The sequence below is a fragment of the Narcine bancroftii genome, chromosome 5 (assembly GCF_036971445.1).
Source record: "Narcine bancroftii isolate sNarBan1 chromosome 5, sNarBan1.hap1, whole genome shotgun sequence".
Taxonomy (NCBI): domain Eukaryota; kingdom Metazoa; phylum Chordata; class Chondrichthyes; order Torpediniformes; family Narcinidae; genus Narcine; species Narcine bancroftii.
This window is the reverse complement of record NC_091473.1, coordinates 229,459,649-229,748,006: the sequence shown is the minus strand read 5'-3', so window position 1 is coordinate 229,748,006 and position 288,358 is coordinate 229,459,649. Positions and strand designations below refer to the sequence as shown.

The 288,358-nt window shown below is 41.5% G+C and overlaps 2 protein-coding genes across 7 annotated transcripts; one reads left to right on the top strand and one right to left on the bottom strand.

The window, feature by feature from the left end:
• The first annotated feature begins 81,652 nt into the window (after positions 1-81,652).
• Positions 81,653-132,557, top strand: LOC138765013 (alpha-1,3-mannosyl-glycoprotein 4-beta-N-acetylglucosaminyltransferase C-like). 2 transcript variants are annotated; one of them, XM_069941625.1, is made up of 4 exons: positions 81,653-82,189; positions 123,236-123,388; positions 125,899-126,049; positions 128,573-132,557. In XM_069941625.1, the coding sequence occupies exons 2-4, from the start codon at positions 123,290-123,292 to the stop codon at positions 129,724-129,726; spliced, it is 1,404 nt and encodes a 467-aa protein (XP_069797726.1). In that variant the 5' UTR covers positions 81,653-82,189; positions 123,236-123,289; the 3' UTR covers positions 129,727-132,557. The 2 variants fall into 2 exon arrangements, with proteins under 2 accessions (XP_069797726.1, XP_069797727.1); XM_069941626.1 differs by lacking the exon at positions 81,653-82,189 and adding an exon at positions 102,543-102,786.
• A 32,800-nt stretch (positions 132,558-165,357) lies between these two features.
• On the bottom strand, positions 165,358-282,548 carry LOC138762939 (tetraspanin-18B-like). 5 transcript variants are annotated; one of them, XM_069936445.1, is made up of 8 exons: positions 282,404-282,548; positions 189,918-190,018; positions 189,369-189,563; positions 180,264-180,338; positions 180,070-180,168; positions 178,986-179,165; positions 169,246-169,329; positions 165,358-167,722 (listed from the first exon to the last, which is right to left on the bottom strand). In XM_069936445.1, the coding sequence occupies exons 2-8, from the start codon at positions 189,975-189,977 to the stop codon at positions 167,675-167,677; spliced, it is 741 nt and encodes a 246-aa protein (XP_069792546.1). In that variant the 5' UTR covers positions 189,978-190,018; positions 282,404-282,548; the 3' UTR covers positions 165,358-167,674. The 5 variants fall into 5 exon arrangements, with proteins under 5 accessions (XP_069792546.1, XP_069792543.1, XP_069792544.1 ...); XM_069936442.1 differs by lacking the exon at positions 282,404-282,548 and adding an exon at positions 251,376-251,481; XM_069936443.1 differs by lacking the exon at positions 282,404-282,548 and adding an exon at positions 251,376-251,481 and having other exon boundaries at positions 165,358-167,654.
• Between the last annotated feature and the right edge of the window lie 5,810 nt (positions 282,549-288,358).

The window sequence follows — 288,358 nt, the reverse complement described above, 5'->3', positions numbered from 1 at the left end:
ATTTCTTTCTACATGAATCTTCTTCCAAATATTGAGGAGATGATGTAATACTGGAGAAGTTCTATGTTGTACCAATTTTTCGTCCCATTTATATAATATGTGTTCAGGTATCTTTTCCCCTATTTTATCTAATTCTAATCTTGTCCAGTCTGGTTTTTCCCTTGTTTGATAAAAATCTGATAGGTATCTTAATTGTGCGGCTCTATAATAATTTTTGAAGTTTGGCAATTGTAAGCCTCCTTGTTTATACCATTCTGTTAATTTATCTAGTGCTATCCTCGGTTTCCCCCCTCTCCATAAAAATTTCCTTGTTATTTTCTTTAGCTCTTTGAAGAATTTTTCTGTCAGTTGTATTGGCAATGCCTGAAATAAGTATAGTATCCTTGGAAAAATGTTCATTTTAATACAGTTTATCCTTCCTATCAGTGTTAGTGGTAGATCTTTCCAATGCTCTAAATCGTCCTGTAATTTTTTCATTATTGGATTGTAATTGAGTTTATATAATTGGCCTAGATTTTTGTTTATTTGTACACGTAGGTATCTTATTGCCTGCATTTGCCATCTGAATGGAGATTCCTTCTTAAATTTTGAGAAATCTGCATTATTCATAGGCATTGCTTCACTTTTATTTACGTTTATCTTGTAACCCGACACTTCTCCATATTCCTTCAATTTCTTATATAATTCTTTTATTGATAGTTCTGGTTCTGTTAAGTACACTATAACATCATCCGCAAATAGACTGATTTTATATTCCCTGTCTTTTATTTTTATTCCTTTTATATTATTATCTATTCTTATCAATTCTGCTAGTGGTTCTATAGCTAGCGCAAACAATAACGGTGATAGTGGGCATCCCTGCCACGTTGACCTGCTTAAGTTAAATTGCTTTGATGCATGTCCATTTACTGTCACTTTCGCTAACGGTCCCTTATATAATGCTTTAATCCAATTAATATACTTCTCCGGTAAACTGAATTTTTGCAATACTTTGAACAAATAATTCCATTCTACTCTGTCGAAGGCCTTCTCTGCGTCTAAAGCAACTGCTACTGTAGGTGCTTTATTTCCTTCTACTGCATGAATTAAGTTAATAAATTTACAAATATTGTCTGTTGTGCGTCTTTTTTTGATAAATCCAGTTTGGTCTAAATTTACCATTTTTGGTACCTGTTCTGCTAATCTGTTTGCTAATAGTTTAGCTATTATCTTATAATCTGTGTTTAGCAAAGATATTGGTCTATATGACGCTGGTGGTAGTGGATCTTTCCCTTGTTTTAGTATTACTGTAATTATTGCTGTTTTACATGAATCTGGTAAGTTTTGTGTCTCATCAATCTGGTTGATTACATCCAGGAGGGGCGGTATTAATAAGTCTTTAAATGTTTTGTAGAATTCTATTGGAAATCCATCCTCTCCTGGTGTCTTATTATTTGGTAATTTTTTTTATTATCTCTTGTATTTCTACTGTTCCAAATGGTTCTGTTAATTTATTTTGTTCCTCTATTTGTAGTTTTGGTAGTTCAATTTTAGTCAAAAATTCATCTATTTTCCCTTCTTTCCCTTCGTTTTCAGTTCGGTATAATTGTTCATAGAATTCTCTAAAGTTTTCCTTAATTTCTTTTGGATTATATGTAATTTGTTTGTCTTTTTTCCTTGTTGCCAATACCATTTTCTTAGTTTGCTCTGTCTTAAGCTGCCATGCTAGGATTTTGTGTGTTTTTTCACCTAGTTCATAATATTTCTGTTTTGTCTTCATTATATTCTTCTCTACCTTATATGTTTGTAATGTTTCATATTTTATTTTTTTATCCGCCAATTCTCTTCTTTTAGTTGTATCTTCCTTCATTGCTAATTTTTTTTCTATGTTTACTATTTCCCTTTCCAACTGCTCTGTTTCCTGATTATAGTCCTTCTTCATCTTGGTTACATAACTTATTATTTGCCCTCTAACGAATGCTTTCATTGCGTCCCATAGTATAAAGTTATCTTCCACTGATTCCGTATTTACTTCAAAATACATTTTTAATTGTTTTTCAATAAATTCTCTAAAATCCGGTCTTTTAAGTAGCATGGGGTTTAATCTCCATCTATACATTCTTGGAGGGATGTCCTCTAGCTTTACTGTCAGTATTAAGGGTGAATGGTCCGATAGCATTCTCGCTTTATATTCTGTTTTTCTTACTCTATCCTGCATACTAGCTGATAACAAAAATAGGTCTATTCTTGAGTATGTTTTATGTCTAGTCGAGTAGTATGAGTATTCCTTTTCTTTTGGGTTTTGTTTCCTCCATATATCCAAAAGTTTCATTTCTTGCATTGATTTAATTATAAATTTGGTTACTTTGTTCTTCCTGTTAATTTTTTTCCCTGTTTTATCCATATTTGGATCCAAATTCAGATTGAAATCCCCTCCTATTAGTATGTTCCCTTGCGTATTAGCTACCTTCAAAAAGATATCTTGCATAAACTTTTGATCTTCTTCGTTAGGTGAATATGTATTAAGTAGATTCCAAAACTCCGAATATATCTGACATTTTATCATAACATATCTCCCTGCTGGATCTATTATTTCCTCTTCTATTTTAAATGGCACATTTTTGCTAATTAATATAGCCACTCCTCTTGCTTTTGAATTATACGATGCTGCTGTTACATGTCCTACCCAATCTCTCTTTAATTTCATGTGCTCCAATTCAGTTAAGTGTGTTTCTTGGACAAATGCTATATCAATTTTTTCCTTTTTCAGTAAATTTAGTAGTTTCTTCCTTTTAATTTGGTTATGTATTCCATTAATATTTAAAGTCATATAGTTCAGCGTAGCCATTTTATATTTTGTTTATCTTCTCTTTCTGTTTTTCCATCATTACCTTTCCTCCTTTTCCATTTCTGTTTTCTTATTTTCAACTCTTTATAAGACAACATTCCTACAACATCCAACATTTTCATTATTCTCCTATTTCTATCTTCTTTATCCCCAATCTCCCCTTCCCCTCCTGAGTTGTCCTTTATCCCTTGTCGGACAACCACATCTCCCCTCTCCATTTGGATTTGCGAATCCACTCGCAAGCGTCAACTGATTTTGCAGTTACCGCTATTTCCCCCCACCCAGCCCCCCCCAGAAAAGATTTCACTTTTCATATGTCACAAAGGTCACTCTTTTAATTCCCTCCTTATTCCCTCTATTTCATTACCTTCCCTTATTAATTCTTGTCTCTACTATCTATATTTTCCTCTAATTACAGATACAATCACGTATGCACATTGTCTCTATTCACTCTTATACCTCTTTATCCGCATACATATCAATCGTGATCATTTTTACTCTCATTACCCGTCTTCATCCCTCAGTCTATTTTTGTAATTGTTCTGCAAATTTTCGTGCTTCTTCTGGATCCGAGAATAGTCTGTTTTGTTGTCCTGGAATAAATATTTTCAATACCGCTGGATGCTTTAGTATAAATTTATACCCTTTCTTCCATAAAATCGCCTTTGCTGTATTGAACTCTTTTCTCTTCTTTAGGAGTTCAAAACTTATATCTGGATAAATGAAGATTTTTTGCCCTTTATACTCCAGTGGTTTGTTGCCTTCTCTTACTTTTCCCATTGTCTTCTCCAGTACCTTTTCTCTTGTAGTATATCTTAGGAATTTTACTACAATAGATCTTGGTTTTTGTTGTGGTTGTGGTTTAGAGGCCAATGCTCTATGTGCCCTTTCTATTTCCATTTCTTGCTGTAGTTCTGGACATCCTAGGGTCTTAGGGATCCACTCTTTTATAAACTCCCTCATATTCTTGCCTTCTTCATCTTCCTTAAGGCCCACTATCTTTATGTTATTTCTTCTGTTATAATTTTCCATTATATCTATTTTTTGAGCTAGTAGTTCTTGCGTCTCTTTAGTTTTTTTATTAGATTCCTCCAATTTCTTTTTTAAGTCTTCTACCTCCATTTCTGCTGCTATTGCCCGCTCTTCCATCTTGTCCATTTTATTTCCCATTTCTGTTAAGGTCATATCTATTTTATTCACTTTCTCTTCTGTGTTGTTTATTCTTCTTCTTAAATCATTGAATTCCTGTGTTTGCCATTCTTTAAATGACTCCATGTATCCTCTAACAAGAGAAAGTATATCATTTACCTTGCCTTTCCCTTCATCTATTTCACTGTATTCTTCCTCTTCTTCTTCCTCTGGGTTGGCCATCTGTTGTTTCTTTGTTGCCCTTTTCTTCTCTTCTTTCTTTTTTTCATTGTTTTCTGTGGTCTCTTCTTGCTGCAGGTGTTCTGCAGCTGTCGTTGCCGGCTGTGGAGATCGACTCCCCAGCTGGTCCCCCCTCCCGTCGGTGTGTTTTTTTTCATGCGCGGTTGCGCACTTTTACTCGGCTCTGCGAGCCATTTTTGTAGTCCTATTTCTACCGACCTGAGGAAGCGGGCTTCTCTCTCCACATCGGGCCTCTTCGGACAGGTAAGGCCTTCTCTCTCTTCCTCCGTTGTCTTCTCTTCCTCTCTTCTTACCGTTGATTTTGATTTTTCTTTTTTTGTCACCATCTTCTTTCCACCTTTATACTCACTTTTCTTTAACTTTTATTTCTGTGCCTTTGTATTTTCTCTTGTTTTTCCCGACTTTTCTGGAGAGGGCTGGAGTTCACCGTCCGGCCACTACTCCATCACATGACTCCTCCCGTGATCTGCACTCTTGAAGCCCAACCATTTGTGTGCGGAAGGTACTTCCAATGTGCTAACAGATCTGAAGTTCTAGCAAGTCATCCAGGTCTAATGAAAAAAATGCTGTTCCATGTGTAGGTCAGGATGGTGGACCACTTGCAGGCTGAAGTTTTCTTGTGTTTCTGTTGCCCATGTTTTTAACATAGTGGAGTGAGATGGAGATTTCAAATTTATTGCCAGAGTACGTACATGACGTCACATAAAACCCTGATATTCCTGTTTCCTGTGGGCACAGCAGAATTACCACTAATTGGTTGGGCAAAAAATAAACCGTACGCAGCATAAACCTGTAAGCAAATAAAAGAACTGTAAACAGATAATGAATGTAAATAAATTGACTATTGCTTTTTTTCTTTGTTCTCTCAGTATTGCACAATAACGTTCAGAACTAAGAGCCCTTAAATGAGTCTCTGAGTTTGTCATTGAGGAGACTGATGGTGGAGGGGTAGCCGCTGTTCCTGAACCTGGTGGTGCGAGTCTTGTGGTACCTAGACCTCTTTCCTGATAGCAGCAAAGAGAACAGAGCATGTGCTGGGTGGCATGGGTATTTGATGATTGCTGCCCTCCGACGGCAGCATTCCCTGCAGATGTACTCAATAGTGGGAGGGTTTTGCCCATGAAGTCGTGGGCTGAGGGCTTGACGTTAAGAGGCATTAGTGTTCCAATACCAGACAGTGATGCAACCAGTCAGAATGTTCTCCACAGTACACCTGTGGAAATTTTCAAGAGTTTTGGCGACATAACAATCTCTTCAAATGCCTTGCAAAGTATAGCTGCTGGCGAGCCATCTTCATGATTGCATCGACATTGAGGCCCCAGGACACATCCTTAGACATGTTGATAGCCAGTACTTTGATGATCATAACCCTTTCCACTGGTGACCACTCAATGAGGATTGGTTCTCCTGATTTCCCCTTCCTGAAATCCACAATTTGTTTTGCTGATACTGAGTTTAAGGTTGTTGTGGCACCATTCCCGATGCCAAATCCAATTATTCTCATTTCACCTCTGGATTTCTGCTCTTTTGTCGATGAATGGAGTCGGGTTGCAATGGAACATGGGGCAAAACATCCCAGCAGAACCCAAACTGACTCAGTGAGTAACTAAGCGCTATTTGAATTTAAATTGTGGTAGAATACTGTTAGATGTTGATGATGGCCCCCAATGAACTTCATGAAGGCCCTGATTTGGCATGGCTAAATATGTTTTTAAACCATCCCATACCATTGTGTGAGGACTCCACCAGGACAGGATAGTGGCCGTCATTACCATTGACTCATTATTGCATGCATCTGTGACATGACTGGTGAGAACAACATCAAGGAGTTTTATTTCTTTTATTTCTTCTGTTATTGCCTTCCCCAAGTGTTTTCGATTGTATCAGCCTAGTTACAAACTGTCCTTTGAAGTCCTACAACATTTTGTGAGGTTGCTGCCCTCAGGCGGGTGCATTGCTCTCTGTAAACTACTGAGGCTAAACTCCTCTTCCCCACCCTTACTTGGAATCTTGCTCCTGAGCCTTTCATCTACTTTCCACTTGTGGCACTCCAAAAGGGACAAACAGGGAAAGAATGAAGTAAGAGAGAGTGGTGATGAAGTGATGTGCGACTCGTGGAGCACTGCTGTAGCAGCTGAGACTTCTCTTCTATGGCTACTGCCAGCTTCTGAGTTTTACTGCAGCACCCTATACATCTCAGTCAAAAGAGTCCGTTAAATGGCACTGCCTCAGGGGATGAGGATCCATTAAAAGAAATGAGTGAAATTATATAATTGCGCAATGCAGAAAATGGATCCTTTTGGTCCTCCTTGAGCATTCTGACCTTGATACCAATCTGTGGTCAGCTCATCCATTTGCCTGAATTAGGCCCCTATCTGACTAGCGAAATGCTGTTACAGTGCCACCAATACGTGGGGGGGGGGGGTCGAATCTCAAGCTGTCTGTAAGGAGTTTATACATTCTTCCTGCGTCTGTGTGTGTTTTTCCCAGGGGACTCCAGTTTTGTCCCACCATTCAAAAAGTACCAGGGTGCAGGTGAAATTGGGTGTAATTGGGTAGCATGGGTTCATGGGCCGAAAGGGCCTTTTACTGTCCTGCACTAATTTTTTTTTTAAATCCCTCCACACCTTTTATCTAAGTACCTGTCTGGCTGTTTCTTCAAGGTTCCACATGCATGTGCCTCTACCACGTAATTTGGCATCTCAATTCAGATAATCACCATCCACTCTATGAAAAACATAACCCTCAGAAATAGTAAAGCCAGACCATGCTCAGGCAAGGACAGAATAAATCGGTGATAATGACATGTTGTCAGATGTAGTTCTGCAATTCTGTGGCTGGGGTACGATGGCATCAGTGCACTGCCTCACTGGATCCATTCAGTTCAACTTTCTGGACATCACCCCACAAATGCCCGATCAAATCACTTTCAATATCTGGGCCACACTGCATAAGATTGACCAGCTTCTGGTTTATTAATGTTCCAAGAGATGTAAATTTGCAGCTGAGATATTACCACTCAATTTGATTATGTCTCTCAATTGGGCTCAATGTTTTAATTTTTTAAAATGTAGGCATACTGCATGGCTACAGGCCCTTCCTGCACCTGAGCCAATGCCATCCGAACACAGTTTTAACCGACAACCCCCGTACGTTTTTGGAATGTGGGAGGAAACCAGAGCACCAGGAGGAAGCCCACACAGACATGGGGAGAACGTACAATTGCGTTACAGGCAGCATCGGATTCAAACCCATGTTGCTGGCACAATAATATTATTGTGTTAACTGCAGGGGCACTAGACAAAATGATGACTCTCTTCGTGTAGACAAAAGTTAAAGAATTTTGTGTATATTACATTCTAAATATAGTACAGGTACACAATCCTTTATCCGGAACCCTTGGGGGAGAGTGTGTTCCGAATTTCGGATTTTTCCAGATTTCAGAAAGCCAGATTTAAGCCCACCCGAATTATGCTGCCGTATCCGCCCCCACCCCCTTCCAGTGGGGCTGCCAGTCTCCCCCCTCGCCCACCCGACTCGTGCTGCCAATCTCTCGCCCACCCGACTTGCAATGTTGTCTCTCTCCCCACCTGCCAGATTTTGGAGCTTTCCAGATTTTAGATGTCTGGATAAAGAATTGTGTACTTGTATTACGTGACAATAATGGAACCTTTAACTGTTCCACAGCGATCAAATTCTGGCAACAACACCTGGCTTCAAGGATATTCATGAACTACAAACTCCAGCTTTTATTAAGATGTTGTTTAATAGTAATAAGATTAATGAAAGTGGTTGACTATCATCTAACTCAGTCATTCTCAAACTTTTTCCAGCTATGGCCCCCTTTGGACTCAATGTTTGTGGGCCTCCTTCTCTGTAGAGCAGTCAAGTTTTGGTTCCTTCCATACTTCTCATTTACTGACTACATCATTAAAAAAAATATGTATGATATGTGATATGAAAAGTAAACAAGGCTTTGACTTATATGTACTGTTGCCTCCTCCCCCCCCCACCCCCCAAAACCAGGCCCCCCATTGACAATGGCTAATGTAAATAATTGGTTTCCCCAATGCTGTTAACAACAGGAAAAGTCTATCACATCCAAAGCAAGCACATCAGAGTAGCCGCTGTGCCATTGTGGTCCTGCAGTCACTCCCAATGGTGATAGCTATTTTCTAAAACTGAGCAGCATTATGTGGCTGTGACAATCTTGTTGCTTGTTGAACGCGGGCTCATTGAGCCACTTGCTCGATCCAGCCACAGATAAGCGTTCAATATGGCAGGACTCACCTTCCTACCATGTACATTCAAATGGAGTGGGTTTAAGGAGACATCTTGACTAGCATGGAAAAGTTGGCTGGGTGGCCTGTTTCCATGCTATATAATATGACTGTAAGCATAGAGGACCTCCTTGACAATTTCTCTGTGGTTGTATCGACTGTGCTATGTCTATCTGCACTCACTTTATGCTAATCATTCATTGAACATTATAGCCATGTGTGGTCCTGATAAATGTCAACTTAAAGTATCTATATGATTAAGCAATCGTTACTGATACATTTATGCACAAACTACTCTCTTGGGTTATCGTCTCATCCATACTAATTTGGAAGCATGCTTGTGGGTAAGATTCTGCAAGGTATCAACTCGGACACAGCACAGGGACATGTCAACAGACAGTAGCTTGGATCCCCTCAAGATTTTCTTTCTTCTACAGTGCTTTCATCACTGTCTTTTCCTTGTTTAATCAACAGTATTGTAACAGTTCAGCACAAGCGTCAAGATTCCAGCGTGTCATATTCAGGCTTGCAGTCTTTTTAAGAAATTCCCTTTGTCTATCTGGCAGAGGAAAACATTGAAAGGAAAGACTCAGCAGCTCAGCCTATGGAGAAGGAACACGTCAGGTTCACAGCAGAGCTGGGAAAGGAAGAGAAGCAAGTTTGTTTTTTTATTGCACAGAATGTGGGAGAGAAAGGGGTAAGTGATCAGCACCACTTTTCTCTAAACATTGATATAGCCAGGCCCACTGTCTATGAGCAAGACATGAAACAAATGAAGACACAATCTGCCTCAAAATACGAGTACTTCCATATTAACCCATTTGGTCGGATGGCCAGGACCAGGTGATGTCCATGTTGGGGGCATCAGGAGCTTGGGTGGCTGGGCATCTGAGGCGAGGATTCACGGTTCGGATAGTTGGGCGGCCGAGGCAAACGTTAACAAATGGGGCATTGGGGACTCTGGTGGGCAGGCAGCCGGGGCCAAAAATAGGGTGCTTGACTTTTACATGGGATTTACAAAAGATGCACAATTTTTAGGCCAACAAAGGAGAGATCAACTTTTACACAGGATCGACTATGACACAAGTATATACGGTAGCTCCATTTCTAATTCCGTGGATTCTGTCTGACCTATTGACACTTCAATATTTTCTTTTGTAAATTCAGATTTCAAGCATCTACAGTTTTTTTTTATATTTTCAACAGCCTGGAACAGTTCACTGTTCCTTAAGAATCTGAAACAAAACTGTGAAAAATATTGAGTAGGCTTGGATGTTTTTCCTTGAGCTTATGTTGGAATTTTTGGACTAGTTCTTTTACCTTTCTATTTTCCAATTACTGCAAATGCTCAATATTTGTCCGACAATGACAGATTCTGCTACCTGCTATTCCTTCTACAGTTTTTAAATATGTCATTTTAAAGTGCCTTTGATAAATGGAGACCAAAATTTTCTATAATGTTTCATGTTATGCCCAAGTGCTCTGGAATTGCCTTCAATGCTGACATATAGAAAGGTGAAGTAACTCCCAAACCAAAGGAATTCCATTCCTATCACGGCAATATAATGCAATATCCTGGCACTTTGTAACTTGCAATCCTGAGTGCGTTCATGTGTGCAAGCGCATCTCTCTCTCTCTTTTCTCTCACTCACTCACTCACTCACTCACTCACTCACTCACTCACTCACTCACACACACACACACACAATGTTGGCATGAAAGGAGAATCATTCAGGGTAAAAATTTGATTTGCATGCAATGCAAATAAGCTTATGTATCTAAAATGGCCAACTTCACAAACAATGTTAAATAAAGGCTAAGGTGACCAACACTTTTGATTACCATGTAAATTTACATCTCTCTGGAACATCATTCTTTTGCATATTTCATTAAAGCTGATTTATTTTTAAAAAAATAATAGCACTAAAAATTTTATTGCACATATGCCACTAAAGTTAACAGAAGCTCACAAATTCAATAATGACTGCCATCTGTACTTACTGACAATATGCTCACAAGTGCTTCATGTCCAGCCACATATCACCTGCTGAAGGTTAGTTACTACTGCCCCCATTGGGGACATCTGGGCCCAGAACTGCTTGTCATCACTGATCATAGCCTTCTGTTGTCTACCAGTGAAACAGAGGAATCTGGATGCCACACAGTGGAGCACTGTGTAGAGTTAGGCAACCCAGCAAATGCACTTTGAAAGCAGACACTTTCTCTTAATTCAAGTCTAAGGATGAGTTTTTGGATATGCTTCAGCCTACTGATTCAAAATAGTCCTGCAGACGCTCCTCCACCTCCCTCAACCATACTTATGCCATCTTCACTAAACAACTCAAAGTTTTCTCTTTGCAGTACCAAAAAAAACTCACTAATTCTTTAATTGCTAAATTCTTTTAGTTTGCTTCAACAATCTCCAAAATCTATCAATTGTAATCAGATATCATCTATTCCAGATGAACCTGGCCAGGGTCTGATGTGTTATCTTCAAGCCAGAGACTTGAGGACTTCTATAATTGTTGTTTTCTGGGGTTATTACCATTGATTATTGCATGAGGAACCTTTTTGTTCAGTTCTTTATAAATTTACAGATATTGCTTTGATTTTATAGCTGAGCATATGGCCACAAGTTGGTTCCTTGTTTCTTTCATTTGTGAATATTCCTGCTGGTTCTCATAATCACTTTAGCCACTGGGTGTGCAATTAAGAGAGTTTAGGTTTTGACAATTTGCCAGCCTGTCACTGCTAAACAGAATCTCAAAACTACCTGTGCATTTCAGAGTCAGTAGACAAAAATCGACAATGAGATAGACAACAGACTCGCCAAGGCAAATAGCGCCTTTGGAAGACTACACAAAAGAGTCTGGAAAAACAACCACCTGAAAAACCTCACAAAGATAAGCGTATACAGAGCCGTTGTCATACCCACACTCCTGTTCGGCTCCGAATCATGGGTCCTCTACCGGCACCACCTACGGCTCCTAGAACGCTTCCACCAGCGTTGTCTCCGCTCCATCCTCAACATCCATTGGAGCGCTCACACCCCTAACGTCGAGGTACTCGAGATGGCAGAGGTCGACAGCATCGAGTCCACGCTGCTGAAGATCCAGCTGCGCTGGATGGGTCACGTCTCCAGAATGGAGGACCATCGCCTTCCCAAGATCGTATTATATGGCGAGCTCTCCACTGGCCACCGTGACAGAGGTGCACCAAAGAAAAGGTACAAGGACTGCCTAAAGAAATCTCTTGGTGCCTGCCACATTGACCACCGCCAGTGGGCTGATATCGCCTCAAACCGTGCATCTTGGCGCCTCACAGTTCGGCAGGCAGCAACCTCCTTTGAAGAAGACCGCAGAGCCCACCTCACTGACAAAAGACAAAGGAGGAAAAACCCAACACCCAACCCCAACCAACCAATTTTCCCTTGCAACCGCTGCAATCGTGTCTGCCTGTCCCGCATCGGACTGGTCAGCCACAAACGAGCCTGCAGCTGACGTGGACTTTTTACCCCCTCCATAAATCTTCGTCCGCGAAGCCAAGCCAAAGAAAAAAAAGAATAGGGGGAGAAAACATTAACGGTACCTTAAAGCTGTCAATTTTAAGGTGAGGAGAGGAAAGTTTAAGGGGAGATGAGAGGGGTCAGTTTTTTTTTGCATAGAGGGTAGTGGGTTGCTGGAATATATTGCTAGGGGGTAGTGGGGGATATTGGTACAATGGGGAAATTTAAAAAAAAAATGCAGGCACATGGATGTAAGAGAAATAGAGGGTTATGGATGTGAGGTAGGGAAGGTTTAGATTGTTGAGTTGGTTTACATAGGTGGGCACAACATCATGGGCTGAAGGGCCTGCCGGCACTTTGCTGTAGTGTCCTAAGTTCTGTAACTAGATGTTCAAATGTCAGTCTGATCTAACCTTTCTCTGGCCTTTCAGATTCATACTGACTTAATCTACTTTCTGTTGTTTCCAGTTCTTCCACTTAACTCTTTCTTCGCTCATCTGTTGTCTTTAGGGAGTAGTCTGAGTCTTCATTGAGATTTTGACTGGTGCCCCAAAGGAATCACAAACCCTGCTCTATTAGTCATGACATTGTGCATCTGTCACTAGCTGACAACATTTGGGTGGCCAGTGCCTACAGGCTGGCTCTGCTAAAAGTCCTATAAGTGGCTGGCCACCTGGAGACCTCTTGACATCTCTCGCCCGCAGTCAGTGCACCAAGCATTTCAAAGCCCACTCGTGTCTGCTCTCTTCCTTGGCTCTATACCCTGCTTGCAGCCAATGTATCTCCATGGAGACATCTACTGCATCCAGTGCTCCTGTTGTGGTCTCTTCTACACCAGTGAGACCGGGCGCGCGAGTGGGAGATCACTTCATTGACCACTTCAGCTCTGTCCATTGCAATAGTGTGGCCACCCATTTTGGCCACAAAATAGCTGTCACCCATTTCAATTCCCCACCTCATTCCCTTGCTGACATGTCTGTTCATTGTCTTATGCGCTTCCAGACTGAGATCACATGTAAATTCAAGGGACAACACCTCATCTTCCATCTAGGCACCCTCCAATGAGATGGCATTAATATTGACTTCTCCGGTTTCCGATAAACCACCCCCTCATCTTTCTTCCTTCTCTCTCCTTTCTCTAGTTCTCTCCCTCTCTCTCCCCCCACCTTCCCTCCTTTCTCAGAACCAAAATCAATTCTCACATTTCATCTTATCATATCAAATTAACACCTTTTGTCTGTTGGTCTGTAATTCTGCCCCTCCCATTCTTCCCTCTTTCTCTCTCAAGTCTTCAATTCAGACACCTGCTTTTTTGCATATACCTTGACGAAGGGCTTAGGCCCAAAACATCAGTAGCATATCTATCGATACTGTAAGCAGGCCTCATGAGTTCAAGTGCAATGATGGTATGCCCTCCCCATCCTGTTTAGGGTTCGGGTGTCCCTGGTGTATCTCCAAAGGAAAAATGAGAATGAGGGTAGAACACTCTTAAGATGACATCTCTGCAGATATTTGCTTCGGCAGACCATTCACTACTATGAGGAGAGGTGACACCTTGGGGTCAGCATGTTTTTTTTTAAATTTAGACATACAGCATTGTAAAAGTCCCTTTCAGCCCACAAACCTGTGCCATCCAATTGCACCCAAATGACCTACAACTCCCAGTATGTTTTGAACGGTGGGAGGAAACTAGAGCACTCGGAGGAAACCCACAAAGACACAGGGAGATCGTACAAACTTCTTGCAGACAGCGCGGGATTCGAACTCCGGCCCCAGTCACTGGCGCTGTAACTGCCATGCTAATCATGCAGTCCCAATTATGTTCACATACATAATTTCTCCTTTCTTCATTATCAATCCGTGTGTGTGTAAACATTTGTGTGCCTGTGTTGTTGCAACAGTGATGAGAACAGGATCTTGTTAGTGTGGCTTAGTTGAATGATACAACTAGTTGAGGCAATCTGAATGAGGTCATGGAATCTATCTGTCTGGAGACTAGCTCCTGGCACTTAATACCCAACTGACCTCTTCACACCAGATCAACTCCAGCAACTCATTTATCATTATTCCTGTTACCTCTTCACCTCATCCATTAAGATCTGTCATAGATCTGGTGGAAAATACTCTGCCCGGATCAGACTGCCTTGCAGAAAGCTGGAACAACATCCATCAATGAGGTACTTATGTAGGCAGGTGTTCTCCAAGAGCTGGGACCCTTACATTGTTGGCAGTGGATGAGGTGCACAAGTACATTGAATATAAAAAAACGAATAAGCTGTCAGTATGCAAAATAAAGACTGTATGCTGAAAATGTAGACATGCATTTGTGTGAATACTATAATGAAAATCAAGCCCGAGAAGCATTGGCATAGACATTAACTAGTTACCCACACAGTTCTAGTTCAGCACACCTTGTTAAGGGCAGAGAATTTTTCATCCAATAATTCTTTAATGTACATTTCATTTTGAAACTGTTTTATTTTACTGTATAATATGGCAAATAGTCTGAGCTTTTTTAATGTTATCGTGATAACTAATTGAAACACTTTCTTATTTGCATTTGGTTGAGAGCTATACATGCTTCTTCTTGTGATCTGCAGTGTCACAAAAGATCGGCTGTATCTTATAAAATCTGCTGTACCTTCTTAAATGCAGCTTCGTTGTGGAAGAATTTAATAATTGCCAGCACAGCCTGTTCATTTGATTAAAGTACATTCAATTATTCATGATGTCTGAAAATCCTTTTGCATTCATATTGTTTGAGGGTCAGATTAAAACTGTTGAGTCCTGTCAATGTCTTGTAAAGAGTTTCTGATGGAAGGGCTGAGGAAATAGGGTTTTCTCAAAGAAAACTCAGTGGGAGCCCACTGTTTGGGAGTTATTTGATTTGGTCAGACGTTGGCAAGGCCAAGACATTGACGAGATGAGATAGTTGTCAGCCTTTACAATGTGAATGTAACCGCATGGCTGGCCCAGATGTCCTCTGGAGCAAGGAAATCTTGCATTTCCCTGGGCTGGATGTATCCAATTGCAACAGTGCCACAGATGCTTCTTTCTGTTGGAAAAATACCTATGAATACATGGCAGTCTTTCATGCACAACCTCTTGGTACTTCTGCCCTATATGTCATGATGTGCTGCTACACAGTATCAAATAAACTTTTAACCAGCTGCAGTGGTTACTAGCAGTGAATTCTAAACTGTTGGCCAATTGCATTCAGACTAAAACTAGCTGGATGTAATTTGTGGTTTAAGGGATTCAGTCCATAAGTGCAATTTGAATGGACTGAGAAGGAAACATAGTTCTGAATTATTTTGAAGGAGTCATCTAAATGCAAAATAATTGTTTAACGTCAAAGAACAATGACTATATTTGAGGGCAATGCACAAGAAGCAAGTGAAAAGTGCATGGAATGAACAGTTTAACAGCAACCTTTAAGTGGGCAAATATTTCTACTTGTTGGATACAGGCTGGTTTGTCTCCTCAACACTCAGTAAGTACCAGTAGTGTAATCAATCAGTGAGGAGCCTTTGGCAGAAAACAATGAGAACTTAAGCAGTAAAATGAACAGTCAATCGTAGGATGACAACTGCCAGCACAATTGATTTTTGTTTTTAAATCCTCTTTAATGTGACTGTTTTGTGAAATGGTCATTGATGTGAACGTTAAAGTCTGTAACTCTAAGCTTTGCATTCCAGGATTCAGACCAGGATCGATCTCTCTTATTTTTCTGCTTGTGGATAGATTTAGATTCTTTACAATAGATCGGGATTGACATGGTTCAGTCCATTAGGAGTCATTATTTTGCTTACAGTAATCACTTGTAGCAAACAAGACAATCAGGATCTAATGAAGGGCCAATAGATTTTAACTTTGGCAGGGATGCAAAGCCATTAAGGGCAAAAGGCACTTGTACATCTGCCCAATGTTTATATCTACTATTTTGTGCTCCTATCCAGAATGAAAGTTCTGTCATTCGTAACTGACGAACAAGTTGTGAAGAGCTTAGTTGGGCAAGGACTAAACAGTAATTCTTCCCCATATACTATGAAAAATAAAAACAGTGTGTTAACATTTCCTTGTTTGTTAAGAATGAGTTAATAGATGAAATGCTCTCTCATTTCATGACGAAGACAAAATATGGGAATCCTTTTGTCCTACGTTATATTATAAGCCTCAGAATGATGCACTTTTCATGCATTAAATGCAATGTGTCCTAATGGATGCTATGTTTGGGAAAATATCAGGTTTGGTGGGTTCCCAGAGAGATGAGTCTGGACACGTGTTACAATCAACGGAAACTTTATTGAACACACAGGAGACAAACAGGGGAAGGCGTCAAACAAAACTTAATTACCTTTGCTATATAATTTCCAAATTTGTGTTTTACTAATACTTAATTTATTTACTCCTAAACAACTATATATATATATTCACCTTGGAACCAAGTTGGACTCCAAAACCAGTGGCTGCCTATCTTCTACACAGTCCCGCACGTGTACATACTCCACAGACAGGGACTTTCCAACACACTTCAGATTCCCTGTACCAACCAATGGGGGTGCAGTTCTTTGCAAGCACTGATCTATTGCAATGCTACCGCTCAACTTAAGTGTAGTGCACACCTTACCCGTGACTCCTCCAGCCATGTCCACAATAGCAACCTGGCAAAGAGTGATGTCCGGGACTTGGACCAAGAGGCATAGAGAAGAAATGTGGTGTGCATCGATGTTTTAGACGGTTCTGAGCCGGGCGTCTGATCAATGATAACACTGAGTCAGTTAAATGAGCCAGAAGTAAGGTGTGGCAGGTCATGTGACTTCTGAATAAGTTTCAGACAGGGAGATCATTTGAACATTCACAATCTATAATACTGCAAACAGAGAGGCCATGTGTTCCTCCACAATCCACATATAGCTATGGCACAGGATTTTCTTGTGGTGCCCTTATTTGTTTTCATGCAGGCCCTGGCTTTATTACCCATCGTCCATGTCCATTGAATAAAGATGAACATCACTGGATGTAACTGTTCAGAGAAATAAATACTGCATGTGGGAATTTCTGATCTAAGTAAAACACAAAAGTCTGCAGACACCATGGATGAAGTAAAAGCACAAAGCTGGAGAAACTCAGCAGGTCAAACAGTGTACTTTGTGTGGCAAAGATAAAGATAAAGATACAACGTTTCAGGCTTGAGTCCTTCATCAAGGTATGAAAATAAGTCAGTCTGAACAAAATGTTAGGGGGAGAGGGGCAGGGGGAGGAGCATGGTCCCAAAAGGAGGAGGTAATAGGTGGATAAGGGAGGGAGGGTCTGAGGAGGGGGGGATGGCTCTGTGAATGGAGAGGGAAGAGGGGCTGAGAGCTGGAGGAAAGAAGACAAAGGGAAATGAGGGAGAACGGACAATAGGCTAGCAGAAACTAGACCTAAGTCATTTTCCAAGAAATAGTTCTTCAAAAATGGTTTACAGCAAAGTTTGATCCATTAAAATAGCATCGGCTGGCAGCCGGGAGCCACGGTAAAGGTCAAATCAAAGGGAAAAGGAGTGTCAGGAAAGCCTACCTTGCAAAATGGTAGCTGGAGGAAAGAGAGAAAAGTGGAGAATCAGACAAGACTCTGCTGCAAGGAATGGTGGAGAAAAGACTGCAGTGTTCTTGTAAAGTCAAAGGTTAAGGAGAGGGAAATCAGATGACAAATTCATCTCTATGTTTGGGATTGGAAAATACCACCCTGGCCACCAGATAATTCAATACACTTCATCAGATTCAGCTACAGAGTGCCAACAGCTACATTTATAGGAGCACTGACATGGCCCACTAATTATTACATGTTACATGTCCTCCTTCAAGCTCCTTTGAGTTGCTAGTAGATTTGAACTTCAGTTGCAGGCTGATTTGTGGACACTTATAAACATTTTTACTGAGTTCAAGTATTATCAACCGATTGTAAAGAACAACCAGACAAAACAGAGTTCTCCAGCCCTCAGTGCAAAACATGTGTCCTAGGTAAACTTGTACCTCTCACTTTGTTCGTTTTGGATTGGTCACAGTGTTTGAGCTACCGAAAGAAAACAGAGACACACGCTGAGAGCACTTCAGTTTATACAAATCTTTATTACAAAATCTTAAGCTGATTTCAAACTACAATATGCAAGCCCTTCCCAATTATACTTATCAACGCCTGGACTGGTCCCAACTGCTGAAGCGAGGCAATGACCGCACACTTGTAGTAGGTTGTCGGGGCGCCGGTAGCAGCTTCTCCACCTCCCCTGACCGGGACGTTGGTTGGACTCTAGAAGTTCTTCTTCTTGCTGAGAGATGTTGCCACCCCCTCGGGGAGTCTGAAACTTCAGCAGCGGGACCATGGCTTATATTACCCAAAAACTGCTTACCCAAGCACCAATTCCCTGCACACAAAAAAAAGATAACCGAGCAGCCTAGGCTTCTATCAAATACCTCAACTTTCTAGCTTATCACTTTGAATACAATGGTTTACTTAACTTAAAGACATCTAGCTTATCACTTCGAATACAATGATCTACTTAGCTGTGAGGTCTCGCTTGACAGTCTGCGACCAACAAAATCCCATCAATCTCAAACAGCAACCAGCTAACAAGCAGGAAGATTAAACGTTCTTGGTACCAGATGTCTTTTTGTCAGATAACTGCATCTCTGGGCCCCACGATGGAATTTAGCTTATGTCTCCTGATTCTTACATTATTCTCAAAGTTGGTTACTTTGCATAAGCAAAAGTATGGTTTAAATCCTCCATTACAACATGCAAACACACAACCAGACAAAACACATACAGACAAATGATACAAATGCAGTACATACCAGTATATGCATATGTACTGATATGTTTTCCTCCGTTATATAGCCCCTACCAGTTACTGTATATATGATGCTGGCCCACCCACTAATCCCTTAACTCTCCTCCTCTTTTACCCTGCCCATAAAGGTCGTGATACCACCCCTTTCCGGCAGTCCTGTACCTGGATCCGGGCCAGCCAAAGTCTTGTGTGCATTAAAGCCTATTGTGCCTGCAGCCTATGACTCTGTGGTTATTGATAGAGCCTAGCAGCCTAGCAATATATATAAAAATAAATAAATATTGTCCAATAAATAGCGGAGGCTCAGAGGGTTAGTATGAGCAGGTTTAGTCGTTCAGCAGTCTCACTGTTGGATTTGGAATATGGAACTTGCTACCACATGAAATTGAAGTGAATAGCAGAAATGCATTTAAGATAAACCTAAATAATATATGATACTGTATAGAATAGCAGGCTTTACTGATGGGGTTAGATGATGTCATGGGTTAAGGGTCCTATTTCCCTGCTTTAAGATCTACATTATTGATGACACACCCCATCCAACCCATATCCTTGGACAAGATGTGACAGTTGTTGACTCCGACTGCTCCCTTGAATGTCCGAAGGGAGGCTGCTGAACATAGGAAACATTTGAAAGTAACATGAGTAAATATGATTTATTTTGCCCACCCTGAGCTGTCCATTGATATTGTAAGACAGTTCTAGAGAAAAAAGCACAGTAGACGTTTTGGGGCAGAATCTTTCATTAAGATTCTTCATCCTGCTCGACCTGCTGAGTTCCTCCAGCAGGTTGCTTTTTTTTTTCGCTTCAGCTTCCAGCATCTGCAGTCGATGTCACCATGATATTTCTGAATCTTCTTGAAGGGAAATGAATTGCTGGCAAACTAGTTTCAGGCTAGTGATCCCAAATATAATTAATTTTACTGAGCATTTCAATAGAAACCTAGAAATCAGTTCCTGTGCTGGCAGCACAACGAAGTGTACCTGAGTAAGTGGTCTGGTATGTATTTACTAACATTGAGAATGAGGTTTAATGTGTTGAAAAGCAGATTAGTGACAAGAAGTTTGTTTTTTTTAAATTGTGAATTCGGAGCTTACATATCTCTGGTATGTTGCTTCATTAAATGTCGCCCATACAGTGCATGAACACAAGGTTGTTCCCTGCTCTACTCCACTGGTTCAAATGCACATTTCTGATTTTCTACTTATGCTGATTGCTTTAATTTCAAATGACAAGGCGAGGGAGTCGGTAGAAAGAAATAATTCATACCCCGCTGTTAGATAACCTTTCCTGCCAACAGAATTATTGATAAGACATTATTTTTAGATGTGTTTGTGTGAGACCTCAACACAGTGGTGGAATGAAAATTCTGGAAATGGGTCTGATAAATACCATGTACGGCATGCAGTTTCTTTCTGGGCAAAGATTATTGTTTTGCTCGGGACATTTTATTTGCTGAATTTATCAGCATTTTTCATCATTTTGCAAGATTTTTTTGAAAGAAAAATCTATTCTCAGATTGTGAATATCTGTCGCAAGCCAAATATTTAGTTGTCTTAACACAAGATGATATCGTTGGCCACTTTAGCCAGCAATGTGGGCTTGGAAAATAGTAATTTAGCAATGGTATCATTTACTTAGCTCGGTTCAGTGAACAGAGCAAATTTATTAAGCAAAAGAACCATTTTTTTTTTGCCTGGCTACCAGTCTTAAAAGTGATATTCCATTTTTAAAATTGAATTTGACATTATTAGTGATGCCATGGAATTGATAATAATCATGATTTTATTGTCATATACATTGTACAATGTACATAAGCACCAAAATTCTTGCTCGCCGCCACTGAAGGGATACTTCATGAGAATAAAATAACTACAACAGAATAAACTAAATTAAAAAGAGATAATAAATGCAAAATATAGATTAATAATAAAGATTCACACTTACCATAGTGGAAGAGAAAATGAGTGGTGTTACAATCCTTTGTGATTAATGTAACAAGGGGACATTCAAGAGCCTGATGGTCGTTGGAAAGAAATTGGTCTTGAACCTGGAGATGCAGATCTTCAGGCTTCTGTGCCTCCTGCCCAAAGGTGGCAATGAGAAGTTGTGACCAGGGTGATGGAGGTTCTTTATTATTTTTATATTGGCCCGATTCACTGATTTATGAACTAAGGCCTGTGGATTATAACTCCAGAAATATATGCTGAGCTTTACTACAATCTGAAGCTTCAAAAAATGTTATTGGTGACCAATAGCTTACGCTTCTAAAGTGAACAGCCATTGAGGTTCTGCCAAAGCTTTAGAACATCTGGAACTTGCACACACATATTTGAAAGGCAAGAGTCCAAGAGAAATTGGAGGTCAGGCTGATCATCTGTTCCTTTGTCATTGAGCTCAGTGGTCAACCACTGACGCTTTGACAAGAAGGGTTCGAAGCATCAAGCCTGAAGTGCATCACTGGGCAGTGCTGTTGCTGTATGGAATAAATGTAGTTGGTCAATCTGGTACAGAGGGGCCTACGCTCAGGACAAGAAAAACTCCAGAAGATTGTTAACTGGGCCTGCAACATCACAGGCACCAGTCTTCACTCAGTCAGGCATATCTATAACAGGTGGTGTCTTACGAAAGAAGCCTCTATCCTCAAGGAGTCCATGCCCCTCTTCACTCTGCTACCAACAGGAAAAAAGGTACAGGAGCCTGAAGGCAGGCACTGAGCAGCACAAGGACTGCTTCTTCCCCACTGCTATCAGATTTCTGAATGAAAAATGAACCACAGACATTGCCTGACTTTGTCTTTTTATTTTTCCTGCACAATTCTTATTTATTTTGTGATGTGGTTTATTTAGATGTTTGCTGGAAACAAAGAATTTCATGACATGTTCTTGACAATAAATACTGATTCCGATTCTGAAAAAAAGTGAGTACATCTAATAGCTTGGTTTACACTGTTTCATTTTAATGATTTGCTGATATTTTCATGTCCTTTAAATAAATCTTTATTTAATTATTTCAAACTTAATCCTTTGGTCAGAAAGCTGCCAATGGCAATCTGGGTGTTCCAAGGTTGTGTTCCTGGATGCATTGGCTGAGGTCCAGTTATCATTTGGAGTCTGTTCTGCCTCATCAGGTGTCTGCTTGGCCCTCTACATGAGGCAAGAAGCATGAACAGAAAGCCCAGTTACGTGCCAGACCCAGGATTATCCTGTTCATTCTTTTGCATTATTCTGGTAACAACACTATCATCCTTAGTTGTTGCTCATCAGTTAAGTCTGAAAATGACCATTAGCTTTAAACAGGTGATTATCGCATGTCCTTTGTCCATTTTTAGTGCCTCGTTCATCTGATTTATTTTCAAAGGAAAGCAATTGGTAAAAAGACTGGCAAGAGTCAGTTTTGTAAGATTAGTGTACCAGAGCTCCCTTGTGTGGAGTTTTTTGTATCGTTATTACAACGACATCTGTCCACCTCCACCATCACTGATGCAGTGAGGTGGTTCCATCTAGAGTTCAACAAAGTTTCCCTCCATCCAACTATTGTTTGACCCCTGTTGCTACAAGGACTCCAGCAGTTATTGCAAATGGAGGCAGTACCTACCTCCTGAGAATACTGTTTAAAACAAAAGAATTGCTAATATGCTTGAAAGATGCCTTCTCCTCACAATAATTAGTAACCGGAAGATGACTTTGTGCATCATCTTTGACCGGTGCATCTTGATATCCAAGATGATTTTGGTTCCCACATTGCATTTCACAGGAAACAAAATGGTCAGAATATGAAGCTTGTATTGTGTGTGGAGGAAACGTGCCCTCCCTGCCCATCTGGAATGTGTGATTTGCGGGTGGTCCCATGTTCTCCCTGTCTGAAACTTATACAGAACTCACATCACCTGTCAATCAAGGTTGGACTCCGGCCACCCATTATGCACATTGGCTAATTTAAATCACCTTGGGTCATTATTGGCTAGAAGCACAGATTAGCACTGCATATAACACCAATGCACAGCACATTCTTTCTCACTGCTTCGTGGTCCAAGCCCGAGGCATCGCACCATGCCAGGTCGCTACTGTGGACGTTGTTGGAAGTGCTGCGGCTAAGTTGTGCACTACACTGAAGTTGAGCTGCACTATTGCGATAGATCACTACTTGCAGAGAGCCTGCCCCATTGATACAGGGAACTGGGTGTGTGTTAGAGTCCCTGTTTGTAGTGTGTTTACTCCAGTGTGTGAGCGTGTTGAGTATAGGTTCATTATTGTCGGAGTCCAACATAGGTCCAAGGTGAATGTCTATATCATTGCTTAAGCGAAATAGTAATTGAGTACCATTTAACATTCTCCCCTGTTTGTCACCCGTGTGTTAATTAAAGTTACGTGTGATTGTAACACTTGAGTCCAGTCTTGTCTCTGAACCCACCAAACCTGATACTCTTCACAACATGACAATTTGTCATGTCGATTTCTGATTTCTGATTTATTGTCAGAGTATATACATATGACATCATACAACCCTGAGATCCTTTTTCCTGCTGGCACAGCAGAATTACCACTTATTGGTAGTGCAAAAAAAATACACAACATACTCATGTAAACAAATAAAGAAATGTAAACAACTGACTGTGAAATACAGAGGGGAAGAAAAACAATAAAGTGCAAAAGTAAGAGTCTTTTAATGAGTCCCTGCTTGAGTTTAGTTGTGACTAATCACCACAATTTTGTGGTCATTAACTATATCTTTAGGACTGTGCTGCATTCATTAAAACATAGTTGAAGCAATGAGTAGATATTTCCATATGAATGGGTAGGAATAACATCCAGCGAGAATCCTGATTGAGAAAATCGTGTTGATCTAGCCAAAAGTGAATTGTTTACAGACATTAAAAACATGTGCTGATTCAGCAGGTGGGTGGAGATAAACCAATGATTCACTAACCAGGCAAAATTAAAATACCTTAAGAATTTTTCCAGAAAAATCTGGTGTGATTAAATTTATCACAGGAGGGGGCGAGGTCATTAATACAAATGTTACAAAGAGAAAACTTGCATTCGAAAGCAACTTTTGAAGCCTCAACATCATTTTGTTAAGCGTGTCAACTGTTAGTTATTATGCAGCTAAATGTGGCAACCAATTAATTGGAAAGTAAGGTAATACAGGATAGTAATGAGATAATTAATGTGACAATCATTTAATGTGCTGGTTTGATAATAAATGGTCATCTTCCATCAATCTTGTTTTCACCTTCATTTGGTACCATATAGTAAGGGGAAACAGGTTATGGGGAAAAACCTAGAAATGCTGGAGGAACCCAGCAAGTCTCGCAGTGTCCGTAGGAGGTCAAGATTTATAACTAATGTTTCGGACCAGAGTCCTTCGAGATATAAGCAAAAACAAGAAAAGGAAGTGCCTGAATAAAAAGGAGGAAAGAAAAGGCGGGAAGTGGGGGGGAGGAGCACAGGCCACGGGCAAAAGGCAATAATTGGACATGGATAGGAGGATGGGAGTGGAAAGGTGAGGGAGGGGGTGATGGGTCTGTGAATTCAGAGCTGAAGGAAAAGATATGGACAGAAAAGGAAAAAGAATCAGCTAGATGAAAGGAGGACTAGGCAGAGATGAGGGTGAGGTTTGGGGGAGGGGCTAACAGAAACCGGGGTGTTCAATTTTAATACTATCTAGATGGAGGGTACCCAGATGGAATATGAGGTGTTGATCCTCCAATTTGTGAGACTGACTGTGCATGAGATCATGGACAAACATGTCGGCATGGGAATGGGGCAGGGAATTGAAATGGGTGGTGACTGGAAGATCCCCACTATTGCGGCAGACAGAGCCAAGGTTTTCAACAAAGTGATCTCCCAGTCTGCATCCAGGCTCTCCGATGAAGACCACAGCAGATTCACAAATGGTTTTGCTTCATTTGGAAGAACTATTTGAGGGTCTGAATGGTAGTGAGGGAGGAGGCATGGATGTAAGTTCAGCAGCTCCTGCTGTCACATGGGTAGGTGCCAAGGGGGCGATGGGTTGGAAGGGAAAGGTGGAAAAGAGAGGTGTAAAGTGGAGAGAGGAGGAGAAGAGAAGATGTGTCTGGTGGTGCCATCACATAGAATGTGGCGGAAATATTGGAGGATGATATGTTGGATATGGAGGCTAGTGGGGTAGTAGGGGAGGGTGTAGTGAATCTTGTCCTTGATGTAGATTTTCATGTTTCACTTAAGTTGTGAGGTTGGGTTGAAAAAGTTCTTGAGAATTTTTTCCTGGATATAATTCCAGACTTCAAAGGTTTACAATTGAACAGTATGTTGTCAAGAGTAGTGTCTGATGAATGAGAAATCAGGAAAAATAATGGGAAATGCCCATTGAGATCTATAATGAGTGGACTTTGCACTTCCCAACATTTCACCCAAATTTATATGATAGATTCTAATTTTATGATCACTGTATTTTAAATCTACCTCTTGACAAAATATGACTATTCCATTGTCCGGACCAACCTTCCTCATAAATACTTCTGACATGAGATCTCAGACCTGACATGTTAACAATATTTTGTTTTACATGCAGGATCTGCCTTACATTGTTTCCAGTGTTTCAACTTGTATACAGTAAAAGTCCAAAAATCTGAATGTCAGATAACCCAAGGACCAGCGAATCCAAACTTCTCAAAAACTTTCAGCTGAAATCTGCACCACATGAGAATTCGGACATTTCAACAACTCTCGGCTTTTGCGTGCATGAATGCATACATTGCGTGGGTATGTGCATTGCATAAACACCACAGATGTACTGCCCAAGAATCCGAAAATCTGGACTGACCTAATCCCCGAGCAGTCCAGAGTTTAGGATTTTTACTGAAGTGTTTTTACCAAATTAAACATTGAAGAGAGAAGAGATATTAATTTATCATTTTAATTTTAATTTAGAGAAACAGCACGGTAACAGGCCCTTCTGGCCAAGAGCCTGTGCCACCCAAATATACCCAATTAACCCTCAAGCCCCGTATGTCTTTGGAACATAGGAGGACACAGGTGCTCCCATAGGAAACCCATTCAGACATGGAGAAAATGATCAAACTCCTTGCAGACAGCGGCAGATTCGAACCCAGGTCACTGGTACTGTAATAGCATCAAACTAACTGCTAGGATAACTGTTGTTTGAGCTCGTAGCCTAAGGGAATGTTTGCAAATTTATTATACAACCCAACTCATAACCTTAAATCAGGGGTCGGCAAACTTTAAAAACAATCGACCTCTTCATGGAATCCTTGATCTCTCATCGACCACCCACCCCCCACCACCAAAGAATGTAAAATAAATAAATAAATAGATTTTTATCAATCAGAAATTTCTCTACAGCCTAGACATTTATCGAACCCTTGGATAGTCTCATCGACCCCAGGCGTCAATATAGGCCACTTTGCCCACCCCTGCCTTAAATGTTAACCTGTAGCTTAATTTAAACAGCAATAAAATGCAGGCTTTTCAATTAAGTTTCATATATTTGCCGTTTAATAATGAGATCTATTTTGATGGAGGTATTGGAGGTGGAGAACTATTTGCACAAACAGTACATTCATTAGCTTAAGCTTGGAGACTTCCTGAAATCTCTGCCAGAAAGGCATAGGAGAGGGGGTGGAAGGCCATGATGCGGGCCTTCTTTTTGGGGGGGAGCACATCCTTCTTCAGCAGTTGAAGATAGAATGCAAGGTTCTTTCTGGAACAGAATGGTCTAGGAATTGATTCAAATAGCTCTTAAGAATAAAGGGTGCCCCGCAGCTGAAAATTTGGTTAAACCAGAGGATAGCAATATTGCATACATCTCTGACTGTCTTAACGTCTAATGACAAATTCAACTCCTGCCTTTTCAGTGGGATTTTTGCTTTGAATAGCATACTTTATTTTGGTGTAAATTCCACCCTCCCCACCCATCCTCCCTACCCCACTGCCAGATGACCTTAACATTAGTGCAATATTTAATTATCACCAGTGTGGTTACAATCTCATTGCTCAGAAATAAGATATTCTCACAGAAAGATGTTTTCATTAACCAATGTTTCCAGCCATTCTCAAAAGTTGGGGGGGGGGGGGGTGGGAGGGGGAAAGCCCATACACCTCCCCCCACTGGGGGCCACAGCACATTTATGGTGGGCCAGCGAATGAAATCATGAAATTGGTCAGAGAGATGTCAAGTATATTGTCATCTGATTGTACAAATACAACCTGATGAAATAGCGTTCCCTGGTCCTCAGTGCAAAACATGCAAACACACAACTAGACATAACACACATACAGACAAACAATACATATGCAGGATGTATTCATATATACAAAAAAAATATTGTTTCATAAATATGAGAGTCTCGGATGGTTAGTGTGAGCAGGTCCTTTGGTCGTTCAGCATTCTCACTGAACATGAGGAATAATTTAAATGTGAATTAGCACAAGGGTGAATGTCTCTAATACAGAAAAAAAATCTAAAATGCCTCAAGGTGATCCAGAAATGGTCAATATTGTGCTTTACTTTGAGAAATGTCCATTTTTAAACACACAAAAATGTGACAAAATAAAGCAAATGCAATTGAATCCCCAGGCAAATGTTTCATACTTTCTAATTATTCAGCAGAGCTAAGATGTAAAGGATCTGGTTTTATTAATATACAAACATTATTGTGTTCACTTGTTGTTCATGCTTTCACCCCCTTTAAGAAAGGGGGCGATACAAATGAGAGGACGAGTTAAGAGTTAGGGGGCAAAAGTTTACAGGAAACATAAGGGGGGACCTTTCTTACTCAGAGTTTGCTGGTTGTGTGGAATGAGCTTCCAGATGAAGTGGTGGAGGCAGGCTCAATGTTAGCATATAAAGAGAAGTTGGGTATGTACATAGACAGGAAAGGAATGGAGGGTTATGGACTGAGTGTAGGTCAATGGGGTTAGGTGGGAGAAACTGTTTAGCATGGACTAGAAGGGCCAAGTTGGCCTTTTTCTGTGCTGTAATTGTTATATGGTTATATGCCAAAGCCATAGTCATTTTGTTAAGATGGCTGCCACCATAGTTGCTATGGGTAGGACAGTTATTGTCATATTAAGTTACTCACCTCATGAGTGAGAGAAATAAAATAAGATTTCATATTGTTAATTGGAGAAATTATCACAGCAGGTTGAGGATAATTACTGAACATCAGATGAATGTGGAATCCGAGGGAGGATGGGAACACTCATCTGTAGGCCGGCAGTTGTATTACACACGTTAGCTATTGTAGATCATATTCAAAATGTTCCATATTTATAATTATTTTTGAAAATAATGTGGTACAATATTGCATAGTGTGGGAATCATAATGAGTAATTTACCCAAGTATGTTTGACCCATCACAGGCAGCGCACTAAATCATCACACCTGATAATTATAATGATTTCAAAGTCCAGCCAGGGTTGATTGTTTGCCTAAATCCATCAGAAAGGAGCTTGCTTTCAAACTAGAGTGCAGTGTTTAAAGCTGTCCTACAGTCGCTCATCTCAAGATTCAACAGATTTGCCAAATCAACTTTGAGGTAATTATGACGTAGAAGGTGTGGGGCAAGAGGGAAGAAAATTGGGCTCTCTAGCATAGCACTGCACAGTGAAGCAAGAAGAGAGGGAAAGAGATGTCCTCTGTCTGGAACACGTAAGGCAACCCCACACACCCAAAAGCAATGGGAGGGAAAAAGGTGGAAATGAATGCGAGAAATGCAGGTCAAAAAGGTGATCACAAAATAAGCTATGGAATTCCAGGAACAGATCACATGGCCCTTCAAGCACCATTTACATAAATGTAACAAATGATTCAGTGACCCTCACCCACATCGTTAAGGACAGTACCTGAACCATCACATCTTATCGTTAACTTTATTTTTAATACTGCCCCACGCACCACCCTCTCCTTCCCAACAGATAGTTAAATAACCTCTACCAGTGAGGACTTGGACCCACAATCACATGTTTGACTTCACTTCTACTGTTGAAAGCTTAATCCTTCACAAGTGTTAAACTCCAGCTGTTAAAATGCATCAAGTAATTCCAAATTGACAGTGATGGCATCAGTGTTGCATATTGATTGATGTAATGCTCTGCCGACTCTAGCAGTTCATTTTTGGCAGGTTAGAGCAATCATAGAAACTAAATACCATGGCGATACGATGTCCTTTGCAACTCATCTTACAAATGTATGGCCACACATTATGTAGCTAATGAAATCCTCGGCAGTTGTCAGGGGCAAAGTAAATTCCAATTCTAACAAATGTAGATAAAGGAGGGAGGAAAGAAAGATGGAGGAAAAAAATCTGAGGACATCCAAACATTATCAACGTAGTCTAATGATATTTCAGTCCTCCAAGATCATGATTAATAGTAAAAATAATAGAAAATACTGATCCAGAGTCAAATCATGTGGGGAATGATGGAATAACTACCTTATGTATTTCCAGATGTGTGTTTTAATCAGATATAGAGAGACTGCAAGAATTAGGAAGTATCTCTGATACAAATTTACGTCCCTTAATGTTGATTATCTATGACAAACTTCCTTTGGAGATTTGCATCCATAGCTAACCAACATGATGTTTACTTTGAGTTTGTGCAAGACAAATTAACCAAAGCTCATTTTAAACTAAAACACAGACTGTATAAAGACAGATCTAACAACAAACAAATATCTTCCAAATGCAGAATATTTGACAGACAGAAAATGATTCAGGAAAGAAAGCACCCATGTTATCTTGACTGTCCAAATGCCTGTCACATGCTAATAATGCTTAATATATATATTCCCCAGCTGGGAACATATTTGATAGCAAACAAACTTGAATCAACATGTTTCCTGCCATATGCAATGTTTTGAAAGTGTAGGGAGAGGTGGGGGGAGGATGTTTTTCTTACCTTGCAACCAGTGTTTACCAGGTGCTGCAGCTGAGCACACTTCCTCTCCTCCATGGGGACCCTTGGCATGTGCCTGATTTCTCATATCTGCTGAATGGGTAAACTTTTGCTGTTAGACTGTGCAGTTAGCTGTCAGTTTGCCTTCCAACCGTGATGAAAACTTGTTAAATCTGTTGGAAACATCCAGTAACACTCAAAGAAATTTCTGACTGGTCATGACATTTGAAAGATGTTTGCTAGTCAGTTGAAATTTGTCAATGGACCTTCAAGACTATTCATATTGTTATAATCCAGACAGTGATAATTCTTCTCCCAATAATTTGGAAGATTTACAAAAGTCCACTCGAGCAGCTAAGGAAAGGCAGGCAGGCAGGATCTAGCGGAGTGATTGTTTGGGGAAGGGCTGCTGTGAGGTGCAAGCATAGCTGGTGGTCTAAGGGCAGGCCTTGGTGAACAACCAGCTTCGGTGAGGAGGGCAAGCAGCAGGAAGGGAAGACAAGGTCAGATGTTTCTTCCTTCTCCCTCAGCTGGCTAGCTTTTTTTTAAGTCCATAGGGCAGTGATGGCAATCAGTGGAGTGGTAGCTTCACTTGTGAGATGTGGGTAATCGTGGAGAAGACATGGCTCTCTAACAACTATGTCTGCAGGAAGTGCGTCCAGTCGCAGCTCCTCTCAGACCATGTGGATCAGAGGGAGCATATGGAGGATTTACTGAGGAGCATATGGAGGACCGGCTGCATTACAGACTGGTATGGGGACACCAATACCCCTCAGCATAAAGCCCTGAAAAAGGTAGTGGACACAGCCCAGGACATGGCAAAACCCTCCCCACTATCGAGAACTTCTACAAGGAACGTTGCCGTCAGAGAGCAGCAGCCATCATCAAGGATCCACACCAACCAGCACACACTCTGGTCTCACTGCTGCCATCAGGAAAGAGGTGTAGGGGGCACAAGACTCAACACCAGGTTCAAGAAAATCTGCTCCCCCTCCACCATGAGATTCCTCAACAACAAACTCAAACGCGGAGTCATTTAAGGGTTTTGACTTGTGCACTTTATTGATTTTTTAAAAATTCTCTCTATTGCACAGTCTGTTTGTTTACATTCGTTACACATTTACTGTTCTTAATTTGTTCACATTTTGTGGTGTACTGTTAGCCAGAATCAGACACACACAAAAATAAAGACTGTACAACCGGCTTTAATCCACAAAGACTTCCACAGAGCCAGGCTGACTAGCTGCAGTAACTCTGAGTGAGGCTTTGGGAGGCCGGCGCAGGCTTATATCCCGGAGGGTGATTGACACCTGACTGGGTGGGGCTTGATCCATTCAGACCGACTGATTGATAGCTGGCCATGTGTTGTCCTCCTGCAGGTACAGATGTTGCCCCCTGCAGTAGGGAGCCGGTGGTGTACCACCACATTCACCCCTTCTTTAAAATTGTCCCGGGGGGGGGCAGTAACAAGGAATCATACCCACGATACAACATTCAATATTTACAGATTGAGATGATTCGGCGGCCGCTGGAGTCACTGTGACCGTCGTAGGACTGGTTCTTGGTCACTGGTTGGAGGGGAAATGGGGGGGGGGGGGTGGCTGGCAGCAAGGGTCTGTGTGACTGGTGTGGTGCCATGCAGAGAGGTTGCCGAGGAGGCCAGGGTTGATGTATGAGAGTCGTATTGGATGGGTGGGGGGGACAGGTTCGTCCCCCAGGGCTGAAGTGGGCCCCTGATGGTCAAGGAGGTCCTGCGTGCCCCATAGCTGCCTGGGGATGGGGATATATGCCCAGTTGGCGTCATCCTGAGCTGAAGGATGCCGTGGGGTGGTGGGTGCTCCTGCTGGTGCCAGGTCCCTGATTGAGATGGTGTCCTCCTTGCTACTGCGAACCTAACGTAGGCGTAGTTGTGGTCTGCATGTAAGAGGAAGACCTGGTCGACCAGGGAGTCGGCCTTGTGTATCCGCACGTGCTTACGCAGGAGCACCAGTCCCGGGGATGTGAGCCATACTGAGAGGGATATTCCAGTCGCCGACTTCCTGGGGAATGAGAACAGACGTTCATGAGGGGTCTCTTTGGTAGCCATACACAGCAACAATTGAATTTCATGGAGCGCCTCGGGCAGGGAGTCCTGCCAATACTCAACGGTCCACCCTTTCGACTTGAGAGCTGGGAGAACTGCCTTCCACACCACCCCATTTTCGCATTCCACTTGCTCATTGCCTCTCGGGTTATAACTCGTCATGCGTCTGGTCATGATGCCCCTCACTGTCAGGTACTGGTGCAGGTTGTCACTCATGAAACTAGACCCCCGGTCGCTATGGATGAAAGCAGGGTACCCAAACATGGTGAAGATATCCCCGAGGGCCCTGATGACGGTGGCCGTGGAGGTGTCCGGGCAAGGGATGGCGAAAGGGAAGCATGAGTACTCGTCCACTACCGTGAGGAAGTAGACGTTTCAGTTTGTGGAATGCAGGAGCCTTTTGAAGTCCATGCCGAGACGCTCGAAAGGCCGAGTGGCCTTTACAAAATGGGCCTGGGGCGGGCGGAAGAAATGGAGTTTACACTCCGCGCAGACCCAGCAGGCCTCGGTCATGTCCCTGACATCCCTGATGGTATAAGGCAGGTTCCGGGACTTAATGAAGTGGTACAACCTAGTGACACCCGGATGGCAGAGGGACTCCTGCAATGCCTGCAGCCTGTCATCGTGCATAGACACGCAGGTCCGAGAGAGGGCATTGGGGGAGTTGTTAAACTTCCCGGGGCAGTACTGGATGTCGTAGCTGTAGGTTGCCAGCTCGACTCTCCAGCGCAGGAACTTGTCATTCTTGATCTTGCTCTTGTGGGTAGTGTTAAACATGAATGCCATGGCCCGCTGGTCCATGAGGAGGGTGAATTTCCTGCCAGTCAGGTAGTGGCGCCAGTGATGGACCGGTTCCACAATTGCCTGGGCCTCTTTTTCAATGGTGGAATGTCCTACCTCGGAGCCATGGAGGGTCCTAGAGAAGAAAGCGACAGGGCGCCCCCCTTGGTTGAGGGTAGCGGCGAGGGCTACCTCGTAGGCATCACTCTCCACCTGGAAGGGGGAGTCCCCATCCACGGCCTGCATCATGGCGTCCGCGATGTCCTGCCTGATGCGAGTGAAGGCTGCCTGCTCCTTGGGTGGGAGGGGAAAGGTTGTAGCTCGGGCCAGTGGGCGGACCTTGTCCGAGAAGCGAGGGACCCACTGCGAGTAATAAGAGAATAGCCCAAGGCACCTGCGGAGGACCTTTAGCGTGGGGGGGGAGAGGTAGCTCCATTAATGGGCGCATCCTTTCTGGATCTGGGCCGACGATTCCATACCCCATGATGGCAAGGCGGATGGTGCTAAACACATACTTCTCCTTGTTGTAAGTAAGGTTCAGCTCCCCGGCCGTCTGGAGGTATTTTTCCAGGTTAGCATCATGGTCCTGCTGGTCATGGCCGCATATAGTGATGTTATCCAGATATGGGAACGTCGCCTTTAGCTTGTGCCGGTCTACCATGCGATCCATCTCATGCTGGAAGACAGAGACCCCGTTTGTGACCCCAAAGGGAACTTGGCAGAACCGGTACAGGCGCCTGTCTGCCTCGAAGGTGGTGTAGGGCTTGTCCTTCGGGTGTATGGGGATTTGGTGATACGCCGACTTCAGGTCAATTGTGGAGAAAACCCGGTAGCGGGTTATCTTGTTGACCATGTCAGCGATCTTCAGCAAGGGGTAGGCCTCCACTTGGGTACACTGGTTAATTGTCTGGGGGTAATCCACGACCATCCTCTGCTTACTTCCCCCTTTGACCACCAGGACTTGGGCTCTCCAAGGGCTGTTAATGGGCTCTATGACACCTTCTGCCAGGAGTTGCCGCACCTCCGCCTTGATGAAGTCTCTGTCTGCAGCGCAATAGCACCTACTTCTAGCGGCGATCGGCTTGCCGCCTAGCGTAAGATGTGGGAAGAGCGCCAGTGGGGTGATACGTATTGTGGAGAGGCCACAGGTTGACCGGGCTGATAGGTTGGCGTGCTGTGTAACGTGAGTGGAGGTTGGGACCCCCCGAAGGCAAGGGTGATACTGTGCAGGTGGCATTGGAAACCTAGGCCCAGGAGGACAGGGGCGCAGAGTTTTGGCATGACCAGGAGCCTGAACCCTGTGTATGTCTCCCCTCCCACAGTTATATCAGCCGAGCAGCACCCGAGGGTTCCAACAGTCTTATCCTTGGTGGCGAGCGCGATCGAGCAGGTGATGGGGTGGACTTTTAATCTCAGGGAGTGGACCACGCTTGGGTGAATGAAGCTCTTGGTACTGCCACTGTCGAACAGGCACTTTGTTACCTGCCCGTTGACTTGCATGTCCATCATAGAGCGCCTGAGGTCATGAGGGATGTCCCTAGTCAGCATGGTGGAAGTCAGGACTGTTTCTGGGTCAGAGTCGTCACTCTCCGGTTGTGCGAGGTGATTTATGGTGTCCAGAGGCATGGGGAGCGTCGGTAGGGCAGCCCAGTCATCGCCCGTGTTGACCACGTTGACGTCAGTCTTGGGGTGCGGTGTGCGGCGGCCAATGGTGTCCGGAGGCATGAGGAGCTTCGGTAGGGCAGCCTGATCGTTGCCTGTCTTGACTACGTCATTCTCATCATCATCGGGGGCCCTCCATGTCGGCCGCTGCCTGGCACAAGATGGCGGCAGCATGTGGGGGGTCTGTTGTGTGGCTGGCCTCCTTCCCCAGCCGTGTTCATTGCACCGGGGGAAGTGACGTTGTCACGAGTGGCAGCAGTAATGTCAATACGTCAGCCGGAAGTGACGTCACACCGTGAGCCAGAAGTGACGTTGATGTAGTTCTCGGCGAGCGGCGCTGGTGAGGGCTGGGGCTGCTCCAGGTGCTCGGGGCACACACTGCAATTGTCGTTGGTGGAGCCGGATGCTGCACCATCGGAGTCGGGGAAGGCAGAAGTTGTAGCAGGGACAATGGCGCTGCCCGGCATGCGCACATGGAGAGGTCCACGGGGGAGGTGGGGAAGTCATAGAGGGCCGCTGAGCTGCCAGCTGGTTTTGAGAGGCACTTTAGCAAAATAGCCTTTCTTGCCACATCGGGAACAGTACTGGTTCCCAGCCGGGCAGTTTCGGCGTGATCATTGGTCTAACCCACACCAGGACCCACAGTACTTACAGGGGCGCTGGGCGCCTGCCGCAGCAACCTTCTCCTCCCCAGCTTGGTCTGGGACTGCAGCTGCAGTGTGAGAGGGCCATGAGGGAACCTTGAGGAACCTGGAATCTAAGGCTTTGATGTGCAGGGCTGCAGCTTCCAGGGTTCGGACCACTTCCACTGTCTTGATCAGGGCGTAGATATTATCTTCCAGCAGCTTCTGCCGGATGGCCCTCGAGCGTAGCCCTTGGACCAAGGCATCCCGGATCAGCCTCTCAACCTACTCTGCGCCTACCCCGGGTTCAGCCAGACACAGTTGGGCCAACTCTCGCAGGTGTCCCAAGTAAGACTCAGCCATCTCCCCGGGTTGCTGGGCTCGGGTGTTGAGGAGGTACCTTGCATAGACCGCATTCATTGGAGGCTTGTACAAGTTCTCGAGAGTGTCCATTGTGCTCTTGTACGTGGAGCAGCCTTTGGTTGCCAGGAAGGCATGGAGACCCAGCTTTGACCGGAGTAGGACCAACCTCTTCCGATCTGAGTCCAGGATGCCGCCTGCGTCCGCCTCGATGATTGCTTCGACCACGTGCTGCCAGATCTCGAAGCGTGTCTGGGCTTCCAGGTAGCGTGGGTCAACTTCAAGGCTCCCTGCACTCAGGAGTTTTTCTATGGCCGCCATGGGAAAATTTTGAGGATTAAATTGTGGTGCATTGTTAGCCAGAATCAGACACACACAAGATCAAGACTGTACAACAGGCTTTAATCCACAAAGACCCACAGAACCAGGCTGGCTATGGCTCCAGCAACTCTGAGTGAGGCCTCGGGAGGCCGGCGCAGGCATTTATCCTGGAGGGTGATCGACACCCGACTGGGTGGGGCTTGATCCATTCAGGCCGACTGACTGGCAGCCGGCCAGGTGTTGTCCTGTCCCCTTACACTCCTGCAGGTACAGAGGTTTCCCCCTGCAGTAGGCCGGCGGTGTACCACCTCATATTTATATGCTGTACAGTTTTGTTTTGTGCTACGAGTAAGTGGTAATTGGAAAAAATAATTATTAAGTTTGTCATTTGATGCCATGTATGTACTCTGACAATAAATCTGAAATCTGAAGGCAAGGGAGCTGGTTGCAGACAGGTAAATGGATGACTGCCAGGAAAGGAAGGAGGATAGTGCAGGAATTGCCTGAGGCTATTCCCATTTCAAACAAGAAAAGCATCTTGGATACTGTAAGGGGGAATTTCCCCTCAGTAATGGCAGCAGAAGCCAGATCAGAGGTATCGTCACGAACTGTCTGTGCTGTAAAGCAGGAAAGGACAAAGTCCAAGAAGGCAATAATGAGGATTCTTTAGACGGGAGCACACATCTGGCATTCATGTGCTGGAACTGAGATTCCAGGATGCCTGAGATCTTGGACCGATCTCAAGACCTCCTGAAAGTGTTGAACAGCCAGAGGTCATGGCTCATCTTAGCACCAATGAGTTAAAAAAAGAAAGCCTGCTGATGCCAGGGTTGAGTTCAATTTCCAAACATGCTGGAGAAACTGAGCAGGTCGTGCAGCATCCATAGGAAGTAAAGGGTAACCAACATTTTAAACCTGGGGCCTTCAACGAGGTCTAAGCAAAACTAGGCAGGGAACTGAATGAAAAAGTGGGAGGGGGCGAAGGGAGCAGGAGAGGAGGAAGAAAAGGGCCGGGGGGGGTGGGGTTGTCGTGCAGGCTAACAGGTCATAGGTGGCTACAGGTGAGAGGGTAAAAGAGAAAAACACTGAGAAGAGGTAGGGAAAGGAAGGGAAAGGGGTGGGGAGATAGAGGAAAGGAGACAGAGGGATAGGGATAAGGAAAGAGAGAGACTTGGGGGAGGTGCTTGGCAGAAACTGTCAATGTTAATGCTGTTTGGTTGGAGAGTGTCCAGATGGAACATTAGGTGACCTGTTGAGTTTCTCCAGCATGTTTGCATATTCCACTCACAACCAAAGAAATTGGCAGGAAGAGAGATGAGGTCCAGCAAAGAAAATGTAGAGAGTTAGGAAAGCAAGTTTAAAAAGCAGGACCTCTGGGATTGGAATATCAGGTTTACAAACCAAGGCATGAGCTAGCAAGACAAGAAATGGAAAGATTGCTCAGCTACATGTGTGGCTAAGGGGCTGGAGGGAGGTTATAATTGTACCTTATTTAAGGAAGGATGCAAAGAAATTACAGACTAGTGAACCTAACTTCAGTGGCAGGTCATCCTGAGAGAGAAGATGTACATGCATATGCATTTAGAGTATCGAGGGCTGATGGGGGGGGGGGGGGGGGTACTCAGCCTGGCTTTCTGCAGGGGCCATTGTGTCCCACAAATTTAATTCAGTTTTTTTTAAAGAGATGACCAAGAAGATTGATGAGGACGGTAAACATTGTCTACATAGACTTTAGCAACACCTTTGACAACGTTCTATACGGATTGTCCAGAAAGTTAGATGACATGGGATACACCATGAATCAGATAACTGGAAACAGAATTGGCTGGAAAGAGAATCAAGCTTATTGTCATCCAATTGGACCAGTACAACCTGAAGAAACAGCTGATCCTTGGTGCAGAACACATGGACAGAACACACATACAGACAAACAATACTTATGGAGGACAAATATTCATATATGCAAATAAACATTGTTTCAGAAATATTAGAATCTCAGATGGTTAGTGTGAGCAGTTCCTTTGGTCATTCAGAATAATCACTGCCTTTTCAGAGGGTGATCGTATAGAGCTGTCCCCATCCCCCACCTTTTCATACTGGAGGCCTGCGACACAGGGATCACTGCTGGGTCCTCTCAAGTTTGCCATTTGTATTAATGATCTGGATGGGAATGTGTAAGTTTGTGAACGATACTAAAATTGGCAGGATAGTGGACAACAGGGAAGGTTACCTACAATCGTAACAGGATCTGTTCAACAGAGTCACTGGACCAAGGAGTGATGGATGGAGTATAATTCAGATAATAGTGAGTTGTTGAATTTAGTAAGTCAAACCAGGGCAGGGCTGACACGATAAATGGCAGAGCCCTTGGGAGTGATATAAAGACTGATACATGGATCCCTGATGTCACATTACAGGTGTACAAAACATTGGTAAGGCCACATTTGGAATAGTATGTGCAGTTCTGGTCACCTTGCTACAGGAAATATGTCTTCAAACTGCAAAGAATGCATAAAAGATTTACAAGAATGCTACCGGGACTAGAGGGCTTGAAATATAGAGAGGCTAATAGACTAGGATTTTTACCCTGGAGCATAGGAGGCTCAAGGGTGACCTGAAAGAGGTATATAAATTTGCAAGTGTCATGGATTAAGTAAATAATCTATCCTTATCCCACGTAGGACTAGAGGGCATAGATTTAATGTGAGGGGAGGGGGTATGATTTTTCACCAAAGGATGGTGCAGATATGGAATGAGTTGCTAGAAAAACTGGAAGAGGTTGGTACAATTGTGACATTAAAAAACTTTTGGACGAGTACTTCAATGAGAAATGGTGAATGGGATGTGGGCCAGGCACAGGCCAATGGGTCGAGCTTAGATGGGCAAGTTGATTGACACGGGTGAGTGGATTGAGTACTCTATTTCCATGCTGTAAGGGTCCATGCCTTGTGGTGATACATCCACTACACTGGCCATACTCCTACCTGGCCTACTGCAGGGGGAAACCTGGAAACCTGGCCCCACCGGCCCGCTATCAATCACCAGACCGCTGTCAATCACTGGCCTGTATAAAGACTTGTGCTGATCCCTCGGTATTCAGTCGAGCATGTGGAGCCAAGGAGGTACAGAGACCTTGTGTATGCACAGGTTTAAGCTGATTGAAGCCTGTTGTACAGTGTACGGATTGTGTGTCTGAATTCTTTGCACAGCAGTGCTCACATGACTTTATATAAAAGATGATCAACCTTGACTCATCAAAAGAGGAAATTCTGAAAACATTCAGTAAATCAGGTCGTATTTGTAAAGGTTAAAATAAGTTTTTATCAGAACTGAGAAAAATGAGAAATGAAACAAGTTTAAGTCACAGGCAGGTGGGACGGTTGAGAGAACAAAGAAAACATCTGTCATAAGGAGGAAACCAATGGTGTGTGGTAGTGACTGCTTAAACAAGGCAGTTAAAGCAGCTAATGTCTCTGGAGGAAATGCAAACAGGGGAAATCTAATGAGAACAGAGGCAAAGAAAATGGAAACTATGAGATGTAAAGTGGAGAAGCAAACTGTTGCAAATATGAAATTAAACTGAGAATAGAAGAAATACTTTGCAAGTCAAACCATCTGTGGAAAGAGCAGAAGACCTGTCCAGTCTATCTCAAGGTGGAAACCTGAGATTGTTAAATTAAATGTTAAGTCCTGAGGGCTGTAACATGCCCAGTTAGATAATGAGATTCTGTTCCTGGAGCTTAAATTGAACTCTGTTGGGCTAGTTTATGAATTCATAACCACATTAGTCAATGTGGGAGTGGGATGGAGAATTAAAGTGCTAGGGAACAGGAGGCCCAGGTCACCTTGGAGACTGAACAGACAGAGAACAAGAAACAGAACTTTACAGCACGGTACAAGCCCTTCAAATACAATGTTGTGCCAACCTATATAAAACAACTCAACAAACTAAACCTTCCCTATTTCACACCTATTTCATATCCATTTGCTTGTCTCTTTTAAATATCCCTATTGTGCCAGCCTCCACCACCCTCTCTGGCAATGTATTCCAGGCACCTACTACTCTCTGTGTAAAACAAAACTGACCCTTGATGTCTCCCCTAAACCTTCCTCCCCTCATCTTGTACAGATGTCCTCTGGTGTTTGCTAGTCTCAAGCCAGGAAAAAGGTGCTGGCTGTCAACCCAATCTATGGGTCTTATAACCCTAGCTCTGTCAACCTTGTCTCATAAGAAACATTTACCAATCCAGGCAAAATGCTTATAAATCTCCTCTGCACCTTCTCCATAGCTTTCACTTCCTTTCTGTAATTAGGCAACCAGTCTAAACACAATATTCCAAGTGTGATCCAACCAGAGTTCTAGAGCGCTGCGACATGACCTCATGAACATGTTCTGCATAATGGTGGCCCAATGTGCATTTGGTTTCTCCAGTATAGTGAGATCGTGCAATGTTCTCAATTGAAATAAATACAAATGAAGCAAAGCTTCACCTGAAAGAGGGTTTAGATCTCTTGATTTTGAGCAGTGAAAAGATAAAAGAGCAAGTGTTGCACCTCTTGTGATCATAGGGAAGGGGAGTGGATGTTGGTGGCGATGGAAGAGGGAGGGAGCATGACAGTCTCTTCAGAATGTTGGAAGGGGAAGAAAGGGGAAGATGCATCTTTTGGGGTGGCAGAGGTGGAAGAAGAATCCCATTGATGATGGAAATAATGGAAGATGATGAATATGGAGCCCGGTGGGGCAGAAGTGGAGAACGAGAGGACTCTGATTGGAAAGTGTCATTCAGGTTCCTGTCTCTTATGGTGGATTAAAAATCCACAGTGGAGAGAAAAAGAAGAAATTTGGAAGTGCTAGTATGTGATGGTGGTGCCTTCCGAACTGATGTGGCAAATGAGGAGGAATGGGAAGAATAAAATGGAGCCCTTCCAGAAAATGGGGGAGGGAAGAGGTGCACTGAACATGGCTACTGGAGTCTATGGGTTTGTGCTGAATACTCATTGCTCATCTAGAGTTTGAGAAGTTGAAAAAAAAGTAAGGCAAACTCAAAGATGATGTGAAAGTCCGAGCAGGGTGAGGTAATAGTAAAAATATTGTAGCAACGTTAATAAAAATCATCAAAATACCATAAAAAAAAAGTGTTCATGGAAAACCTTAAACTACTTCTCTAGGATTTTCATGCTAAACAACAAAATCTGCAAATTCAAGTGCTGGAGAAACTCAGACATTTAAAGGGTAACCAACATTCTGAGGATGAAACGATGGTTACACTTAATTTCCAATGGATGTTTCATGACCTGCCAAGTTACCCCAGCACAGAGGTGTAGATACCTGATGAAGAACCCAGGCCCGAAACGTTGGTTGTCCTTTACTTCCTATGGATGATGCATGACCTGCTGAGTTTGTCACTTGGATTTTGCTCAATTTTCATTCATTGCTCTTTAATTCTGTACAGATATGATAGATATTGGTACATACATAATTATTTTTAACATGTTTTTATTTGAAACTGAACTGGAAGTTGATAAATTCTTGCCTTCTTGACCATATACACACATTTTGAACTTTCCTCTTGACAAGGAATAAAAGATAACTTTTTGTCCTGGATTCTGGAGTAAACTGAAAGAGGGTTTAGATCCCTTGATTTTGAGCAGTGAAAGGTTTAGGGGAGACATCAATTCAAGTGATGGTAGTTTTTATTAAAGCAAACCTCTCCATTCGCTTTGGCTGAGAGGCTTAAATTTGAGTCCAGATTGAGAGCCACTTAGATGAAGGTTTGAGATATAGAGTTTTTTGAAGATAACCCCAAATGGGTGTGATCAATGTCCTTTGAATTTAATGCTATATCACCTAATCCCCACCCTCACATTGAAAATGAACACAAATCATTTTGTCAGCTAAATCCAAAAGTCTAATTACATTTGTTGTCACTGAGACAAATAAATAGGCTGATTTATATTTCCCTACAATCTCCTATTTACAAGCATTCATTTATAGTCAAGTTTTCAAACATAATTATTTTGTGGTTTGCATTTGATTTACTTCTGCTCCCACTGCTAGGTTTTATGGGGAGAGCTTGTTCAGCATTAAATCTTGTCAACCAAATACCATATGCCATTTTAGTTAATCACGTCTGATTTGAGCAATATTTTTCCATGCAGTTCTTAATCATCTTCCTTCATAGAGAATTCCTGTTGAACTCAAATGCCTGGAAGATGGAGTTCATTCTTTTTGATGCACTGAACATTTGGTACATCTAGAGCTAGCACCCATCAGATGACCCACAACTAATGGGAACTAATGAAAAAAAAATTGGTTGTTTATCACACTGTTTGAGGTTTATCTCTATATTTCCCATCAGTGCTTGCCTACAGAGATTGGAGCCACCATTGGAAACAAGTCAGCTCTCAACGCGTATTCCCCATAGGAATAGCAGAATAAAGGCTCCCTTGGAGATTAGGGTAATTTGGGAAAATGAGAAGAAAGGACTTGTTGCTCCTTTGGCCTGATCCATGTCAATCCTACACTAACCGTGACCGCAAGCCACTGTGAGATATGGGTTTATCACTGATGACTGCATCATGAGAGGTGGTATAATCATTATTAGTAATGTGTGTGGTCAAAAATGGAGCACCGAGAACTGAATGTGGTAGAGGCCACAGGTGGAACATTGATGTTCCAGTGGGAAACCTAACACTCAAGCCACTTAGCCAATTTGCTGATTTCAGGTTTATTGTACATGCATGACATTACATACAACCCTAAGATGCTTTTTTTTCTGTGGATGAGGCTGAATTGCCACTTATTAGTAGTGCGAAAATGAACTGTACATAAGGAGCACGTAAAGAAATAGAGAACTGTAAACAGATAATGAATGTAAAAAGACTGTGCAATATAGAGAGAATTTTTAAAAATTAGTAAGGAGGAAAGTAAGAGTCTTTAAATGAGTTTCTGATTGAGTTTGTTGATGAAGATCCTGATGGTGGAGGGGGAGCAGCTATTCCTGAACCAAGTGGCTCGAGTCTTATGGCACCGATACCTTTCTTCTGATGGCAGCAGCGAGAACAGAGTGTGTGCTGGGTGGTGTGGATCCTTGATGATTGCTGCTGCTCTTCGATGGCAGCATTCCCCATAGATGTTCTCAATAGTGGGGAGGGATTTGCCTGCGATATCCTGGGCTGTGCCCACTACGTTTTGGAGGTCTTTACCCTCAGGGGTATTGGTGTCCCCATAGCAGACCGTGATGGAGCCAGACAGCACACTTTTCACCGCACATCTGTAGAAATTTGCCAGCATTTCTGGTATCATACCAAACCTCCACAAACTCCTGAGGCAGTAGAGGCACTGATGTGCTTTCTTCTTGATACTATTAATGTGTTCATTCCAGGAAAGATCCTCCAAGATAGCGACTTTTAAATTTGCTCACTCTCTCCACCTCTGATCCCCCAATGATCACTGGATCGTATACATCTGGTTTTTCCTTCCTGAAGTCAACAATCAGCTCCTTGGTTTTGGTGACATTGAGAGCAAGGTTGTTGTTGGTGCACCATTCAGCCAGGTTTTCAATCTCCATCCTGTACTTTGACTCATCACCTTTCTTTATACAACCCACTACCATGGGATCGTTGGCAAATTTGTCATATCAAGCCACAGAGTCATACATGTAAAGTGAGTAGGGCAGGGCGCTAAGAACATAGGCCTGTGGTTCTCTGGTACTGATGGATATTGGGGAGGAGATTTTTCTTGCCAATCCTCCCTGATTGTGAATAAAGAGTGGGGTGTTGAGTCCCAGGTCTTGGAATTGCTGATCAGTTTTGAGGGGATGATGGTGTTAAATCCCAAACTCTAGTCAATAAAGACCATCTTAACAAATGCATCTTTACTGTCTGTGTGTTCCAGGGCTTTATGTGGAGCCAGTGAGATGGCATCTGCTGTAGACCTGTTGCTATGATAGGTGAACTGGAATGTGTCAGAAGGGAGCTGATACGCTTCAATACCAGGATTTCAAAACACTTCACAAGGTTTATACCTTTACTCTGAGTGAAAAATACAGTTGATAGCCAATTTAAGTCAATAAGGACAAAATGGCTGCTGAATATGGGATGGCTTCCAATCCCAGGCAAATCTCAAGAATCAAGAATCCTTTATTGTCATGTCATGAAACAGGTGTAATATTACACAAAATTGACTTTAGTCTGCCATAAGGCAGACAAAGAATTACCATCAGCAGAAATTGCCCGGTGTCCCTTACAATCAGAGAAAAAGCAGGAAACGATGGTTCCCGCCAAAGTCACTGAATGCCCACAGATTTACCTCCAGTACTCCTGCAGCCTCTGCAGCCACACAGTCCAAACCATTGGCAACCCGAGCTCCAAATCCAAACCGGATACGATCAGGAAGCCCTCAGCACCCTCTCACCTCCCATTTCCAATACCTAGTACCCCTTCAGCCAGTCAAAAGCCAGTCTCCAGCAGTCCGTAGACTGCCACGAGTCCCCTGACCACCATCACCAGCAGCTGGCAGCCTGCGTGAGTTCCTCACCTTGAATCACCAGCAGCCCACCACCTGCATGTTCTTCCAGCACAAGGCCCCTCACTGGTCTGCTGCTGTGGTCACCATCATGTAGGGTTGTCTCCTCTGATTCTCCTTCCTGATCTGGGGGTGTTCTCCTCACTTTCTGATGCCCTATGCCAGTCGTCCACCTCCCTGGAGTCTGCAACCCCTCAAAGCCACTGTCGATCAAAGGCGCCATCATCTCATTGATTGAATTATGCATAATTAAAGTGCGAATGAAAGTATGCTGGGCACACAGAAAGAAGATAGGCTTGGAAATGAGTGAAGATCAAATTTCTGTTTCTTCAATGTTGCTTCAATATTGTCATCCATTTCATACTATAAGTAAGTGTGTTCACTAAAACTAGGTTCCAAGGGAACAGTTTCAATTTGAGGGACATAACATCTGACAGCTAACACGTCTCTAAGTCCCAAATCCCTGATCAGAGATTTGTCAACGATTTATGTACTGAATTTGGATGTGGATAAGAATATAGTCTAAACACAGGCAAGTTACATTAGCCCAGAACGTCAACTTGGTCAGTATGGACAAGGCCACCCACCCATCTAATCTCCCGACACCTCAACTGCCCTCACATCTGAGCTCCCTACAGCCCAAATACAGATTCACCATCTGGTCCCGGCCACCCTTCCAAGTTCCCGATGTCCTGGCTGCCCTCGCATCTGAACTCCTAATGGCCCAAATGCAAACTTACCAATACAAACAAAATATTTGGTATGTACATGTGTACTTTTTGATTATTGAAACTAATACAAATTAGCAGTTTTAAAAAATACATACATAAATAAATATTATTACATGCATGTATTTCTTAATATTGTTAACATTTTTGTACAAAACGTGCACATAAGAGTAAAAATACGTATGCAAATTTTTTCATGTCTTGCAGCTCTCAAACATCTGAGGTTTATCGTATGTGGCTCCTAAGTTAAGCAAGTTTGGCCACCCCTGGACTAGTGTGTTGGCAACATACTTGAACTACATTTGTACTTTCATCTTTTTGATGCGTCATTCATGACAAAATATTTTATATTGTTTTGAATTTGACATATTGTTTCTGAGTTCATTTCTGAGAAAATTGAAACACTTAGAAAAGGCTAACTTGATTAATCAATATGATTTTGTGCAAATCGGGTTTAATGAATCTGGATGCATCACAGCTCGGGACTGGTAATTCCCTGCCCTGGACTGCCGAGATTGCAGAGAGCTGTGAATCCACTTCTGGCCTTCGTTGGCTCTGCTACCATTTCAGACTGCCTCAGAAAAACAGTCAGCATAATGTAAGACCCATCCCGCCTCAGTCACACTTGTTTCTCCCCCATCCCATCGGGCAAAAGATACATGAGTTTGAAAACACGTACCACCAAATTCAAGGACAGTTTCTTCTCTTCTGTTAATAGGCTATTCAAAGGTCCTCTTATTAGTAACATAACAAATTAACATCTGCACTTATATAATATTTTGCAATGCCTTTGTACTCAAGGATGGGCTGATTTAAATTCCTGGAAGTTACTCTCTCGAAGGACCTTACCTTGACCCAATACACTAATGTCATCATGAACAAAGCTTGTCAGCATCGTTACTTTCTCCAGAATTTGCAAACCTCTACAGATGTGTAGTAGAAGATGTGCTGACTGGCTACAGCACGGTTTGGTATGAGTGGAAGCTCTGAAAAAGGTAGTGGACACATCCCAGTACATCACAGGTAAAACTTTTCCCACCATCGAGAAAATCTACATGGAGCACTGCAGTCAGATAACACCAACAATCATCAAGGATCCACACCACCCACTGTTCTCACTGCTGCCATCAGGAAAGAGGTATAGGGGCCACAAGACCAGTACCACCAGGTTCAGGAGCTGTTGCTACCCTTCCACCATCAGACTCCTAAATGACAAACAATCGGTTAAGGACTCTTAATTTGCACATTATTTATTAATGAATATTTATGTTTTTCTGCATTGCACAGTTTGTTTAAATGTCTACCTTTGTTTACATTTCTCTCTTTTGTATACACATCTTTTTATTGAGTACAGTCTGCATTTACTGATAAATAGAAATTCTGCCTGGTCCGCAGGAAAATGAATCTCGGGGTTGTGTGGGATGTCATTTATGGTACTATGACAATAAATCTGAACTTTGAATTGTGAACTTACCTGCATAGCCCACGAAACCACATTTTTCACGGAATCTCCAGCACATGGCAACATTCAATTCAAATTAATTTATTAAAGTCTTTTGTGTGCATAACAAAAAGATTAGATAAAGTAGAACCAGTGGAGCACATTCCAAAGGTATTGATGAGGTGAAGCAGAAAAGATTATTGCACACAATCGAGAAATGGGGGCTGAGGGCTATACATATATATTGGTATGGAAGGATGAGCGTTGGAGAGATAAGCGAAAAGCAAGAATAAAAAGGTCTTTTTCAAATTAACATGCTGTAATATGGTGCTTCTGGGATCAGAGTTGGAGCCTCAGGTAGTTACAATCTAAAGAAATCTCTTGGTGCCTGCCACATTGACCACCGCCAGTGGGCTGATATCGCCTCCAACCGTGCATCTTGGCGCCTCACAGTTTGGCGGGCAGCAACCTCCTTTGAAGAAGACCGCAGAGCCCACCTCACTGACAAAAGACAAAGGAGGAAAAATCCAACATCCAACCCCAACCAACCAATTTTCCCTTGCAACCGCTGCAACCATGCCTGCCTGTCCCGCATCGGACTTGTCAGTCACCAACTAGCCTGCAGCAGACGTGGACGTACCCCTCCATAAATCTTTGTCCGTGAAGCCAAGCCAAAAAATTGCTTTGAGCAGTGTTTCTCAACCTTTTTACTCTTGTGGAACCCTTGAAACAGTCTTCATGTCTCAGGGATCCCCTGCGTAAAAATTATTATATACCATTATTAATATCCAGCTCTTTTATATTTTTATCGTAGTTCATGTGGCAAACATTCTATTTTTTTAGATAACTTGTTTAAGGAAAAGATTACCCCTTTTTTTATCAAATTTATTGGCAATGCAAAAAAATTCTTGACACCTCACACCGAGGTTTTCATTTTAAATAATATAAGAGGTTGAAGCCTTTATTATAATAACCAAGGATTTTACAACAATATCCCGTCCATGTATAATAAAATTACGAATATAAAATCAAACAAAAATTACTCAAAAATGTATTTATCACTGTTTCTCACAGAACCCCTTGCGACCTCTTGCGGAACCCTAAGGTTCCGGGGAACCCTGGTTGAGAAACATTGGCTCAGATGAAGGAACCAAGAATAATTTAATTATGTTTTCTGGGGAAGTAAGTTGTGAAAGGGATTTAGAGTCTGCAAAGGGATGGAGGTGGGTTAAACATATGGGAAATTAATGGCAAATCTATTATGATAGAATTGTGAGTCATTCACTTCCATAGAAGGAACAGTAAAGCAAAGTATAATTTTAATTGCCACATGCTACCAAATACTAGTAGTTAGGGATTTGTTTGTCATTATCGAGTACTAGTACAGATAATATTGAAGACAGCAAACTAAATACTTTTATTACAAATGGATCCAATACAAATGTACCGAGACATTACATTTTTAGAGGACTGGTGCGATCATACCTACGTACAATTTCAGTCTTATTTAAGGAAGCATATATTCTGTGATTTTATTACAAAGAAAATTGAGCAGAATTAATGATATTCTCGAGAATATGGAATAATGAGAAGATATTAAAACACAAATATCTGAGGGGACTTGACGGTGAGGATTTTAATTTTGGTCAGGACATTAGAACTGGGGGACATGTCAAATGAGAAGGGGTCAACCTCATAATACTGAAATAAAGAACTTCTCTGAGTACTTTTAAGCTCTGGATTCTCTACCCAAGATACCTTGGGAGATTGAGCCAGTAATTATATTCATGGCTGATATTGATAGGTATTTCTAACAATAAGTGAATCAAGGATTATGGAAACTGGATATGAAAATTCATTTGAGACTGTGACAGATTATGTTATATTTTATATTATGTATAGATATGTTTTTGGAAGATAGTTAGGTCACATACAGGTACAAATACTTCAAAACAGATCTCATTTAAAATGCTGGAGCTCTGCTCAAGCCAGACAATCCAGGCTCGGGGTGCCTTTGAAGAATGCCTATAGAGTCTTCACAAGTAAGTGTTAATTGGACATGCTGTGGAGTAATGGATTATTGTTTTGGAAAGCCATCAGATTAACACACTCAGAAGATTGGTGCTGCAGTCTGTCTGAAAGCAGTTTGCTGTTTTAAGAAGGCCATATGGTTTTCTCTGAGAGAGAGGGAGAGAGAGAGAAAGAATTCAGTTCTACAGTTCAGCAGCAGCAGCTGGGACTGGAATAGGACAAGCTGGCAAACTGGTGGAAAAACCCCATTTTGAAGATGGATTGTGAGTTCTTAGTTCAGCCTGGTCAAAGCCCTTGTGGCTGGCTGTGCGGTGTCTCATCTGAGATAAGGGAAACAGTAAACTGAAAGAAAGAAGTTATCATCTGGAAAACCCTGATGGGGCAAGTTTCCTCAGCAATACATTGAAGTGACTGATCAGAAGGAATCAGTTTGTGTCCAACGAGCAACAAATCTCTCTCTGAAAACTGACAAGAACCTTCCTGAGTGGTAACCATTTACCTGTCAAGCACCACAGCCTGGTGAAGATTCATTAATGTTAAATTCTATGCATGGTATAAGAATTGCCCGATACCAGTGAACTTGGAGGAGTGAGAAGTGAGATTGGACTGTGAATCAAAGAACTTTTCTGAACACACATTACATACATGTGCACTTAGAATTAGAAGGGGGTTAAGTTAATAGTAATAAGTTAAAGTTTGATCCTGTTTTTATTTTTTAAAGAAAACTAAAAGCAACTTTTGTTTACGTAACCATTTGTCTTGGTGAATTTCTGTTGCTGCTGGGCCTGTCACAAGACCAATGATAAGATCATTAATGATGTTTTTAAACATTGAGAGGCTCAAGCAACATTAAGATCTGCTCCTTTCTCTTAAGTTTTTACATTACCGCCACTGACTAAATTGCATTGACGTAAGGCATCTTATAGAAAAGGTAGATGTAGCCTTTTGAACTGCTTGAACGATTCTAAAATGTTAAGGCATTCAGGATGCCAGCAAACTTAGCCCTTAGATCAAAGGAATAAAAATGTTTAGGTGGATAGAACAAACAAGGAATGAATGCTTTTATCTGGATAATTACTGGTAGTCCCATATAGATATGGCACTGTCGTGAGAGAGCAAATGAATTCAAAAGAACATTTATTTTGTGGTTTTTGCCTATTTATTCATTAACTTGCATCATGCATAAAAATAAACGATTGGTGTTGAAGCAGATGATCATGCAACAGCCTTATGTTCATTATCTCTTAATTGGTGCATAAAAGTGTTGTTATTACTCCAGGAGTTAATGGTAATATATAGTGTTGAGCCCTGCAGCTGAAAGCATTTTATGGCTGATAGATGGGGTTGTGTTTGTATCATTAATTTATTTTATAAATAGCTGCAGAATCATTTGAATTCTCTCCTTTATGTAACAACAGCTGTTGGTGAATATATCCACTTTGTAAGGGGTTTCATGCCTGTGTAAACATAATTTTTATTTTCCATTACGCTTTTTATGCGATGTTTTTTGTTTGTTTTTGTTCAATGTCTTTCTTTCCTGGAAGCACTGACTACCTGATAACTCACCGTTTATTACATATTGGTCAGTGAACCAATGAAAGCCAATTGGTTATTCTTCCATCATGTGCATTACAGTCTCAGTCCACCCAAAGACCACCAATACCCATGTTGTGGTGAACAAGGATGGATGGTCAGCGTCAAAAACATAATGCTGGAGCAGGTCAAGCAGCATTCTTTATTGGGCAAAGATAAAAATACATAAACCATGCTTTTACCCTGATGCCTTTCATCAAGGTATGAGCAAAATGTAGGCAGGCTTCTGAATAAAATGGTGGGAAGGAGGGGAAGAGCACAGACTCACAGGCAAGAGGTCATATGTGGATAAGGGAGGGAGGGTACAACTACAAACAGGAGGAGGGAGCTCTGTGAATGGAGAGGGATATGGAAGAGAGAAAGAGTGGCAAGTGGTTGAGCAGAAACTGGAGAATTCAATGTTAATGCCATCAGGTTGGAGAGTGCCCAGATGGAATATTAGGTGCTGTATTAGGTATGGAGGCACCAACTCTCAGGTCAAGAATAAACTGCCATGTGACATCACAGGCACCAGACTTCTCTCCATCGAGGACATCTATACGAGGCAGTGACTTAAAAAAACAGCTTCTATCCTCAAAGACCTTACCACCCAGGCCATGCCCTGTTCACTCTGCTACCATCGGGAAAAAGGTACAGGAGCCTAAAGACAAGCATCTACAGCACAAATGCAGCTTCTTCCCTGTTGCCATCAGATTTCTGGATAATCAAAATGTAGGCAGGTTCCTGAATAAAATAGTGAGTTGAGGGACAGATGGAGGAGCATAGGCTCACAGGCAAGAGGAAATAGGTGGATAAGGGAGGGAGGGTTCAACAGAAAATAAAAGGAGGGGGGCAATGGCTCTGTGAATGGAGAGGAAAAGGGGTGGATGCTGCCTTATTTTTTGTGCATTATTATTTTTATTTTTTATAGTAATGTTGAAAGGTGGTTATAATATGAATATTCACGCTTTGATGCTGCAAGACAGCACCAAATTTCATGACTTGTTCATGACAATAAATTCTGATTCTGTTCCTCCAATTTACAGGTGTTCTTGGTCACAGAGGAAGGTGCTAAGGGGGCAATTAGTGGGAGGGAATGAGTGGATGAGGGAGACACTAAGGTAATGCTCACTACGGAGGGTGAAGAGGGGAGGAAATGAGAAGATATGTCTAGTGGTGGGATCATGATGTAGGTTTTTTTCTTTAAAAAATGACTTCCCCTCCACAACCATAAACCTTAGCAACCTTGTCAGCACCTCCTCAGCCCTTACTCACATCTCCTCCATTTCCCACTCATCGGCCTTTAGACACAATAAAAATAGGATTCCCCTTGTTCTCACCTACCACTTTACCAGCCTCCACATCCAACATATTATCCTCTGCATTTTCCTTCACCTTCAGCATGATCCCACCACCAGTCAGACCTTCCCTTCTTCTCCTCTCTCTGCCTTCCATAGGGAATGCTCCCTCCATGACTCCTTCATTCACTCATCCTGTCCCATTAATTGTCCACTTGTCACCTTCCCCTGTGTTTTCAGGAAGCGCCACACCTGCACCCACACCTCCTCTCGCACCACCCCATACAGTCCTTCCAAGTGAAACCACACTTCACTTGTGAATCTGCGGTAGTCATCCACTGCATCTGGTGCTTTCGTTGTGGCCTTCTCTACATTGGCAAGACCTGATGTAGACTAGGTGTTCACTCCGCTGAGGACCTTCAAAGACAGGAATATTCCAGTGGCCAGCCATTTTAATTCTGCACCCCACTCCCATGCTGATATGTCTGTCTATGGCCTCATGCCAAACCAAGGTCACAAGTAAACTGGAGAATCAACACTCTAATATTCCTTCTGGGCACTCTCCAACCAGATGGCATTAACATCAACTTCTCCCGTTTTTGCTAGACCACTCCTCATTCTCCCTCTCTTCCCCATCCCTCTGTCTCCTTGCCTTCAGCTCTCCACCCCTTTCCCTCTCCATTCACAGAGCCATTGCCCCCCTCCTTTTATTTTCTGTTGAACCCTCCCTCCCTTATCCACCTATTTCCTCTTGCCTGTGAGCCTATGCTCCTCCATCTGTCCCTCAACTCACTATTTTATTCAGGAACCTGCCTACATTTTGCTCATACCTTGATGGAGGGCTCAGGCCTTTATATGTTGCTGTATAAAGTACACTGTTTGACCCGCTGAGTTTCTCCAGCCTTGTGTTTTACTTCAATTACGGTGCCTGCAAACTTTCCTGTTTTACTAAATACTCAGAGGATGTTTTCATTGGTAAGGAGTTTAGAATTAGGGGGCATAGACTCAAGGTTAGAGTCAACCTCTTATGGTTGAAAGAAAGAAGAATTCCTTTTCTGTGAAGGCCTGTCTGCATAGAGTCTACACATGCACCCTGTTACTGTGAGGATTTCTGCTTGCTCTTCTCGCTCACCTCTCCCAAAATGGACAGTGATGGATTAATTTGCTAATTGCAGATACCCCTGGTGTAATTGGATGGTAGGAGAATCATGGGTGAAATAGAATAGGTTTTAGAGAAATAAGTTGAGGAAAGATACTAATGGGAATGGCATGATAGCCACAGTACACTGCATGTCTATCTTCTACATCATTAGGAATAAAGAAAAAGAGGAGATAAGATCATCTTCATAAATGCCATTGTCAAAACTTAACACAAAACATTTAAATGAGAAAAACATCTGGCAGAGATTGCTTTAACCCCTGAATGGCTTTTCTTTCGATTTCTCTCACTTTCTACAAATCAAAGGTACAGCCATGGGCACTCACATGGACGCCAGGTACTCCTGCCTTTTTTTTGTCTCTTTGGATCATTACTTGTTCCAAACCTATTCTGCCCAAAACCTGTTGGTCTTTCAGCGTACAGAGAAGCCGGTGAGGGAATGCCACCAACTGGCACATTCTAGACTGCAGGAGTTCGTGCTGAGGGAAGCACTGAGGCTTGGGGCAGCCAATACAAGGATACTGTGAGGAAGGACCACGGTTTAGAGTCCTCCCATAACTGGGCATTGAGGGGCTGAGACCGAGGGGAAGAGACAAAATGCCATAGACGAGGTAATGGTGTATTTAGAGAGAAAAAATGTGAGAAATGTACATTAATGGGAATGTATAGAGATGACTAACATTATGGGTGTGAAAAGACTTTGAACGGTTTTCTTTTTTGTAAATAATTTATTCTGAATTAAGTCTATTCTTGGTTTAAAAAAACTGACACCAGTCTCCAACTGTTTCTGTGTTACATTAACATCTACATTAATGCTGCCTCCTGCATTCAGGCAGAAGTGTTCAATTGTATCGGCCTCACTACAAATTTCAACCCCAGCCTCAAATTCATTTGAATGATTTCTGACACCTGTCTTCTCTTTTCTGCATCTCCCTGTCTCCATCTCAGCTGCCAAACTATCTGCTTACATTTACTATAAACCTTAGCAAACTTGACAGCACCTCCTCCTACCCAATCCCCTTCTTTCGGTTTCTCAGTCTCCACCACTTCTGTTCTCAAGATGAGGCCTTCTATTCCAAGACATCTGAAATGCCCTCCTTTTTCAGGAACTGTGCCTTGCACTCTATTCTGTATAATGGGGCCCTCACTCTCATTTCCTCTATTTCCCAGACTTATGCTATCACCACACCTTGCGCGCGCGCACACACACACACACACAGTAAAGAGATCATTTTCTTGGTCCTCACCTTTCACTCTAAGACTTTTTGTGACCAGAATATTGCCCTTCATTATTTTCGTCAGCTGCACCAGGATTCCACCTTTTGTCCTCCCCTCCCTACCCCTTTCTGTTTTCTGCAAGGACACTCGCACTGTGACTCCCTGGGTTGTTCATCCAACCTCACCCATCCCTCAGCACTTTCCCCTGCATCTTTTAAGGGAAGCAACACCAGATCCTACACCTCCTCCTTCACCTCCATCCAGGGTCCCAAACACCCCTTCAAAGTTACACCAAGATTCTCGTACGACTCCTCCAACCTTGCCTCCTGAATTCATTGCTCTTGATGTGGCCTTCTATAGGCTGGCAAGACCAAGCACTGACTAGGTGACTGTTTTGCAGTGCACCTCCATTCTGCCCGCAATGACCATCCCAACCCCATGTCATTTTGACCCATCCTTCCCATTCCCACAGCAACCTTGGCATTCGCCACTGCCAGGGTAGAAGGCAAACACAGATTAGAGGAAGAAAGCTCATATTCCACCTGGGTGGTCAATGGTTTGAACTTGAATTTTTAAATTCTGTTTCACTGCTCCTTTCTCTCTCCTCCTGATTCACCTATATAGACCTTCTTTCCAAACCAGCCCTTCCCCATCAACCAGTTTCATTCCGCTCCCCCATCTGGTTTGATCTGGCTATCACCCTCTACTGGATCTCATAGCTCCTCTCCCAAATGATTCAATCTGCCAATCATCTGTCCTTTATTTTTTTTACCTCCCAACCCCATTCCCCAACTTGCTTCTTATAACCTTTGACACCCTTACTGATCAAGCTCCACTTTATGTATATCCAATGACTTGGTCTCCACAGCCATCTGTGTCAACAAATTTCACAGATACATTATCCTCATTTCTTTTTTTAAATGTTTAAAAAAAAATTTCACACTGTGAACCATATCAATCAAAATACATACAAACATTTCCCTCTTAAATATACACAGTGGCATTTTCTCCCCCTTTTTCCCCCCTACCTTCCCACCCCCCTCCAAACCCACTAAACGTTCAACATATACAATACAATAAAACCATTAAACAATGTCATCAGACAATGAAAATAAACAAGAAAATTGTGTCATCTACTTTTACACACTGGATCAAGTCATTTTGTCTTCTTATAATGTCATCATTTTAGGGGGTGGAGGTCCGAGGCAAGCCCTCTCTGTTATGTTCCATGTACAGCTCCCAAATTTGTTCAAATAATCTGACTTTATTTTTTAAATTATATGCTATTTTTTTTTCCAATGGAATACATTTATTCATTTCTATGTACCATTGCTGTACTCTCAGGTTCTCTTCTGATTTCCAAGTTGACATTATACATTTTTTTGCTACAGCTAAGGCTACCATAATAAATCTTTTTTTGTACTTTGTCCAGTTTGAGGCCTAATTCTTTACTTCTTATATTACTTAGAAGAAAGATCTCTGGATTTTTTTGGTATGTTGTTTTTTGTGATTTTATTAATACCTGATTTAGATCTTCCCAAAACTTTCTCACTTTCTCACATGCCCAAATTGCATGTACTGTTGTTCCCATTTCCTTCTTACAGCGAAAACATCTATCTGATAATGTTGGATCCCATTTTTTTTTAACTTATATACCCTGTGTAACCAATTATACTGTATCATGCATAACCATGTGTTTATTATATTCTTCATAGTTCCAGAGCATAACTTTTCCCATGTTTCATTTTTTATCTTTATGTTTAGATCTTTTTCCCACTTTTGTTTGGATTTATATCTTATTTCATCATTTTCCTTCTCTTGCAGCTTGAGGTACATGTTCGTTATAAATCTTTTTATTATCATTGTGTCTGTAATCACATATTCAAAGCTGCTTCCTTCTGGTAATCTCACTCTGTTTCCCAATTTATCCTTTAAGTAGGCTTTCAGTTGATGGTATGCAAACATTGTACCATGAGTTATTCCATATTTGTACTTCATTTGTTGAAATGTTAATACATTATTTCCCAAAAAACAATTTTCTATTCTTTTAATTCCTTTTCTCTCCCATTCTCTAAAGGAAAGGTTATCTATTGTAGAAACATAGAAACATAGAAAATAGGTGCAGGAGTAGGCCATTTGACCCTTCAAGCCTACACCGCCATTCATTTTGATCATGGCTGATCATCCACTCTCTCTCCATACCCCCTGATTCCCCCTAGTCACAAGTACTAAATCTAACTCTCTCTTAAAGATAGCTATGGAACCGGCCTCAGTCTCTTCCTGTGGCAGAGAATTCCATAAATTCACCACCCTCTGAGTGAAAAAATTCTTCCTCATCTCAGTCCTAAAGGACTTCCCCCTTATCTTTAAACTGTGACCCCCTGGTTCTAGACTTGCTCAACATTGGGAACAGTCTTCCTGCATCTAGCCTCTCAAATCCCTTAAGAATTTTAAACATTTCTATTAAATCTCCTCTTAATCGTCTCAACTCCAGCGAGTAAAAGCCCAATCGTTCTAGCCTTTCTTCATATGCAAGTCCCACTATCCCTGGTATCAATCTGGTCAACCTTTTCTGCACTCTCTCCATGGCAATGATGTCCTTCCTCAGATAAGGAGACCAAAACTGAACACAATACTCCAGGTGAGGTTTCACCAAGGCCCTATACAACTCCATCAATACCTCTCTGCTCCTCAACTCGAATCCTCTTGATATGAACGCTAACATACCATCCGCCTTTTTTACTGCTTGCTGCACCTGCCTGCCCACTTTTAATGACTGATGCACAGCGACACCCAGGTCTCTTTGCATCTCCCCTTTTCCTAATTGGATACCATTAAGATAGTACTCAGCCCTCCCATTCTTTCCTTCAAAGTGGATAACCACACACTTATCCACATTATATTGCATCTGCCATGCATTTGCCCACTCACCCAACCTGTCCAAGTCACCCTGCACACTCTTAACAGCCTCTACACCGCTTACAATCCCACCCAGCTTCGTGTCGTCTGCAATCTTGGAAATGCTGCTTTCTATTTCCTCATCTAAATCATTAATATATATCGTAAGTAACTGGGGTCCTAGCACTGAGCCTTGTGGTACCCCGCTAGAAACTGACTGCCATTCTAAAAAGTACCCATTTATTCCTACTCTTTGCTTCCTATCTGTCAACCAATTCTCTATCCACCTCAATACCATATCCCCTATATCGTGTGCCTTAAGTTTGTATAGTAATCTCCTGTGTGGGACCTATTACTATTTGAATGGCAATAGATTGGGAGATGGGAGATGGGGAAGTGCAGAGAGACCTCGGGGTTCTTGTGCACCATTCACTGAAGGTGAGCATCCAGGTACAGCAGGCGATTAAAAAGGCAAATGGTATGTTGACCTTCATATCAAGAGGGTTTGAGTATAGGAATAAGGATACCTTACTGCAGCTGTACAGAGCCTTGGTAAGACCACACCTGGAGTATTGTGTGAAGTTTTGGTTGCCTTATCTGTGGAACGATGTTCTTGCAATGGAGGGAGTGCAAAGGCGATTCACCAGGCTGATACCTGGAATGGCAGGAGTAACTTATGAGGAAAGATTGCATAATTTGGGATTGTACTCGCTGGAGTTTAGAAGATTGAGAGGGGATCTCATAGAGACATATAAAATTCTGGCAGGACTGGACAGAATGGATGCGGAAGGGATGCTTCCAATGGTGGGGGAGTCCAGAACCCGGGGCCATGGTTCGAGGATAATAGGCAAACCATTTAGAACCGAGATGAGGAGGAATTTCTTTACCCATTGCCACAGAGAGCAGTAGAGGCAGGTTCATTGAATATATTTAAGAGGGAATTGGATATATTTCTTCAGTATAAGGTAATTACGAGTTATGGAGAGAAGGCGGGGACGGGGTACTGAACTTTAAGATCAGCCATGATCTCATTGAATGGTGGAGCAGGCACGAAGGACCGAATGACCTACTCCTGCTCCTATCTTCTATGTTTCTATGTTTCTATGTTTCTATGTTTATCAAAAGCCTTCTGAAAATCCAGGTTAATCACATCTACTGGTTCTCCCCTATTCACTCTACTAGTTACATCCTCAAAAAATTCAATAAGATTAGTCAGACATGATATTCCCTTCATAAAACCATGCTGGCTCCGACCAATGAATTCACCACTTTCCAGATGTGCCGCAATCACATCTTTAATAACTGATTCTAACATTTTCCCCACTACCGATGTCAAGCTAACTGGTCTATAATTCCCTGATTTCTCTTTTTCTCCCTTTTTAAAAAGTGGAGTTACATTAGCCACTCTCCAGTCTTCAGGAACTACTCCAGAATCTAAAGAGTTTTGAAAAATTATCAACAATGCATCCACTATTTCATGGGCTACTTCCTTTAGCACTCTGGGATGCAGACCATCTGGCTCTGGAGACTTGTCTGCCTTTAATCCCTTCAATTTATCCAACACAACCTCATAACTTACACTTATTTTCCCCAGTCCTTCCGTCACATTAGCCCCATGGTCCCTTATTATTTCCTGAAGATTATTCATATTTTCCCTAGTGAAGACCAAACTAAAGTAGTTATTTAATTGGTCTGCCATGTCCTTGTTCCCCATTACCAATTCACCTGTTTCTGACTGCAAGGGACCCACATTTGTCTTTACTAGTCTCTTTCTCTTTACATATCTATAAAAACTTTTGCAGTCATTTTTTATGTTCCCTGCCAACTTTCTCTCATAATCTCTTTTGCCTTTCCTGATTAATGCCTTTGTCTTCCTCTGTAGAACTCTGAATTTCTCCCAATCCTCTGGTATTCTGTCTTTCCTGGCTAGTCTATACGCTTCCTCTTTACACTTGATACTCTCCCTGATTTCCCTTGTTATCCAAGGATGTACTACCCTCCTTGAGTTACTCTTTTTCCAAACCGGGATGAACAAACACTGTATTTCATCCAGGTGATCCTTAAATGCTTGCCATTGCCTTTCTACAATTAATCCTTTAAGTAACATTTGCCAATCTAACTTAATCAATTTGCGTCTCATACCCTCAAAGTCACCCTTCTTTTAGTTCAGAACCTGAGTTACAGAATTAACCCTGTCACTTTCCATCCTAATGTAAAATTCCACCATATTGTGGTCACTCTTGCCCAAAGGGCTTCACACAACAAGATTGTTAATTAACCCTTCCTCATTACTCAGAACCCAGTCTAGAATGGCCTGTTCCCTCGTTGGTTCTTCAACATTCTGGGTTAGAAAATTATCCCGTATACCTTCTAAGAAATCATGCTCATCAGTACCCTTAACTGCCAATGTCCGTGGTTTTATTGACAAATTTTAATGGCATTTGAATTATGCCTAGCCATACAGTCAAGAGAGTAGAGCAGTGGGCTAAGCACACTTACCTGAGGTGCGCCAGTGTTGATTGTCAGTGAGGAGGAGATGATGTTACCAATTCATACAGACTGTGGTCCTCCGATGAGGAAGTCAAGAATCCAGTTGCAGAGGGAAGTGCAGAGACCCAGGTTTTGAAGCTTGCCAACCAGTACTGGTGTTAAAAGCTGAGTTGTAATCACTGTATAGCAGCCTGGTGTATGTGTTGTTGTCGTCTAGGTGATCTAGGGCTGAGTGGAGAGCCAGTGAGATTGCATCTGTTGTGGAGTGATTTTGGTGGTAGGCAAATTGCATTGGGTCCAGATCATTACTTAAGTGTGAGTTAATTCTAGTCATGACCAACCTCTCAAAGCGAGTGCTACTGGGCGATAGTCAGTGAGACAGCTCACTCTGCTCTTCTCATGCACCAGTATGATTGATGCAACTTTGAAGCAGGTGGGAATTTTCAGCTGCAGCAATGAGATTGAAAATGTCTGTAAACACTCTCACTAACATATAATCTGAGTTGACTCTCCCAGGACTGAGGGAGGGCTGCAATTTTGTATGTGCTATTTATCAGCAAAACTGTCATACAAAATCTTTTGCTCTCTCAGATCTGGATAACCTTCTGATATATGACCAAAACATATTCCATTCAAGGATACGGGAGCAGGATTAAGTGGTGGTCTTCAAACGGCAGATATTAAGAACATGTTAAGATGTCAAGAAAAGGAAACACGAATAAGCCATTGTCTTTCTTGCCTGCTTCATTTTCCAATTTGTTCATGCTTGAGATTTTTGCTACTTCCCCTACGCTAACCTACTAGGGCTGCACAGTTGGCATAGTGGTCAGTGCAGCGCCTTTAGAGCGCCAGCGATTGGGATCGGGACTCGGGTTCAAATCCTGTGCTGTCCTGCAAGGAGTTTGTACGTTCTCCCGTGTCAGCTTGGGTTTTCCCCATGGGCTCCAGATTCCTCCCATTCTTCAAGATGTACCAGGGGTGGAGGTTAATCGGGTACAAATTGGGTGGTTGTGATCCGTGTACCGAAATGGCCTGTATGTCTAAATTTAAATTTTAAAAAAATTAAATTTTAAATAAAAAAAAACCTCGATTCTCTTAATTAACTAAATTTTGGACAAATAATCTCAATTTATGGAGTGACTGAGTGGCGTACTGGAGAAATCGGAGTGAGCATCACCACTGTTCACTTGCAAGGTAGCTGCTGCTTGTGGACAATGTCAACAAGAGGTAATATAGAAGAGATAATGGAAGAGGATGGTCGTAAGAATATTTTCTACCAACAGATGAGTAACGATTACTGGGGATCTTCTGCCTGCAGAGCACAATTCAGACTAAGCAAGGCTTGTCTCATTGTTCAATCTGTTGCTGAAGGCATTTAGAATTGCCATAGTAAAAACACACCAAAATGTTGGACAAACTCACTCCATAGGAGATAAAGATATATTGACTGACGCTGCAGGACCAGCTGCATTCCTCCAGCATTTTGGTGTGCTTTTACTACATTCACAGTATTTGGTGACTTTAGTTTTCACACACTTAGAATTTGGTCTGAATTTACAGAGAGTGAGGGAAGGAAGTGTCCATCCAAACAACATTTTCATGGCATAAGATCTGTCATTTTGACTCCTTACTACTTCTAGAGCTTTGAGATCTTTTGGTACATCTAATCCAATTAGCATCTCTATTTTAGCATCAATCTTGGGTAAGCAAACTTTTCAATAGAGGATGAGCAAATGTAGGTTCTCGGGAGTCACTATCTCAGAAGATCTTTCCTGGAACCAGCACACCAATGGCATCATGAAGAAAGCCTCTACTTCCTCAGGAGTTTGCAGAGGAGCTAGTGGAGTCGTTCAAGTGAACCGGTATGGACTTGAAGGGCCAACATGGCCTGTTTCCGTGCTGTAAACGGTTATATGGTTATAAGGAAGAGGTAAAGTGGGACAAACCTATGGTACAGGATCAGTGAAAATAGAGAGAGTTCAACACATTTTGCAGTTTGATGATCTTCAGGAAATAAATACTCCTATTCATCCACACACATGTCTGAACATCCTTTCATCTGTCCAATCTGTGCTGAAAAGAAAGTACCAAGTGGCGCTCTTTGGAGGATCTCACTAATCTACCACCTGTCAAATTGACTGCCTATAGATTACCCTGCTGTTTGTGTTCTGCTTCCTAAACAATTCCCTCTCAGAGTACAATTCTGGTTTTTTTTCCCCCTCTGGTTTTCTATGAAACCTTGTTAAATAACAATGGAACATTTGGGCACATTGCTCAATCTATTTTGTATCTTCTCTCCACAGGTCAAGTCTGTGGCCCCAAGTGCTCTGACAATTTTCCCCTTTGAATGTGAAAGTTGGACTGACACTCTCAATGCAGGACAAAAAGTGCAATAACCTTACAACACATTTGAGATGACATTCCTGGGGCAGGAGGTTGGCCAGATCCACCATTTATAGGAATTATTTACAGTGACCAGTGATCCTCGCAATCTGAGGCTGGGAAGTTATTGTGTCTTTTATGGTAAAGAAAAGAATTAGCTCCCTTGATGTGGCATGGAAGGAGAAAAGGAGACAAGGAAGGAATTGAAGGTGCTGATTTCCTGATGTCACGTCAATTTAAGGTTTCAAGTAAAAACAAATGCTGGAGAAACTCAGCCAGTCAAACAGTGTACTTTATATAGCAAAGATAAGGATACATAATGAACGTTTCAGGCTTGAGCTCTTCATCAAGGTATGAGCAAAATGTAGCCAAGCACCCAAACAAAATGGTGCAGGGAAGGGGTAGGGGGGAGGAGCACAGGCCCACAGACAGGAAGTAATAAGTAGATAAGGGAAGACACACTAGCAAACAGGGGGAAGAGGGATGGCTCTGTGAATGAAGGGGGAAGGGGATAGAACTGGAGGAAAGAAGACGGGGGGAAGGGAGAACAGGGAGGTCGATGTTAATGCCATCCAGTTGGAGAGTGCCCAGGCGGTATATTAGGTGTTGCTCCATAATTTAGTGGGTGGCTTTGGTTTGGCACCAGATGCAGTAGATGGCACCAGCAGATTCAAAAGTGGTGTTGCATTTTGGGGGTGGTGAGGGAAGAGGTGTGGGGTCAAGATGGCACTTACTGTGGCTGCAGGGAAAGGTGTCAAGGGGGCAACTGGTGGGAAAAGATGAGTGGATGTGAGAGGTTTCAAGTCTAGGATCAGATCTTGGTGAATGTAGCAATAGGTATGGCTCCATGGAAGTTAAAGGGAATTGAAGCATTGATCAGCCATGATTTAATTGAATGACCAAATGGGTTTAAAGTGCTCAATGGCACAACAGTGTTCCAACATTCCTTATTTTATCTTATTGACATAAACAATATTACTTGGTTTGAAATAGAAATATAACTCAAAGGCTTCTGTATATTCTATACTGTAATAAAGTGTTGCCTGGGATTTGTAGGGGCAGTTTTTATTACACAGTGAAAAACATTTTCAGGAAATTGAAAATAGATACAATTAAATAATCTCTTGTAAGCTACACTATCTATGAACGGATTCTCATAAAGGTCGTAAATGATTTTGAAACCAATATTTTGAAGTCTGCATGACAAGTTCTCGGATTTGTTCCATAATCTGGATCCCAGAGGGAGAGATTTTCCAGTATTTAAGTAGTATATTGCAAGTCAGTGGTACAGTTTCATGCAGTGCGCAGATGTGCAGTGCTTTAAAAAAAATGCCTGCTGATAAACGACCTGTGTAGTTCAGAGAAAGGAAGAAATTTTATTTGCTTATAAAATAAATAAGACATTACAAACCATTTTAGTAGCATTGAACAATCTTATTCACTTATTGTGAGACAAAGACTTCCTGTAGGGCACACATGTCAAACTCTGGCCCGCGGGCCAAATTTGGCCCGTGATATAATTATATTTGGCTCGCAAGATCATATTAAATATATATTAGAGTTGGCCCGCTGGCCGCCGCGCAAGTAGAGCACATGCACAGCAGCAGGCCCTACCATAGTAGTTTTTAGCACTTCCACAGCAGGCACAGCAGTACACCGATATAGTTAACGAGAAAGTTAATTAGATATTCACAGCGGCGCCAATACAACGGACCCGCCGCCTAGCTCCAATGGACCCGCCGCCTAGCTCCAACGTCTCATTGAGCTTCATCTGTGGGTGGGTGCTGCTGGGCATCGGACAGTCCGTTGGGGTGGAGGTCGCGGACGAGTTCCACCGCTCTCACGGTATTCCCGGTGAGATGGCGAGACCAGCGGGGACTCCTTGGGTTGTTGGCGGTGGTTGCGGCAGGCGGAGGCGGGGGCGGAGGAGGGAGAGGGGGCGGGGGGGATGCCGCTCGGGTTTGCTGGCTGGGCTGGGGAGGGCTCCCTGCAGACCTCCGCTCCCTGGCATGCTTCTCGGCAATGTGCGATCCTTGGCTTAAAGGCTAGAGAGAAATATTATTTATTGAATATTTTATTTATTTGTTAATGCTTCTTATGGAAAGAGTTTAACCAAAACTATTATTAAACATTTATTTTAATAAGAAAAAGTTTAACATTACATATGTTGAAAGAAAACATGCAGATGTTGTTGAAAATTTTCAATAAATATTTAGTTCGGCCCTCGACTTAGTCCAAGTTTTTAATTTTGGCCCTCGGTGAATTTGAGTTTGACACCCCTGCTATAGGGAGATAAGAAACATGATTCTTCCAAGCTGACAACACATAAAACAGCTAGTCCATTTTTTTTTTGGTCATTGATTAGATTTAACTAGGCAGAACTGTTAGCTTTTGATCATTTTTTTCACTCCTGGCATTCATTCCACTCATAAGTATAGGAGTTGGGATGTTATGATGTAAGTGTATAAGACATTGGTGAGGCCAAATTTGGAGTATTGTGTGTAATTTTGGTCAGGAAGGAGATTAATAAGATTGAAAGAGCACAGAGGAGATTTACGAAGATGTTGCCAGAACTTGAAGAGAACTTAACTTGCAGGGAAAGATTAAACAAATGAGGACTTTATTCCCTGCAGTGCAGAAAAATGAGGGAAGATTTCATAGAGGTCTATGAAATTATGATGGGTATAGAAAGAGTAAATGTAACCAGGCTTTTTCCTCTGAGATTAGGAGAGATAAAAACTAAAGGGCATGGGTAAAGGGTGAAAGAGAAAATGCTTGATGGGGGCATCAAGGGGAACTTCTTCATTCAGAGAGTGGCAGGAATGTGGAATGAACTGCCAGGTGAATTTGAAGACACAGGCTCAATTTTGCAATTTAAGAAAAATTTGGACAGGTACATGGGAAGGATATGCAGGGATATGGTCCGGATGCAGATCAGTGGGACTGGCAGAATAATAGTTTAGCATAGACTAAAAGGGCCAAAGGGCCTGTATCTGTGCTGTAGTGTTCCACGGATCTATGGCAAAGTTCATCTTCATAGTCTCTCTTCTCACAGTTTCACTGCATACAAGTAAATTTAACATTTCAGCAGATTCATTCCTGTAAGATACATTAATAATGACTAAAAGAGGTGAGGGAGTGGGTGGATGGGTTGGGGATGCTATTGAAAGGTCCAAAAGATTTAATCCTGGATTGAAGTCCTGATTGAAATGGGTCACATATCATTGCCTCAATGTTTACTCACTCGATAAACTAGGGCATCTCAAATAAATAATAAAGCTTGATTGTAATAAGTTCAGTATTCTAGTCCAGTCTAAGTGCCCAGGTTAAGGAAGGTCAAAAGAATTAAGGAGTAGAAATGTGAGAGTATGACAGAAAAGCAAAGTAACTAAGTTAACCAACATTCAGCCAAGTTAAATTGATCCCAAATATATATGATCAGCCTATAATCCTGTCATTTTTCAGAATTAATTCTATTAATAATGTCATCATCAACAAGTGTAATAGAAGATAAGTTGATTTCTGCATGGTACCAGTCATGGCTTAATTCTTGACCAGAAAGTTGTGGATTCATGACCTACTCAAGAGATGAGTGCAGGGTTAAGATGAAGATCCAAAGGATTGTCAGATGTTTCCAAAGTCGAAGACATTGTGGCGCATGAGTTACAGTTTGCTGTGCACTGGTTGCCCACTCTCCCAAAGATTTACAGGAGATCACCAGTCACTTTTTCAGCGTTGCCAAGAGCTTCGGATTGACAATCAGCCTGAAAAATGACAGAAGTTTTCTAAAAACCGGCCCTTGGCTCAAACTACAAAGAACTGACAAATTTTGCTACCTGGGCAGCCCAATAGCATCCTCAGTTTATCCAGATATAGAGATTGAGTCAAGAATCAGAAAGGCCTGCTTTGCCTTTGGTCAACAGAAAGATTGGATTTGGTCACAGAGTATCAGGTTGGCCGTCAAGTTCAAGGTATACAGGGTCGTGGTCATATCAGCTATGTGGATGTGAGACATGGTGCCTATCTCAAAGTCACCTACGTCAGCTTGACCAACTGCAGCGGCATCAGCTACATTGTCTGATGAAGATTCCCTGGTGAGACCAGGTCTCCAATGTCGAGGCCCTTTCTCGAGCCAGAATGCCAGCAGTTTCAACCTTAGTGATGTCAGCCCAACTGTATATTGTCAGAATGCCTGACTGAAGACTGCCCAAATAAATCTTGTAAAGCCAACTTTCCAGTGGTACCCTAAAACAAGGAGGCCACCAACTACATTACAAGGACGATCTGCACAGTAGCCTCAAGACACCTGATATTGCCCCAACAACATGGGAGGATCTGGCTCGATTGCTCGCAGTGGAGGGACGCCATCAGAAGAGGTAGGGACAATGCTGAGAACAAACTCAAAGAAGCAACTGATGAAAGGGGCAGGAAGCACCACAACAGAGCTTCTGCCCTGCTGCCCCTCCAGGCCTCATCTGCCAAGTATGTGACAAGCAGTGCCTGTCAAGGATTAGCGTGTACAGGACACACATATCAAACCCCACAAAATGACTGAAAGGAATCATCATCATCCTATGGGATGGATAGACAGAGAGAGAGAGAGAGAGAGAGAGAGAGACAGAGAGAGAGAGAGAGAGGCTCTTGACCAGAAAGTTGGGGATTCATGACTTACTAAAGAGACTTGAGCACAGGGTTAGGCTTGGAGATCTTGTGTATTACCAAGGGATCATCAGATGCTTCAGTCATTCGATGCAAAATTAAACAAGGCCCCTCCTTCTGATAACACTGGGCAACAATTTTGTTCAGGTTTGCTTCCTGAAAAAAAATTGGGGATTATGATAGACAAGTTCAAGCTGAACACAAAGATAATTTCAAAGGAAGTTGGATAAAAATTAAATGAACTTTTATTTAATTGCATAAATGATGATGACACGTTGATTTAGTTCAACTCACCTAAAAATGCTTTGCCACTGATTTTCATTTGTACTCAGCATCTGATGCCTCTTGAGTCAGTGTCCAACAATAGTCGGCCAGCATTGATGGATTCCAGTTGCCCTGATACCACTTTTCCACGGTCACAATGTCCCAGTGAAACCTTTCATCACGTTCATCGCTGACTGCACCAAGATCAGCAGGGAAGACGTCCAAGTGCGAATGCAGAAAATAAATTTTCAAAGGCACGTTTCACTTCATGGTTTTGTAGGCGTGAAGTAGACTTAGAATATGACAGGAAATCACAAAAATAGGTTATAGCTAGAAGAAAAAGATGCATGATAGGAAAATTTAAGATGATTTTCTTGATCAGCAGCCCATAAAATACACCCCAAAGTGTTCTGGAAACAAAACATTCATTATCCAATGTAATTACAATTGTAATGGAAAGATATGTTTGTTGATCTACATGAGAAACTGCATCAAGATCCAATATCATAAAGGATCCACATCATCCTGGCTATGGTTTCTTCTCACTGCTACCTTCAGACAGAAGACTCAAGAGCCAGAAGTCTGTACTATTCCATCACATTGTTTTTAAATTGAACTAACTGTGAATATTTATCATTATTTAAATATATTAATTTTTTTAAAAATTAGGAATACTACATGGTAACAGACCCTTCAGGCCCACAAACTCGTGCCCCCCAAATACCCTAATTTACTTACAAACCCAATACATTTTAAAGGGTGGGAAGAAACCAGAGTACCCAGAGGAAACCCACACAGACACAGGGGTGAACATACAAACCCCTTACAGACAGTGCCGGATTTGAACCTGGGTCGCTGGCGATGTAAGAGCATTGCACTAATCGCTACACTAACTGTGCTGCCCCACGCTAACCATTTATATATTTATTCCTTCTTCCTCTCTCATGTGGTAATTTAATTTTTCATTTGTGTGGCTGCAGCGAGCAAGAATTTCTGTGCAAACATGCATTCTGCTTGTGCATTTGACAATAAACTCCCATTCTCATTTTCTTTTTCTCATTCATAATACTTTGTCTAATTGGTTGCATATTTGCTCCCAAGTGCTTGAAGTAAAAAAATTAATTTTTGGGGTTTTTTTAATGTTGACTTTATGTTTTTTTTCCCTGTAGAAACATGTATGTACTCTGACAATAAATCTGAAATTGGTTTCTAATCTACAGGTTCTAACGAAAGACCCAAAATGCATATTGTACTAATTAGTGGTAATGCTCTTGAAGCTTGTGACTTGTGCTTTCATCGGAATACCACTGCAAAAATGCATCAAGTTGAATTAATTTTTATTCCTATGACAGTAAATAAGAAACAGACACAGTGGAGATAAAACATGGAATTATCAGTTCCCAGCATGAACTGAGAAGCAATATTAATATTTATTGATCTCTGGACTGGTAAGGATACAATTTGAAAATGTATACATCATGTCGTCAAAAGCAGAAAAGATGTGAATTGCTCATATTTTTGAAAGAGAAAGGAATATCTCAGACATGACTGAATATCATATTATTGACAATATGTCTCTTGATTCATGAATTCAGGATGGCTTATCCTTTATGAAGATCAAAGTTATTCATGTCATACTTGTCTTCCCTCCATTTTTAAGAGGTTTTGAAATAACATGATCCTCCAATGTATTTTAAAGAAGATCATATTGATTTATTCTTTATAAGGGTGCACTATCAGTTGTTGGAATCATTAAAATTCCTAAAATATAGCATTAGATTTCCTTTACCCATTGGTTCTAATTGTTATAATGTATTTCATGGGAGGTGGGCACTTACGGAAAGTCCCTATTTGTTGGAAAGGTGGAGATGAACCATCTTCTTGAACCACTGCAGTCTCTTTGGTGAGAACACAGCAGGCTTCTGGGTAGAACGTTTCAGAATTGAGAACCAGTGATGAAGACATATTGTGGATGTAAGATCCGAAATGAGGCTGTCTAAGTACCAATTGGAGTTTCTTAAAATTGCATTGGCATTGGCCAGGAAATGTAACAAACATGTATTGCAGTTACCTGGAAATAGCCCGTTGGAATACTGAAATGATAGTTGTGTTCCCCTGGAGAATAAGTACAACATGTTTTTGCAGGTATAGGAACCTTACCTATAAAGGGTAGGGCTGAATACTTAATAAATAAGATATTTATTCTATTTATTTTTCTTCCTTTTATTGTTACGTTCCCTTCTGATCTCACAGCTGAACGTTGTTTGGGTCTTCTCCACTCAAGGACAAATTGCTTTGTTTTCTGATCATTTGCAAATGGAATTGAAGATGATATATTGATGATTATGAATATATTCTCACTTCTGACCTTAATATAATTGCAAAGAAATTTATTGCCATATAAATTGTACAATGTATATTTGCACCAAAATTCTTACTTGCTGCAGCCATAGTTATTTTGTTCAAAGTGCAACAATATTATACATTAATTTAAATTGAAAGAGATAAAAGGTAGATAAATATTCATGGTTACCATGGTGCAAGAAAAAGTAGTGGCAATACAATAGTGCAAATAGGTCCTTTTTTATATAGTGTCAGAGTAATTTATGACACGGTACAAAGGAGAATTTCAAGAAGTTGATAACCATTGGAAAGAAACTGTTGTTGAACCAAGAGGTGCTTGTCTTCAGCTTGTCTACCTTATTCCCAAAGGTAGCAGCGACATGGTTGGTGCCAGCAATTGGGACTGGGGTTCAAATCCCGCGCTGTCTGAAAGGAGTTTGTACGTCTGCGTGGGCTTTCCCCAGGGCCTCTGCTTTCCTCCCACTTTTCGAAACATACCAGAGGTATAGGCCAATTGGATGCCATGGACTCACGGGCCAAAATAGCCTGTTACTGTGCTGTATGTCTAGATTAAAATTAAAAGGTTATATGGGTCCTTTGTGATGTTGGCCTCACTGTAAGTGCATTCAATGGATGTGAAATCAGAATCCGTGATGGGCCTGACTATGTTTTCTACCTTCTACAGCCTTCTATTTTTCTAGGCACTCGAATGACCAAACCAGGCTATGGGGCAACATTAGTATATGTTCCACGGTGCACCTGCAGAAGTTTGATAACAGGTCTAATCTCCTCAGACTTCTGAGAAAGGCATCGGTGGCCTTCTTTATGGTTCCCTTGACATGTTTGCTTTCAGAGTGGCCTTCATATTCGAGGACTACCAGGAACCTGAAGGATTAACTTTTATTCAGAGACTTTAGGTTGCATTGGCCCCTGAGTGAATTATTAAATTAGCTGCTTTAGAGACTTTGGCTTTTCTAACATATGGGTTCTAAAGAAACCCCCAAAACACATATCACCTAATTAGTTGTATTGACTCATATTTTCCCCGTGCTGTTCTTGAAGCTTCTTCCATATTCACCCTCTTTCCAATGTCTTATTCAGATAGATACTCCCTTGGTACTATGAGGAGTCATTCTCAACTCAGCTTTCACATTTAACTCTTGGGTCCAGGTTTGGACCAAAACTGTAATGAGATATGGAGCCAAGTTGGAACTCGAATTAGGCATCCACAAGCAGGTTATTGATGGGAAGGTACTGCTTGCCAGTTCTGTCCAGAAAACTTTTCCATCATCTTCCTAACTATTGAGAATGGATTGAATGGACAGTAATTAGCTAGTTTACACTCATCCTATTCTTTTCATGGGGCAGGATCTGCAAAACAAAATTGACATCAAATAAAAGACCCCCACTAATTGTGCTAGAAATTCCTCAGCAATTTTCCAAGAGAGGTAAAAGGTCAAAGAACACTGTTTTGTCGGGTTGTACTTGTACAATCAGATGACAATTAACTTGGCTTGAGATAAAAGGGTTTAAAGAAACCAGGTATTTGAAACCGATATCCACGAGGCAGACACGCCTAGAATTTGTGGCCCCAAACAGTCCTACACAATGAAGCAACATTTCAGTTGTGAATCTGCAGGGGGTCGTCTACTGCATCCGGTGCTCCCGTTGTGGCATCCTCTGCTTCGGAGAGATTGAACGTAGACTGGGATATCGTTTCAATGAGCACCTTCACTCTGTCCACTACAAATATGGAGATCTCCATGTGGTCAAACATTTTAATTCTGCACCCCATTCCCTTGGCCTAATGCACTGCCAAACCAAGGCTACCCACAAATTGTCGGAACAATATCTCTGGCATTGAAGTTTAATATATGGAGACCCATTCCTAGATAACATAATTTTTGTTGGAGGTTTAAAACAGAATTTAGAAATAATCATTTTAAATTTATTTTTCTTTTCAATTCCATTCTTTTCTGAATGCTATTTTGCCTTCTTTATGATTTTAATATAATTTCTACTTTGTGGTTTTAGGCTCATTAGTTTAGACATTGTTGGACTCAATAAGGAATCTTTAATTTCACTGGTTGAAGAAGCCCCTTCATTGCTCAACTTGCTACACAGGCCTGTAGGAGACACCAGTCTGGATTAATCACTTAATTGTGACCTTACAGGCCAAAAAACTCTCAGAAAGTAAGATTGGGAAGCAGAATGTTGGTGTGTGATTGGTACTGGGGTTGGTGCTGGGCATGTGCTTGGGCGACTGCTTCTCAAAGAGACCTGGAGGAGCATTGCTGACCAACAAAAGGAGATAAAAATTGAACCGATCTTCATTTCCCATCTTGAGCAGGGTGTTTCCTGCAGTAGATAATTTTTTAGGTAGTTGCCTCACAGTTCGGCGGGCAGCAACCTTTGAAGAAGACTGCAGAGCCCACCTCACTGACAAAAGACAAAGGAGGAAAAATCCAACACCCAACCCCAACCAACCAATTTTCCCTTGTAACCGCTGCAACCGTGCCTGACTGTCCCGCGTCGGACTTGTCAGTCACCAACGAGCCTGCAGCAGACGTGGACATACTCCTCCATAAATCTTCGTCCGCGAAGCCAAGCCAAAGAAAGAAAGAATGGTAGTTGTCATTATACATCTTCTCTGATCCATAATTAATTTGTAAAAAAATGGTGGCTCTGCTGGAGTTGCTGTGTAATGGCATCATTGCTGCTGATGTGGACCTGCGGAAAGTGGGGAGCATAGTCTCAATGCTCCCCATGGGATCCAACCAACCAGTTTGGCTGCTGTCGGCTCTGTACTGGCTTCAAATGACTTGTTAACGGAGCCAATGGTGGTTTATTTTAAACCGTGGCGGCGGGGTCTGGCCCAGGATGGCAACGTCTATGATAGGCAGTGGCCACAAGGGGTTGCAGACTCAGGGGATGGCACCAGAAAACCCATGGGATGGTGACCTTGGCGGCGGGCTCTGAGACTGAAGAACACATCAGGCGGGCTGTGTCAAAGTACCCACATAGAAAGCAGGCTACTGGTGACTGCAGTCAAAGGACTCACACCAGGCTATGGACTGCTGGAGTCTGGCTTGATACTGGCTGAAGGGGTACCAGGTATTGGAAATGGGATACGAGAGGGCTCTGGTGGCTTCCTGATTGTGTCAGAGGTGTGCACCTGGAGTCTGGGTTGTTGATGGTTTGGACTGAAGGCTGTACCTGCGGAAGCTGCGAGAGCACCCAAGGTGAAGCCATGGACATTCAGTGACTCTGGGAGGGGACTCTCTTTGGCTTTTCTTTCTCTAGCTGTAAGGGGCACTGAGCAATTTTTGCTGATAGTGAATCTTTGTCTGTTTTACAGTTAAAGTAAAGGAAATTTCATGTAATATCACATTTTCTGTTTTATTAAAAGACAATAAGATAATCTTGAATCTTGTGGCTTCAACTTATGTAAATGACAGTCTGCAGTCATTCCTGAGATTCCTGTTTTTCAGGCTTGTGAAATATATATATGTAAATATATATATATATATATATATATATATACGTACACGCACATACAAGGAAATAAATTCCTATCAGTCAACCACTAGCTGTCAGTTCATTATACCTTCCCCCTCCATTCTGAGTGGGTTATTAAAAATGACACTGGACATTTGGCTATTGTGAGAAGTGAGATTTGTCACGGAGATATCGTGGCACAGATTAGAAGTGTGTTCAAATACATGCAGATGGAGTTGTTTTTTCCCCAAGTGTGAGACAACATATGCAGAATTCTGCATCCACAATGGCAAAATCTGACATGTAAATATTTAGAAAGCAAAGCAGAGACTCAAAGTTGACACTGGCATGCTCTTGCGTACTTATGCAGCTGCCATAAGACACTGGCACATGCTGTGAATTATGGATTATTCAATTGCAGGAAGGAACACTGGAAACTGACAGTCATCAGCTGAAGTATCACTGATTTATTCCATTCCGATTCTGAACACCTCTTGATGTCTATTGTTATTAACCACTCCTATCCAACTACCTACCCATGCACATCACATATCACCTATATACTCACCCTCCTGGGCTAAGAGTTATGCAGGAAGTTGTTTTCTATTCCTGCAATTTAATGATTGATAATATGAATTTTGAACAATGTGAACCAAAGGGTTGACATTTGTTTACCATTATAACAAATGCTTCTGAAAACGAAATTTGACACTGGTTTTCAACAGACGCCTCATTACTTCAGTGAATAAAAAAGGCTCTATCCCATCAACTCGGCTCTGTTAGAAGTGTTGTATTGCATTTGCAACCAATGTTCATGACATAGGACTAACATCAGTACATGGTAATAGAATACAGTCAGTACATCACCAAGTGCTCCCACCATCATAGACCTGAGATCACCAGTGACCAGAAACTCAACTGGATCAACCATATCAATTCGGTGACTCTATTGGTCAGAAGCTGAATATTCTGTGTCAAATGGCTTGTAACCTCTGTCGAGCGCGTCGAAAGAACCAAAGACTTGTTGATCCAAACCAAGGCTTTTATTAACTAAAAGACTGGAGCATATCACAAGTAGGTCGACCAGTCCAGAATGACCTGGTCGGGCTTGGAGCAATCCTTTAAGACCTGTCAGTAGGTGTGGCTATGCTCTCAGCCAATCACAGTCACCCTACACTACAATCTGTACATGTACACATTGGTACTATCACAACCTCCTCCAATGGACAACCACACAAACACACATAGCTTTCTACCATGGACAAGCCACACAAAGAGTGTGATGGTGTGTCCTTCACTTGTCTGGGTGAGTACAACCCCTCCCCCCCCCTTCATTAGCTTGTCCCATTCCCTCACTTCATTGGTTCAACAGGACAACACCCTGTACCATTTACAAAATGCACAATAATTACTCTGGACAATGAAGTTTTTGCTTTCTGAACATTTTTTGGTTTTTGTAATTTATGGATTTTGAGGTTCTGATCATGAAAATCACTAAAATTTTCCTACCACGCACCATTTTTTAGATATAAGCTACTTTTGCAATTTCCTGTCATATTTTAAATTTACTTCAAGCATCTAAAACCATGAAATGCAGCATGTCGTTGAAAATTCATTTTCTGCATTCACAACATGGACTTCTTCCCTGTTGATCTTAGTGGAGTCAGTGACGAACATGGTGAAAGGTTTCACCAGAACATTGCCACCACGGTAAAGCAGTATCAGGGCAATTGGAATCCATCACTGCTGGCCGACTATTATTGGACACTGACACAAGATGCTGAGTACAAATGAAAATCAGTGGCAAAACTTACTTTTAAGTCAGTTGAACTAGCGCAATGTGTTAGCATCATTTTGCTAAATTCATTAAAAGTTAATTTAATGTTTCTCCAACTTCCTATGTGACACAGCAAATCTAAAATTATCTTTGCGTTCATAATCATAATCCCCAATTTTATTTCAAGAAGCAAACCTTTTGAAACATATTGGTCCAGTATTATTTTCCTAAACCATTACAACAGCATTCCTCAAACATTCACTCTCTAACATCGAGAAGTACATCGGCAGAAGGTGCATGGGGACACTGAGACCTGCAGTTACAGTATACTATCCTGACTTGGAAAACATCATCGTCCCTTCATTTTCACTACACGATGCTCTCGAGCACTGTGGGATTATCCTCACTCAAAGAACTCATTAACACCTTCTCAACGGTACACAAAAAAAGTGTTACCACTAATGGTGACCTCAAGTCTTTGATGGAGGTTGGCAATGTTATTTTCTGAACTCCATTATCCTGTGGTGAGATTACTCCATCATGATCTCCATGGGTTGTTGAAAAAGCAAACTGCACTTCCACCAGTGCTGGGCTGATAGGATGGTGTCATTAAAGCAATGGTTTTCAACCTTTTTTTATCCACTCGCATCCCACTACAATGCTGGAGAAACTCAGCAGGTCAAACAGAGTACTTCATATAGCAAAGATAAAGATGCATAACCAACATTCAGGCTTGAGGTCTTCATCAAGGTATGGAAAATTGTTGGCAAGCGCCCAAAGAAAATGTGTTTTTCACTTCATCTGCGGTCTCTGTAGACTTTTGTGTATTATAACCATATAACAATTACAGTACGGAAACAGGCCATATCGGCCCTTCCAGTCCACACCAATTGAAGTGAACTTCACTAGTACCACCTACCTGCTCCCTGCCCATAACCCTCCAACCCCCTCATATCCATGTACTCATCCAACCTCCTCTTAAATGACAAAATTGACCCTGGTCCAACCACCTCTTCCAGAAGGTCATTCCACTCAGCCACCATTCTCTGAGTGAATAAGCTTCCTCTGAAGTTACTTCTAAAGTTTTGCCTCTAACCCTTAACTTTTGACCCCTCGCTCCAATCTCTCATACCCTCAAAGGGAAGAGCCTATTCACATCTACTCTATCTATTCCCCTCATAATCTTATATACCTCTATCAGATCCCCCTCAACCATCTACATTACTTCCACATTAAGTAATTCTTTACTACACAGAGCACCTATGGCATAGGATGCCACTGCCTTAAAGGTATATCTGGATGCCTGCATTGAGGAGATTTTATTCCCTGAAGTTGTGGCGACGCACATTCTTGTAGTGACTTGACTTTCCTTTTCATCGACCTTGACAACATCCTGGTAGCCAACAGTTCGCCTGCAGAACACATGACACACCTCTGTCAGCTGTTCACCCGCCTTGCACAGTTCGGTCTCACCATTAATCTAGAGAAGTGCCAGTTCGGCCTAAAGGAAATAGACTTTCTGGGCCACAAGCTCACCCCAGCTAGCGCTACCCCTCTACCAGATAAAGTCAAGGCCATCCAGCAGTTTCCCTGACCAATGAAATTGAAGGGCCTTCAGGAATTTGTGGGCATGGTGAATTTCTACAACAACCAAGATTATGCACCCTCTCTTCACTTTAATGTCGGGCACGTCAAAGGAACTTCAATGGACAGAGGAGGCACACAGTGCATTCAAACAAACTAAAGAGGCTCTGGCCACACTAAAATACCGATACACCCACGATCGATGTACCGATTTCCTTCACTGTTGATGCGTCCAACACGGCCGTGGGCGCTGTCCTGGAACAGTACATTGATGACTCATGGTAACTCCTCGTGGCGACACCTGCGACCACCCGATTTGAAGTACAGCGCATTCGACAGGGAACTATTCGCCCTTTACCTGACTATCTGCCATTTCCAGTATTTCCTGGAAAGGGTGCCCGTTCACGGTCTACACTGTCCACAAGCCGCTTACTTTTGCCTTCACAAAGTCCTCCGACCCGTGGTCTGCCTAACAACAGAGACACTTATCCTACGTCTCTGAGTTCACCACTGTAATCCGATACCTGTCAGGGAAGCACAACGTGGTTGCTGAAGTTCTTTCCAGGCCTGCAGTCAACACCATGCTGCAGGACATCGACTACCATGATCTAGCTTGGGCACAACGGGACGACCCCGAGACATTCAGTTTCAGAGCGGAAATCACGTGGTTGTAGCTTCAAGACCTCCTGCTTAATGCTGACGGCATCACGCTCCTCTGCAATGTTTCCACTGGCCAGCCCTGTCCCCTCATCTGTGCCCAGTGGAGGAGAATGGTTTTTGACTTGATCTACGATTAATCGCACCCCTCCATCAGCACAACACTGCAACTAGTATCCACGAAGTTTGTTTGCACAGCCTACTCAAACAGATCACAGAGTGGGCAAAGAACTGCAGAGGTTGCCAGATGTCCAAGGTCCAGCAACACCCCAAGCTCGAACTCCAAAACTTCAATGACCCAACCTAAAAGTTTCCACATGTCCATCTGGACATAGTCAGGCCCCTGCCTGTCTCCCAGGGATCCTGCTACCTACTCGTAGTGATGGACAGATTAACTTGATGGCTGGAGGCCATACCCATCCCAGACGCCTGCACAAAATCATGCGCCAGGGCTTTCCTAGGTCTCCCGTTTCGGTGTCCCAGCAGAGGTTATGACTTCACCTCCACCCTGTGGACACAACTCTCCAGACTCCTGGGCACCCAGCTGCATTGTACCACTGCTTACCACCCTCAAGCCAATAGACTAGTCGAGCATGTCCACTGCCACCTCAAATTGGCAATGATGGCATGCCTTGACAAGCCCAACTGGGTAGACAAGCTGCCCTGGGTTCTCCTAGGCATTCACACAGTACCCAAGGATGACCTTGGGACCTCCTCAGCTGAACTAGTCTATGGAGAGACCATCGCAGCGCCTGGTCAATTCCTCCCCCTGGCAACCAATCATGACCCCGATGCCACCGTCATCCTTCAACAGCTGCGTGACAAACTATGCTCCATCGCACCGCCCCTGCCATTGTGACATGTCCAACCACACTACCCCCCACCCACCCCACCCCCAGACGTCCTCCTGTGAGTACGTTTTCTTGTGCAGGGGCACACACAGAGCTTCCCTTCAATGACCGTACGAGGCTCCAGAGTGCTACACTGAAACACTTCAACTTTCACTCTTGACATTGGGGACAGGGTGGAGGTATTCATGCTGGACCGTTTAATGCCAGCACATGTAGACCTGACCCAGCCAGTAAAGTCTCCCCCACCAGTGCACAGAGGTCAACCGCCAAAACAGCATGCCCCTCCTGCAACACATTCCAAGGACATTGGTGCCGGTTCTGGGGGGAAGGGCTGTGTGGTGACATACGTTCTTGTAGTGGCGAACTGGCCCCGCTTGTCACGCGCGGTCGGCACGGCAGCCGCAGCAAGGATGGCATCGCAGGACCGTCTCTTCCCGGCCCGGCTGTAAGGTGGCGGACGCAAGCGTCGGGATGACAGGGGCAGAACGAGGCAAGGCTTAAAAGCTGCAGCGCAAGATTCAAATAAAGTCAGTTGTGATACCAGAGCTCAAAGCCTGTTGTCTCAGCCTCTTCACTATGCTTGTTCACAATGTGCTACAAAGTAACAAAAAATCCACTCATTGAAAAATTGACCAAAAATAATTTAGCAATAATTAACTTTCTGCCCCACCCCTCCAAAGCTACATCTCCAAAATAATTAAATCACAAGGAGACAGAAAGGGCAGGTTTTAGATATATACACTTTAACCCCTCACTAACCCTGTCAGATTTATTTCCAGAACTTCAATTGTTAACTGAAAATAAAAATGTATCTATTATTCAGTTTATCTGACTGAAAAAAAAATTCTTACTACCATTGGCACATATTAAGAGCAACTACAATTCCATGGTAACAATGGGCCAGATCTTTCTCTCAAAGTTAAAACTGCCAGATTTTAACAGTTTAAATTAAGGCAAATCCCGGATTTTCACAAATGAGGTTGTCAAAGGTTCAGAGTTTTGAGTCTCTCATTGCACCACACCATTACAGACCACTTGGAGTCCATTAGCAGATCCTCATCTTGCTGAGATTACCCTGCATTTTCACTGGGGAAATCACTTCAGGGATTGTGTGCCAAATTATACATGTCTCAGCATCTGAGACCCCATTGATCTCAAAGCAAATTGAAGGGTTACCTAGAGTATACAAATCAAAGGGGAAAATATGATTATCCTTCATCTTTTTCTATTTAGTTTAAGGTCATTTATTACATTTTTCCCAACTGCTTATATGAATTATGGTGGTCAAATTTAAGTTATTCGGAGTCACCGTCTTGGACGATCTTTCCTGGACCTAACACATTAATGGCATCATGAAAAAAGCACGTCAGCACCTCTACTTCCTCAGAAGTTTGCAGAGGATTGTTGTGTCATCAGAAAAGCTGGCAAATTTCTACAGAGGTGTGGTGGAAAGTGTGCTGACCGCTGCATCACGTTCTGATATGGGGACACCAATACCCCTGAGCGCAAATCACCGCAAAAGGTAGTGGACACAGCCCAGGACATCACAAGCAAAACTCTCCCCACTATCAAGAACATCTACGGGGAACGTTGCCATTGGAGAGCAGCAGCAATCATCAAAGATCCACACCACACAGCACATGATCTGTTCTCATTGCTACCATCAGAAAATAGATGTAAGTACCACAAAACTTGCAGCACCAAGTTCAGGAACAGCTGCTACCCCTTCACCATCAGACTCCTCAACAACAAATTTAATTGGGGGCTCATTTACAGACTTTGCATTTAATTGATTTTTTTCCTCTCTCTTCACATAGTTTGCTTAAATTTCTTCATTTGTTTATATATGCAGAATTACCAATAAGTGGTAATTCTGCCTCACCTGCAGGAAGAAGGATATCTAGGTTGTGTGTGATGTCATGAATGTACTTTGACAATAAATCTGAAATCTGAATTAGCGTCAACAATAGGCCACCCTGCCATTTATACTTCCTCGTTCATTCAGTTAGGTTACAATTGAACTGATTGTGAACTCCACATTTCAGTCTCTCCTTGATTAACAAGAATTCTAACTAACGGTATCTTAAAAAATATGCAAAGATTCTCTTTCCACCATCCTTACTGGAAGAGAATTCCAAAGTCCCATACCATGCAAAAAAAAACAATCAAATCTTAAACACGATAACTCTCCTTGTTAAACAGCAACCCTTGGTTCTATATTCTTCCACAAAATAAAACATAGTTTCCAAACCACCCCATCAATGCTCTTCATGTCTTTGTATGTGTGGTGCACTGTTAGACAGAATCAGATACACACAAGGTAAAGACTGATCAACAGGCTTTAATCCACAAAAACCTCCACAGAGCCAGGCTGGCTGTGGTTGTAGCAACTGGGTGTGAGGCCTTGGGAGGCCAGCACAGGCTTATATCCCAGAGGTTGATCGACACCCGACTGGGTGGGGCTTGATCCATTCAAGCTGACTGATTGGCAGCCGGCCAGGTGTTGTCCTGCCCCCTTACACTCCTGCAGAAACAGAGGTTTCCCCCTGCAGTAGGCTGGTGGTGTACCACCACAGTATGTTTCCACCCATTCTCACTCTTTGAAACCAGACCAGAATCAAATGTAGTGAAACATGAAAGTCTGCAGATGCTGTGATTGTAGTTAAAGCACAGAAATATTGGAGGAAGTCAGCTGGTCTTGCAGCATCCATATGAGGTAAAGATATATTACTGATGTTTCTGGCCTGAGCCCTTCATCAAGAAATAAGTAAAGAACAGGAAATTGTAAGAATAAAGAGATTGAAGGTTGGCCAAGGAGTCCAGACAAATAAAATATGTTAATTGGATATGAGGAGAGATGTGAATTGATTTTGGTTCTATGAAAGGAGACAGAGGGAAAAAGCAACAGGGGGATGAATGGGGTGGGGGTTAACAGAAACAGTTGATGTTAATGCCATCCAGTTGGAAAGTCCCCAGATGGAAAATAAGGTGTTGTTCCTCCAATTTACGGGTGGTCTCACTCTGGCAGTGGATGAGACCATGGGAAGACATGTCAGCAAGCGAATGGGATGGGGAATTGAAATAGGTGGCTACTGGGAGATCCATGTTATTGTGGCATGCAGAGCTGAGGTGCTCAATGAAGCATCTCCCAGTCTGCACCCAGTCTCCCCGATGTAGAGGAGTCCACAACGGGAGCGTCGGTTGCAGTAACTGACCCCTGCAGATTCACAGGTGAAATGTTGCTTCACCCGGAAGGACTGTTTCAGGGCCCAGATGGTGATGTGGTCAAAAGTGGAGAACCTCCTGTGGTGACAGGGGTTAAAGCATCCAAGCCTTTCCCCCAGCTCTGTCTCCCTTTTCCCTCCATCTCCTTGAAGAAGGGCTCAGGCTCGAAACGTCAGTAATACATCTTTGAACACTGCAAGACCAATTGAGTTCTTCCAGCGTTTCTGTGTGATTTTATAGATACAAACTTAGTCTGTCCAACCTTTCCTCATAAGCTGACCTTCCCATTCTTTGTATTCCTTGAGTAAACATGTGAACTGCTTCCAATGCATTAATACCCTTCCTTGAATAAGGAGAGCTAATACTGAACACAGAATTCCAAATGCTTTCTGCTATTTAATCATTACACTGGAGCAATAAACAAGGTAAAGGTTCCATTACTGTCGAGTAATACTACATTTAGAATGTAACAAACATGAAATTCTTTAAGTTTGTCTACCATAAGGAAGACAGAGGCACCACTTTGTCCAGCGCCCCTCTCAGAAACCTACAGCATCTGGTGTTACTAGGCGGTCTGCCCTCCAAGTACTGACCAGCCCTGAGCCTGCTCAGCTCCCGAGATCAGACAATCTCAGGAGCTGAACCACACTGACACCAACAATGACATCCCCTTTCACTTTCCTAATTGCATGCAGTATCTACAAACTGGCAAACCATGTACCCAAATCCCAGAACTCGAAAATCTCCCATCCTATGGAGACTTTTATGGTTTTCCCTACTACATGCTTACTTGCTCCCACACAACATTCGCCAGCTCACTTGATCTCGTGGTCTTCCCATCCAGAGGAGTACAAAGACCAGAATCCGGAGCCCCCCCAAATTGAGGCACTCAGCATCCCACGGGCGGGTGGAAATTTCTCCCCAGGGACGGTGCGTGGCCGACTGAGATCCTCCAGCCTCCTTCTGCCATTCTCACGACATATTGTCCCACCCATCTTCATTCATTCTAGCATTTGGTGCCACGTCTGTCACAGCTTGTTGGCATCTTAAAAACTTGACGGGTGCCGCTGAACAACGTTGGCTGGTCGGTCCACCGACACACTTCAGTGGCACCGCCAAGTTTACGAGAGCCTTTATTTTCAGGGACTTTTAACTCTCTGTTAATTAAGAAAACGTATGGGTTTTTTTTTTGTTTTTAATCTGAAAGTTGGAAACATTAAAAATGCTGCTTAATTAACAGAAGAGGACGGGGCATTAAAGTTTGGGGGGGGGGGGGGAGCGTTGCTGAAGCCTGCTGGCATCCCGGAGATTTGGGGTGAAAGGGGTGAGAGTTGGGGAGAAGTGGTTCTGATGAACGGGGGGGGGGATCCCCAAAAACACACTTGGCAAAGCCCCCAGCGCCGATTTGGGTAGCGGGATAAAATAATGGAAGGGACCTTTTAAATGAAAAGGAGGAGCTACTCCAGTCAGCAGAACGGACCCCAGTGCCTTGGGCTCGGCGGGCCTGTTGGAAGCGCTGCTTGACTTCCTGCTTGCCGGCTGCGCCCTGGCGCTGCCCGTCCCGGTCAGTCCTCACCGCCTCGTCCGTCCGTCTGTGAGCGAGTGCACGGGCGATGACCGCAGAGCCACGGCGGACAGTGGTCAGTTCAGCGCCCCGCATTGGGAGACCAACCCCATCGCTTCCTACACACAAGGCAGCCCACAGATCATCTGCTTCCTTGAGACCGGTGCCTTTCACCGGCTATTAAACGAAGCGTGCCCGCTGACAGCCCCCCGACGGCCCGGAGTGCGCGCTGCTCAGATCAGGGTTCGCCTCCGGGCGGGGAGGGGAGGTGGTTCATCATCGGACACGTGAAGGCTGGATTTGTATTTGGGAGGGGGGGGGGGAGAAACTTGGCCGAGATACTGCATTGTGCCACCGTGGACGGGACGACGAGACATCGCTCTGCTCCGCGCAACAGCGGGGCTGGAACCGAGCTGTGGCTGCAGCTTTCCCGAGGCGCCGCTTGCAATGTTAATCCAGGTAAAACGCTCCGACCCACAGCTTGTAACGTCGTTCAGCGGCTCTTGAAAGTTTCAGAATGTACTCTTCCGCCAACATGCAACTTGAAGCGAACTTGTAGAAGGGCTCAAGCCCGAAACGTTGGCTGTGTATCTTCAGCCTTGGTATCTAAAGTGCACTGTTTGACCTTGACGAAGGGCTCAAGCCCGAAACTTTTACCTTCGCTACATCGAAGGCGCTGCTTGACCTGCTGAGTTTCTCCAGCTTTCTGCTTTTACTTTATCTACTCGGGTGTCAGGTTATTTCCTCCCCCCCCCCCCAAAAAGTCTTGTTTTCATCGTTTCTGGTGGTGCCCTGTGTTTTGTTTTCGCATTGCCGGTTGGAGGAGATTGTTAGCGACCGGAATTACTAGATGTAGTTAGCGACTTATAATCAAGATGCAACTTGCCTTTCAGTCAAACTTTTGAAACATTATGACAGAGTAACCATGAATGTGATTGTCAATCCGAAAAGCAATGGAAATACTCTTAAATCCGAAAAGCAATGGGAATACTCCTAAATCCGAAAGTCCAGACCATTTTGAATACACCGATCTGTTTCACCAAAGTTGTCAAAGTGTTGGGTTATTAAAAAGGAAACTTTTTGAAAGGAAGTTCATTCAACTGCCGATTTGGATTAAAGTTAGTTGCATTGGCTTTCGCAAAGCCAGGCTTGCCTTTCCAGTCGGTAGAGGTTAATGTTGGGTCGGCCCTGTTGAAACCCCTGGTGAACTGCAGTGGAGTATGACCGGTGGTGAGACTGAATGTTGAAGATGGTGAACAAGTGAGTAGGTAGTTAAAACTCCCTGGAAAAAATGCTGAACTTCCTGTTACTTGATCTATCCAATGATATAGTTTCCAAAGTTTGAGGTCGCATCTATGAGTGGCTGAAATCTGCAGTACGTTATTAGTGGCTGGGGAAATGACCACTCCTCTCAAATGTGTTGGCTTTGATTTGTCCAGGCCACTGCTATGATGTTTTCAGTCTCTCAGTCAGCTGCACAAAGACAGAGAGAGCAAATAACTTAACAGTTGTTTGCTTAGCCCTGCCTACTGCTGGAAGTGAAGGAGTGTTTGGGATGGGGGATTGCTTGCACACTGAAGGTCTGTTCACATGGTGGGAGGAGTTACTGTACTACCTCACAAATCCCCACCTGACCACCTTGTCGGGTATCTCCTACCCCGTGCGCAGTAGAGCCTGCAGTTGCCTCAAAGGCCTCATCAGCCACCTCTGAATGAACAGAGCCAGGTGTGGAAGTGATGTATCCTGAAAAACTATCGAAAAAGAAGTTTGCAGAAGTTGACAGTTGCATTTTCTTTCTGTGATGATGTGAGACAGAAAAGCAGACCATTCAGCCCAACTCATCTATGCTGATGAAAGTGCATTCCTGAGATCATACCATTTGCCTGCATGTGCCCAATGCCCCTCCAACCCTTTTCTATCCATGGACATTGTAATCATTTGCACTCCTGCCACTTGTTCCGACAGCTCATTCCAAGTACCTACCACCCTCTGTATAGAAATGTTGTGCCCCTCAGATCTTTCCCTCTCACTTTAAACCTATGCCCTCTGGTTTAAGATATCCATACTCTGGCAGGGAAAAAAGACTGACCATCAACCTTGTTTGTTCTTTATAAACATTGTTTATAAACTTCTATAAGGTCACCCCTTTAGAGAAAAATAAAACCTGCCTATCCTGTCCCTCTTTGTAACTCAAGATCATCCTGACAACCTACTTGTGATTATTCTGTGGTTCTTCCAGCTTATTCACATCCTTCCCTCAACGTAGTAGTCGAAACTATTCTCCAAGAATGGATACACCAGTGCCTCGTACATCTGTGCACAACGTTTCAATTACTGGAGTCACTGCCCTGAACCATGAGGGCAATTGTTGCCTTCACCAACTTGTCTGCCTGTGTCACCATTTACAGGAACTAAGAATTTGTACTTTTACTCCAGTTCTCTCTGTTTTACAAAACGTCACAGCACCTTGTCATATACTGTGTAGATCCTGCCTTGGTTTAAGTAGACATGGCCATGATGAGCAGGACATGACCCAATGCATGGATTGCTGTCCTTTCCTTTATTTTGTGTAGATGAAATAGATTACAGTATTGGTCCTGGTTGTACAGCTTTCAAATATCACCATCCACGCTGCTGTCAATTTCATGTGGTTCATCTCTGTCCTTTACCTTTCTCAATATTTCTGTCCTCCTCAGGGGTAGATTCACAACCATTGTTCAATGGGAGCCCACAATTTCTGCAATTTTATCCTCCATTCCATTCACCCCTTGTGTTCGCTTCATCATGTCTGCCCAGGATTGTTGCCAGGTGTCTGTTTCATTTCCCCCCCCCTCTCTATCTCTCTCTCTTTCTCTCTCTCTCCCACCCACCCAGAGCAAAGAGTAGAAGGTTTCCCTTGCCCTCCACTCTGCCCACCAACCTCCATGTTTAATATCCTGCACCAAAACAATTCAACCCTCCCCCCTTCAGCATGCCCAAGGAATCAGTACCTCCACAACCCCCTGGTTCACCCTTCCATCTTCTGATGAACCAGTGATTTGTCTGTTTTTCATCCAACAATGTTCTACATTGGAGGCTCAAATAAAAATTTGTTTTCATTTGTATTAGTGAAAACAAATGTAGAATGTCTCCATTCAATTTTCCAAGGATGACCCTGAGCTTCCAATTGAATCTCATTTTAATTTTTCACCCTACTCCACTCCGATCTCTCTATCTTTGCACTCACAATATTGCTCTATAGAAGCCCTGTGTCAGTTCCAGGAACATCTCATTTATTGTCCCTTGTGAATCATCATTGAATGAAACAATTTACAGTGTGTGTGTGTCAGAGCAAACCAGTTTTATTTAAAGTCATGCATAATGTAACTTGATTTGTGTACAATAATTCTGATGTGATACCGGATCTGTTGAGTATTTCCAATGTTCCCATTTATTATGGATTTCCAGCAACTAATGTGATCTGTGTCTCACAGTTCTCCTTTCCTCTCCTTCATCATCCTTAACAAGATGCACCATCTCCCTCAGCTGGTGACTCTTCTACATTCCATGGTCTCTACCCTGCTATAGACATTCCCTCTTCTCTGAAACGTAAAACTCTGCATCTTAAGATGGAGTGGATCACTCCCTGCCATTATTAGCATGGCCAATCTGCAGAGGAACACTTCCATTACTCTCCCTTGTCCTGGTGTTCTGACACTTCCCCACTGAGGCTCCTGCCCGGGAGCCCGAGGTCTACTGCTGCAGGTGCCAGGAGCCTGACATCCCTGGTCAGTTAGGGTCTGAAAAAAAAATTTGAATAAATGAGGATTTCAGAGAATCTGTTTTTGGATAATCGGAGTTGTACTGTAGTTTAAAGAAGCCACATTGTTCAATTTTGGTGTTGGCAATAAAGCCTGCAGTTTCCTTGTAATCTTCCACACTTGTTAAGATGAACATTATTTGTGGGTACAGGTGACCTATTCATTAAGGCCTTTCGGACTACAGAAATTTGCCCTAACCAAATTCACAGATCTCCACCCCAAAATCTGATATATGGAATCAAATTCAATCACACGGAATTTGTTTAAAAAAAAAAGTTAAATTAATTAACTTTTTTTTTCAATTCTTGAGGTACGTGTCTTCATAAGATGCAAAATCTCTTTAAAAGTAGCATTGGGCCCTTGATGTGGGGGGAGTACCTGCTTGGCCACTTTACTGTATGATAGTATAGCTCCAGGATAACTTGATGTTTTGACCTGTCATCAAAGAGTAATATTATCCCCTAAATTAATATTATAAATTAATATAAACAGTCAGTGGAAAAATTCTAACCTTATATTGAAATGCTGCTTGAATTGCCTGTCAAAACTTGTTGGGATGGGGAGAAACGGAAGAGAGAGTTAAATCCTGAGTTGTGTTTAGCAATTCCTGAAGGCAGTTCAAGCAGGGAGTCCTGTAACACTGGTCGTAAAACTTAAATTGTGGATTAAAATGGGTGTATTTATCAATGGAAAAACTATGAGAAGAAATCATGGAAATATTTTGAAATTTAGATGGTAGAAAATAGCATTGAAATGGCAAGATGTCATCTTGCAGAAGAGATGGCTATGGTAGCTCATGGGATCCATGGAGTGGCATGCCTCATTTTCAGATTTTGAAGGGTTCTGGCTTTTGCTCTGGTATTATTTGAGTTCCTCCAGCAGATTTTTTTTTCAGTTTATCAGTGTATTTGATAAAGATCTTATTCTGTAATGTTACTCCCTCTTCCCACACCCCCCCCTCCCCCTCTTTGACCTCTCTTCCTATGCACTTTGAAACCTCTAAACTCTGGTACTGCATCAGCTAATCCCGCCCTTGTATCAGCCAAGACTCTGTAATGGTCACAACATTTTAATTCCACGTCCTGATCCATGTTCTAAGTTATCTCCCTTATTCCTAATACTTCTGGCATTGAAGTAGACACATTTCAATCCTTCCAGCTGACTTCATTTATGTTCCGTCCACTGCCTGTCCTTCCTCACATTCTTACTGTATTATCCTTTTCATCATCTGCTCTATTCTCTACCCTATTCTTTTTCTTTGGCTTGGCTTCGCGGACGAAGATTTATGGAGGGGTATGTCCACGTCTGCTGCAGGCTCGTTGGTGACTGACAAGTCCGATGCGGGACAGGCAGGCATGGTTGCAGCAGTTGCAAGGGAAAATTGGTTGGTTGGGGTTGGGTGTTGGGTTTTTCCTCCTTTGTCTTTTGTCAGTGAGGTGGGCTCTGCGGTCTTCTTCAAAGGAGGTTGCTGCCCGCCGAACTGTGAGGCGCCAAGATGCACGGTCGGAGGCGATATCAGCCCACTGGCGGTGGTCAATGTGGCAGGCACCAAGAGATTTCTTTAAGCAGTCCTTGTACATCTTCTTTGGTGCACCTCTGTCTCAGTGGCCAGTGGAGAGCTCGCCATAGAACACGATCTTGGGAAGGCGATGATCCTCCATTCTGGAGATGTGACCCACCCAGCGCAGTTGGGTCTTCAGCAGCATGGATTCAATGCTTGCGGTCTCTGCCAGCTCGAGTACATCGATGTTGGTGATGAAGTCATTCCAATGAATGTTGAGGATGGAGCGGAGACAGCACTGATGGAAGCATTCTAGGAGCCGTAGGTGATGCCGGTAGAGGACCCATGATTCGGAGCTGAACAGGAGCATGGGTATGACAACAGCTCTGTACACACTGATCTTTGTGTGTTTTTTCCAGACTCTTTTGTGTAGTCTTCCAAAGGCGCTATTTGCCTTGGCGAGTCTGTTGTCTATCTCTTTATTGTGGTTCTATATCCCCTGCCAAACTAGCTTAACCCTCCCAACAGCTCAAGCAAATCTTCCCACCAGGATATTGGTCTTCTTCCAGTTCAGGTGTAACCATCTTTTTTTTTAACCAATTCTACCTTCCCAAGAAGAGACCCAAATAATCCAGAAACCTGAAACACTACCCCCCCCTCCCCCAAATATACAATGCATTCATCTGCCTTATCATCCTATTCTTACCCTCATTGGCATGTGGCACAGGCTGCAATCCTGAGATTGCTATCCTTGGGGTCCTGTATTTCAGCCTCCTACCTAACTCGCTGCATTCTCTCTTCAGAACTTCATCATTTTTGCTGACATGCCATTGTAACCAATTTGTGCCACAAATTCTGGCTGCTCCCCTTCTCTTTTCAGGATGCCATGGACCAGATCTGAGACATGGGAGGCAACGTATAATGTCCTGTCTGCTCCTCTATTGAATCCCCTATCACTACCACTCTCCTTTTCTCCCACCTTCCCAGTGCCAGAGACTAGTTACTTCAGCTCTCCCTGGTAGATTGTCTCCCTAACAGTATAGAAAGTGGTATACTTAATATTGAGGGGAATGTATAGGCATACGCTGTCCTACCTGTCCGCTTGCACTTAGCTACCTGCCTCCTACAGCTTAGATTTGACTGCCTCCCTGTAGCTGTTATCTATGAACTCTTCATTCTCCCATACAAGCTGAAGGTCATCAAGCTGCAGCTTCAGTCCCCTATCATGGTCTGCATGGAGCTGCAACTTGATATACCTCTTGCAAGTGTGGCTATCAGGGGGATGGCAAGTCTCCCAGAATTTCCACATCTCACAAGATGTTGCCATTTACTGGTCACCATTTTGACTATTCTACCTTGGTGCTAATACAAGGTCAAAGAATAAATAATAATAACCTTCCACTAGATTCTTACCTTAGTTTCTTCCTCTTATCGCCAAAGCCTCAACTCATCACTATGACTTTGGCCCACTCACAATGGCGACTCCCAAGATGGCTGCTCCCCTTATACCTTTCACCTCATTAAACTGTCCCACTCTCACACCAACTCACTTTCACTGGAAAAGGAAGTTTTCAGCTCAGCAGATGCCTTATTAAACAGATGTGTTAGAAAAATATCTACTAAAATGTGTTAATCTCCAAAGCAGAAAAATTTAGTTTGAAAAATTACAATAAAAATCAAGTTACAAGTAATCTGTGAGCTGTATAAATTAATACTTGTTTGTTACCCACTACTTGTTGCTAATTGAAGATGTAAATGTTTGACTTCAGATGAAAATCAGTTTATTTAGCAACCATTTGCTTTTGGGTAGTATCTTTTAAGAATTAAACTGCTCCCAAGACTTCATGGGAGAGTGTCAGACAAAAACTGATAATCCAGTCAATGTGAGAAGCACAAGGCAAAATAATCAAAACTTGCTCAAAAATACTGGCTTCAGGGAGAAGCGTGAAAGAATTGAGGAAATTTGGGTAATGGCTCTTCATGCAATCCATCCACAGAGAGATAAATAAAAATAAACCAAAATTGAAGACATCTAGAAAGGTTAGAGGGATGGAGGTGATTATAAGGGATGGAGGTGATTATAATGGATGGGTTTCAAAATAAGAATCTAAATAAGACAATAATGGGTGTGTCAGTTGTTTCATCTTGTATGTGTGAGTTTTTAGACCACACATGGATGAAAGAAAGGGTTCTTTACTTTAAAGTTGATGTAAACAGCACCATGAGGCATGCCATAAGGCTGCAAGCCTCCATTCCAGTGCCCTACTCTGTGTCAGCCCCCGGTGGTAGCCAAGTATAATCAAACAGTAAGGCATTGCAACCAAGATCTCTATCATTATATCAGTGTTGATTAGAACTCCAGGAGAAGAGCATTGAAATATTCAAGCCTGGAGCAGCAAACAAATAATTTCTGGTGGTAAATGAAATGAGACAGGTACAGGCACAAATAATATTTACTGAAGCAGGAAAGATGATATTCAACCTTGATTGAGTTCAGGCATGTTCCAAGGAGCAGTTCATGATTAAACATATTTTCATTGCCTCTTGATCATAGTCATACAACTTTAAAAATGGCCCTTCACCTCATCAAGACCCCACCCTCAATTTTTTCATGGCCATTTTTTACACTAACCTACATTTTATTCTCCCCATATTTCCATCAATTTACCCCCCCCCCCCCCATACACACACACACAGATTCTGCCACTCATCCACACATGAGATGCCATTAACAATGCCAGTAAACCTTTCAACCCCCATGTCTTTGGAATGTGGGAAAAAGCAAGAGCATACAAGATAAAAATCCACCCAGTCACAGAGAGAACATGCAAACTCCACACAGACAGCTCCCGAGATCAGAATTAAACTCTAGTTGCTGAAAGTGTGAGGCAATAACTACCATCTGAGCCACTTTTTTCTCTCTCTTGGGAGTAGGTTATTTGAATGGATAGACATTACATTGTATTTTCAAGAAATATCTTGGGAGATTATTGAAGACTCATTATGTGAAGCAAACATTAATGCAATAGAATAACTTGGAACTTTAGAACTAGCTTCACAATCACAATTGACAATCTCTACACTAATTATTAAAGTAATCCTCTGGAGTATTTGATGCTGTATTAAAGGTTTTTCAAGGTTTAATCAGTTGCTTTCTACTAAGGATTATGAGATTTTCATTGTTTGTGTTTGAAGAGCTAGTCATAACTTGGAACTGTGATTGTAGCCATCTTTTTATTAATCAGTCGCCATACAAGTATAGAGGCAAGAGAGATCAGATGGAAGAATCTCCCCTGAAAATAGAAGTACATTAACTGTTGTACCATTTGAATACAATGATAATACATGATAATCCATTCGCTGTGAACATGACTATTTTTTAATAGACAGTCTTGGTGGCCAATTAACTGGGACCTCCCATAATCCTGCACATCAATTTGAGTCAGAGAACCTCTTGTGATATTTGTGTCAAATGATTGAATTCTAAAATGTCTAGTGCTTTAATCTCTGGCCTTCTCATCAAATGTTACCCTTATCATTATCATTATTTTAGCAGTGTCTCCTGGCTTGGATTTTCAGTGTTATTATTTGAGGAGTTAATTGGGATCCAAACAACACAGCTCTTTGTCTCATCCATCAACATGGTCCATTATGTTTCCTGCTGTTTGGTCAAACATCCCAGAATGCCACATGTTCATACTATATTTGCTGTGTCACTATATCAACAGGTACAGCTTGAGGAGCCAATCATTGCATAAATACTAAGTTTCGTTTCGAGGATCACTCTGTCTAGGAGCTGCAGGCTGTGAAACCTTGCAACTGTAATTCTAATAGGGAGTGATCTTTGTTTGCATAGCTGCACCTGAAATTTTAAAAGCTTTCCATTATCAAGACGAGATTGAGGCGGTATGAAAGGATAAAGACATTCAATGGCTGTGACTTGGTTTTGCTTGTGTCATGGATTTGCACACCTCTCTCTGCTCCCTATCAGTGACTAAGATAACAGAATGACACCTGGAACGAGTCACAGAATCTCCTTTGTAGAAAACACAACCAGGAATGAAAACCTAAAAGGATTTTATGATAGTAATCTCAGCACCTTCTTTGGGTTACCATCTTCAACTCCTATGCACTTGGTTTTAGATTGGCAGCGCGGGTAAGTAATGTTGAAGAAGTTATTTGGCAAGGCAATGAGTAGAGGAGCAGAGGCATTAGGTTACAACTGTTCAAGACCTTGGCAAGATTGCACTTGGAGTATTGTTCCCCGGTTCCATTACTATAGGGAAGGCATCATTAAGCTGGAAAAGGTGGTGCGGCAAAGATTCACAAAAATGTTGCATGAATTGGCAGGCTTAGATTTTAAAGAAAGTCTGGATAGGCTGGGACTTTTCTTCCTGGAGCATGGAAAGGTGAGAGGGACATTCGTGGAGGTCTATAAAATCATGAGAGGTAGCGATAAGGAAAATAGTCAGCATTATTCCATAAATCTTAAACAAGAAAGCATAGAAGTGCGATTTTGGGGGGGGTGGGGGGGGGAAGAATACAGAGTGGGAACTTTTTAAACACTGGCTGTACTCCTTGAAGTTCAGAAGAATGAGGGGAGCTCATAGAAGCATTTCGGATGTTGAAAAGCCTGGTCAGAGTAGATGTGGCAAAGTTATTTGCCATGCTAGGAGAGTCGAGGACAAGAGGGCATATCTTCAGGTTTGAAGAGTGTCCATTTAAGACAGAGATGCAAAGGAATTTCTTTAGCCAGAGAGTGGTGAATCTCTAGAATTTGCTGCCACGGCAGATGGTGGAGGCCATCTTTGGGTGCATTTAAGGCCAAGATTGATGGATATCTGAATATTCAGGGTATCAGTGGTTATGGGGAGAAATTAGGGGAGTGGAGCTGAGAGGGAGAATGGATCTGGTCATGATGGAAAGGTGGAGCAGACTCAACAAACCAAATGGCCTACTGTTTCCATATTTGTGGTCTTGTATGGAGTGAGTTTCCAAAGGAAGTGGGAGAGGTGGGTACATTTGAAAGGCATATAAGCTTAAGAAATGTTTAAAGGGAAATGAACACAGGCAATTGGGACTTCCTTGACCCGACAACATGCTATAGATGTTGGCCAACGAGCATGTTTCTCTGTTGTAAAACCCTGTCTCAGACACTTTAATCTGAGATCAGACTGAGCTGTCAAGAGATGCCACAACATTTGAACTGGTCACTTGTGTCTCAATTTTCAATCAAAATTGTGAATTTCAAGCTTTGAAGAGAAAAGACTTTTAGTTGTGCAAGGCAATGCGCATGGATTTATTACATCATTCTGATTGATTAATTCCAGTTTAAGAATGAAACACAAAAATCTGAAGATGCCTTGATTGTAGTAAAGGCATAAAAATGCTGGAGGAACTCAGCAGGTCTTGCAACATCCATAGCAGGTAAAGATATATCACCAACGTTTTGGGCTTGAGCCTGTCTTGACAAAGGACTCAGTCCTGAAACATTGAATTGTATATCTTTGCCTCCTAGGGATGCTATGGAACCTATTGAGTTTCTCCAGCACTTTTGTGTATAAAAGAGCCTGGGAATGTTATATGACCACCGGTTAAAAAGTCTCTTTTTGTGGCTCCATTGAAGGCGTTAAGGTTGACCATTTATGGATGTTGTTTCTGTGGGTAGTCAGCCAGACCACAAAGCAGAGCATCGACTCATTTTGACACACATCATTTCATAGAGAAATTAGTTGCTTGCCAAACAAACCATTGGTCACTCATCTTGTTCATCTGTCTCTAATTGATGCAAGAGCCTGGAAATCTCTCCACCAAGGTAATAGGACTGGAAAGTAAAGGAATTCATGGCAATGCTAGCATATTGGGAAATGGGGCCCATTGACAGTGGACAGAATTCCAGAAGTAAGTGCAAATGCCTGCTAGGACTGCCTCAAGGACCGGAGTTTCCACAGGCACTTGCTTTTCATCTTGTCCTCTATTTGACAGGTATGGCCTTCTGCAGGCCACTTTTTCCTCCCTGCCCTAATCTGCTTTCTCCTGCAGGCTAAAGCAGATAAATCAGAGATTAGTTCTCCAGTCCTCCAATGTTATCTGCAAGAAAAAAAGTCAGAGGCTGAGAACAAGGTTACTCACACAAGCCATCTAGAAAGATGCTGAGTGAACGTACCTCTTGTTGATGTATTTCCCTGCCCTGTCTAAATTATATTGTCGGTGCCGTGAAGTTCCTTTAATTCGCATCTCCTGAGTGGGAGTGGAGGATTAACAGATCTGCGAATAATTTTGTATCTGACAGAAGACTGGCGTTTTTTAAAAAAAAATAGCATCCACTTTAGTGCATCCTAAAGCCAGGCTTCCTAGTGCTCCACAGGCATTGAAAAGGAATTGCAATGACAGATCGCCTTGCCTGCAGCTCAGCTAGTTCAAGCTCCTTATTTTCACCGCTGTATTATACGTGAGAGCATGGCTTAGTTGGGCAGCCTTTCTGCCTCCTGATTCAGTCACGTGTGGGTTCATCCCCACCAAATGATCTGAGAACAAAAATTTCAGAATAATGGGCACTTCTGCACTTTTGAGGAATGCTGTGGTAAGAAACGAAGGCTTGAGACACTCCCAGCACTTTTGAGGAAAGGAATGTAGACCAGCCAAATAGTATTCCAGCTGCTTCCAAATTTGATTGTTGCTCTTTTTCTATTTGCAGCTATTTATAGCTGAGGAAACTTGAGTAAGAAGGATCTTGTCTATGTGCAAATCTCTTGAGAATCAAAATTTAAGTCATTGTAAAGATGCAAACATGTGTCCAATTTCTGCACACCACAAAGCCTTTGTAATCTCCAAAGGCCAGCCAGATTTTGCAGGATTTATTCCTAAAGTGGCAAAATGCCAGGAAAAAAATAACGTAAATTCCTCGGTTTAAAAATAAAGAAACATCAAGTTTATCTGAGCTTAGTGTGCTTGGTTTAATGAAAAGGAGGGGAGAAAAAATAGATGAGGTCTTCATGCTGTGGTTTGTACTTGTCTTGAAAAGCCCATTCCTCTGGTTATTACGAAATGCATTCATCTGTTTCAAAGTTCATACGTTAGTCAGATGTGCTGTTCCCATAATGTACTTGTCACTTCTTGTACAATGTCCTGTTTTAAAAACACAAAAGCTGCAGATGATCAAATCTCGAGCAAACCAAAAATTGCTGGAAGAACTCAGCAGATCAGGTGGTATCCATGGGGAAGAAATGGTCAATCAACCTTTCCGGCCTGAATCTTGATTAAAAAGTTCAAACGTGAAATGGTGACTGACCATTTCTCCCCAAGGATACAGTCTGGCCAGCTGGGTCACTTCAGCCATTCTCTGTTTGCTAAGCAACAGGGTTGGTGGTATTTTTTAATTTAAAATGCTTAATTTTAATAATTTGGCACAAAAAAAATTTGTAATGACCTTTAACGTTGGTTGGAGTTTGTGACCTCCTTTGATGGGTGTGGTGGGATGAAATCAAAACTTCAAACCTTCCCAAATTAGGCAGGAGTGTGTTCCTATGAATGAACAAGTTTATTGTATGTAAATGCAATGTACAGAACCAGAGTCTCACTTGCTGAACATTTATAGTTATGTAAAACACACTAACACCAATTGTAGGATTAAGATGCCTCGAAGAAAGAAAAGAAACAAGATAATAAATAATAACAGCGCATATAACCCTGAAATTCTTTTTCCTGCGGGCAAGGCAGAATTACCACTTATGGGTAGTGCGGAAAAAAACGCACAATATACACATCTAAACAAAGAGAGAAGTGTAAACAAATAACAATTATAAAGAAATTGTGCAATACAGAATTTTTTTTAAAAATTCAATAAAGTGCGCAAGTAAAAGTCCTTAAGTGAGTCCCTGATGGAGTTTGTTGTTGAGTCTGATGGTGCAAGGGACAGGAAAAAAAATAGTAATACCCATTGGTTGTCCATTCGTGGAAAGAGTGAGAGCCATCAGTAGTGCAGGCAGACTTGTAGTGGTGTTGTAGTAGTCTTATGGTTTGGGAGATACAGGAGGTTCAACAGGCCAATAAAACAATGTAGGAGTGTTCAAACCTTGATATAAAAAGAAAAAAAAAGACAATAACATTTCTAAATATTAGAGCTATTTTGTGCAAATTATGAAGATGTTTCAAATGTTTAATTACATTAGCTACACAAGTTCCCCAGTGTCAGTCAGAAAGAAAAAATATTATTCTACTTTGCAATAAAATTCAGGACTCTGAAGTGGAAAGAAATATGCTTTTCATTTGCACAAGGTTCCCTTAGTGGAGCCAACATGTTAACATCACATGGTTTAATTTTAAAAGTATTTATTCATCAGATGTTCTGCATTAAACGATGCACAGTTTGAAAACAAAGCAAAGAATGATAAATGCTAACAGTTTGTAGTCAAATTGAAATTTTCCCTGAAAACAAAATATTTTTGATTCTGAATAATTTTAAATTGCAGTACAGCGTTAATAATGGTGGTTGTACTGCAACAGATTTCCCATTTTTCTTTCAATAGTATAGGAGTAATAAAACACTCTGAGATTAATATTGTTAAAACAAGAAAGTCTGCTTTGATTGCAGGTTAATACACAAAAATGCTGGAGTAACACAGCTGGTCACTTAGCTTTTTTTTTATGGGGATGTCATGTGGTGACGTGGTGTGTACGTGAAAATCCATTGTCCTGATTTATTAGTTTTTTTTAAAGTAAAGATTTAGGGTGGAAAACTTCTCAAAGTGTTTTTAAACACAGAAGCAACATTTTACAACAGAAAGAGAAAAGGAGGATTAAAAACATTGCAGACTTGCCTTGAGCCTGACGGGAAGAGCAGACTGGAGGGTCTCCAATGACTGTGAAGCAGCAGACTGGAATTCGAGTGGATCCTGAGGGAGCGATCTGGAAGTAGAAACGTCTGCTAGCGCCCATCTGAAGCAACAGGGATATGACGTCACAGAAAGAACTGGGAAAGGACCCGGAGTAGATTGTGTATGCGCAGTAAACCGGGGCCCTCCGTAAGGTCCGAGATTGAGTCGGACTCAGAAAGATCTGCAACCGACAAGGAAAATTAAGAAGAAGAAATGCAAATTATTTGAAGAGGAGACATGGAAAGAAGGACTTTAAGTAGTAAGAGAAGGTTGTTGGCTCTGCATCGGTCGGTTAGTGGTCACCTCATCTCTGTATGCAAACTCCTCATTCTCACTAATAAGGCCCACCACGGTTGTGTCATCAGTGAACTTTATTTTTGTTTTTTTTGTGTTTTTTGTCTTTTTTTTATATATATAACCCCCCCGCCCCCCCGTCATCAGTGAACTTGATGATGTGGTTCGAGCTGTGTTTAGCTGCACGGTCGTGGGTCAGCGGAGTGAACAGCAAAGTCAGCCTTTGTCATGTGTGAGCAAAAAGCAGACAGGTACCTGAATAAAATACTGGGGGGAGGGGCAGGGGGAGGAGCACAAGCCCATCGTCCAGTGGATATGGGTAGGTGAGCACTTTAGTGTACTAAACTAAGAATAATGTTTCTTTTTTTAAAAGAATAAATTAGGAACTTTGAGGGCACATATTTAACCTCCTCACTGTAGCACAGCGACAAAACTGGTAGAGCCACCACCTCGCAGCACCAGAGAGGCCATGGTTCAGTTGCCTCAGGTGCTGCTTGCAAATTCTCCCTGCAATCGTGCGAGTTTCCCCACGGGTGTGGAGGTTTCCACCCGCGTCACGATGATGTACAGATTGTTGGGTTAATTGGTCCCTCGTGAATCTGAGTTGTAGAATCCGTCAGAGTCGATGAGAATTTAAAAAAACAATCAGTGGTTAGACTGAAGGGTTGGTTTCTGTGCAGTGTCACTGTGTAACAAGCCAGGCTCTCTCAACCATCACTGCCTTTTAAATATGACATAGCAAATTTCAGCACAGTTTAGGCCCTTCTGCTCACGATGTGGGGCCAACCTATGAAAATCCACTTCACAATCTAATCCTTCTGAACCTCATACCCATAACCCTCTATTGTTCTCAAATCCATGCCATATTCAACTGTAATCAACTTGCGTATTGTAGAATCAACACTTCTCAGCACATCTTAGATTTCTAAATCTTACAAATTGTCCAGCAGATAAAATCAGAAATTAACTTATTTTAATCCTCACCTGCTAAAGTGCCAGGAAAATGATAAAGCATCTCAGAATGTTTATTAAATATGAAGCAACAGGTATGTTTTTAGTGCTGCCTTGTCTTCATAGAAATTGAAGTATGCTGACATCTTAAGAAGACTGTACTGGAGCTGGTATATTGTGTATTGAATCAAGTTTCCCATTGAGGCAATTCTGCTACTACAGTGGTATCCAGCACCTCTGGGGATTGGTAAATACCGGATAAATGAATTTTTCCGGTTGCTTGAGATTGCCTGCTGCGTGGATTGGCGAACTAACAGTGAAGCGCACCCAATTTTAAATATTTTAACTTTTTACCTACTTATTTTGCACAATTTTTTTGCTATTTGCTTGAGGCTGCTGGTTACTGGAGGTCCAGATAACAGGGGTTTTCTGTATTTTACTTGTATACGGGATATCTTTAGAAACTCTTTTAATCATGTGGTATGACCCATGGTTGTGCTCAACGACTGCAATTTAATTGAGAATTAACTGCCTTCAATAAAAGATATTACTGTTTTTTTTTGTAACTCTACATCTGGTATTTATTCATGCATCATTGTTGTTTATGTAACAACATTTTAATTTCTCTTTAAGTATCTTTGGTTTGCAGACACTTTGAATGAAGCTAGTTTATACTTTAAAAAAAATTCATTTCTTACTTTAAAATCTTGTCCTCCATCTGGGTATAACCATGCTTCTCATGCGTCCTCTTGAAGTTTCCTTTTCCTGCATTTGAAATTTTAATTTTGCAATTTTCTGTCAGTATTTCTATTTATTAATATAGACAGACTCCTCTATCCTGCCCTCCTTCAATTTCTCACTTGCATGATGCACCTCAAACATTTCAACCAAAGTACTTTTGTCAATCTCGAGAGGAATGGCTTATCTGCACTTGCTGGAACTTGGTTTTTCACCTGGTCAATGGATATGTGCATTGTATATGGCAATAAACTCATTATCATTTGATCAATGTTATCTGTCTTTCCTCATCTGCTATCTCAACTCGTTGTCTAAATCAGTGGTTTTCAAACTTTTTCCTTCCACTCACATACCACCTTAAATAATCCCTATCCCTATGCCATAGGTGTTGTGTGATTAGTAAGGGAACTTAGGGAAAACCACTGTTTTAATTGTACCTAATTGACTTGTTATGTGCATGGTTTCATAACTCCAAAGGAAATGACCCAATGACAATTTTTGCAAGCAAAATATTTCAGTAACAATTGGGTCTAGAGCAGTGGTTCTCAACTTTTTTTTCCATGAAGCAAGTTTTGTTTCGCAGCCACCAAGTCTAAATTTGACCCTGGCGACTGTTTGAAACTCTGCACAATTTTCATTTCATGGACTTACCATTGTTATGTGTGAGGAATATTGAGGATTATGAAATACAACTTTTGCTGTCATCATGATGTTGTGGTCTTGTAGAGTCGTGGTTGGGAAAGCACTGAGTGGGGGGTGGAGGGTGGATGGATGGGGCACATGAGACAGAGAGAAAAAAATAGAAAATAATTTGGCCAACCAATTAAACTGAGCTCTACCAACCTGTGTTCAGATTTATACTGAACCAGTTGATCCCAATACAACAATAAAGGGTATTTCAGCAGGTTGAAATGCCAAGAATAAACCATTACTCCTGCTTTTGATTGATTTCTGCAGTAGATGATACATTATTTGCCCTCTGTAAATTGCTACTGGTGTATGAATCGAAGGCAAGTTTGGAGCTGACAGGTGAGGCATAATAGGTTACAGTGAAATAACTGGGAAAAACAATTGATGGAATAGTAATGGAATAGACTCAGTGGACTGAATGGACTCCCTTAAAATATTGCGACTTAGAAAACAGAAGTAATCTTATTTTTAATGTTGATATGTGTGAAAGGAGTTAATTGTCAAGAGATCAGTGTAGATGGCCAGGAAAAATCACTATTGCGCTTCAGGGGGACAGTACAAACACCATGAAGCCACTTTAGAAAGAAGTTTTAAATTAAAACTGCTATAAAGTTGCAGATATTTTTCAGTGATACAGTACCTCGTAAACAGATTGATCTTCTGCTAACAGCGGAGTTTGCTCTGTTCCATCTGGCATCAGATAATCAAACATCACAGATCTTAAACCTTTTAACTCTCTCCTTGCCGTACAGACTTGTCATTTGTCAGAGAGGAAAAGTTGTATTTTATAATCCTTAATATTCCTCACAAATAACAATGGTAAGTCCATGAAATGAAAATTGTGCAGAGTTTCAAACAGTTGCCAGGGTCAAATTTTAGACTTGGTGGCTGCAAAACAAAACTTGCTTCATGGGGGAAAAAAAAAGTTGCGAACCTCTGCTCTAGACCCAATTGTTACTGAAATATTTTGCTTGCAAAAATTGTCATTGGGTCATTTCCTTTGGAGTCATGAAACCGTGCACGTAATGAGTCAATTAGATACAATTAAAACCGTCAACCGTGCAGAGTTGATGGTACTTCACCATTTCCCTGTGATCCAACTAGCCTTTAAAAGATGTGACCTACAATTACTTCTTCCACTGTCACTATTTGTTAGACTTGACAAGGAATGTATTATGTACCGATCAGTCTCGTTCACATCCATGTTAGGCGAAGTTGAGGCAAGGTGAAGTTCATTCTGGCCTTTCTAAGGTAAAATCCCTGTTATTCAGAATTAAGCAACTGGAGGAAAAAAAAACCATGGGAAATAAATGGGTAAAAAAAAATACAGTTTGTGCACCTGGCTGTTCTCCATTCAAGCAACACACCGGAAAACTCGCTTACCCGTCATCTACCAAGCCCCATAGATGCTGGATACCAAGGTTTTGCTGTAGTTTGTGCTATAATCAACATTTCTCATTACCCTGAAGAAGGGCTCAGGCCCGAAAAATCAGTAATATATCTTTACCTTCCATGGACACTGCGTGACCAGCTGACTTCCTCCAGCATTTCTGCGTTTTTACTGGAACCATCGTGTGTGCAGTCTTTAATGTTTCATTTCCTCATTGACAATGAACCTTTACATGTGAAGCAGATGATAAATGGAGGCAGAAGTGAACCCTTCCTTAACTTTTATCACATATAGTTGAGATTTACTGAATTGCTGCAATAATACTTGAAAGTGATCAGTAAGTGTCACTGTTAGCTTTGATAGTGACAACAATGCTCAACCCATTTGCCCTTTTTATTCCCAAAGTACTTTCATTTAAATTTTATTTATTTCACAGGAGGTTGTTGTTGACAAAATACTTCCACACTCTCCTCTCCCCACCTCCAACCCCCTTTTCGTTGCATCTAGTCTCTCTTTGTACCACCATTCCTGTTCCCTATTTATCAGATCCCAGCGGTTCAGCCTTTGTCTTCTAATCGCCCACTCCACCCTGTATCACTCATCTTTCTTCACCTGACCCCTTTGTTTCCCCCCCACCCCCCCTCTCTCTCTCTCTCTCTCTCTCTCTCTCTCTCTCTCTCTCTCTCTCTCTCTCTCTCCCTCTCTCTCTCTCTCTCCTTTCCCCCCCCCCCAAAAAAAATCTGTTGGTGATGTTCCTGCATTATGAGCCCTACCTGGTTCACCAATCCTACAGGGGGAGGGGGTGTCACACCTCTCTCTCACCATGTCCTCTTTACATTGGCTACATTTAACTGGTCTTGATAAAGGGTTTCCGCTTGAAGCATCAACCCTTTCCTTTCTCCCCCTGGTGCTGCTTGACATGCTAAATTCCTGCAGATGATTGTATTTAGTTTCAGATTCCAGCATCTGCAGTCTCATGTGAGTCTCCAGAAGTTTTGGAGTGTTGGCCTATCTAGCCTCTGGTCTGCTTTTGCAACCCACATTTTTTACAAGGATGGTCAGTTGACCTTCGGATCATTACTGACCTCCCACTCTGAAAACTGGTACCACTGAGTGTGAAAGAAAAGTGGTTGTTCTCCTTAGGAGCAGTTTATCGGAATAGGCACTTCATCAGTGAACGTGTCCTCCTCTGACCTTGTGAATGGAGGAAGATATCTGATAATAAGGTGCTTGCAGCGACACTGTCACAGACCTCGGAAGATGCCCTGTAGGCCAGGAAGGAGGAAGTAGATCATATCCTGTGTAGATGAGTGAAGAAACACTTAAGTGAATTAATTAATATCTTACGATCACAATAGTTCACAAGGAAAAAATTGGGTGTAATTCGAATGATTTAGTACAACAGTGATGTTGACATAACAAAGAAGTAAATTAAGGTCCTGTGATAGCTTTAAATAAGGTTTAATATTCCAGAACCAGGAAATTCTTACTAGGAACAGAGGAACAATAGAGTCATGCTACAAATATTTTGGACTTTGCTCAGAAAATGTTATGAAATGAAAATATTTTCATTGGAGTGTGTGTAATATTAACTGGCCCATGTTACAATTGCTGTTGAGAAATATCATGCATTTACCACTGAAGAAGATTATCTGTAAAGGGAAGCATAGATTTTTTTAGTTGCCCATGATGTGTTTGATGGCGCTGATGGTTTATCCATTGTATACCGTGTAAGCTGCACATATTCTTGCAACTGTGGGGGTGGGGGAACCCATTTTGGCATTTTCCCCAGAGAATGCAATTTGCTGTTTTGGAGAAGTGTCTGTTCAGACCTTCTCAGTAGGCCTTCTCACACTGCAATGTAAAATGGGAATTCCCATGAAATTTTCCTGGGAACCCTCCCGTGAACCGGCGGTGTAAACATGTTGGCCCTGGAAAATTACCCGACTCCTAGGTAGGGCTGCGGACCCGTGTAATTTCCCTGGGCCACTCTTTCCCTGATGTCTGAATCGGCAAATGGCCGAAGCATCGTGACATTAGCGCTTGCGTGCTTCGACGCCGCTTGTGACAACGTATCATCATTTCAGCGGGAACTGTTAGTGTAGAGAGAAGGGGAGGAGTGCAGGTCTGTGTATTTTTTTTTTAAAATGTGCTTGCAGCGTTTTTAAATTGAGTTTCAGATGCAGACTTTTGATCGCATTTTTTTGTTTGAAAATCTGTACTGTTTTTAAAAAGCACTTTAATTCGGGCTAGATTAAAAAGTGAAAATAAAATGGCTGGCCACTGGAGTGATGTTGAGGAGGGGGAGCTGCTGTTTATAAAGAGGGATCCAGATATACACCGTCATTGTTCACGTACGGTGAAAAATTCATGAATGTATGAGATGATAGTTGAAGGCTGCAGGAAGCTGGCTCGGAAAAGATAAAAATCCAAGTAATAAACCAACTGAAATTCATATACAGGAAATTCATGCAGGTCACAAACCACAATAGGAGGAGTGGCCAAGGCCCAGATAGAATGGGCTGAACTGCAGCTGGCATTTCAAATTTGGAGTGTGACCTCATCTGCGACACCACCCTCCCCCCCTCAACCACCCCCCAGCGTGTCCACAGCCTCCTGTGAGCCCTCTGATGTGGCTCAGGGAATTGAGATAGAGATTCCCCCTGGAGATGGACCCTCACAGCCAGGCATCCTCCAGCAGTGCGACACCAACAACTAGCGCGGGGACCCCAGAGCATCAAGGAGGGAGATGACCATGGACCCCCCCCCCCCGTGTGGCCTCAGCGTGCCCAGGGTAGAGGTGTCACTGGAAAAAGGTAAGACTGCATAATGCAGGAACAGCATGTATCCAAAGTGTCTGTTAAGTTCTTTCCCCCCCCCCCACCACCGACCCCGCCACCGCCCCCAATGAGAAGTCATGCAGGGTCAGAGAGTAGGGGAAAGGTGAGGAGAGCCACCCGGGTGCAGGACGCAACCACTTTCATGAGAGAAATGTCCGATGATCATCATGAGCTTGACCAGGTGCAGCATCAGAGGAGATTAGAAGACTTCAGGGGTTGGTTTGCTGATCAGCATGGTGCATTGGGGTCCAACATCAGCACGCTTGCCTCCATGATGAGAGAATTGCTTGCGGATGTACAAGAGCAGACCTTGATGATGTAGCAGGTTGTGCACCTGCTGACGAGACAACAGTCCGGCCCACTCCAAATTGCCTTTCTTCCCCGGCACCCACTCAGCCGTGTCCAACCACCCTATTTAACCCATGCAGCTCCTACCAGCCCGCCACGCAAGAGCACTATCTAGCAGCTGGATAGGGCACTTTCTCAGGAAGGGGATGAGTTTTCAATCCCTGCTCCTCCTCATCCTGCATTATAAAAAACATCTAAGCAATAGATTTTCTTTCACTGTGCTTGTCTTTATTGCAGCCCAGTCCAACTAGTCATTGCACAGTTAAAGTTTACAGATGTTTGTAACATGATAGTCTAGCTAAATATATAATTGATCTTGCACTGAATACAAGGTTCTATTTTAATTTTATTTTCATTTATTATAACTGACAATTATCATGCTACTTTAAATTGTTGCATTTCCACTGGTTAACTTTTACATCTTGCAAGGAGGTTGTACACATTTTCACCGTCAGAAGTTTTACTTGCAATACTTGTTATATTTTACAATGAAGTTTATTTTTAAAACCATATTGCTTGCCTGAGGTTTACATAATGGACACAATAGCATTGGCAGCACATGTTGTTGAACCCAGAGAAGGATTTCTCTTTGGCTGAGGGAGAACCTGCTCCACATTAATGTTCCACTCTGGCAAGAAGTGGTCCTTTTTAATTTCACATGTATTCTGCGTGATACAACAGGCAACAGGAATGTCAGTCATATGCTCAAACGTCCAAAGGCATGCTCCACCACTATCTGAGCGGAGTTCAGACACTTGTTGAATTTGCGCTCCTGCTGATTGAGAGCTCGGTGATGTGTGAACCCCCTTCATCAGTCAATTCCTGAAGGGGTAGGCAGGATCCCCCACCAGATGTATAGGTCTTTCCATGATGTAAACGCGCATAGATACCTGTAAGCAGACCAAAGCGGAGGTGTTCATATCACATGCAACTCACCCGTGGGTCCATACATACACACATTTGTAACCACTCCATGCACTTGTCGCATGGTGACAAGCTACACATGTTTTTTTTTTAAAAATTACTTCTGGTGGAAACAGAAACTCGCCGGTATCCTCAGCCTTGTAAAAGGGAGAGTTGGCTAAAATCAGAGCATTGTCAGTATGACATACAAATCTGTGAGCTGAAAGCAAAACCGCACAATGCCTTGATTGTCGTACAGAGGTCACTCATTAGCGCCAGCAGACTAATTTAACAAGGTAAAGATTTTCCTTACCAGTTCTTGTAGTCAGCAACACCTTGAAGAATGAGAGTGCCATCCTTATGGTTGCAGTAGCATGAATATGTGTGGCGTCAATGCCACTGGCACACATTGGATATTCAAACCCATTAATTGCTTCCTGCAGGCGCGCACCACTTGGGAGCTGTATGAAACATTTAATAAGGGTTGCCCTCAAAGCGTGTGTCACCTGCACTACCACCATCCAGACCGTGGATGAAACAGCATCCAAAAGAACAGTGATGGATCGATATTCACATGGGGTGGCAGACCACCACAAGGCAATGGCTAGCCAGACCCAAGGTTCCAGGAAACTTTTGAAGTTTGTTACCTGGTGCCTTAATTCTGGCTCAAGAAGCTCACATATGAATGTGGCTCTTAGACATTCAGAAATGTGCCCTCCACTGGACATCATCATGCTTAGACTCGATGTTTTCCCATCGATAGAATGTTCTAACAATCCTCCATGTTACTCAGGTCTAAAATTGACTATGACTGTGACATGACAATTCAACCTGCTACCCTCCTCCTCCAACCGCAGCCATCTCCATGTTTGCTCCACAAATATATGTTCTTCTTCCTTCAGCATTTTATTTGAAATGATGCTCAAGGTACTTGCCTGCCTCGTCATTGCAGAACAGAGTTACAGGGCCACTGTCATCAAGGCAGTCTCGTCCTCCACTACTGTGCGATCCAATCCCTGGTAGGGCTTGCTACAAGTGCGTGATGTGTCATCGCTGGGGGCAGGACCCCCTTTAAATTGCTAGGGAGCACAAACTCCAGGGAATTTGCACCGCGGGTGTGAAAGGCCTGGGAGGTCCTGCCTTCTCAGAAATTTCACCTGGGTCCAAGTAAGGTCCCCGCTCACCCGTGGTGTGTAAAGGCCTAGTGATGATGATTCTTTATTGTGAGCTTTGTAGGATTTATATAATTAAACAATCCATTCTACAGAGGATTCAAGCTGGGTATTATATGCCTTTCGAACACCTCGCCTATCTGTGTGAACGCATCAAAGGCGGTTGGGGGTGTCTGAACTTATCCGGATTTTATCCACCAAGGTAGGTATGTCAGAGATGAAGCGGGGCTGTACTGCATGTCCTGCCTCTTTTTCTTCAGGAAGCCGGCTTGTTGTGTAAAAGGACTTACGGACGGAGCTTTTCTTTTGCTCTGTGTGAACAAGCAAGCCGGCTTCCAGAGACGGGTCATGTATACAGCAGTAACACAGCTTTTCAGTGCAAAAAATGACTTTTGTGATAAACAGTTGGTCTTGAACCATGTGTAATACTATTTTTCTTCATCAATCTGATAATGGGGATGGAATTTGTAATTATGTTGTGTTAGTAACTAAGAACATTTTATTTAAAGCAATAATGTTTCCATTTTCTTGACTCCAGGATGTCTGGAAGATATACATTAGTGGTGATGAGCTGTAAGAATCACCACTCACTTTTATTAAGGAATTAATCAGAATGAAATTTCCAGTGGCAGTAGATCAGAAAATTATTTGAGTGCTACGTTTCTGCAAGACCTTTGGTATAGCAGTACATTTCCACCACACATGGAAAGGCTAGATAATGGTTTAACAGCTGACAGAAGCGTGAGGTCTTATTTGTTCAGCAATAACTGTTGTATTTTTTAAAATTGTTTTTATGTTTAGTCCCTCCCTCTCCCTCTCTTTCCCCCCCCCCCCCACCCCTTCACACCTCTGATTTCATGTGGGTTAACCAGCTAATTTAGCGGGTCCTTTCCAACTAATTGCGCAGTGTGGAACATCCCAATGGGCTGGGCAAGTTAAATTCAACCAGGCTCTGACATTTGGTGGGGATAAGAGTCAGAGCCCAGCAAGTTAACTCACTAAATGCCTTCTGGTGGTGTGAAAGGACAACCTGCTGGAGATGGGACACCCCCCCCCCCCCACCCTCCTTAAAATGCTGGGTAAATCATAGTGAGGTGGGAAAGCCTCCAGAGTTTCCCAGAAAGTTTTCCTGCTTTCTAGGAGGGTTGACAGTGTGAAAAGGGATGGTCTCTCTGAACATAATTGGATAATAATGTACATAAACTTAATGAACTTAGTTCAGATGGCCCACCAATTGGCCATTTTAACTTTTTCATTAAAATAGCATTAGAGAACAATTTATTTTTCCAAAAGCTTTGGTTTCTAAAAAGAACAATTGGGGATTATGATAGACAACTTCAAACTTAAAAACAAAACATAATTTCAGAATTGCTGTATCACATAGGAAGTTGGAGAAACATTAAATTAACTTTTATTGAAGTTAGTATGTTTAATTGCATAATGATGGTGGCACATTGCGTTAGTTCCACTGGCCAGAAAATGTTTTGCAGCTAATTTTCATTTGCACTCCATATCTAAAGCCTCTCGTGTCAGTGTCCAGCGTCGATAGATTCCAGGTGCCCTGATACCACTTTTCCACGGTCACAGTGTCCCTGGTGAAACCTTTCACCGTGTTCGACACCGACTGCACCAAGATCAGCAGGGAAGACGTCCAAGTGCGAATGCGGAGAATGAATTTTCAACGACACGCTGCACTTCATGGCTTTGTAGGCGTGAAGTAGACTTAAAATATGATAGGAAATCACAAAAATAGGTTATGTCTGAAAGAAACTGCATGCGATGGGAACATTTTAAGGTGATTTTCATGATCAGCAGCCAAAAATCCATAAAATAAACCCAAAAGTGTTCAGGGAGCAAAATCTTCATTGTTTAGTGTAATTACTTTTTATTAATGATCAGTGGTGGCATGACTCTAAAACACAGGCATGGCATTTAGTGGTTGATTCACCATTTCATTGCCGTTAAGCAAAGCAGAGGAGCTGATCTATACTCTGTATAAGGGGTGTCTGAATTTCTATTACAGTACAACCCATTTATTTACCATTAAATATACGGATCTAGCTTTTTAATAAACCTTTCTTCCCTTTGTAATAGGATTTAATAGACTTGGATGTCTTGATGGTCTAGTTTAAATTAATGATGAGATTTATTAAATTTTTAACATCCAGCTAGAGTTGAGCAATCTCACGTGATGTTCTTCACTGCTAAAATGTTAATGTAAAGAACTTTCATTTTTAAAGCCTCGTTAAATATTAGAGCAATGCATTGAAAAGTACATATTTGTGGGCTGATTATGGACCCTGTTAATTGCTGATTAGCACCAGGGCGAATAATTTCTTAAGTATTGTGATTTTTTTTTGAAAAATAGCAGCATTGGGTCAACAACTTCGGTTTCAATTAGTGAGATGAGCATGTGTTCAAATAGAGCAGTGCTGAACATGCCACAAGGTGCTGCACATTCCAGGAGGGAAATAAAATAAACGGGCGATCCATCAATCTAGTGGCTCCTCTCAGAGAGTGTATGTACTCAGATAATGTGATGCCTTCCCTCTCCCTCAATCATCCGTAATGATATCACATTCTCCCTTGAAAGATTATGTTATACTTTATATTGTACATAGATATGCTTTAAAGGAGATAAATTGTGGGTCACAAACAGATACAAACACTTCAAAAACAGATCTCCTTTAAAATGCCAGAGCTCTGCTCAAGTTAGACAGTCCAGGCTCTGGGTGCCTTTGCAAAAACTCTAAGGACTTCACAAGTAGGTGTTAATTGGACATGCTGTGGAGTAATGGATTATTGTTTTGGAAGCATCAGGTGAACAAACTCAAAAGGTTGGGTCCGTGCGCGTGCAGATGGAGTACAATGTTAGTAAGTGTGAGGTTATCCACTTTGGCAAGAAAAATAAAAGAGCTGAATATTATTTAAAGGGTGAAAAACTACAGCATGCTGTTGTGCAGAGGGACTTGTGCATGAATCACAAAAAGTTAGGTTGGAGGTGCAGCAGGTTATTAAGAAGGCAAATGGAATGTTGGACTTCATTGCTAGAGGAATTGAATTCAGGAGTAGGGAGGTAATGTTGCAACTGTATAAGGTACTGGTGAGACTGCACCTGGAGTACTGTGTCCAGTTCTGGTCTCCATATTTGAGGAAGGATATACTGGCTTTGGAGACGGCCCAGAGGAGGTTTACTAGATTGATCCCTAGGATGAAGGGGTTGACTTATGATGAAAGATTAAATCGTCTAGGATTGTATTCGCTCGAGTTCAGAAGAATGAAAGGAGATCTTATAGAACATATAGGATTATAAAGGGTATGGATAGGATAGATGTAGGAAGGTTTTTTGAGCTGGCCGGGGAAACTAAAACGAGAGGACACAGTCTCAAGATTCGGGGGAGTAGATTTAGGACAGAGATGAGGAAAAATAGTTTTTCCCAGAGAGTAGTGAATGTTTGGAATTCTCTATCCAGGGAAGTGGTTGAGGCTGCTTCATTAAACATATTTAAAATTCGGTTAGATAAATTTTTACATGATAGAGGAATTGGGGGATATGGGGAGAAGGCAGGTAGGTGGAGTTAGGTCATAAATTAAATCAGCCATGATCGTATTGAATGGCGGAGCAGGCTCGATGCGCCATTTTTGGCCTACTCCTGTTCCTACTTGCTATGTTCCTATGCAGTCTGCCTGCAGTTTGCTGTTCTAAGGGAGTCATGTGGTTGTGTGTGTGTGTGAGAGAGAGAGGGAGAGAGAAAATTCAGTTCCACAGTTCAGCAGTAGCAGTTAGGACTGGAATAGGATAAGCTGGCAAGCTTGTGGAAGGGCCCCGTTTTGAGGATGGGTTGTGAGTTCTTAGTTCAGCCTGGTCAAAGCCCTTGTGGTCCATACAAGAGAAGATGGCTGGCTGTATAATTTTCACTTGAAATAGGGGAAACAGAAAAGGAGCTCTGTGGTGACCTGAAAGTAAGAGGTTATCATCTAGAAAACCCTGATGGGGCAAGTTTCTTCAGCAAGACAATGAAGTGGCTGATCAGAAGGAATCATTTTGTGTCCAATAAGCAACAAATCTCTCTCTGAAAACTGACAAGAGCCTTCCTGAGTGGTACCCATTTACCTTTCAAGCACCAAAGTCTGGTGAACTTCATAAATGTTAAATTCTGTGCACAGTATAAGAATTGCCTGATTCCGGTAAACTTGGAGGAGTGAGAAGTGAGATTGGACTGTGAATCAAAGAACTTTTCTGAACTGACACACACATTACATACACGTGCACTTAGAATTAGAAGGGGGGTGAAGTTAATAGTGATAAGTTAAAGTTTGAGCCTGTTTTCAGGTTTAAAGATAATTAAAAGCAAATTTTTTTTAAGTATCCATTTGTCTTGGTGAATATGGATTACTGCTGGGTTTTGAGGTCCTCTGGGCCCATAACACCCTGACAACTAAAAAAAATAATTGTAAGGCAGAACACATCAGAGGAACCCTTTTTTTTTTGCCTCGCTTTGTGTTTTAGTTGCCACTCAGTCACCGCCCAAAGAGGATTGGAGACTGAGTTGAGTGGAATTGTCACAACCAAGAACTGAGAGGATAGAAGAAATGGCTGGATGTTCAGAATAGCTGCGTTTTCATGAATGACTGAGCCTCCTTCGAAGTACTCCAGATTGTCTAGGTGTGGCTCCTGATACAAAGTGTATTCAGTTCCTCAGTCCCGGAATAGTGCATCCACATCTGAGCTCCGGTGCATTTCCTACTGCCGCACTTCAGGTCGCAGGAGCCCAGAAGGCACTGATGCTTGCTGCAGCTCGTCTCCAATTCTCCATGAACCTGCCATCTTGCTGTTCGATTAGCTTCCATCTTCTTGCTGCCTTTACCTGCTGAAATGTTGCCAGGTAACTGGGACACCTGCACATCGGTCTACATTGTCAAATGATCTCTGACATCACTATCATTTTATTTTGCAAGCAGTAGTACAGTGACTTTGTGGATAATGTTAATACTTAACGTAATTAGATATTTTGTTGTTCTACTGAATCTGTACCTGCTGCTGTCACAAGTTTAAATTTTTATAAGAACAATGACGATTTACCTTGTCAAGACTCAGTGAGCTCAGCATAATTCCCAATGGGCGTTTGTTATTTAGTTCATATCCTGTTTAAAGGAGATAAAGTAACAAGGCATGGTGGGAAAAAATGTTGTAGGTCAATCAATATATGATTATCAAATGATTAGAAGTCTAAAGCCTGTGGAGGAAAGAAAAGGTTGACAAAGGCAGAAAAAAGAAAAACTTTTATTTCTTTACACCTCGACAAGCCTTCTCGGCTCAATTTTATGCTTAAAGTCAACTGAAATGTCATTGCAGCTGTAACCATGGAACTTGCAGTTGATTTGAACACGGACAATAAGATGGCCACAGCCAGGAATTGTATTAAATTACAGGGTACTGTTCTTTGAAGGTTAAATTCCACGGTTTTGAAATCTGTTAAGAATGTGTTTGAGAGTTGGTCTCGAGAGTCGGGCGGTATGGTTAGCATTGCGGCTAGTGCAACGCTGTTACAGTGCAAGCGATTGGGACAGGAGTTCGAATCCCACGCAGTCTGTAAAGAGTTTGTATGTTCTCCCCACGTCAGCATCGGCTTCCTCCAGGGGATTCAAAACCAGGGGTCAATTGGGTGGCACGGGCTCGTGGACCAAAATGGCCTGCTACCGTGCTGTATATCTAACCTAAAATAATTTGATTTCATCACATTTTTACCTGTGATGTACCCATGCATATTCATCATTATTAGAACTTCAATAACTTGAAAGTTTAGAGGCATTGTAATCATGGTTGCTGCAATAAAATGTGGGAACTATTCAGCTGTTTCAGGCATCATCGATGGAGGAAGAAATAATCAATGATTCAAGTAAGAATGAGGAAAAACAGAAATCAAAATATTTTAAATTTTAGGGAAGGGGAACTTGGAGAGAGCGAAGAGAATCTCTCTAATAAGTCCCTTTTACACCCCCTCTTCAAGGCAGGAACATAGTGCCTTTATTGTGCCACGCCATTCTGTTTAAAAGGAACAAACATGGGATGGGGGGAGGGGGGGTCATTGTAGTCCAGCCTTTAAGGCAGTAGCGGAGGTAGTCACAGCGCTGATCAATGTCTGTGGAGAAAGGGTGAACTGAGAGCAGGGTAGAAAAGGATGTGTATGTAATACATCATAATAGACACCGACGCTGTTATGTTACACGTCACGTCTCTTTTGTTTCCAGAATGCCGGCATGCTTTGTAAAATGACACACTGAAGAAGCATTATGCCAGTGTAATAAAAAAGGCAAAGCTGGCTTCTTTCTGGCAGTATTGCAAGATCCCTGGGTAAAAAGGGTGCAATGATCTGAGATTCACTGGTGGTGTGTTGTACTGATGGCTGGTTCTGCCCCCATCTACCCATATATAACCTTGGTTTCCCTCCCAAACCTGAGCCCGTCTGAAGACCCTATCCTCAGTTAAAAGCTAATGTTCTCCTTCCAGTCATGAGAGCTTTTATTTGCACTACAATTTTATTAGCTTATTCCCTAGAAGATGGAAGCGCTGTTCAAGCCAGGAAGGCTGCTGATAGACCCTCTGTCTCCCGACGCAGCTGAGGAGTTCATGTACTGTCTAGACTGCTTCCAGGCCTACCTGAACACGACCAGAGATGTCTTCCACACCGATGCACTCAGGAGGTGCGCACTCATTTCCAGGGTAGGAACAAAAGGATAGGCAGTCATCAGGGACTCCACTACGTATGACGCTGCCATTGAGGCTTTGAAGGCTTGGTACCTGAAGTCGCAAAATGAATTTCTAGCGAGGCACGGGCAAATGGAGGGAAAAAAAGCCATTCTTTGTGGGGGGGGGGGGGGGGAGGAGAGAGAGACTCAGTTTACTGCAGCAGTTGGTGTTGAAGACTGCAAGTTTGCAGACCTCCTGGAAGACCCCATTTCAAGACATGTTTTGAGTTCTGAGTTCAGCCTACTCTAAACCCTTGTAGTCAATTACAAGAGGCTGTGGCTGGTTAATGTGTTTTTCCTGAAATAAGGGAAAAATAAGAACTCTTTGTGGTAACCTGGAAGAAGTTACCTTTTGGGGGGAAAAAAACACAAGGGGGTAAATTTCTTTGGCAAGACACTGAAGTGGCTGATTGAAGGAGATCAGTTTGTGTGTGTCCAATGAACAACGAATATCTCTCTCTGAATCCAACAAAAACCTTCCTGAGCAGTAACAACTTAAGTTAAAGCACCGGAGCCTGGTGAAGATAAAAAATGTTAAATTGTGTGCACAGTATGGAAGATTGCCTGATACCAGTGAATTTGAAGAAGTGAAAATTGAATGATTGGACAGTGAAACAAAGAATTTTCCTGAACACATACACATGTGCTTAGAATTAGAAGAAGGTTAAATTAGGTTAATAGTAATAAAATAAATATTGATCTTATTTTCTGTATGAAGAAAATTAAAAGCCTTTTTGTTTAAATAACCATTGTCTTGGTGAATTTCTGTTGCTGCTGGGTTTTTTGTAGTCCTCTAGGCTTGTAACAGAAATCCCTGAAAACTGAGACATGGAGTCCAAAAGGTTATAAGTTATCTAAGTTCCATTGCCATTCATTGTTAGGACCCAAAACTTCCAGAGGCTGGAACCTAAAGAGAAATGACAGATATACTCATCTGGTGTAGCAGCATCTGATTCAGATTTCAGATTTATTGTCAGAGGACATACATGACATCGGGTCCGAGCCCAAAACAGTGGTTATATGTATTTACCTCCTATGGATGCTGCGAGATCTGCTGAGTTTCTCCACCATTTCTGTGTTTTTACTACAATCACAGCGTCTGCAGACTTCCATCTTTCACTTTTAAATCATTTGGATTCTGCTTTATATCATCCATTTGCTTTTACTTTCTCTCCCTCCCTTTTGTTTCTGTCCACTGGCAAATTGGCATAGCAGGGCCTGACATGATCCAGAGTGCAAATGGCATAAACTGCTACCACAGTAAAACGATTTCTGCGTTAAACCATGTAAACACTTCAGATTTTGTTCCAGCCGCAAAGTATTATTTTTTTCTCTGTTTATTACTGTATATACACGTGTAATAGGCAATAGTTGACTGCCGTTTATTTTTGGCCCCAGCTACCCATTCTTCCCGACACCTCGATCACGGACTCTTGCCTCAGCCCTGGCCACCCACCCATCTGATCTCCCGACACCTCAAATGGCGCAGGCACTCACTGCGGTCAAAAGTAGTATGCGTATATGTAGAGCTCGTCGAAAGAATCAAAGTCTTGTTGATCCAAACCAAGGCTTTTATTAGCAAAAGACAGGAGCTCTTCACAGGTGGCCGACCAGTCCGGAATGATCCGACCTGGCTAGGGACACAACCCTTTAAGGCCCAGACAATAGGCGTGGCTTAGCTCTCAGCCAATCGCTGTAAGCACAGTCTAGATACAGTAACTAACTATATACACTATGTCCATTGGTGATAGATCTGTACTATCACAATATAATAGTCAACTGTCTAAATTTTACCCTAAAACTTAGTCCACAAGATTCAAGATGTTTTTAAACTTTGAAATCTTTACTATCTTTCTCGAATTGACACTTTGTAGTGGAAAGCAAGATCAGGGGTAAAATACAGAATGATTTGTAGAAAGGTGCCTGCAATTTTATTTTGTTTTCTCATGTTTCCACTTACCTATTGTGTCAGAAGCTGAGGACAACAATGTATGGATGGGCCATTTCCTTATACTCCTCATACATTGCATTATCAAATGACTTGTCGCTCGCACACTGATCACATTAACTTTGTTTCTTCACCTCCTTACCTTGTGCTCACTACTGCCTGTGTGTTGTCTCACAATGCTCTTGGATGTTGCAATGTTCTCCTCTGAATTCTGGGAAGTTTGCTGTGATTATCTTCATGTGCTTGGACTCCCTACCAAAATCAGTCTGTTGCAAGCATTGTCCTTTTTGATTCCAACTCCATATATCCCCCCCTCCCCTGTCAGAAACTTTGCACAATCATCACTCCATTTCCACATATGCCCATTCCCATCTGCATGAAAACTATCATAAATTTAGACATACAGACTGTGGTGATACACCACTAGCCTACTGCAGGGGGCGATCTCTGTACCTGCAGGAAGATCACTGGAGGACAGACTACACCTGGCTGGCTGTCAATCAGCCAACCTGAATAGACCTAACTCCACCCGGCCGACTGTCAATCAACCACCCGGGATATAATCCTGAGCTGGCCCATTCCAAGCCAGTCACTCAGGAGTCACCAGTACAGCTACCACTGTAGCAGAGACTTTTAACTGAATGAAGCCTGTCGTACAGTCTTTCTTGAGTTTTGTGCCTGCTTTCTGCTACAGCAGTGCATCACCAGCAGGCCCTTTTTGACCCACGAGCCCATGCTGACCAAATACACCCAATTGATCGATAAGTTTCACATTGAAACTCAGTTTGTTCTGCCAGTATTAATCCACTATGATTCATCTCATTAAACTTGAATGATTCCTCATAGTTCAAGCTCATGTAAGTTAGCCAAATGCAAGTTTATAATGGGAGGATATACTCACAAAAGCACTGTCAACTTGAAGCTCAACCTTGGTCAGATGCACTAATTACACCAGACAGCAGTGGCAGGTCTAACTTCAAAATTCAATACCAATTAATTCACATAATCTGCGTTCCTGCACACCCAATGAAATATAAACAAGTGAAAGTGCCCCTATAAGAATTGAGTGTAATGTGTCCCACCCCCTCTGCTCTTGCGTGAGTGCCCAACTCCTTCAATGAAGAATGTTTTTGTTGCTAATTTTGTGGAATATGTGATGTCCCTGAAGGAGATGAGCCAGAAGCTTAGTTCATCTATTTATGAGCTAAGATCAAAGTAATGGTGGAATTATGGCAGGGAATGGAAAAGTGAATGTCCCAAATATGGGATTGCAGTGTAAATTTCTACTGTTAATGAAGAATCAACCTTTTAGGAGACAGTAAATGTTCTGAGCATTTCTTAGCTGGTCTGTTGCAAGAGCTGTGTACATTTACTTTGCCGTGGGACAGCAAGAACTCGAATACAGCATTGCGATGGCAGAAATATTTGGGCAGGGAGGAGGCCAATCGTGAGGTCGTGTATAACGACTGTGGTGAGATGTCCCAAGCAGCTCGATTAAGTTATTTCCCAGCTTGGCAGTCCTGATTTTAATACTCCTGAAACACTTCCTTATTGGTTCTGGATCACAGACACTGTCTGCTGAGACAGAAATGTATCAGCTAGCAGTGTTAACCAAGCATTAACTACTTTTTTTTAAAAGATGATTTGTTTGTTGCTCTATCTTGTAACATTGTAGCAAATAGCCTCTGGATGTTATGTGCACAATGTTCAAGCTTTAACTTCTGCAGTTGCTAGATGTGTTGGTATATCTTAGGGATCTTTCTTTTCACTCTAACGAGTCCAAAAAAAAACCCTTTGAAGCTGGCAAGTGACATGTGGAGATGAGGTTTCTCTTGAGCCAATCTCTAGACTTGAGGTCATGGTTGTCTTGACATTTTTTAACTGCTAATGGGGCTAACCTGACATATTTTGGTTGATGATACAAAGCAACAGAAGCCCTTTTTTTTCCCAGAAGTCGATTTTGATTTAAAGTCGGGTTGTTCACAGATTGAGGACATCAATATATAAACTTTTCTTGAAAAATCTTTTTTATCATTTTTAATAAAATCATTGCTAATTAGAACTACCATGTATTCCAAGGAATTTTATTTTCCAGGAATTAGAAATTTATATTAAAAAAAATTATAAAACATTTGAGGTTCACTGGATTGTAGCCAATTTTATTTTGGGTGGCATGCAAATGAGCTTGCACAGAAATATAAACACGAATCATCATTTCTTTTTTTTTTCCCCACTTATACTTTCATGGCTCAGCTTTTTTTAAAAAACTAACAATTGAAAATAAGTTCATGAAAATCCAAGACAAAAACCGAAAATACTAGTAGCACTCCGAGAATTAACAGCAGCTGTGAAGACCATACTTCAGGCCAGACGCAAGACTTTATTACCACAGAGAAAGACAGAAAACAAGTTAATTTTAATTTGCAGAGAGAGTTCGAATGATTGGGAATTTCTCAGATAGGGTGAGACCACGTTTGCTGCAATGATAACCTGCTGCTTAAATGACCTGCACTTTGCGCAAAGCCCCACGTTGAGACCTTTTGGTCTCAATATATAATTCAATAACTTCTGGTAGCTTATCTTTTCTGTTTGTATCAGAAGCATCCAGATCTGCTGCTGTTTACATATTGGTTTGTTTTACCTCTCTGTATCTTCTCACCATGGCATTTCCTAGCAAAAATGTATTTCTTTTGCCCTAACCACCCCACCCACATCCTCTGTGCAATTTAACATGAGCATTTCTTTAAACTATTTCTCAATTCTGAGAAAGAAACACTCTGTTTCTCTTTGCACAGATACAACCAAGCCCGCTGAGTGTTTCTACGTTTTCTGCTTTGTGCAGATTATTGTTTGCAAAAGAGTACACAGGTGACTTTGATACTAGATTATTGTTTGTAGGTTCACAGATCAGGATCCTCCCTCCACACCCCCATCGATGTGATCTACCCGGATTGTTGTCTGAAGTGGGTGTGCAAAATCATTGAGGTCCTCTTTCACCCTGCTCCCATTGGGGAAGAGATACGAGAGGATCAGAGCCAGCACCACCAGGCTGAGGAACAGCTTCTTCCCATAGGCAGTGATAATGAATGACCAAAGGAACTGCTCACATTAACCATCCGAGTTTCTCATATGTGCAAAACAATATTTATTTATTTGTACAGATTAAACTTGTCCTGCATATGTATTATTCGTCTGTCTGTGTGTTTTGTCTGGTTGTGTGTCTGCATGTTTTGCACTTAGGACTGGAGAACTTGTACAATCAGATGGCCATAAATTTGACTTGAGGTGAGGAAAGGATTCAGTTTAAGTTTATTTGCTACATTCTACTAGTCTAGTGAGAAAGGGTCTTTTCCAAACAGTCTAACGGTGACAGAAGTCTGAAGACCAGCACCTCTGGGTTCTTGAGCAGTTTCTTTCCAATCTCGGTCAGGCTCTTGAACCTCCCATTGTTACACAAATCATGGTCTGCTCTAACACCACAAAAAGATCTATCTACAGACCAGCCATTCTCAACAGGGGCCACCCAGCTCCCCTGGGGGTGGGGCATGGTTGTCACATTGAAGGAGGGGGGGCCTCAGACTGAAATTATAAAATAGTTTTAATGTATTTTATGTGGTCGGTAGGAGAGAAGTATGGAAGAAACCAGCTAAGCATGAGAACTCCTCAGGGAAAAGAGAGACAATAGCTTGGACCAGAATCCAAAGGCAGCCATATTGGTATTGAAAGGCCATATTCTTTTTCTCTCACTAACTGGAAATGCGAAAACTTATTTATCTACCTTACATTTATATGTATTATCTCTTCTTTCCTGCAGTAATTTAATTTATGCTATTTAAATTGTTTTTTTTTTCCCAAAAGTACCAGTTGGGCGGCAGCACGTAAGAATTGTGGTGCAATTATATACATTTTACATGTGTGTAGCTATGCTGCCTCATTGAGCAGCAGCTCCGGTCTGGGCAGAGGGTAGGCAGCGGCGGCCCTGGCCCCAGTCCGAGCAGAAGGTAGGCGGCAGCGGCTCCGATCCGGGCAAAAGCGAGGGGGAGGTGGCGGCCCCGGTAGAATGAGGCAGGCGGAGGCCCCGGTCCAGGCAGAAGCGAGGGGGAGGCGGTGGCCCCGGCCTCGGCAGAGCGAAGCAGGCGGAGGCCCCGGTCCGGGCAGAAAGAAGGAAGTGGTGGCCCCGGTCCGGGCACAGGGAAGGCAGCGGCGGCTGCAAAAAAAAAAGGCTGTGTACGGCCCCTCACCCCAAGTCCAAAGCCTGCTGCGCAGCTCAGACGGCAAAGTCCTCCTCAGCGACAAGATCTCTATCCTCAATCGATGGTCAGAACACTTCCAATCTCTTTTCAGTGCCAACTGCTCAGTCCAAGAATCCACCCTGCTCCATCTCCCTCCTCAACAGCCCTTAAGGCTAGAGCTGGATGAGGACCTCACCCGGGAAGAGACATATAAGGCAATTGAACAACTGAAAAGTGGCAAAGCATCAGGTATGGATGGAATCCCCCCCCAGAGGTCTGGAAGGCTGGCGGCAAAACTCTGCATGCCAAACTGCATGAGTTTTTCAAGCTCTGCTGGGACCAAGGAAAGCTGCCTCAGGACCTTCGTGATGCCATCATCATCACCCTGTACAAAAACAAAGGTGAGAAATCAGACTACTCAAACTACAGGGGAATCACGCTCCATTGCAGGCAAAATCTTCGCTAGGATTCTCCTAAATAGAATAATACCTAGTGTCGCCAAAAATGTTCTCCCAGAATCACAGTGTGGCCTTCGCGCAAACAGAGGAACTACTGACATGGTCTTTGCCCTCAGACAGCTCCAAGAAAAGTGCAGAGAACAAAGGACTCTACATCACCTTTGTTGACCTCACCAAAGCCTTCGACACCGTGAGTAAGAAAGGGCTTTGGCAAATACTAGAGCGCCAAGGATGCCCCCCAAAGTTCCTCAACATGGTTATCCAACTGCACAAAAACCAACAAGGTCGGGTCAGATACAGCAATGAGCTCTCTGAACCCTTCTCCATTAACAATGGCGTGAAGCAAGGCTGCGTTCTCGCACCAACCCTCTCTTCAATCTTCTTCAGCATGATGCTGAAACAAGCCATGAAAGACCTCAACAATGAAGACGCTGTTTACATCCGGTACCACACGGATGGCAGTCTCTTCAATCTGAGGCGCCTGTAAGTTCACACCAAGACACAAGAGCAACTTGTCCGTGAACTACTCTTTGCAGGCGATGCCGCTTTAGTTGCCCATTCAGAGCCAGCTCTTCAGCGCTTGACGTCCTGTTTTGCGGAAACTGCCAAAATGTTTGGCCTGGAAGTCAGCCTGAAGAAAACTGAGGTCCTCCATCAGCCAGCTCCCCACCAGGACTACCAGCCTCCCCACATCTCCATTGGGAACACAAAACTCAAAACAGTCAACTAGTTTACCTATCTCGGCTGCATCATTTCATCGGATGCAAGGATCGACAACGAGATAGACAACAGACTCACCAAGGCAAATAGCGCCTTTGGAAGACTACACAGAGTCTGGAAAAACAACCAACTGAAAAACCTCACAAAGATTAGTGTATACAGAGCCGTTGTCATACCCACACTCCTGTTCGGCTCCGAATCATGGGTCCTCTACCAGCATCACCTACGGTTCCTAGAACACTTCCACCAGCGTTGTCTCCACTCCATCCTCAACATTCATTGGAGCGACTTCATCACCAACATGGAAGTACTCGAGATGGCAGAGGCTGACAGCATCGAATCCACGCTGCTGAAGATCCAACTGTGCTGGGTAGGTCACATCTCCAGAATGGAGGACCATCGCCTTCCCAAGATTGTGTTATATGGCGAGCTCTCTACTGGCCACCGAGACAGAGGTGCACCAAAGAAGAGGTACAAGGACTGCCTAAAGAAATCTCTTGGTGCCTGCCACATTGACCACTGCCAGTGGGCTGATATTGCCTCAAACCGTGCATTTTGGCACCTCACAGTTCGGCGGGCAGCAACCTCCTTTGAAGAAGACCACAGAGCCCACCTCACTGACAAAAGACAAAGGAGGAAAAACCCAACACCCAACCCCAACCAACCAATTTTCCCTTGCAACTGCTGCAACCGTGTTTGCCTGTCCCTCATCGGACTTGTCAGCCACAAACGAGCCTGCAGCTGACGTGGACATTACCCCTCCATAAATCTTCGTCCACGAAGCCAAGCCAAAGAACATGTGTGTAGAACAATACATTAATCACTTACCCCAAAAAAAAGAACATAGTAGCATTGAAGTCATTGCAAGGGTGAGATGGTTGTCCTATTGAGAGAGGCTGGATGGTTTGGGTTTCTATTCTCTGGAATTTAGAAGAATGAACCATCGATGATCCTGTCTGTGCATGACAGGGTAGATCTTGAGATGTTTTCAGTAGGGGGACAGTCTCATATGAATGGATGTAGTTAAATGATCAGTGGTTGGTCATTTAAAACATGTGGAAAGGAATTCTTTACGCAGTGGGTAGTACATCTGAAATTCTCTACCTCAAAAATTTGTGAATCATTGGGAACACTTAAGGTGGAGCCAACTACATTTCTGAAAGATCAGGGAATTGAGGGAACTGGCACCGAAGGTGATTTAGGGTCTGGGATCAATCACCCATGATCATTCTGAAGAGTGGGCAAGCTTTAGGGACCTGGTGATCTTCCACTATGTTCTTGTGTATTTCTCCCATTTTCCACTGAATACTAAAGGAGCTGCATAAACATTAATCCAACTTTTCCCTGACACCTGGTTGTGTGGTCATAAAACATTAAAAGAATCAGTGGAATCTTTTACTGCCAATTATGCATTTCTGAGATAGTAATGATTCAAGGCAGCAACTAATCTACACAGAGTTCTGCAAACAATAGGTTCGATGCTGTGGTATAATTTTTAAAAAATTTTAATGTAAGCATACATCATGGTAACAGGCCCTTCCGACTCATGAATCCATGCCGCTCACTTAACCTACAACCCCCATGCGTTTTGAAGGGTGGGAGCACCAGGAGAAATCGAAAGCAGACACGGGGAGAACATGCAGACAGCGTGTGATTCAAACCCGTGTCGCTGGCGCTGTAACAACGTTGCGCTAAACATGCCATCCAAATTGATGGCACTGCTTGAAGAATGGATGTCCTCAAGTCTTCCTCACTGCTTCATAAAATGGAGTAGAACATTTTATGTTCCCTTGCTGAGGAACATCACAAATCATGTAGCCTTCTTTCAACACTGCGACTGCTTTAGTATCTAGAATCTTCATCTTATTGAATTCTATCTCAGGCAATGGATTACCTCCTTAAGATCTCACTGGTGATTAAGTTACTTTAGGTGCCTTATTTTATGTAAAATGTGCATGTTCAGAGGGCAATGAAAATTTGGAAGCGATACTTGTTTCCAATCAAAAGTTTAGTCCATTCAAACACAGACAACCATTTTCGTATTATTGTCTTGGAGGCTGGTGAGTCTGTCACATATTTTGCATCTGAAATGCAATAAAATCCTGCTTTAGTTGCAGTTGTTCTACTGCTGGGAGTTTTGGCTTTTGATGTGAAAAGAAACTTAATCCCATCCCATGCAGACAATGGCCTCAATCCTTCACCCACTCTCAATAAATTCTGGTCTAATTCTTAACTGGTGAAATAAACTCCACTGTTAGGAAAGTGTTGCTATATTTAAAAGTTTTTAAAGCTTGGAAACAGCTCTCGGACACTACTTGTTCTGAATCTGGTACAGATCCTGATGTAATTAAACTGGAGGTGTTTGAGTTATTGTGCTCTAGACATACGTTGACATATTAATTGGGACAAGAAAAATGACTAGCACAGGATTAGAGTCAAATTGTGTGCTGATTATGTGGAGATGAATACTCTATGGACATTGCATTGGAAGGAAGATGGTTTGTAAGATTCATCTGTTTAAATACAGGAAGGTACGTAATGCTCCTGTTACCAATCGCCTGACTGAAGAAGATTGAATGATTTAGCTATTTTTTTTCTTTAGGTTGGTGACAAGTGCTTTGAATACCTCAGGGATATCAGTCTCTGGAGGTACATGGCAGAGAACTATCGATTGTACTATCAATCATCTGTCCTGGAATAGAATAGAAATTTATGTCGAACACACTTGATTAAATAGGTCTACAAGGGATTCTGCTTCAGTTTATAATATGGTCAGAAACTAATCAGTCTGCAAACCTTTAGCAATACTTAGAGACATATTAGAATTTTTACCCATAAACGAGGCCAAATTGGCAACATTGCCTTTTAATTAATACAGAAGGAAAAATAAAAGTGCAAACACTTTACTGATTTAAAATAAAAATCCATGATATAAAGGGCAGCTTGTTTCTTTGGTGAGAATAGTATGAAATGAAAATAGTTTTCTAACAGTAGACTGTCTGGCCTGGTGTGTTTATCTCCCAAAAGTCATTTTGTAAGAAATGGATCTCTCCGTGTATTTCTAGTTATTGCTGCTTTTCTAGGTTGTTCTTTTTTGCAGCTGACAGTGTAGATGGAAATTCAGCTCCCATTCTTGTGCCTCAAGAACCAAACATAGGTGAGGTAGACAAATGAAGGACAGTTGGCGGTATATTAGGATTAAAGAATGTGGCGGATAACAACAGTGTTAAGAGAGCATCCTGAAACTCCAGTACGAGGAAGGTTCTTTGGATGTTCTCACCCTGGCTTCTCATCTAGTTTGTTGCTTTTCATTGCAGTATTATTTATCCACTAGTTATTTAAATGTGTGCTCATTTGAGTGAAACCTCTTAAACTTCCTCCATCTCTTCTCCATTGATTGTTTCTGTTAAAAATGATGCAGACTTGACTTGTTGCTGTGAAGACTCCATTTTAAAATCATAAGGCATGGGGTCATTGATCTACATGGCCTGGAAACAGGCTTTTTGGCCCAACTCATCATGTTGACCAGGCTGTCCATCCAAACTAATCCCATTTCCCTTCATTTGGCTTGTATCCGTCCAAACCTTTCCTGTCCCAAGAGCTCATCTAAATGCCCCCCTCTATAACTTCCATATATTCACCACCGTCTGTGTGGAAAAGATTTCCCCTTGGGTCTCATTAAGTCTTTCCTCTCTACTTTAAACTGATTCCCCCTGGTTTTGGACTCCCATACACTGAGAAGGAGCCTGTGACTATTCACCTTATCTATATCCCTCTATATGTCGGTTTCCTGCACTCGAGGGAAACCTATCCCAATCTATCCACCCTCTCTTTGTCACGCAAGCCCTCCAATCCTGGTAACATCCCTGTCAATCTTTTCTATGTGTTTTTCAGAGCAGTGCTGTAAACAACCCTGTCTCATGATCAACTTGGAAAAGTCCTGCTGCAATGAGATGCTACTGGAAGCGATCAGTAACTACTCTTGGTTTCTTCCTGCTCTGCCTCCTCGTGTATCTTTATATAAAGGATGAGGAAGAAAGTGCACTGGTAAGTATTTTGAGTTGTACGCTGGTGCCCAGCCCACACTGGTTTTGAAAGTCTTGCCAGTCATGTAGAGTGTGGTTGAGTTTAAAAACAATCCACTGGAAGAACACAGTGGGTCAAGCAGCATCAGTGCTTGGTTTCACGTTAGAACCCTTCTTTAGGATTTGTTGCATCAACCCTGCTTTTAAATATATATGGGATTGGGAGTTCGGATGAAAAGTCATCAACCCAGATGGTTAACTCTGCTTTTCCTCTATAATTCCAGAGTCTTTTAAGCATTTTCTGTTTTCGATTTCAGTGGTACTAAGAGTTTGTTAATTCTCGCATAGTTTCCCTGTAATGTGCCACATGTCCAGGTTGGCCTCTCATTTTAGTGACATAAAACCTAAGAAATCTTCCTGCCAGTTTGTATGGCCTAGCCGAGGTCATTATTTGAAAGAATAAACGAGAAGAGCCCAGTCTGATTGCCTTCTCAATAGTAAAAGAGAGATAGTTAATTCACCTAAAGCTAAACTGATGTTGGGCCCAAATTTCCATTCAATTATACTGAGGTTCCTGAGCTCTAAAATCCTCTCTCGAAATAATATCTCAGCACTCTTGAACATTCTGCTGATGTCACTGGACCACAAATGTTTTCAGAACGTTTGCTTCCTGAAAAGAAATTGGGGACAATGATAGGTGTCAGGCTGAACTTGAAGATTATTTCAGATTTACTCTATCATGTAGGAAGTTGGAGAAACTTTAAATTAACTTTTATTGAATTTAGCATGTTTAATTGCATAATGATGCTGACACCTTGCGATCATTCTACTGTCCTAAAAATATTTTGCGCTGATTTTCTATTGTACTCAGCATCAGTGACACAGGGAAGCTCCTTCCACTCTGCTATCAGATTCCTGAATGAACAATGAACCACAGACACTGCCTTACTTTGACTTAATCTTGCACTATTTTCATTTATTTTGTCAGGTGGTTTATATAATTGTTTGCTCCGTGATGCCACTGCATTACACGTTCACGACAACAAATTTTAATTCTCATTACTTTCGTGTCAGTGTTCAACAATAGCCGGCCAGCATTGTTGCATTCTAATGACCCTGATACGGCTTTTCCACGGTGGCAATGTCCTGTTGAAACCTTTCACCACGTTCGTCACTGACTGCACCAAGACGAGCAGGTAGAAGTCCAAGGGCAAATGCAGGAAATTTATTTTCCATGACATGCTGCACTTCATGGTTTAGTCGGCTTGAAGCCTACCGTCAATCAGCTGGATGTAGTTTAGTGTTCTGTAGTTGCCAAGAAAATTCTCAGCAACATCTTTAAATGCCTTCCAAGCATGTCTAGGCCTAGGACAACACTTGCATAGCATAGCACTTGCCCTGAGTGCATGCTTGGACTGACCAAACCAGCTTGTTTTGTGGGCAATATACTAGTAAGATTTAAAATATGACAAGAAATCACAAAAATAGGTTGTATTTCAAAACGGTACGTGATAGGAAAATTTTAAGCTGATTTTAATGATCCATAAATTCACTCAAAAGAGTTCAGGTAGCAAAATCTTCATTGTCCAGTGTATTTAGACAAGTGGGCCTGTTAATATCTTGTCCTTCATAAAACATCATCCGAAAATGGTTTCAGAAAGACTGACCAATAGACAATAGACAATAGGAGCTGGAGTAGGCCCTTCGGCCCGTCTAGTTATAATAATTCCACAGACATATCCTGAGGCATTTTGCTTTCAATTGCACACAGGGAGCACCTGAGGTCAGATCTAAATCCCAGTCACTGGAGCAGTGAAGTAGCAGCTTTGCTTGCTTCACCTTTGTGTAGCCCTAAGTGCTATTGCTATTTCTAAATCAGTGGTAAAAACTAAAACAGGCCTGCAGACAGATGAACATTCAGTGTTTTGTTGTTGTAGCAGAAGCACTGGACAAAAATTTAATGTAATATTCTACATCTATAATTTGCTCTGGCTGAGGGAGCATGACAGCCTGAAAAGATGAAAAAGTTTCTAAGGCCTTTCAGCATATGTTGCTAACTTTGGACATGAGGCGCAGTCATCATTCCTGTAGCAAAATAAAATTCAATGGTTCACATGTGTAATGCTAAAGTTGGTCATGTGATTTATAAAGCAAGTATTCATAATTGTCATGAAGTAAAAGACAAGGCTGGAGAAGCTCAGCAGGTCAGTGTCCTTTATATAGCAAAGATAAAGATACATAACCAACGTTTAGTTCAGGCTTGAGCCCCGTAGTGAAACACGGCATTGCATGCCCGCCTCCGACCCTGTAACTCCTCCCCATAAGATTCCCCAATAAAGGCTGAGTCACCCTAGGCTCCCTCCTTCATACCAGCCTTGGAACCGGGCCAGCAGTATGTGAAGCCATGCCTGTCATTTCAGGTTATGAAAGCAATTAATCACTCACTTCATGTCTCCTTGTGGTTATTGATTATGCATCAAGCCCATTGTTAATTGTCTTAATTTCCTACTCCAATTTCTTGTTGTCTTTCAGGAAGAAGAAGAAAGACGATTGGCCAGGGAAATAGCTGTGCAGCAGTTGTACTCTGAGAGGAATGTGCAGAACTTCAGAGAGCTGATAAATTATTCTTCACCCATTAACATCACCTATCAATATTTGGCAGGGTACCCTATGTTAAAAAAGAGTAAGAGAAAATATATTTTTAAAATTTGTCATGAATTAACTATAAAAATAGAAGGTTTGCATTGAACAGAAAAATTAGTGCCACTTTATCTCAAATCTAAAGTTGGAACTTTTGTCTAGCATGTAAAGTTGGGTATTTTTTAATCTTCTTTTCTATTGTATTAGGGAAAATAACGTTCCTTTCATCCAAAGAAAAGATTCCAGTATTACCACAGAAGATCTTCCAACAGTTTTATTTCCATTTGAGACACTGCTATTAGCTGAAGAAATTATTCCAGAGCCAAATGATAGTTGAACCACCTGGAGCTAGAAATTCTATTGCACCATTCTATTAAATTTTGAAGGGAAACAATTACTAATAGAAACCAAGGACTTATTGTATGGATTTCAAAGCTGAGAACCTATCTTTCTGATATCCCATGCATATCATGTAAAATGCACAATTGCACACACAGCATGTGAGGTAGTTTTCCATGACATCCACAAATGTCTGGAGGATGCTTCATCCATATGCTGCCTGTGGGCAGTCCTATCATTCATATGGAACCAGGTTCCATGAGTTTTAAAGGAGACCTGCCTTAATAGATCCCATGTTGGGTGGCTGGGACTGTCTTTAGGTGGGTTCAGTTAAAAGGAAAACTTCACACCTCTCCATAGCTCACCCCTGAGGCACCAATACCCCATTCAATCCAGTGTGAACCAGACATCTTTCTCCCAGATAATCAACTGATTGAGACAGTAGCGATCTCTTGGCTTAGTTTTATTAAGTAAACATTTTGGCAACATGAACAATTTGGACTGGAAGACCTGTTTCTGTGCTGTATAACTAACATTTGTTCCTTTACTGTTTGATTTTACTCCCTTATCCAGTAAAGGGATTATTCTATTGGTGCACACCCTGATAACTGTTTCCCCAAGATATTATTCAGGCTCTGGGAAGAAAATAGTTCAAAGTGAAATTGAGCACCACACAACAAATTATCCAAACTCTAGAGTATAGAACATTGAATGGTACAGCACACGAACAGGCCCTTTGACCCTCGATGTCTGTGCCAATCATGTTGTCAAATTAAACTAGTCCCATCTCCCTGTACATAATTGTATTCCGGCATTCCCTGTATATTCACGTTCTGTTTAAATGCCTCTTAAACATCAATATCATATCCACATCTATCACCACACTTCTGGTAGTGTGTTCCAGACACTCTATGTGTGTAAAAGAAAAAATTGTCTTGTACATATCTTAAACATTCTCTGTCCCACCTAGAATTTAACATTTCCACCCGAGGGAAAAAAATTCTATTCTATGCTTCTCATAATGTTGTAAACTTCTAGCAGTCCTCCCCTCAGCCTCTAACACTCCAGGGGAAACAATCCAAGTCTGCCTAACCTTTCCTTTATAGTTACTGCCCTCTAATCCCAGAGAAGCTCTTCTGCACCCTTTCTGAAACCTCCACATCCTTCCTGTAATCCAGAGACCAGACTGCACATTGTATTCCAAGTGTAGCCTCAACAAAGTTCTATACAGTTTGCAGCATGGCTTCCCACCTTTTATACCTAAAGCCTCAAATGATGTCAGCAAGCATGTTGTGCTCTTTTTACTATTTTATCTCTGTGTTGCCACTTTCAAGGAGCTATGGACATGCCCTGAAATACCTCGGTTTGTCAGTGATGAAAATAGTCTTACAATTTACTGTATATTTTCCTCTTGTATATGGCTTCTCAAAGTGCATAAAGTAGTAGCTGTAAACTCTATTTGCCATTTCTCTGCCCATACCTCCATCTGATCTGTATCCTTTTGTAAGTAGGAGTAAAACATGCAAGTCTGCAGACACAGTGATTGAAGCAAAAATACAATGCTGGAAGAACTCTGCAGATAAAACGGTATACTTCATATAGCAAAGATAAAGATACAGAACCAATGTTTCGGGCTTGACCTGCTGAGTTTCTCCACCATTGTGTTTTTACTTGTATCCTGCTGTATCCTTTCACAACCAACTTCAGTATCTCCAACTCCAGAGTGGATGTGCAACGGTTGTTTCCTTTGGTGGGGGAGTCTGGGACCAGAGGGCATCGCTTCAGAATGCAATGCTCTTTTAGAACAGAGATGAGGAGGAATTTCTTTACTCAAAGGCTGATGAATTTATGGAATTCATTGCTCTGGAGGCCAAGTCATTGGGTGCATTTAAGACAGAGGTGAATAGTATTCGGAAGAGAACCATGGGTTCCGGGAGAAGGCAGAAGAATAGGGTTGAAAAGGATAGTAAATCAATTCTGATGAAATGGCAGGGTGGGTGGACTTGATGGGTTGAATACCCTAATCTGTTCCTTTGCCTTATGGACCACTGATTTTTGTGTGTGTGAGCCACAAACTTCCAAATCAGCCCACCCCATAATTTGGATGTTGCACAATATTTACTGCATAAAACAACATTTGATTTCATCATATTAAATAAAATTGATTCTGTTGGAGTGACAATTTCACAATTGTACAAACCTGGCTTTATTTCTGCATTTTTAACAGAATACATCACAGTGGGATTGTCTTCCGTGAAACGAAAGCGAGGAAATTACCTTCTTGAGACACTTAAGTCCATATTCAAGCAGTCTACTAATGAAGAGCTCACTGAGATGGTTGTGGTCGTTCACTTGGCAGACTTTGACATGGTGTGGAACATGCAAGTGGTTGAGGAGATCGCCACAAAATTTGCCCACCATATAATTTCAGGTCACTTGATCATTATTCACGCCCCAGAATCATACTATCCACCTCTTAAAGGGCTGAAAAGAAATTATAATGACCCAGCTGATCGTGTGACTTTCAGGTCAAAACAAAATGTGGACTATGCTTTCCTGCTCAACTTTTGTGCTAATTTATCGGAATATTACATAATGTTGGAAGATGATGTTCATTGTTCGCACTCTTTCCTAACTGCAATTAAGAAAGTCCTTGCCTCAAAAGAGGGCTCCTATTGGGTAACGTTGGAATTTTCTAAGCTGGGGTATATTGGTAAACTTTACCACTCAACTGATCTTCCAAGGCTGGCCCACTTTCTACTGATGTTTTATCAAGAGATGCCATGTGACTGGTTGCTTAGTCATTTCCGAGGCCTTCTCACACAAAAAGACGTCATTCGCTTTAAGCCTTCCCTGTTTCAACACATTGGGTATTATTCATCTTTCAGGGGATCAGAAAATAGGTTGAAGGATGATGATTTTGAAGAAGATTTCTTTGACGTTCCTGACAACCCTCCAGCAACAATCTACACAAGTCTCAAAGTGTTTGAAAACTATGACCCCAGCAAAGCCTACAGTAATAGTGATGAGTACTTCTGGGGAAAATCGCCCTCCACCGGAGATATTTTCACAATTGTGTTTGTGAAGCCGATGAACGTGACCAGAATCCATATAGTCACTGGCTCAGATGACAGGCATGGTGATATTCTTCATTCTGGGATCGTTGAAGTTGGAAAGGAAACAAAATTGACACAAAAAGGAAAAGATTGCTCAGAATATGTCAAACTAAAAGTATTCCAAAATGGACAGTTTGATCAAAAAGATATAGGAACTATTATTACCTTCAGTGTAGAATGTGTACGAATATTCGTAACTGACAACCAAAATGACTGGCTAATTATTCGCAGCATTAGTATTTGGGGAAAGCAAGCCAGCCTGTAATGATAAAATACATTAATTATACCCTTCTATTGTTATCTGCCACCTTCTTCTCAATTACCTATATTGGGATTTTGTTCTATTTCATAAAACTGTCAATTTTATTTGATGAGCGAACCTGATCAGTGAACTATGGCACCTTGCTTGGGTGAACAATCCCACAGTCAACTTCCTTAATCTCACCTCCATCTTCCCCTGCCTCACCCCTGTACAGATTTAGAACCTCTTCCTCTTCTCTCTGTTCAAGGAAAGCACATTACATTACCTCAGTAATGTTGAAAAGAGCAGAATAATTAGTGATGTAGCACTTTTTTTTGAGGTGGATAAAATCTTTCAATATACAGTAAAATCTTCATTACCTGGGATTCAAGCACCCAAAAACATCAAGTAAGCAGCAAAAAAAAAGGCTATAAATAAATAGGTTAAAAAAAATATGAAAATTTAAAATTGGTGCTCCCTGGGAGTCTGTGTGCCAATCCACGCAACATGCAATCTCAAGCAAATGGCAAATTCACTTACCCAGCTTCTCCCAATCCCCATAGGTGCCGGATACCAGGGGTTTTGCTGTACTATTAACGATGTTCCAATGGACAACACGATATTGACTGGTGAATGGCAGGTTGTCTGGAAGCTGGCCAACAAAGCAAGTCCGTTGCTTAATTCTCATTACATGATTAAGCACAATTGGTCGCTATTTTGAAAAATTGTGTAAAATGTTGTATTCTGTTTAGGATGTCATTCCAGAATTCTGATATCCGGTTGATGGTTTAAGCGTCATAGCAGGCATATCACATCTTTCCCCACCCCCCACAACCCATCTCTTTTTTTATTCTTGGAATAATAAGATGGGTAGTGAGAAGAGGTGATCCTGATCTGGCAGGTAGTGCCAGGGAGCATCATAATTAAATTTGAAAGCTCACATGAAAATCATACAAAACTATCCCCAAAGTCCTGTGGATATTCAATCACTTATTCCAATAATAAGATATCAATAAGCACAATGAAAATCTTGCATAGAAATGGAAATATTATACAATAAAAATCCTAGTACTTGAGCAAGAATAGGAACTGTCATGTCCAGATCGAACAAATATTCAATCACCAGGCCTACCTTTAGCGATAAGACCGTCAGGAGTTTAAAAAACTCTGGAGGCATCCCCAAAATTGAAGATTTGGACATTCTGACAATATAAGGGAAGGGCATCACAAGGCAAATTGAGTGACCTGGCACTTTTGTTACCTAGACGAGAATGTATGTCTCCAACTTAGTATCTGAGTCAAAAGATATAGAAGATCAATAGTGGGCTAATGGAGGGAAAATTTAAGATAATTTGTTCTTTCAAAATGATTTTATAATTTCTCATCAAATGATCCCAGGTGAGCTTTGTCTTCCCTTTAGGGAGGGGATCAATGGCCTTTGCCAGATACATGTAAATATGTCAAAAATGTATAGCTTGTAAGCGTCAGCAAGGAGGTGTTCAACATCTGAGATCAAATTATCCAGCGTTCGATCGTGACAATGGAAATGATGGCTTAAAAATTGACTGTGTCGTTCAAGTAAAATGGATCACTTTAAATGGACCTTTTCTGAGCTTTTCGCTGCTTGTAATGGATTTTCCTTGTGTCACATGCAAATCTTTTATAGATGAAATGGCTGCAATTAGTTGTTACGAATCGTTGATGCTCCATGATTGTGTACCGTCTGACTGCTGAAGTGGTTGAAGACAAATTCGGTCAACTATGGTATGCCTTTGTTTAGTTATTCTTGTGTCAGGTTGTCATGTATAATCCTAGAGCACAGAAACGGGCTTTTCCAGTCCACCTTTCCCATATGCCTTCACTTGGCTCACTGTCCTGTATACCTTTGCCATCTAAATACCTGTCCAAATGCCTTTGAAATTTTGTAACTGTATCTGCTTCTACTACCTCATTTGACAGCTTGTTTCAGATTATCGCAAGTCTCTGTACAAAATAAAAGCTAGCACTCAGATCTTTAAATTTTTCAACTCTTGCCTTAAGCCTGTGATCCCTCTACCCTGTGGGAAAAAGAAATTCTGAACATCTATCCAATCCATGCCCCAAATAATTTTGTAAACCTGTATAAGGTCACAACTTGACCAGTAAGAATTAATTAGCTCAGCCTTTCCAATCTCTCATATCGATGACTCTCGATTCTAGGCAACATTATGATGAAGACCTCCATCTGTGCTTTATGCTGGCAGCCTACAAGTTGAGTGCAGCTGGTGGTCATCTTAGAGTGGTCTTGCTCAGCTCTTTAATGATGGCAATCATGAGTATTAGCAAATCTAATGAGTTTTCTTTGGGATTGAAATCATGTGCACGTAGGCCATGTGTTTTGAATGATCAGAAACCTCGGGTGATTTTACAAAGAGATTAGCTTCGAGGTTTGGCAGCATTGACCATTTGGCCTTCAATGCCATGCTGTAGAGCAATCCAATAGTCATGGATTAGGTGGATGTCTGTAGCATGAACTTTCCTGGACTTGGAGTCTGATAGATATTGTGTTAATCGGAGCGGCACGTTCGATGTAGTGGTTAGCACCACGCTATTACAGCGATGGAGGTTCGAATCTGGCGCTGTCTGCTAGGAGTTTGTACATTCTCCCTGTGTCTGCATGGGATTCCTCCAGGTGCTCCATTTTCCTCCCCAAAACGTGCAGGGGTTTATGTTAATTGGGCAGCACGGGCTCATGGGCCAGAAGGGCCTGTTACTGTGCTGTATGTCTAATTTTAAAAAAAACTGAACTTGTTGTAATTAAATTTCATTAAAATCAATTGATTTACATTACTGAATAAAACAAATTTCTATTTTAATGCTTTTGGATTTTTGCATCCATTTTGGGAATCCTATTTGGAATAGATTGTGAAGAGTTTCTTCCATGTAAATCCTTGGCCTATCTGACTAAAGTTTGCCCTGTACTCGTGCTGCAATCCCCTTATCATTACTCCCATTATTGCAGGTCTGTAGTTAACAGGTATTCAACAAAAATGTCACCAAAGTATTTCCAGCTTTGAAGGTGGGTGAGAAGTGGGAAGAAAAAGGTTGGTTCATTAAATTTTATAGATTGGATTTATTGGCCTAGAAATTCATCCTACATGGGTAGCACTGACAGTATTTCAATCCAGCAACAGGTGTTATAGTCTTAATTCTGAAAGTTTTTTCCTGAGAACAGCACATTTAGGTCTATGCTCCAAAGATGAATTTTGAGAACATAAGTGAGTCTGCAGTGATTGAAATTGTAACCTAATTACTGCATTCCTTCCTTACCCCCAGTTTCCTGCCCCTTCTGCTGTGCCTTGGGGTGTTGAAGGTACCAGGAACATTTGTTCTGTGTCGCTTCATTTTGGCTGAGGACCATTTGGTTGAACCATTTTTTTAAATCATTACTTTGACATTTTACAATCAGATACATTTAAAAAAAATGATATTGACCGAAGGTCAAGAAAATACACAATGGCTTTTATTAAAGTAATGCCCTCGTTCTTAGTGGTGGGAAATGGTCACCTTCTTAAATTAAGTCATATCTTCAGGCCAGCAACTACCTCAGGCTTCCATTTGATTCCAATATTTGCAATACACAAAAGTCCTGGATAACCTCAGCAGATCACGCAACATTTGGAGCAGTGGTTCTCAACATTTTTCTTTCCACTTGCATGCCACTTTAAGTAATCCCTATGCCATTGGTGCTCTGTGATTTGTAAGGGATGGCTTAAGGTGATATGTGAGTGGGAAGGGAAGGTTAAGAATCACGGCTCTAGACCCAATTGTTACTGAAATATTTTTCTTGAGAAAAATTGTCATTGGCCTATTTCCTTTGGAGTTATGAAACCGTGCACATAAGGAGTCAATTAAGTACGATTAGAACAGTGGTTTTCCAACTTTTTCTTTCCACCCACCCTAACCTTAAGCAATCTCTTAGTAATTACAGACCATCAATGGCATAGGGAATACTTAAAGTGGTATGTGAGTGGAAAGAAAAAGGTTGAGAACCACTGATTTATAGGAAGTAAAGGAATGTAACTAACATTTCAGAGCAGTTTCAACACCATCTTGATTCCAATATTTGTGTCTTTAATCTCTATGGAATCATGACGCGTAATTTATCACAAAGATGTGTCATGTAGTAGCCTCTCCTTCATCTTAAAGATCATGAGGGCTATTAACCCAAGGGCTGTAGCCTCAACATTGCCATAATCAGTTATCTCACTACTCATGGAAAACACTAAATTATTGCATCAGGAAATGGATGGCTTGTTGGTACATTATAGCATACAGAATGCAATTTCTCATGCCCATTTAAGAATTTCACTTCAGGCAGCTAAAGTCACAGATTTATTGTCAGAGTATATACATATTACATATAATCCTGAGATTCCTTTTCCTGCAGGCCAGGCAAACTTTCTACTTATCAGTAATGCAAAAATAGTGTACTTAAAAAATTATGTACAAAAGAGAGAAATGTGAACAAAGAAGGAAGTGCAAGCAAACAGCAATACAGAAAATAAATATTCAACAATAATGAGTCTCTGATTGAGTTTGTTGTTGAGGAGTCTGATGGTGGAGGGGATAACAGCTGTTCCTGAACCTGTGGTACGAGTCTTAGGACCTTCCTAATGGCAGTTCGGAGAACAGAGCATGTCCTGGGTGGATCCTTGATAATTGCTGCTGCTCTCCAATGGCAACATTCCATGTAGATTTTCTCGATAGTGGGGAGAGTTTTGCCTGGGAGGCCCACTACCATTTGCAGGGTTCTCCCACACAGAGGTCTTGGTGCCTTAATACCAGGGCATGATGTAGCAGGTCAGCACAATTTCCACTACACACCTGTAGAAGTTTGCCAAGATTTTCAATGTCATACCAAACTTCTGCAAACTCCTGAGAAAGTAGAGGTGCTGATGTGCTTTCTTTGTGATGACACTCATGTTTTGGGTCCACGAAAGTACCTCTGAAATAGTAATTCCCAGCTCACCCTCTCCACTTCTGATACCCCAACGATCACTGGGGTACCAGGGTTTAGATGTTTTTAAAGGGGCAGAATTTGTTAGGTGTGTCAAAGAAGGATTCTTTTTTTTTTTTAATTTGTTTTTTCACACTATAAACCATACTGACCAAAATGCATACAGACATTTTTCTCTTGAATATATAGTGTCATTTTCTCCCCTTTTTCCCCCCTCCCTTCCCTCCCTCCCTCTCCCCCCCCCTTCCCATTTATTCAAAGTTCAATCTATAAGATACTGACGCAGAATGTGAACAAGCCAGTAAGAGGAGAGGCCATACTGGATTTAGAACTGAGTCTAACCTGATCTTGTGACAGACCTCTCGGTGGACAAGCATTTCAGAGAAAGTGACCACAACTCCCTGATCTTTAGCATAGCAAGGACATGTATAGGAGCAGGCAAAATGGTAACATGTTTAATTGGGGAAGGGCTAATTACAATTCATTCAGGCAGGAACTTGTGAGAGTAAATTGGGAACAGATTTTCTCAAGGGAAAAGCATAGAAGAAATGTGGAGGATTTTTAGGGGACATTTGCGCATGGATTCTGGATCAGTTTGTCTCACTGAGACAGTGAAAGATGGTAGGATAAGGGAATCATGGTTGACAAAACAGGTGAGGCAGCTGGTTAAGGGGAAGAAGGAAGCATGCATCAGATTTAGGAGTACTGTGTGCAGTTTTGGTCTCATCTGATGAAGGACATCCTCGCCATGGAGGACGTGCAGAGAAGATTCACTAGACTAATACCAGGGATGGAAGGATTTGGATATGAAGAAAGGTAGGATAGACTAGGCTTGTATTCTCTGGAATTTCGAAGATTGAGGGGGGATCTTATAGAAACATATAAAATTCTTAAGGGTTTAGACAGACTAGATGCAGATAGGTTGTTTCCAATGCTGGGAAAAACCAGAACCAGGGGTCATAGTTTAAGGGGGAAGTTTTTTAGGACTTAGATGAGGAAAAATTTCTTTCTCAGAGGGAGGTGCATCTGTGGAATTTGAGGTTTAAAAAAAAGAAATAAATGAAGGTACGCCAGTATATCTGGTATATATGGAATTTAGTAAGGCATTTCACAAGACCTGAAAGAAAGAGGTTATCATCTGGAAAACTCTGTTGGGGGAAATTTCTTCGGCAAGACACTGAAGTGGCTGATCTAAAGGAGTCAGTTGTGGGTGTTCAACAAGCAACAAATCTCTCTCTGAAAACTGACAAGAACCTTCCTGAGCGATAACCATTTACCTTTCAAGCACCAAAGCCTGGTGAAATTCAGAAATGTTAAATTCTGTGCAGCATGTAAAAAATTGCCTGCAACTGGTACAATGAAGACATTTAAAAGACCCTTAGGCAAGCACGTGGATGAAAGAAAAATAGAGGAATATAAGGTAAGGAAGGTTTACTTTTTGAGTAGGCTTGTATACATCGGTGCCATATCATGCTCAAAGGGCCTCTACTGTGCTGTTATGTTCTATGGTAGTTATGGATTTTATTTTTTGGCTTGCTTTGCATGTCCTCAAAACAAACAAAAGTTCCTGAAGTAAATTGGGTTTGTTTGTCTGCATATCTCTGAGGTTCAAAGTGAGCAATGCAGTGAATATTAAATTAGTTTGCATTGAGAAATTCACCTTGATAGGCTTTCCGTAGCAAAACTGTGGCAATCTTTCCATAACATGTTTACAATTTTGTTTAGATTCTTGGTGATAGGCCATGTTAATTTGGGGTCTCTTATTCCAGATTTTTTTTAAACCATTAATTTATCAGAGTTTTCTTTCTGAGTGCAGCAGAAACAATTGGTACACAACAACTTAATTTATAACCCTAAATCTTTTTTCAATTAACCCGTATGGAACTAGAACCTCATGGGATTAATTTGTTTAGTGAATGAATTGGTGCCTCAATCTGATTTTTGAATTCAATGTCAGCAAGGAAGAAGTTATATTTTCAGATTAATTTTCAAAATCATTTTTCTTAATAGAGAAATGTTACTGCTGTATCTTCTGACATTCTGGCAGACTCACTGTGTATTGCAACAGCTGTGGGTTCTGTAGGCAATGGATCACTCTAACACAACTCCGACCCTCCTCTTCATTAACTGTCAAATAGCTGTCAGAGTTTGTATTGTTTAAGAAACAAATTCAAAATGCACAAACTGGACTGTTGGGTAAAGAATACACAGTGAAATACGGAGTGTACAATTTCATTGGATTCATTCCAAAGTCAAGCCCTTTAATTTTTTTGAGCAAGGTGGATCTGCGACTAATGGGATGTTGAGATTATTATTCAATGACATAATGTTCTTTGGGAGACTTATTCTGGCATCATTACACTATTCTTCCATGGATGAGCACCTAATAAATGCAACTGTTCAAATCATCTAAGATTGTTCTCAGTTTTCATTCATTAGTTATTCTGGTTTTATTTCCCTCTTTATGATTCTGAGTGGATTTTCACATACGCATATTATGATGAGTGTTTTCATTTTGGTTATTGAGGAGAGTTTATCTTTTTTGTGAAGGAGTTTGCGAATTTACAATCAGAAATGTATTTGAAAAAAAATTCTATTTACAATTCCAGTCATAGCTAAATTGCTAAACAAGTTAAAGTTGATCTTTGTGTGGCAATAGTTATTTTCAGTTTCAATTTGAAATGTTATTGTATTGCATTATTATCTAGTGACATTATGTAGTGCATTTTACTCCACACTAAATGTAAATTAAGTCAAGTAAATAAGTAGACCTTATTTAAAATGTGTAGCCCACCTCACTAATAGACATAAAGGATAGTGGATCTTGAAGTCCCCCATGTTAGAAGAATATCCAAAAAATTAATGAACTAAAGGTGCCAGAAAAACTAAGACCAAAACAGTTATTGTGACAATCACTTAATATACCACGTTAATGTAAATGTCTCTTGCTAAGACAGGAAAGGAATTTCAAAAAGGGAGATAAAAACACTCTAAATCTTTTGCACAATGAGCAAAATAGTTTTGTAATGTCATGCTCTGGAACTAGCAGCCCATCCACCTTTGTGTCCATACTCTCGTTTAGTTTCTCTCATTTGCTGCATTTTTAAAATCTACACACGCATCTTCTGCAACTCTGGGGAAGAATTGAAAATCCAAATATCAACATAATTCCCAACTTGTGATGCCTGCTTTCCTGAGCATTTGTCACAATTCTATTTTTGTCTCCATTTTCCTGGCATCTAAAGTGCACTCCATAATGTTTGTGACAAAGGCACTTTTTTTTTCTCCTTTATTTTCCCCTGTGCTCCACAGTTTTAAATTTGTAATCAAACAATTCACATGTGATTAAAGTGTGCATTCCAGATTTTATTCAAGGTTATTGGTACACATTTGGTTTGACCATGTAGAAGTTATAGCATAGTTCCCCATTTCAGGGAACATAGTGTTTGGGAAATTTGGCTTTACAGGTGTTTATGTTTATGTTTCTCAAGTATGTTTAATCACTTCGTTGGTCCAGGTATAAGAGAGACAGGCTTGCTTTCAGGGCACCATAATATTTAGGACTTAGCAATGGTATGCATGTTAAAGAAGCTATGTTTAGTACTTCGTTGCATATCCCTTGTATGTAAAGACTGCTTGAAGTCTGTGATTCATGGACATCACTAGGTATTGAGTATCTTCTCTTCCAATGCTCTGCCAGGCCTTTACTGCAGCCACCTTCAGCTCCTACTTGTTTCAGTGACTTGTCCCCTTAAGATTTCTCCTCAGCACGTGGAAGGCATGCTTAATTGGATGTAGATCAGGTGACTGACTTGGCCATTCAAGAATTTTCCAGTTTTTAGCTTTGAAAAACTCCTTTGCTGCTGTAGCAGTCCGTTTGGGGTCATTGTCTTGCTGTAGGATGAAGCACCGTCGAATGAGTTTGGAGGCATTTGCTTGAAGCTGAGCAGATAAGATGTTTCTATACAGCTCTGAATTCATTTTGCTACTGCATTCAGCAGTTACATCATCAATGAAGTTAAGTGCACCAGTACCTGTGGCAGCCATACATGCCATGGCCATAACACCCCCACACCATGATTCACCGAATAGGTGAATGGGCAGTTCCTTTATTCCTCCACACTTTGCTCTTGCCATCTCTCTGATACAGGTTAATCTTGGACTCATCTGTCCACAAGACCATTTTCCAAAATTTTGCAGGCTCTTTTAAATTTTTCTTGGCAAACTGTAATCTGGTCATCCTGTTTTTTGTAGGCTACTAGTGATTTACAGCTTTCAGGCTAGCATCTGTATTTCTGTTCCTGAAGTCTGAGGGCAACAGTCATTGACAGGGGAGCAAGGCTAATTTTTTAGGTGCCAGAGCTCACCAAAAACAGTGACAAGGAGATGCTGGAGCCACCCCATGAGGAGCCTGGAGCGGCCCCATGAGGTGCTGGAGCTGCCCCCTCAGATGCCGGAGCTGCACTCCAGTGAGCTCCGGCAGCTTTGCACCCTTGGTCATTAGCACATTTACACCTGCCTCCTGAAGAGTGTTTCTGATCTGTTGGACAGGTGTTTGGGGATTGCTCTTCATTCTACCATCAGCAATGGAGGTCTTCCTTGGCCTACCAGTCTCTCTGCAATTACTGAACCCACCAGTTCACACTTACTTCTTAATGATGTTCCAAACAACTGATTTTAATCATCCTAAGGTTTAGGTGATGTCTCTTACTGTTTTATTCTTGTTTTTCAGCCTCATAATGGCTCCTTTGACTTTCATTTGTACAACTCTAGTCCTCAAGATGAAAAATGAAGATGGTGGTGCACATGTATCGCGGGGCTCAGCGTTTTACAGGATTTTGGAAAATAGCATTAAAATACCTGTGTGGCAGTATGCCATTTGGTACGTGAACCCGCCCCGCTTGTCACGCACGAGGCGGGGCAGTCGGCCAAAATGACGCCATTGGGGGTTTCCTCCCGACCTTGGCACTGGGCTCAGAGCTCGTGCTTGGGGACCCACGTGATGCCTCGGGGACATCAGGGCCCCCCCTACCGCGGTTCTCAGCCAGGTCCGGGCTGGGAGTATAAGATCAATCCGGCTAAGTGCCAGTTTGGGACAGAGTCCATGCAGTTCCTGGGCCATACCATCACGGCCGAAGGAGTCACACCTACTGCTCGAAGGTCGCTGCAATCAGGGAGTTCCCACGCCCGGACAACCTCAAGGGGCTACAGGAGTTTGCGGGTATGGTCAATTTCTATAACCGCTTCATTCCAGGCGCTGCGCCCATCATGCAGCTGCTCTTCGCCTTCATCACGGCCAAAGACAAGACGCTCGCCTGGACTCCAGAGGCCGGCAGGGCATTCGAAGCCATGAAAGATGCCCTTGTAAAGGCTACCCTACTCATTCACTCACGCATCGACCTGCATATGGCGCTCTCCGTCAATGCCTCTGTCACAGCCGTCGGCGCCTTCCTGGAGCAGCAGGTGAACGGACAGTGGAAACCACTGGCATTCTTTAGTTGACTTCTTTGCCTGCCAGTGCACAAGTTTAGCGCTTTTGACCATGAGTTACTGGGCAGAGCGTCATTTCCACTATTTCTTGGAGGGGAGGCCTTTCACCATTTTTACTGACCACAAACCCCTCACTCAGGTGCTCGCTAAGGCAACAGATCCCTGGTTGGCCTGCCAACAGCATCACCTCTCCTTCGTGTCAGAGTTCACCACCGACATTTGGCACAAGGCAGGGAAAGACAACGGACTCACAACCGGCCATTTGCGCGCTGGACCCAGTCTTGACTTTGACCAGCTCGTCTGGGACCAGAAGTCCGACGAGGAGACGCGAGCCTTCAGGACTGCCATCACGGGCCTGCGGTTCCAGGACCTCCCGACTCCTCGTGGTGAGGGCACCATCCTGTGCAATGTCTCCATGGGCACCCCGCAACCAGTGGTTCCCCAGCAGTGGCACAGGCAAGTGTTCCACCATATCCATGACCTTTCCCACCCTTCCATCAGATTCACAGTCCGTATAGTGGCAGAATGTTTTGTCTGGCACGGGGTTCGGAAGCAGATTGCGGACTGGGCCAGAACCTACACCCATTGTCAGTTTTTCAAGGTACACAGGTACACCAGAGCACCCATACAAGATTTCAAACACATCCGGGAACGGTTCAGCCACATACATGTGGACATCACCGGACCCTTACCCATTTCCCGAGGTAACCGTTACCTTTTCACAGTGGTAGACCGCACCACTCGTTGGCCCGAGGTGATCCCAATGCCTGATGCCTCTACGGACACCCGCTCCCGAGCACTTTTGAACGGATGGGTTGCCCAGTTCGGTGTCTCAAACCACCTCACCAATGATCAAGGTGCCGAGTTCACCTCTGCACTCTGGGCACAGCTCGCCGACAGGTTGGGGATCGAGCTACATCACACCACGGCCTATCACCCACAGGCCAATGGGCTAGTCAAGCGATTGCACTGCCACCTTAAGTCTGTACTTATGGTGATATATAAACAGCCACAGTAATATATCACCCACCCCCGACTGGGTGGACGAGCTGTCTTGGGTGCTCCTGGGCATCTGCTCGACACCCAAAGAGGACCTACAGGAGTCATCAGCCGAGCTGGTCTACAGTGCACTGCAAGCCCTACCCGGTGAGTTCATCAAAGGACCTTACAACCCCCAGCAGTCACCGCACGGTCTACTTCCCCACATCCGGACCCAGTTGGACTCCTTCACACCTCCACCGCCGCCCAGCCACAGCACACAGGCCTCTTACGTACCTAGCGAGCTGTACTCCACAGAGTACATTTTTCTAAGGTGGGTTCATCCACAGCACCTCTACAAAGACCATACAAAGGGCTGTACAAAGTCATCCAGCATTCAGGATCCACTTTCACACTGGACATCGGTGGTAAGAGGGAACTGTTTATGGTGGACAGGTTAAAGCCAGCCCACCTTGACCCCACCAAACCAGTAGTTGTGGCCCAACCCAAGAAAAAAAGGACATTGGCGCCGGTTCTGGGAGGGGCTGTGTGGCAGTACACCATTAGGCAAAGTGCTTTGAGAGACTAGTTTGTCACATTTGAACCTCTGTTTGCCCATCACCTTGGAGTCCCATCAATTTGCCAAAAGATTGACTGAGGATGCCATTTCAACAGTTCTTCACTCTGCCTTGACCTACTTGGAAAATTTCAACTCTTTTGTTAGAATGTTGTTCATTGACTTCAGTTTGGCATTCAGTACTCCGATTCCCACCAAACTTCGCCAGCTTGGTTTCAGCTCATCCCTCTCTAATTGGATCATGGACATTCTAACTAACAGTCCCCAACCTGTTAAGTTAGGCAATCTCTTCTCTTTTGTTCTCACCTTAAACACTGGCATGCCTCAGGGCTGTGTGCTGAGCCCTCTCCTGTATTTGTTTTCACCTAAGGCTGCGTTCCTGCCTATGGTTCTAATTCAATAATCAAGTTTGCAGATTACATTGGCCTGATCAGAGGGGATGATGAGATGACCGATAGGGATGATGTCCAGCACCCAGCCGCGTGGTGTGCTGTCAACGTCTTGGCACTTAACACCCAGAAGACCGAAGAGATCATTGTGGACTTCAGGCCTGCTGGAAGCCACATTCATGTCCCTATTTTCATCAATGGAGTTGTAGTGGAACGTGTATCAAGCTTCAAATTCCTTGCTCTCCATATTTCCGATGATCTCACCTGGTCTCTGAATTCCTCCATCCTGATCAAAAAGATGCAACAGCACTTTTACTTTCTATGGAGCATGAAGAAAGCACACCTCCGTCCCAGGATATTAATGGATTTTTACCGCTGTACCATTGAAAGCATACTCACCTATGGCATCTCAGTGTGGCATGGCAATTGTCTCATTTCGGACCGTAAAGCACTTCAGTGAGTGGTGAAAACTGCCCAGCAGATTATTTGCATTCATTTGCCCACTATTGAGAACATCTGTCAGGACAACGGTCTGTGCAGGGCGAAGATCACCATCAAAGATTCACCACACCCAAACTATGGACTTTTTACTCTTCTCCCATCTGGTAGGTGCTACAGGAGCCGCTCTCAAACCAGCAGACTCAAAAAGAGCTTTCCCCCCCCCCCCCCCCACCAAGGCTGTGACCCTGCTAAACCTTAAATTACAGCACTGAATGGTTCTGCACTCACATTGTAATTGTTAGCTTGCTGAATGCATTTGTTTTTATTTGCACATAGTTATTTGTATTTGTGTATAACACTATTTTTTTTAAATATTGTTTGGTTGCTAATTTGTATTTCATTGGCTTTGTATCTTACTTGGATCAAAGACAATAAAGTTGAATTTAATCTAATTTAAATCTTAGAAACAAGCCTAGCTCTCTTATACCTGCACCACTGAAGCAACTAAACATACTTGAGTAACGTAAACACCTGTGAAGCCAAATCTCCCAAATATTATGGTGCCCTGTGCTGTAATTTTTAAATGTTCAAACCAAAATATATACAAATAACCTTGAATAAAATCTAGACTGTGCACTTTAATCACATGTGAATTGTTTGATGACATATTTAAAATTCTGGAGCACAGGGACAAATAAAGGATAAAAAGTGGGGTTTTTTTTAGCAGTCCAGGTTGGGGCCTCTGTCCCCTGTCACTTGAAGTCCAGCTGTGCTGTGGAGATGTTTCTCATGTGTGGCAGCCATTTCATCTGGTCCCTCTGCATCCTGAGAAATTAAGTTGGGATCAGCGTCAAGAATATGAGCTCAGGTAGTGAGCACAGTTGAGACAATCCAACTGAGTACTTTTCCAGCTCTTTAATTTCTTCCACCTCTATCCCCGCACTGGTGATAATGTCTCTTGTCAGACAAATGATGCAATTTAAAATCAGTCAATTGTTTGGAATTTTGGAAGAAACAGCTGCACTTTGGAATGGTGAGCACAAAATAACTGGGTTGTCGTGAAAACCCAACTGATTCAAGGGAGGGAGGTTACCTGCATTATAATCACCCAGTCTGAATTAGCTTTATTGTCAAGAACAAATGTCCCAAGTATTTTGTGGCAGCAGTATTGTGCATTACAGATGCACAATTGCTATAAATTACGGTTCTGCAAGTATAATATTAAAAAATAAAGAATTAATGCAAAAAAAATAGAAAAAAGTGAGGTAGTGTCTGCAAGTTCATTGTCTGTTCAGAAATATGATGGTGGAGGGGAAGAAGCTGAGAAGCTGTCATTTTAACATTGGGTGTGCATCTTCAGGCTCCAGTATCTCCTTCCCGATGGTTGCAGTGAGAAGAGGGCATGGCCTGGGTGGTGGGGGTCCTTGAAGATAGAGACTGCTTTCTTGAGAAATCAGCTCTTACAGGAGTGAAGACTAATGTCCATGATGGCACTTGTTGAGTACACAACTCTCCTGTGCATTGGTGCCTCCATACCCTACCACCAACCAGTCAGAATGCTCTCCACAGTATGCCTGTTGAAATTCACTAGAGCATTTCATGCCATACCAAATCTACTCAAGCCCCTTATGACATATCGCCGCTGGCGAGCCTTCTTAATGATTCTTTGCGGGGTGGCCTCAGAATAGATCTTCAGAGATGCTGGCACCCAGAAATTTGAGGTTCTTTACCTTCCCCTTGATGAGGACTGGTTTGCGTTCTCCTGATTTTTCCTTCCTGAAGTCCACTATCGGTTGCTTAGTTTTGTGAACGTTGAGGCCGAGGTTGTTGTTGTGACATCACTTGACTAGTCGATCTATCTCCTCATCATCCGCTGCCATCAGCTGTGATATCAACAAATTTGTAGATAGCGTTTAAATTAGGCCTAGCCACACAGTCCTGGGTGTAGAGAGAGTAAAGCAGTGGGCTAAGCACACATCGGTGAGGTGCACCTGTGTTGATTGTCAGTGAGGAGGAGATATTGACTTCATCTTGCTTCAGACCCAGAGAAATGTAATTGATTCTGAAATGGCCCAGCAAACCATTATCATCAGTGATATTGAGGATGAGCAATAAATGTTGACGTTGCCGAGTAAGCCTACATCTCGAGGCATCCAAACATTTTAAGTAATAATTAGCTGTTTTTCCATGAGTGCCCATGATTATCTCTAAATGTCCTGTTAGACTCACCTCTGAATGGCTAACATGTAACTGGAAGAGGAACTACATCCACTGGAGCAGTTACCATATTCAACTGAATAGGGTGACCATTTGCACACAAACTAAAGTTCACCAAGCAACTTTGCAAAGTTCTCTGAGAACTGGCAGTGTAACCACTCTGCAAAGAGTGATGGAACATCTATGGACATACAATCAGGTGCAGAAGCAAAACCTTTGATTTCTAATGCCTGGTTCACCAATCATCAAAATTGTGGCTGATCAGTTTGTGACTCCACATTCCTGCCTGTCCTCAATAATCATTTATGCCCTTGATTTTCAAGAATCTAATTAATGTTGCCTTCATAAAGTTCAAAGATTGCTTCCAGCATTCTTTGCGGATAAGAGTTCATAAGACAGGTGACTCCCTGAGAAAAAAAATAAATTGATTCCTAGGACAAAGAGTGCTTTAAAGTAGAGGTTACAAAAAGATGCACCTGCTTGGTGTCTTATGTAGAGTAAGAACAAAACCTGCATCAGATGGGGCAGAGGTGAGTAGTGACTTGGTACATGTCACATCTCAGATCAAGTGAGATCATGATGGAAGAGGGCATCCCAAATGAGAGGATAGGTGCCTTTTCAGGCCCATTACTGAAGATGTATGTTTCACACTATCACAAACCCTGCAGAATAAGTAAACCACAGTTCAACAGGACTTGGGAGAAGATCTTGGAATGTTCCAACTGAAGAAAATGCAACACTTTGTGCCAAAGTAGAATTCATCATTCATTATGCTGAACATTTAGCTTTCACTTTTGTTGTTTTTCATGAAAATGTGCATCATATATGATTTTGGTTTCAAAACTAGGTACATGTACAACTAAAATAGGTTGGGTTGAGCATTGCATCTGTCAGGTGAGCTTACAAAATTTGCCTTGTCCGTATTATTTGTGGCTGTTGCCATTGACGAAAGCCACCAACTCCATGAAAGACACATCTTGTTCTACCGAAATGTGCTCTTCCAGGACAATGAGATGTCCATTAGCAAATGCTGCGGGTTGCATATTCCAGGCTGCAGGAGATTGTGTAAAGAGACATACTGAGGATTAAGGCAGCTAATGTGAAGACCTTGTGAGGAAGGACATCAGTCCATGCTCCTCTATCATTAGACATTGAAGGCCCAAGTCTTGTTTAAAAGACTCTCAGTCAAGTTTTGTATCACCCAAAGGGTAATAATGGTGCTCTGTATTTACAACCTGTTCACACTGCAAATGTATAGGACTGAAAACATTGTGAATATGTAGATTGAATAACACTATGAATGTCAAAAAAAAGCCATGCATTGTTCTTTGTATTTCTTGAAAATACTTCTATAAATAACATTGACTTTGAAATTTAAAAGAAACTTTCTTTGTGAACATGAGGTCACTGACATCAAATTAGTTATCGCATTCGCTAAATGGCATTGAAATTGTTCTTCTGCTCTCGAGAATATTTCAGCAGAAAGATACAGCAACAGGCACTCCACCTAATACTGTAGATTTGTAAGTTTTAACCAAGAATATAACTGAACTTCACTCCTCTCTCAGAATAGTCAAACATTGTTCCAGATTCTTCTCTGGTCTTGTGACCATTCTAACACATGAATAGATGGTGCTTAAAGCATTGTATAAAGGAAGGGTATGACTCAGCATACAGGATGGAGATTGGAAACTTGGCTGAACGGAGCACCAATGACCTTGCACTCAATGTCACCAAAAATAAGGAGCTGATTGTTGACTTCAGGAAAGGAAAGCCAGAGGTATACAGTCCAATTATCATTTGGGAATCAGAGGTGGAGAGGGTGAGCAAATTTAAGTTCTTGGAAGTCACTATCTCGGAGGATCTTTCCTGGACCCAACACACCAATGGCATCATGAAGAAAGCACATCAGTGCCTCTACTTCCTCAGGAGTTTGCGGAGGTTCTCCCGACCATCGATAAAATCTATAGGGAGCACTGCCAACGGAAGCAGCAGCAATTATCAAAGACCCACACCAAGCACCACATGTACTGTTCTTGCTGATGCCATCAGCAAAGAGGTCTAGGGGCCACAAGACTTGTGCCACTAGGTTCAGGAACAGCTGCTACCCCTCCACCATCAGACTCCTCGATGACAAACTCAATCAGAGTCATTTAAGAACTCTTACTTGGGCACTTTATTCATTTTCTTTTTGTTCTCTCTGTATTGCACAATCAGTTTGTTTACATTTGTTACTTGTTCACAATTCTTTATTTGTTTACATGTTTATGCTGTGTAGTTTATTTTTTGCACTACTAATTAATGGTAATTATGCCACGCCCACAGGAAAAAGGAATCTCAGGGTTGGATGTGACGACATGTATGTACCCTGACAATAGATCTGAAATCTGAATCTGAACCAATACATTTCAGCAAATTCCTCTGATTCTCTATGATACTGTAAGAACCCTAAGGCAAATATGCAGCACTTGTAGTTGGGTTAGAGACAATGTTGCCTTTAACAGGATCTCATATGTTTATTAAGAAGGAAGTGTATTTATATACACAATGTGAAAAAAAATACATCTGTTTCTGCAGGGTAAACCCTTTGTTTTGGTTACAGATCCAAAACATTTCCCAGTAATCTGGGATCCTTAAATACAGGTAGCTTTTCTAACAACAACAACTTCCAGATTGCAAAGGTTGGTGCTATTGAAATTGTTAACATTCTGTTCAGGTTGCTACATGAAATTGTCTGATGTTAGCATCAACCATTGCTGTATCTTTCTGGTAGATCAGAATAAAATACACATCCATGACTGCCTATAGTCTGTAAATATTCAGGGTTCCCAGCAATTCCAGTATAGTCCAAGGATCTCTTCAAATTGGATCACACGCTCTCTCATTCAGACTCGGCTTTTACTCCCTATATGAACAGGAAAACTACTTTTGGATATATTTTGGATATATTTTGAGCTATGCCCTTCAATAAATCCATTAAAGTAAGATCACTCATCTTGTAGTTACACTGAATGTATGAAACATTAGCATTACTTCCGGTTTCTCTGAATTAATCACTGCTTGCCAATCATTACCCTGAGCTAAAATCTTTCAAAACTCTTATTAATGCTAAGGATTCTATATTTTTGCAGTTAATTAAAATCCTATCACATTGGAAGCACTCAGAAAGAAGTCCCATGGCAACTTATGAAAATGTTGAAAAATGCTTTGTAGTTCTCATAGTTAATCTAACGTTTATAAAATAATGCAGAGAAGGTGATTCAGCCCTTGTGCCTGTACCACCTTTCTGAAAGAATTCATCTCACCTCCTTGCAATTCTTTCCTCTTCAAGATTTAACTGAACCTTTGTATCCAATATGCATCTCACTTTGTTGTGCTGTCTGTACAGTAGTTTGCTGAATGTACTGGCTGTACATTGCACAGCTTCAGGGTAGCACCAGGATCCTAAACTCACTGAAAATTAGCTTGCAACTGCAAGGATTCCTTCTCTGCCAACTCATTCCCACCTGGCAATTGCCAAAGTGAAGCCCCAAACTGCACATCCCAATCTTCCGTGCCTGCATAACTTACCCCAGCCTTTCCAACACCAATCTTCGCTGCTGGGCTCTCCATATTTCTTTACTATAATTGTGCTAGCAGAGGAGATGGATTCACACTAAATTCCCAGCATAACGGAAAATAGTTGGCATCAGATTCTTGCCATTCTGGTACATGTTTTTTTTGAAGTTCAAGGGCTTCTTAGTTGTGAATATCGAGACAAGAGGGCCAATAGTGCTACTACAAGGCACCAGTGTATACAAAATTCACTAGGCCAAGCAGAGTTCCTTTTCATTTTAAAAGCTCTAAATGGCTTTGTCCAGGTGAACTCCTGAAGGTTTCAGTTGCTAATTCAAGGAGGTCGAACAAAAACAAAGAATGGTTTCCAATTGTCAAAGCTTAATTACTCTGGAATTCCACAAATATTTTTCCAATATCTCAACCCGTGAAGTGAAGAAAGGTCTGATCTTCAAAAGTTCAAATGGATTGTTCCAGAAATTAATTGCTACTTGCAATTACAGGTTGAGCAAGCACCCAAATCCCCAATGTCTTTTTAGCCAATATGCAAATCTGAATAATTAGAAGGCTATTGGAATTGAGTTAAGTGGGCTTGTGAATTTTAAACTCGACTTCCCCACCCCATCATTCCCGAGGCACTTTTCCCAATCAGAAAAAAAAATGTGAACAGAACTCCATGGTGAGAAAATGGACACTGTGTCACTGGCCAAGATTTCCCAGACCACTTGGTGAAGGGTAAACTGAATCCAAGTAAGTCCAGGGTCTAAGGTACTGGTCCGAAGACACCAGGTGCTTTCAATTGAAGCACTTAAGGTCTATACCAAAGAAATGAAAGCATACTTGATTATTCTGAGTGAAAGGCAACCCTTCACGACTCTTCTTCTAGATCCTATCGGAGAATATATAGAGAAGACATGGAATCCAGAGGGTTCCAATGAGGACAGATCTGATTAATCTTTTTTTTTAGAAATAGGATGTGAATAGTTTTTTCCAGTGAAAATTTGGTAAAGGCAAGGTTGTATTCTGTTTGGAAGACAACTCACACTGATTCAAATCCATCAGTAATATTGGCTTCACTTTGCACTCTCTATGAGCATTTCCTACAGCTCTACATTTCATAGCTTTAATGTTCTTTTGTTCATGTTCTCCCTCCCTAACTTTCAGTAATAACCTATCAACCATTTGACTGTCTATTGATTGTTTCTATGTCACTCCCTGCCCTCACACTTTCAGGGATATTTCACTCTGCGTGAGATATCCTTTACCCACACGCTCTGAAACTTAAAACTAACTTATTATCTCTCTTCTCCAGAATCTGTAACTCCATTTTTCCTTCTACAGAGACCTCCTGTTGAGATAAGTGTTTCCAACATTTCCTGTTTATATTACATTATACATGAGTGTGTAGTCAGCAAACATGAAGTAAGGAACTAAATTAATGACTAATCCTTTGTCACTAACTCCTCCTTTAATTTAGGAGTGATGCTTGAGTTAGTTCACTGCACAGTGTTTACACTAATCACTTTCTATTAAATTTAAGTTTTGGTAATTCAGTATCAATTAGGATATTCCTAGACTACTGACTGAATGATTCATCTTGGAAGTCAAGCAATCTGTTTTATTCTGGACATATTTATCAGGAACAATGTCAAAACTTAAGGTTAAATATGGTACAAAAAATAATGGATTTGAATATAGATAAACCCAGAAATACCTCTCAGTCTGAGTTTAATGTCATTAATGGACAGAGTTGGAATTAGACAATCAGTTGGTGTTTCATTATAACTCGGCGTGAATGGATAATGTGAATTAATTATAGCAGTGATGAGGTTCTGACATTATTACTGTTGGAGGTTATTTGCAGCACAAATCCATAAATAGCTTAAAATTAGAACAATTGGATAGATGATCACAGCCAGAGAGCCATTGGCTCAATTCGCCCTTCAACGTTCATCCCATCTCATAGCATTCAAAGCATACAGGGGTTGTGGGTTAACTGGGGTATTTATTTAAATTTTAAATTTTGTCCATGCCCTTCTCTGCCGAGGTGACTCAAGTACTCCTCTAAAAGTTTCCTAAATGTTCTCGTTGATCTCACTTCAATTATTTTCTCAGGCAGTGTATTCCAAGTACTTACCAGGTATTTTACAGTGAGGAAGCAAAGTGACAGAGAAGGAGAGGACAGTATGGAGGGGGTCTCCAATCAGGAACTCATCCAGGCATCAAGCTAGGACAGAGCTGGAGCAGGGAGCAGCAGTGGACATCCTGTCAGTGGCCCATCTGAATGGAGAGTCAGCACCAGGCAGCACAGAGATTAGACCATTCCATACCCCAGCAGCCACTCCCCACCCCTTCCCTCATCCTGCTGGTGACTGGGAAGAGGGGAGTGAAGGATGGAACAGGGAGGAGTAGAGCTGTGGGTCCCCTGTCCTCGTTCTGCCTGCGGGAAGCAGCTTTGCATCTGGTCACTTCTCCCATTGTACACTCAGCTGTGGACACTGCAATGCTGCAGGTATCTGCAGAGACCAGTGGCAGCAGTGCTCCCTAAGACAACATATCAGAAACAGGAGCAGGAGTCACCCATCAGGCCTGTTGAGCCTGCTCCCACATTCAGTGAGATCAAAGCTGATCTGGCTATGGACCCAGCTCTGCTTTTCCCCCGTAACCCTCAATTCCCTTATAATGCAGAAATCTATCTTACTGTATCTTAAATGTATTTAATGAGGCTGCTTCTTCCTTAGGCTGAGATTTCCACAGAAAATCAGTCAGGGTTTTGAAAATATTTGGTGTGTGCATGTGTACTTTTTGATTATTGAAACAAAAACAAAAAAAACAGTTTAAAAACTACATACAAGGTACATGAATAAATATTATTACCTGCATGTACTTAATATTTATAACCATATAACAATTACAGTACGGAAACAGGCTGTAGGGCACTACCAGTAACCACAGAGACAAGCTAAGAAAACAATAGGATTTAATACACAGAAGAACCTCGCTGGCCCAGATCCCAGGTATAGGAATGGCAGCATGGGAAAGGTGGCTTGATCTTTATGGCCCAGGACCACAGGGGAGGAGTCATAGGGTATGAGACATCCGTGGGGGGGCCAGCTCCATATATACAACCGACGATAGAGGAAACATATCACGGCACAGGCCATATCAGCTACCTATGCATGTAAGATATGTAATTTTTTTCATGTCTTGCAATTCTGAAACATATGTGGCTCTTATGTTAAGTGAGTTTGGCCAGCCCTGCTATAGGTATTATTATTTTGATATGAAGCCAACAGGAATACAAATGCAAAAGTACTGGAGAAACTCAGCAGGTCATGCAACATACATAGGAAGTAAAGGGTAACCAATGTTGCAGGCCTGAACCTTTTGTCAAGGTATGAGCAAACAGCAGGCAGGCAGGCGCCTGAATAAAACCTTGTCCAAGGTCAGCATTGGGTCAGGGAAAAGCTCTATTTCAAAGATTGGGGTAGTGAACTGATACATTGCTGTTAAATTTAGACATACCTATTGCATGGTTACAGGCCCTTCTAGCCTATGAGCCCATGCCATCCAAATAGCCCAATTAACCTATAACCCCTGTATGTTTTGAAGGGTGGGTGGAAACCGGAGCACCCAGAGGAAACCCTCGCAGACGAAGGGAGAAAGTGCAAACTCCTTACACACAGCAATGGATTTGAACCTGGCTTGCTGGCACTGTAAGAGCATTACGCTAACCATGCCGCCTCCTGGCAGTTGCGCAGTCAGATAGGGAAGGATGGGGTTCACTGACAGTCAAGACTATTTGGAGGTGAGGCCAGCCACCTTGGCATGGAAAGGCCCAGGAATAAACTGGACAAGAGAATTATCCAGTCCATAGATTGGAGGGAAGTGTGCACAAGTGTATTCCCAATGGTATGCGACCGCTAAGGTGAGTGGATTATCAGTCATCGGTCTTGTACTGAGGCAGTCAACTCAAAGCAGAACAGATTTTATAACCATGGGCCCATTGTAATATGTATGGTTTACAGAGTTTTTGTGTCTTACAGGACAGAACAGGCTGTAAGACTTATCTATGCTGACCAAGTTGATCAAGCCTCACTCATCCATGCTGACCAAGATAACATTCTGGGCTGATCCCAGTTGTTTGCATTTTGAACCATATACTTGCAGACTTCCATTATATCTGCCCAAATGTCCTTTGGACATCATGTACCGCTCTATAGCTTCCTCTACAGCTCATTCCAGATTGGGACTGCACTCTGAGTGAAAAGGTTTCTCCTCAGTTCCCTCTTAAAACTCTCCCCTTTCATTCTAAAATCATCTAACTTGTGAAATAGACTATGAACATGCATTTTATTCATGCTCCTCATGAATTTATATACCGCTATATAAGGTCAGAGGTTCGACACCAGAGTTCCGGGTTTTGACGTGAAGTGTTTATACCTGAAGAAGAAGTAATGCTGAGAATTAGACATCCTATCTAAGTGAACCAAATTTGTCCTGTGTATAGTAAAAATAATAATGATGGAGAAACTCAGCAGGTCAAACAGTGTACTTTATAGAGCAAAGATACCTTGATGAAGGGCTCAAGACCAGAATATTGGTTATGTATCTTTATCTTTGCTATATAATGTACACTGTCTTAAGTGTTGTGTTTTTACTGCAATCCAATGTGTCTGCAGGCTTTCATGTTTTATTATTGGTCCTGTGTTTAGCACCAATGACCATTTAGTATCCCTGCAACTGGACAAAAGGCTGTGACTTTCACACAGAAATCTGCTCCCAAACAAGACTTGCTCAGATTCTGATAGGACCTCACCTAATTTGGAGCAATTGGTACCATTCCACAATGCCCTGAGCCCAGGGTGGTATCACCTCTTTATCAACAAGATAGCAGCGACACTCTCGCTGCTGCAGAGGGAAGGTAGGTTGTTGTGGAATGGAGAGTCGAAGAAGGCAAGGTGCACTTTTCAAAGGCATTTGCTCCGGGAGGAGCTCCCGTAGGCAGAGGCCTACCAGTTAGAAGGGCCTGAGCGGAAATGGGCGGAGTAAGACTGAGGGATCCCTTTGCAGTCAGCCATGTCAAAAGGATTTCCTGACCCACCACTTCAGAGTGACCCAACTCGTAGAAGCTGCAGCCTCCCATCTCCTGCCACCTGGGTTCAAGCTTCATACTCAATTTCCAGGGAGATCATTTTAAAGGGATAATGATGAAAAGGTGACATCAAATTCTCTATTTTGCCTAAGACTGCCAGGCACGCAGAAGGCGTGGGTAGTTTCTTGAACTCAGCGGGTCACTCGTGGAGAAGAGACCATTTTGCAGTTGATGGACAGAGAAGCCAGCAAGTTATCAAACCACCTGCACTGTGAATGTTATCAACAGTCCCTCAGAAAAGTTCACCAGCAAAACAGTTGTTAAGTCTTGTCTTTGCATGGTGTTATGTTCCTCATTGCAGCACCCCCTGTGGAGAAGGATGGGCCACCAGAGGAGAGGAAGAGCAGCAGAAGTCATTGGAGGAAGAGAAGGGAATTCTCATAATGCTGAATGTTTTCCAAGAGTATCAGTCCTGTGAATCTTGTGAGGGCCTGTTGTTCAGCCAACCAAATATGTTATGGTTGCCCTTTGAGTAACTGTTACAAGATCAAATCAGTAACCACAAAGAAGGCAGATCACACAGGGATAAAGATGAACAATTACTTTATTAACAAAAAATTCACCTTCAAACTTCAACGAGCCTGCAGGCAGACATTACCCCTCCATAAATCTTCGTCTGCGAAGCCAAGCCAAAGAAGAAGCCTATTTTTGTGATTTCCTGTCATATTTTAAGTCTTCTGCAAACATAGAAAACCACAATGTGTAACATGTAGTTGAAAATACATTTTCTGGATTCGCACTTCCTGATCTTGGTGCAGTCAGTGACAGACATAGAGAACGGTTTCACCAGGTCATCGTGACCAAATCAGTGCAACTGGAATCCATCGATGCTGGCCGACTATTGTTGGACACTGACATGAGAGGCATCAGATGCTGAGTACAAATGAAAATCAGCAGCAAAACATTTTTAGGTCAGTTGAACTAATGCAATGTGGTAGCGTCATTATGTGGTTAAACAGGCCAAATTCAATAGAAGTTAATTTAATGTTTCCCCAAGTTCCAACGTCATAGAGCAAATCTGAAATTATCTTTGTGTTCACCTTGAAGTTTTCTTTTATAATCACCAATTTATTTTCAGGAAGCAAGTCGTTTGGGGGAAAAAAAATATTGTTGCCCAGAGTTATCGAACTAAGTGGTAAATTTTGAAGCCAATGCAGAGATCAGCAAAAATTGTGAAGATTTCAAGCATACATTTGCTGTTCACTGATCCTATCACTGAACTTAACCAAGACAAATAAGTCAACATTTGAAACTCACAAAGCAGTTTGTCAGTTGAAGCAGGGGCACCTGTCATTGTGTAATGAGTGAACAAGCCTTCAGCAAAATTGACTATTATCCTTCTTTAACGCTATAAGGAAATACCTTTGCCAATTGAGGGAACATTTTCATCCCATAATATTCAAATTGGAGAGTATTTGCATAATATTGAATGCAATCTTAGATGGCTGTCGTACTCTTTACAAGTTCCTTTCATATTGTAGAGAACACATAAGCAGTACCTAAAGCAATGATATAAAGCTAAATGAAGGTGAATTTGCATCAAAGCCAAGTTGATGAACTAGCCTAGGGTTGAAATACAAAATTTGCATAAATGAAAACAGGCCTATAGAAATGCTGCATATACACGGCAAGTTTTGCACAATGTTTGTGATGAGTTAGGATTCCACCCTACTTCAGCTTTCACAATTGTTATGCTGCAGTCTCTAATGGAGCACTTTAAGGACATTGCAAATGAAGCTGTAATGGAGGATTTAGACCATGCTTTTGCTTATGCAAGGCTGAGTATCAGTAACCTGCTTTGAGAATAATGTAACAATCAGCAGACAGAAGCTAAATTCCACCATGGGGCCCAGAGATGCAGTTATCTGACAAAAAGATATCTGGCACCAAGAACGTTTAATCTTCCTGCTTGTTAGCCGGTTGCTGTTTGAGATTGATGGGATTTTTGGTCGCAGACTGTCAGGCGAGACCCTGAAGCTAAGTAAATCAGTGTATTCAAAGTGATAAGCTAGAATGGGTAATATAAGCTGTGGTCCTGCTGCTGAAGTTTCAGACTCTCTGAGGGGTGGAAACATCTCTCAGCAAGAAGAAGAACTTCTAGTGTTCAACCAACATCCCGGTCGGGGGAGGTGGAGAAGCTGCTACTGGCGCCCCGACAACCTACTACAAGTGTGCGGTCATTGCCTCGCTTCGGCAGTTGGGACCAGTCCAGGCATTGGTAAGTATAATTGGGAAGGGCTTGCTTATTGTAGTTTGAAATCAGCTTAAGATTTTGTAATAAAGATTTGTATAAACTGAAGTGCTCTCGGCGTGTGTCTCTGTTTTCTTTCGGTAGCTCAAACACTGTGACCAATCTAAAACGAACAAAGCGAGAGGTACAAGTTTACCCAGGACAAAAGCCCATCAAGGAATTGTGAAAATATTACAATTGTTAAAGAATAGATTGTTTGGTCTGGCGGACAGTTTAGAATGTTGGGATTTCAAAAAGGATGAACATTCCGAAGGCAGCCAGAAGGATCCGGACCAAGCCAGTGGTCCCTCTCTCTGCAAGCAACACAAGACAACTTTGAATTTTGTGCTCTCTCTCTCTCTCTCTCTCTCTCTTTCAAAGATCTTTTGGCTTCAGTTTACCAAACAAACTGAATTTTGTTTATGATCTTTGCTTCGGTGGAGATCGAAGTTTTGTGTGTCTTGTGTGTTTTGTGTTTGTTTTTATATCTAAGTTTTTCTGTGGGCTGGTTGGAAATATAACTTAGACTTTAATTATATATGTTATATTTAGGCTGGGAAATTTATTAGTTTTACACTGTTAGAGGTATTTGAATAGTAACCAGTAGACATTGTTATGAAAGGGGGGTATTTTGAATTAAAGTTTGAAGGTGAATTTTTTGTTAATAAAGTAATTGTTCATCTTTATTCCTGTGTGATCTGCCTTCTGTGGTTGCTGGTTTGATCTTGTAACAGTTACCCAAGGGGCAATGGAGTAATATTGACGGTGATTTAATGATCTTTATTCAAGAGATCATTAGTGTGTCTAAGTGATTCATTCTTGTTAAATTAATCAGCTGTACCTCCACAAAACGCACTGTTCCAAACTTTGATTCAATCTTTGTGCTGCTTGGTTTACTACAAATAGTGAAAGGATATAATGGACTGGCATTCAAGTGATGACTTCAAGACATTTGCAAACCATTAAGGGTCCACTCAGGTCAAAATAACACCACAATGCCCTTGAGCCAATGGTTTAGTGAAGAGATGCCAAAGAAAAATCTGCTCAAGGTGGAAACAAGAACCCTATCACTAAAAACCAAGAGTGTTTCAATTGTGATCAGGTCATTCTTCCTTCTCTTTCTTTCACGTTGGTCTTTGCTATCAGTGATAAAATCTTTCCCAGCATTTTGCATTTTTTATGTGCCCTTAAAGAACCTCACATCATGTTACTGATGTTGCTTGTGGTATAATAATACCCTGTCAAGGTGCATCTGGCAAGGACATTGAGTACTGGTGAAGCATTTTCAATGTTCAGAGCTCTAACTGCAGTAAAGGCTCAGAAAGGAGGAACTCAGCAGGAAATCACAGCATCTGTAGGAGGAAAATATATATTAAAAATGTTTCGGGCTTGATCCCTTCCTCAGTTTTTTTTTTAACTGCAATCACAGTGTTTGCAAACTTTTGTAGTTTACTCTAACTGCAGAAGATAAGAATTCAGATGTACTTCTATAAGATTTGCTGGATTATCTTGGAACAAGGCAGGAGTGCCATACTTAAACAAAATGGGAAGGTACTGACATGTAAATTCATACATCTGGTGTGCTCATTGAAGAAGACAAAATTGCAAAAGCACAGAAATCTCTGAGAGTCACATGGTTGCACTGATACAGAGATAGATTGAATTAAGGCCTTGGAGGGAGATTTTAATAAATGAATGAAATATTAAAATGGAGCTGCTGTGGGACCGAGGAGTCACCAAGGTTGACTGATGCAGATGTGCGGAGTATGTTGGTCTTGCTGCTAATTAGGATGCATGCCTTAAAGTTTTCAGTGAATTCTAATTTAGAGATTGTGAAAGGCAAGAGGATTTCCAGAGGGCTGTGGTCCCATGTGCCACACTTACCCCCATCAAAGTTTAAACCACTTTTGCAAGATTAACATGAGCAGAATGATAGAAGATGGCTCACTTTATTTTGGGTCTGACTGTGGTCTTAGGAAATGCAGAAAGTTAGCCCCAATCCAATTGTCTGGATGAGGAGTTGTTATCCACAAGTGAATGATGGCAACTTAAAAGATCCAGCTGAACACTAATTTGAAAAATGTCATCAATTAATTGTTCCCTTCATGTTTGTGTATGGACACACGCACATACACCTCTCCCTTCTGTACATTCAATGTTCACCAAGCAAGAATCTGTTTCCAAGGTCAGCAATAAGTTTGCCTCCCAGGCAACAACAAAATGCCATGATCATCGGCATCCAGCTACATTTAGCACAAGGACAAGTAAACAGAGCTCAGGAGTTTAAATCTCCTGGGTTCCAGGATTCCAGAGGGTTTATTGCTTGCATCGATCCTCACATTAGATCCCTTGGCCCACACAAACCCTGTTAAAATTGTCTTCCAAACTGATTATAGCCTGCCCCCTACTGGTATCCATCTGAATCAGAATCATAATTTATTGTCATGAATAAGTCACGAAATTCAGTGTTTTGTGGCAGCATCACAGAGCAAATATTCATATAAACCACTTTTACAATAAATGTTAAAAAAAGACAAAATCGTGCACAAAAAGTAAGTATCTTTGGTTCATTGATTATTCAGGAATCTGATGGCAGCAAGGAAGAAGCTGTCCTTGTTCCGCTGAATGCTCATCTTTAGGCTCCTGTACCTTTTTCTCGATGGTAGCAGAGTGAAGAGGGCTCAGCCTGGGTGGTGGGTGTCTTTGAGGATACAGGCTGCTTTATTAAGGCATTGTCTCTGATAGATGTCCTCAATAGAGTGAAGTCTGGTGGCTGTGATGTCGCAGGTCAAGTTAACAACCCTCTGGAAATTTTTCTTGGCCTGAGAGTTGCTGCCTCCATACCAGACAGTGATGAAACTAGTCTGAATGCTCTGTAGAAGGTTTTGAGAGACTTTTGAGAGGTTTCAGTGACATAACAAATCTCCTTAAACACACCTCACAAAGTAAAATATGACTCCGATTATCTGAAATGGTCGGGTCCGGGCCAATATCGGATAAACTGGTCATTTTTTAAAAACAGCCTAGTAGCAACAGCAAATCATTTATATAAATGTTTAAACAACAGCAAACAACAATGGAAGGTTTTTTTAAGCTTTAAACAGTGTTTAATTCTCACCCAAAAAATGTTGGCACTGATGCTGATCACCGAGACCACCCAACCGCCACTACCGATCACTGACATGAATTCACCACGGCCACCGATCCCCAGGGAGGTTTCCCAGACCCATGAAACACTCACTAGCGAGTCGGCGGGCTCCTGCCCCCCAGTCACCGAAGCTCCCAATGTTGGAGACCCTACTATGAATCCTTCCCTCGGCCTACCACACATACACACACCAGGGAAGTAGGCTGAGGGGAGGATTCGGAGTCGATGTCCGGTGTGCTGAGGAGGAAGGGAGGGAAGGGGAGGGGGAGTGAAAGGAACATCACTGAGCCCGAGGTCCCTCTCCCGCTCAGAAGCCCAATTTCCTGATCCTTACCGGGAGCCCAAAGTCCCACTCCCGCCCGGGAGCCCAGCGTTCCCGCTCCTGCCCGGGTGGCCGCTCTTCTTGATGACGCCAGGATGAGGGATTCTTCCGACTGCTTGCAGCTGGGAGACAGCAGCACGCAGTTTGAGAGGGAGAGTTGGGGAGAAAAGTCGATAGGGGTAGGTAAAGAAGAAATGGAAAGAGAGAGAGAGGAGGGAGTTACCTGAAACGAGGACGATCATCATTCTAATTTCATGTCGGGTGAATTTTTTTTTTCAACCTGTGCGATCAATTCAACTTAGGAAAAATTTAGATAAGTGAGGATTTCAGAGAATCCGATTTCAGATCATACAGTTGTACTGTATATTCGCTGGTGATCCTTATATGGTACGAGAAATAATGCTGATATTATTCAATAATTCATTAACACAAAGTCTCATTTCATAATTTCAATCTGGTATCGATTTATTTGAATAGAAATGAATTGAAAGCATTTAGTATCTCAAAATGAACTTTTTAAAAGGCTCAATATGCCTCATTTACTTTTGTCAAAAAATTATGCCCTTTAATACTTAAATTAGCTACTGGGAAAGGTGAAAGACGCTTACGCTGCTAAGCTAAGCAAAGCTATCAATTTCACTTACTTACTGAAAGCAGAAAAGATTAACATCTTCCCCTAATATGAGACCAAGAAGCCGTGAAGCCACTTGCAGTCTGCAGGCAATAAATGGGTTTACCCATTGACTGGAGTCTTGCAATAAACAAAACGTGCTGGAGAAACCCAGCAAGTCACACAGCATCTACCCAAGAAGAAGTGTGTTACAATGTTTCAGGCCTGAGTCCTTTGCCAAGGAACAAGCAAAAAGTGACTGATGTCGGACTCTGGCTTTACCTTACTCTTAATTTAGTCTATGTGTAGTCTGAGTCCAGCGTGTTCTTTGAATGAAGTGATAGGAGAAGGTATTCGGTTCAACAGTCAATTTATTACACAGCACAAGAATAAAACTTAACAGAGCTCTGGGTCAATCATTAGTTCATAGGTCACCTGCACAGTGAGCTACTCCCCAAGACTGACCCCTATTGTCCAGTTGGCTCAGTTTATATAGATCAACCTTATCATACAGAACAAAAGTTGGCTTCCTTTGCTAGATTTCATTATCATACAGAACAAAAGTTGTCTTCCTTTGCTAGATCTTTTTGCATAAGGGTTATCACAAGTCATCTCCTGTTTTGCAGATATCTGGGGTGTAGCACTCCCATCTTAATCCTCCAGGCCAGACTATCCTGTTGTGTTGATCAGAAATTAATTCATCCCCAGATATTTCTAATCACCATTATGTTCTTGTCTGGCCAATTTCTGCTGTTCTCTTTAACACCTCCTCCTGCCTTAATCTTCCTCCTAGACTGGTTTTCCATTCCCTTTGTTTCTTGCAGGCCACTCTTTGTTCTGGTCTGGCCTGTGTCTCCTGCGCTACTCACCACCTCCTTCAGTTTGAGCATTCCTCCTAAATCGTTTTATGTATTTCCTCTCCCTGTATTTTGGAGCAGACAATTTTGCTCAGCCAACTTTGCTCCATGCTGTGATTGCCACTTAATCACATTCCTCTTTTCCCCTGAACCATGCAGTAAATATACACATTAATTAATCATTTATTTCATACTGTTTTAATCCCTAGATTCCAACACTGAATTAAAAGGTGGGGAGAGGGGGGGTTGGAAAGGTAGGGAGTGAGGAAGGGGCAGGTGGAGGAGCACAGGTTAACAGATAAAGAAGTGGATATGGGTGGGAGGGTAGAAGAGAAAGAGCTGAGAAGTGATAGAGGAAAGGGATAGGTTTCTGAAAGAAGAGGGAAGGGAAGGAGTTGAGGAGCCTGGGTTTGGCAGTGTATAAGGCCATTGATAGACATGTTGATACATGTCATCTTTTCTTTGGCTTGGCTTCGCGGACGAAGATTTATGGAGGGGGTAAAAAGTCCACGTCAGCTGCAGGCTCGTTTGTGGCTGACAAGTCCGATGCGGGACAGGCAGACACGATTGCAGCGATTGCAGGGGAAAATTGGTTGGTTGGGGTTGGGTGTTGGGTTTTTCCTCCTTTGCCTTTTGTTCGTGAGGTGGGCTCTGCGGTCTTCTTCAAAGGAGGTTGCTGCCCGCCAAACTGTGAGGCGCCAAGATGCACGGTTTGAGGCGTTATCAGCCCACTGGCGGTGGTCAATGTGGCAGGCACCAAGAGATTTCTTTAGGCAGTCCTTGTACCTTTTCTTTGGTGCACCTCTGTCACGGTGGCCAGTGGAGAGCTCGCCATATAACAGGATCTTGGGAAGGCGATGGTCCTCCATTCTGGAGACGTGACCCATCCAGCGCAGCTGGATCTTCAGCAGCGTGGACTCGATGCTGTCGACCTCTGCCATCTCGAGTACTTCGACGTTAGGGGTGTAAGCGCTCCAATGGATGTTGAGGATGGAGCGGAGACAACGCTGGTGGAAGCGTTCTAGGAGCCGTAGGTGGTGCCGGTAGATGGCCCATGATTCGGAGCCGAACAGGAGTGTGGGTATGACAACGGCTCTGTATACGCTTATCTTTGTGAGGTTTTTCAGTTGGTTATTTTTCCAGACTCTTTTGTGTAGTCTTCCAAAGGCGCTATTTGCCTTGGCGAGTCTGTTGTCTATCTCATTGTCGATCCTTGCATCTGATGAAATGGTGCAGCCGAGATAGGTAAACTGGTTGACCGTTTTGAGTTTTGTGTGCCCGATGGAGATGTGGGGGGGCTGGTAGTCATGGTGGGGAGCTGGCTGATGGAGGACCTCAGTTTTCTTCAGGCTGACTTCCAGGCCAAACATTTTGGCAGTTTCCGCAAAGCAGGACGTCAAGCGCTGAAGAGCTGGATCTGAATGTGTGTCGAAAGAACCAAAGACTTGTTGATCCAAACCAAGGCTTTTATTAACTAAAAGACTGGAGCATATCACAAGTAGGTTGACCAGTCCAGAAAGACCTGGTCTGGCTAGGAGCAATCCTTTAAGACCTGCCAGTAGGTGTGAACCAAAGACTTGTTGATCCAAACCAAGGCTTTTATTAACTAAAAGACTGGAGCGTATCACAAGTAGGTTGACCAGTCCAGAATGACCTGGTCTGGCTAGGAGCAATCCTTTAAGACCTGCCAGTAGGTGTGGCTACACTCTCAGCCAATCACAGTCATCCTACACTACATCTGTACATAGACACATTGGTGATAGAATCTGTACTGTCACAGTGCAATTACAGAGACCTTCCAGCAGCCAACCATTTTAATTCTAGCCCCCCCCCCCCATTCCCACACTGACATTTCTAATCATAGTCTCATGCGCTGAGGCTACCCACAGATTGGAGGATCAACTGAGCTCTCTCCAACATTAACCTCCAATTTCCATTAAACTCCCCTGAATCTCTCTCTTTCCCTATCCCTCCCTTCCTCCAGCTCCCACCACCGTCCCTTCCTTCTCTGTTCAATACTATCCCCTCCCTCTATCAGCATTTTTCACTTGTGCCCTCTCACAGGAATACAACTGTGCCACTACCCCCCCCCCCACCCCCCCACTACCCTGCCTCTTCCTTTCTCCTCTCCCTTTACTTCCTGCCGATGATGCATGATCAGGTGAGTATCTCCAGCATTGCATTATAATCCCAGTATCTACAGACTTAACTGTTTGATTGGAATCTTGGTGTGTGTGGGCAAATTAATTTCAGCCTGCCCTTTGCTGTAAGCTTTTCTAGTGTAAACTGTGGATATGCCAGAAGCAGAGCCACAGTGGGAAGTATTATTTTTTAAATTCCACCAAGTTTATTGACATTTGTCTCATGACCTGTAGACTCTGAAGTGCTTGACGAGGCCAGAATTGGCCATGGTGGTCTCAGTGCCAACCACATTAGCAGTCAACGTCAGAAGCAGATGTTTGGCTGGCTTCTTCAAGGGCCTGCTTCATATTCCTTTACCAAACTAGGTGATTTGTCCATGTACATTGGACATCATTTTGATGGTACGTTAAAGCAACCAGAGCTTCTGATCCCAACTTTTTAACAAATTCACTTGCAGAAACAAAGGCAGCCAGGAAGTTAGTAAATCTATCACCTGTTTTGATTCTTTTGCTGAACCATCCAAATGGCAAATCCTGGAAAAGCAGTTAAACCAAGAATCTAGAAGCCAAGAATTGCTTAGAATGCAGGATGGATTAGAAATGACAGGTCAGTGGCGGCCCGCAATTGCGGACATCGGGCCGGAACATCGCATGGCAGCAGTCGTGGACAGAGATCGCTAAAGCGACTCCCAGGACAACAAACCGGCAGCATCAGACCAACAGCCCTAAAATGGTGTTGGTCAAGCTGCCCAGCTAACTCCACAGAAACAGGCTGGGGAAGAAGGGCATTCATATGCATGGATGTTCCCGCCTGCTATTGTTATTCATGTGGCTGACACAGTCAATCAGCAAAATCGGCAGGAACTTGAACAGTATGAAAGCAGCCTTTCCAGCCCTAATAAAGGAGTGAGCTAAACCTGCCACACTGTCTGTGTTTGTGTGTGTGTGTGTGTGTGTGTGTGTGTGTGTGTGTGTGTGTGTGTGTGTGTGTGTGTGGTGTGTGTGTGGTGTGTGTGTGTGTGTGTGTGTGGTGTGTGTGTGTGTGGTGTGTGTGTGTGTGTGTGTGGTGTGTGTGTGGTGTGTGCATGGTGTGTGTGTGGTGTGTGTGTGGTGTGTGTGTGTGTGTGTGTGGTGTGTGTGTGTGTGTGGTGTGTGTGTGTGTGGTGTGTGTGGTGTGTGCATGGTGTGTGTGTGGTGTGTGTGTGGTGTGTGTGTGTGTGTGTGTGGTGTGTGTGTGTGTGTGGTGTGTGTGTGTGTTGTGTGTGTGTGGTGTGTGTGTGTGTGTGTGTGTGGTGTGTGTGTGTGTGTGTGTGTGGTGTGTGTGTGTGTGTGGTGTGTGTGTGGTGTGTGCATGGTGTGTGTGTGGTGTGTGTGTGGTGTGTGTGTGTGTGTGTGTGGTGTGTGTGTGTGTGTGGTGTGTGTGTGTGTTGTGTGTGTGTGGTGTGTGTGTGTGTGTGTGTGTGGTGTGTGTGTGGTGTGTGCATGGTGTGTGCATGGTGTGTGTGTGTGTGTGTGTGTGTGGTCGTAGAAGACAGGAACATTACGAGTCTGTGCCGAACTATTATTCTGCCTAGTTCCACTGCACCCAGTTCATATCCCTCCATCCCCCTCCCATCCAGGTATGTGCCCAAATTTTTCTGAAATGCTAAAATTGAATCTGCATTCAGATGGCAGCTCATTTCACACACCCATTACTCTCTGTGTGAAGAAGTCCACCCCCCCCAGTGTTCATTTAAACATTTCCCCTTTGAATCTTAACCAATGTCCTCTAGATAAGAAGAAATAGAAATGTTCATAAATTATTGCATTCGAATGCTAAATAAGTTGTACTCAGTTTTTCTGCTGGTATCTATTCCTTTTGTTTGCCTTCATTCCTCCACTTTACCCATCCCACACACACACACGCACACACACACGCACACACACACACACACACGCACACACACACACACACACACACACACACACACACACACACACACACACACACACACACACACACACACACACACACACACACACACACACACCCTGATTCTGATACCTGTCCAAATTTTTCTTAACTGTTAAAATTGAGTCTACATTCACCATATCAATGGGCAGTTCATTCTATATTCCCACTACGCTCTGAGTAAAGAAGTTCTCTCTAATGTTCTTTAAGTTCCTGCTGTAAAAATTTCCATTGACTTGTCCCTGGTCCCTCCATGTCAATGCAACAGCCAAGAAAGTGGACCAGGAAGATACATGGTATTTTTTGGGATTTTTTTTCCTTCAATGAGAAATAAACTTGCATTGAAGATCACTCAGAGAAGATTCACTGAGTTTATTCCTGGGATGATGGGGTTTATTCTGAAGAATGATTAAGCAGGTTATATTCATTGGGACAAATGGGAATGGGAGGTGATCTTATCGAAACATAAGATTCTGAGGGACAAATGACCATTTTTCAGACTGTAACCTGTATTTTATAGATTTTAGTTGTTCTTCATTCTTCTTCTGTTATCAAGAACACATTCAAAAGACACAGAATAATACTTCACTATAAATTATTTAAATTCCTTATTATCGTATTTATTCAACAATATAAAAAGTGAATAACAGTTATACAATATTTATATAAAAATGTATGTATCTTACAACTCTTAAACATAGCCCTTTTCTTGGTAAATTAAAAACATTTATAATTAATGTGTGAAACGATGATATTAGTAATTTACTTATATAGTAGCTCCTTTCATCTTTTCATTTGTGGAAACTATCTGGCTTGACAAACTCTCTTTGAAAGTTCCAGGCAGATGTACTGATTTATAAAAGACTTATAGATAACTTCAAATTGCAATACTGAATTAAAATTTAATGGAATATTTTTTTTAAAAACCTATGTATTTGAAGAATATATTTTTGTGTCTTTAGTTTATGCCTTAGCCAAATGTTAGATATCAATATAACCTTTGCAAATAATGTGTAATGTTTAACTGAGAAAGCCAGTGATATGCTATATGTCAACAGTTCTGGGGAGGCTGGGCCAGTGGAGGACACTAATGTTGCTGGATTTCATAGGGGGCATTTTTCCAGTGCCTTGAAATGCCTGCTGTAGGCCTCCCAGATTTCAGAAGCAAAAAGGAAGGCAAGGATAAATGTGGTCCAGTAAGTTATGAGATTTCTGCCAGGTCTGAGTTCTACTTCAAATGCCCTTTTCTTTGATTTGACCTCAAGCTGTGCTGGTCAGTTGATGGTGAATATCTTCGCTGATGCTTACCTTGGGAGAGACGTGGCTTCTTACAGGCACATTTTCCAGGATATTGTTATGAACCTACAGGGAGCAGTGCTGTGCAGGAATGTATTGCTAGAAGACCTTTGTCTTGCATTGTTTGGTTGGCTTCATTGTCCAGGCCACATCACTCATTCAATGAAAGTCTATCCCTTGCATCAGGAGTTCACAGAAGCCCTACATAAGTGGCAGAAAAACGACACAACCACAAAGCACCACACTACCTCAACTATTCCCACTCATCCTGTAATGTATTTTAATGATATATGTGTGTGACGTCATTATGTGACATTTTAGTACATGTCGAAGGCCCTTCATGGCTGTTTCTTTTACCCAAATAAAATGCACAAACTTGACTTTTCTTCTCTTTGATACTTCCTCTGCCAGCCAATGGACAGGTGAGACATAGTGCGGAGCGGACCGTAGCTTCGCAGCATGCCGACACAGTAGCGGAGAGAAAAGAATCGCCGTGAAACTCACTCCCACACGCGGCTGCAAACTTCACCTTCCCGTTCAAAAATTCAGTCCAGCAGCATCCATTCCATCCTCGTACGTTAGTATACAATAACTCCATGTTCAATTGTAGTAAGGTTCAAACAGGATGCTTTATTAAACTGTGTGCAGCTTGCAGCCATGCGATATGTACCAAAACGACATGCAATGATGCCACACACACACATATATCATTTGCATACATTACACATCCCATCTGGCCCTCCCCACCCCATCTGTGGAAGAGACTGTGTTTTCCACACTGGCCTCAAAGCCCATAGGTCATGACTAAATAATGGAATATCTCTCTCCATTAACTCTCAGAGAAAATCTCACTAGAAATAATACACTGTTCCTGGAAGGGCAGCAGAAAACATAAATTGAGATTGTTGCTACTCATTTCTGTTGTGTTAACACACTGCCCAGCAGACGGACAGAGAGCAGATTGATTGGTGGGATTTTCTGACTGGCAGATCTCCACTCTCAGCAGGCAGGTTTGTGTGCAGAGGATGCCAAGTTGAATTCCCAATCGAATGTGGAGAATGAATTGTGGTGTGGGACCAAAAGTCAAAGTGAATTGGATGTCCAGTATCATCCTGGTCTGCTTCATTAATAGCTCTAAGGCACAGTATTGAGTGTTGATGATCTTTCTCGTGCAGCTTGGATAATCAATCAAATGCTTAACTTTCACTCTATACATTCAGGTTTAGGGTCAAACAAACAACCAATATGACAAATACCTTTACATAGCAATATGAAAATTAATTTCTTAGTATCATCTATTGTTTAAAATAATTAGTTTCATTTTGACACCTGACCACAGAAACCATTGATGCAATGATTCCTGGGTAGCATTTTGACAACAGGAGTAACGGAACTATTAAAAAAAAAATGATGGAAATATAAAAATAGTTGGATATTGTCTCCCTTGTTTTTATTGCTCCTCAAAACCGATTTCAGCCTTGTTTTGATTGTAGCTTTTGCAGATCATTGCCTCCAATGCACATCCATTCAGTCATTGGTTAGAAAGTGTAGCATTTATCCTCCTGCCTGTTTTTGCTTAAAATTGATTGGGATCTTCTGTTGGATGATAACCAATGTTAGTTATAGGTTCGGTATATGAAGATTGCTAGAGCCATTGCGCAAAGCTGCAAAAAAAATGAAAAGGTGATGATTACTCAATGTAGTGACATGAAGTTTGCTCTCAGATCATAAAAACATAAAAGGATTCAACCTAGAAAGGAGATCATTTGACTCATTGTAATTGTGCATCTTATTTGAAAGAGATCAAGGGAATTCGATCCTGGTGAAGGGCTTGCGGCCGAAACATTGACTGCTTTGTTCTTCCTATGGACGCCGTATGGCCTGCTGAAATTGGCTAGTACTTTGGTGTCGTCCTCTGGGCTCTTGATCTTTCTCCAATTATCTACCTCCCATCTTCTGAATTATTGGACTTGTCCCACACTTTGCTTCCTAGAGAGAAAATTAATGAACTGGTTTGATCCATCAGAGAGTAAATAGGATAAAGGAAAATGAGGCCGAGTGTTGATATGGCAACATCTAACTAGTGTGGAGTGCCTCAAAAATACTTATGCCATTTGAGATAGTTATCACTTTAATCTTTTCCTTTGGTTACTGCCTTACTGATTTCAGGTGACAGTATTTACTTTGCATTTAGAAGGAGAGATATTTTATCCATTTTCACATCATGGACAGAGGCAATATCAACTCCATGCTGAACAGCAAAAACAGATGCAAGAATTCTGAAATAAAAACATTAAAGCTGTTTAGCAGTTCAAGCAGCTTCTGTGGAAGTAGAAACAGAGAAAATGTTCATCAGACTGTATCTTTTATTTCAGATTTCCCACAGCTCCCATTTCCTACCTCTTGTGGTTCCATGTTGTTTCGTTATTTCTTATGCTCTCTTCCGCCCTTATTCACAATTTCACCAAGCATTCACCTCCCTCTCAGAGGAAATAACAACACCATTTGCATCACCTGGATTCTCTTGATCTCCAACCTTTTTTTCTCCTCTTTACTTTCTGATGGACCAAACCCAGTTCATTCCTTTCCTCTCTAGGAAGCAAAGAGTGGCAAAACTTCAATAATTCAAAAGATGGCTTTAGGTCATTGGAGAAAGAGCATGTCCACCTCACACCTTTGCTCACTTTTCTGACACTGATGAAAGATTATGGCATGAAAACTCAGAAAATTCAGAGCAGGAGCAGGCCACCACACCCTCCATTCAATATGATCTTCATCAGTTCCACATCACACTGTTTCTCTCTCTCTCTCCATAGGTGCTGACCAACTTGCACGGTATCGCCAGCATTTTCTGTTTTTATTATTTATCTCTGTGTTTTTGTCTTTCTTCAGCTTTAAATTTTACCACGATATAAAATTGGTTTCATTCAACATTGTTTCACTTAAAGTAGCACTTTCCAAGAACGTATCAACAATGTTGTGAGGGCCTGCTGTATACATATTCCCACATTGTGAATAAACATACACATTTTGAGACTAAAAGGGACAGCTCCTTTTATGACACAAGCACAGCACCTGAAAGATAATTTCCCCAAGCTTTTTATCAACCCTTATAAAAGAATTAGACTCATAGCTTCATTGTTCTGTGCACCTTTACATCTTTTTATATGTATGAAAATGGCCTTACCTCAATTAAAATCACTATTATACTGAACGCGCCAACTAAATGAACATAGTTCCGAAATTTCTCTGCAATCATTGAGAAACATCCCTGAAAAAATAAAAGTTATTAAATGCCTCACATGAACTGCAACACATTGCAATGAATTATTCAGGGTAAATCTTGCATCGGGGACTTTTCCTGGGCTCAAAAGCTTTGGATGCTGTCAATCATGGCACAGCTGCCACAGATGCAATAGCCAGCAGAGAACTAGAGGCCATCAAAGATGAAAGCATGCTCAGGTGTCATCATCCTTCTCACATCTCACTTCTATCCCGTTTCATACTCAATTGTACCCTTAATAGGTTCAGACGATACATATTTGTCCCACTTACCTCCGAGCTCTCCTGAGCAACGCCACACAGTGTAGCACGAGTGAAAGGCCAACACACAGGAGCAAGAAGAATCTATGATGAGTGAGGGAACACCAGACATCAAGGGAGCATTGAAGGAGCAGCAAGAGGCCATGAGAAGTAAGGAGGTTTCAATTAGTTTTCTCAATGCTGAATTCTGCGCAGTTAGCTCAACGCTGTTACAGCTCCAGCGACTAGGGTTCGAATCCGACAATGTCTGTAAGGAGTTCATACGTTCTCTCTGTGTGGATTTCCTTCAGGCAGTCTAGTTTCCTCCTATCCTTCCAAAACTTACTGGGAAGTGGAGGGTAGGTCAACTGGATGTAATTAGGTGGCACCGAAAATTTAAATTTCCGCAATGGTAGACTAAAGTTATAGCATGCATGCAGACCCTACTGCATTACTGAACTACACATTAAACATGGAGAAAGCATATAAATACCACAGAACTTTTTAATTATTCCTCTATTTTTCAGTTTTCTAAAGCCATAATATACAATCAGGAAATAAAATGTTTCCACAGTTTTTTTTGAAATTTTTGCTCAGGAAGTAATTTTTAGAAAACAGATGAGTGCTAAAATATGCATATAACCCCAATCTCTGCACCTCCATGCTTTGCAATGCAAATGAAGAGTACTGTGAGGCACAGTGAAAATGCAGAATTTCATATTGACTTTGATATCCCCATCAAAGCTGAATACTTGTGAATACTTATAGTTAAAGACATTTAGAGTATCGGAGCTGGGAGGTGATGCTGCAGCTGTTTAAGGCATTGGTGAGGCCAGGTTTGGAGTACTGTGCTCAGTTCTGGTCTCCAAATTATAGAAAGGATATAGATAAGGCGGAAAGGGTACAGAGAAGGTTTACAAGGATGTTGCCTGGCTTACAGCATCTGGATTACAGGGAGAGATTAAGGAGACTGGGACTTTATTCATTGGAACGTAGACGACTGAGAGGGGACTTGATAGAGGTATTTAAAATTATGAAAGGAATAGATAGACTAGACATAAACAGACTCTTTCCCCTGAGGGCAGGGGAGGTTGGAACAAGAGGCCATGAGTTAAGGGTAAGGGGGCAACACTTTAGGAGAAATATTAGAGGTGGCTTTTTCACTCAGCGAGTGGTGGCAAAATGGAATGAACTTCCGAATGAGATAGTTGCGTCAGGGTCCCTTCTGTCCTTTAAGAGAAGGTTGGATGTGTACATGGAGGTGAGGGGTTGGAGGGTTATTGGCGGTGAGTGGGAGGTTTGAGCTAGTGGAGTTGTTCTAGTGAACCGGTGCGGACTCGAAAGGCCGACATGGCCTGTTTCCGCTCCGTACATGGTTATATGGTTAAAATCATCAGATACTAAAAATCAAAAATACCATACAAAAATTAAAATTATATTTAATTTTTTTTAAAATTAGAACATTAGCTCAGAATAATTAATACTTTGAAGTTAACTTCCTTCAACTCACTTGGCAGTCTGTGCCACACCTTCCCACTGAAGTAAATGGGACTGCCAGGTTAACCTGGCATAACTGGCGAAGGTAGAAATCCCACTCTAAAAACTGCGAAAAATGGAAAAGTCGAGGGTTCCCTGATGGATTCAATGAGGAGTCCATCAGCACAGAGCAGCTGTTCAGGAACCAACACTTAACTGAAGCAGAACCCTGGACTTTAGATTATGCCTGGAAATTCCAATCGTCCAATCAATGAGGAGCTTAAAGTGGGGGTCTGGGCATGATTTTGCCCACTATTTGTTGAAGACAGAAGGTCAAATATAAACTTGCAGAACAAAGTTGCAGAGCCAAAGAAAGACATTTTGAGCATTACAACAGTAAAAATTCTGGTTTTACTGGCCAGCAGGAGAACCGCACAGACAAAGTGAAAATCATAAAAACTGCAGATGCTGGAAATCTGAAACAAAGCCAGGAGATGCAGGAAAACTCCGGAAGGACAAATAACCGGGAAAAGTGAGCTGGTCCAAAACATTAATTGTCTGTCCACAGATGCTGCTGGACAGTTCCAGCATTTTCTTTCAAGTTGTCCATAGCCTTGTACGCTTCGGAAAACAGATATCTACCATAAAATGCAGGAAGGGACAGAAATTGTTATGCAATATTTTCATTAATATCTAAGGCATGTCAGATTTTCATAGATGAAGATTTTGTGAAAGATTGGGTTTTAATAGCTTGTGAGGTGTGGTGTTGTGTCCCAGAGCTTACAACTTTTAAAAAAAAATCATTTTGAAACACACGACTGATCAGCACCATGTATCGCCTTAGAAGTGGCTGGAAGGATAGTGCATCAAGCTTTATACCTCTCTGCTTGGCAGCAGATGATACTACCCATTGCTCAGATAAGACCATAAGACATAGGAACTGAAATAGGCCATTCAGCCCATCGAGTCTTCTCCACCATTTAATCATAAGCTGATCTATTTTCCAACTCACCCCCACTGCCCGGCCTTCTCCCCATAACCTTGATGCCCTGGCTAATCAAGAACTCTGTTTTAAATACATCCGATGACCTAACAACAAATTCCATAGATTTACCACTCTCTGGCTGAAGAAATTCTGACACATCTCTGTTTTAAGCAAACACCCTACAATCCTGAAGTTGTGCCCTCTTGTCCCAGACCCTCCCACCATGGGAAACAACCTTTCTACAAAGGCTCTGCTTCTGCCTTTCAACATTAAAGATGTTTCAATGAGATCCCCAACCCCCCCCACCATTTTCCTAAATTCCAATAAATACAGGTTAAGAGCTGTCAAACTCTCCTCATATGATAACCCTATTCATTCCTGATATCATCCTAATGAACCTGCTTTGAACCCTCTCCAATTGCATGACATCATACAGATATGGCCCAATCGACTATCTTGCAATCCACAAAAGTGCCAGAGAAAGCAAGTCACACGGAATCTATAGGAAGCACAGGGCAACCAACGTTCTTGGCCTGACCTCTTCGTTATGGTATGAGCACAAGACAGCCAGGTGGCTGAATAAAAAGGTGGGTGGAGGGGAGGAGAGGGAAGGGTGAGGAGCACAGGCCATCAGGCAAGAGTCATAGATGGATATGAGTGGGAGGGAAGAAAAGCTGAGGTGATGGAGGGGTAGACATCTGAATGGAGAGGGAAAGGGAGGTGGAGGAAAGGAGACAGAGGGATAGGGAAAGAGAGAGATGCAGGGGGGGCGTGTTTAATGGAAATGTGAGAAGTCGATATTAATGCTGTCATGTTGGAGAGTGCCCAGACAGAATATTAGCTGTTGTTCCTCCCATTAGCGGGTAGCCTCAGTTTTGCAGTCCATGTGCCCATGGATATACATGTTGGAGTGAGAATGGTGTGTGGAATTAAAATTATTGGCCACTGGGAGTTCCAAATTACTGCAGCAATAATAGATTTTTTTTTCTGTAGGTAAAAAATGAGTTTGACGTTTAAGAGGATTGGGTCACTTACAGGCACAGATTTTTTCAACAATCCCGAGCACAAAACTGTGTCTTTGGGTTTAATCTAGAAAAAGACCAGTGGGCATTTTGACACTGTCAACGGCAGGAGAACACAATGGTATGATTGCACTTATTAAGCCAAAGATGGGTTACTTAGAGGAATTGTTCATCTAGCATCACTGTAGCCATTCATCAGTATGCCACCTTCTTTAATTTGCACAGGTGACAGATGTCAGTGTTGTCCCAGTCAATTTCACAGAATGTCGAGGACACAGCAATTTTGGGAGGGATTGAAGGGTGACATTGATATAATTCATCATGTGGTATGGAGGTGGCTCATCAGAAGTGAAATGTTGAAGATATTTACTGCATTATTGTCAGAGATCAAAGTATTTTTGATTATGCAGGAAAGGCCTGTGACCCTCTTGAAAGTTGGCAACTCACGTCGTGATTTTGATTCTCCCATCAAACTAACCATTCAATTTTACAGCTTAAATGTTTGACTTCAGAGAAAGGAACCTTTCTACCAGTTGCATCATGTCCTCTCGGGCAAATTTAAATGTTTCTGTGCAAAACTCTCCTGAGGTGATTGTCCTGATTTTTTTCAGTCTGCCAGCAGATATTTTTAGTTTGGAACTTATCCTGACGTTGTGGAAAATTTTTGGTAATAATTTGAATTGCAATTCTCCAATGTGCACAGGAATTCAGGAAGGTTTATTTTCTTATTTTCAGTTGCCCCAAAAGTAGCTGAATTAAATATTCAAGTTGAATTTATTGACCTGCAAAACTTTGACTCACTACACCGTGAATATAATTCTGCTAATTTTTTATAGCTTTGTGGACTCAGATGCTTCTATTTTGGCACCATTCCATTCTGAGCATGCCTTTACTCTTCTGCATCTCAGGAAATCAAGCGGCACCATCATATCATCTGATCATAATCCTGAAACAATAATGTCCATCTGATCAATAATGTCCATCTGATCATAATCCTGAAACAATAATGTCCCTGGCAATGTAAGAAGAATCTGACATATTCTCCCAGTAGCAATACAACCCTTCAGATTAATCCCTATTGTAAATTTGTATCATCTTAATGCTAGACAACAAAGATTTTGTTTCCTGAACACTTTGGGGTTTATTTTATGGATTTTAGCCTGCTGGCCATGAAAATCACCTTAAAATTTTCCAACTATATACTGTTTTTTAGATATATTTCTTGCCTGCTGATCTTGGTGCAGTCAATTATGAACTTGTTGAAAGGTTTGACCAGAACATTGCATCCAATGAAAATCAGTATCAGGGCAACTGGAACACATCAATTTTGGCCGACTATTGTTTGACACTGACATGAGACACATCAGATGCTGAGTACAAACGAAAATCAGCGGAAAAACATTGTTAAGTCAGTTGAGCTAATGAAATGTGTCACCATCATTATGTGATTAAATGATAAATTCAATAAAAAGTCTTCAACTTTCAAATCTGGAATTATCTTTGTATTCAGCTTGAAATTGTCCTTCCTAATCCCCAATTTTTTTTTCAAGAAATCAACCCTTTTGAAAAAGATTTGTTGTTCAGTGTAATTGAAGTGAATATTGGATCAAAACCCCGGTTGTTATTGAGTTTCATTGCCATTAAAATTGTTTCAAGCAAATTATGCTGCCAAACTTGTTAAAAATATCTATCAGCATTCCATGCATTTTTGAAAAAGAACACCATGACTAGCTTGTCATTTGTTAGAAATCTGAACAAATTCAAAGCTGAAAATAAACTCTGGCAATTTTGTCTTCTCATACTAAAAGAGTCAGTGTCTAGTAACATAATGTTAAAATATGCTCCATGGAAATACCATCAGAGTAATTATGGATTAATAGTGGCCCTCTCCCCAAATGAATTGTACCTCACTAATATAAGAGCAGAAAAGTCTAGGTACAGTATAACATTGCATGAAACTCTGCGTGGAACTAGTAGCTTCTCCTTCGCATTTCCATGTCCGAATTCATGGAGACAACTCTGGTGCTACATCTGGTGGTAGATGCCTGAGCTTCCACAAGTAGATCTCCAGATCCAAGTTCAGCACTAGATACTCTGACTTCTGCCAATACAATTGTACTCAAAGTGTCTTTGAGGGAATCGGTCCTGAAGCAACTTAGGAGATTAGTTGATTATCTGTTACAAGGTAATAACAGCCAGCTGAAATATATACAAATATATTGTAAGATTTTTCATAGAAATTAAAAAAGGAGAAAACCTCAGGGAGCAAAATGTTACCCTTACGGACCATGACAATGAAAGGAGATAGGAGATGAGATACTGCCAATCTGTTCGACTCACAATTTTTTTTTTAAATGGGAAATTGTAATAATAATAATAATAAATGTAATATCAAGAATTTGAAAAAATATAACAAATTTATTTTAGTTTCTTAAGAAAGTAACTAGTAGAATAGATGAGGGGCAGGAGCTTCTGTGCTGCTCAGTTGATTGCCACATCCAGATCAAAAAGCATCCTAAGATTTTGGGTGATTAATTCCTAGTGGATTGCAATTCCCTCAAAGACACTTTGAGCATTGCTATTCACCCTAGATCCAACACGAGATGTTGGTGAACAAGATTAGAGAGTATGGAATTGGGAGTAATAATCCAGCATGGATTGAGTGTTGGTTAACAGATAGGAACAACAGAGTTGAAATGGACAGGTCCTTCTTGGGTTGGAAGGCTATGATTTGTGAGATGCTGCAGAGATTGGTGCTTGGGACCCAGTGATTCACTATCTACATCAATGATTTCACTCAGGCGATCAAATGTAAGACTTTCAACCTTGCTGATGACTTGCACCAAAGTGGTGTATTGACAAGCTGAGTGAATGGGCAATGACTTGACAAATGAAGTAAAATGTGGAAAAATGTGTGGCTATCTGATTTGGTAGAAAAAAAACCAGAAATGCTGACTGTCTTTTAAATGGTGTGAGATTGAGGTTATTCATTTTCAAAGGAACTTTGGGAGTCATGCACAATTCATTGAAAGTTAATATGCAAGTACAAAAGGTCCTCCATCAGCCAGCTCCCCACCATGACTACCAGCCCCCCCATATCTCCATCGGGCACACAAAACTCAAAACGGTCAACCAGTTTACCTATCTCGGCTGCACCATTTCATCAGATGCAAGGATCGACAATGAGATAGACAACAGACTCGCCAAGGCAAATAGCGCCTTTGGAAGACTACACAAAAGAGTCTGGAAAAACAACCAACTGAAAAACCTCACAAAGATAAGCGTATACAGAGCCGTTGTCATACCCACACTCTTGTTCGGCTCCGAATCATGGGTCCTCTACCGGCACCACCTACGGCTCCTAGAACGCTTCCACCAGCGTTGTCTCCGCTCCATCCTCAACATCCATTGGAGCGCTTTCATCCCTAACGTCGAAGTACTCGAGATGGCAGAGGTCGACAGCATCGAGTCCACGCTGCTGAAGATCCAGCTGCGCTGGATAGGTCACGTCTCCAGAATGGAGGACCATCGCCTTCCCAAGATCGTGTTATATGGCGAGCTCACCACTGGCCACCGTGACAGAGGTGCACCAAAGAAAAGGTACAAGGACTGCCTAAAGAAATCTCTTGGTGCCTGCCACATTGACCACCGCCAGTGGGCTGATAACTCCTCAAACCGTCCATCTTGGCGCCTCACAGTTTGGCGGGCAGCAACCTCCTTTGAAGAAGACTGCAGAGCCCACCTCACTGACAAAAGGCAAAGGAGGAAAAACCCAACACCCAACCCCAACCAACCAATTTTCCCCTGCAACTGCTGCAACCGTGTCTGCCTGTCCCGCATCGGACTTGTCAGCCACAAACGAGCCTGCAGCTGACGTGGACTTTTTACCCCCTCCATAAATCTTCGTCCGCGAAGCCAAGCCAAAGAAGAAGAATATGCAAGTACAAAAGGAAATGGAGTGGGGACTTGAAAAGTAAAAATATTTGAGTGTAAGAGTGATGATATATGGAATCTTAATGAGAACACAACGAGAATGCTGTGTACAATTTTAGTGTTGGTTCCTAAGACAAAAATAAAGTTGTGACAGAAGGAATACACCAAAGATTCACCATACTGGTCCATGGAACAGCAGATCTAACACGTAGGAGCTATTGAACAAGTTAAACTGCGAATCTGGAGATTGGCAAAATGAGAGTTGACTTCTTAGAAAGTTCAACAAGGTGAAAGACCAGCCATGTTGATAAAAGGCAGGAGCGGCTGCTCCCATAGCTGTTCCAGAATGCTTCTCCTGGGTCATGGGCTGAGGGTGTACTTCCATTCTCCAGTGCTAACAGGAGTCCCATCTATCTGGTGTGGCCACTGAAATATGATAGGTACAACAAGACCTGCTCAGTCATGGGTACTTGCTGGAAACAGGGCATTAAAGATAAGGATATATTGGGGATGGTCACATCCTATCTGCACATTTGGGCAGATCAAGGTATGAATGTTACTCCCAGAAGAGGGATAGACCTTCCCAGCCAAAATCCTTCTCCCCAACATTCTTGGATCCACTGGCAGCAAGGCCTTGCCTTTTTTTTTTCTTCATTCATTGCTGTTAAACAGAAGCACCAGTGAGATCCTGACTAAACCAATGGTTATGTTTTCATGAGGTTTAAATTCAAAGATGCTTAGGACACCCCAAGCTGTGGCACTTTAAATTTCATGATGCCTTTCACCTCCAAGTTCATCTCTATCTAATTTCCCAGAAAACTCTCAGTAAGTAAATATGACTTTAAATAGTACAGATTCCACTGCTTGGAGCTGATTTCGCTGGACAATTTTTTTTCAAAAGATTTCCCTCTTTAAAAAAATTGAGGACTATGCTAAACACAAAAGATAATTTCAGATGTGCTATATCACGTGGGAAGTTGGAGAAACATTAAATGAACTCTTATTAAATTTAGTATTAAGCTTATACTCCCCACAAATATATTAGAATGTAATGCAGCTGTTATGGCATTGACAAGATATTTCTGCCGTATTGCATCTTCCTGAAGACAATTAATGTTATTGATAAGTACACTCACTATACTATTGCCTGAAGAACATGTGCATCAACATGTGTTCAATTTATAATCAATGTAATGCACAGAATCTGTATATGTGAGCTGCTTTTATAGCCTGTCTGCATCTATCCTGATTAAGCACGCCTAAGCCTTAGACAACATTTGTATAGCACCTGCACTGAGTGCATGTCCAGGCATGCTTGGACTGAGCAAAACAGCTTGCTTTGTTGGTAAAATATTAGTAGACTTAAATATGACAGCAAATCACAAAATAGATTATATCTAAAGAATGGAACATGATAGGAAAATGTTAAGATGATTTTCGTGATCAGCCCCCAAAATCCATTAAATGTTCAGAAAGCAAAATCTTTCTTTGCCCATGGATTCCTGTGGTTGGCCCATATTGCATGTTAATTGCATATGTGCAATTCAATTTCTCTTGAAGGCACCCAATGAGAAGCTAACACCAAATCTGTGTAAACTTTGGACATGTAAGGATGATCATGTAAAAATGTGATTAACTATTTCATTATGCATTGAAGTTTCTCTAGATTTACATTTAATTTTGTGCTGTTTTTTAGTTACACAGAGCTTCATAGACCTATGAACTTGGATTGAAGTCTTCAGAAGAAGCAGAGAACAAATTGGCCATTCATCTCTTCGAAATTTTTCAAACTTCATCTACTTACGTCATGATTTAGTAACACTCCAAGATCAATGCTCACCTCAATTTCATTGCATCACACTTATGACAAAAGAAAAATGTATCAAAAAAATTCTTGAAATCCCGCTGATAGGAGCTAGCAATATGATTTATAACAACCCATTAACTAGTGTCTCTTTACAAATACTGTTTCAGGTAAATAACATTTACCTTGTTGTTTATGTAACCAGTGTCTCCCTGTATGCATTTGTTCTTGTCTTGGATGTGCTCAACCAGAAATGAGCTATTCCTCTTACAGCAAGCTTCAGGCAGCAATCTGTCTGGGAAAAGCTGATAAAAAGTGGAATTCTGTCCAAAGTCATGAGGCCCATTTACACCACAGCAGGAGAGCTGAAAAGACAGGCCATAAATACTTAGTACAAGTTTACTGTAATGAAGGAGAATAAAAATGGGTGTGAGGGCCATCAAGAAAGTGGGATTAGTCTGAATGAATCGTGATCATATTTAATAGGCCAACACAGTCAAGCACTGCAACACTGCAGGTTCTTTAACAGCTAGTCACACAGCACTCATGGATGTCCAATTTAGCTGGGTGGGTGGGAAGTGTTTGTGGATGTGGGAGCATGGAGAGTGTGGTACCTTCATGATCTGATGGGACATTTTTAAAGCACAAACATCATAAAATATTGATCTCATAGCACCATTACCTTGGCTATGAATCCTATGGCTATCACCATTGTTGAGCAAATTGGATTTGCCAAAGCAAGTTACCTATAATTCACAACCAGCACTACTGACCCAAGGTTAGTGCAGAGCAAACGTTTCTTTGCTTGGAAAACTGTCGTCAAATTCAAATTCTGTCCTCATATTCCCACCAAATATCTTGTCAACTGAAGATGGAATCAAACTCAACTCATCTCTGATGCCTAATAGCCTAAATACAGCTGAGATTGTCTGAAGCAAAGCAGGCTCAGGCCTGGTCAGTACTTGGAGGGGACACCTCCTAGGAACACCAAGTGCTGTAGGTTTCTGTGAGGGGCACTGGACAAAGCGGCGACTCTCTGTCTGCCTTAGGGTAGACAAAAATTAAATTCATGTATGTTAGATTCTCAATGTAGTATTACGTGTCTATAATGAACCTTTACTTTGTCAAAAAGCTCGTCGGCACCCTCACAGCCCAGGAGACTTCTGAGACATACTTGGTTGAGACACAAGTTGAAGGCTGACACCTATTGAACAATCGGCAACCTTGAGAGTGGGAAGCAGAAGATTTATTTCATGAAAGTAAACTTACATCCTTCATGATTACGTTCCATGTCCTCGAAAAGACATCCGTTGAATTGTCGCCTTTATATTTCATCTGCAATTCTTTTAAAAAGTAATCCTTTCGTATCTGTACGTAAATGAAAATGTTGCCATTCAATGCACTTTATAGTTATAAGTAAGTACCTGAAAAATGACAGCTTTATTTCTGGTGTTTGCACCTACCTGTTTTCTGAAGACTAATGCAAGGACAGCGGCAACCAACTCCAGGATGAAAATGATCAAAATGAGCAGCAAAAACTGCAAAGAACCAAAGACAATTAATTTTTTAATTATTACGCACACTATGAGTAAGATCAAAGTCATAATAATATACAAAGAAAAGCAACTCTTGCATAGGAAATGAAAAATCAAGCATAAGAAACCAGAGACATTGAACGTGACACTGTGTTTGTTGTGATGTTCGGGAAAGTTTTCAAAATCAATATATAGAGGTATCAACTGAGAGTGCAATACTGCATCTCCTATAAAGGTGACTTGACTATTAGGGAACGACACAGGCAGGTGACAGAAATATGTGTAGTGGAACATTTTGGGGCCAGTGATTATAATGCCATTAGTTTCAAGTTAGTTATGGAGAAGGAGAGGTCTGGGCCTTGGGTTGAGATTCTAAATTGGAGAAAGGTCAATGTTGAGCAAATGGGAAAGGATCTAGAATGTGTGGATTGGGAGAAATTGTTTTCAGGCAAGGATGTGGGAGGTAAGAGGACGACCTTCAAAGGTGAAATTTTGAGAGCACAGAGTTTGCATGTTCCTGTCAGGATTAAAGGCAAAATTGGCAGGATAGGGAACCTTGGTTTTGAGGGATATTGGGGATCTCATTCGGAAGAAGGAGAGAGGTGTAGGCATCACGGAGCAAATGAAGTACTTGAGGAGATTCAAAAATGCAAGAAAAACCTCAAGAAAGAAACCAGGAAGATAAAAGAAGACATGAGGTTGCTTTGGCAGACAATGTGAAGGAAAATCCTAGGGGTATATTAAGAACAAAAGAATAGTAAGGGAAAAAAAATCAATCCTCTTAAAATTCATAGTGATTGGCTCTGTATGGAGCCAAATGAAATGTGGGAGATATTAATTTTTCTTTCCATTAAGAAAAGGGCACAGAACCAAGTGAAGTAAGGAAAACAAGCAGTGAAGTCATGGAACCTATGCAGATTAAGGAGGAGGTGGTGCTTTCTGTCTTAAAGCATGTAAGGGTGGATAAATAACCAGGGCCTGACGTGATACTCCCTTGGATCTTGAGGGAGACCAGTATAGAAATTGTAGGGCTCTGGCAGAAATCTTTAAAATGTCCTTGGCCATGGGTATGGTGCCAGAGATTGGAGAGTAGTTCATGTTATTCTTTTGTTTAAAAAAGGCTCCAAAGGTAACCCTGGAAATTATAGGCTGGTGAGCCTGATGTCAGTGGATGGCAAATTATTGGAAGGTATTCTAAGAGATTGGATATACAAGTATTTGGATAGTCAGGGACTGATTAGGAATAGTCAACATGGCTTTGTGCATGGTTGGTCATGTTTAACCAATCTTATAGAGCTTTTCAAGGAGGTTATATGGAAAGGCGATGAAGGAAAAGCTCTGGATGTTGTCTATATGGATTTTAGTAAGGCCTTTGACAAGGTCCTACATGGTAGGTTAGTCTGGAAGATTCAGATGCTCAGTATTCATGGTGAAGTAGTGAACTGGATTCAACAATGGCTGGACAGAAGTGAGAAAGTAGTGGTGGATGATTGCTTCTCAGACTGAAGGCTTGTGGCTGATGTAAGGTAAAACATCATGAGATGGGAATGTGTAAGGAGTTACCCTGTGCAGGGCTGTAACAAGAAGGGGAGGTGTCCTTGTACTCCTGTTAGGTAAAACATCATGAGATGGGAATGTGTAAGGAGTTACCCTGTGCAGGACTGTAACAAGATGTGAATGCATCCTTGTACTTACAAGATAAGAGAAACATTGATGGATTGAGAGGCAGGAAGCTAGCAGGGAAAGGATAGCAACAGTTTTAGTCATTGGACAAGTAATGATATGATGATGTTCTAAGCACGTATCCAAGGGTATAAAAAATCATCATTTTGCTGATAACGGCAGAATGCATTCTCCGACTAACATTGTTAGTCGCAAGTGTTACAATCCGGTAATAAAGAACAAAGAACCCTGATTTCGACTCAGTCTGGTGTTTGTCTCACTCATTCATGAACAAAGCAGACCTAACACTGATCAGTGCTGGGACCATTGCTGTTGGTCACCTCTATCAATGATCTGGATGAGAATGAAGGTAAATTGGATCAGCAGGCTTACAAATGACACTAAGATTGGAGGTGTTGCGGACTGAAAATAAGATTTTCAAAGCTTTCAGAGGGATTTGGGTCAGATGGGAAAATGGGCTGAAAAATGGCAGATGCAATTTAATACAGACAAGTGTGTTGCATTTCGGAGGACAAACCAAGGTAGGACATACATGGTAAATGGTAGGGCAATAAGGAGTGTGGTAGAACAGCGGGATTTGAGAATACAGATACATAATTCCCTGAAAGTAGTGTCACAGGATGATTGGTGTGTAAAGAGACTTTTTGTATATTGGTCTTCATAAAACAAAGCATCGAGCATAGGAGTTGGGATGTTACGGTAAAGTTGTATAAGACATTGGTGAGGACACATTTAGAGTATTGTGTGCATTTTTGGTCACCTAATAGCAGGAAATACATCAATAAGCTGGAAAGAGTGCAGAGAAGATTTACTAGAATTTTGCACGGACATCAGGAACTGAGTTCAGGGAAAGATAAAGCAGGTTCAGGCTTTATTCCCTGGTGCATAGAAGAATGAGGGGAGATTTGGTAGAGGTATTTAAAATTATGAAGGAGATAAATATAGGTAGGCTTTTTCCACTGAGGGTAGGTGAGATACAAACCAGAGGATATGGGTTGGGGGTACATAAGGGGGGGGACTAACAAGTCAATAGTCCAAGTTTCTTCAATTATAAATGGAAATAATTGCAATATTTTAGACAAAGAAAACTGGATTATTGACTCATTAGTCAATAAAATAGATTAATTACAGTCAAAGAATATATTAATCAATAGAAGATGGATCTTCAAGCAAAACTATTTAGTCAAATGAACTGGACTATTGTCTTGTTAGTTAATAGAAGTTGGAAATTGGATTTAGAAGAGAAGACTGGATCAATTGAGCTCTGTTTAGAGCAGACCAATAAGGAGACACAAACATCAATGACCAAGACCACTGAAGAAACGGTAGGCCTTCTGTGTGTTCATTACAGATTAGAACACGGTTTGGGGCATGGGATTCAACTTGTCCTATGAGGAGTGTTTTGGTTTTGGAGTTATGGTTGTGAACGCTGATGTCTGAGTGCGAAGGTTGGCCGAACGGATAAGATGGCAGCTGCCAGACCTAGGCAACAATGTGCGGAGAAGATGAAGAAAGAAGAACTTAAAGAAGAATTGAAAAGGTGGTGATTAGATGCAAGTGGAAACAAAGCAACTCTTCAAGCTAGACTGAGGGAGGATATAGATAAGGTAAAGAATATAGCTGCTGGGGATACACACAGAATTACTGCAAATAAAAACATTGATAGAAGCTAAGATCAGTCATGAGGATGTGGCTGAAGCTATTCCACAAGATGGTGGTATGGAGGATGAACAGTCAAAAATGGAGGCATGGTCAGAGATTGAAGCATCACCTGACATACCGGGCCTAATATGACCTAGTGATAATGTGTCAAATACTTCCAGCAGGACAATTAGGTTGAGCTCCAGAGTTTCAAGTACTGAATCTAGACATTTAAAGATTCAAGCAGATGCAGCTGCTCTTAAAGTAGAATTGAACTTAGAAGAGAGAGAGGAGTGGATGGTGTGGTGATGACAAGGAGAGGGGGGTACATGAGCTACGATGACGCAGAGAAGAGGAGCAGCTGTGGGTGGAAAAGGAGCTACAAGAGGTGCAGGACGAGGAACTAAGAATAGAGGAAATGGAGCTAAAAAAAAAGCAAAGAAGTTGGAAATTGCTGCCTAATGAGGCCAGGTCGCAGGCACTAGAAGGCTCAGTGGTATTTAGTGCTCAAAGTAAATTATTAAAAGCATCAAGTTTTGATAAAGGACTTCAGAGAACAAAAATGTTAAATATCAAAGCTGAGCCAGCCACAACATGGGCCTGGACCAGAAATATGCAAATCCATGTACTAGACTGAGCCAGTGACAGAACAAGAAGAACAACAAAGCGCTTCGTCAGATTAAGTCTTGGTGCTCAGCCAGTGAGACAGCCACCCTATGGACTTGGTCCTGAACCAGGGAGAGGAGGGGGCAAGCTGGCGCCACAGATGCAAAATGCGCAAGATCCCCAAATTAAGCAGGTGATCCAAGGGGCCAGACATCAAACTCCAATGATGGCTGCAATGGACAAAGATAGGAGTCAAATGCCAACTCTTGCCAGGTGGTCCTGGCAAGTATTAGAAATCCAGGTGAAAAAAGTTACGTACGCTTACACATAGATGAATTGGCTGTATCGTTAATTCAATTATAGGCTCCTTCTTCTCTGCCCAAGATAAAGATTCTAGTTTTTGATGGTGACCCACTTCAATTCCAAGTGTTTATGAAAAGCTTTGAATGCAGTATTGAAATTAAGTGTCAAAGCTCAGAGGATTGTTTATATTACTTGCAGAAGTTTACAAGTGGATGACCACAAGATCTTGTAAGCATATGGCTCTGAATGAAGGACTCAAACAGGCTAAGTAGCTATAGAGAAGCATTTTTGTGAAATTTCTGGAGCTTATATAAAGAAGGCTCTTTTATGGTCGTTAATAAAACCAGAGGACACAAATGATTTCTTTCTCAGAGGATGTTGCAACGTCATGACAGAGATTGGCTATCTTAAAGAGCTTGACATACCTCAGAATATGGTAAACATTGTAGGAAAATTACCCAACTGGGTGAGGGAATTATGGAGAAGACAAGTTGTTGAATATCAAAGAAGATACCATGTGACAGCTACTTTTTAGGATTTGGTGGAGTTTATTGAAGGACAAGTGGATGTTGTCACAGATCCAGTGTATGGAATTTAAAATACTCAAACAGTGAGTAAAGGAGGTGAGAAGACCAAATCGTATTCTCAATGAAAATTGAAGAGAAGTATATTTCTGACAGTGATAAATAAGGAACTTAAGGAAAAGGAAAGTTTGTCTGTTGAAAAGAAATGTTTGTTATGTAATGATAAGCATGATTTGGAAAAGTGTGCTCAGATGGAAAATAAAACACATAATGAAAAAAATGTTTTTTTTGAAGGAAAATGGAGTATGTTTTTGCTGAGTGTGTAAAGGATGCATCAGCAAAACCTGCAAAAAACGACTCAGCTGTGACATATGTAATCAAAGGCATCTGAAGATACTACATATCTTTAAGGGAAAAAAGATGAAAAGAAACAAATGTTGATGAAAGAAGCAGATGAAAACAATCCTGAAACTTCAGTATTGACAAGTGGTCTTACCCGGGCCAATGCAGATAACTGCAAACTCTCAATTGTGCCTGTACAAGTTAAGGCCATGAATGGGAATGCAATAGTATGTACACATGCATTTGTTCACCCAGGTAGCACTGCATCATTTTATATTGTGGGGCTTATGACTAACCTTAATCTTCAAGGAAAAAAGACAAAGATTCTATTGAAAACCATGGGACAAAAAAAGGGTCGTTGAAACTATCATGGTTTAAGGGTTATTTTTTGATCTTCTAGATATATGCATAAAGGAAACATCCCACATCAAAAGGAACCTCTTTACACGCAGAGTGATGGGAGTGTGGAACGAGCTGCCAGCTGAAGTGGTGAATGTCTTTTTTTTTCATTTAAGAAGAATTTGGACAAGTTCATGGATAGGAGGGGTATGGAGGACTATGGGGAGGGTGCAGATCAGTTGGACCTGGCAGAAAAATGGTTCGGCACAGACAAGAAAGGGCCTGTTATGTTCTATGGTACCGTGAAAAGGTTTGCAATAAATATGAACATTACGAATGAAACATACAAGATATTTTTTTTAATTCAAAAATGAAGATTTGATTTTGGTTAAGGAAAGTTAAGAGATCCTCGTTTAAGTTAAGTCCACATGGAACATTATATAATGTATCAGAGGTGCAAGATGTAATGAATAGGAACTGGAAATTGCCAGTAGGGGCTGCTCACAACCTAAAGCATATATTCTCAAAAATAGACTTCATGTTTCTGGGCCATTAACTCCTTATTTTCAAAGAATTCAGATTTGGTCTTTCATCATTCATTTGATGACCTTTGATGAATAGGTGAGAGCCAGTATGAAGGACAAAAAGAAATGGAAGGCAAAGAAGTTATCTGTTTATTTTCATATTCATTTTATGGAATGTGGGAATCACAGGCAAGTCAGCAATTATTGGTCATCGATCTTCATGAATCACTCCAATTTAAATGCTGAATATTCTCCTGCAGTGGTGTTGAGAGGGAGTTTCAAATTTTAGAGGTAACAAATTTACAGGAATGCCAATATATTTCTGGATCAGGATAGTGGTATGACTTTCAGTAAAACATGCAGATGGTTTAATTGCAACGATACAACATGGCAGAATGTCCTTCTGATCCATGAAACCCGTTCCTCCCAATTAACCTACCACCCCCTTACATATTGTAGCATGGGAGGACTCCAGAAAACTCAGAGAAAACCCACGCAGATCACAGGGAGGATGTACAATCTCCTTACAAACAGCATCAGATTTGACTCTGGATTGCTGGCACTCTAATAACGTTGTGCTAACTGCCATGCTAACTGTGTGGCCATGTTGCTGTCAGCGATGTTGCCATGTACCTGCTACTCTCATCTTCCCATTCAATCAAGGTCACAGGATTTGGGAGATGGAAATGGTGATCAGGGATGCTGAAACTTCATTCCAAAGCTTCTTGATTGTTGAAGGAAGGGAAGCTGGAAGGAACAGGTAAGGGAGCAATTCCATGTTTTTGAGGTAGTGGGACTGAATTAAAAATAGGAAAAGTTGTAGCAGAGTTTCATTCCAAGCATAATGATGTAGAAAAGAGTATGTTATAGTATAGTCAAAATTTGTTTAAACACTGTTGCAGCGAGAAATGTCTAGGGGAGGTGAGATGGATAGAGAGGGATGAACAAACAAGAGAAACATGGAGAGAGTGGTTTCTGCAAAAAGCTGGAACCGCTCAGCCAGTGTCAGGGAAACGCAGAGCAGTTTCAGCCATGTGGGGGATTGTGGGTAACGAAGACAACCATTGATCCCGCATTGTGCCAGCTGCCGCTGAAAGTAAGTTTTGTTTTACAAAATGTGTAAGTTTTAATAGGGGAAGGGAGGGGAGGGGGTCAGGTGGGGGGCACAACTTCAGTGTAAGTTCATTTCAGTGTAAATGCAAAATGTGCAAGCAAGTTTTAATGGGGTGGGGTGCAATTTCAGTGCTTGCCATGTTCACTTGGTATGCCACTGATCTGGGAAAGCTAGCATAATTTTGTTAAGAATAATAAAGACTATTTCAAACTTACAAAATGGACATGCAGTGTCAGTTTCAGAAACTCTCTCAAGGTGGGTGGGGAGGGAAAGGGGCGCCTCAGTCACATTTCCGCCTCATTGTGCATACGGCAGCCGGCATTTCATGTGCTGATGTCACATTTACTTCACAGTGCATGTGCCAGCCAGCACAATTTAGAGCCCCTTTAAAATAAATTCTACAGGCCCTGCAATACCTTAATCCGGCACTGCTTACATGTTCTTGCTTTTCACTCACCGCATCCACCGTAGTGACTTCACCTGCCTGTCCCATTTCACCCACCTTAATCTATTCAGTTTCCTATCACCTCTTGACTGCTCCCCAGCCCTCCCTCCCCCCCACCTCTTTTTTATTCAAGCGATCTCTCTTTTCCACCTTAGTATTGTTACAGAGTCCAATCTAAAATGTTGGCTGTCCATTTCTCTCCATTGATGCTACCTGAGCTGTGAACCCTCCAGCTTCTCATTCTTCACTTTTGAGGATGTCACACTAGTACTGGTGACACTATACTTATATAAATATGTAGTTAAATTCAGACATGCAGCACGGTAAAAGTCCCTTCTGGCCAGTGATCCCATGCTGCCCCATTTTACTCAACTGACCTACAACCCCCATAAGAGGCTCTGATAGCTCAAGTGGTTAGAGCACTGGTCTTGTAAACCAGGGGTCGTGAGTTCGCTGGGACCTCATTTCTATGAGGGGCGCTGGACTAAGTAGCGACTCTGCCTTCTTTACAGTAGAGAAAGTTAAAGAATTTCATGTACGTTACATTCTAGTATTACGTAACAAAAATGAAACCTTTACAATTTGAAGGGAGGGAGGAAACCGAAGCACATGGAGGAAATCCACGTAGACATGAGAAGAACATGCAAATTCTTAACAGACAGCACCAGATTCGAACCCCAGTCACTGTCACCATAACAGCATTGTGCTAACCACTACACTAACTGTGCCATTATCCTGAGTCCTGAATTAATGGTCCAAAGACATTCCAAGTCCTATCTGAAGGGCTAAGAAGTTAAAATTTAATTAATGGAATAAGCTAAAATTTGTGTCACAGAAACATACAGCATAGAAACAGGCCCTTAAGTTCACTAAGTCTGTGTTGACCATCAACCACCCATTTTAAAACTAATCCCACCCAAACTACGTTCTTCTTCCAACATTCCGATCAATAAACTCTGACATCCTACCATTCATCTGCGTATTAGGGCCAATTTACAGTGGGCAACCTGCACATCTTCAGGATTTGAACCTTAAAATCCATGCACTCACATGGACGGTACCCAGGGCCAGGATTGAACTGGGCCTCTGGCACTGTGAGATTGACCATCTACATCACTGAGCTCCCAAAGAAAGACACCATTAGTAATGATGATCTTCAGTGTATCATAAAGGAACATGGTGATTGTTAATTCTGTCTGGGAAAGATTAATTGACGTGGTTTAATGTGCCTGCAGGACAATAGCAGAGTGGTTGATTTTTACATACCCTCTGAAATAGCAAAACAAGTCTCAGTGAAATAAAGGACAAAACGTTCTGACCTCGCTAGATGCATTCCACATGAATTTTTAAAAAAGAAATAGAGTAAATTCAGGAGGTGCATCTGTCTTTGCATTTGTACACTTGCCTCCCTGGTTACAAATTAGACATTGGAATGTTACTCAGGTGAAATGCAAATTATATAGCTCAGAGGAGCCAAGAATAATGTAAAGAATTTCAAGTTGCTATACATACGGTCATGAGAAGTTTCTTGCTCTCTTGGATGGCTCCCCAGCAACCTAAGAAACCTAGGAAGAAGAGAATTATCCCGATGGACAGGATGATGTAAGCTCCAGTATATATTAATGGGTTGGCAGCTACAATATTCTTGAAGCCATTGGGGTTGGTTGTGACCCAGATGCCAACACCCAGTAGACAAATACCTCCTGCCTGTAACAGATCAGAGCAACGTTATTACTGTGAGTTCCTAACTCCTGCATTAAAATTCACTGAGAATCCTACAGTAATCTCACATCACCCCAGGATATAATTTCATAAATGTTTCTAAGATAAAGCATCCTTTGTCTCACAATACAATTAAACTGCAATCTATCTTTCAATAAAATTACACGGTGTATATTTGATTAAAGTTATTGAATAACTATAGCCGTTACCATGGAAACAATGTTTTAACATGATTTCTCATGATTATTAATCTCATGAATATTCTGGGAATATTCTGGGAATTCTCTGATCAAATGGTCATTCTCAGCTGCTCTTAAATTTCACCAGTTAGTTACTTACAAAAATTAAACTATTGGACAGAAACATGAGGTACTTGAGACAGGCTCGAGGTTTTTCCATTTGGACTCCAATATTTTTGTTCGTTTTAAACGGTGTTTTGTCTGCAAAGGCAAGCAAAAGAACACCACAGTTTACAGTTTGCAATTTTGTTTTTTGGTTAACACCTTTACCAGTGCCCCATAGTGGGATGATTACTAGAGCAGTAAAACAAAGCTAAGATCTTCCTAATAATTCAATCAAAGTGGGTGCCTACAATCCATAGCAGTCAAAGCAGTCAGGAACACAATGTGAAATAGAGCTGAGAAATATTGCTGCTGTTCTATCTGGTGGCACAGTTCCACAGAAAACATCCCAAAGGAATGGTAAAATGACTTAACACCTGTTTTAAAGCTTTTTATCCTTCAACTTCCTTCAATTCTGAAGTATTTCCTAAAACAACCTGAAAACTGGAAGATGTGATTTGACTTTTCAGTCCTGAGATATAATAGATGAATGTTGTAGTATGTATTTCTAGGGCTTTGAATTGACAATGTGGCTGGGACTAGGACTTGATAAGATTGCTATCATTGAAGAAGGGGATTCCACATGTTGACTGCCAGTTGAACAAACCACATAAGCTTTCCATTGTCATCTTCCTTTAATCCCAGATTTGCAGGTGATTTATTTGAAATTCCGAGATATGGAGAATACTTTAAAATATAAACTGATTGGCAGAGATTGAATAATAGTCAGTATCCTTCATAATGTTATTGGAGTAAGATTTAGGATCACCAATTGACTTTCGCCTGTAAATCACTATGCGTGAGTTCCTTATCTCAGCCAGAATATGTGCAAAGGTATTAAGTTAAAGGAACTGTAGGCATTTGCTTGGACCCTCAATAATCAAACCTTAACTATCGCCCAGGATTGCTCCTTGCCCTTCTCTCTAATTCATCTGGACAGAGTAGTTTTATAGAAGTGTTGCCCAATTTCCTGTTCTCAAATAAACAAGAACAACATGACAATGGAGACCAATGATACCCAATCATAAAAATGATTCTGCTTTCTACTGGCTCTCTCCCTTAAGATGTACATGAGCAAAACCATTTACAGCTTCAGAAATCAGGTCAGTTTAGTCCAAAAAGCCAGATGCCAGAAATCTAGACCACCCCCCCCACCCCCTCCGACCGAGAATCCGGACTTCTCAAAAACTCTCGACTCAAACCTTGACCACCCAAGAATCTGGACTTCTTGAAAACTCTCATTTTGTGTGTGTGTGTGTGTGTGTGTGTGTGTGTGTGTGTGTGTGTGTGTGTGTGTGTGTGTGTGTGTGTGTGTGTGTGTGTGTGTGTGTGTGTGTGTGTGTGTGTGTGTGTGTGTGTGTGTGTGTGTGTGTGTGTGTGTGTGTGTGTGCGCGCGCGCGCGTCCATCCACCACAGATGCACGGCCGCAACAAGTGACCATATGGAAGTCACCGAAAATTATTATTTCTACTTTGTATTTTATATGAAAAAAGTGTTTCAATAATAAACTATCAACATTTACCCATTTATTCTCCCTAAAATTGGTTTTTAAAGGTACTAACCAAGAATACGGAAAATCTGAAAATCCAGCCTGACCCAATCCTCAAGCAGTCTGGATATTAGGGCTTTTACTGTATCCCTGTCTCATTTGAAATACTTGTACAACTGTTAATTCAATATCAAATTCAATTATTACTGTTAATTCACGCTCAAAACAAACCAGAGAGGATTCAACCGATAATTCCCAACTATAGTCCTTGTCTGTGTTGCAGATGGACAACTGGACCCTCCTCAAAGCACACCTTATGCCTGATCTATGCAAATTTATGTTTTATTACAATAATTACAGTCTAAACTTCAGCAGCTGGTAAGATCACAGGACTTCCATCAAGGAATGGTTTAATTTACCATGTCTCCTTTCATCATAATATTTGCTAGAGTCCACCAGCTGCCGAACTTTAGACTGGAATTATTCGAATAATGCTAAAGCCAAACCATATCTCATGCTTTGGTGTACTGGTGGCTTATTGCAGAACACTACATAGCAGTAAGACACACCTTCATTGTTGAAGGAAATCAATGAACAAAGACCATCTCCATTTGAAAGAGATGGAAAACTGGAGTCAATCTTGGATTTGTACACACTTAAAGCTGTTTTGTTCTCTGTATTCATTCACAAGATGTGATAATCAGTAACAAATTGCCAACACCTGAATTGGGGTTGAACCGCCTTCATAAGCCACTGCAGGCAGTGCTCACTGTGTGCTGTTAAAAGCGAACGGTCATGATCTTAATTTAGCAATAAAGAAAGTGGCAGCATTCTATTTCCAAGCTAGAGATGTAGATGACTTGTACAATACAGGCAGGTAGCATGCAATTCCCATGTACCCAGCCTCCTCTGTGATATGGGCTTAGGAGGTACATTGAAGAATCCCTTTGCAACTTGTTGCATTGCCCTCTTGTAGATGGAACACATTGAAACTTCCAGTTCACGTGATGTTCAGATGACCTTTGGTTATGATTGACAAATATGCCTTCCCCATGTCCAATCTGGAAGTGGGACATTTTGCTGGCAAAAATACTAAGCGGAAAATAGTAAGAGGATGAACATATTTACTGCAGCTCTTATTTTTACTTATAAAAATGGCTACCAAGAGATAAAAGATTGATTGTGAGGCTGTACAGTGAAAGATTTATTGTCTGGTTGTATCACAGCCTGGTTTGGAATCTCAAGTGCCCCAGATTCCAACCATTGAAGGCATCTATGAAAGGCACTACCTTAAGAAGGCAGCCAATACCCCCACCATCACCCTGGTCACAATCTCTTCTTGCTTCTCCCTTCAAGCAGAAGCTTGAAGCCCACCACCTCCAGGTTTAAGAACAGTTTTTATTCAGCAGCTATCAGGTTCCTGTATGTCCCCCACCCTACCCTCATCCTACTTTGCGGCCAGTAAAAGATTTGTATCATTTTATTCTTCCGCTAACTGCAATTGTGAATATTTATTTAATTAATCTTTGATATTTATGACCTGTTTTTCTGTTTTGGCATTTGGTGTATCTTATGTACCTGCTTGATTGCAGCAAGTAATAATTTTTGACGCATCTGTACATTGTACCTATGTATATGACAATCTCGTGGTACGGTGTGAGAATGACAGCCTGAGTCTTAATGAGGATAAGATGAAAGAGATGATCATGGACTTAAGGAGTATCTGGAATGACCACCCTCCACTACACATTAATAGCTAGGTAGTGGAGAGCACCAAGTTCCTCGGAGTCCTCTTAACAAATTATCTATCCTGGACACTCAACATTTCCTCACTTGTCAGGAAGGCGTAACACCGACTACCCTGAGAAGACTGAAATGGGCAAGGCTGCCAGCCTCCGTCATGTCAATTTTCTCCAGGAGCTCTATCGAGAGTGTCGTGGGTGGGCTGCATCACAGTTTGGTACGGTTGTTGTAGAGCATTGGATCAGAAGTCAATCCAGAGGACCATCAGTGCAGCAGAAAGGATCACTGGGATATCCCTTCCTGCCACCCCCTCCCCCCACTGATCTACCGGGATCATTTTCTGAAGGAGGCACACAAAATCGTTGAGGACCCCTACCACACCGCATGCAGCATCCTTCAACTTCTCCCATCGGGGAAGAGCCAACACCACCAGCCTGAGGAACAGCTTCTTCCCACGGGCAACGAGAATGCTGAAGAGCTAAATGAACTGCTCACAGTAAGCATCAGAGACGCTACTATCTATAAACTTATTTATTTTTATTTGTCCTGTATCGGTACTACTTGTTTGTATGTGAGTTATGTCTGGTTGCGTGTCTGCACATTTTGCACTGCAATCAGATGATAATAAACTTGAATTGGAATAAACTCACATTGATACATTGACATCAGGATGCAATGACACTGCAGCAGGAAAAGAGAGATAAAGGACTGCTCTCATTTCAACTTGCACCACTCCCCAACTTGGCTTGGTGATGGACAGGCCGGGTGAGTGAAAAATAGGATCTGGAGGATTATTGCAGTTTCTTTGCCACTGACTTAGATGGATTGAACCAATGCAATACATTTTGGAAATTAAATCTGAAGCCTGTTTAATGTGCAGATCCTTATAAGGCAAGAGACTGGGAGAACTGCCTGACTAATCTTCTCAATATTTATACTTCATGGTCTTCTATACAGTACTGTTTCCAACAAAGTCTGGTTAGTTGCCCCCTTTCCAGTGCCTCTTTTTTGCACAGCTGCAACGCTGGCAACAAACCTCCCTGAAAGCTTCCAGAAATTCAACAAGAATGCAAAAAATATAGATTAATGTCAAATCAGAAAAAAGCATTACATTAAATTACTTGTCTAAATAAAGCAATATTGTTTGGAAAATAATCAAACTTCACACTTGACAAAATCTGTTCTCATACTTCCACTTCTCCATGAAGCTTACAGATCACTTACATGCACTCAGAACCTGGGTAATTCAGGAGTAAAATACCAAAGCCTGAAAACACCGTGATTGAAGTAAAAACACAGTGCTGGAAACTTGACAGGTCAAAGAATGTATTTATGAAGCATCGGTAAAGATACATTACCAACATTTTGGGCTTAAGCCCTTCATCAAGGTATGAACAAAATGTAGGCAGTCACCCAAACAAAATAGTGTGGGGGGGGAGGGGGTGGGGGAGGAGTACAGTCCCACAGGCAGGAGATAATAGGTGGATAAGATGGGTTGAGGGATACTGGCTCTGTGAATGGAGAGGAAAGTGGGTGGAGAGCTGGAGAAAAGAAGACAGAGGGATGGGAAAGAGAAAACCAGCGAAGTCAATGTTAATGCCATCCGGATGGAAAATGCCCAGATAGAAAATAAAGTGTTGCTCCTCCAATTTTCAGGTGGTCTTGGTGTGGCAGTACAGAATCAGAATCAGGATTTATTGACATGAACAAGTCATGAAATTTGGTGTTTTGTGGCAGCCTCATTGTGCAAACATATATATATATAACCATCTTATGATATTATTGTAAAAAAATAATGGTGAACAAAAAATGTCTTTGGTTCATTGATCATTCAGAAATCTGATGGCAGCAGGGAAAAAGCTGTCCTTGTGCCACTGAATACTTGCCTTTAGGCTCCTTTTCCCCGATGGTAGCAGAGTGAAGAGGGCATGGCCTGGGTGCTGGGGGTCTTTAAGGATAGAGGCTGCTTTTTTGAGACACCACCTCATGTAAATGTCCTCAATGGAGTGAAGCGCCTCATGTAGATGTCCTCGATGGAGTGAAGTCTGGTGCCTGTGATGTTGCAGACCGAGTTAACAACCCTCTGGAATTTGTTACCCTCTTGTCCTGAGATATGACACCTCCATACCAGACAGTGAACCCACCAGCCAGTATGCTCTCCACGTTTCACCTGTAGAAGTTTACATGAGTCTTTGGTGACATACCAAATCTTCTCAGGTTTCTCCTCACAAAGACTAGCCACTGATGAGCCTTCTTTGTGATTGCATCAACATGGAAGCTCCGAGACAGATCCTCGGAGATGTTGACACCCAGGAATTTGTTGTTCTTGACCCTCTCCACTACTGAACCCTTGATAAAGACTGGGTCATGTTCCTCTGACTTCCTCTGGATGTCCATAATCATCTCCTTGGTTTTGCTGGTGTTGAGCGGAAGGTTGTTGTCATTACACCATTCAACAAGCCTATCTATCGCCATCCTGTATGCTTCCTCATTGCCGTTTGTGATTCTGCCAACAACTGTGGTGTCATCGGCAAACTTGTAGATAGCATTGGAAATGTGCCTGGCCACACGGTTGTGGGTGTATAACAAGTAGAGCAGTGGGCAAAGCACGCATTCTTGGCGTGTACCTGTGTTGATGATCAGTGAGGAGGAGACATTGTTTCCAATTCTTCCTGACTGTGGTCTTCCAATAAGAAAGTCAAAGATCCAGTTGCAGAGTGGGCTACAGAGGCCAAGAGTTTGTAGCTTCTTGACCAGCATTGAGGGAATAATGGTATTGAAGGATGAGCTGTAATCTATGAAGAGCAGCCATATGTATGAATTGCTGTTTTCGAGGTGATCCAGAGCTGAGTGGAGAGTCAGTGATATTGCATCTGCTGTGGAGCAATTGTGACAATGGACATGAGGCCATTGACCGACATGTCAGTGAGGGAATGGGGCACAGAATCAAAATGGTTGGCTACTGGGGTAACCCTGCTATTGATACAGTCAGAGCAAAGGTGCTCAGCGAAGTGATCTCCCAGTCTATGTCCAGTCTCTCTGATGTAGAGTATTAATTTGTATTAATTATTGCGGTAATTTAAAATTTCCATCATGTTACAGGCAGCAATAATATTTAAGAATCTAGCTGTCTTTCATGGCAAAGGGGCCAATGTGCCAGGGTTTGATTCATGGCCCCAGTGTATGTAGTTGATGTCAGGGTCAAGTACATGAGCCAAGCTTGTAGCCAGAGCCAGGGATTGACAACATGGGACACATGTTGGGTCAAAACAGGAGTTCAGGAACATGGGTAAGGTTGCAGTCAGGCCTGTGAACTCACCTTCTAGTGACCCTTTTTGAAGTAAGGAGTGAAGACTTGGGCAAGGAGTCCTGTGCCTGTCCACCGAAGTATTGGAGAACCTCAGCAGGACACGCAGCATCAACAGGAAGCTAATGTTTTGGGCCTGATCCTTTCATCAAGGTATGAGCAGAAAGCAGGCAACAGCTGCATAAAAAGGTGTGGGAAGGAGGTGTGGAAAGAAAAAGAGGCAGGGAGAGGAGCACAGAGCAACAGGCAAGAGGTCATAGATGGATAAGGGTGGGAGGGCGGGAGAAAAAAGCTGAGAAGTGACAGGGAAGTGAGGAAGCCTTCACCTCACTCACCATCTCTGACCTCATCCCTTCCAGTCATCTTCTTCCCACCGCCTCCAACCTCATTGTTTCTCAAGCCCCCCATTGCCTGGTTCTATCTCCTACCCAAGAGTCACAAACTCAATTTTCCCAGTAGACCCTTTGTTTCCACATGTTCTTGACGCACCAAACAGATATCATCTTACCTCAACTCCATTTTTTCCCCATCGGTCCAGTCCCTCCCTATCTACATCCGCAATACCTCATAAGCCCTCCATCACTTCAACAACTTCCAATTAACTGAACTCAACTGCTTCATTTTCACTATGGACATCCAATCTCTATACATCTCCATCTAACATAGTGAAGGCTCAAAGCCCTTTGTTTCTTTATCAGCAACAGACTCAACCAGTCGCCCTCTTCACCAACTTCTTCTGCCTGGCAGAACTTGTCCTTGCTCTCAATAATTTCTCCTTTAACTGATCCCACTTACTCCAAGTTGTACCAGCATGGGTCCCACCTTTGCCTGCCTTTTGATGACTATGTGGAGTAATCTATGGGACAAGCTTACACATTTTTTCATATTCTACATTAACATCTACATTGGTTCTGCTTCATGCACCCATGCTTCATGCATCAACTTTATTCACTTTCACCCTGACCTTACATTCATTTGGTCCATCTCTACCCTTTCTCAATAATTCAGTCTCCTTCTCAGGAGATGAACTCTTTACAGAGATCATCTACCATCCTACCTCTTACATAGTTAACTCAACTACACCTCTTCACACTCTGCCATTGATTCCCCTCTACTGCCATCAACTCAGCCCCGTATATTTGCCCAGACCCCCTTTGCCCTGAGATGCAACAGGGATAGGATTCCCCTTTTTCTCACCTGCCACCCACAAACCTCTGCATCCAACATATTATCATCGCAAGTCACGCCACATACAACATGATCGCACCACCAGATGCCTTTCCTTCCCTCTCTGCTTTCTGCAGGGATCACTCCCTCCATGATTCCCTCACCCACTCATCCCTTCCAACTAATTTGCCCCTTGATACCTATCCCTGTGACTGCAGGAAATGTTACATTTGCATCCGATCTTCCTCCCTCACTACCATTAGGGCCTCCAAACAATGTTTAAATTTATTGTTAAAGTACATATATGACATCACATACAACCCTGAGATTCTTTTCCCTGTGGACAGGCAGAATTTCTACTGATCAATAACTGTTGACAGCATTCAAGAAGAAAGGTATATATACAAAAGAGAGAAATGTAAATAAAGAAAGAGATGTAAACAAACTGACTGAGCAAATATAGAAAAAATATTCAGCAAAAAATATTGTGCAAAGTAAGAACCCTTAATTGAGTCTCTGATTAAGTTTGCCATTGAGGACTGATGGATGAGGGGTAGCAGCTGTTCCTGAACCTGATGGTACAAGTTCTATGGCACCTATATCTCTTTCTTGATATCAACAGCGAGTGTGCTGGGTGATGTGAATCCTAGCTGATTGCTGCTGCTCTCCAACAGCAGCGTTCCATGTAGATTTTCTTGATGGTGGGGAGAGTTTTGCCTGTGATGTACTGGACTTGTGTCCTCTACCTTTCCACTCAGAGATGTTGGTGCCTCCATACCATACAGCCGGTCAGTACACTTTCCACTACATATTTGTAGAAGTTTTCCAAGGTTTCTATTGACATACCGAACCTTCACATTTGCATTGGTAAGATGAGTCCAGGAAAGATCCTCCGAGATAGTGACTCCCAAGAATTTCAATTTGCTCATCCTCTCCACCTCTGATTTCCCAATGGTCAATGGATCGAACACCTCTGGATTTCAGTCCTTTCAGGTGAAGCTGCAAGGATCATCTACTGCATCTGGTGCTCCCATTATGTCCTTCACTACATTGGACGGACTGATCACAGATAAGGAGATTGTTTTGTTGAATACTTTCACTCTGTCCACTATAATAACAGGGATCTCCCAGTGGCCAAACCATTTTATACCACTCCCCATTCGCACACCAAGATGACTGTCCATGTCCTCAAGCACTACTAAACCGCAAATTGGAGGAAAAAAACCTGACATTGAGTCTGGGCACGCTCCCACCAGATGGCATTAACATCAACTTCACCAACTCCCTACCTCTCTGTCTCCTTTCCTCCAGCTTCCCACCCCTTTCCGAGAGGTGCTATTCCTCATCCTATCACTGCTCAGCTCCTTTCTTTCTGTCTTCCCACCCATACAGTATCCACCTATGACCTCTTGCCCTATGCACCTCCCTAGATCTTTTTATTCAGATGCCTGACACTTTCTGCCCATTCTGCTCAGGCCCTTTGCTTCTTATAGACTCTGTATGACCTGGTGAGGTTCTCCAGCATTTTTGTATATTGCACCACAATCGCAGTGTCCACCAACATTCCTATTTAACGCGTGTGTGCACGCTTGTTTATGTCTATAACTGCTGCGTCTGTGTGCGTAAATCTGTGTGTACACGCATGCCAGCCTCTGAGTGTCTTGGGAACTACCAGTTGCCCCAATAATTACAAAGACAAAGACTGAGGGGAATGACAGGCTTTATTGTACATAAGACTTGAGCTGGCCCGGATCCAAGCTAGGGAAGTGTAGGGAAGGGAAGAGGTGGCTTGACCTTTATGGCCTGAACCACAGGGGAGGAGTCCAGGGGAGAGCGTCATCAGGGGGCGGGCCAGCCCGTGCCTTTATCGGCCAATAAATACATACAATCCCTACCATTACAGAGTGCACACTGCCAAGTGGCAATGTCACTTTTATGGATGAGCATTTACATCGAATCAGTACAGCCTGCTCTGCCGTCTTCTCGGTTCCCCCTTTACATGGGATCAAGACCGTCCTCTGTGAATCTGATGTGCCAGCTGCTCTGCAACCTCTTAAAAGAAATGAGGAGAATACTTCACCTCAGAGTTGTCATAAGCATTACCATCTTAAGTTACAAGATGTCTAACTGCCGTAACTACGAAGAGGTCTCCCAGCTATCCCCACCATGGACCTCCTTAATTTCCTCCTCTTATTGGTCGCAGAGTGCTCGCTGTATCAGTGTGGATTTCAACCACCCAAAGACAGACTGAACACAATTTTCACCACGTGACAACACCAAGGAAAATGCAAGAAGCAACACCACCCACTATATATAACCTTCTTTTACTTCACCAAAACTTCTGTCTGCGTCAATCAGTAGAGAGTATGCTCCTCAAATTTGGCTGCCCACAGAAATTCTACTCCATGTTACATTTGCCTCATAATAAGAGCACAAGAACACATGAAATAGGAGCAGGGGTAGGCCATCTGACCCGTCAAGCCTGCTCGGCCATTCAATAACATCATGGCCAATCTGATGATAGGCTCATCTCTAGCTTCCTGCCTTTTCCCCATATTTCTTAATCTATCCAATTTTATCTAAATTTATTTACTGAGGTACCCTCCACTACTTCTGTGCACAGAGAAAGACATAGGTTCTCTGAGAAAAAGCAGTTCCTCCTCATCTCCATCCTAAATCTACCTCCCTGAATCTTGAGGATATTCCCTTTAGTTTCTATTTTACCTACCAGTGGAAAAACCTATCTCTATCTTATCTATAACTTTTATGATTTTATACACTTCTACAAGATCCCCTCTCATTCTTCTGAACTAATGCGAGTCCAGTCCCAGGCAATTCAATCTCTCCTCATAGGCTAATCCTTCATCTCTGGGATCAATCTACTGAACCTCCTCTGGACTACCTCCAAAGCCAGTATATCTTTCCTCGGAACTGCATGCAGTACTCCAAATAATGGGATGCAAGCAATGATCCTAACCAACATGTCTGCAACAGGACCATTGTCAGCAAAGGCCGATGACAAACAAGGCTGTGTCATTTCCCCAACACTTATCTCAATCTCTCTCACCATAATAGTGTGTCCTACCACCAGCAAAATTCCCACAGAAGAGCTCATCTTCCGACCTAATGGTCAACCAATAATCACTACACTCCAAACCGTAAGAGTTGAGCTGACGAGGCTTGTGTGTGCACACGTTCAGAGTCTGGGCTCTGAGCTATCACCAACCTGTTCACCAAATAACAGGATGAGCCCTTACTCTTAACACCTGCAAGACCATCTCTAACAATCCATTTGTGCTCCACTGCCCTGCCCTCCAACAATAATCTTTCACGGTGAGACCCTGAAAATGACACCACTGTGCATATCTCAGGAATTACTTCAGTAAAGGCAGGCATTGATGCTGTACTTCGCAGTGAGGACAATCTTTAGTTGATAGGGATAAAATACGTTTGAAAGACCTCTGACCTTGTCTATTATCTATTGTCTAAAACATGGTCTAGCAGCAAAAGGGATCCCTGCCCTCCTATGAGCTTCTGAGACTGGGACTACCTACTGAGGCAATGGAAAACTACCAATAATGTTGTGTCCACACAATCCTGTAAATTGATTGGAACAATTAATCAATTAAAGGCAACATAACTCTCGGGCCAATAACCCCACCATTGAGGACTTACTTACTCTTAATCAGCTATGTTGGACAAGCCACAATAGTCACATGCTGAACCAGTATTTGCTTGAAGGAGTGCAACACCCTTGGAAACCTCTTGTCCTTGACTCTCAGAGTGGAGAAGGAATATTCAAGATGTTATTGAGGAACTCAAGGCTATTAATCAGGAGCCCATAAAGGCCCTCAGTTAATGAGAGAAGGTGCATACCACCCATTCCATCAGCCCCATTCTGTATTTCCCATATCAGTCTCATTAGTTAACTCGGAACAAAAGCAGAGTGGAAACAAGTCATTCTCAATCCCAAATGACTCCCTAAGGAAAAAGGAGAAAAAGAAGGTAAAATGAAGATCTGATATTCCGAGTACCAAATACTTTTTTTTATTTTGAATTTTAACTATACAATGCAGTGGAAGGTCCTTCCAACCCATGCTGTCCCAACTCCACCCAATTAACCTACCATCCCCATACATTTTGGAGGGTAGGAAGATACCAGAGCACCCGTAAAAAACCCAAGCAGGTCACAGGAAGAACATACAAAAATTCCTTAATTCTGGATTCAAACCAGGATTGCTGGCAATGTAATAAGGTTGGGTTAATCGTGCCGGTTATTTTAACCTGCGGTTCATTTCAGTTCTTTTTATAATAAATGAGGTCAAAATTGGTTGGTGACAATGGGGGAACACAGTGGAACACTCCTGTGTGACATTCAAATGAGCAAAGAGTTTAATGCCTTTGTGCAAAACAGCACAGAGAGGAAAGTTAGTCAACCATATCATCCCTCCCCAATTATTGCCATCAGTCGAACCCATCATTTATTCCTTCTCCGTTACCATTATCGGACAAAATCTTTGAGCGTCCCTTCCCATGTTATCAATGAACGCATGAATGCATCATGCAGTGAATGAATTAAACATTCGTGCATGAATACATGAACATTTCGTGTCATATGTCTTACTTACTGAAGTTTGCCAGTTGCTTAAATACAAGAACAATTTAAGTTTAATTAAGACCATGAAGGGAAAAATATGATAATTAATATAAAAGGAAGAAAAAATGAAATCAATTATAAAATGAGAAATGTTATCAATTAAAATCATTCTCCATCTCTTCTATAATTAAATCTGCTCCACTATCCACATTCATTAAGCATCACCCAATAGACCTTTCAACCATTCTGTTGTTATCATTATCAGTCAAACCTACCAACCATTCACCCCCTGCTGTGAATGTCAGTCGAAGTTTTCGAGCATCTGTCCATTTTTATCACTGTCAATCAAGCACATTGATTCTCCTACGATTACACTCATTTGAACCCACAGACTATCCATATACGCTTGTGGTCACTCCTGGCCAATATTGCTTTCCATCTTTTGTCAAGGAAAAAAAAATTCTTATTTGGAAAAAGAAAACTCTTTTCACTTCAGCAATTAAATTGGCAAAGAAATAATGTTAGAAGGAAGAGGTTGTATTTCAGCCCTCAGATTGGCCTACTCCCCCCAACCCTATTGACACGAGGCATCAGACGCTGAGTACAAATGAAAATCAGCTGCTATTTAGGTCACTTCTTTGGCTTGGCTTCGCGGACGAAGATTTATGGAGGGGTAATGTCCACGTCAGCTGCAGGCTCGTTTGTGGCTGACAAGTCCGATGTGGGACAGGCAGACACGGTTGCAGTGGTTGCAGGGGAAAATTGGTGGGTTGGGGTTGGGTGTTGGATTTTTCCTCCTTTGTCTTTTGTCAGTGAGGTGGGCTCTGCGGTCTTCTTCAAAGGAGGTTGCTGCCCGCCGAACTGTGAGGTGCCAAGATGTACGGTTTGAGGCGATATCAGCCCACTGGCGGTGGTCACTTAAACAAATGCAATATGTCAGTATCATTATGCGCTTGAACATTCTAAATTCAATAAATTTAATGTTTCTCCAACTTCCTATGTGATACAGCAAATCTGAAATTATCTTTGTGTTCAGCTTGAAGTTGTCTATCATAATCCCCAGGGAGCAAACCTTCTATTAAAAAAAATGTTGTCCAGTGTTGTTAATGCTGTTCTTACAAGCAAGTGTTATTTCAGTGACTGGCAAGCTGCTGGTCGCCATGCACATATGAAACTTAAATGAACAATCAGCCTTGCTAGACTAAGCCCTGACAAGCTTTTGGATTTGTTAAGTATTCCATCCTTCTGGAATACCTAATTCCTGTGCAATTCAGTGTGCAATTGCTGGTCAGAAAACCACACATGGAAGATGACAACCCAGTGCATCAGTGCTTTGCAACATAAGGTGTGACAGAAATAGAGACAAAGGGGGGAAAATGTGCTGGAGCTAATATAGAGAAAATAGTAGAGGTATAGACAGAAATAGTGAGAGACAGAGAAAATGAAAGAGAAAGCTGGGGACTGGATGCCAGAGATAAAAAGTGGAAGCCAGACAGATAAATAGTTATAAATTGGCAAAGGAAGTACAGGATGAGACACCCAAATCTTATTTCATTTTCATTTGCAAACAACGGCACAGAAGTTTGTCTGGTTTTCTGCATAATCCATAATTAAGAACCATTTGGCTTTGTGTTAAACATTTCCAGATGGCCACAATTCTCTAATATCTTCCCAGATTCACCATGTTTCCAATACTCAGATCCACATTACCTGTACCCACAATTCTCTCCGGCCCATTATCAGTTTTCCCGTAAGTCACTTTTAGTTTCTATTTATCTGGAATATTATTCTCTCCAATGCCATCCTAGGTGCATGCTATTCTGTAATCAATGCTCATACTAATAATTTACCTGTTTCAATGTTATGCAAATACCTTCCTAGTATCCCCTATTTTATTTAATATATTCTCATTTATCCTCCAATTAAAGTGTTTCTACCCTCATTATCCTTTGCAAATCATTTCCCACCCCCAAACTCTCTACTATTCTCAGCAGCTGTCTGCATTTACTGTTCCCGATGTTATCTGGGGGGAAAAAAAGCATGGGATAACTGTTTTGGCTCAAACCTTTGTGAATTTGGCATGCATGACAGTTGCAGCCATTTATTTAGGCTGGTAACAGTGCCTGGGGATCTTATTTTATTCCACTGCTACACTGCTTTTCAGACTGAATATATTATATTTCAAAAGCTTTAAATAATCAAAGCTTAGTGTTTGGCAGAGATACAGCAACCTAATTCCTCAGCTATGTGGACTCCTAGATCAAGATATTGAGAACAATTCTCTGTAAATGCTTCCATTCCTGAGCAAGCAAATTGAGAAATATCAAGGTGGTTTTCATTTTTTTTCCAGCAATATCATTTGCTCTGATGCCAAATCTCACTTTGGCAAGCAACACATAGAAATTGGCATTTTAAATTACAATTTTTTTTTTGTCATTCATTATAGTTTGCTTATTTGGAAGGCATTTAAGAAAAAAAAGGAAAAACAATTAATCTGAAAAGTCCAATTGTGCAAAACAATCAAGTGACTTTGAATTCAGGACCAGTGCCAATTTGTCACGGAGTCCTATGGTTCGAATATTCCACTGCTTCTTTTAAGTCAGACCCTTTGGATTGAGGATCACTTGCTTCCACTCTGATTTTTGGATTCTGAAGTGGGTTCCACAGATTCTTTTACAGAGAAGACAGGAGGTGGATGACAGGATGGATGGGTAGATAGTTTGTCAGATGCATGCCCTCTGTCCAACACTGATGCAGGGCTTCTGTGGGCTCCCAATACATTGCTGCCTTGTGGTTCTCAATACCATTTGGCATTTTTCTTCTGCACCTGAAGCAGCCATGGGATAGAGGCTCCCAGGGGTCAGTGGGGATGTTAACATAACATAACAATTTACAGCACGGAAACAGGCCATTAGGCCCTTCTAGTCCGCACCGAACCAAACACCCCTCTCTAGTCCCACCTCCCTGCAAAATGCATGTTGCATGTTGGTGTTCTGTGGATACAGTTTCAATAATGATACAACATTCCTCACACATGCAAGTGAACACAAAGACCTTTTCTCAGTAATTTCTTGCAGAAATCATGTTACAAGTTTTCTCAGGCCTCACTCTCATACAGGGGTGGGCAAACTATGGCCCACAATCCAAATTTATCCAGTCTGGTGTACGGCTGCCCCCCTCGGTGTGAGGCCACCCCCCCCCCCACTCTCATTGTGCAGTTCTCCCACTTTCGGTGCATGTCTCCCCCACAGTGCGTTGGAGGCCCCCCCTGCCCTCTGTTGTGGATATACCCCCATCCTCTGCACTAGAGACCCCCTGCCCTCAGCACGAAACCTCTCCCCTGTGGCATTCTCCCTCTCTCACAGTCTCACCTGCTATCTATGAGAGCCTTTCCCTCTGCGAGACCCATCTGTGAGAGACCCATATCTGTGAGAATCCACTCCTTCCTCTCTCTCTCTCTCTCTCTCTCTCTCTCTCTCTCTCTCTCTCTCTCTCTCTCTCTCTCTCTCTCTCTCCAACATCTCCTCTTTCTGTAATGCTCTTTCAACTTATCACTGGGTGGTATTCCTCTATTTCTCTCTCTTCCTGTTTCCATATGTGAGACTTTTTCTGCGTGTGTATATGACACCATCTCTCTCTGTGACTCCTCTCTCTGCAATAATCTGCCTCTCTGTGTTGGACTCCCTCTCAGAGTGTTGCACTTCTCCTTGGGTTGGACTCTCTCTCTTTCTCTCTCTCTGTGACATGTCCCTCTCTCTGTGTGAGAGACCCCTCTCTTTGAGAAAGGCTCAACCTTTCTTTTTGTGGCATTCCCCTCTCCACTGTGACATTCTCCCCACTCACTGCTGTCTGTTTTGTTATTTTATTTTCATTGTGACAAATTTTTTTTTCCTTTTTGACTTTTATGTTTTGTTTTATTGTGTCATTTTAATTACTAACTCGTGATTTTTGATGATTTTTCAGATTCCAAGATGCCTTCCCTGAAAATGCAACATCGTGTTCATTCCATTTATTTATTTATTTCATTTATGGCAGCATCAATGGAGCCCACCTTTCAATCACTGACCGACACACCATCCGGCCCATGCATGGTAAAAGTTTGCCTGCTCCTACTGTAAGGTAAAACATCATGAGATGGGAATGTGTAAGGAGTTACCCTGTACAGGGCTGTAACAAGATGTGAATGCATCCTTGTACTTACAAGATAAGAGAAACATTGATGGATTGAGAGGCAGGAAGCTAGCAGGGAAAGGATAGCAACAGTTTTAGTCATTGGACAAGTAATGATATGATGATGTTCTAAGCATGTATCCAAGGGTATAAAAAATCACCATTTTGCTGATAACGGCAGAATGCATTCTCCGACTAACATGGTTAGTTGCAAGTGTTACAATCCGGTAATAAAGAACAAAGAACCCTGATTTCGACTCAGTCTGGTGTTTGTCTCACTCATTCATGAACAAAGCAGACCTAACACTACTCAAATAGTTCATTTTAGAAACCCATGCAAATTATACAGGATTAAAAAAAAAAATTGTGAAGTACAGTCACTGCTCTAGTGTAAAAATAAATGTGATAATTTTTTTTGCAAGACCTTAGAAGCAGGAGATTCTAAACTAAGGAACTAAGGACAGATTCAGGAGAAAAGAAGACAACATCCGAAAACATCAGTCCTCAGGAATGGAATGGAATGGATATTTTGCTTCATTCGCTGACATCACAGGGTCGGTATTAGCTCCAACTCTAGGGCTATTCTGCTTTACAGATTAATAATTGCAAATGAAGGAAGAGTATGTAGAGATCATTTAAGTATAATTAAAGACATTATTGTTATTCTTTCCCTTTACATTTCCCATTCTCTCATATTATTTTTAAGTACTGTTTCCCCAGAGGTGGTTGGATTTCTCTATCTTGCTGAAGGCAATATTCTTCCTGCAAGAATCTAGACAATGGGTGGAAATAGAATATTAAACAATGAAAGTATCACAACTGGACGGCAACCAACCAGAAGGCATTAACATTGACTTTTCCAGTTTCCATTAGCCCCCAACCCCACCCCACATCTTTCCCCGCATCTCCTTTCCTCTAGCTCTCCTTCCACAGAACCCCAAACAAACCCCCCACCCTCACCCAGTCAAATCTCCTTTCCTCTCTCCAGTATCCCATCCATATCCAATTAACACCTTTTGTCTGTTGGACTGTACTCCTCCACTCGTCCATTCTTCCCTTCTCCCCATCCTTTTAATGCAGACACCTGCCTGCTTTTTACTCCTACGTTGAAGAAGATCTCAGGCCCAAAACATGAACACTGCTCGACCCATTGAGCTCCTCTAGTATTTCTAGGTTTTTATAATTGAGCTTAATTCCCAACATAGCAAAGGAATTAAGGGATATGGGGAAAAGTCAAATAGGGGGAGATAAGTCTATCATCAGATCAGCCATGATCTCTATGAATGGCGAAGCAGGCTTGAGGAGCCAGATGGCCTACTCCTGCTCTATTTCTTATGTTCTTAACATACAAAGAGTGACTTATAAGAAATCAACAGGAGGTGGACTTCAAGCAGCCCTAGAGCACATGGATCAATAAATAAAGACCAATTTGCAACTTAAGACTAGCTAGACCAAAACAATGCAGGATCTTTCATGCTGTTCAGGAAATGTATAAAACAAGTATGTAGGCACAGTAAGTAATTAGTAAGGCAAACTGCTTGAATGAATTATTGCAAGGAGCAAGGAGAACAGAATGAAAGGAAATCCTACATAAAACCGAAAATACCAAAAGCACTCTACAGATTAGGCAGTATATGCAGAAAGAGAAACAATTAATATTCTCAGTCTAAGTTCTTCACCAGAAAAAAATCCTGTTGAAAGGCAATCATTTTGCATGGAAACATGACCTTTACTCCAACGAGAATCAGACAGCTATTTACATTAATCCCATACTAATTTCCTTTCATTCTTCTCATTTTTTCCTCATCTTCCCGCCCCCCCACCCCCCACCCCCCACCCGAGTTCAATCACTCACTCACACACTGAAAGCATTTTGCAATTCACCAACCAACCTATACATTTTTGGGATGGAAAAGCAAACTGGAGAAAATCCACAAAATCACAGAGAGAATTGCAAGCTCCACACAACGCCGGACGTGAGGAGAGAACCCATGTGAGTTGTTGGGGAGGTTAACTAGCATAATGGATCTTGATGACTCAGGTTAGTTTCTCATTCTTCCACCTTCACAACCTTTAGGGATGGAGTCTTTTTTTTACTCTTGAGGACTTTTTCTGACATGTTTCGCCCAGAACAGGAGTGGCCAAACTATGGCCCCCTGGGCCAACTGAGGCCTGCTGCCTATTTTAAATGGCCCATGGTGAATTTTAAAAATACAATGGAATATACCCTGTAGAACTATTCTCTAACAGTATATATACATTGTATTTCTTAGTTTCAACACTAGATGTCGCTGCCATTTTGACCAATGACTAGACCGACTGTAGCAATGTTACTCGTTGATGAAAATGTTTACCTCGGATAAAATTAAATGTTCACCTCAGTTCACCTCAGATTAAACATGGCAGAACTGAAAAGACGGAAAATAGCAAAGGAGTGCGGAAAATTTCAGACATGGTGAGAAAATGAATACTTTTTCACAGAAGTCAAGGGGAATTGAGTTTATTTGATTTTGTTGTGGTGATGAAAGATTATAATGTTTAAAGACACCATGAAACAAAACACCGGTCCTACACTTCGAACAATGGCACAGAGTAAGAGCAGAAAGTTAAACAGCTGACGGCTAGTCTGTTAGCTCAACAGCAGCATTTTTTTTCATCCCAACAAAGTACAGGAAAATGCCACAATGGCTAGCTACGAGGTAACTCAGCTCATCACCCGGCATGGAAAACTCTTTTTGGATGGTGACTTTATCAAAGAGTGCCTCACTAAAGCCACCATATAATGTTCCCAGAGAAAACTCAAGAATCCAAAAACGTCAGTTTGTCCAGAAAAAAACGCTTGCCCGACAAGTCAAAGACCTGTCAGCTAACTTAACAGAGCAAATGTCAGGCAAAGCGAGTGCATTTGATTTTTTTTTTACTTGATGGCATGTGATGAAAGCAGAGATGCTTATTACTTGGCCCATGACTGTTTATATTTTTTAGATATATATATAGCCCACAATCAAAAAAAGTTTGGCTGACCCTGATCTAGAACGTCTCCCTTGCCTTTACCCTCATGGATGGCCCTACTTGGAACAAGCTCCATATATCGATACTCTTGAGGTCAACAGAACATGAAAACTTCTGCCATGGCAAGGGGTCCATGCCTCAGATAGTTGCAATTATAATGGGGCTTTAGTGATACAACACCTGAAATATTCCTATCTAGGAAAGGATAAGCTTACTCTTGAGTCAGAGAATCATCAATCCATTTTGCTAACTGAAGAAATTAGGTTTGTTTTGCCATGAGAAAAAAAAGGATAGAATTTAGAAGAATGATAGATGATTTCATTAACAATCCTGATGGATCGTCAGGGTAGATATTTCAAGTGATGGAAGATTTCAAGATAATGGAACACATTCATAGAATCAGGAGTCAGCAATTTAGAACTGAAACAGGAAAGAATTTATTTACTCAGATTTTCTTTCAAAAAAGCTATTAATATTCAGTCAGTGAGTTATCAAGATTGTCAGGTTTTTGGACAATATGGAGAATCAAGGAATTTGGGGCATAAGCTGAAGAAACAGCCATGATGTTTGTGAATGGTGGAGCAGACAGCATGTCCACATGCCCTTCTCCTGCTCTGATTTATATTCTCAATCAATATCAATGAACATCCTGTTACATATTTTCAATTCTGTCCATGCAGTTTGTCCCAAACTTCACCCAATTATGTACCATTCTAGTTTTGCTTCCTTACATCAATTGCTGATTATCTATTTTAACCTTAATATCATCATGTTATGGTTCATTTGTTTCAGTACAGATGTCTGAGGTAATTACTCAAGATGCAAGGTACTGAATTGTACTCTTAACAGATTAATTGAAGCTTTTATGTTTGAATCCAATTGACAGCCTGATAATTCCCAGTCATAAATGGTTACCCAAGTTGTGCAAGAATCCTAGGTATTACTGGATTAGAAGCAACGGCCAGTGATAACTTCAGAAACCAATCTCCGTAAGACAAGAATTAGTGTTAACTGGAGGCGTATCCAACAGGGCAGCCAGGAAACTGCTCCGAACAATGGAATTTCCATGCGCTTGCTCCTGGAGGGTCATCTGACCATGGCAATCAAGGTTAGCCCACCCATAGGGGACATAGCGAATCTTCCCAAACTCCCCGTAAAGCCACTGTTACCGCTGTTAACTCTGATACATAATATACACATCAAGTAAAACCCCAATAATTTAAGAAAATTAGGCCAATTTAGACGTACAATATATCAGTTAAATTTCATGCTCAACTCACCTCTTGTTGACAGTGTGTGTCTGTGAGCCTAAATGTTGCAACCACTTACAGGGCAAGGACAACACTAACTGCATACACATGGCCAAATCGTCATATCATAATAGAACACAACAGGGGCCCAACTTTGAGAGTGAAAAGTGGAGAGCATTCTTCTTCATTGCTGATGCACTCAGCAGCCAAATCTACTACAAGGAATTCTGCAGAGAGAAATATGTAGAGGAGGAGATAAAGAGATAAGAGTGGAAGCTGTTGTTAGCCAAAATCTTTCACTAACAGGAATAGGAAGCATTTACGGGATTTTTTTTCTTAATATTTAAAGACGTATGGTTGGTTAAAATATGTAACACTTATATCCCTAGAAAGAAGGATATGTTTTTACATAGGTCCCAAAGGATGTTTGTTAAATATTTTTTTTCTCCACAGATTCAAGTCTCTCACTTGTATGAGAAATCTTATTCTTAAGAAAACTTAAATTAACTATCAAGCTATTTTTCTATTGACGTGCCCAAGTCATGTCTACATAGTCACTTTTTGGTAATGATTTCTTTTCTGATTCTCTCCAACTCATCCACTTCGGGTAAAACTGTTGTTCGATCTTTTGAATCAATATCGCAGGGCAGCATTATGGAGGATGGACTCTCTCTCTTCCAGATAGTAGGACAAATCTTAAATCCTCTAATACTTTTTTCTAAATAATCCTTTCTGGGTTCTTCTCTGCCTGACAACTCTACTCTCTTTCTAATCCCCGCCACTCAGTCTCTAATCTGGAATTCAAGCTGCACAGTTCAGCTCGCTGAACCGTAAAGGCAGTCTTAGGAAAGTTAACAAATGGCAAACAAACAAAAAGGTAAAAGCAAACTTTTGTGCAAGATTTTCTTTCCTGAAATTGTTCATTCTTGCTGGATGCATTTGGTCAATACCGGCCTCATCACCCAACAGACTATTGTTCGTGTGAAACGATGAGGCTATTTGCTGATAAAAAAGGAGAAGGAGGCTTGTGTTGTTGGGTTGGATGCTGGGATGAGAGCCATGTCCTCAGATAACACCCACATACAGAATTTCTAGCTCAGATTACCGGATAGAAATTAATAATGGGAGCCTTCATTCTAGTCCAATGTAGTCAGGTCACCTCCAATCTATTTCCATCCCATCACCAGTATTTTTAAAAAAATAAATAAATTAAATGAAAGAAAACACTTCTTTAATTATTCTAACTATTTGTTCTTTAATTTGCATGGTTCTACCTTAGTGATAAACAGGAAAATCCCCAGATCCTGGACTCAACTGCAATGTACATACTGTATGTCCTGGAGAAACCCAGAAGGTCACACAGCATCTATAGGAAGCAAAGGACAACCAACATTTCAGTTCCTGAGCCCTTTGTCAAGATATGAGCAAAAAAGCAGATAGCTGCCTAAACAAAACAGGTGGGGGGAGGAGGGAGGAGAGGACCAGAGGGAGGAAGGGGCAGCTCAGAGGTGGATATTGGAGGGAGGCTAGAAGAGAAAAAAGCTGATGTGATAGGGGAGGGGGTCATTTTCTGAATGAAGGGAAGGCTGGAAAAAAAGGAGGCAGAGAATTAGGGAAAGAAAGATACTCGGAGGAGGGGTTTAATAGAAAATGGAGGTTGATATTAATGCCATCTACTTGGAGAGTGCACAGAAGTGTGGAAATATAGAACATATAGAACAGGCCCCTTCTTTTCTGTGCCATATAATTTCTTTTGCCTAGTCCCATTGACCTGCGCCCAGTCCATAGCCCCCCGCCCCATACCCTTCCCATCCAAGTACCTGTCCAAATTCTTCTTAAATGTTAAAATTGAGTTTGCATTCATCAATTCAGCTTGTTCCACACTCCCACCACTCTTTGTGTGAAGAAGTTCCCCCTCCTGTTCTGTTCCTGGAAATAAGTTCTGAGTTGGGCTGGTGTATACAAGGTGAAACCTAATTTTAAAATAAGAGGTTCATTACCATTCTCTTTTGTTTAAATGAGATCCACAGTGCAAGGAAGCAGTAAAGGCTGCCTCATGACATATTTAAGACACAGTTGGATAGACTTTTGCATAGTAGGAGTCCCGAGTTCCCAATTGCTGCCATTTCACCTCCTTGTCCCATACCCAATCTGACCTGTCTGTCCTGGGCCTTCCCCGCTGCCCTATATCCCATTTATATTCCCACCCCATTTAAATTCAGTAAATACAAGAATCTCACTCCATTCACTACCTCAATCCCACAATTGTTGCCATTATCTTTACACTAATAGTGTTTTGGGCATCATGTCATTTCAATTCTCTCCCATCAACCTAGCCTGCTTCATTAAAGCCTGTAACAGGAGGCTTGAGGAAGCAGAGAACACACTAAGGAGTTCCAGGAATACTGTATAACATACAGTACTATGATTTTAGACATACATACAGCAAGGTAACAGCCCCTGAGCCCATGTCACCCAATTACACCCAACTAACCTTCAACCTTGGTACGTCTTTGAAAGGTGGGAGGAAACTAGAGTGCCTGGAGATAATCCATGCAGTCATGGGAGAATGTTCAAACTCCTTACAGACAGTACCAGGTTCAAATCCCACTTGCTAGCACTGTTACAGCATTGCACTAACTGCTGCGCTAATAATACCACCCTATTGAAAATATTAATAATCTATCTTGTCGGTACTGAAAAATAGAGTTTTTGTCACATTGTTGTTCAAGAGGTTGAGAAATTTGCATTTACTGAAATTAAGGTCATGAATACTGGCAAATGCTTCCTAATCCAGTCTCAACCTAGGGTATCCTTAATTAAAACACTTAATAGATCATTGGAGAAGTGAGATATGAACTAGTGGGGAACTTCCTTTGGTTGTGAATAATAATCGTTATATCATGTCTGTTTTGGGTAAAATAGTAGAAAAGGATCAAGAATTAAGGGCTATGCTTCAATATAATTTTTTACATCAATTATATTTTATGCCTCAAAAATTGAACAAATGGAAATCAGATATTTCAGATCGAGGTTTTAGATGTGGTGATGAAATTGGAACTTTTTTACATTCAACTTGGTCCTGTTCAAAAGTTAAACCTTTTTAGATTTGTATTCGTAATTTTTTGCAAGAAGTAACCAGTGTTGTTTTTCCATTAAATCCTGAGTTATTTTTGATGGGAAATTTTGGAAATATAATTCTTAAAGGAGATTTATCAGATTCTCAATTAAAACTTGTTAAATTAGCTCTGGCAATAGCGAGAAAATGTATTGTGGTTACTTGGAAATCCGATGTTTCCTTAACATTAGGAAGATGGCAAACAGAGATTCAAAGTTGTATTCCTTTAGAAAAAATTACGTATAATTTGAGAGGTAAATATTCTACTTTTTTACAGATTTAGAGCCCGTATGCTCAAATATTAGGATTAAATTTACAAATAATTCCTTTAACTCCTCCGGTTTCATGAAGTTTTCTCTTAATGAACTGTTTTTGTTTGTGAAAATGTTTTTATGTTAGATCTTTTAGTATTTCCAAGCAATCCAATTTAATATGTATTCTTATTATTTTAGAATATTAGTGTTTTTTTTATATATCTCTTTGTAGTTTTAGTTTTTTGGGGTAGGTAGGGTGGTTTTGGGAAAGGTGTGGGGGTGGGAGTGTGTTTTAGTTAGTTTTTCTTTTTTCTTTTTATATATAAAATTAACATGTATTAATCATTTCCTTTATATCGTATTTTGACCTATGAAACCTATCTATGCATGTGTTTATTATAAACAAAATATTTTAAAAATGTATTAAGGGTTAAGAACTCCTGGAAAAAATAGAGGATCACCTGACCAAACCATCACAAACAAACTCCTGTGACATTTTTCCATTCCACACACCAACAAATTTAATTAAAAAGATTAGCCAATACTCTTGGTTCTGTGTTGACATTTGCTGAATTATTTGGATGAATTGGTCCTTTTAACCTGATTCTCCAGGGAAAAAGCCCATGGGAAAAAAAAAATGTCCATACTCTACTAAAACCACTGTCGGCTCCCTCAACTCCATCTGACAGTACGTTATCATTTGGGCATAAAACTCTATTACTAAATTTATTTCTATTGAACTCAAAGGATAATAATTTTATTATTATTAACACATATGAGACTTTCCCCCACCTCCCCCCTCAGATTACATTCCATTGATTTCAAAGGAGGGTAAAATTGGCAAACTGTAAAGCTAACACCCATGACTTTCCTGATGGCAGAATGGCAGAGTGAAGCTAAAAATAATAGTGTATGCCCTTTGTCCACTTAAAACTAGGTGGAAACAATCCAAACTTACTTATAATTCTCTTATAATTTCTGGTGTAAACTTTATTTCCACTACTTCACCACTAATTTACCACACTAACTGTCACCTGAAATAACTCAAATTCACCTCTTGACTAACCTAGCACTCAGAGAGAAGTTATTGAGGAAATGTAATTATAGATCTTCAGCTGGAGGACTCAGTCTATAAAAATAGCCAGAAAGAAACATAGGAACTTTGAAAGCCTATAATATAGAAGATTATGTAATTCTCTCCATATGAGAAATAAAATATTATTTTCTGTCTTACTCAAGATGCCAGCCAAACTTTTCTTCAATAGATTGAAATAAGGACATTCATAAGGATCCTTCATCTTACCATTTCACAATTCAAACAAATAACAAGCATGAACCAGGATCCAAACAACCAACCATTGTGCAATTGAAAAAGAAATGTTCAAGGTGGTGGTTCATCATCTCTGAGTTTAATCCTAGAATATATTACATACATCATCTCTAGTAGATTATAGTAGCACTTGGTGTTTTATACAAACAAAAGTAAACCTATGTAGAACGAAGAGGAAGGAGTCTAATGGCATGATAGTTGAATGGTTTCCTTCTAAACTATGTAGTTCACAGATTCTTAATCTTGTTCAGATCTCTACAATATGGCAGAGAACAGTTCTCACAGAGCATAGGAAGTTTATGTCATGAAAGAAAGCCATTTGTCTCTCCATGTTGATGTTGGTAGACAACAAGGTGCCCAACCTAATCCAACGTTCCAGCAATCGGTCAGGGCTCTCCATTCTAATGTCACATTTAAGCCACACTTGTAAGTTATTGACGCAGAGCACATTCTGCCATTGTTTCAATGTAAGGAAGATTTCTATCTCCATCACCATAACAGGGATTGAATTGCAGACTCTTAACACACTATAAGTGGAAAAGAACTCCTTCACCTCTCCTTTAATCCTGTTACCAATTACTTCATATCTATGCCTTTTTTTTGTATATATTTTCCATGCACAGAGACAAAAACAATATATTTGGGTTCCCTAAAACTATTGAATTTCATCAAAATCAAAATTTAACTGAACAGTGATTTACACTGTCTGCACAGAATGAGACCAGCAGTCTGGCCCTTGAATCTCTTCTGAGTATTATACGCACTCCTGCTGACCAGCCAAGCAAACTCTAATGGATCCGTCTACAATCTATTCATAATATTCCTTCCAACATCCTTAACAAGAAGAAGCCATTGATCCATTAGGAAATGGGGTCAAAAGTGGATCTGACGGATCAGTTAATAGTAGATTGGTCTGAATCATTACATTCAACAAAGCTAAGACTGCTTGCTGCCTCCAAATTGAAAAAAAAATGTATGCATTTGAGGTCATCAGAAATGTTAACAGATTAATTTTGTTTAAGGTTTTTATATATATTTTTAATGTAGACATACAGCATGGTAACAGGTCTTTTCGGTCCATGAGCCCAATAACACCCAACTGACCTACAACCCCCAGTACATTTCTGAATGGTGGGAGGAAACAGGAGACCCCAGGGAAAACCTATGCAGACTCGTGGAGAAAGTGCAAACTCCTTACAGACAGCAAAGGATTCAAGACTATGGCCCGACCCCTGGCACTATAACAGCGCTGTGCTAATCTCTGGGCTAACCTTGCCGCCCCTAAGTGGCCCATTGTATCCTAACATTCAATATTTAACTTGCTCTGACCTGATGGTTTTGTTCTGACCAAATGATAAGAATTTCTATGTTATGTATTTTTAAGTGAGGTATCTGACCTTTTAAATTTACCCAAGGGCAGTCCTTTTTAAAGTAATTGAAGTATTTTCCAATATTAACCACTTTGAACAAAATAATGCATTTTATTTTGCAAACCAGTTGAGAGCTAATTATGAAAAAGTCTACCAGATGCTGAAGGTGGCAGGTTAACTTCCTGGTTTTTATTTTGGCACATTTGAGCATCTCCTATTAACGGAATGAGCCATGGGATGGGGAGGATGGTGAATACGACTGAGCACACATTTGTATCTTGTCATTGGCTTCAACATGGCACTCTCTGAGCTTAACTCTGCACATTTGAATGCATGCTTTTAAGGGAGGAGTGCTGGACAAAGTGGCGACTCTCTGACTGCCTTATGGTGGTCAAAAGTTAAAGAATTTCATGTATGTTACATTCTAAATGTAGTATTATGTGACCATAATTGAACCTTTAACCTTTAAATCCCTCCACAGGTGTGAGATAATATTAACTGCATGGATGGACATCAGCAAACCCCCGCCATATAACCAATATACTGACAATCAGCTGATATCCCAGCCCAATACAAAGTTTGTCCAGAAGTGTGCCACATTCTCAGTGAACTGACATAATGTTCTCATTCTTTGGCAGTACATGACTTCAAACACTATTGCCTGTGAGTATACAAGGAAAGTGCCCTCTTCCAACTTGATGGATGACAGACTTGAGAAATATATTCAATACAGCCGAAGAAAGCGATTGCAAGAGATCACCAGAGGGATCACTGACCATTCCATTTCCACCTCAATGTAAGAGTCTAGATTAATGCTTTGCAATACATAACATAGCACGGGCATTTAAAAAAATCTTTGGACTACAGAGTTGAGAGTTGACAGTTGTACCAAGATAACATGAAAATGTTAGTTTTGCTTACAATCCAGGCAGAGCAAAAAGCCATCATGCTCTGGCACCATGTAGGATTTAAAAATTCACAGAAAATATGGCAAAAACAAAGTAACAAGGTTTATTACAACAATGGTCAAATTGGGTTGCTTGCATTTTTACCATAACCAACAAATCAGAATCATTTACAACTAGTTTCAGAGCTGCTGCATCACAGGGAAAAATAATAGGGTGATAAACATCAAATTCAAGTTCAAGTTTAGTATCATATGTCTGTTGATATACAACCAGATGGAACAGAGTTTCTCCAAATCACGGAGCAGACACATACACGCATAATACACGGTACTATCAAATATATACATGATAAACAGCATCCTGTAACCGAATAAATCATTCCAAAATAAATGCATATAAATATTTTGGTGTGATTTACTTGGGTACAGGATACCGCTCATCAATCTCACAGCCTGCAGGAGGCAGCTATTTCCTAGCCTGCCAATCCTGATTTTGATGCTCTTGTACCTCCTTACTGATGGCAGTGATGGCAAAGATATTGTGTGGTGGATGGAAAGACTCCTCAATAATTCTTTGAGACCTATTTACATAGAAACATAGAAACATAGAAGATAGGAGCAGGAGTAGGTCATTCGACCCTTCGAGCCTGCTCCGCCATTCAACGAGATAATGGCTGATCTTAAAGTTCAGTACCCCGTCCCCGCCTTCTCTCCGTAACCTTTAATACCTTTATACTGAAGAAATATATCTAATTCCCTCTTAAATATATTTAATGAACCTGCCTCTACTGTCCTCTGTGACAATGAATTCCACAGATTCACCACCCTCTGGGTCAAGAAATTCCTCCTCATCTCGGTCCTAAATGGTTTGCCTATTATCCTCAAACCACGGCCCCGGGTTCTGGATTTTCCCATCATTGGAAACATCCCGTCTGCATCCACTCTGTCCAGTCCTGCCAGAATTTTATAGGTCTCTATGAGATCCCCTCTCAATCTTCTAAACTCCAGCGAGTACAATCCCAATTTGCGCAATCTTTCCTCATAAGTCATTCCTGCCATTCCAGGTATCAGCCTGGTGAATCGCCTCTGCATTCCCTCCATTGCAAGAACATCCTTCCTTAGATAAGGTGACCAAAACTGCACACAATACTCCAGGTGGGGTCTCACCAAGGCCCTGTATAGCTGCAGTAAGGTATCCTTGTTCCTATACTCAAACCCTCTTGATATGAAGGCCAACATACCATTTGCCTTTTTAACCGCCTGCTGTACCTGCATGCTCGCCTTCAGAGACTGGTGTACAAGTACCCCTAGGTCTCTCTGCGCTTCCCCATCTCTTAATCTATTGCCATTCAAATAGTAATCTGCCCTCCGGTTTGTATTACCAAAGTGGATAACCTCACATTTATCCACATTGTAGTGCATTTGCCATGTATCTGCCCAGTCCCTCAATTTATCCAAATCACACTGGAGCTTCCTGACCCCCTCTTCCATGCACACAACCCCTCCTAGCTTAATGTCATCTGCAAATTTGGAGATATTACATCCAATCCCCTCATTCAGATCATTAATGTAAATTGTGAACAGCTGGGGTCCCAGTACAGATCCCTGTGGCACCCCACTGGTCACCGCCTGCCACTCAGAAAATGAGCCATTTATCCCAACTCTCTGTCTTCTACTTGCCAGCCAGTTCTCAATCCATATCAATACTTTGCCCCCAATCCCATGAGCCTTGATTTTGGAAGCCAGTAATTTATGCGGGACCTTATCGAAAGCCTTTTGGAAGTCCAGGTACACCACATCCACTGGCTCTCCCCCATCTATTTTACCTGTCACCATCTCAAAGAATTCCAATAGATTTGTCAAGCACGATTTACCTTTTGTAAATCCATGTTGACTCTGTCCGATCCCTTCTCTGCTAGTCATATGCTCTGCTATTACATCCTTAATAATGGATTCCATCATTTTGCCCACTACTGATGTAAGGCTCACCGGCCTATAATTCACTGCTTTTTCTCTGCCCCCCTTTTTAAATAGTGGGGTAGCATTAGCTACCCTCCAATCCATGGGTACTGATTACATTTCTGATCCTGAGTCTATCGAGTTCTGGAAAATAATTCTTAAAGCATCTGCTATCTGAATGGCCACTTCCTTAAGTACCCTAGGATGTAGATTATCAGGCCCTTGGGATTTATCTGCCTTCAATCCCATCAATTTCCCCAAGACCATGTCCTTAGAGATACTGATTTCTTTCAGTTCCTCCCTTGCATTAGTCTCTATGTTTCCCAACATCCTTGGGAGGTTATTTGTATCCTCTCTTGTAAAAACAGAACTAAAGTAAGAATTTAATTGGTCTGCCATTTCCTTATTCCCCATTATATATTCCCATGATTCCGGCTGCAAGGGACCTACTCTAGATTTCACCAATCTTTTCCTCTTGACATACTTATAAACAAATAGAACTTCCAGTAAATGTCATCAATGGAGGAATATGTAAGGAAAGGCCTTTTATGCGTGCCCTTGCTTCCTGTGTGGGGCACCATATCAAAGTCAGTTAGAAAGAACCCACACCACCCTGCCCACTGTTCTCGTGGCTACCATCAGGAAAGAGGGATAGGTGCCACACAATTCACACCTCCAGGTTCAGGAACAGGTGCTACCCCTCCCTATCAGACTCATCAACCACAAACTCAATTGGATGCTTATTTATGAAGTCTTACTTTTTCATCTTATTGATTCTTTGTTCTCTCTGTATTGCAGTCAGTTGTTTACATTTCTTTATTTGTTACCATACCTATCTTCTTGAGTATGGCTTTTTGTGGTCATTCTTGGTCACAGGAACAGGAATCACATGGTTGTATGTGATGTTATGTATGTACTCTGACAATAAATCTGAACTTTGAACTTCAGAAAGAATAAAGTTATCTTTTATCTGCTGTCCCATTCAACTCAACAAGAACAGAAAACTTGAGTGGAGACGGGGCAGGGCCTGTGCAGCATTATGTACCACAGAGTCTAACACTTGTTCAAACGGATGCCAAAACAACATGATAATTCTCTTAAACAAAGTTACCTGTCCACCCCTGTTTACAGGAATTAGGACAAAGGATATTTTTATTGCTGCCCATTCCAGAGTCATTAGCTAGTCCTTCGATTATTGGCTGAGCCTATATTTCTTACTTTTGGTAGTTACTTTGGGGGGGGGGGGGGAGCATTAGTTTCCACTACAATATTTACACATTTGGAGGTGGTTTTGGGGGGGATTAATTTGTGATCTGCAGACCCTGCCACAGTTGAGGCTTGCTGGGATAGATGGGTGGCTAGTTTGGGAGATGGTGTATGCTTTCTGCTGTTTAGATTGGATTGTCAATGTTTTCCCTGATCTACCTTCTCCATTTTGAACAGTCGTGAGCCAGGGATTCTCCTGAGTCAGTGAGGATGTTACATTACATTAAAGAAGGTCTTAAAACTCCCTGTGCATTGTTCCTCTGACTGTTTTGTAATAGCTTGCTGTGACAGAATTCAGAATAAAGTTTCTGTTTTGTGAGTCACATATTGGGCTTGTAAACAACATTGTCTCCCCAATGAAGCAAAATGAATGTAATCATGGTCTCAATGTTGGGAATGTTAGCCTGGGAGATGTCACTCCATTGCTTATCCTCTCAATGGATCTGGAAGAATTCAAGGAGATAGCACTGGTAATATCTTTCCAGTTTCTTTAGCTAGATGCTACAGCTAGTCCTGCCTTAGAAACATCCAAGATGGCTGGCTGGCTTTGAGATCTTCAAATGGTGAAAGGCTGTACGGGCATACTGAAGGTGATGGTGAATTTAATCACCATTGTCTGTCTACAATGAAGAATTAATGCCAACCCATATCTATCAACTGATTTAAGTCTGACTCAATGGGCTTCTGCTGCTGGCAAGACAGATGAATTTGGTGAGGATGCCACTCTTAAGGCATACAGAAAATTCAGTAAGGCCTTCAATGCAAAAGTTTGCGCTGAACTTTGTTTCTGTGAACTTCTTGTGCAAAAGGAAACTGATGATGTACTGACCTGTTGCAGCAACAATGATAAGATATTGTTCAGTGTTCTTTGCATGCAATGTTCCCAATGTGTCTTGCATTGGCAAACAAAGGCAATGATTTCAGTCTTGTCACTTAATATCAAAGCCAATTCCCATGTAGATCAGGGTGCTCTCTACTCTATGCTTTGTTGGCTGAAATTGGTAATGTTTATTTCTGATAATAACGTGTTAATTGACATATATGTACAATGTAGAAACTCACTAAATTTCCTACATTCTGCATCAGAGAGAAGAAAAAAACACCAGGATTCTATTGCTCCACTGTGATTTTACATGAACAAGACATAGTTAGTGTCCAACACTTATAGAACTGCACCAACCAATGAACCAAAGTATTAAGAAAACAGTATTTCCCATTGTCATTAGTATTTATACTGACACCAGTTGCTATAGGTTTAAAAAGTGACTAATGTAAGTTATAAGACAACATATTGCAGAATTTGAACACTGGCTCAAAGTTACTGCAGTTCACTTTCCTATTTTCACCATGACTGATGCAATAGAAGCCTTCTTTCATTGTATTCCCTGTGAAGCAAGTTTCATAAAATATTGACATATTCTTGGTTGCACCACCACTTGGGCAAAAGTAAATGTCAAGAAATGTCACTTTGTGGTGTCTAAAAAGTGAATGAAATTACAAAGAACCATTTGGTGAACTATGTTAGCTTTTTATTTCAGAGAGATTCAAAATTAGTCTCCTGGGTCTAATCTTATCCGTTAAGTACAAGACTTCCTTTGTTTCAGAGCCCTGAGTCATCCTCCACTTCAAATGATTGCCTAAAGTTTCCTCAGAATAAGCACTGGTCCCTTTCTCCAGTTCCTGTCTGCTTAATTAAACCAGTTCTTAAACAAACCTTGACTAACCTCCATTCTGTATAATCATGCCACACTCCCACACAAAAATTACTGGAATTAGAATGGATTATACACAGTGATTTACAATTTAATCAGTTTGGTCTTTATGGAGAAGGAAAATGATGAACAATTGTGATTTTCAATTATCTTTGGCCTTAAATTCTGATTCAACATTAATTGAATATCTTATTACCTCAAATTATCTCTTTATTTAAGATGATACTTAGTAATAGTTGTTTCACTGGTGAACCTATTTTGTTTCCCAGCCATATAACTGAAGCTGACTTATTCTTTCTTTGGCTTGGTTTCGCGGACGAAGATTTATGGAGGGGTAATGTCCACGTCAGCTCTAGGCTCGTTTGTGGCTGACAAGTCCGATGCGGGACAGGCAGGCACGGTTGCAGCGGTTGCAAGGGAAAATTGGTTGGTTGGGGTTGGGTGTTGGGTTTTTCCTCCTTTGTCTTTTGTCAGTGAGGTGGGCTCTGCGGTCTTCTTCAAAGGAGGTTGCTGCCCGCCGAACTGTGAGGTGCCAAGATGCACGGTTTGAGGCGATATCAGCCCACTGGCGGTGGTCAATGTGGCAGGCACCAAGAGATTTCTTTAGGCAGTCCTTGTACCTCTTCTTTGGTGCACCTCTGTCTCGGTGGCCAGTGGAGAGCTCGCCATAGAACACAATCTTGGGAAGGCGATGGTCCTCCATTCTGGAGACGTGACCTATGAAATACCATGGCTCCAGAGTGATCAGTAATAGTTGCTTCCAGGGCAGCCTATGTTAATTTCTCCTGAATGCTCAATCCATGGAGCTATGGGACTTAAATCAGCTCAATTTTTAGCATTTTCATTTCACTTTATTTGTTGCATATCCAACTGAAATCATGTCTAGCAAATAGAACTCATGCCAGAAAATTCCCGGCCAAATTTTCAGACTGGTGAAAAAAAAAGGAAATGATCATTCTACTTATATACATTTGAAAATAGATTTTGGATAGCATGAAATGGATGACTAGACTTTTATATTGCAAGAGATGATTAGAAATGTCATGTATTTTTGTAACTTGAACCCTTCTGTAAATGTGAAAGCGAGAAACACTGGCAATATCAGAGATGTCAGGAGATATGTCAGAAATACAAGCTGGAAAGTATAGCTGAGCGAATGGACTATAAATAAGAACATTTGAAACTCTAAATTGAGACAGCCCATTCTCCAAGATGTGAACATTTTTCATATTTTGAACAAAATGAAGTGACTAGAGTATAAAACTTGTTATGAATTCAGGGAGAAGAAAAGAAATTTCAATGTGCATCAAGGGATTTAACTAGGCTTAATTTTCAGGCCTTTCATCTTGTTCAGTGCAATGGGAAATGTTGGATTTTTCTGGGTTTGGTAATGTACCAACAAAATTGGCACAAATCAGAAGCAATCACGAATATAATCCAGAATCTTGTACAATGTTGGCTTTTCAGTTCATCACTGAAAGTGTACCACTGTCGGAGACACATCACTCATCAATGCAAAACGCACTGTGGAATTGGTTTCCAGTATATAACTGCAACAAGGCTCTTTAACTCCAAGCATGCAGATCTCTGTGAATATGGAGCAAACAAGGACATCTTTTATTTTCCATGTCCACATCTCTTTGTGAACTTGGCGTGAAACTTGAAATTCAAGATTATTAGCATTCACTGCTGCAATGTTGTTGATTTATTGCTGCTGGACTTTGGTTTATGAAAAAATGGATGCCTCAAATCATTTCTAATGCAATGTTTGCAGCCAGTATAAAGATTTTGGTCTGGATTCTCCTTGCTGATTCGATTTGATGACAGATCTTTAGCAGGGTGAGATAGCTTGCTGGTACTTTTACATGCCAGATTCTGGAGTCAGAACAGTTTGCATTTTGGAGGAGTAGGAATGAGACTCACAGATGGTGCCATTAGGGCATCTGCCTGATTTGGGCTGGAGTGTAAGTTACTGCAATTGTGTGCTATAATTCCATTGAAATAATGGTTTGTAACATTACATAATGATAGAACTTGACAAGACAAGGCTAAAACACTTGTTGCCCAATGGCACTGCACCCACTCAAAAATGTAATATCAGCATATCTTCATTGTGGGATAATGAAGAAATGGAAATGCACTCTGTTCCTTTCTTCAACCCACAATGTTACCATTTGACAGATGGCAAAGGAATAGGGAACTCAGCTGAAATTAAACTGAGCTTTAAGAGTGTAAGGTCTCGTTATCTCTTTGCTCCAACAATCTCTTATTGCAATTAAAGTCCAACAAACATAAGGATTCCTTTAAAAAATTGGCAGAAGAGAGTGCAATGTACTTTATCAATCCATGTGTGTATTAAGAGATTGGTGTGGGATAAGCAGTGTGTTCAGAAACAACACAAGGACTAGCTGAGTGACCTTGTATGAATCATCGGGACACAAAGTATGCTCAGAAAAATGCTTTGGCAATGAAACAGATCTCCATGGAACATCAGAGGAATGAAATAAATAATCTCTGAGTAGACCTGTCTCCCTACAGATCTTGTTCTTTGCATCAGGTCTGAGAGAGATCATGGGCAAATAAACTAAAAGAAGTATCTGGTTAATGCCAATCAAATTATGTGTGAATGAAGCCAAAGTCCCTTACAATATATTCTACCATTCTTCTAAAAATGTTCATCACTACTTGGACCAGAAATGTAATTTTGTTCAATGTGTGAGCCATAGAACATAGATCATTATAGCACAGTACAGGTCCTTTCACCCTTGATGTTGTGCCAACCCATATATTCCTACCAAAAAAAAACCCTTCCTACCTCATAAACCTCTGTTTTTCTTTCATCCATGTGGCTGTCTAAGAGTCTCTTAAATGTCCCTAATGTTTCAGCCTCCACCACCACCCCTAGCAAGCCATTCCAGGCTCCATAAAAAAATTTACCCCTGATGTCTCCCCTAAACTTTCCACCCTTCACTTTGTACATATGTCTTCTGGTGTTTGCTGTTCCTGCCCTGGGAAAAAGGAGCTGGCTGACCAACTATGACTTTCAGAATTTTGTAGATCTCCCTTCCTGTGTCACTCCAAAGAGAATGGCCCTAGCTCTGCTAACCTTGCCTCATTAGACATTTTCCAATCCAGGCAACATCCCCATAAATCTCCTCTCCACCCTCTCCATAGCTTCCACATCCTTCCTATAATGAAGTGACCAGAACGGAACATAATTCTCTATATGTGGTCTCACCAGAGATTTGTAGAGTTAACTCTTGAATTCAATTCCCCCATTAATGAAGAATAGCATCCCATAGGCCTTCTTAACTATCCTATCAACCTGTGTGGAAATCTTGAGAGATGTATATATTTGGACCCCAAGATCCTTCTGTTCCTCCACAGTTAAGTATCTGACCAATAACCCTGTACTCAGCCTTCTGGTTTGACCTTCCAAAATACATCACCTCACACTTTTTTGAACTGAACTCCATCTGCCACTTTTACACCCAAATCTGCATACTGTCTATATCCCCTATAACAACCTTCAGCATTATCTACAATTTCTCCAACCTTCGTATCATCCACAAACTTATTGGCCAAGCCTTCTGCCTCTTCATCTAGGATATTTATGAGGAAGTGACTCTACCTGGAAGCCAGCCGAGGACAGGATGCTGAAGGAGGAAATCTCAGAGGTAGATGGCGAGTTTCCAGTGATACAAAATACAATGTTCCCACTGAAATTGGAGAATTGGTAGGGTAGCCATTGTCTCCAAAATGGTGTTCATAATTGAATACAACTGCTCTAGATAGACACAAATAACTCAGTGCAAATTAATAGGTGGGAAACATGTTCCCTGGCAATTGGTGTGACTCATCTTCTATTCCTGTTACCAGTTCCCTCAAAGTACTGGGTGTGTGGTTCACAGGAGCTGGGGTATGTGCAAAGAATTACACAATGAGTTTAAACAAGGTGAAGCAGAAACTGGGCATGTAAAAGTGACTCTCCCTCTTGAACCTGTTCATCAGTGTGAGGTAGACTTAAGTCTGGAAAAACAACCAACTGAAAAACCTCACAAAGATAAGCGTATACAGAGCCGTTGTCATACCCACTCTCCTGTTCGGCTCCGAATCATGGGTCCTCTACCGGCACCACCTACGGCTCCTAGAACGCTTCCACCAGCGTTGTCTCCGCTCCATCCTCAACATCCATTGGAGCGCTTTCATCCCTAACGTCGAAGTACTCGAGATGGCAGAGGTCGACAGCATCGAGTCCACGCTGCTGAAGATCCAGCTGCGCTGGATGGGTCACGTCTCCAGAATGGAGGACCATCGCCTTCCCAAGATCGTGTTCTATGGCGAGCTCTCCACTGGCCACCGTGACAGAGGTGCACCAAAGAAAAGGTACAAGGACTGCCTAAAGAAATCTCTTGGTGCCTGCCACATTGACCACCGCCAGTGGGCTGATAACGCCTCAAACCGTGCATCTTGGCGCCTCACAGTTTGGCGGGCAGCAACCTCCTTTGAAGAAGACCGCAGAGCCCACCTCACTGACAAAAGGCAAAGGAGGAAAAACCCAACACCCAACCCCAACCCACCAATTTTCCCCTGCAGCCGCTGCAACCGTGTCTGCCTGTCCCGCATCGGACTTGTCAGCCACAAACGAGCCTGCAGCTGACGTGGACTTTTACCCCCTCCATAAATCTTCGTCCGCGAAGCCAAGCCAAAGAAAGAAGACTTGGTGTTGCTCTGTGTGGCACAGGTATCATTGACACTTCTTATTTCTGAGCTACAAGTTATCTTCCATTTGGTTTGGATATTGAAAATGGAACATGACTACAGGACTGTAATGTTCAAACCTCCAGAGAAATGGGAATATGCTCCCAACATAGCCATCAACCTGCTGAGAGGTTGCATTAAACTTTGCATAGACCCTGGGTGTGCCCCTCTGTTTCTTTAGTTTGACTATACCTCATAGAAGAACACCATTGACCGCAAGTCAATCAGGCAGTGGTATGAAGAAAGTGGCCTTGAAGTCCTGAGAGAACAAAAACAGGTAGATTCTATTGGTTACTCTTCACTGCAGTCAAAGTCAGCTGGCAGAATATTGTTTCACCCAACCTTCAAACATGCACCAAGATCAGTGAGGCGAGTCACCTCTCCATTAGTTCCTACATGCAGAGCTGAAACAGCAGCGCCTCTGTATGTCTGTAGTACGAATTAAACTGTCATCCATCTCTCTGGAATGTGCATTTGTCAAGGAGGTCTGGGAAAGAATGCTGTGCCCTTTGTCAAATTTCATCGCATACAGCTGGACGAAACGACATTTAATGTGCTTTCTGAGCTGTTTCCATGGATGTAACCTCTAACTGTTGCTGGACAATCAGCAGCTTGGTCTGACCAATGCTTGCTGGTCTTCCTATGCAAAAAAAAAGGCCTCTGGAGCAGAACGTTGTATTCTGTCATATTCCAAGGTGCAAGATCCTTAATGCAGCTTCTCAAATGCTCAAATTCTTGCACCTTTTGCCTTCACAGCTGCTGCTTGATCGGTTGAAATCTTCCAGTGTTTTCTTTTCGTGTTAAAAATGTCAGTATCTAAGGTCTTTTTTGCATTCAATAAATGACCTATGTTGTACATTTTCAAATAAAGAATATTGCTGGGGGTGGGGGATGTGGGAATTAGTTGAAGGCAAACTAATTGAAACCAGATTCACAATTCCAAGCTTTCAAGTGCTTTCAGAGGTAAATTCCAAGACACCAGAGATACAGGATTGCTATCTGTTTCTTTTCTCTGCCCTCCAGTATCGACCAGCAGCAGGTGGTAAGGGACAAAGAAATCCAGCCTCATCCGTTGAAATTAAATGGGCCTTCCTGAGTGAAAGGACATGCTATCCTTCAGCTTCAGCTGACTCTCTATATTCATTGTTAAATGTAATCTATGTTTTCATATGTGAACTGAATACAGCGGAAATACCAGGTAAACATTATTAAATTGCTTTCTTTTACACTTAGCAAGTGAACAAGCAGACTGACAGTTGTAATAAACATTTAGCCCAATTTAATTAACTCCTTAACCCTGTTTGAGAACAAGAAGAATCATGGAAATGCACTGTGCAGTCTTGGTTAGGGCCTCACTTCATGTTCCCAGTCAACTTCTTGTCATCACCAATTCTCGGCCTGAAGGAATAAATTTCTCATTCAGCAAGTCTACATTCCCAAAGCCAGCTGGCTAACCAGCTACCCATGAGGCTTTCCTCTTCTTATCCTTTCCTGCATGCTTACAATAATGCATTCCCAACTTCCCTTTTGCTGGCAAAAATCAAGTTATATTGTTGGCAGATATTGGTTCTCATTTTAATCAAATCTTCCACAATAGGGACAAGTTGTTTGTAAAAAAAAATCTGAGCAGAGACTTAAAAATCCTGTAATATCCCTGACTTACATTATTTTGATAACCTTGTGAATGCATGGTTCTTAATATCTCAAAACCTCTTCTATCCCTAACCCTAACCCTAACCCTAACCCTAACACTAACCCTAACCCTTAACCCTAACGCTTAACCAGAACCCTAACCCTAACCCTAACCCTTAACCCTAACCCTTAACCCTAACCCTAACCCTTAACCCTAACCCTTAACCCTTAACCCTAACCCTTAACCCTAACCCTAACCCTAACCCTAACCCTAACCCTAACCCTAACCCTAACCCTAACCCTAACCCTAACCCTAACCCCTAACCCTAACCCTAACCCTTAACCCTAACCCTTAACCCTAACCCTAACCCTTAACCCTAACCCTTAACCCTAACCCTAACCCTTAACCCTAACCCTTAACCCTAACCCTAACCCTTAACCCTAACCCTTAACCCTAACCCTAACCCTTAACCCTAACCCTAACCCTAACCCTAACCCTAACCCTAACCCTAACCCTAACCCTAACCCTAACCCCTAACCCTAACCCTAACCCTAACCCTTAACCCTAACCCTTAACCCTAACCCTAACCCTTAACCCTAACCCTTAACCCTAACCCTAACCTTTTTCTGAAGCCAAGAGGATTTAATTGTTTATAAAACTTCACATTTAAGTTTGCCTCATTTTAAATACTTCCGGCAGATATGAATGAATGAAACATGACTGTCCCAGAAAGAAAATGTTAATGTGCAGATAAAGGTCCATTTAGTTTTATCACAAAATCAGGTTATAAATAGATTATTGTTAAATGGAAGACACAAATGTGTTTGTTTTCTTCCTTGAATATTGAAATCACACAGAATATAATGCAGTTTATCTAATAACAACCAATTTCCATGACTAAATAGATACTGGAAGAATTCAAGGAAATTATCCTACTTGGTGAATTCAGCAGGCTAAGAAGATGCCCATTGTATGGATGTTTTGACTATGTCTCCTATTGAAAGGTAAATTTACAAATCTTTCACCACTCTCAATATATCACCAACCAAATGGTGTCTGGCTGCAACATTGTGGGGTACGGTATCTGCAAAGCATCACACTGGAAGTCAATATAGAGGATCTTTAAAATGGTCAAGAAGACAACTGGGCGGCACAGTTAGTGTCGGGGTTAGTGCAACCCTGTTACAGAGTCAGCAAGCCTGGGTTCGAATCCAGCGATATCTGTAAGGAGTTTGCACATTCTCTCCGTGTTTGCGTGGGTTTCGTCTGGGTGCACCAGCTTCCTACCAGCCTTCAAAAATGTATGAAGGGTTGTGTTAATTGAATGCAATTAGGGCAACAGGGGCTTGTGGGCTGAAAGAGCCTGTTACCATGCTGTATGTTCAAATGTAAAATCACTGCAGTCTCACTATTGACGACTCACCAGGAGTGCTGCTTAAATCTTCTTTGGCTTGGCTTCGCGGACGAAGATTTATGGAGGGGGTTAAAAAGTCCACGTCAGCTGCAGGCTCGTTTGTGGCTGACCAGTCCGATGCGGGACAGGCAGACACGATTGCAGCGGTTGCAAGGGAAAATTGGTTGGTTGGGGTTGGGTGTTGGGTTTTTCCTCCTTTGCCTTTTGTCAGTGAGGTGGGCTCTGCGGTCTTCTTCAAAGGAGGCTGCTGCCCGCCAAACTGTGAGGCGCCAAGATGCACGGTTTGAGGCGTTATCAGCCCACTGGCGGTGGTCAATGTGGCAGGCACCAAGAGATTTCTTTAGGCAGTCCTTGTACCTTTTCTTTGGTGCACCTCTGTCACGGTGGCCAGTGGAGAGCTCGCCATATAACACGATCTTGGGAAGGCGATGGTCCTCCATTCTGGAGACGTGACCCATCCAGCGCAGCTGGATCTTCAGCAGCGTGGACTCGATGCTGTCGACCTCTGCCATCTCGAGTACCTCGACGTTAGGGGTGTGAGCGCTCCAATGGATGTTGAGGATGGAGCGGAGACAACGCTGGTGGAAGCGTTCTAGGAGCCGTAGGTGGTGCCGGTAGAGGACCCATGATTCGGAGCCGAACAGGAGTGTGGGTATGACAACGGCTCTGTATACGCTTATCTTTGTGAGGTTTTTCAGTTGAGGTCCTCCATCAGCCAGCTCCCCACCATGACTACCAGCCCCCCCACATCTCCATCGGGCACACAAAACTCAAAACGGTCAACCAGTTTACCTATCTCGGCTGCACCATTTCATCAGATGCAAGGATCGACAATGAGATAGACAACAGACTCGCCAAGGCAAGTAGCGCCTTTGGAAGACTACACAAAAGAGTCTGGAAAAACAACCAACTGCTTAAATAGGGCTTAAAGAATTATAGAGGACCCTTTCTATCCATCACATGGCATCTTTGACCTACTACCAGCCGGAAGGAGGCACAGGAGTATCAAAATCAGGACTGCCAGGCTGGGAAATTGCTTCTTCCCACAGGCTGCGAGATTGATGAATGGTATCCTGTCTATAATAAATGAAAGTGAGCAAATAATTCCAGAATATTTAAGCATATTTATTTTATATTATATTATGTATGTGATTATTATTTGCTGTGTGAGAAATGTATTATGTATGTATGTGTGTGTACCATGGTCTGTAATAACACTGTTTCATTTGGTTGTATGTAATAATAAACCTGAACTTGAATCAGGCATTGCCAATTTAAAATGGAGATAAGGAGGAATTTCTTCTCACCTCCATCTTAAATTGCATTGATTGTCAAATTATAAGATTAGAGTTGATTGCCATGCACATAAATACAATGTAAAATGCTCTGAAATTTTTGCCTGCTGCAGTTACATAGGTACACAAAATACACAAACAATCAATAAGGATGAAGTAAATTAACATACAAACAAATTTTGCTCCCTACTTCTTGATATCTCCATGAGGCGAAGCATCTTTTTAGCATTTGTCCTAACAATCTCCCTCAAAATCTTCAATATTTCATTAAAGTCTCCCCTCATTCATTAAATTTCTCGGAACACTAGGACAAGAAATGTTCCGAGGGATAGAGGCCAAATGGAGGAAGATTTCTTTGGCTTGGCTTCGCGGACGAAGATTTATGGAGGGGTAAATGTCCACGTCAGCTGCAGGCTCGTTTGTGGCTGACAAGTCCGATGCGGGACAGGCAGACACGGTTGCAGCGGTTGCAGGGGAAAATTGGTTGGTTGGGGTTGGGTGTTGGGTTTTTCCTCCTTTGTCTTTTGTCAGTGAGGTGGGCTCTGCGGTCTTCTTCAAAGGAGGTTGCTGCCCGCCGAACTGTGAGGCGCCAAGATGCACGGTTTGAGGCGATATCAGCCCACTGGCGGTGGTCAATGTGGCAGACACCAAGAGATTTCTTTAGGCAGTCCTTGTACCTCTTCTTTGGTGCACCTCTGACACGATGGCCAGTGGAGAGCTCGCCATATAACACGATCTTGGGGAGGCGATGGTCCTCCATTCTGGAGACGTGACCTACCCAGCGCAGTTGGATCTTCAACAGCGTGTATTCGATGCTGTCGGCCTCAGCCATCTCGAGTACTTTGATGTTAGGGATGAAGTCGCTCCAATGAATGTTGAGGATGGAGCGGAGACAACGCTGGTGGAAGCGTTCTAGGAGCCGTAAGTGATGCCGGTAGAAGACCCATGATTCGGAGTCGAACAGGAGTGTGGGTATGACAACGGCTCTGTACACGCTTATCTTTGTGCGGTTTTTCAGTTGGTTGTTTTTCCAGACTCTTTTGTGTAGTCTTCCAAAGGCCCTATTTGCCTTGGCGAGTCTGTTGTCTATCTCGTTGTCGATCCTTGCATCCGATGAAATGGTGCAGCCGAGATAGGTAAACTGGTTGACTGTTTTGAGTTTTGTGTGCCTGATGGAGATGTGGAGGTGCTGGTAGTCATGGTGGGGAGCTTGCTGATGGAGGACCTCAGTTTTCTTCAGGCTGACTTTCAGGCCAAACATTTTGGCAGTTTCCGCAAAGCAGGACGTCAAGCGCTGAAGAGCTTGCTCTGATTGAGCAACTAAAGCGGCATCGTCTGCAAAGAGTAGTTCACAGACAAGTTGCTCTTGTGTCTTGGTGTGAGCTTTCAGGCGCCTCAGATTGAAGAGACTGCCATCCGTGCGGTACCGGATGTAAACAGCGTCTTCATTGTTGAGGTCTTTCATGGCTTGGTTCAGCATCATGCTGAAGAAGATTGAAAAGAGTGTTGGTGCGAGAATGCAGCCTTGCTTCACGCCATTGTTTATGGAGAAGGGTTCAGAGAGCTCATTGCTGTATCTGACCCGACCTTGTTAAATTTCTCATTCATTAAATTTGTCAGAAAACTAGGACAAGAAATGTTCCGAGGGATAGAGGCCAAATGGAGGAAGATAGAGCTAACCTAAATGGACAAATTGGTCAGCATGAACAAGTTGGCTGAAGAGCCAGTCTAATTAACAACACAAAAAGATATATCACCTAATCTAGTTCAAAGGACAAGCATTTAATACATGAATGGATCTTTTTCCCCAATAAAATATACAATAAAATCCCCGGTATCTGGAATTCAAGCAACCAGCAATCCAGCCAACCAGCAAAAAAAAATTGAGGAAGTAAATAAATAAATAAAAATGTTCATAAAGGTTTTAAATTGTTTAAGTTAATGTTCTCCAGAGCAACACGCAACCCCTTGGTGAAGATGGGAGCAAACATTCAGCGAGTGCAGTGCACCAGTCGTGACCTGCCTGCAGCAGTTGTTTAAATAAAATGGCAGCGCCCAGATTGAAGAGCCAGCTAATGCTGCACGCTGGTGAGGTGATTCTCCCAAAATACCTCCCTATCCCTGCCTGGTAAGAGTCTTTATCTTTATTAATATTAAGTATATTGGTAAGGCTTTATCTTGGGGGATTATAATGGCGGCACGGTTAGCATAGCGGTTAGTGCAACACTGTTACAGCGCCAGCGACCGGCGTTCATATTTAAATTTAAATTTTGTAAGTTATGGGAATTACCTGATTAAAGTGAACATTACATAATTAAGGTCAACAATACTGATTTTTAAAATTACTTAATATTTTACACTCTTTTGTCTTTTGAACTATATATTCTTAATTGAGGTTATTAGTTAGGCATTGAAAGAGTGTGTCTCGGTCAACCAGAAGATTTGCATATCTGGTATCCATGATCTCTGTAGGTTCCAGATACCGAGGATTTTACTGTATATACCAAATGTGGATCACAATGTTAGTTTCTGTTATATTATATTTGCTGAGTCATATAATTTGTTTACCGTAGGGCTAAAATTAAATATTTGTGATGTTGAATAGTTGCCTCCAGTTTCATTTTGAATGCTTTTATTAATGCAATGTGACATGTTGGTCTGATTTTCTTTGACAAGAATGCCAAATATTTCAAATGGTAACTCTGAATTTAATTAATGCTGAACTGTTTTCTTCTTTTGGGAAATAAATGTCAGGTTTCAGATTTTGAAAATGTATTATTTTCATTAAAAGATTCTTAAAAGACATTTTTATTTGTTATGCAGACATTTTTGTGGATGTGATAGGAATTTTGATATAAATATAAATTATATAAATGCAGCTTATATCAAATATTAGCTCTAAGTCTGTACCAAATTTCAATCGAATTAATTTGGATTTACAGTAAAATCCCAGTTATCCAGAATTCAAGCAACAGGCATCTTTAAGCAACCAGCAAAAAAAATGCAGAAAATAAATAGGTAAGTATGGAAGTTTAAAATTGGCGCACCTTGCCATTAGTTCGCCAATCATGCAACAAGCAGTCTCAACCAACCAGAAATACACTTATCCGGCATCTACCAATCCCCATAGGTGCTGGATACTCAGGTTTTACTGTATTTGAATACTTATATTGAATTGAATCTTGTCTATGACCTTCCAAATAAAAAGTTTGGAGCTTCTTTACATTAATGATACTGAAAATGCATAATCCAACCTAAAAGAGACATGTTTTTCGAATTCTAATTTTAGGTTCTGATACCTAGGAACAGGGCTATGAATCAAGCCAAAAGTATGTTAGTTTCTTCAGAAGAGTGAACAGAATAAGTTTTCTCAACTTCACTGTTAAGTCAACAAGCTCAGTTCCATTGCTTTAATATGTATGATATTAGGTTTCTGCTGCAAAGCAAAAATTCAGTTGGGACTCCAGATGTATGCATCAAGAGTGATACATTCACTTTAGATCATCCAGAAGGGAGAGGGCGTCAATGCAGAATTTATAGACAAGGATAAAAATTCTTAAATTGAGTTATTGCAGACAGGGAACTAATATAGAGAGCAGAGTGTGATAGGTGCCAATTATCAGAAGAGATGTAAATGAGTTAAAGAAAGGATGGCCCCCTGGCTGCAGTCAACACATGAACAAAGGTTTCAACAGCTGGCTGATGCAGGGATGCTGTCAATAAAGATAATGGAGGTGGGAGGAAGTAATTGTGAAAGCAGAGGGGATATTTTATAGGAACCAAATCAAAATGTAACTAAGAATGTTATTAATCTGACTCAAACTCACATAGTTTCCAAGGAGAACGATGGAGGTGATAGCTAGGGAACAGAGTCTGTGGCAGGGACTATAACTTCCATTCCCAAAGGCTAGTGGGAGAAAATTTTTCCTCACGCAATGATGAATCGATGAAATTAAAGTTAATGAATCCAAGCAGCACGCACAGTAAATACAAATCGTGTATATAAGACTGTAAATACAAAATCAGCTCCACAACAAAACAACAGAGTGTGAACAGAATAATGAAAGTTCAGGCCACTGTAAAAAGGCAAATTCACAGAAAAACAAAGTGAAAATCATTAAAAACAATGTTTTTGATTGGTCCTTCCCTAGATGGCATGTTATCATGTGCATCAACCTTGCAGGAGACAACCTGAAAATGCCGGGACTGTACCAGCTAATTCTTCCGAACTTTGCCAATCAATGGAGGGTGGCAGGAAACTGGATCACCCAGAAGAAACCCATGCAGGTCTCAGGGAGAAGGTACAAACTCATTAGAGACTCATTATTATTCTCATCAAGCTCATTATTCATTCAGGTGCCTTGCCCTTAGGCGTGAGTGATCATGTCTCTCAATCCATCACAGTCTCTGACCCTCCGAATTGTAGTTGTTTCTAACCACAAGGTTAATCCCTCGTTTATTTTCATTCTCAGTCTTTTTCCTTCTAGGTTTCCAGTTGTAACTGAATGTTCTAATCCATCTCTTCACATGATGTGTCCAATGAATTTTGATTGCTGTTTCCTGATTCTTTTAAGTAATGTACATTTTGTTTTCCATCTTTGTAGAACTTCTTTGTTTGTTATCCTGTCTGTATATGATATGCACAGCATTCTTCTATGAAACCACATCACTGCTGCATTGATTCTTTTTCCCATTTAATTTGTGATGGTCCATGACTCACAGCCTTACATCAATGTAGGAAGAATGAACCAACTGAGAGTTCTAAGGTGGAGGTCAACTGCTGTTTTCTTCTTCATTAGGGATGTTCCTCATTTCTATAAATGCTGTTCTTGCCATTGGTGTTTTTGCTTTTATATCTTTTTCGCATTTGCCATCAGATGATACCCATGATCCAAGATACTTGAAGTTGTGAACTTGTTTCAGGATTTATTTCCCAATACAATCCTACAATTTGGAATATCAGGCTTCTTTGATATTACCATTATTCCAATTTTCTTTTTGTTTAAAGTTAGGCCAAGTCTTTCGCTCTCTATGTTGATGTTAGATACTAATTTCTGTAAATTTACTTCACTGTTTGCTATCAGTACTGTATAATCTGCATAGCAGAGGCTGTTGATATTGTGTCCACCTGTACTTATTCCAGGTAGGTCTTGTATGGTTCTCATGATGTTTTCTGGGAGAACAGATCTGGTGATAGGACACATCTCTGCCTGACTCCTCGCTTTATTGGTTGATATTCACCAATCTCATTGTCTACCTGTATGGCTGCACTTTGGTGCCAGTAGAGATTCCTGATTATTTTTGGATATTCTCTATCAATATTAATATCTTTAAGCATTTTCATGATGACTTGGTGTTTCACTGTGTCAAAGGCTTTAGTGCAGTCCAATGAAACAGAAATATAGGTCTTCTTGGACTTCTATTGGCCTTTCGATAATATTCCTGAGAATATAAGTGACATTTGATGTTCCCTTGCCTTCGACAAAGCTGTACTGTTCTTCATTGATCTCTGGTTTAATTTTGCTTCTTATTCTAACTGCTTCACTAACTGTGCCTTACTAACCATAACTGTAACAGTGTTTTTTAGTACATCACGGAGGAATCACATCCAATTTTAGACATATATATGTCAAGCAAAAAACCACAGGATTCAAAACTGTGGGTCAGGGCTAACCTAAACAGTTCATAATTTTAACTATAATACTCTTCAAATAATCAATGAACTTATTTTTGTTCCTTGCTTTCTTGTTTAGTTTTATTGCAGGGTTCAAAATAGTGCAATTAAAAGAATTTTGTTTGGCTAAACATTTTTTCACAACTTTAAGTTAGACGACTCCCCTGCTAGACCACACACTGATAGGAAAGTTTCCCAAGTTATCCGCAATAAAAAAAATCCCCATAAAATGTTAGGACCCCACCTCATCTATCAGCCGACACTAAAGTTCTGCATGTTCCATATGCCAAATCAATTATTGCTACTCCTCTCCAATGAAACAAAACATTGTAGCCATGACATTACTGAAATAGCACCCAAAGGGGGGAAAAAATCAACTCAGGCCTCTGTGCCAAAAGAATATCTATGAACTAAAATGTCAAACAAAATTCAGCTGGATGTGTCGATAACATCAGGAAAGAGATATAGGAGCCACAAGGCTTGCACCACCAAGTTCAGGAACGGCTGCTCCCCCTCCACCATCAGTCTCCTCAACAACAAACTCAATCAGGAACTCATTTAAGGGCTCTTACTTTTGCACTTTATTGATTTTATTTCCTCTCTGTATTGCACATTTAATTTGTTTACATTCATTACCTGTTTACACCTCTTTATTTGTTTACATGTACACACTGTGTATAGTTTTTTTTGCACTACCAATAAGTGGTACTCTGCCTAGGCCACAGAAAAAAGAATCTCAGGGTCATATGTGATGTCATCAATGTACTCTGTCAAGAAATCTGAAATCTTCCACTTCTCACTATTTTTCATTCACGAGTTAATTTCACACCACATTATTAACTTGGCACTTTCTCTAAGTAACGTTACAGAGTCTAGAGGACCCCAAAAACCAGCAGTATATATATGCACCACAACACAGGGTTACTTAAACAAAAAGTAGTTTTTAATTATAATTGGACAAGAAAACAGAATTAAACTTTAACTTATTACTTAACCTACTTACTTAACCTACCTAACCCACTTAATCCCCCTTCTAATACTAAGCCCAGGTGTGTGTAATGTATATTTAAGATTAGAAAAGTTCTTTGGATCACAGTCCAATCTCACTGGTTGCATGCAATTCTTGTACTGTGCACAGAAGTTAGCATAAACAAATTTCACCCATCTTTGGTGCTTAACAGGCAAATGGGTACCACTCAGGAGGGTTCTTGCTGGTTTTCAGAGAGAGATTCCTTTTCCGGGTCATCCACAACTGATTCCTTCTCAATCAGTCTTGCTGATGAAACTTGTCCCCTTCAGGGTTCTCCAGATGATCCTCTTTCTCTCAGGTCATCTTTCAGACCACCAGTCTTCTCCTTTGACCAGACAGCCTTCCAAAGTTTGCCAGCTTGTCCCTCCGAAACTGATTTCTGTGACTCCTTCTCTCTCACTCCCTCCCTCTCTGAGAGCAAAGCTGTTCTGTCCAGCTTGCAAAGGTCACATGTTCCCAGGCAAGCTGCATGTCGGTACTTTGTTGCCTCTTGCAAAAAGCACTCTGCAAAAGTCCTGCAAATATTGTGTTTTAAAAATGTGTGTGTGCAAGCTGCTCTAGCAATTCCTCCCAAGCTACCTCTAAATACCCTATCACAGTAATATCTCTCAGTTTTGTACCCATCAAACACAAATAACCATGTGGGGGCAGCACATTCGCGCAACACTATTACCAATGACCAGGCTTCGAATCTGGCGCTGATTATAAATAATTTTAATGTTCTCCCCATGTCTGCATGGGTTTTCTCTGGGTGCTCCAGTTTCCTCCTGCCCCTCAAAATGTACTGGGGTTGTAGGTCAATTGAATGTAATTGGGTGGTACAGGCCTGTGAGCCAGAAGGGCCAGTTACCATACTATACATCTAAATTAATATTAAATTAAATTTAAACTTAGCATAGACTAACAAAGTTACAGCTGCTCTTTCAGTAATTTCACTAACTTGGAGACTGACCTATGGTATCATTTAAAGGGATCAAAAATCATCAATATTTACAAGAACTTGATATTCCTCATTTTATATAACTTTTCAGAAAGCAATTTTTATCAGAGGATTCTTACTCTCTGGGAAACTGAGGGATTGAGTGAAATGGCCTTCCCAGAGAAAAACAACAACAAAGTTGTAAGTTACCATAGCCAGGGTGTAAATATTTACAAGGAAGACTGGCCATTCACAAGCAAATTTCTTTCCTTTATTTGTTATCCTACAACATAAAATACCTTATGAACCAATAAGGGGCCTAATAAGGCCAGATGTTTTCTGGAATCACAATTAAAGCCACTTTTCTCTAAACATTAATACCATATAATCCTATTACTACAAAACAGAAATAAAATACCAATCTATAAATTGGCATAAAATAGTAGGTTAAATTTATTATTAAAGCACAGTAAAGACCAAATAAAGAAAAATAATAAGAAATTGACAATAAAAGCACACAAAATAGAGACACAAGTCAACCCAAGTATTTGTTTCAGAACATATTCCTTAGGCAATCTGACTCTACAAAATATTTGGACACCAATTTATGGACCTCCATGGGTGATGTTTTTTATCTGAGTGAAGCAAAAGTCCTAGAGTCAATGAGAACTCCCACATTGCTAGGATTAATTAAACACACCTAATCAATTAGGCCTCTAAGATAAAATAGAAGGCACTGCATTTTCCTTCTCCTTTCGGTCCCATAATTACAGGGTTGAACAACAAAATTTATTCAGTTGTTCATCAGCTTTGTTTATCTTTGATTTTTGACTAACTTATGAAGTATCTTGGTTCCCATAAGAATGCTCAATATTTTTCAACAAGATTCAAACACAAAATATTTCCAAAAGAACGTCAGAAGCAATTAACTTGCACATCAAAGTAATTATCCACAAGGTGGGAGATTTATATTTGCCGCCTCCACAAAGAGGCAAAATTATTATTTTAATGTTTTGGTGAACTAAAGTGAATTTGAAAACTTCTATCTTTTAAATAATTTACATTAATATCGTGAGACACAGTGGAACTCTGCTTTTATTATGTAGACATTTATCAAAGCAGTTATAGTCATTTGATTTTGATCTGGCTTGAAAAAAATGTGGTTCTAAAAGCAATTCAACCATAAATGATTATCCTCAAAGATCATTTACATCAGCTTTTGTATGCATGGAAAATTAAACGTGCTATTTTAAATTTTCAGCAATATTTTTTTTTTCAAATTTTATTTTATTGGCACATGTAAAAAGTACATACATAGCCAAATGGCTATAGAACAAAATCAATGCATGCTATTTTATCATTTTTTTTCTCCCCCCCATCCACTTTCTCCCTCAGAGAAAACCCCTCAATAAAAGCAAGAAAAAAGAGAAGGAAGAACAGAAAATGAAGAAGAACATAAAATAGATTGAGATTTAATTTTTCTGATGAATTCTGCAACAATAATGGCCCAGCAATGTCCCACTGATAAGCATCAGCTCTTTGGCCCCACTGAGTTTGCAGTAGCTGTTCAACCTAACAACTCACATGGTTTTGGAATAGGGGAAGAAGTCAGGGTACTCGGAGAAAACTAACACAAAAAGAACATGCAAATTCCATGGTGAGAGCAGAACCTGGACCACTGTATTGAAATTATTACTCAGTAGAATATGGATGGGATAATAGTCTAACATTTCTTGGTTGGAGAAGTTTCAAAAAGAAGTAATTAAGATGATTCAGAATTCAAAGGGATTTGTGGGAAATGAACTGACTTCCATTAAAATAAAGACCGGAAATTTAAATCAAAGTCTGTGAACATATGAGATATATTGTTTGTGCATGTATTCAATACTGTGTTACTCAATTCCTTTAAAAAGGAAATTTAGAAAATATTTGATGAAGTTAAAACTATAATAATAATCAAAGTATGTGAAAAAGGAACGAAATAATGTAAAATTCCTCTGTGAATACAACGAGACACAGTTCAATTACACAGCATGTGCTGTTAAACTGATATCCTGAAATATTTCTTGATTCATTTAGGAGGGTAAAAAAGAAAGTTCACACAGTTACCATGTTTGGAAACTTTCCCCTCAGGAGAAAGTTCTCCCTGAAATTCTGATCCCAGACTGGGCCATAGAGCAAAATGGTCAATTGTGGCATTTCTGAAATTGTACCTTGGGCTATCATAAATTTGAAACATATTCATTGTTGGTCTTTATAGAGGACAAGTGTGCACCATTTTAAAATACTTCAACAGAAAGATCATTGTGAATATCAAAGTGAACATAATCCACAATGGATTGAGTTATTAGGAATTATTAAAAAGCATAACTTTTTGTTAATGTTTTTCAGTAACTGACCATCCTACTGGACATCTAAAATATTGGATCCTATTTGATTGTGGTTGGCTCAAACTTCATTTACATTACAAATAAATCTGGTTTAGGAATTCTTTGGCAGGCATAATTTTTTATACGCTTCATGATATAATTCTACCTGAAACTTGATTGTTTACATTACCTGATACTCAGTGTGCACACAAATTGTTTCAACACATTCTATTTCAGTCCTCCTTGCTTATAACATTCATTCTCACAGAAGCTGCTAGCGAAGACAAGAAATGACATGCGACATAACACTGCTGTCATTTTTTTGTAATTTTGTATTGCCGTATTGAGCAGCGTGGAACACGCTATAGGAACAGACCTTATTCACGGGGCTAAACTTTGCACCTACTTAACTTAAAAAGGGCGGCGTGGTTAGCATAGCGGTTAACACAATTATATTCACAGTATCAGCAACCCAGATGTGTTAGGAGTTTTTATGTTCTCCCTGTGTCTGCATGGGAGACACTTTGGTTTACTCCCACCCTTCAAAATGTATGGGGTTTGAAGGTTGTAGAGCTCGTCGAAAGAATCAAAGACTTGTTGATCCAAACCAAGGCTTTTATTAGCAAAAGACAGGAGCTCTTCACAGGTGGCCGACCAGTCCGGAATGATCCGACCTGGCTAGGGACACAACCCTTTAAGGCCCAGACAGTAGGCGTGGCTTAGCTCTCCAGCCAATCGCTGTAAGCACAGTCTAGATACAGTAACTATGTACACTATGTACATTGGTGATAGGTCTGTACTATTGCAAAGGTTGTTTGGCTATTTGAGTATTTGGGCAGCATGGGCTTATGGGCCAGAAGGATTTATTACTGACCTGCATGTCCAAATTTTAAAAATAAATAAATAATAAAAATTAAGGGAGTCTGGAAATGAGGATCCTAGGTGTTAGCCTGTGCATTTATTACCCTACCGCACATTGAAAATTTCCATTGTAAAAAAATTGACATCTCCATCCTGTTGTCTTACCCCTTCCATGATAGTTGTCCTCCAACATAGAAATTTCTAGGATCTTCCACAGTCAACCCTCTAGATCAATTCCCTCAAAATCTTCTCACACCCCACTCTAACCTTTGACTCCAATCTCTATTCCTCCTCCCCACTCCACCTCTGTTTTTACAGTCTACCCCAGTGACCTTCAGATCTTTGACTTCCATTTATCAATGCCCATTCTCCAGGATATGTCCTAGCCATTAATCTCCACCCTCAGTGAATCTCCTTCCTTTCCACTGCTTTATACCACTAAGTGCTAAGGGTTAAATGACTTGCAAACATATTTTATCAGTTTCTTGCAGTCTGAGCAAAGATTGTTGACATTCTTTTGAGTGTCTCTATAGCAACAGCTAATTCCAAGGTTAGCTAGCTTTGCATGCTTAAAATAAACAAAACGAATTTTAGTTTTGAATTTGCTTTTGTCCTGTTAGAATCAAGAACATAAAACTAGCTCAGATCATTTCATTGACCATTTACTTTCGAATGTATTAATATTTGATTGCCCATTTATTAATTATTTTAAGTATAGTTGACTGTTTCAAGAGTTCAAATAAACAGTGAAAAACTCATTGCTACTTTGGAAATGACTCTTCATTAACAAGTCAAATACAACGGCACCTACGTGTTCTGCAAGCGATTATAAAGGGAAATGGTTGCAATAGCTATCATTTGTGTGTTTTTTTTTGCATGCATATGTTTTCAAGGTGACATGATTGATTCTAACATGCACAATACATTTAAATCTGTTCCTGATAGATTCTCCAAGTTTCTTGGCCTTGAACAAAATTGTTCAATTGTGTAGCAATATGCTTTTATGCGGTGATGAATTTATAAGCAAATTAATTTCTGAACAATCTAATTGCGGGTCATAAAGAAACTCTATTATTCCAATAATAATATCCTCATAGAATTTTTTAAAATCTTTACATCAAGTATCATTATAGAACCAATTAAAAATCTAAAACATTCTGAAGCCACACAAACCAAATTTTTTATCCATTCTAACCAGCATTTTCCAGCTAAGTTGATGACTAGTTTTCTCTGGCATCATGTTCAAAATGTATTCTTGTTAGGAATTAAAGTACCTTTAAAGAAATTGCTCGAGACAAAAATTGAGAACAAAGAACATTTATTACTACAACAATGCAAAGTTGGGTGCTTCCCCTTACCCTGGGAATACACACACATACTGGGGCTCACCCAACTTTTATACAGTCAATTTCAGTATCAGAATGCCCTCCCCCTTACATTCTTCTGCCCCCTGGATGGGTTTGGCATAGGTAATTCTTCCTGCCTACGTGCAGTTTCAGTACACTTGGAGGACCAGGGGGGGTATCCTGTCGGTGTCCCTTCATGTCATTGTCCTTATTCACACCTTCCTGATTCTCTGGGCTACAGTCTCTTGATATGCAGAGTTGACTCATTCTATCTAGGGTTGGCTAATTTCATATGTATAAATCTGTGTATGGTTAGCTAATTAGAAATGTATGACTTGGTACTTCTGTCCAGGGCTAGGAGACCCTTATCTGATCCAGACTACCTCAACTTCCTACATTCTATTGTACCTTACCATTCCTTATCTTAGTCCTATGGTCTTGTCACAAAGGATAGAAGATTCTTATGTTAATCGTGCTGACTCTGCTTTCCTGCATCCTAAGCCCCAAACTTATCCTGTTTGAACTGGTTTCAGCCATTTTACTGATGAACTTTAGTTTCTTCCATGTTCATAATTTTAGGTCAATTTTCCCATCTCTCACAATCCTCACTTTTCTTTTAGATCAGTAATACTGATCTTTCACCATGATCAGTGTTACTGATCTTTGGTTACTAGTGTCAGTGTGACTGATCCCCCCCCCCCCCCCCCCACTTTCCTCACTTTTCTTTTAGATCAGTAACACTGATCTTTCAAGTGTAAGGTGTAGTTTTACCCAGCTGGTCAATAACCGAATTGTAATGTCTGTGTAAAGTCTTTAGGTAGGGGAGCACCATGAAGGTCAGGGGAGTGAGTCCAGCTGCTTATTAGGGTTTGGAGTATCAGGCTCCAGTTCTCAGTAAAAAGTCTAGTCCATCCCATACGTTGAAATATTGAAGCAGTGTCTTTGAAGCACACGACCTTTGTAAGTGTTGTCCCGACGAAGTCTGTGAGAAGCGCTGCCTTCAGCAGCGAACGAGTCGCAGTCTATGAGAAGCGCTGCCTTCAGCAGCGAACGAGTCGCAGTCTATGAGAAGCGCTGCCTTCAGCAGCGAACGAGTCGCAGTCTATGAGAAGCGCTGCCTTCAGCAGCGAACGAGTCGCAGTCTATGAGAAGCGCTGCCTTCAGCAGCGAACGAGTAGCAGTAGTCAGGCGGTTCCGTTTGATTGTGGCTAGTATCTGATGTCCTCTTCAGCCCCGAACCCTAGGGCCACCGATCTCCGAAGGCTGTTTGGAGCCTGATATTAAAGTGTCAAGCAGCTCACGTTGTTGGAAACTGGTGCTCCCTTTCATGGGGTGATGAAAAGAGACCAAGCTGGGGGGGGATTGTTTCTTGTGATTTAACTGTGTGTTGCAGCTTGTCTGCTAACATTAGCATATGTGTCAACTCTCTCTCTCTCTCTCTGCTACATGTACAATCCAATGTCCTTTGTGAGGATTTTGACACCCTGCACTCTACTTCGCTCCTTTCCACGTTATATAAGCACCAGATGAGCAGCAGCTCCCTGAAAACAGGTGTTCCCCTTCAGGGATGATCAGAGAGAGAGAGCCAGGTGGGGGATTATGTGTCTCGTGGTTGTGTGAAGTGTCTGTTTGTTTTGCGGTTAGCTTGTTAGTTTCCCCCTTTGTGTGAAATGTACATTGTTTGTTTTGCGGTTAGTCTGTGTACACAGGTGCCTCACTGTGTGACTGCCTATCCCCACTGTGTTTCCCTGATCCGTATTCTAAATACCTTGCCTCTATGCCCTCTCTAGCCTGTAAAACAGTACAATCTGTAACCTCTGCTACCCCTTCTCCAGAAGTACTTAAAACATCGAGAGTACTCCACTAAAGCTGTTTAATTCCCCTGGTCCGTATTGGGATCCCTTATATCCCATTATGACTATACATTAAATCTATGCCCTGTCTACATTCTAAAGGAGCTGAATTGTAACCTCTGCTGCCCCTATTCCAGGGGGGCTTAAAACATTAACGAACAATATTCCAAAGAAATTAGTAAACAACAATGAAGAATACATGTAAGCTCATTAAAATACAATAAGAACTTAATAAAACACAAAAAATGTAAAGCTCATTGAAAACTGCAATAAAATGCAAGAACTGAATAAAACCACAATAAATGTAAAGCTCATTGAAAACTGCAATAAAATGCAAGAAGAACTGAATAAAACCACAATAAATGTAAAGCTCATTGAAAACAGCAATAAAATGCACAAAAACTGAATAAACCACGATAAATGTAAAGCTCATTGAAAACAGCAATAAAATACACAAAACTGAATAAACCACGATAAATGTAAAGCTCATTGAAAACAGCAATAAAATACACAAAACTGAATAAACCATTAAAAAAACGAATAAAATTGTAACATTATGGCACTTTGTCATTAATTCTTTGAATGTGGGTCCAGCCTTTCTCTCTTGTTCTTACTGCTGTGTCTGTAATTAAAAGTACACAGAAGGGACCATCCCAGGCAGGTTTTAGTTGATCCTCTTGCCATGCTTTTACATATAACCAATCACTAGATTTTAATAAAATGAATAACAATCTGACTTTCCTTTGTGTTAGTGTAAAAATTGTAAAATGAAACACAAACCATATTTGCATGGGTTTTGAATATGTTAGACCTTATTAAAATGCAGTTGGAGCTGCTTGTCTGTATGGGGCACAACCCTCCAATTTGTTAGAGTGAGTACATAACAGACATTGCAGCACAAGAGCCCCTGCAAGAGAACTTGAAACATATTCAACCTTTAGTTCTGCCTTAAGTAAAATGCCTTGTGCCACAGCTCACAGGAGCTGGCCTTATTTAAAACAGTCTGTAAAACAGGCACCAAAAAAAGTTAAAAGATGTTCTTATGAAGATTGCACACACAATAATTTAAGTACAGGCTAGCTTCTATTATATTCCACTTAAAAGTTCTGCTGCATGAATCCTGGAGCTTGTGGAGTCATTATTGAATCAAGAAATATTGGTACCATGCCAATCTCATTCTAACATGCCAATTTCTCCAGTCCTTAAGTCAAGATGTACTGAATAGCATCTGGTACAAGATCTGTGAGTTCTTAATGATATTATTATTCTTATGCACCCAATTGTTCTGAACTATGCCACCAATTTAAATCATATTCCACCTATTGCAGTACTCACACAGCACCATAGACCAGTTCGCAGGTTTATTTCTCCATTAAGTTGAATCCAGTTGCGCAGGGTTTACCTCCGTGATTATTTACAATGTAACTTCCGCACTACCGGATTTAAATATAAACCTGATGAATGGGGGAAGTTATCATGAATTAAATAACAGCGGCAATACAGAGAAATTGTGCTGAGGCATTAATTTCACTCCGGAGGAAAATGCACCAGAGAAATGAATGATTAAACTTATAGGAATCCCCATAGGAATCCCCAGAGGTATCTTTATTCTCCAGAGGTGGGTGATCTTTAAACTCACGGACCTTGACTGCTGAATGTGTAGAAGAAATGTATTAAATGTGTTGATAGGGCTCCATACCTCTAACTGCAAGACAAGAGCCTGAAGCCTCAATTTCAAGTGCCACAGTGTACTTAAAGGGACATGCACACTCCCCCTTCAACTGGCTGATCCAGCCACTTTACACATCAGATCCTTTCTTTATCTCACATACACTTAAAGTTAAGATGTATAGAACTCACCCTATTTGCGCAAACATTTCTCCCTGCAAATGTTATAACATCACTCAACTCTCAGGTACTCCCTGTGCAAAATCACATTTAAATACAATTTATTTCATAAATTGGAATTAACTGGTAGTTAAATTCGCTAATTCTACAGTATTGAAAAACGATCATTTATGACATTTAATTTTTAGCATGAATTTTAATCAATATTGGTCAGTGACTGAAGTGGGAAGTCGTGATTTATGAAATTATCTCTGGTCTCTACTCTCCCACTCCCTGCACTTCTCCCAACATTCAGGAGCTGGCACACAGTCCCTGTCTTTTTTTTTCATGTTACTCATCTACTATTCCTTTAACTGCTTGCATCAAAATGTTAGCCTTTGCTTTCTGCTTATCCTCAGATGTCTGGACAAATGCTTTTTGTGTGATCTGTAGAAGCTGGGTTATTCCCTGCTCATGCCAATTTTCTGTCTTTTGTAATTTTCTCTTAATGTCTGGGGCTGAGTTGGTAACAAAACCTGTTAGTACCAATTGTTCCCCTGCTGGGGATTCTATGTCGAGACCCCCATATTGTATATATATTTGGTCCCAAAAATTGGTCTAACTGTTCGGCACATCCCTGGGGATCTTCTATCAGGGAGGTCAGTTCTTTCTTAAAGTTACACACTTCAGTACTGGTCAGGGGCACATTTACGAAACCGAGACCCTCTCTCATGGGAACTTCCCGCAGTGGTCTCATCCAATTGGTTTCTGGCTTATTAGGTCTGGGTTCCTGCTCCCTGGGAAATGAATCAAAGGGTTCTGCCCTTTCTTCCTGAAGAGTCTCACGCTGTTCTGAATTAAAGTTACCTCTCTCTCCTGCCAACAGAGGTGGTAATCGAGTGCTTTGTGAGCAAGTTATCATACCACTCCTGCTCTCTTCTCTCTTCTCTAGTGGTGGGGGAGGTGGGGAAGGTGCAGAAGGGTAGGCAATAGGAGGGGAAGGAAAGATAGGAGCCGGCATAGGAGGAACATAAGGTGGAGGGAGGGAATGTAACACATCCCAACCCTGTGGTTCAGGGACAAGAGGTTCCTCCTCTCTCTTATTCCTGAATTCTTTCTCATTCAAAACCAGCTGTTCAATGGATCCCTTGAGCCAGCAGGCTGCATATTCCCTGCTCTCAACATTGTCTGGCTGGTTTTGATAGAGCCATAAGTTCAAACTTCACACATCCATTCATCCTCGGATCCGAATTTTGGCCAGTACACGGAGCTCCCTTTAACCGGGTATCCCACCCATTCATTACAACAATACCTGACCGTCGTCAGTTTGTCTTTACCGCGGGTCTTTCCTGTGCCCCACTCAGATAACATCATCCCAAGCGGGCTGTACGTAGCTATCTGGTGGTCACGTCCTGTGTCAGGACTCTCATCTCTACTGCCCGCTAGTTTGTCTTTACCGCGGGTCTTTCCTGTGCCCCACTCAGATAACATCATCCCAAGCGGGCTGTACGTAGCTATCTGGTGGTCACGTCCTGTGTCAGGACTCTCATCTCTACTGCCCGCTAGTTTGTCTTTACCGCGGGTCTTTCCTGTGCCCCACTCAGATAACATCATCCCAAGCGGGCTGTACGTAGCTATCTGGTGGTCACGTCCTGTGTCAGGACTCTCATCTCTACTGCCCGCTATTCCCATACTTAGGAACAAGTAAAATACTCTTACCGAGTTCTGGCAGTACTGCTCTAGCGCGCGTCCTTCCGCCGTTTGTTCTCAATGCCTCTTCTCGGATATCACTCGCTTCTTCCACTGACCAGCCACCCGTCGCCCGTGAGTCCAGCTGAATCAGCCGGGGTGCACCTACTCTCGTCGTCGGGGTACTCTGTCAGTGGAGGGAGTGTGATCCCGGACGAGCCCCCATTTGTTAGGAATTAAAGTACCTTTAAAGAAATTGCTCGAGACAAAAATTGAGAACAAAGAACATTTATTACTACAACAATGCAAAGTTGGGTGCTTCCCCTTACCCTGGGAATACACACACATACTGGGGCTCACCCAACTTTTATACAGTCAATTTCAGTATCAGAATGCCCTCCCCCTTACATTCTTCTGCCCCCTGGATGGGTTTGGCATAGGTAATTCTTCCTGCCTACGTGCAGTTTCAGTACACTTGGAGGACCAGGGGGGGTATCCTGTCGGTGTCCCTTCATGTCATTGTCCTTATTCACACCTTCCTGATTCTCTGGGCTACAGTCTCTTGATATGCAGAGTTGACTCATTCTATCTAGGGTTGGCTAATTTCATATGTATAAATCTGTGTATGGTTAGCTAATTAGAAATGTATGACTTGGTACTTCTGTCCAGGGCTAGGAGACCCTTATCTGATCCAGACTACCTCAACTTCCTACATTCTATTGTACCTTACCATTCCTTATCTTAGTCCTATGGTCTTGTCACAAAGGATAGAAGATTCTTATGTTAATCGTGCTGACTCTGCTTTCCTGCATCCTAAGCCCCAAACTTATCCTGTTTGAACTGGTTTCAGCCATTTTACTGATGAACTTTAGTTTCTTCCATGTTCATAATTTTAGGTCAATTTTCCCATCTCTCACATTCTCAACTAGTATTACAAAAACCGATTGCCATAATCACACTGTTTTGCATGTTATTTTATTCCAGGTTCCCTATGTTAAGACAGGCCTTGCTTTTTGTTGAGTAATGATTACAAAGTTCAATGAAGTGCATGCAGACATAGGGGCTACCAATTATTCCATGCTACAAGCAGTGGAATAGATAGTAGTCCCATTATCATTTTTCAATTTCTGCTTTCTCCATGTCATAAAATAAAGTGCAATGTGTACATAAATGCAATTATTTTCTTCGCAGCTGGAAGTCATCTGTTAGCTGCTAAGACACAGTACGTTGAAACCCTTCAACATTGTGGAGCTTAGCATTGGTATGGGAGCACAAAATTCTTTATCCAGAATTTCCTTAACATTCTAAGGCCATAAACATCTAATAGTACCAAACAGCCAGTGTCTTCATGAATGTCTCATAATGATTTCTTTTCTCACGCTATGCTCCTCAATTTTCTCAATTATTGGCTCAAAACAGAGAAATGTACAGTTTTTAAATCATCAATAACTTTAATGAGTTCTCCTAGGATTATGGCAGGTAACATGTAACAGTTATTTTGTGACCTCCACTGGTTTACTGATGTGCAATCCATGCATGTTTCTACATTTTAATGTAAAATAATGCAACTAGTTTGCTGATTTGCATTTCCCGTATGGTTTTTGGAGCATTTTATAAAAAATCTGGTATTGCAGTAAAATATAAAAATCAAACTAAACTGTTCCTCCTGATGTTATTCTCATGCATTCTGAAATTGCTCTGTGCTTCCGGCAAGAAGAAATTCCACCAAAATTATATCACAAGTTTTTTTTTAAAAAGCCATATTTATGGAAGTTGGCTTTCAGGAGTTTTAGACAGCCCAAACTTTGTACAGCTGATAAATCACATTTTGAGACTGATTGAATATTGAACTCAACAATAGTTAGAATCACACACCAACAACTTTTATAAGTAACATTTTGTCCAAAGGTTCTATTAGAGACACCATTGGCTTTTAAAAAGCTGATAATTAGAATCTGAGCTACAAAATCTAGTTTTTTTGAGGAATTTTGGTGCAGGTCCATGAAAAGTTAAGTGCTTGAGCTCTGAAATAGTTACCTTAATCTTGCAATAATGTTATTTCTTTCTCCTGCTTGACAACAAGCAGCTATCCTATTGCAATCATAACCATTATTAGAGAGTAGAATTCACTAACCTGATAATTCAATCATTACAGGAGTTAGATCGCGCGCACATCTTCAGAGACCTTTAAGAAAAACAGCTGCTGATCCTGTGTGCAGAGAACATTTGTGTGCAATGGAAAAACTTGGACCGCATTGTAGTTTTTAGGCACTAGCTTCGAAGCATGTTTAATGATATTTTCCTCTTTGCTCTGTTTACTTTGGCAAAATGTACTCAAGTTCTACAGGAATGATCTTTGAAGCAGATCTCTGTAAAGTTATATTTATGGTTTTTCAGCTGATCAGTTTTTCAGGATTCCATCCAAATGACAACAGAGTTAAAATGAGTCTACTATGTCAAAAATAGTTGGAAGCAAGTTTTAATAAACTTTAGATCAGGGTGGGCAACTTTTTTTAAAAAATACCTCACATTCCACCTTAAGTATTCCCTATCCCATAGATGTTCTGTGATTAGAAGAGGGTGGCTTAAGGTGGCACATGAGTGGGAAAAAAAAGGTTTGAAAACCACTGATTTAATCGGACCTCATTGACTCGTCATGTGCATGGTTTCACAACCCCAAAGAAAATGGGCCAACGATAATTTTTCTCAAGCAAAATATTTCAGTAACAATGGGGTCTAGAGCAGTGATTCCCAACCTTCCCTTCCCACTCACATACCATCTAAGCAATCCCTAGATGAAGGGTTAACTCTTTTTATTAAACTTTATTTATTCGTTCAAAAAACAAATAATATATGACATATGCAGCAATTAAACATAAGCATGAACTTTTTTTATATATATAGAAAAAAAAGAAAAGAACCCCCCCTTCAGTCAACTCTCCTAAGGAAAGCCATAAAAAAGAAAAAAAGAAAGAATATTAAAGAAAAGGTAAATATATATATTAAAATCTAATCAATATAAATTGAAATGTAAATATTCTGAGTATAACAGCCACTTATTAATAAAAAATTATAATTATCATGCAAAACATATGTAATTTTTTCCATTATTAAACAATATTTCATCTCCTTATGCCATCTATTAATATCAATCATATTTGTATCTTTCCACGTACTAGCAATACATTTTTTCGCTACGGATAAAGTTAAATATACAAAAGCAAGCTGGAACTTATCTAATCCCAAACCTTTCAGAGGTTGCAAACTACCCAATAAAAATACTGTTGGATCTAAAACTATTTTAATCTTATACAGATATTCTAAAAGCGATTGAATTTTCTTCCAAAATGATTGTATATGTTTTTCTTTTTCTCTTTCTTTGGCTTGGCTTCGCAGACGAAGATTTACGAAGGGGTATGTCCATGTCTGCTGCAGGCTCGTTGGTGACTGACAAGTCTGATGCGGGACAGGCAGGCACGGTTGCAGCGGTTGCAGGGGAAAATTGGTGGGTTGGGGTTGGGTGTTGGGTTTTTCCTCCTTTGTCTTTTGTCAGTGAGGTGGGCTCTGTGGTCTTCTTCAAAGGAGGTTGCTGCCCGCCGAACTGTGAGGCGCCAAGATGCATGGTTGGAGGCGATATTAGCCCACTGGCGGTGGTCAATGTGGCAGGCACCAAGAGATTTCTTTAAGCAGTCCTTGTACCTCTTCTTTGGTGCACCTCTGTCTCGGTGGCCAGTGGAGAGCTCGCCATAGAACACGATCTTGGGAAGGTGATGGTCCTCCATTCTGGAGATGTGACCCACCCAGCGCAGTTGGGTCTTCAGCAGTGTGGGTTCGATGCTGTCGGACTCTGCCAGCTCGAGTACTTCGATGTTGGTGATGAAGTCACGCCAATGAATGTTGAGGATGGAGCAGAGACAGCGCTGATGGAAGTGTTCTAGGAGCCGTAGGTGATGCCGATAGAGGACCCATGATTCAGAGCCGAACAGGAGCGTGGGTATGACAACTGTTCTGTACAGGCTGATCTTTGTGTGTTTCTTCAGGTGGTTGTTTTTCCAGACTCTTTTGTGTAATCTTCCAAAGGCGCTACTTGCCTTGGCGAGTCTATTGTCTATCTCATTGTCGATCCTTGCATCAGATGAAATGGTGCAGCCGAGGTAAGTAAACTGGTTGACCGTTTTGAGTTCTGTGTGCCCGATGTATATATATATATATCTTCTTTCTTTGGCTTGGCTTCGCGGACGAAGATTTATGGAGGGGGTAAAAAAGTCCACGTCAGCTGCAGGCTCGTTTGTGGCTGACCAGTCCGATGCGGGACAGGCAGACACGATTGCAGCGGTTGCAAGGGAAAATTGATTGGTTGGGGTTGGGTGTTGGGTTTTTCCTCCTTTGCCTTTTGTCAGTGAGGTGGGCTCTGCGGTCTTCTTCAAAGGAGGCTGCTGCCCGCCAAACTGTGAGGCGCCAAGATGCACGGTTTGAGGCGTTATCAGCCCACTGGCGGTGGTCAATGTGGCAGGCACCAAGAGATTTCTTTAGGCAGTCCTTGTACCTTTTCTTTGGTGCACCTCTGTCACGGTGGCCAGTGGAGAGCTCGCCATATAATACGATCTTGGGAAGGCGATGGTCCTCCATTCTGGAGACGTGACCCATCCAGCGCAGCTGGATCTTCAGCAGCGTGGACTCGATGCTGTCGACCTCTGCCATCTCGAGTACCTCGACGTTAGGGGTGTGAGCGCTCCAATGGATGTTGAGGATGGAGCGGAGACAACGCTGGTGGAAGCGTTCTAGGAGCCGTAGGTGGTGCCGGTAGAGGACCCATGATTCGGAGCCGAACAGGAGTGTGGGTATGACAACGGCTCTGTATACGCTTATCTTTGTGAGGTTTTTCAGTTGGTTGTTTTTCCAGACTCTTTTGTGTAGTCTTCCAAAGGCGCTATTTGCCTTGGCGAGTCTGTTGTCTATCTCATTGTCGATCCTTGCATCTGATGAAATGGTGCAGCCGAGATAGGTAAACTGGTTGACCGTTTTGAGTTTTGTGTGCCCGATGGAGATGTGGGGGGGCTGGTAGTCATGGTGGGGAGCTGGCTGATGGAGGACCTCAGTTTTCTTCAGGCTGACTTCCAGGCCAAACATTTTGGCAGTTTCCGCAAAGCAGGACGTCAAGCGCTGAAGAGCTGGCTCTGAATGGGCAACTAAAGCGGCATCATCTGCAAAGAGTAGTTCACGGACAAGTTTCTCTTGTGTCTTGGTGTGAGCTTGCAGGCGCCTCAGATTGAAGAGACTGCCATCCGTGCAATACCGGATGTAAACAGCGTCTTCATTGTTGGGGTCTTTCATGGCTTGGTTCAGCATCATGCTGAAGAAGATTGAAAAGAGGGTTGGTGCGAGAACACAGCCTTGCTTCACGCCATTGTTAATGGAGAAGGGTTCAGAGAGCTCATTGCTGTATCTGACCCGACCTTGTTGGTTTTCGTGCAGTTGGATAATCATGTTGAGGAACTTTGGGGGACATCCGATGCGCTCTAGTATTTGCCAAAGCCCTGTATATATATATATACATAACCAAAGAGCATGAAAAAAAGTTCCAACTGTATCACCACATCTAAAACACAAATCTGATTCATGAAAACCATATTTTGTTAATTTTTCAGGTGTGCTGAAGATCCAGCTGCGCTGGATGGGTCACGTCTCCAGAATGGAGGACCATCGCCTTCCCAAGATCGTATTATATGGCGAGCTCTCCACTGGCCACCGTGACAGAGGTGCACCAAAGAAAAGGTACAAGGACTGCCTAAAGAAATCTCTTGGTGCCTGCCACATTGACCACCGCCAGTGGGCTGATAACGCCTCAAACCGTGCATCTTGGCGCCTCACAGTTTGGCGGGCAGCAGCCTCCTTTGAAGAAGACCGCAGAGCCCACCTCACTGACAAAAGGCAAAGGAGGAAAAACCCAACACCCAACCCCAACCAACCAATTTTCCCTTGCAACCGCTGCAATCGTGTCTGCCTGTCCCGCATCGGACTGGTCAGCCACAAACGAGCCTGCAGCTGACGTGGACTTTTTTACCCCCTCCATAAATCTTCGTCCGCGAAGCCAAGCCAAAGAAAAGAACATATAACTGATGTAAAAAAATTGTAATTAATCATTGCATAACGTGCATTTATCAATCTCGTTACACTACCATAACAGATATCTGACCAATCATCTTCAGAAAAAATAAAACCAATATCCGCTTCCCATTTAATTTTAGATCTATCCCAACCCTTTTTATCCATACCATCCTGTAATATTTGATACATCGATGAAATATAACGATGAAGGGTAAACTCTGAATTGCAGGCCTGTTGTCATCAGTTTCTGGTTTCCCCTGCCCTTAAGTCCTAGAACAATCTATGACTCAATCCTAAACTTCAAAGGAACCAAAGGATATGGAGATTAAGCAAGACAATCAGCCTTGGTCCTTGTGAGTGGGTGAACAGGTTTAAGGGGTCTTATTTCCTACTCCAGCTCCTTTTCCACAAAATTTCCTGCCTCTGTTGGATGAATCCCAAAAATATTTGCCACTCTAAATTCCCCTGCCTTTGCAAAAGTTGTTCAACTAGCTGTCAGCTTCACACAGCGTAAAGGGAGTAATAATTCTGTCTACTTTGGCTTAAGAAACACATTTCCATATTTCAATATGGATATGTCAGACATGCAAGTAAGATTATTCTTAATATGATTTTCTCATTACCCAAATGATTAGAAATTATTTGGCACACTTCATTTTAGTTACACATGATTTATTCTTTGAACGTGCTATCCCAAGCTTTATTGTCCAAAAGGGGTCCTGGGGTGCACTGTGATTCTCTGCATTTTGCCATCTCCGGTGGGAAGTATCCAAAAACATTCTTCCTGTGAAACTTTAAGCTTCCATTGATGATTTCACTCCTTATTTGTAGTTTTTTAATACTAAACATCACCCTCTTGTTGCAGTAAAAAACAGAAATAGTAGCATTGAGACCTTTCTCTATTCTGGTGAGTTCTCAGCAGTTTTAAAGTCTGGAAAGGTACCTTAGAAATATGACCAGTGTGTGGCAATAACACAAATCACAATTATATACGGGACCAGAAATTTATGATAATATCTATAGTCAGGCCAGTGACTTCAAATTCCACCTTGGGAGTTTGTGATTTTTTTATTCTTCTGAAAAATTAACAAGCTGTCACCACATCAACATGCCATCTGTTTCACCAATGTCCTTCAGGGAAAGAAATATGATATCCACGCCCATCTACCCTATCAAACTCAGTCGTAACTTTCCCCACTCAGACAAGTCACTCAGTTGGAACAAAAGAATAAACCTGCAGAGATTATTCTATCACAATTGGGAAATGAAAAAAAAATACGGAGATCCAGGCCCAACAAATCCAGAGAAGAGTCCTCATCACTAACATCTGGGACTGATGCATTGGTTCCTTCCAACTCTTGAACTTTGGAATGGAAGATGAACTGTCTTGGTCTTGGAGCACAAGTTGAACAGTGTAGCTGTCATTTCTGCCATCTGAACTGAACTGCAGTAATAACCAAGAAGTCTGCAGATACTAGAGAACTGGGACAATACAAAAAAGTGCCAGAGGAACATAGCAGGTCAGGCAGCATCCACGATGAAGGGCTTTGGCCTGAAAAATCCACTGCCAATTGGTTTTCATGGATGCTGAATGATCTACTGAGTTCCTCCAGCAATGTTGATTGGTTAATTATACAATGCACCTTTTTGAAATAGTAGTTACTGCGCCAACATAAATGAGTATTGTCCTCATACCCAACAACTAGTGTACACAAGCCAATAGACATAGACCACCTATTTCCCCCTTAAAAGAAAAGAAGGTAAGAACTAGAAATCCTGTTCAGTTAGGTGAAAATGTTCACATTAACTCTCAATTCGCACACTTAACATGAAAATGTTTATTATCTGCACAGGGTTTTGTTATATTTTACAGGTTTGTAACACAGGTCAGTTGTGAAGTTTTAAATCCAGTTATAGCCAAGAAATTATATACATGTATTATATACATATTAATACAATAATGATTTTAATCCATGTTTCAGATCTAGTAATCTTCTTGCATCATTTTTCCCAGAGTCTCATATTCATTCTTAATATCTTCTTGCCTTCAGGAAGGATTCTTCCAGGATCTTCCAGTGCCTGGTTCATCTCATCATTAGTATATTCCTATTTGTTTCCTGACCGATGCAGTTATTCCTTTAATGCTTTGCTCGAGTCCTTGCAATGTTGTGAAAACCATCTCTTTACATCAACGTGCTCTCCTGTTACAAGATCATTTTGTTCATGTGCCTTTTCTCCCCCTTAGAGTGTTTATCTTCTGGACATAAAATGTCTTCTTCCCTTGAAGAGGCTTTTTCTTTGCCAAAGTGCCTCAAGCTTGTTTCTTCCTTACTTGAGTGACCCAACATTGAGCAGATACTATTAATGAAAACCCAGCCTCAATCTCTTTGGTGTTCTGAATTCCAATGTTGCTTTCAGGGTGCCTGGAATTCTTCTTGCACCTTGTTCAATTTAATTTAGCTGACCCCTTTTTGAAATTCCATGATTAACAGCAATCCAGAGGAAGCTAGATATCTCATTAACGATTCTGCATCCCTTCAGTGGTAATTACTGAGATTTAAGATCAATATTTTAAAAGCCAGGCCTTGGTTGTTTTTGAAGCACAGAATTCTGCAAATGCTGTGATTGTCGTCAAAACACAGAAATGCTGGAGAAACTCAGCCGCTCTCTTGGCGTCCATCAGAGGTAAAGATATATTACTGAAGTTTTGGGCCTGGACCCTTCCTCAAGGCTTGAATGGAGAAACACAGTCTAAATTGAAGGCTGGGGAAAGAAAGAGGAAGGAATGGGAGGGGGAGGAGTATAACCAATAGGTAAGAGGTACTAATTGGTTATCATATCCAATTAACACCTTTTGTCTGTTGGCTTCTACTCCTCCCTCTCCCATTCTTCCACATTTCTTTCCCCATCCTTTAATTCAGACATTGTGCTTTTTCACTCAGACCTTGAAGAAGGATTCAAGCCCAAAACATCAATTATACGGATATCTTTAACTCCTATGGATGCTGCGAGACTGGCTGAGTTCCTCCAGCATTCATTTTTTTTTTAACTTAATTGCTTTTCGACCAGCTGAGCAGAACTAAGAAAGCCTCCATGCACACAGTGGTCTTAGTTTTCTACCTTTTGGACTCTTGAGTTTCTAAGAGGAATTTTCAAGAAGCACCATTGCAGAGTCTTTGACCTGCAGTTCCATTTGTCCAATCACTGATTACTGCTTTCATCAAAGTTCTGCCTTGTATTTCAGAATCATTCCCATCAGGCAGGATTCCAGAATATTTAGTCATCATCAATAAATGGGCAGCCCAGGTGGCAGAGCCATTGCCTTACAGCGCAAGAGACCCGTGTTCAATCCTGATCTCAGGTGCTGTGTGTGCGGAGTTTGTATATTGTCTCGTGACTGCATTGATTTTCTCCCATAGTCCAAAAGTGTGAAGTTTTTAGATTAATTTGCCACTGTAAATTGTGCCTACTGTGTAGGTGGATGGTAGAATGCAGAGATTATCTTGAAGACAATGGAGGGGTGGGATCAGGAGATTTTTTTTAAGAAGAGAATTAAAGTTAGTGCAAATTGAGTGTTGGGTGGTCATGTAGATGCAATAGACTGAAGAGCCTGTTTTCCTGCTGCATTCTCTCCATGACTCATAATGTTGGAAAAATTGCATAAAATCAAGTTGATTAGACCATGGGATTCCTCAGTGCTGATTTTGGACTTCAAAGTCTCATAACATTGAGATTAAAAATCGACTATGCATTAATGATTAAAAAAAAATTTAAATTGCTTCAGTTCCAGTTACAGCAGGCCTTGCTGAGCATGATAACCAATGCTATGGAGCAGAATGAGTCAGTATTGAATGGTCCAGACAATGGGGTCTGGAAGAGTTGAACTCTATTGGGAAATTTAAGAAATCAGGAAGTGGATTGATAAAGCAGATAAGAAAACATCGAGAAGCCAGAGAGATTCAGCAGATCAGGGGAGAAATGGATAGTCAGGGTCCCATGCTGTCTAGTTCAGATGGAATGTGATGGCTAGACAAATGAGGTCTTTAATATAAAAAAAGAGTGAACATTAGGATTGGGGAAAGTAATTAAGTGCTTGAAGGGTGGTGAGATATCCCATTGTCAATGTGATAAATGAGAAAGAATGGTAATCCACCAAGTAAAATCAAAATGACCTACGTCAATTGGGCCTAGTTTAACAGCTCTTTATTGCCATCTATCGATTACAACAAGACAGTGCATATTTGGAAGTACCGTGTACAACATCTTCAGTAGAATTATGTGAAGAGCCATTTTTGTTGATTCTTTGACATTTCCCATCAACTTCCACTGACATTCTAGTGAGAGGAAATCATGAATGTGGCAAAAATTCTATTCCTGGGAAATGACTGGGCCTTCATTCTCAAATAAATAGATAGCTCCCACTATCCAAGTTCAGGAATGAGTGGCAATCTCTTGGGAAGATGTGGGTTCCCAATTTCAGATTTTTTTCAGTTTTCAGATTTATTGTCAGAGAACACACCATGAGCACTTGTGCAATAGTCGAATTTTGAGGACAATTCTTAGAGTAAGGTTTAGGTGGTTGACTACTACACACATGCTACCCTACTTATGATGGTCCGACTTACAATTTTTCAAAGTTTTGATGGTTCGATTCTGTACTTTCAATTTTGAATTTCGATCTGTTCCTCTGCTTACGATATGCAGTACGCTACTCTCTTGTGATGCTGGGCAATGGCAATTAATTTTAGTTCAATGCTTCAAACATTCTTCATGCCCACTGTGCATTCAGCTGTGTACATTAATGGTTTGTTCTGTGTGGAATAAAGGTATTCAAAATTTAATTGTAAAAAATGGTAGGTATTCTTTTCCAACTTACGATTTTCCAACTTATGATGGGTTTGCTAGAACATAACTCCATCGTAAGTTGAGAAGTACCTGCCTCGTTTGAGATGTCTGGAGTACCAATGGGCAGGTAGGTGGACGGGACCAGGTTGTAAGTCCATGTTCATGGAGTCCAGAGCTTGGATGGGTGGGCAGGTGGTTGGGACTGGGTGGTAAGTCCGAGTTCAAGGCATCAACAGCTCGGATGGGCAGGCGGCTGGGGCCCAGGTCTGTGGTCGGGACATCGGAATTTCCAGTGGGCAGGCAGCTGGGGGACTAGGTGAGATTCCACAGTTAAGGCATCAGGAGCTTCAGTGGGTGGGCAGCCAGGGCTAAAAATAAGGGAGTTAACTTTTACATGTGATATATGGAAAATACCAAATTTTTGGGCCAAAAATAGGGGGGGTGGGGGTTGATTTTTACATGGTACCAATTATTACACACATATATACAGTATGTGACACCACATACAACCATGAGGTTCTGTTTACAGTGGGCTTGGCAGAATTAGCACTTATTGGGTTTTTTTTGGGGGGGGGGGACTGTTTGAACATTCACATGTAAACAGACAAAAAAATGTGTACAAACCGTGCAATGCAGAGAGAGAAAATTTCAATAAAGTGAAAAATTAAGAATACTTAAATGAATCCCTAATTGAGTTTTTTGTTGAGGAGTCTGATGTTGGAGGGGAGGGGTAGCAGCAGTCCCTGTACTTGGTGGTGCGAGGCTTGTGGCATCTATACCCCTTTCTTACTGGGAGCAGCGAGAATGGAGCATGTGCTCGGTGATGTGGCGTTGAAACCATTCACCAGCACGATTCAAACGAGGAAAGGGGAAGCATAAAGATAGGGGGGTATGTACCTCAGTTAAAATGTGCTCTAATTTAGGCTGTAATTGTTATGCAGTTACTATGGTGACCACTTCAGTTGTTTTTCACATCATGCTTGAAATGTACAAGAGGGGGTTAAAAGCACTCTCAGGAGAATTGTTCATAACATCCAGAAGCAAAAATTTGCAGCGCATTTTTTTAAGAGAACTGCTGCCATTAAGTCCTCTGTTCCTTGCTCCTTCCTCTAGTCAAACTCAATGTCAACATTACAGAGTAATGCACTGGAGTCATTCGTTCTGCAATCATATAACTGCCTTTCTTCTATAATGATTCATTTTCATTTGTGAGATTGATTTCGATTGTAGTAACTGATAGCAATTGTGGATCATTTTGACTGTGCCACATAAACTTCAGTTGATCTTTCATCTGGACTTGTTCTTTTCATTTAGCTAGTTTGTTATTTAATCCTGAAAGACAATTTGAGATAAGACAAAATTCTTTAACAGGCAATAAAAATATGCAAAATATTAACTGTTGATAATAATCAGAAAGGAATAACATTAGTGAGAAATTCAATAGAATTTGGGACTCTCGTTTGTCATTAGCCTACACCTGTTTGACCCAGTGGACTCAAGCATGGGAAACGTGTTTAGATGTGGTTGCCGTAATTAGGGCAATCGGCAGTTCTAATTGTGTTATTGTTGGCTACAGCACTGAAACACTCCTCAAATCTGGAGCAACTATCACCTATCTATAATAGGCAAAAAATTTAACACAAGCATGCATTACTTAAAATAGAGGTGACTATATACAGTGCTGGAAGTCATTCCTTGGATTTGTTTGAGTGAAGGCCAACCGGGAAAAGGGAATGAGATCCTGCTTTTCAGGTGCTGATGTAGTGGCTTTAAGTGTGAAGCGTTCAGAGAACATTTTCACTCCTGATCTTATTATGGAAGGAAGGTAATTAATATGCAAATGACAATGACTGGAATTAGAGCATTTGGTAGATAGAGCTAATTGATCCTACAACCAACAGAGCAGTTCAAAGCTGCCCTCAGGATATTCTGCGCCAATGTCCTGGGCTGGGATAATTGGGCTCCAAAAGCCACAATTATTTTTCTTGATAGCCCAGGGATACCGGGGCTCCTGGAGGCCACAATTTATCAAAGGTTCTGCTTGAGAGCACTGCAGATGACATCTTCCATCATATGCTGATAATATGTCGTGTTTAATTCAATGGTCATTAGCTGGATTGTCCTGGATTTTAAGCACATGATATATAAGGGCATTTTCCACATGATTAAGCAGATGTCAGTGTTGAATCTCTATAATTACTGAATTTCTCCTTTATGTCCTTTCTTTTTGATCATTATATTTTGCACATCTGGCTCGAGGTGTGGCTATTTCTAGAATGCATCCGTAACACTACAGACAGAACATTGCCTTAGCTATATCCAGTATTCTTAATCAACACCTCTAGGGTAAAGAGGGCTGTGAGTATTTTAGCTCTGCCTTTGGCATTAAAAATGGGGGTGCCCCTTCCCCCTCAAACTTTTAGTGGCCTATCCATTAATCACTGAAGTTAGCAATGTTTGATTACTCCATTGGTTGTAGGATCAATTAGCTCTATCTTCCAAATGCTGCTTTTACTATTCAGCCTGCATAACGATGTGCTTGTTGCCTTTTCGCTAGCTTGGCCCTTCATTTTTAGGTACCCCTGATTTGTTTCCCAGCATTCCTCATTGAACCACAGTGGTCCTCTGAAGACTGTACAAGGTAAATTGAGGACTTGCTGTTATTGAGCATAATGAAGTATAATACTGATGCTATCAATGGCGCATCTTATTGTATTTCATGTTTATTTGTCATCCGATTGTACAAGACAGCATTCTCCGATCCTTGGTGCAAAAACAAGCAAACACACAATCAGACATAACATACACACACTGACAAACGATGCGTATGCAGTACGTATATACATATATCAAAATAAATAAATATCGTTAAATAAATGGTAGAGTCTCGGAGGGTTTGTATGAGCAGTTCATTCATTGTTCAGCAGTCTCACTGCCTGTGGGAAGAAACTGTTTCTCAGAATCATTGTTTCTCAGATTCACCAGACCCTGATTCTGGTGATTCTGGATCTGGTATTCCCGAATGTCTTTCCCGATAGGAGTAGCTGGAAAATGCTGCATGCTGAGTGAAACGGGTCTGCAACAATTTTCCAAGCCCTCTTCAAACAACGATCCTAGTAGATCAAATTGATGGGGATGAGGGGGGGCGGGGGAGGGATACCCCAGTGATCCACTCTACCACTCTTAAGGTCCTGTGGATCCTGTCCTCTGATCCAATGCTCTACTCACTGTGATGCACCAGCCAGGACGCTCTTGATAGAGTTCCTGTCGAAGGTTAATAAGATAGCGGCCGGAAGTCTTGCCCACCACAGTCTTCTCAAGCAGTGCCTTCCTGACAAGTGAGGAGATGTGTGTCTAGGATAGGTCACTTATTAAGTGGATTCCAAGGAACATGATGCTCTCTACTCCCTTCACTACAAAGCTATTATAGTATATAGTGGAGGGAGCCCGTCCCTGGTCCTTCTTGTCCAGAATCATCTCCCTTTTCTTGTCCACATTGAGACAAGGCAAAGGAGATTATTGTTGTTGTTCTCACACAATTTCATGAGATTTTCCACCTCTTCTCTGTCATGCGATTCACTGCTGTCGCTGATGAGGCCAACTACGGTCGTGTCATCTGCAAACTTGATGACACTGCTCAAGCTGGATCTGGCGTTGCAGTTGTGGGTCTGTTGTGTGAACAGACGTGGCATGAGCACACACTCCTGAGGTGCGCCAGTGCTCAACATGACGGTGCTAGACATTATGCTGCCAACCTGGACGGACTGTGGTTTTTCCATTTGAAAGTCTAGAATCCAGTTACAGAGAGGGGTGTGAGTTCCAGTTAAAACAGCTTCTCCACCAGCCTCTGGAGAATGATCGTACTAAATGCTAAGCTGAAGTTGATAAACAGCAGCCTGGCATTTGAGGCATTGTTCTTCAGATGGATCAGGACAGAGTGGAGGGATGGGGTGATAGCATAATCAGTGGAACAGTTTTGCCTGTAGGCGAAATTCAATGGGTTCAGGGTCACTGGGAAGTGTGCTTTTATGCATTCCATCACCAGATGCTCGAAGCATTTCATAATGGTGGAGGTAAATGCCACTAGGTGGTACTCATTGAGGCCTGTAGCAGTTGGCCTCTGTGGTACCAGGATGATGGAGGCTATCTTGATGTCTGCAGGATGATACATTGCTACAGTGGTGTGTTTAAGATATCCGTTAGGACCTCCATCAGTTGGTCCACGCAGTCGTTCAGTATGTCGCGCTGCCTTGTTTGGGTTCACCTTGGATTGGGTTCTCCTTCCCTCAGCCGCAGCTATGCAGGGAACCCATTCTTCAGGAGAATATGGAGCTTTCTTTGGCAACAGCTTATTCTTCTTGTCAAACCGGGTACAGCTAATCAATCTGTCTGGAAACGATGCTCAGTTTTGTTTGGAATAGATGCTCAGTTTTGATTACCTAGATTTATTCAAAGTCTATGCCATTTAGCACAGTAAAGGTGCCACAAAATAAAACAAGTCGTTGTCTCCACAAGGATTGTGTGTGATCACCCTTTCCAATATTGTCATGGAGAGATGAATCTACAACATGTATACTGGTGAGGATCAGGTCATAAATATTTTTCCACATAACCTCCTACATATCAAGGAGCCACATGCTTTAGAACTTCTCCAGATTTTTCGAGGTAATACCACTGAGCCATTCTTACTGTTGGGCATGGAAGTCCCCCATTTAAATTAGATTCTTTATTCTTTCTGCTCTCAGTACCTCTTTCAACTCTTATTCAATGAACATTAAACTGATTCAGCTTTGGAAGAATAATAGATGATAATTAGCTTCTATGCTTAATCTGATGCCACATGACTACCAGATGTCTGAAATTAATGTCAAAGATTCCCAGCATAATTCCTCCAGTTTGTTTAGCACTGTGAATAAGTGCTGTGTAAGGAATATATTACTTGTGTATGTGTGTGCATGTGGTCCAGAGAAACGGATGGCACGGTTAGCATAGTAGTTGGCGCAACGCCTTTACAGTGTCACTGATCAGGACCATGGCTTGAATCCCACGCTGTCTGTAAGGAATTGGTACATTCTCCCCGTGACTGCGTGGGTTTTCCCGGAGGCTCTGGTTTCCTCCCACCATTCAAAACATTCCAGGGTGTGTAGGTTAATTGGCTGTAAGTTGGGCAGCACAGACTCGTGGACCGAAATGGCCTGTTGCTGTGCTGTATGCCTAAATTTGTTTTTTAAAATTTAAATACTGTTTTAACTGGTTGTATATGTCCAGTCAGATGATTTTTTAAAAATTGAACTTATTTATTCATTGACAAGGCCAGCATTTTTAGCCCATCCCTAACAGTTCTTTGTGTAAATGATGGTGACAGCTAGCTTTGCTATTTTTTAACGAATCAACCACAGAGGTCCAGAGAATATAGGCTTGATAAGGATAGCAAATTTCCTTCCCTGAACGACCTAAGTGAAGTAGAAGAGTTTCAACAACAATCTGTCAACAAACAACAGAATATTGATTTTGAAGTCATCATTATTGATATTTCAGATCATTTAATTATTTTAAATTCCACAGCTACTACAGTCAACTATTGGTTCAGGGATCTAGATTACTAGTTGTTACTTAACCACTTTATCACCACTGCCTGATTCTGAACCAGACCAACCACAAATTTACCATGCTATTTGAGTCTCCTGTCATGTGCACTCCATCACAAATGCCTTTTGCTTCCATCTTCACTCTGCCTCAATTCATTTGCTGCTGCTTTGTTTAACTTCCTCTGGATTCTACTTCTATGCACTGTCAGCTGGTCTTCCATTTTCATCCTATATAATCTTGAGGTCATTCAGAACCTCGCTATTTTAATTATAACATTCTAAATCCTGGCTACAACAATCTGAATTGAGTCCTGTTCATCAGGCTTTATTGTTCACTTGGCTTTACCAAATTTCTGTAACCTACAATTCTCCAACCCTCCAAGTTCTTTCCACCTATTTAAATAAAAACATCTTGATTCACAATATCATTTGTGTCCATGCACCAGCTGCCAAGAACCTAACCCTTGAACTTACCCCCTCAAAATCACTGTCTTGTGAATTCTTTCCCCTCCTTTAAACCGCTGCTTAAGGTCAATATCAAGGACAAACCTTTTGGCTATTTGTCCTATTATCCTTACTTACATAATAGTTCAAATATTGCTTCACAAAATTCCTGTGATATCCATCATATGTTACATGTTTTGATGGTAGTGGTGGCTAGGTAATACTTGGAAAATAAACCTGGCTCAGTATAGAGGTAAACATGAAAATCTGCAGACACTGGGATCTAGTGCAGTACACAAAAATGCTGGAGAAACTCGGCAGGCCACGCAGCATCCAAAGGAAGTAAAATGAATTTGACACTTCAGGCCTGAGCCCTTCATCAGAAATTTCAGAAACCAGGTAGATGCCAGAATAAAAAGATAGGGGGAGTTGGGGAAAGGGGTGGGGGAAGAGCACAGGCTAACAGGTAAGAGATCATAGATAGATGCAGGAGGGAGGGTAGAAGTGAAAGAAGCTGAGAAGTGATAGGGGAGAGGGCAGAAGGCTAAGAAGGATAGTTCTTTGATATGAAAAAGGAAGGAAAGGGGTGAGGGAGCTGAAGGAAGGAAGACAGAATGGTGAGAGAAAGAGAGAGACTGTGGGGGGAGGGGGGGTTAACAAAAATTGGAGAACTCAATATTGATGCCATCAGATTGGAGACCACCAAGGCAGAACACAAGGAGTTTCTCCTCCAATCCGTGGGTGGCCCCAACCTGGCAGCACGAAAGTCCATAGACATCAGTGAGTAGAATTAATTGGTAGTTGGCCACTGGAAGGTTCTTTCTCTTGCAGCAGACAGAGCAAAAATGCTCAACGAAATGATGTCCCAGTCTGCCTCCAATCTCCTGGATATAGAAGAGGCCACATCGGGAGCACTGGATGCAGCAAATGACATGAACAGAATCACATGAAGTGTTGGTTCACTTGGAAGGACTGTTTAGGGTCCTGAATAATGGTGTAAATGAAAGTGCAGCCTTTCCTGCAGTCACTGGATTAGGTGCCAAGGGGGCGATTGTTGGGAAGGGATGAGCAGTTAATATCTACTCGGTGACACAGTGAAATTAAGAGTAGCTCAGTTCACATATGTTTTCCCATTAACTTGGAAATACTCTTCCATCAGATTGTCTGCCAAGAATTGGTTGGAAAATCAAACCTTATATCCAGCTCAAAAATCTATTAATCTATGAGGACAGACTGCTCCTGTTCCTCCCAATGGCTTCACAAGCAGGATCTTTGTGTACACTTTTACGATATTGCCACACAAGGTGGTCAGAGGAAATCTCCCCTCTCCTGTGATCCCACCCCTCAATTCAAATAACAATTGAGAATTCTATGAGGAGGGCCAAAATCCATTACCCTGCAGTTAAAGCCCAAACTCCAGGGCAATTTAGTTTAAGCATACAGCAATTATTTTGATCTCATAAATTACTTTAATTATGTGTACAATTGTCTAAACACTATACTTTAAAAATGGCATTTTTCAAAGGTGAGTGGGGGGTGGGGGCCAGGTTAGAATAAGTAATTTTCACGATAAGTGTATTTTTAACATTAGTCAGTGAATATTATTAACAGTTCCCCAAAGAATACTTCTCTCTTTCCTAGGAACTTTCCAGCATGTACATTTTTCATCGCAAGACTGAAAGGTCTGGTATCCACGTTAACATCTGTAACTGTTTTAGAACTGCATACAAAATAGTCAAGCAGGAAATAGTTTTGAAATGATATGGCAAGAGAAGCATATTTCAACACTAAATTGCATAGTATGCTAAATTACTCCTTAAACCAGAGGCCTTTTGGTGTGAACGTCCACATAAAGGAATCTGATATTGGCACAGTAAAAGTTTTAAATGTCGCATATGTCACATCAGAATTAGAGTATATTGTCATGAACATGTCACAAAATTCATTGTTTTGCAGCAACGTCACAGTTCAAACATTCATATAAACCACCTTACGAAATAAATAAAAATAGTGCAAGAAAAGGAGAAAGTCAAAGAAAAGTAGTGTCTGTAGTTCATTGTTCATTCAGGAATCTTGCTTTTAAACCACTACACATCTCAAACAGTGAGCAGATCGGTCCATGACAGGAAAATGAGTAGGCAGTGATTTGTTACTTGCACATCTAACAGTTCTATAGATAAGAGTAATCAATTTTTTCTTCCATTCAACCATCCAAAGTAAGGGTCCTGAAAGGGATACTTGGATTTATCCATTTTTTTTTCCACAACATCTTTTACAGCGTTTAAGAGGCATTTAAACAAAAATCAACTGCAAAGGCACAGAAAGCTCTGCACCTAATATGGGAGCAGTATGATGGATGTAACAATCAGCATGGTCACGGTGGGCCAGAGTCTATTTCTTTGCTGTCGATATGGACTGTCTATAACTTTATGACCCATTCACTCTGCTACCCGGAGGCATTTCCCAAACCTACAAACTACATTTCACAAATTCTATTATGTTCCTTTGTTTGTTTTCTCTCTATATTATCTTCATTAAACTATGGATCAGATGGCTTCATCAATAGCTTATTACCATGGCAACATTTTGTTCCCTTTACCTTATCCATAATTCTCCCAGTCCCTGCAACTTAAAACCTTTTTTCCCCCATTTCCCAGTTTTGTGGGAACAAAAGCTGTGCTTTTCTTTTCACAGATGCTGCCTTGACATGTTTTCATTTCTGTCCCCTTTCTGCTTTACAAGCAAATGTATTATGATCAGTACTGTAGCCACCCCTTGCAATATATGGGAAATGTGGCAGGAAATTTGTTCATGACAAGGTCACACAAAAAGCACAATGCAACAGTGGTCAACTAACCTATTCTAGAGTTGTTGGTTGTGTGATAAATTTGGCAGAACATCGAGATAACCTCTTTCAAAATAATAAATCTCTCCTTCAAAATACAGCAATAACAAGGTCTTACAAGTCAAAAACACAGAAATGCTGAAGGAACTCAGCCAGTCCATAGGAGATAAAGATATATCATCAACGTTACCGACCTGAACCCTTCATCGAGATATGAGTGAAAAAAACGTGCTTCTGAATTAAAGATTGGAGAAAGAATGAGAGAGGGAGGAGTCCAGACCAACAGACAAACGGTGTTAATTGGATATTGTAAGAGGAAAAGTGAGAATTGATTTTGCGAAGGGAGTCAGAGGGAAAAGGGAGGAGAGAGCAAGAGAGAGAGGGAGGGAGAGCTAGAGATACATGAAAGAGTTAGGGAGAAGAAGATGGGGAGGGTGGTTTTAACAGAAACTGGAGAAGTTGATGTTAATGCCATTCAGCTTGAGGGTCCCCAGAAGGAAGATGAGGCATTGTTCTTCCAATTTGTGTGTGGTTTGTCTGGCAGTGCATGAGACCATGTCCACAAGGGAATGGGATGGGGAATTGAAATGGGTGGCCACTGGGAGATGTACTGGGAGAGCCAAAATCAATCCTCACCTTTCCTCGTCATAGCCAATTAGTGCCTTTTATTTGATGGTCTGTACTCCACCCCCTCCTATTCTTCCCCCTTTCTTTCCTCAGACTTAAATCTGCCTACGTTTTTTCACTCATCCCTCAAAGAGGGGATCAGACCCGAAGCATCAGTATTATATTTTTCCCACCTATGGACACTGTGAGACCAGCTGAGCTCCTCCACCATTTCTGCATTTTGACTACAACATAGTGTCTGCAAACTTACATGATTCACTTTATTTCTTACAACACCAGAAAGATCATATAGTTTGTTTGACATCAAATATGAAAACAACACATTTAACAGTATAGAATTTCATCAAAGATGAATATGGTAAGAGTTACATTTTAAGATAATAATTGCCTCAGGATGTAAGAAACATCTTGGATGTTCAGCAGAAAGTGAAAGATTAGGACTGGTAATTGAAGCTTGGATTGGGAAAAAAAGGCAGATTTTGGGTACTTTTTGGAGGATGAGAGAAGTGGGTTAGCAACCTTGTTCAGGAAGGGAATTTTAATATCTAGAAGCTTACTGGCTGAGACAAAATGAAGCAAAATGAAAATATGGATAAAACACCAGAATGAGAACAAAATTCCAGGAATAGTTTCAGAGGGCAAAGACATGTATCTTCTGAAAAACAAGGATTAGAAATTGAAATTGAAATTATCAGGGCTCGAAAGGTAGGTCAGGAAGAACATGGAGAAAGGGGTGAAATTAAAAACACAGTAATGTTGTATGTTTTGGCAGAGATTTGTAATTTAGTGAGGAGAGTTTTCCTAAATATAAAATTGCACAGACAAAAATAAGAGTTTCAGAAACAGATTGAAATAGTGCAGTGATCTGTCATATTGCAGAGATAGTCAGAAGAGGACCCTATAACCCGATAAGATATTCAATTGTAAACTGTCCATCTCAACCTTAGGTAGTGACCCAAATGTAATGACCCAGAGAGTGGTCATTGAGAGCACTATTAGAACCACACCTACATTTATATTACCAGGTCAGGACCCCACTTAGCAAATTTTTTTTCCGAAAGGTTTGTTTCCTGAAAAAAATTTGAGAATTATAATAGATAACATCAAGCCAAATGTAAAGATAATTTCAGATTTGCTGTATTACGTAGGAAGTTGGAGAAACATTAAATTAACTTTATTCACATAACGATACTGACCCAAACGCTCAAGCTGACTGCACATGTTGCACAACAAATATGAGAAGTCCAAGGTTTGTCTTGGTCACCAATGTTACCACCAAAGTAAAGCTCATAGGCTTTATTAATAAGTGCAGTCATGATGCACCTTTGAGCCTTTAGAGTATATTCACCACAAATATACAGAATATATCGCAACTGTTGCACTGACAACATTTCTGCCATTTTGAATTTTCTTGAAGATAATAAATGCTTTCGTCAAGTACACTTACTATGCTATTGCCTGAAGAACATCTGCATGAATATGTGTTTAATCTATATCAATGTAAAACACAGCTTCTGTGTATGTGAGCTGCTTTTATAGGCTGTCTGCATCTATCCTGACTAAGCATTCCCAGGTCTAAGACAACATTTGCATAGTTCCTGCACTGCCCAGGCATGACCAAAACAGTTGGTTTTCTGGGCAATTATACTAGTTGACTTAAAATATGAGAGGAAATCACAAAAATAGGTTTATGATAGGAAAATGTTAAGGTTATTTTAGTGTTCAGCAGCTCAAAATCCATAAATTACATCCAAAAATGTTTAGGATGCAATATCTTCGTTGTGCAGTGTTATTTTCAGACCCTTCTCACAAGCTTCACACTAATGTGCCCAATTCCCAAAGTTCCCATTAGTTCAAATCCTGATTTAAAAATTACAATCCTAATCTACCGAGATCCCCATTTTTCTCTCTGGCCCCATGCACTTGGTGCCAGAGCAGCACTTGGTGCTCCCTAATCTCCCAGATCCCTTGGTTGGCCCAGTCCCAAATCCCTACTTCCTGCCACTCAGATCTGCCCAGCCCCCAAATATGAACTTTCCAGTCACTCAAATTCTGCTAATGCCCTGACCCCATTTTCACTCCAACTATCAATGTTCTGAGCTCCCCAACTAGTGCCATGATATTTCTACTTCACGATGCTGAAATCTCTGGCTAGCCTCATTACAAATATTCAGGCCCAGACATAGTTTGTCGAAGACTCACCATGAAGTTAGCAGTACCAGAACCACCACAAAACAATTATTGGCATTTGAGTTAATGAGCCTTTTTGTTCACAGGTTAATTTCTAAACAGTTAAATTTTAAATCTGAATCCGCTTCAAGAAATTAGTTATTTTTGATACAAAAGAAAAAGTTGATTGGCAGAAAATAGCAGTTATCCTGTTGTCGCAAGCGACCCATGAAATAATTATTAGCCATTATTACCTGCAGCTTTTTTCTGTAGCTAAATGTAGCTCAGGAACCTAACTCACAAATACAGTAAAATTCATGGTATTCAAAACTTACCAATGCAGGTAGTAAGATGCTACTTGCTGAAGTGAAACAAATAATGAAAGTTTACGGAATGGAATGAAAATGGAGCGGAGACATGGCACTTCTCCCATGGGGTCCAACCTCCCAGTCCGACTGCCATCAGCCCAGTACAGGTTTTAAACGGCCTGCAAAAGGAGCTGGTGGTAATTTATTTTATTTGAGAATCCTTCGCCAGTGGGATTTGTACCCAAGATGGCAGCGTCTATGATCGCCAGTATCCACGAGGGGTTGCAAACTTTGAAGAAGCAGAGGACTGGCATAGGGCACCAGAAAATGGGGAGTACACCCTCCCCCCCCACCCGCATTTTTTTTTTTTTAATTTTTTATTTTTCACACCATAAATCACATTAGCCATGATATTTTTTCTTTAGCTTGGCTTCGCGGACGAAGATTTATGGAGGGGGTAAAAAGTCCACGTCAGCTGCAGGCTCGTTTGTGGCTGACAAGTCCGATGCGGGACAGGCAGACACGATTGCAGCGGTTGCAAGGGAAAATTGGTTGGTTGGGGTTGGGTGTTGGGTTTTTCCTCCTTTGCCTTTTGTTCGTGAGGTGGGCTCTGCGGTCTTCTTCAAAGGAGGTTGCTGCCCGCCAAACTGTGAGGCGCCAAGATGCACGGTTTGAGGCGTTATCAGCCCACTGGCGGTGGTCAATGTGGCAGGCACCAAGAGATTTCTTTAGGCAGTCCTTGTACCTTTTCTTTGGTGCACCTCTGTCACGGTGGCCAGTGGAGAGCTCGCCATATAACAGGATCTTGGGAAGGCGATGGTCCTCCATTCTGGAGACGTGACCCATCCAGCGCAGCTGGATCTTCAGCAGCGTGGACTCGATGTTGTCGACCTCTGCCATCTCGAGTACTTCGACGTTAGGGGTGTAAGCACTCCAATGGATGTTGAGGATGGAGCGGAGACAACGCTGGTGGAAGCGTTCTAGGAGCCGTAGGTGGTGCCGGTAGATGACCCATGATTCGGAGCCGAACAGGAGTGTGGGTATGACAACGGCTCTGTATACGCTTATCTTTGTGAGGTTTTTCAGTTGGTTGTTTTTCCAGACTCTGTGTAGTCTTCCAAAGGCGCTATTTGCCTTGGTGAGTCTGTTGTCTATCTCGTTGTCGATCCTTGCATCCGATGAAATGATGCAGCCGAGATAGGTAAACTAGTTGACTGTTTTGAGTTTTGTGTGCCCGATGGAGATGTGGGGAGGCTGGTAGTCCTGGTGGGGAGCTGGCTGATGGAGGACCTCCGTTTTCTTCAGGTTGACTTCCAGGCCAAACATTTTGGCAGTTTCCGCAAAGCAGGACGTCAAGCGCTGAAGAGCTGGCTCTGAATGGGCAACTAAAGCGGCATCGTCTGCAAAGAGTAGTTCACGGACAAGTTTCTCTTGTGTCTTGGTGTGAGCTTGCAGGCGCCTCAGATTGAAGAGACTGCCATCCGTGCGGTACCGGATGTAAACAGCGTCTTCATTGTTGGGGTCTTTCATGGCTTGGTTCAGCATCATGCTGAAGAAGATTGAAAAGAGGGTTGGTGCCAGAACACAGCCTTGCTTCACGCCATTGTTAATGGAGAAGGGTTCAGAGAGCTCATTGCTGTATCTGACCCGACCTTGTTGGTTTTCGTGCAGTTGGATAATCATGTTGAGGAACTTTGGGGGACATCCGATGCGCTCTAGTATTTGCCAAAGCCCTTTCCTGCTCACGGTGTCGAAGCCATGATATACACTTTTTCTTTTTCACACATATACAGTGACTTTTTCTCCCCCCCCCCCTCCTCCCATGCCACCCCCCCACCCCCCCCTCTCATCCATTTTAGGTATACAATCTAGGTTGCATTAAGCCAGTCAGACAATGTTGTCATTCAACAAAAATACACCAGAAATTCTACGGAGTCCATTCTTTTCATTTCTTCTCCTTCCATCAACTTAGGTAATGTTTGTTCCCGGTAGGTTTTCGCTATTGTATTTAATGTAAGGCTCCCATACTTGTTCGAATATTTCAATATTATTTCTTAAACTATATGTTATTTTTTCTAATGGAATACATTTATTCATTTCTATATACCATTGTTGTATTTTCAAATTATCTTCCAATTTCCAGGTTGACATAATACATTTTTTTGCTACGGCTAGGGCTATCTTAACAAATCTTTTTTGTGCATCTTCCAAGTCAATTCCAAATTCTTTATTTTTTATGTTACTTAGGAGAAAGATCTCTGGATTCTTTGGTATATTGTTTTCTGTTATTTTATTTAATATCTGATTGAGATCATCCCAAAATTTTTCTACTCTCTCACATGTCCAGATTGCATGAATTGTTGTTCCCCTTTCTTTTTTACATCGAAAACATCTATCAGATACTGTTGGGTCCCATTTATTTAACTTTTGCGGTGTAATGTATAGTCTGTGTAACCAATTATATTGTATCATACGCAGCCTCGTATTTATTGTATTTCTCATCGTTCCAGAACATAATTTCTCCCATGTTTCCTTTTTTATCTTTATATTTAAATCTTGTTCCCATTTTTGTTTAGTTTTACCATTTGTTTCCTCATTCTCCTTTTCTTGCAGTTTAATATACATATTTGTTATAAATCTTTTGATTAACATTGTATCTGTAATCACATATTCAAGGTTACTTCCCTCTGGTAAACTCAAATTGCTTCCTAATTTATCTTTCAAGTAGGATTTCAGTTGGTAATATGCCAGCGCTGTATCTCCAGTTATATTGTACTTATCTCTCATTTGTTCAAAGGATAAGAATCTACTTCCTGAAAAACAATTTTCTATTCTTTTAATCCCTTTTTTTTCCCATTTTCTAAAGGGAAGGTTGTCTATTGTAAAAGGGAGTAGCTTATTTTGCGTCAATATTAGTTTTGGTAATTGATAATTTGTTTTATTTCTTTCTACATGAATCTTCTTCCATATATTGAGGAGATGGTGTAATACTGGAGAAGTTCTATGTTGTACCAATTTTTCGTCCCATTTATATAATATGTGTTCAGGTATCTTTTCCCCTATTTTATCTAATTCTAATCTCGTCCAGTCTGGTTTTTCCCTTGTTTGATAAAAATCTGATAGGTACCTTAATTGTGCGGCTCTATAATAATTTTTGAAGTTTGGCAATTGTAAGCCTCCTTGTTTAAACCATTCTGTTAATTTATCTAGTGCTATCCTCGGTTTCCCCCCTCTCCATAAAAATTTCCTTATTATTTTCTTTAACTCTTTGAAGAATTTTTCTGTTGTATTGGCAATGCCTGAAATAAGTATAGTATCCTTGGAAAAATGTTCATTTTAATACAGTTTATCCTTCCTATCAGTGTTAGTGGTAGCTCTTTCCAATGCTCTAAATCGTCCTGTAATTTTTTCATTAGTGGATTGTAATTGAGTTTATATAATTGGCCTAGATTTTTGTTTATTTGTACACCTAGGTATCTTATTGCCTGCATTTGCCATCTGAATGGGGATTCCTTCTTAAATTTTGAGAAATCCGCGTTATTCATAGGCATTGCTTCACTTTTATTTACGTTTATCTTGTATCCCGACACTTCTCCATATTCCTTCAATTTCTTATATAGTTCTTTTATTGATAGTTCTGGTTCTGTTAAGTACACTATCACATCATCCGCAAATAGACTGATTTTATATTCCCTGTCTTTTATTTTTATTCCTTTTATATTATTATCTATTCTTATCGATTCTGCTAGTGGTTCTATAGCTAGCGCAAATAATAATGGTGATAGTGGGCATCCCTGCCGCGTTGACCTGCTTAAGTTAAATTGCTTTGATACATGTCCATTTACTGTCACTTTCGCTAACGGTCCCTTATATAATGCTTTAATCCAATTAATATACTTCTCCGGTAAACTGAATTTTTGCAATACTTTGAACAAATAATTCCATTCTACTCTGTCGAAGGCCTTCTCTGTGTCTAAAGCAACTGCTACTGCAGGTGCTTTATTTCCTTCTACTGCATGAATTAAGTTAATAAATTTACAAATATTGTCTGTTGTGCGTCTTTTTTTGATAAATCCAGTTTGGTCTAAATTTACCATTTTCGGTACCTGTTCTGCTAATCTGTTTGCTAATAGTTTAGCTATTATCTTATAATCTGTGTTTAGCAAAGATATTGGTCTATATGACGCTGGTGAGAGTGGATCTTTCCCTTGTTTTAGTATCACTGTAATTATTGCTGTTTTACATGAATCTGGTAAGTTTTGTGTCTCATCAATCTGGTTGATTACATCCAGGAGGGGCGGTATTAATAGGTCTTTAAATGTTTTGTAGAATTCTATTGCGAGTCCATCCTCTCCTGGTGTCTTATTATTTGGTAATTTTTTTATTATCTCTTGTATTTCTACTGTTCCAAATGGTTCTGTTAATTTATTTTGTTCCTCTATTTGTAGTTTTGGTAGTTCAATTTTAGTCAAAAATTCATCTATTTCCCTTCTTTCCCTTCGTTTTCAGTTCGGTATAATTGTTCATAGAATTCTCTGAAGTTTTCCTTAATTTCTTTTGGATTATATGTAATTTGTTTGTCTTTTTTCCTTGTTGCCAATACCATTTTCTTAGTTTGCTCTGTCTTAAGCTGCCATGCTAAGATTTTGTGTGTTTTTTCACCTAGTTCATAATATTTCTGTTTTGTCTTCATTATATTCTTCTCCACCTTATATGTTTGTAATGTTTCATATTTTATTTTTTTATCCGCCAATTCTCTTCTTTTGGTTGTATCTTCCTTTATTGCTAATTTTTTTTCTATGTTTACTATTTCCCTTTCCAACTGCTCTGTTTCCTGATTATAGTCCTTCTTCATCTTGGTTGCATAACTTATTATTTGCCCTCTAATGAATGCTTTCATTGCATCCCATAGTATAAACTTATCTTCCACTGATTCCGTATTTACTTCAAAATACATTTTTAATTGTTTTTCAATAAATTCTCTAAAATCCTGTCTTTTAAGTAGCATGGGGTTTAATCTCCATCTATACATTCTTGGAGGGATGTCCTCTAGCTTTACTGTCAGTATTAAGGGTGAATGGTCCGATAGCATTCTCGCTTTATATTCTGTTTTTCTTACTCTATCCTGCATACTAGCTGATAACAAAAATAGGTCTATTCTTGAGTATGTTTTATGTCTAGTCGAGTAGTATGAGTATTCCTTTTCTTTTGGGTTTTGTTTCCTCCATATGTCCACAAGTTTCATTTCTTGCATTGATTTAATTATAAATTTGGTTACTTTGTTCTTCCTGTTAATTTTTTTCCCCGTTTTATCCATATTTGGATCCAAATTCAGATTGAAATCCCCTCCTATTAGTATGTTCCCTTGCGTATTAGCTACCTTCAAAAAGATATCTTGCATAAACTTTTGATCTTCTTCGTTAGGTGAATATATATTAAGTAGATTCCAAAGCTCCGAATATATCTGACATTTTATCATAACATATCTCCCTGCTGGATCTATTATTTCTTCTTCTATTTTAAATGGCACATTTTTGCTAATTAATATAGCCACTCCTCTTGCTTTTGAATTATACGATGCTGCTGTTACATGTCCTACCCAATCTCTCTTTAATTTCTTGTGCTCCAATTCAGTTAAGTGTGTTTCTTGGACAAATGCTATATCTATTTTTTCCTTTTTCAGTAAATTTAGTAGTTTCTTCCTTTTAATTTGGTTATGTATTCCATTAATATTTAAAGTCATATAGTTCAGCGTAGCCATTTTATATTTTGTTTATCTTCTCTTTCCGTTTTTCCATCATTACCTTTCCTCCTTTTCCATTTCTGTTTTCTTATTTTCAACTCTTTACAAGACAACATTCCTACAACATCCAACATTTTCCTTATTCTCCTATTTCTATCTTCTTTATCCCCAATCTCCCCTTCCCCTCCTGAGTTGTCCTTTATCCCTTGTCGGACAACCACATCTCCCCTCTCCATTTGGATTTGCGAATCCACTCGCAAGCGTCAACTGATTTTGCAGTGACCGCTCTTTTCCCCCACCCAGCACCCCCCAGAAAAGATTTCACTTTTCATATGTCACAAAGGTCACTCTTTTAATTCGCTCCTTATTCTCTCTATTCCATTACCTTCCCTTATTAATTCTTGTCTATACTATCTATATTTTCCTCTAATTACCGATACTTTCACGTATGCACATTGTCTCTATTCACTCTTATAGCTCTTTACCCGCATACATATCAATCGTGGTCATTTTTACCCTCATTACCCGTCTTCATCCCTCAGTCTATTTTTGTCTTTACCCACATACATATCAATCGTGATCATTTTTACTCTCATTACCCGTCTTCATCCCTCAGTCTATTTTTGTAATTGTTCTGCAAATTTTCGTGCTTCTTCTGGATCCGAGAATAGTCTGTTTTGTTGTCCTGGAATAAATATTTTCAATACCGCAGGATGATTCAGTATAAATTTATACCCTTTCTTCCATAAAATCACCTTTGCTGTATTGAACTCTTTTCTCTTCTTTAGGAGTTCAAAACTTATATCTGGATAAATTAAGATTTTTTTGCCCTTTATACTCCAGTGGTTTGTTGCCCTCTCTTACTTTTTCCATTGTCTTCTCCAGTACCTTTTCTCTTGTAGTATATCTTAGGAATTTTACTACAATAGATCTTGGTTTTTGTTGTGGTTGTGGTTTAGAGGCCAATGCTCTATGTGCCCTTTCTATTTCCATTTCTTGCTGTAGTTCTGGACATCCTAGGGTCTTAGGGATCCACTCTTTTATAAACTCCCTCATATTCTTGCCTTCTTCATCTTCCTTAAGGCCCACTATCTTTATGTTATTTCTTCTGTTATAATTTTCCATTATATCTATTTTTTGAGCTAGTAGTTCTTGTGTCTCTTTAGTTTTTTTATTAGATTCCTCCAATTTCTTTTTTAAGTCTTCTACCTCCATTTCTGCTGCTACTGCCCGTTCTTCCATCTTGTCCATTTTCTTTCCCATTTCTGTTAAGGTCATCTCTATTTTATTCACTTTCTCTTCTGTGTTGTTTATTCTTCTTCTTAAATCATTGAATTCCTGTGTTTGCCATTCTTTAAATGACTCCATGTATCCTCTAACAAGAGAAAGTATATCCTTTACCTTGCCTTTCCCTTCATCTATTTCACTGTATTCTTCCTCTTCTTCTTCCTCTGGGTTGGCCATCTGTTGTTTCTTTGTTGCCCTTTCTTGTTTCCATTGTCTTCTTTCTTGTTTCCATTGTCTTCTGTGGTCTCTTCTTGCTGCAGGTGTTCTGCAGCTGTCGTTGCCGGCTGTGGAGATCGACTCCCCAGCTGGTCCCCCCTCCCGTCGGTGTGTTTTTTTTCATGCGCGGTTGCGCACTTTTACTCGGCTCTGCGAGCCATTGTTGTAGTTCTTTTTCTACCGACCTGAGGTAGCGGGCTCCTCTCTCCACAGCGGGCCTCTTCGGACAGGTAAGGCCTTCACCTTTTTCCTCCGTTGTCTTCTCTTCCTCTCTTCTTACCGTTGATTTTGATTTTTCTTCTTTTGTCTCCATCTTCTTTCCACCTTTATACTCACTTTTCTTTAACTTTTATTTCTGTGCCTTTGTATTTTCTCTTGTTTTTCCCGACTTTTCTGGAGAGGGCTGGAGTTCTCCGTCCGGCCACTACTCCATCACGTGACTCCTTCCCACCCGCATTTTCAAAGGAGAATCAGAGGTGAGAGACGACCCTATAGTAGGGTGACTAAGGCGGTGAACAAGTGAGGAGCTCTGTGGCTGAAGAATACACAGACGGTTGGTGGTCTGTTGATGACTTGAGGCAAGGAACCCACGCAGGCTAATGCCAGACTCTGGATTGCTGGAGACTAGCTCAAGGCTGGCTGAAAGGGTACCAAGTATTGGAACCGGGACATGAGGGGGTTCTGAGGGTGCTGGAGGCTTCCTGATTGTGTCAGAGATTTGCATCTAAGAGCTCAGGTTGCGGATGATTTACACTAAAGCCTGAGTGACTACGAAGGCTGCAGAAGTGCAGAAGTGAATCCATGGACACTCAGTGATTGACAGGACTGTCTTTTGTTTCTCTTTCTCTGACTGTAAGGGGCACCTGGCAATTTCTGCTGATAGCAAATTTTTGTCTGCCTTACAATAGACTAAAGGAAATTTTATGTAAAATCATATTTTCGGTTTTATTACATGACAATAATCTTGAATTTTGTCCTTAACTAAACTGCTATTCTGTTTGGTTTCTGTTCCATTTACATATAAATAATGGTAAGTGTTACTAGTCTTACTGCAACCTCAACTGGATGAAGATGGACATTGGAACACCACGAGATGGGTGCGACAATAAGGAAATCATCAAGCAAAAGCAGACCTCTGAGAAGGAGCTACCTAGTTGGGGAGACTCGACTGCTGAGGTTATGAGAGCTTCCCTAGCAGCCTCAATGGCTGAGGAGACCAAGCCTCCATTGTGGAAATACGGCCCTTGTTGCCTGTGGTCAAGGAGATGGAGTAGAGTAGTCAGAGGAGGTGTTACATGGTGTCCAGAGCAGTGAAATCAGGGGGTCCTGGAGGATGAGATATGCTCGATCACAGGGCAGTGCCGAGGCTTTGGACTCTGAAGGATAGTGAAATGTGAGACAGTTTCCTCCCAAGCTGGCAGACCTTTTCCATCTAGAGTCCAGCTGATTTTGACAAACTTGGCCTAAGATGGTGTCATGGTAGTAGCCTGCAGCGGCCTCTCCGGACCGGGTGAACGTGTTCTTCATTCAAGCTAATGGACCTTTTAACATCTAGAGTCTAATGATATTGCAACCTGTCTTTACTGTGCCCATTGCCTAGATTTTGATAATTAATGTATTGTAGTACTGCTTTTTTTTGGATATTTTGAGTATTTTATGTAAATTGTAGTTTTAGTGAAAGAGAAATAGTTTATTTTGGTGATTTTTAGTGTCCTGCAGGGATAAACTGGCAGCTAAGGTCCAAGATGGCGGTGTGGCAGTCATTTGCAGCGGCCCCTTCGGACCTGGTGTTACACTACATTCGCTGTTTTCATAGTTTGTGGTGTATTTATGTAGCACCATGGTCTTGGAGAAACAGTGTCTCATTTTCTTTACTGTGTCATTGCTTTGCAAATAAAGTCGAACATGAACTGTAACTTTTGGCAAAATAGGTCACCCTGGTTAAAAAGAACATTTACCCTGGTTAAAAAGAACATTTAAACAAGTCTTTAACCTATTCCAATCTATTAGCTCATCATTTACCAGTTGCACTATACTGTACTGTACATTTTTGTAGCCCTCATTATTTGCATGGAGACGTTGGAGAGTTGCTGACAAGATGAAAGAAAACAAATCCATGAGAGAAGAAAAGAGGCTGGGGCTTCCAACATTGAAGAGATTTCTTTTAAGTTGCCGATGAAAGCAGAGAGGAAGGCGACAAACAAAAAAATCATTATCCAGCATATGCAGGCGTATGATGTCTGAAAGTATATAGTCTTTGAGTGCTGGGGTTCCGAGGAATTAGCTGTAAGACTGCCATAGACACAGGACAAGTGAAAGGCACAAATGAGTTTGTACACGGACAAAGGGCAGAATGCAATAAACCCTTGAATCTATTTGGCTGGGATAACTGCAGAGAGTACAATGAAGACATAGAGTGATTTGAGGGTGAGGTCTTTAATGTGTGACACAGAGGTCAGTGGACTCTGACAAGGGAGGCATTGTCTGAATAGGATCACCAACTGTTTTTAACTTCACGTTTCAACGAACACAAAATGAAGCCCTTTAAAGTATCTGTTTATGTTGTGCTTTTATCCCTTAACAGTTTTCACTTCAAAACATTGTTCTTTCACAACTAGGATTTTGGTGTAAAATCTCGGAGTTGAACACTGTTATTCAAATGATGGAACAAAATACCATGACTGAAATATGAGGGGTATATTAAGATTTACCGTTTAAGAAAAAATAATTTAAGTCAGGGCCTTATGTTGCAGTATTTAATCAATTCGTACTTAAAACATCTGAACTGTGTTACCCTGACAGAACAGAAGGAAACATTTTGAGAAGATGTCTATGAGAAGCTTTTGTTTGCTTTCTCAATCTGCCTTACTTGTCCCACAGCAACAGTCTTCCCGTCCAGACACATTCTCTATTTTAAAGTTTAGCAATGGAGACACAATCAATTAACAGTTTGCAACGGTAAACAACATAAACATAACTCACCTATGGTGCTTGCCTTGTTAATCTCAGATCCTTAAGGTAAATCGATTTTTTTTGGCACTTTTATGATTTGCTTGTATGTTCCACTGTTGTTTGAACTCGTCTGTGCCATAACTGGCTCCAAAAACATCTGGGAAATAAGCGGTGCCATAAAATAGATTTGTTTGGCCTGCTTGCTGCTGGGACAGTGGAAAAGGCACGTGACGCAGGAAATGATTCAGTGCAATTCAAACCTCAAAAAAAATTAGTACAGAATCCAGCTATTTCTTAGCTGTAGTCTTATACCAGACTTACTTTACAAAGATGAACGCTGGTGAAATGATTCATGTTTTGCTGCCCATGACGGCCTAGGGACAACTGGATGGAATAAAGCATCCAGGTCTAGAAATTCAGTCGTGATACTTTTTTTATGTGCTGTGAGGCTAATTAAAGGCGGAAAATCAATCAGAGTGGGCAATGTGAAATTGAACACGGGATTCCTGCGTACATTTAGAAGTTGTTGAGTATTAATAATATCATCAATCATTTGACATTAGTGCTGCAGTTTTAGAATGTATATGTTTGCTGAAGAGACATTATGAGCCTTAATTAGAAAACCACGACTTAATTAAAAAAAACTCAGCCTAGCTGATCACCACCTAAGTGCTGTTGGGAAGCCAGTGACTGAAATCAACCATGGAACCTTCCCTGATGGACTCTGTCCTCGAGAAGGCCTTTATCTTTTCAGGAGGGACACATTATTCCAGGTTAGAGAGCAGATGCTCTTATCCAGTGATCATTGGGGGGGGATCTAAGGTGGAGATGGTGAGCAAATTTAAGTTGATAGGAGTCACTATGTCAGAGGATCTTTCTTGGACCCAACACACAATTGGCAATGTTAAGAAAAAAACACCAGCGTCTCTACTTCCTCAGAAATTTGCAGCGTTTTGGTATGACATCAGAAAACCTGGCAAATTTCTACAGATGTGCGGTGGAAAGTGTACTGATTGGCTGCATCATCAGACTCCTCAACACCAAACTCAATTAGGGACCCAGTTAAGGACTTACTTTTGCATTTCATTGATTTTTTTTTCTCTCTGTATTACACAGTCAGTTTGTTTCCATTTCATTATTTGTTTACATGTGTGTGATAGTACAGATCTATCACCAATGTACATAGTGTATATAGTTACTGTATCTAGACTGTGCTTACAGCGATTGGCTGAGAGCTAAGCCACACCTATTGTCTGGGCCTTAAAGGGTTGTGTCCCTAGCCAGGTCGGATCATTCCGGACTGGTCGGCCACCTGTGAAGAGCTCCTGTCTTTTGCTAATAAAAGCCTTGGTTTGGATCAACAAGTCTTTGGTTCTTTCGACGAGCTCTACAATGTGTACATTAAGTAGGTTTTTATTTTGCACTACCAATAAGTGGTAATTCTGCCCCACCTATAGGAAAGGGAATCTCAGGGTTGTATATGATGTCACACATGTACTCTGACAATAAATCTGAAATCTGAATCTAATCTACTACCTCTGATTTGTGCATTCTATTGGAAATCAGCTCTTTCAGAACTCTCCCCATGTCAAAAGAACCTGTTTGTAAGCTTGCACTTCTCCATAGCCTTCAATCTTGTGCAAGGTTATTGTATGTAAGGATGCTGAAGACTTGAATATGGTTATGTGCATATCTCCTTGCACATCCTGGACTTACAATGGGTCCTAGGCACAGTTTGATTTTCACACACTTTTCTATGTTGATTAAAATTTCTAACCCACAAATTCCAAGCCCCCTTCACACATGCCAGTGATCCCAGGAATCAAACACCAATCGGCCTTTAAAGTGGCAAGCATGAAAGCAAAATCTGCTCAATGCTGGCATCAGATTATATCATCTCACACCAGGGATTGCTGGCCTCGACCCCTAGTACAATCCCCGGTGTCTGCGGATGCTGGCGTTGAGATCAGGCAAGCATGAAACAGGCAGCAACATTGCAGGCACTTCCGATTAAGACCAAGCGCCAGGGATAAACCCTTGCCAGTGTGAAAGCGTTCAGTATCCTGATTAGGAGTGGTCTAGTGTGAAAGGTCAAACCCCATTCCTATCCTGGGACACTGAACGGCCAATTTACTGGGATGCAAGTGCGAAAGGGGCTCCAGATGTATATAGAGGGCTCACAAGTGTTGTAAAGTAGAAAGTGGAAACTTATGCCTTTTAACCTCCTTGGCTTACCCCAGCATTCAAATAGAATAGTCTGTATCTTAACAGCACCACAACTAATAACATCCTTTATCTGACAAATGCTGGAAATCTGAAATTTAAACAAAAACTGTATATCGCTGGAGTAGATCAGGGAGCATCTGCGTAAAGGGAAACAAAATTAATGTTTTAGACTAAAGACCTATTGCTAGAACTGAGGTTTATATATTTTTTGTTTTTATTTCAGAATTCTATTAAATTATATTTCTTGAAATGACCTGGTCTTTTTGGGGAAATTGCTAATTTTTAGCTAATGTTTCTACATCAAATGCCCAGAATCTGAGCTTTATATCTGAATGTTTGCCTTTTCTTTTTCAAGTCCTGATTGGCCTGGTGTTAATTGCCAGCATTTTTCTTTTCAATGAAGATGTCCAGAAGTCAGTTTTCAACACAATCTGATGGAAAATTCCTTGCAAAATGGGGTTTGAGATATCCCACTCCATACTCATCACTATAGAGCACTTATGGTTAGTTACATAATGGGACAATGTGAAGCACAAAATTCTGTAGACACCATGATTGAACTAAAAACACACAATCCTGGAGAAGCTCAGAAGATCAAAGAGCGTCCTTTATGTAGCAAAGGCAAAGATACATAACCGACGTTTCGGGCTTGAGTCCTTCATCAAAGAGTCCAAACAAAAGAGTGGGGGGGGGGGGGGGTGACAAAGGCAGGAGATAAAAGGAGGGAGGGGACAGCAGCATAGAGGGGGACAAGGATGACTGGGTGGAAAGACAGGAAAAGGGGGAGGGGAAAGAAAAGGCGAGCAGGTTTAGTGGAAGGCAGTAAAGTCAATGTTAATGCCATCTGGCTGGAGGGTGCCCAGATGGAAAATAAGGTGTTGTTCCTCCAATCTGAAAGTGGTCAGAGTGGGATAGTACACAGTAATGCAACTGAATGCACTCAGATAAAAGTGAGGAGTGCAAACATGCTTTTAATAGGTTACAATCAATGGTCAGTAGACACAATAGTCCTCAGGTGAATCTGAGGTAAGGCAGGAAAACCAGGGTTTCTATTGGGGTAGAGGGTGGAGCCAGGGGAGGAGCCAGCCATCTGAACAATACATAGACAGTGAATCCCAGTTCACTGCATACACATGGACAAATATATGAGTACACAAGGCCATGGATAGACATATGAGAATGTAATCAGTTCCACTATGGGTAATGTTTCCATTAGTTAAGTCACTGATACAAATGGAAATACCACAACCTCAAAAATTCTCTCGAAGTCATGTATAATTCTGATATAGATATATATTGCCACTCCTTCATTGTCACTGATACTAGACAAATGAGACTGGGCTGTGATGGAAATAGGGATTTATGGTAAATTTAGCATTAGCATTAGCAAAATCAAGAAGCTGATTGCAAATTTCAGGAAAGGGAAATCTGAGGATCATAAACCAATCCTCATCGAGGGGTCAGCAGTGGAAAAGGTTAAGAGTTTAAAATTTCTAGGGGTCAACATTTCTGAGGATCTGATCATCAATGAAATGATGAAGAAGACGGCCAGCAGCTATACTTTGTGAGGAGTTTGAGAAGATTCGGTATCTCACCCGAAGACTCTTGCAAATTTCTACAGGTGGACCATGGAGAGCATTCTGACTGGTTGCACCACTGTCTGGAATGGAGATGCCAATGCACAGGACAAGAAAAAAGCCATCACAGGCATCAGTCACCACTCCATCGAGGATATCTACAAGAGGTGTTGACTTAAAGGAAGCAGCCATTATCCTCAAAGATCATCACCACTCAGGCCATGCCCTCTTCATACTGCTAGCGTCGGGAAGGAGGAACAAGAGCCATCAGATTTCTAAACGAATGATGAACCATAAACACTACCTCACATTCTCTTATTTTTGCACAAATTTGATTCTTTTTAAATGGGTAATGTTTTATATTTCCTCTATAATGCTGCTACAAAACAATGAATTTCATGACATGTTCAAGACAATAGATTCTGATTCTGAAATTCTTAACTATTATAATGACTATAAAATGCAATCACACATGGAACTTATGTTCTCTATATATCTTGTATTGAAATTCTGTAAACAAATGATTTATTGCATATACATATGCCAGATTCCATTCCCTCTTTAAGACAAGCATGTGAACACTCTCCATATGTGTAAATTATCAGCACAAATTCAGTCAACAAACTGATTTCTTCAGCAACATACTGCTCTTTGACATTATATTAATTCTTTGAACTGGATCGCATACTGCAACTTCATGTTGGAACATCTATCTTTGAGTTGACAGTGCGGTTCTTATTCACATCCAACTAAACATATGCCTGCCGCACATCAAGTTTACTGACAAACTTGGTTCTTGACACCTGTGCATATGGGTCTCAGAATGTTGATAAAAGGTAGCATTCACCATCAAATGTCTCATTTAAAGTTAACTTGTGATTACCAAACAAACACTCTATCAAATCAGCTTAGGTGTTCCTCATTTGTTTTGAATTATTTTTTATCATGGTTGGATGACCTCTTCTTCCACTTGGCTCTTCAAGGAACTATCCCTGGTGTGCAGTAGACTGATATAACACCAAGCCTAATCCATTAACATGCCTTATATTCAATTAACCCTCAATAGATATCTTGAAAATTGAATTATATTTATACAACAGTTTGTGTATTCATGACACTTAAATATATCCATATAGCCATTACTCCCGTGTGCTTAACCTTCTGAACCAATCCTTGCTGAACAGAATAGGGCATTCAGTATTTTCAGGCACTAAGAAACTAACGTGGTAGCATTTTGTACCCTGAACAGGTTATGTGACTAAACTTATTTTCATATACTTCACCATAATGGAATAATCTAATTGTGTGTCAATCTGCTCTTCTATTGACTTAATCAAGACTGTTACCTTAAAACTCTTCATCAACATTAATGCAATATAAATTCAATTTTGCATGGGCTATTTGGTTGTGCAAATTGTCTGTCTGTAGCTTCTTATTGGAAACATTTCGACTTGATCCAGTGCAGCATTAGAAAAATCATTGCTTGCTGTTGTGAGAGATGGGAAAATTGATCTAAAATTATGAACATGGAAGAAACTAAAGTTCATCAGTAAATGGCTGTAACCAGTACAAACAGGATAAGCTTGGGGGTTAGGATGCAGGAAAGCAGAGTCAGCACGATTAACATAAGAATCTTCTAGTCTTTGTGACAAGACCATAAGACTAAGATAAGGAGTGGTAAGGAACAATAGAATGTAGGAAGTTGAGGTAGTCTGGATCAGATAAGGGTCTCCTAGCCCTGGACAGAAGTACCAAGTCCTACATATCTAATTAGCTAACCATACACAGATTTATACATATGAAATTAGCCAACCCTAGATAGAATGAGTCAACTCTGCATATCAAGAGACTGTAGCCCCGAGAATCAGGAAGGTGTGAATAAGGACAATAACATGAAGGGACACCGACAGGATACCCCCTGGTCCTCCAAGTATACTGAAATTGCACGTAGGCAGGCAGGATTGCCTAATGCCAAACCTCTCCAGCAGGAGGCAGAAGAATGTAAGGGGGAGGGTATTCCTATACTGAAACCAACTGTATAAAAGTTGGGTGAGCCCCAGTGTATGTGTGTATTCCCAGGGTAAGGGAAAGCACCCAACTTTGCATTGTTGTAGTAATAAATGTTCTTTGTTCTCAATTTTTGTCTCGAGCAATTTCTTTAAAGGTACTTTAATTTCTAACA

Bases quoted from the DNA above. Each gene is read 5' to 3' on its own strand.
- LOC138762939 (XM_069936442.1), bottom strand. The intron at 189,564-189,917 runs GTAAGTAACTAA...GATCTGTTACAG, and splicing joins TGTCCAATAGTTTAATTTTT to GCAGGAGGTATTTGTCTACT. The intron at 167,723-169,245 runs GTAAGGCCATTT...TTTTTTTTGCAG, and splicing joins TAATAGTGATTTTAATTGAG to CTTTGCGCAATGGCTCTAGC.
- LOC138765013 (XM_069941625.1), top strand. From the start codon at position 123,290: ATGAGATGCTACTGGAAGCGATCAGTAACTACTCTTGGTTTCTTCCTG. The intron at 123,389-125,898 runs GTAAGTATTTTG...GTTGTCTTTCAG, and splicing joins ATGAGGAAGAAAGTGCACTG to GAAGAAGAAGAAAGACGATT. The intron at 126,050-128,572 runs GTAAGAGAAAAT...CATTTTTAACAG, and splicing joins GTACCCTATGTTAAAAAAGA to AATACATCACAGTGGGATTG.